Raw genomic sequence first — 288,358 nt, 5'->3', positions numbered from 1 at the left:
TGAAGAAACAGAATACTACTAGCATCTCAGAAACGCTCCTCAGTCACTACTTTCCTCCTAAGCTAACCACCAGCCTGATTTCTAGCACTAGAGATAAGTTTTTCCTTTTTTTAAAAAAAAGATTTTATCTTTAAGTTTTCTCTGCACCCAACAGGGGCTTGAACTCACAACCCTGAGATCAGGACTCACACTACTGACTGAGCCAGCCAGGTGCCCCAAGTTTTTATGAAATGTTGACGTTTCATACAGATGAAATCATATGATATGTCTTTTGTATTTGACTTCTTTTGCTCAACATTATGATTTGTGAAATTCATCAATGTTGTTGTATGTATCAAGAGTTCTCATTGCCCTAAAATATTCTATTATATGAGTACACTGCAATTTATCCATTCTGTTTCCAATAGACATTTAGGTTGTTTTCAGGTTTTGGCCATTATAGATAGTGGTATAAAAAATGGTCATTTATCATGTTCACAGATTCTCTGAGTTGGGAATTTGGAAAGGGCACTTGGGGGGAATAGCTTAGCTGTGCTCCAGTGAGGTCTGGGGCTCTGGCTGAAAAGACCCAGCAGCTGGAGGGGAATTGATGGTGGTGCTGGTACATGTCTGGCACCTGGCTTGAGAGGGCTCTTAAGACTGAGTAAGTCAAGAGGCGCTGGGGTGGCTCAGTCAGTTAGGGGTCTGCCTTCAGCCGGGGTCATGATCCTGGGGGTCCTGGGAGTGAGCCCCTCTTCAGGCTCCCTGCTCAGCGGGGAGCCGGCTTCTCTCTCTGCCTGCCATTTACACTGCCTGTGCTCTCACACTCTCTCTCTCCCCCCCATCAAATAAATAAATAAAAACCTTAAAAAAAAAAAAAAAAGACTAAGTAGGTCAATTAGGTCACCTGTAAGTGGATTCTTCCTGGTTGTTGGCTTCCTTACAGCATGCTGGCCTTAGGGCAGTTGGACCTCTCACAGAGTATCTCCAAATGCCAAGCACAACCGGCCTTAAGAAGGAGGTAGAAACTGTGAGGCTTTTTCTGATAGAGCAGAGAAAAACTTGTTTTCCCTCCACCCATCTTAGTTGATTGGCTGAGGTCCTGTAAATTAGGTTGACAAAAAAACAGATTAAGGAGAAAAAACTGGTTAACATGTAAACTCGATGATAAATTATACACAAAGGGCCCTTAGAACTTGACAAAAGAGTAACAAAGTTTTAGAGAAATGACACAGCAGATGAAGAGGACTTCAAGTTTTTAGGATGTCACGTTGTGGGAAAGGAAATATATGAGGGAACTACCAGGAAATAAAGCTCAGGTTAGAAGGTTTGTTATGTAAATTCCTCTAGTACCATCTCTGGACTGATAAGATCTACAGTTGTATCGGATGATTAACTTCTGTCCTTCCTGGTGGAGAGGAGAGGAAGACCGCCTTTACAAACTAAGCCCCACCTTTAGGCACAGATGGGATGGCAGAGTGCTTTGCCTATACATGCTTTTTCTCAGTTGCCTTCTGCTCAAAAGAATCAGAATGCCAAAATGCCGTAGTTTGGGGCGGTGTATTCTTCTACCCTACATTGACTTAACTTTGCTTTTGACTTAACACAGCATTACTTCCACACCATTTTATTTGCTACAAATGAGTCATAAGCTTGCTTAGTTTCAAAGGGTGGAAACACAGATCCTACCCCTCTTAGTAAAGTGAAGAATTTCTAGGTTACATTGGAGGGAAGGATAGCAAACAGGAGAAATTGTTGTCACCATTTTGGGACATACGGTATGCCCTAGCTGCTAAAACCATTCTTAGATATTTTTCATGGCCACATGTATGTTTTTGTTGGATTTGTACCTTGGAAGTGCAACTGCTAAGTCGAAATGTGTACGTATGCTTAGCTTTAGTACACAATGCTAAATAGTTTTGTTTGTTTGTTTTTGGGTTTTGTTTTTTTTTTAAGCTTGTGCCAGTTTATACTCCAATAAATGATGTGTGAAAATTCCAGTTACTCCATAGCTTTACTAACAATTGGCATTGTTTTTCTCAGTTTAGCCCTTTGACTAGGTACTGCCTTGTGGTTTAAATTTGCATTTCTCTGATGACTAATGAAGTTAAGGATCTTTTCATATGGCTATTTGTGTATTGTCTATGTGAATATCTTTTGTGAAGTGCCTGTTCAGAGGGTCTGTGTATTTTTTCAAATGAACAGAACAGAAAATATAAAAGAGTACACTATGCATAGCAAGAGTAGGTATCTTTGGGAGACAAACCATAAAAAACTCAATCTCAAAAAACAGACTGAGGGTTGCTGGGGGGAGGGGGGACGGGAGAGGGTGGTAGAGATACGGACATTGGGGAGGGTATGTGCTATGGTGAGTGCTGTGAAATGTGTAAACCTGGCGATTCACAGACCTGTACCCCTGGGGATAAAAATACGTTATATGTTTATTAAAAATAAATAAATAAATATATTTTTTTTTAAGGTAAAAAAATTTTTAAAAAACGAAAAAAAAAAAAAAGAGTAGGTATTTTTTTCCCTGAGACATTTGTTTAGTTTTACACATTATAGTAGATGCTGTGGTACCGTACCCTGATGACTCCCTACAGGATTAAGACACATAGTCCCCAACTCCCAGGAATGTTGCTTACTGCTGACTGAGTGCTCAAAATGAGTCTCTCCCCAGAAGCTTCCCTTGGTCTGAGAGAACAGAGTCAATCCAGGGTTAAGATCCCGCCCCGCGGAAAGCCCACATTCAATGGCTGGTCAGTTTGGAAGGTGGGTACAAAGGTGTACCCCTCCTACAGGCACCAGTTTATCCTGGTTTGCCTGGAACTTTCCTAACTTTAAAACTGAAAGTCCTGTATTCCGGGAGACTGCCCAGTCCTAGACAAAGTGGGATGGTTGGCCACCATACTCTGGCCACAATTTCAGACAGTACTGATGAGCCCACTTTAGAACTTTCTGTAGAATCAAAGGAAGCTTCATCTGGGTTGCAAGAGCATCACAATTCAACTTCTCCCTCTGCCTAATCCTGCAGCCTTTGTTCTGTCACAGGTGCTGATCCCAGAGTACTCCCCAGTAAATAAGTTGCATGCAGTTCTCCATCCAGAATCTGCTTCCCAGGTAACCCAAAGTACTGCATACAGGTAGTAGTCCTCACGATTAAATTTCTTTTCTTTCGAGGCATCAAGGTCAAAAAAGATAGGGAAGCCACTGTTAGAATAGACATTATTACCACTGTCCACCCAGTACTCCTCTCTTCCATTAGTGGTAGCATTCCGGTTCTTTACGAGAGGTACAACTGCTCTGACTCAAGTCAGGGGTTCTGGTGGGCACCTCCAATTTAAGCACCCCAGCCTTCACTCTCAACCACCATCACAGCAGTGGGCCTAGGTCTCAATCCAGCATCCTTTCCTAGAATTTCTCTCTTCAGCATTAGAGAAAAAGAGTCCTTTCCCAGGTCAGTCTCTTCCACTACAACACTAAACGAGAGGCCATATAGCCCCTACACAGGGCAAGGAGCGGGGAAAATATGGAGAAAGGGATTCCTGTGACATTATAGTCTGGCTCCTGGACAGCCCTGAGACCCTTTTGTGCCTCTTCACTTCCCTGATTCTCCTTCAGCTCAGCTTCTGCCTTTCGCAGCCAAAAAGTTCTGGACTCATGCATAGGCTTTTAAGAAGAGAAAGTTGGGCGCCTGGGTGGCTCAGTGGGTTGAGCCGCTGCCTCCAGCTCAGGTCGTGATCTCAGGGTCCTGGGATCGAGTCCTGTATCGGGCTTTTTGCTGGGTGGGGAGCCTGCTTCCCCCCCCACCTCTGCCTGCCTCTCTGACTACTTGTGATCTCTCTCTGTCAAATAAATAAAATCTTGAAAAAAAAATTAAAAAAGAGAAGGTTATGATAATTCATCAGCCAAATAATCAACAGCAGTACTGCTATCTAATTTTTTTCAGTATTCTATTTATCTGTCTTCCCTTCTTCTGCCTTTTTTCCTCTAGGTAATCAAATCAAACCCATCCTTCGAGATTTGTCCAAAAGCCCCCTGCCCAGTGAAGTCAGACTTTCCTGATACCCCAAGTTCCCATGCAGGCAGAACCCAGCCATTACTGAGCTCTTGGAACTGTTACGCAGAAAGCTGCTGCTGTGCAAACATGAATGCTCAAAGATGGAACAGTGCGTGGCCCAGGCCTCTGGGTGCTTGAGTACAGTAGTGGGAGAGGCTAACCCATGGACAGATAGTTTCCATATTGAGATGGCAAGTGCAATGCTAGAGAGGGGAAGTGTGTGGCAGCTAGCCTCCAGGATGGTCACCAATGATGCCCGGCTCCGGTATGCATACTCTGTGCAGTCCCCTCCCACACTAGATCAGGGTTTATCTCTGTAATCAATAGAATACCATGAAAGTAATGCTGTGTGACTTCCAGGGCTAGACCAGAGGTTGGCAAAATTTTTTTTTGCAAAAGGCCAGATAGTAACTATTTTAAGCTTTGCAAGCTCTGTGGTTTCTTTCTTTCTTTTTAAAATATTTTATTTACTTATTTGACAGAGAAAAAGAGAGCACAAGTTGGGGGAGCAGCAGAGGGAGAGGGCAGAAACAGTTTCCCCACTGAACAGGGAGACCGCTGTGGGGCTTGATCCCAAGGCCCTGGAGTCATGACCTGAGCTGAAGGCAGACGCTTAACCATCTGAGCAACCCAGGCACCTCTATATGGTTTCTGTTGCAACTACTCAGTGCTGTCACGGAAGCATTAAAGCAACCAATAAGTAATTAAATGAGTATAACTGGGTTCCAATGAAACTTAATTTATAAGAACAGGTGGCAGCTGGCTTTATTGGCCACTTGTAGTTTGCCAACTCCTGGTCTAGGTCATAAAAGACATTGCAGCTTTTGACTTGCTGTTTCGGGTCACTTGCTTTGGGGGAAGTCAGTTTCCATGTCATAAGGACATTTGAGTCCTACAGAAAGGTCCACATGGGGGCACCTGGGTGGCTCAGTGGGTTAAGCCTCTGCCTTCGGCTCAGGTCATGATCTCAGGGTCCTGGGATCGAGCCCCGCATCGGGTTCTCTGCTCGGCAGTGAGCCTGCTTCCCCCTCTCTCTGCCTGCCTCTCTGTCTACTTGTGCTCTCTCTCTCTCTCTCTGTCAAATAAATAAATAAAATCTTTAAAAAAAAAAAAAAAAAAGAAAGGTCCACATGATGAGGGACAAAGCCCTCTGCCAAAAGCCAGTACCAAGTAGTCCAGTCATATGAGTGGGCCATCTTCTAAGTGGATCCTTTTACCCCATCAAGCCTCCAGATGAGTCTGTAGCCCCAGCTGCATCTTAACCACAACTTCATGAAAGACCTTAAGACAGAAGCGCCCACTTAAGGTGCTCTCAATTTTTTTTTCCTTCTTTTCCTTTCTTCTTTCTTTCCTTCATTCCTTCATCAGGAAGAGAGAGAGAGAATGAGAGAGCGCACAAGCAGGGGCAACAGCAGGCAGAAGGAGAAGCAGGCTCCCTGCTGATGTGGGACTCAATCCCAGGCCTGATGTGGGACTCAATCCCAGGACCCTGGTATCATGACCTGAGCCAAGGGCAGATGCTTAACCAACCGAACCACCCAGGCATCCCAGGTGCTCCCAATTCTCTGAAACTCTCTGAGCTAGTTAGTGTTTACTATTGTTTTAAGCCACTAAGCTTTGACTTAGTGCAGAAATATAAAACTAGGGGTACCTGAGTGGCTCAGTTGGTTGAATGTCTGCTTTCAGCTTGGGTCATGATCCTGGCGTCCTGGGATTGAGCCCCATGTCGGGCTTCCTGCTCAGCAAGGAACCTGCTTCTCCCTCTTCCTCTGCTGCTCTCCCTGCTAATTCCCTCACTCTCTCTTTCTCTCAAATAAATAGGTAAAATCTTTAAAGAAAGAAAGAAAGTGAGAGAGAGAGAGGAAGGAAGGAAGGAAAAACTAATGGTTTTAATGGTTTTTAATACTGAGATTTGTTTTCCTCCTGACTCTGGAGATAAGCATTAAGAAATAATAAGCTAGGGGTTCCTGACTGGCTCAGTCAGTGAGCATGCAACTCTTGATCTCGGGTTTGTAAGTTCAGGCCCCACACTGGGTATGGAGATTACTTAAAAATAAATCTTAGAAAAAAGGAAAGAAACCATAAGCTGTAGCCTAGATTTTTTGGCAAGTCATTTATTTAAATTACAAATACATAAATATAAACTCATAATAAGATTCAAATAATACAGCAGTACAGACACCAAACAAGGAAATCTCCCCTTATTAACTCCCTACCCTCCTCAGCCTCACACCCACTGACCTTGGAGGAAATAGTGACTTTTTTTTGTATAACCTTTTGGCCCCTTTCTCTTGTCCTTTTCCCCCTTTCTTCCTTTTTTTTTTTTTTTAAGATTTTATTTATTTATTTGTCAGAGAGAGAAAGCACAAGCAGTGGGAGGACCAGAGGCAGAATCAGGCTCCCAGCTGAGGAAGGAGCCCGATACAGGACTCTATCCCAGGACCCTGGGATCATGATCTGAGCTGAAGGTAGAGGCTTAACCTACTGAGCCACACAGCCATCCCTTCCCCTTTTCTTATAGCAAGAATACCTGATGGCTTTTTCCTTTTTTGTTTGCTCAGTACCTTGTGTATTCTTTTGTGTTTACTTCATTCTTCTTGGTCTTAAGGGTTTGTTGTTTTCTTCAGGGCCCACTTCACGGGTGTATAATCTATTCAGTGCATGGAGCCCTGCAATTAGAAGGGCTCTGTTTTGATTTAATGCTCTGTTGTTGTGTTCTTGAAAATTCTAAAAAAATTTTTAAGAATGGGCCCCCACGGGCGCCTGGGTGGCTCAGTGGGTTAAGCTGCTGCCTTCGTCTCGGGTCATGATCTCAGGGTCCTGGGATCAAGTCCCACATCGGTCTCTCTGCTCGGCAAGGAGCCTGCTTCCCTCCCTCTCTTTCTCTCTCTCTGCCTGCCTCTCCATCTACTTGTGATCTCTCTCTGTCAAATAAATAAATAAAATCTTTAAAAAAAAAAAAGAATGGGCCTCCACATTTTCATTTTATACTGGACCTGGTTTTTTGGATTTATCTTCCCCAAGATTATAAAGACAGGGGCCAAGGGCTGCAATCCTGTCTATGTCCTGTCATGGACATCTTTGAATTTCCCATAGCACCTTGAGAATGCCCCCTAGTAAACATCTATTAATATGAAAGGAAAATTTCTTATCTCTAAAGGGCTTTTTTCTTCTTTTTGTTTTGTTTGGAGAAGCCATACACAGATATCTTTAATAATGATCAACAAACACAGAATAATCTAGAGTTTTTATTATTATGGTTCAGACTCATTTTCCCTCTGATTTTTGCATGTTACTCTGAGCTTCATTTGTTCCATGCAAGGAACAAAGGAAGAATACTGTTCTCTGTTTCTCATTCAGAGAGATCTATAAACACATTCTTAAGAAGCAACAATTTTAGCCCTTTGCAGCCTACAAGTGCCATGTTTCAAAAAAATATCCGTCCTGAAAGAAGGATTGTGAAACCAGGCATAAAGAAGTGCATATTTTCAGGCAAGCTCAGTAGGAGCAAGTGAATATATAATGGAGCATGTATCTATGGTGTTTTACAATTTTCATCTGTCCATGCTCCTGTGAGTGAGTCTTCTGCTCATTTCAGGTGTTCAGTATTCCTCGAATTTCAGTCTTGGGAAGATTTATCATGACTTCTTCAAAAGGATGTATTAGATTTCCGATTATTCTGGGTAACATTTTCAAACAGGTTATTTAAAATCAGATTCTCTACTTTTACAGATTTATATTTGGAGGTAGTTTAGGCCTTTAAGTACGTTCCCCAAATACTGAGAGAAAATGTGCCCCAGGGGAAAAAAAAAGAAAAAGAAAATTTCCCCTGATTTTTATTTTACTACTTAAAGTTTTTTTTCTTTTTTTTTTTTTTTGGCTTTTAAGAGTATGTTCCATGATTTTTTAAAGTTTTATTTAAATTCCAGTTAGTTGGGGCGCCTGGCTGGCTCAGTGGGTTAAAGCCTCTGCTTTTGGCTCAGGTCATGATCCCAGGGTCCTGGGGTTGGATTCGGGCTCTCTGCTCAGTGGGGAGCCTGCTTCCTCCTCTCTCTCTGCCTGCTTCTCTGCCTGCTTATGATCTCTGTCTGTCAAATAAATAAACAAAATATTTTTTTAAAATTAAATAAATAAATAAATAAATTCCAGTTAGTTAACATACAATGTAATATTCCATTCAGGAGTATAATTCAGTGATTGCCATGATTATTTTATTTATTTATTTTTTTAAGACTTTGTCTATTTATTTGAGATGGGGAGGGGGGTGGAACAGCAGGGGGAGAGGGCAGAGCAGGGAGCTCAACAAGGAGGGGCTCAATCCCAGGATGCTGCCCACTGAGCCCCCCAGGTGCTCCTTCCATGATTATTTTAAAATGGACTAAATAACAACTTCAGAAAAGTAAAATAGTAAAGATTTAATAAAATAATAGTTATATCTTAACACTTAAGGTAAAATTTTTTTGTTACTCATTTAATCATTCATTTATCAAATATGTACAAAGTTCCTACTAGGTGCCTGGCATTCAGATAGGGAATACAGCAGACAAGTACTCTGCACTCTGGTGTGAGAACATGACAATTAACAGAAATAAGTGGAGGATGGATAAATAGTAATAATAATAGAATGTTTAATTTTAGCTATTATTGTGTAGTAAGAAGAAAAACATAAATTTGAGGGGGCACCTGGGTGGCTCAGCCAGAGGAGCACGTGACTCTTGATCTCAGGGTCATGAGTTCGAGCCCCATGTTGGGTGTAGGGATTACTAAAAGAAAATAAACTTTTAAAAAATACAAATTTGGGTATTTATTGATATGTAAGGATCTTTAGAGTATACTGCTAAGTGGAAAATGGAAATTGCAAAATAATAACATAAAGGGATCTCAGTTTTAGGGATATTAGGTATATTACCCAAAATTAGTAATGATAAAGTTGAGAAATATATACACTAAAATATAAGTATATAAAATACCTTAAAAAGAGAGAGAGAGAGACACCATTAGAATTAGGGATCTATTTCCCAATATTAAGAACAAGAATATGGGAAGCTTAATTCTCTGGGACCATCAAAAACACTGGCTCTATCAGATTTTATGGCTAACTGGAGAGGAATTTTTCCTGATGGCCTGGAGCCAATACTGACAAAAATAATTGACAGGGAGCCAATTACTCTATGATCTCTGGTTTGTGTTAATGTGCTCCGTGCCCACCTCTGTGGCCAGATTTTCACATTACCCAAAGCAACGCTATGCACACAGTAGGTGCTGCTGAATGACTCTTTGCCACCAGCTGGCAGGAAGGAATGTGTGACCGTACCACACAATGGAAAACAGATGTGACCACTTCGGAAATGTCATCAAACAGCTTCTGAGGTACTGGAAAGGAGTATATTTGCAAACCAGGAAACACCCAACCCCAGGAAGCAGATGCTGGTCTGCTTTTGGTCAAAACATCTTTTTCATAGAAAGCTCCTGGGTCTCATTTTTCTTTTGGGGATGATCAGAATTTTTAATCTGTCTGGGGAGTTGAGTTCCAAAATGAGATTCTGAGTGACTGCCTCCATTCACAGCAAGCTGGGTTTTGCGATAATTGCCTTTGATGTCTGTTCTTTGGCCTTTCTACCTCTCCTAACCCCTGTTGCTGTCAATTACCCTGGGAGGCTGCCCACAACAATGGAGACTATTGCCTCAGGAACAGTAGTATCAGCAGTGGCCGGGGCTGCAGGTTCTGCTGAAGGCTACGCCAAGAGCCAAGGGAATTTCCAAGGGTTCGCCCATGCTGGAATCTGTGATTTTTCTTCCTACGCTATATGTTCACCATCATAGTTTGGGGCGGCAACTCCATCTCGGATCTTCCCTGCATCCCCAAGCTGCCTCCTGTGGTCACAGTGATTGTGGCACCCCTATCTTTTTTTTTTTTTAAGTAGGCTCTTCAGGGACACCTGGGTGGCTCAGTGGGTTAAAGCCTCTGCCTTCGGCTCAGGTCATGATACCAGGGTCCTGGGATCGAGCCCCGCGTCGGGCTCTCTGCTCAGCGGGAGACTGCCCCCCCCCATACTGCTTGCTTCTCTGCCTGCTTGTGATCTCTGTCAAATAAATAAATTAATTAAGTAAGTAAGTAAGTAAGTACACTCTTCAGCCCTGAGACAAAGACCTGAGCTGCGATCAAGAGTTAGATGTTCGGGGCGCCTGGGTGGCTCAGGGGGTTGAGCCTCTGCCTTCAGCTCAGGTCATGATCTCGGGGTCCTGGGATCGAGCCCCGCATTGGACTCTGCTCAGCCGGGAGCCTGCTTACCCCTCTCTCTCTGCCTGCCTCTCTACCTACTTGTGATCTCTGTCTGTCAAATAAATAAAATAAATTCTTAAAAAAAAAAAGAGTTAGATGTTCAACCAAGTGAGCCACCCAGCTGTCCCCCAACATATTAGTTTAATTAAGTTAGAGTAAAATGTTCACCTTTAAACAGTTTAACAGATGTCTTAATTCCCAGACCATCACACTCCAAGAATTAGTCAAGGAAGAGAGGCTCCTTTTTCAATTCCTTTCTTTCCAGGTTCCCAATCTTGGCCATTTCATTATAAGATAACCTAAGGATGCCAGCCATACCGGAGGAAGTTGTACTTTGGGCTCCCAATGTCTTCCATAATCAATCATATTTCTTTCTTTTTATTTTTAATCACATTTTAAATATGCTGAAGTAATAGAAGTTACCTTATCATCATTAACTTATCCGTGTCTTTTTTTTTCTTAAGATTTTATTTATTTATTTTTTAGATTTTCTTTATTTATTTGAGAGAGATATGAGCAGTGGGGAGGGGCAGAGAGAGAATTAGACTCACTGCTGAGCAGAAAGCCCCATGTGGGGCTTCAGCCCAGGACCTGGAGGTCATGACCTGAGCCAAAGGCAGACGCTTAACTGACTGAGACACCCAGGCACCCCTAAAGATTTTATTTATTTATTTTAGAGAAAGAGAGAGTGCACGAGCGTGTGCATGCACAACTGGGGTAGGGGCAGAGGGAGAAGCAGAGAGAATGTCAAGCAAAGCAGACTCAGGGCTCAGCATGGAGTTCCACACAGGGCTTGATCTCACGATCCGAGATCATGACCTGAGCCGAAATCAAGAGTCAGACACTTAACTAACTAAGCCACCCAGGCATTCTTCTCCTTGTCTTTCTGAGCCTGTCCCAACATTTAAAATTGACTAATTCTTTCCTATAAGTGATATTTAAATGTACCTGCAAACCTGGCAAAGAGAATTACAGGTAGAAGTGGTTACAAAAAGTTCCATGAAGCCAAGAAGTTCACAGAAAGGGAAAGGTAGTTTCTCATAATAAAAAATTATCAATGCCTTGACTCCGTGGAGTAGAACAAGAATAAATTGTCACAGAGAATGCTAGGTTGTCTACAAGCAGTGTAAGATGAGTTCGTTAGAAATAGAAAAAGAAGATTTTTTAAAAGTGGCTATACTTTGTTGAATAGCAGTGGTGATAACGGACATCCCTGCCGTGTTCCATCAAAATCCTTGAGGAGAGCACAGGCAGCAACCTCTTCGACCTCGGCCACAGCAACATCTTCCTAGGAACATCGCCAAAGGCAAGGGAAGCAAGGGCAAAAATGAACTATTGGGATTTTATCAAGATCAAAAGCTTTTGCACAGCAAAGGAAACAGTTAACAAAACCAAAAGACAGCTGACAGAATGGGAGAAGATATTTGCAAACGACATATCAGATAAAGGGCTAGTGTCCAAAATCTATAAAGAACTTAGCAAACTCAACACCCAAAGAACAAATAATCCAATCAAGAAATGGGCAGAAGACATGAACAGACATTTCTGCAAAGAAGACATCCAGATGGCCAACAGACACATGAAAAAGTGCTCCATATCACTCGGCATCAGGGAAATACAAATCAAAACCACAATGAGATATCACCTCACACCAGTCAGAATGGCTAAAATTAACAAATCAGGAAATGACAGATGCTGGCGAGGATGCAGAGAAAGGGGAACCCTCCTACACTGTTGGTGGGAATGCAAGCTGGTGCAACCACTCTGGAAAACAGCATGGAGGTTCCTCAAAATGTTGAAAATAGAACTACCCTATGACCCAGCAATTGCACTGCTGGGTATTTACCCTAAAGATACAAACGTAGTGATCCGAAGGGGCACGTGCACCCGAATGTTTATAGCAGCAATGTCTACAATAGCCAAAGTATGGAAAGAACCTAGATGTCCATCAACAGACGAATGGATCAAGAAGATGTGGTATATATACACAATGGAATACTATGCAGCCATCAAAAGAAATGAAATCTTGCCATTTGCGACGACGTGGATGGAACTAGAGGGTATCATGCTTAGCGAAATAAGTCAATCGGAGAAAGACAATTATCATACGATCTCCCTGATATGAGGGAGAGGAGATGCAACATGGGGGGTTAAGGGGGTAGGAGAAGAGTAAATGAAACAAGATGGGATTGGGAGGGAGACAAACCATAAGTGACTCTTAATCTCACAAAACAAACTGAGGGTTGCTGGGGAGAGGGTGGGTGGGGTTATGGACATTGGGGAGGGTATGTGCTATGGTGAGTGCTGTGAAGTTGTAAACCTGGTGATTCACAGACCTGTACTGTGGGGATAAAAATATGTGTTTATAGGGGCGCCTGGGTGGCTCAGAGGGTTAAAGCCTCTGCCTTCGGCTCAGGTCATGATCCCGGGGTCCTGGGATCGAGCCCCGCATCGGGCTCTCTCCTTGGTGGGGAGCCTGCTTCCTCCTCTCTCTCTGCCTGCCTCTCTGCCTACTTGTGATCTCTCTCTGTCGAATAAATAAATAAAATCTTTAAATATATATATATATATATAAAATTAAAAAAAAAATAAAAAAAAATTTAAAAAGTGGCTATATTTGATTTTGGAAGGGAAAGAAAAAAAATTATGGCAAGAGTAACTATCTTACCTCTTCTTCTATCTGACCTGTGTTCTTAGAGATGACTTTGTGCCAGGACTGAGTTTAAAATAAGAAATTTGTCTTTTTCATTGTCATCAGATAAGTTCTACTTATCAATACAAAATTCCAGCTCTCTGGAAAAAGTTGAGTACTTATAAAGGAGCCTAACCTCTATAGCAGTTCACTTGAATGAATATACTAAGTGTCACGGAATTTACTTGAACTTATAAATCTGATTTTAGAAAACATTTCCATGTTGATTTAGCTTTAATTTGTCCTACCTCTATACAAAAATCTCTTAGTTCCCTGAGGTTTTCCTAAATTCCTTTTACCTATTTTTTAATAGTGCTTCTATTATTTTAATGTACACAGACAGCTTGGTGGAGATCTGGTAGTCTGCAATTTTTTAAAAGATTTTGTTTATTTATTTATTTATTTATTTGAGAGAATGAGAGTATGAGAAGGGAGAAGGTTAGAGGGAGAAGCAGACTCCCCACAGAGTCCAAGGCAGTTGCTTAACCAACTGAGACACCCACCACCCTGGGATTCTGCATCTTTTTTTTTAAAGATTTTATTTATTTATTTGACAGAGATCACAAGTAGGCAGAGCAGCAGGCAGAGAGAGAAGAGGAAGCAGGTTCCCTGCCAAGCAGAGGCGGGGCTTGATCCCAGGACCCTAGGACCATGACCTGAGCGAAAGCAGAGGCTTTAACCCGCTGAGCCACTCAGGCACCCCAGAGTTCTTACTTTTTGACAAGCTCTCAGGTGATGACAGTGTGTTGGCCCATGGACTGTACTCTGTGTGGCAAGATTTTAGATCACAGAATTCTTAAAACCCAGTGAAACCAGGTCTCAAAAGCCTTCGTAAAGACTTTTCATAAAGGGACATTTAAGAATGAAAAGGACACAAATAGAAATTAACTTCAACCAGGACTTGTTGAGGCCTTGACCTTGGAAAAACATGGATGGGTTTTAAACAAAAGGGACTTGGTCAAATTAGTATACTATCCCTCCTTTCTTATTAAGTAAGGATGAAATTTTAGTACTAGAGTCAATAATGAAGGATAGTTAGAAGAAAGGCAGGCAGGTTTGGGCACCACCCCCCGCCCAAGAGGAAGCCACCCGTAAAAGGATTTTACACCACCCTGGAAGCAGCCCTCCACCCTGTCCCATGTGACAGGTAGATGACACAAACCTGGTTGGATGACAGGCGCATGGAGGCTTAATCAGAAAAAAGAGCCCACCAACAAGCCCATAAAAACCCCTAGACTCAGAAACTCTATGGTCCCCTCCCTCTTTGGGAGCTTTGTACTATTATCACTCAATAAACTTTGCTTTGCTACTCACCACTCTTCATCTGGTCTACCTCTCATTCTTTGCTACTTACCACTCTTCGTCTGGTCTACCTCTCGTTCTTCGAAGCAGTGTGACAGAACTGTGGGCACTAAAGGAAAAGAAATCCTCAACATCAATATTAACACGCAAGTCACCACTGGGGAAAGAAGCCATAGAACAGAGCAACAATGCCCTGGCCAAGTCTTTATCTCTCCCTGTCTCCCACCCTCCCTCACAGCCGTTTAATGTAAGTTGAGAAATTTCATCAAGCAAAGGATAGGAGATACAGTCTTCCTTTAAGGTATGTGTGATCTCAAAGCTACAGACTCCTAGGCCTTCATGGTTTTGCAGAATAACTAAATCGATCAATCAGTCTTTAAAGAAGCTTTCTAGATTCTTCATCATCTGTTCTCTGATATTTCTAAGCTACAATTTCTTGGTAAAATGCAGTACATCCTCCTTACAGGGTCATCATAAGAAAAAAAAAATGATATAGTCCAGATGACTTACCTCAATAAGACTCTTTCATGTGCTCCTATTAGCCCAAGCATCTCCTCTGGGCTTCCATAACCCCAATGCATGCTTCGATCATGACACCATATACCTTGTATTTATAAGGCTTTTTATTTTCTTACTTAAACGAGCTCCTTAAAAAAGATAATGAAAGTGACCTTTACTGAGCACTTATTATGTGCCAGGCATCTTCTAAATACTTCGTATCTCTTCAACAGCCTTATGATAGAGGTGGTCCCCATTCTACAGATGAAGAAACCAAGATTCATGTTATGGTAATTGCTGAGATTCATGGAGCTGGTTGGTGATAGGACTGGTATTTGAGCCCAGGCAGTCGGGCTCTAGAACCCACATTCCACTCAAGTGGAAGCTTCCTCAGGTATTCCTCTCAATAATTCTAACATAACACAGTGTGGTGTGTAGTAGGCGTCCAATCTTGTTGGATTTCCCATTGGTGACATCAGGATCCTTTCGGAAGTGTAATAAATGGTTGTCAGGGTGCCCGGGTGGCTCAGTCGGTTAAGCATCTGGTTCTTGAGGGTCATAGGATCGAATTTTGCATCCAGGCTCTGTGCCCAGAGCTCCGTGGGAAGTCAGCTTGAAGATTCTCGCCCTCAGCCCCACCCCCAACTCACGCTCCTATGCTCTCACTCCCTCTCTCTCAAATAAATAAATCTTTTTTTTTTTAAGATTTTATTTATTTGACAGGCAGAGATCACAAGTAGGCAGACAGGCAGGCAGAGAGAGGGAGGGAAGTAGGCTCCTTGCTGAGCAGAGAGCCCAACGCAGGGCCAATCCCAGGAGCCCGGGATCATGACCCGAGCTGAAGGCAGAGGCTTTAACACACTGAGCCACCCAGGCGCCCCTCAAATAAATAAATCTTTAAAAAAATGTAATACATAGTTGTAGAGTCTAGATCTCTGCTGGAAGTCTCAGGTTTATCTGTAATAGAAGTTTTCCACTTGTGCTATCGCCACATCTTTAACTTCCATTCACCCTTCAACCCGTTTGAATCTAGCTAGGCCTCTGTCTCATTACTCCACACAAAGTGACCTTCTCAAGTCACTGCCATCTTCCACGTTACCATATCTAATACATGCACTCTAGTCCCTGCCAACACTGCCGCTCAGCAGCATTTCACCTGGATCAGCCCTCTGGTTTCTCTGATGTCTTCGTTCCCTCTCCAGTGTCCTCTGCTACTTCATCCTCCATGGGTCTCTATATACCGGAGTTCCAATTTGATGTTGCATCCGGTAAACTGTCTTCATTGCTTCTCTTATTCCTTTTCCTCCTTCTTCATCCCTCCCCATTTAGCCTTGTGACTTTACATACCTTCTTGATGATGGTGATGGCTTCTAAACTTACATTGTCAGCCCCGGCTCTTCCCTCAGTGTGAAGGTCAGAACTTCCGCCATCTCCACTGGCATATGTCATGGACATTTCCAGCTTCACATGTTCAAAACTGAACTGGATAGTAAGTTATAAGCAGAAAAAATAAACCCCACAAGCTGTGGAGACTGGGTGAGTTTCTGGCCAAAGGAAAGTTCTTGTCACATGACATTAACTACAAAGAGGAAACTAAGGGGTTAGGAAATTAATTATTAGTAACTCGCCCAAAATTAAAATATGGCTCCCAGAAGTGTGTGTGTGTGTGTGTGTGTGTGTGTGTGTGTGTGTGTGTGTAAGATTTGTTTAACTTATCTGTGAAGGAACTCAGGAAGGGGCAAAGGTAAAGCCAGTTCAAAGACCCTTTGAAGAATAGAGATTTATAAAGTCTTCCAGGAAACACATTCTGAAATAAATGTGCTAGATGAGAGAGAAAACCAGTTGATGTCCTACAGGGCAATAAGACTGGAGGTATCTTTTCCGCTGGGGAGAAATTATTTGCTTCTCTATCAGACAAAAGTCTGCAAATTACCATGTAACTTCATGTTAACTCGTCACTGAATCTGGGCCTAATCAGTAGCAAAGAGCATAGCAAAAGCAGTCATTTCCCTAGAGAATTAAATCATCCTTGGGCAGGCCAGTTAAGACAGAACTCAAGTATGACACTGAAAAGATACACAGCCTTCTTTTTGCCTATTTCCAAATTTTGGATAATTTTTCTTAACAAATGTCAGAGTCCTTTCACACTTTTTCCTTGAGCACACAGTTTATAATGCACAGCGCTGCGATGTTGACTCCAAAGCTCGTATCCTTCTACCATACTCCACTGCCACGTGATATCTTTTGTTTGGGAGGAGCACTATAGAGATTTCCAGGCTCTAGGGCTGACAACTGAGTATCTGTTACCAGGACCAAGTGTTCTCATAACTTGAAAGGTAAAGTCTTGTTGCTAGATTTCCTTAAAGCCTACTCTCTTAGTCCCATTGAGTTCTCTGATCCCAGAGACCTAGTAAACACTTCAGGGTTATGTCATTCATTTGCCACTTTATCCAATGTTTTCTTAGTGTTATTTATATTTATGTACATGTCCAGTCTCCTCGTGTAGATTATAAGCCTCTGGGGAACCTGGGTGGCTCAGTTGTTAAACGTCTAGGTCATGATCCTAGAGTCCTGGGATTGAGCCCTGTGTTGGGCTCCTTGCTCAGTGGGAAGCCTGCTTCTCCCTCTCCCACTCCTGCTTCTGTTCCCTCTCTCGCTGTGTCTCTGTCAAATAAAATAAAATAAATCTTAAAAAAATAAACTATAGGGACACCTGGGTGGCTCAGTTGGTTGGGCAGCTGCCTTCGGCTCAGGTCATGATCCCAGCGTCCTGGGATCGAGTCCCGCATCGGGCTCCTTGCTCAGCGGGGAGCCTGCTTCTCCCTCTGACTCTGCCTGCCACTCTGTCTGCCTGTGCTCGCTCTCACTCTCGCGCTCTCTCTCTCTGACAAATAAATAAATAAAATCTTTAAAAAAAAAATAAACTATAAACCTCTCAGAAGGAGATAGGTTTTCTTAAAAAAAAATTTTAAAAGGAGGCTTGATTTCCTAATACATTGCTATAGTAACAGCTCCTTGACTATACTCTATAATGCTATGGATTAGCAGGTAATAAAGCCATATGCACATGACAAAATGAATGTTTAAAAAATGGATAAAGGGGAGCACCTGGGTGGCTCAGTGGGTTAAAACCTCTGCCTTTGGCACAGGTCATGATCCTGGGGTCCTGGGATCAAGCCCTACATTGGGCGCTCTGCTCTGCGGAGAGCCTGCTTCCTCCTCTCGCTCCCTGCCTGCCTCTCTGTCTGCTTGTGATCTCTGTCTGTCAAATAAATACATAAATAAAATCTTAAAAAAAAAAAAAAAGGATAAAGGGGCGCCTGGGTGGCTCAGTCGTTAAGCATCTGCCTTCAGCTCAGGTCATAATGAGGGTCCAGGGATTTGGGCTCTCTGCTCAGCAGGAAGCCTGCTTCTCCCTCTCCCAATCCCCCTGCTTGTGTTCCCTATCTCACTGTGTCTCTCTCTGTCAAATAATAAATAAAATCTCTTAAAAAAATGGATAAAGGAGACATACTATAAAGTAAAATAATATGGAAAAACTTAGTGGAAAGGAGGAATCTGGAATTCAACCAGAAGGAGGACTAGGATTTGTACTGATAAACTAAGGCCGTACTTAGCCTCAAGGAGAATTCCTATAAGTGGGAATTTCCAATGATGAGTGCTGCACAAATTGTTGTTTCGTGAGTAAATAATTTATTCATCCACCAATTTATATTGAGTGTCTATTATGTGCTAATCATTGGGGATACAGCTATGCATAAATCTGACGTGACTCTAACCTTCATGGAGATTACAGTGTACTGGGAAAAACTGATACTGATTGCACCACAGAGAATTAAATTACTGTTGGGGAGTTATACTTAAATAGAAAGTTTACTTGAAAAAATAACATCCAACAATACATCTCACCAGGACTCCTCAAAACTGTCAAGGTTATCAAAAATAAGGCAAGTCTGAGAAACTGTCACAGCCTAAGGAGATATGATGACTGAATGTAATGTGGTATTCTGCATAGGATGCTGTAACAGAGAAATGACGTTAGGTAAAAACTAAAAAAATCGAAATAAACTACAGACTTTAGTTAATAACATATCGAGGGGCACCTGAGTGGCTCAGTGGGTGAAAGCCTATGCCTTCGGCTCAGGTCATGGTCCCAGAGTCCTGGGATCAAGCCCCGTATCGGGCTCTCTGCCTGCCTCTCTGCCTACTTGTGATCTCTGTCAAATAAATAAATAAAATCTTAAAAAAAAAATAATGTATGGAAAGTAATGAACACATAATGGTTCATTATAACAAACGCACCATTTTATTTTATTTTATTTTTATTAACAAATAATGTATTATTTGTTTCAGGGGTACAGGTCTGTCAATCATCAGACTTACACATTTCACAACACTCACCATAGCACATACCCTCCCCACTGTCCATTACCCAGCCACCCTCTCCCTACCCACCACCCCCCAGCAGCCCTCAGTTTGTTTCCTGAAAATGCACCATTTTAATATAAGATATCAAAATCACACTATGATGGCACAGACGTGAGTTATGTCTTTCCATAATATCAGCTTTATTTAATCATAAAGCAAGGTTACCATAACTGTAAAGCAGGTTCAGGATTCCAAACTCGAATGACATTTCACTATACCTTTAACTTGGCTTCAGGGGCTCCTGGCTGACTCAGTCAGTAGAGCACGCAATGCTTGACCTTGGGGTTGTCAGTTCAAGCCCCACACTGGGTATAGAGATTACTTAAAAAAATAAATAAATAAAAGTGAAACAAAACAAATATCCTTCACTTGGCCTCGTCCATGTCAGACAAAGCAAAGCACAGTACAAAGTTGCCCTACAATAAGATACAAGAGATGGGAAGTTGACCCAGTGCCAAGTCAGTCCGTGAGCACACAGCTGAGACGAGGACCCAGTCCAGCTGGGGTCAGCTCTGGGCACATGCTGCTTACGATGTTCAGGTAGTGAAGAATCTGTTAGGATTCAGGAGATCAGTTGGGCAGAGCCAGTGGTGGCAGTTGCCTTTTTCATGTGGTCAAATCTGAGGGTCAGTGTCTGAAGTCTGAGAGTCTGCTGCGGAAATCTCCCATTTGAAGCAGTTTCATTGGTCTTGGGGCTGTGCAGGCCTCTTTTGGTTCTGCTAGTTATCGGTTCTGGGTGTCAGCCCATGCTAGCTCCAGCGATATCTGGTCTTGGCTGCGCCGTCCTTGGCTACTTAACTCACTGCTTGACGTGTGTCTCCATCTTGCTCTCCACACAGATGTTAACAAGAGGGGAAACTGTGTGTGTGTTGGGGTGTTAAAAAACAATACTCAATCAATAGAGTCTGAAGATCTGATTGGCTTTATAAAGGGACTCGTGAATTGGGCAGCATCCCATCTGGCAAAGAGAGAGGCGCTCTGAAGGGGGGTTGTGCAAAATGAAAGGTTTTCATAGGAAGGAGGATGGGGCAAGAAAATTATTAGTAAAAGAAAAGAAAGGATTGTTCCAGGCAAGATCACCTTCCCTTTAGGGGTGGTGGGGGAGAAGACAGGGGGTCTTAGATTACCTCATTGTCCTTTGTGGGGTGGAAAGGGCCACCATATGACAGATTACCTCGCTGTGCTTATCAGAAAATTCCTGACTGACAGGTTAAGACTATATTATTTCTGGGGGAAGTTGAAACTGCAGTTGGGTTTAGGATTAAGCCCAGTTTGGTAACTTGGCCCCCAAGTGATGCCATTTGGGCCTGTGGTTTTCTTTTTAACTGGAGAGAAAGTATATGGGAACTGTGTACTATCTGCTCAATTTTTCTATAAATCTTAAACTGTTCTTTAAAAAAAAAAAAAAGGTCTAGAAGTTAAAAAAAAAACAACAAAACTCTTCACTGTCAATAAAAACAGAAATTATCTGAGATAAACACCAAGAAGGCAAAAAACCAAGTGTTTGTTGTTAGGGTCTGTAAAGGTCACAAGCAAATGTTTTCCTGAAGAAATCACATGCAGGCTGAGACTTGAAGTTTGAAAAGGAGTTGGCTAAGAGGAAGTCAGGATCCTTGTAGGCAGAGGCCACAGGGAATTCTAAGACTGTGAGAAAGTTAAAAGTGAGGTCAGTGTGGCTGCTGCAAGAGCCCTAAACATTAATGATAAGATGGGGCTATGACTGCCCTAAACAGACCTTGGATACCAAATCAGTATTTTAAAATTTATTCTAAAGACAAGGGAGCATCATGCACTTGATAACCAATATTGTCAACACTAGTCTGCAAAGCTCTGCTAAGCACTGGCCCTCTAGCAATGAAGAAAACAAAACCCCTCCCTCGTGAGGCCCCAAGTGGCTGCGTGTGGAGGTGGGGCATGCAAGAGGGAAGAAGACCGGAAAGGGGACATAACACTAAAAGGCATTTGGGTTTACCCTGAGATGAAGGCTTTTGAGCCAAGGAATAATTTGACCTTTGTGCATTATTTATAGACCCTCACTTAGGCTGCTACACTTCCCTAGCATTCATTCCCCCACATCAGCCCAAGTGACCTTTTGCAGACAGTCAGATCAGCTCCTTCTCCTGCTTTAAACCTCTTTTTAGTTTCTGCTTGCATAGAGACAAAAATCCAAACTCCTAAAACACTTAAAGAAACTAAACACTTAAACACTAAAGAAATCTAAGCAAAATATATCTATCTGAAAAGTAAAAAAAATTTTTTTCAAATACATTTTACCTACAGTCATTGGGGAAGGGTTGTGGGGGCGTGGGTAATTTTTTCTCCAGGTTAAACCAGGTCCCAGAGGAATTTTCAACATCAGTCTGCAGTGACCTGAATGGGCAAACCAATGTTCTTTATCTAGTCTACCAAAAGCCTTATCTCTATTTAAAGACTTCCCTCTGTGGAAAATGGAGGGAAAGCTTTCATTGTATCCTGAAACTGTATATCAGAAATGCACAAATAAATAGGTTTGTGAAACATCCTTTTTATTTCTTCCATACTGACTTCTTCTACCCTTCTACCCACCCAGACCCTACTTTGGGGAGATTTTCTCCAACAAATTCGATCTTTCAATTTGATTTGGTAGGTTTTATATCTGAGCAACTTTTTTCTTTTTTTTAAAGATTTTATTTTTAAAAAATAAAAATAGAACCCAGGCGCCCCTATCTGGACAACATTTGCTGTAATCTTTCTAGGTTACACAATCCCATGAAAATTGTAAGTGAGGGGATTTCATTTGTACAACCTAATATGGACTTAATTTCTTTTTATTTTATTTTATTTTATTTTATTTTATTTTATTTTATTTTATTTATTTGACACAGAGAGAGAGAGATCACAAGCAGGCAGAGAGGCAGGGGGAAGTAGGCTCTCCGCCAGGCAGAGAGCCCGAAGGGCTCAATCCCAGGACCCCGAGATCATGACCCGAGCCGAAGGCAGAAGCTTAACCCACTGAGCCACCCAGGCGCCCCTGGACTTAATTTCAGTATGCAAATATTTAATTTTGTTTTTGGAATGCTTTAAAATTCTTATTAATGGAATTCTGGGAAGTTATTAAAAAGAACTAGATGGGGCACCTGGGTGGCTCAGTCGTTTAAGTGTCCAACTCTTGATTTCGGCTCAGGTCATGATCTCAGGGACATAAGATTGAGACAGGCAATGGGCTCCTGCTCAGTACAGAGTCTGCTAGGGATTCTCTCTCTCCCTTTCCCTCAATCTCTGCCTCCCCGCCCTTTCTCTGTCTCTCTCTCTCTCTCTCAAAAATAAATACATAAATAAAATCTCGTTTTAAAAAAGAGAACCAGGGGCGCCTGGGTGGGTCAGTCATTAAGCATCTGCCTTTGGCTCAGGTCATGATCCCAGAGTCCTGGGATCAAGCCCCACTTTGGGCTTCCTGCTCAGCGGAGGGCCTGCTTCTCCCTCTCCCACTCCCCCTGCTTGTGTTCCCTCTCTCGCTGTGTCTCTCTCTGTCAAATAAATAAATTAAAACCTTAAAAAAAAGAGAGAGTGGGGCACCTGGGTGGCTCAGTGGGTTAAAGCCTCTGCTTTCGGCTCAGGTCATGATCCCAGGGTCCTGGGATCGAGCCCCACGTCAGGCTCTCTGCGCCGCAGGGAGCCTGCTTCCTACCCTCTCTCTCTCTGTCTGCCTCTCTGCCTACTTGTGATCTCTCGCTGTCAAATAAATAAAATCTTTAAAAAAAAGAGAGAGAGAGAGAGAGAACCAGATAGATCTGCATAAAATAACAGTTTCAAGATATATTATTAAAGGGGAAAAAAAGTTAAAAAAAATAAAAGGAAAAAAGTTTCAGGACAATACAAAGTAATTTTTTTTTAAAGATTTTATTTTTTTATTTGAGAGAGAGACAGCGAGAGAGAGCATGAGCAAGGGGAAGGTCAGAGGGAGAAGCAGACGCCCCATTGCGCTGGGAGCCCGATGCGGAATTCGATCTCGGGACTCCAGGATCATGACCTGAGCCGAAGGCAGTCATCCAACCAACTGAGCCACCCAGGCGTCCCAATACAAAGTAATTTTAATTAATGTTCAACCTGGGGTACCTAAAGTGGCTCAGTCAGTTAAGCTGCCTTCGGCTTGGGTCATGATCGCAGCGTCCTGGGATCAAGTTCCATATCTGTCTCCCTGTTCAGCAGGGAGACTGCTTATCCCTCTGCCCCTCCTCTCTGCTTGTGCTCTCCCTGTCTCACCCAAAAATAAATAAATAAAAATCTTTAAAAAAATGTTTATTCTGTATGTATGTTTGTATATGGTTAAAAAAGTATGTAACTAAGGATGTAACTATTGACACTACTTACTCTCGAGCACAAGTAATATAGAAGATCTTAGTTTTCAGGTGCACATTTCTGAAATGTTTGATATTTTCTATTTTCTACAACCTTGTGTTTGTTTTTTTTTTTTTCTTAAAGATTTCATTTACATATTTATTTGAGATAGAGAGGGTAAGCACACATGTGAGCAGGGGGAGGGACGGAGGAGGGAGAGGAAGAGAATTCGGAGCCAACTCTGAGCTAAGCATGAAGCTGGATATGGGGCTCCATCTCAAGACCCTGAGATCACGACCTGAGCAGAAATTAAGAGTCGTCCGCTTAGCTGACTGAGCCAGCCAGGTGTCCCTGGACTTTCAGTTCAAGATGACCTTACACTTGGTGATAAGTTATTGGTGATTATTCTTAAAAAATTAAAGGGGGGGGGGTGCCTGGGTGGCTCAGTGGATTAAGCCTCGGCCTTCAGCTCAGGTCATGATCTCAGGGTCCTGGGATGGAGCCCCACATTGGGTGCTCTGCTCAGCGGGGAGCCTGCTTCCCCCTCTCTCTGTCTGCCTCTCTGCCTACTTGTGATTTCTCTCTGTCAAATAAATAAATAAAATCTTTAAAAAAAAAGTTATGCTGTCTTTTTGCAGCTTAAATTAAGGAAAAGTCTACCTCCTTAACTGTAAAACCCACTCCCTTCTTTGGGAAAAAAGGGCTTACCCGGGGAAAAAAGGGCTCAGTGGCTGGGCCTCCGCCTTTGCCTCAGGTCATGATTACAGGGTCCTGGGATCCAGCCCCACATCGGGCTCCCTGCTCAGTGGAGAGCCTGCTTCTCTCTCTCCCTCTGTCTGCCACTCTGCTTACTTGTGCTCTCTCTGTCAAATAAATGAAAAATCTTTATAAAAAAAAGGGCTCACCCAGTTCTTACTCATTTATTAACCAAGCCCAACTTAGTACTGATGATTAGTTGCTCTGCCTCCAACCCCATAAGTGAGAAAGCATAGACGGCACCTGACCCCAGGACAAATAAATAAGTCTGGGGAACTATCACGTGGGCATGCCAGCATCCAAACATTCCCAGAAGGTCACTGAGATTGTCCTCTCTCATTGCACCCCTGCCTGCCCCCATAGAGACTTTGTATATAGGCTTGTTGAATGAATTTCCCCCGCAAAGTCCCTGTCTCCCCTAGTATGCCTGTCCTGGCCAAGAACTGTGTTAGGTGTCTCCTGAATGGATCTGAGGTGTCTTGCATCTGTTCCCTCATCCTACTACTTCTAGTAATGCATTGTCACTTTCCTATCACTTCTCAGTCTGTCCTCCCCACCAAACTGTGAGTGTCTTTTTCTCCCTAAGGCCTCGTAGGGAACGCGTCATTTATCCACAAATATGTATTTGAATGCCTATTCTGTACCAGGCCCTGTGCTCTGTGCTGGCATTACAGTGATGGCCAACACAGTAAACACAGCCTTATGGAATTTACAGTCTGGTGGGGGAAATTAGTGGTTAAGTAAACACAAAAATGACGAACTAACATGGTGTTTAAGGCCACGACCCCCAAGTACTAACAGAGCATATACAGACTTGATAGGACTTGGTCCAGGCCAGGAGAAGGCTTTCTGAAGGATGTAACACTTAAGCAGATTCCTGAAGAATGAGAACAAGTAGCCCATGCAGAATGTGTCTGTGTTGGGATGGAGGGAGGTGGAGTGCTGAGGCCCAGAGGAACCCTCCAGGTAGTTGGAACAGCTCATAGAGGGAGCAAGGAATGGGAAGGCACTAAGGGGACTTTAGTGGAGGAATGATGTGATCAGGAGATCAGATCTGCATTTTAGAAGTTGACTTTTTCAGGCCACCAGAGGGAAAATGGAATGTAGAGGAGCAGGAATGGGCGAAGGGAGATGAATTAAGGCAAAAGGTAATGGTGGCTTAATGAGTGTATATTGAATGAATGAACCTTAGGATCAAAGTATAGGATAGAAGGGCTGGAAAGTCCCCAAAATCCCATCCAAGTTTTATCTCAATTAATGAGAAAACCTAGTCCTGGAGTGGCCCCATAATGTAATCAATGCTGCACGGTTTATTCACAGCAGAGCTGGGACTGCAAATCAGTTATGCATTTTGTGTCTTCCCACGGACCTCCTTCTTAACGCAACAAGTTTCTGGGTGGGGAAAAAAAAAAAAAACAGTGCTTCACTAAGTGATGGGTATATGGAATTCCCTGCACTATTCTTTTTTTTAGAGACAGAGTGCATGAGTGGGTGGAGGGGGGTACACAGGGGGAGAGGGAGAGAGTCTTAAACGAGCTCCATGCCCAGCAGGGAGCTCAACTCGAGGCTTAACCTCGTGACCTGAGCCAAAATCAAGAGTCGGACACTCTAATGACTAAGTCACCCAGGCGCCCCTCATTGCACTATTCTTTACTTCGATGTTTGAAAACGATGATACGCAGTTTTATAAGAAATACTGCTTTAAAACTGTTGGGGCATAGGTCAGATTTAAAGCCTTTGAAACAATTTGGCAAAGGAAACCAGTCCAGGGGGATGCCTGGGTGGCTCAGTTGTTTAAGCGCCTACCTTTGGTTCAGGTCATGATCTCAGGCTCCTGGGACTGAGTCCTGTGTCATGCTCCTTGCTCAGTGGCGAGCCTGCTTCTCCCTCTGCCTGCTGATGCCCCTGCTTGTGCTCTCTCTCTCTCTGACAAAAAAATAAAATCTTTGGGGTGCCTGGGTGGCTCAGTGGGTTGGGGCCTCTGCCTTTGGCTCGGGTCGTGATCTCAGGGTCCTGGGATCGAGCCCCGCATCGGGCTCTCTGCTGGGCAGGGAGCCTGCTTCCTCCTCTCTCTCTGCCTGCTTCTCTGCCTACTTGTGATCTCTGTCTGTAAAATGAATAAATTTTAAAAAATAAAAAAATAAAATCTTAAAAAAAAAAAAAAGGAAACCAGTTGAGGGCTTCCTGGCACTATTCTACTTTTACAGTGCCCTCGGGTTCCCAGCCTGGTAGGCTCCCCAGAGTGATGTGAGGACTGATTGCCAGTCATGGATAATGTCAGCTCGCTGGACTCAATGGCACTTGCCTAGAGACACCCAACCCCTCCCTTGCTCTTCTGTAAATTTGGGAGTCCACGCTGTCAAATGACAAAAATAATACAATTTCATAACAAGTTTATGGTTTTTGTTCAAGGTAATACAACCCATGGATTGGGGAACTACAGTGCCTAATAAGCACTGAACACTCTTCCCAAGGGATTTTGGGCAGGAGTGAGTCCTACAGAGTGTTAGAAGAGGGACATAGGAACAGGGCGTGATTGGCAGGGAGGCTGGGGACTTCCTTATGAGACTAGCAGGTCCATAGGGCAGGGACGAAACAAAACAAACAAACAAAAAAACCTAGCAGGTCCTATTTTGTAGGGTAAGCTAGCTGAGTTGGAGGATTGTGATTGGTTTCTGTTAGGTTGTCTTGACAGTGAGGCATTTCTTGTAAATGCAGGCTATCAGGAGGTAAACTGGGGCAAGTCTGAATTACCTGGAATTGAGTTTATTTGGAAATTGCAGAAGAATTGAAATTTGAGAAATACATGCGGTAGCAAGCTAGAGTGTGTTGAGAGTCTGGGATAGGCTGTCTTCATGTGCAGGGAATGTAAAGTGAGGGAAGCCCAGCCAGAGTCCCAGGATAAGTTAGGTGGCTTGAGGAGGAGGAGACATTCTTGGCAGATGTCCCTCAGCCTTTCACAAATCAGGCATTTATTGGGAATCAGTCTCTTGGTTTTTAAATTTCTTTCTTCTCAAAGCATGGGCATGAGCTTCTCCATTTCACAGCCTCTGGTTCCATTTTAGATTGAAATCCTTTCACGGGGTTTCCTTGGGTTTGTGAACTGCGCTGGGCCACAAGGCAGCTACCGTTCAGTGGGTCCCCATATATGAATCACTTCTATCAAAACTTTTTACAGAGTGCATGTTGTAAAACGAAACAGAGTCCATATATGTTCCATATTTCCTGATCCATGAATGCTATTTTTTTCCTTAACTTTTCCTTGAAACTGAGTAATCAATGTCTCCATGCTGTCTGCATAAACCACTAAGAGTGACCAAATAGTGGTCTATTTATAATTTATATTGCATGTTAAAAATAAACTTGAAGGGGTGCCTGGGTGGCTTGGTGGGTTAAGCCTCTGCCTTCGGCTTGGGTCATGATCCCAGGGTCCTGGGATCGAGCCCCAGCATTGGGCCTCTCCGCTCAGCGGGGAGCCTGCTTCCCCCCCCCACCTCTCTCTGCCTGTCTCTCTGCCTACTTGTGATCTCTCTCTCTCTGTCAAATAAATAAATAAATCTTTTTTAAAAAATAAATAAATAACTAAATAAAATTGAAGAAGTTCTGTTTTTCCCTTTTCATTTAAGCTGGGGATTATTACTCATTTTAATAGGTTCAGAATATGGAAAGCAAAGTTAGTGGTTTATAGTCACTGAAACAATTTCATGGAAGGTGGGTGAGGTCATCCTATTTGCTTTCAGTCTGAAATCTCTGGGTTTTGGAGGGTGCAGTTGACTGGTAAAAGGCTTAATTTGCTTTAGTTATCAGTTTCTTTTCTAAAGTGACTGGTGAGGTGGGCCTTCTTTGGAGGATGGGATCAAGAACTCTGCAGATGGGGCGCCTGGGTGGCTCAGTGGGTTAAGCCGCTGCCTTCGGCTCAGGTCGTGATCTCGGGGTCCTGGGATCGAGTCCCGCATCAGGCTCTCTGCTCAGCAGGGAGCCTGCTTCCCTCTCTCTCTCTCTGCCTGCCTCTCTGTCTACTTGTGATCTCTCTCTGTCAAATAAATAAATAAAAGAAAAATCTTTAAAAAAAAAAAAAAAGAACTCTGCAGATAACATCTTCCGTTTTATCTTCTTCCCAGTCTTTCATTACCACATAATTCTCTGGTATCCCGAGAACAAGCAGTTAATGATCTCCCTATTTTCTCTCCTTTTATATTTTAAATTTTTTAAAAAAGATTTTATTTATTTATTTGACAGACAGAGATCACAAGTTGGCAGAGAGACAGGCAGAGAGAGAGAAGGAAGCAGGTTCCCTGCGGAGCAGAGAGCCTGATGCGAGCGATCGCAGGACCCTGGAATCATGACCTGAGCCGAAGACAGAGGCTTTAACCCACTGAGCCACCCAGGCGCCCCTGTTTCCTTTTTTAAAATTATTTTTTTCACCCCAGTCTTATACTGGTAAAGGCAGATTCAAAGGGGCAAACCTTGGGCTCAGGTCATGATCTCCAGGTCCTGGGATTGGGCCCCACATTGGGCTCCCTGCTCAGTGGGGAACCTGCTTCTCTCTCTCACTCTGAGCCTCCACTGTTCAGGCTCATGCACTCTCTCTCAAATAAATAAATAAAATCTTTAAAAAAAAAAAAAAGCAAACAAAGGGGCAAACTTGGTGACCCATTATAAGTACCAAATAGTTACGAAGCAATTCATAAGCAAATTTGAACCCTAGAATTTAACTATAACTTAAAAGATGCATATTACAGAGGAGCTCCTGGGTGGCTCAGTGGGTTAAGCCTCTGCCTTCAGCTGGGGTCGTGATCTCAGGGTCCTGGGATCGAGCCCCGCATCGGGCTCTCTGCTCAGCAGGGAGCCTGCTTCCCCCTCTCTCTGCCTGCCTCTCTGCCTACTTGTGATTTCTCACTCTGTCAAATAAATAAATACATAAAATCTTAAAAAGATGCATATTAAAGAAATGCATGTTATAGAAAATGAAAATACCCTCCCATAAACCTGTTCCACAAAATAATCCTGGCTAATATTCTGACCAGTAACTTTACTAAAGACACAGGACTGAACATTCTTGTACGTCTCCGTGCACCGTGGAAGATTATGTTGGGTCTATGCTGTGTGTGTTTGTTTTGGCAGTGCCATCTCATTCTCCAAAAATGTTGCAAAATTTTTATTCCCCAAACAAAATGTTATGAGATGGCCCATGATTATTTTATTTTACTTTATAAAAGTGATACATTCGTTCAAAAAGAATTGGAACAATTTAGAAGTATACAAAGTAGAAAATTAAATTCTACAAACCATAATCCTAATGGCAGGAAACAAATGGAGAGTTGCTAGAGGAGAGGTGGGTAGAGGGAGGGGGTAACTGGGTGATGGGCATTAAGGAGGGCATGTGATGGAATGAGCACTGGGTGTTATATAAGACTGATGAATCACAGACTTCTACTTCTGAAACCAATAATACATTATATATTAAGTATTTGAATTTATATTTTAAAAAAACTAAATTTTGCTACATCCAATTTTTGAGATTATTAAGAATAAGACAACAATATGGTCAATATAGTCACTTCCCAAAACCAATGTTACTCTATCTTTTCTTCTTTTTCCCCAGCATATGTAAACAACCTATGTCAGTGCTAAGAAATGGGAGAAACATGCCTCAACATTCTAGGCCTTGCATACATTTACATTTCAAGACTTTACATCTTACCAATCATCTTCAGATGTATACTGTCAAATATTACATGTGTATGTAATATATAAAAAGGTAATAAGTTATTTTTTTCCTTAAAAATACTTGGCTATAAATAATCTATCAGCTATAATTTCTCAATAATTTTTCTACTCAGGATTTCTTAGGAGGTGAGAAAAATCTAGCCCATAAGATTTTTTTAAATGATGTTTTTAAAAATGCTAAGTTTATTAAGTTATGTCAACTTAATATATCTATAGACATTTCATTAAACCTTTATTGATGTCTGTCTTACTATTTATTATTCAAAGTGTGAAGCATAAACCTTTGTAGGCACAGCTGATCTGGCTTAAAAAGGATCAGACCAGCTGCCCGGGGGACTCAGTCGGTTAAGCGTCTGCCTTTAGCCCAGCTCATGATCCCACCATCCTGGGATCAAGCCCCACACCAGACTCCCTGCTCAGTGGGGAGTCTGCTTGTCCCTCTCTCTCCCTCTACCACTGCCCCTTTCCCTTCTCATGTGCTCTCTGTCTCAAATAAATAAATAAATAAATAAATAAATAAATAAATAAAATCGTTAAAAAAAACATTGCGGGGCTTAGTTTAGGTGAGAGAGTTTTCTAGAAGATACTATTAATTATTTGGAGGCAGCGTAAGAGAATAGAACAGGAAAATGACTTAGTTTTTTACAGGTTTCCAATCAGCCTTCTGGCCATGTCTATTTTATGGTGAAGAAAGGGACAAACAGGTGGATTTTCCATACAATGATTGCTGCTCAGAAAACAATGAAGCAGCGTAACACCCAAGCTAGTGGGTCTCAGCCAGGGCAATTTTCTCCCCAGGTAGGGTTGCCAGATTTAACAAGTAAAAACACAGGATACAACAAATATTACACAGGACATACTTATAGAAAACTGTTTGTTGTTTATCTGAAATTCAAATTTAACTGGGTCACTGTATGAGACAACCATATCCATAAGGAGACATTTGTCAGTTTCAGCAGTTACAACTCAGGGTAGGGGTGTGTGCTACTGGCATCTAATGGGGTGAGATCAGGATGCGGCTAACACCCCAGAATGCAAGGACAGTGCCTCCACAGTAAGGAATTATTCAGCCCAAATGTCAGTACCAAAATCGAGAAACTGATCTAGGCTAACTGACATGTAAGGTATTTGCTGGGTTGAATGTGTTTCAACTTATAAAATAATAAGACTCATTATGATTTTAAAAATTCTGGGATGCCTGATGGCTCAGTCCGTTAAGCATCTGCCTTCAGCTCAGGTCATAATCCCAGAGTCATGGGATTGAGTCCTGCATCAGGTTCCTTGCTCATGGGGGAGCCTGGTTCTCCCTCTGCCAGCTGTTCTCCCTGCTTGTGTGCGCGCGCTCTCTCTCTCTCTGATAAATAAATGAATAAAATCTTAAAAAAAAAAAAAAAAAACTCAAACAGCAAGAAAAGTGCTATTTGAAAGCAGAAGTCTCCTGTCAGCCTACTTCCTAAATCACCACAAATAGTTTAAATGTTATTTTTCCATACCAATATATGCCCTTTTTAAAAAATTAAAAAGTGGCTCATATGCTGTTGTTTTTTTTTAAATAATTTCTTTCTTTCTTTTATTAAAGATTTTAGTAATTTGAGAGAGAGAGTATGAGAGTGGGGAGGATCAGAGGGAGAAGCAGACTCCCCAGTGAGCAGGGAGCCTGATGCAGGGGACTGGATCTCGAGACTCCAGGATCGTGACCCACATTGAAGGCAGTCATTTAACTGGGCCACCCAGGCACCCTCTGTGTTCTGTTCTGAAACCTGCTTTTTTTTTTTTTTTTAAGATTTTACTTATTCACTTGACAGATAGAGATCACAAGTAGGCAGAGAGGCAGGCAGAGAGACAGAGGAGGAAGCAGGCTCCCTGCTGAGCAGAGAGCCCCATGCAGGGCTCAATCCCAGGACCCTGGGATCATGGCCTGAGCCAAAGGCAGAGGCTTTAACCCACTAAGCCACCCAGGTGCCCCTGAATCCTGCTTTTTAAAAATGGTACAGTGTGCCTAAGATATCTTTTTATATCGATATACACTTTTTTTTGTCCCTTTTATTTTATTTTTTAAAGATTTATTTATTTATTTGAGAGAGAGACAGCACGAGAGAAAGCGAGCACAAGCATGGGGATGGGCAGAAAGACAGGGGCTCCCTGTCCCATGCGGGGCTCCATCCCAGGACCCCAGGATCATGACCTGAGCCAAAGGCAGACGCTTAACAGACTGAGCCACCCAGGCACCCCTATTTTGTCTCTTTTAGAAACTATTCCTGTGACTATGTCTAAAACCAATTTTCTATTGACGGGCACTTGGGCATTTCCAGTTCTTTTGCAACTGCAAACAGTGCTACAATTACCATCCATATACATAACACATTATACATATATTTGCAGATATTTGCAAATATTTCTGTAAATTCTTAGAGATGGAATTGCTGGGACAAGGGGTAAGTACAATGAAATCTCTGAGAGTCATAGCCAAATGACCCTCCCAAGAGGTGATACCTATTTACACAGCACTTAGAGTAGAAGAGACTGCTTAGTCTCCCCCTGCCCCTAGATGGAAAAAGCAATGTAATACCAGCAAATACACATATTTGAAAGCCAAGGAAAAGCTCTCACTGGAGCCTCAGATCTCTTTCTGCTCTTCTGTGTTCCTCTGCATCTGAAGGAGGCTGGCCTTTGCCAGCTGCAGTTCCCAGGCTTCCCGGAAGCTGGTGTCTGACCGGTTTGGGTAGTGGAAAGCCCCAGCAAGACACTGCAGCGGTGAGGAAGTGAGAAGTCTGGCATTTCCCCCACTCTCCGTACTGAGAAGTGTGTTCGCCGGGCCAGTGATCTCCCCCTTTGCTCCACCCCTGGCTGGACTCCTGCCCAACAGGCTCACTGTGGAAGTTCTAGCACCCGTTGGATACCCCTAGCTCTTTGGCGGCCCTGGTCGGCTTCTCAGCTCTTCCGCCACCACTGTGAACAACGTCTTGTCTCCAGCTCCCTCTGTTTTAAATACTTAGAAATGGATTTTGTTTTCTGATAGGACCTGATTGCTACCCTCATCACCTCACCATCCCAGCATTATTTTCTTGGCATATTTTCTTCCAAATCCTCACATATTTTGACATTGTCACAACCGTGTAACTTAATATTTTGTCTTCTGTTTCCTTCATTTTTTTTAATATTTTATTTATTGATTTGACAGAGAGAGATCACAAGTAGAGAGAGATGCAGGCAGAGAGAGAGAGAGAGAGGGAAGCAGGCTCCCCGCCGAGCAGAGAGCCCAATGCGGGACTCGATCCCAGGACCTTGAGATCATGACCTGAGCCGAAGGCAGCGGCTTAACCCACTGAGCCACCCAGGCGCCCCACCTTCATTTTTTTTAAAGCAAATTTTTTCTGAAGATTTTATTTATTTATTTGACAGAGAAGAGAGAGAGAGAGCAGAAGCAGGTGGAATGGCAGGCAGAGGGAGAGGGAGAAGCCCGACTTGGGGCTCCATCCCAGGACCCTGGGATCATGACCTGAGTCGAAGGCTGCTGCTTAACCAGCTGAGCAACCCAGGAGCCCCTTTGTTTCCTTCATTTAACATTATATCATCAAATACAACAGTAACGTATTTTCAGTACTTTTAATAACTGTATTTAATGGCTGCAGAGTATCTTTTCTTGTTGATGTACCATGAATCATTAACCTAATCATTTAATGTGTTTGTACTATAAAATTATTAGCCATGAGAACTGAAACTTGCTTACTTTCTTGTCCCTGGGCTAAAGAGTTCTGGGATCATACAGAAATAACTTAGCTATTTGTGCTGTGAAATTCTTGTTCTTGAAAGATACCACTATGAACCAAGTAAAACAGGTACTAATCAAGATTAACATCTTGCTCGTTAATACGTGTTTTAATACCCTCACCGTGCTATGCTTACTAATCCTAAACTATTAATTATAATTCTGCTTATTCCCAACCAGTTTCCTGTCCTCCCAGACCTGTTTAAGTCATCTAACCTGGGCCTAAAACCCTATAAATATCCTTTCCCGATTACTAGGATTCTGTCAAGGTACTTCTCCCTCTCCCTGCAGGATTCTGATAAACTTGCCTTTGCCTGATCAGCAAATTTTTCTGGTGGTCTTTCGGGAGGTTAATGATTGACAGCAATAATCTATATCAAGGATTATCATGAACAGTGAATGAAATCAAGTATTTGAAAGCCTCTCCAAACAATGTGCTTTCCCATGCATGGCAGACCGCCTCTAAGATGGCCCTAATTATCACTTCCCTCCTCTTCCCTTTTCTGGAAACATCAAGATCTAATGTGACGTGAGAAACTTGGAGCAGAAAGGCAACAGACGGACACTTAATGAATGTTCAATATGTGTCAGGCACGTCTGTGAGCTCATTTTGTCCTCCCATGAGTCCTGCCAAGACGGCATCATTATTCTGATTGTCCAGGCGAAGAGAGGTAGGCTAAGGGAGGTTGGATGATTGGCTTGAGGTCTGACTCTAAATGGCAAAGCCAGCATTCCACCCAGGTCTGTCTGACTCAGCCTGTACTTTCCCTCTTGTTACCACTTTACTTCCCAGACTTGTATTGTTCTTATTGCAATTATAGAAGGTGAAGCTGAGATTTCAGGGCAGCAGGCTGTTGGGCTCCTTTAGAGAACCCCCACAGGGGAAAATAACGTTCTGGAGCAGCCCTGATCAAATAGAAATATAATGTAAGCCACATATGTAATTTAAAGCTTTCTAGTAGCTGCACTGAAAATAGAAAAAAGAAGTGAAATGACCTCTTTAAACTTTTCATTGTAAAGTAATTACAGAGTCACAGGAAGTTGCAAAAATAATACAGAGGGGTCCTGTGTTCTCCTTCCTACTTTCCTCTAATGAGAGTATCTTATGTAATTATAAGATTGAAGTGAAGAAATTGATATTGGTACAATCCACAGACCTTATTCAGTTTTCATCAGATTTACATGCAGACAGGGACACTTGGGTGGCTCAGTCGCCTAAGCGTCTGCCTTTGGCTCAGGTCATGATCCCAGGGTCCTAGGATTGAGCCCCAGGTAGGGTTCCCTGCTCAGCAGGGAGCCTGTTTCTCCCTCTGCCTCTCCCCCTACTTATCCCACCACTTGTGTTCTCTCTTTCAAATAAATAGAAATAAAATCTTTTTAAATTCACATTTTATTTTTTAAAAATATTATTTATTTGAGCAAGAGAGAGTGAGAGAGAAAGCATGAGCACAAACGGGGACAGGTTGGGGCAGAGGAAGAGGGAGAAGCAGAATCCTCACTGAGCAGGGAGCCCTGACCCCGGGCCTCTGGAATCATGACCTGAGCCAAAGGGAGGTGCTTAACCAGTGGAGCCACCCACGCACTCCTGAAAACAAAATCTTAAAAAAAAAAAAAAGATTTACATGCAGACAGAAGTGTCCCATGTCAACAAAGATTTCCTTTGTGGTACCCCTTCATACTCGGCAAGACACGACCCCACATCCCATTCTTAGCACTGGGCCACATCGAATCCAGTCTGAGTGTGTACCTCCATCAGTTGGCAATGTCACATAGATGAAATCATGCTGTGTAGTAGTTTCCCAGGGCTGCTATAACAAATTGCTACAAACCGGGTGGTTTAAAACCATGGAAATTTATTTTCCCACAGTTCTGGAGTCAGAGGTTCAAAATCAAGGTGTCAGCAGGGCCGGGTTCTCTCTGAAAGGCCTTTAGGGAAAGCTCCAGTCCGGGTTTCTTTTAGCCTCTGGTGGTTGCCAGCCTCTTTGGCTTGTGGCCAGATCACTCCAGACCTCTGCCTCAGTCTCCACATTGCCTTCTCCTCCATGTGTCTTTTATAAGAACACATGTCAGTGGATTTAGGACACACCCAGATAATCCAGGATAATCTCACCATTTCAAGATCCTTAATTTTATGACATCTACAAAGGCCTTGAGACAGGAGGATGCCTGCCAAGTGTGGCTGGGGTTCAGCGAGGTAGGGTGAGAAAAGGAGGACATGTAGTAGATGTTAGTGGAGAACAGTAGGAGAAAATGCAAAAATCAGAATACCACTTAGTAACTTAATTGTGTCCTGAAGTCAACAGTGTGGGGGCGAATATTATTACTATTAAGTTGTTTTGTGAGCATGCACTCAGTGTCCGGAAAGCTTAAATAATTTTGACATCTGTTGCTAAGTCTTGGAGAATCCAATGAACTGTCCTTTGTCCTAAATCTAGGATTCTAGAAATCTAGTTCCTAACTGCCACATCCAGTGTCTCAATCCTCTCTGGACAGCATGAGATAAAGCCAATTCTCCCCCTTTCGTTTTCCTCCTTTCTAGATTAGAGGTGGACCAGCTTCTTCGGGAAACACCTTCTTTCTTCTGAGCAGAGTACAGGTATCGACATTTTCCCTTCATCCCAATCAACATGCGTGATTTGGTTAAGATTTGATTGTGTGACCATCTCAAGTCTGATTAGACTGTAGTGCGGATTCTGTTGGTGTTTTTCTTTGTCTGTTTTCCTGAGAGAATTCATCACTGCTTATTTAAGACATCGTTGGTAGAAAGCCAAGCTGGTACTTAACAGGGTGCCAGGCCCAGACTAATGCCATGCACTTCACCTTTAGTCCTCTTTTGCTCCAGCCCGAGGTGGTTTGCTCTTCTGGTTTACCTGACTTTCCTTCCTGCATCTCTGTTCATCAGAGAACCAGTCTCTCCTCCTCATGGAATGACGCATTAGCCATGACCTTAAGGTAACTGGTCTCTAGGCTTTGAACTCTTTCCTTATGAACTAAATCCATGGGCTGCTTCTCGTCCTGCAAGACATCCTGGGCCGCCTTGTGGAAGCTTTGCTGTAACTGGAAGCAATTTCTCTTCCAAACTCAAAAAGCTCTTATGGTCTGTTCTTTAACTAAAGCAGGGTTTTATTTCCCCAGCTCAGTTGTAAGCTGGTGAAAATCAAAACCTACTTTATACTTCTTTACTGCCTCCTACCCCCCAACCCCACCCTTGTGCCCTAAACAGAGGAGGTGCTTAGTAAATATCTATAGAATAAAATAGCTTTAGGGTTAGAAATTGACTTTTTAGTATAAACTGGCAGAGATTCTGTTAGGAGAAAAATCACCATTGCCAGATGTATCATTTTGTGAAAGGATTTCAAACACTTCCCAAAATAACTCAAATAAACAAACACCTAGACGAAGAAAAACTCACTTCTATTCTCTACAGCTGTATTTCTGAAAGGTGAGGCTTAATTAAGGCATACTATGCATTCAGTAAAATTTGCTCATTTAAGTTGCTCATGTCTATGGATTTTGAGTTTATACTTTTTGAATTGTGTAGCCTTTCACCATAGCCAAGATATAACCATTGACATCACCCTCAAAATTCCCTTTTGCCCTTTTGAAGTCAATCCCCTTTCCTAATCACCAGCCCCTGGCAAGCACTGATCCCATTGTGTCTCTTGCCTTCCCTAGAATGTTACACAAAGGGAATCATAAGGTAAGTGAACTTTTGCATCTGGCTTTTTTCACTTGGCGTAATGCTCTCCAGATTCATCTATACAGTTGCCTTATAGCTAGTTCCTATTCTTCCGATAGCTACTGGAAGAGTCCAGAATATGCCACTTAATGTGGCATAAATATTTTTAGAAGAAGGGGTGCTTGGCTGGCTCAGCCAGTGGAGCACATCACTCTTGGTCTCAAAGCTGTGAATTTGAGCCCCACATTAGGTGTAGGGATTACTTAAAAATAAAATTTTAAGGGGTGTCTGGATGGCTCAGTCAGTTAAGCATCTGACTCTTGGTTTCAGCTCAGGTTGTGATCTCATGGGTCACGGGATCCAGCCCTGTGTAGGCTCCATACTCAACAGGGAATCTGCTTGAGAGTTCTCTCTCTATCCCTCTCCTTCTGCCCCTTCCCCCATTCACTCACTCTTTCTCTCTCAAATAAAGCTTTAAAAAATAAAAATAAAATAAAATCTTTAAAAATATTTTTAGAAGGCATTTGAGTTCCTGAAATCTCTCACCTTCCTAAAAGCAGAGTCTCTCAAAAGAGCTAAAAAATAACCTCAGTTGTCAAAAATCCCCTCCCTAGGATCAACCAGTAACATACTCTTGTCACTTATCCCAGAAGGTGAGAGGTCTCCACACCGTATCACAGGCATTGTCACAAAACTCTAACACCTCCCGTCTCTTCTCCTGAGGCCATTTGTCTTCCCATAAGTACTCTTCCCCAACCTTCCCTTAAGAAGTCATTAGTTTTCCTCTAAGTGTCCTTCTCCTCCTCCCCTGCCTTTTTCAGGGTGGTGTCCAAGCCACAAATTCTAACAGCCCCTTTGTGTCACATTTTACTGTGTACCCTTCTATATACCTTAACAAAAACAATGATTAAATTTGATCTTTTGCTAATCTGTCTTTGTTAGTCTAATTTGCGGGGCCCCAATCATTTAAACTAAGAGAGTAAAGGCTAAGTTTTAGTTCCCTGACGCTATTATTCCATTGTATGGGTGGATCAAAATTTGCTTATTCATTTACCAGTTGGACTTTTGGGTTGTTCCCAGTTTTTGGACACTTTCCTACAGGGTCTTTGCAAGGATGGCATGTGTTTTCAGTTCTCTCCTATTAGTACTGTTAAACAAAATCCAATCAAGTGAATTTGAAAATCTAACTGGCTTTATTAATCAATTCTTGAATTGGGCACCATCCCCCTCCAGCAAGTAGAGGAGACGCTCTGAGGAGGTGTACAAAAATGGAATGTTTTTATAGGAAGAAGGGTGGGACAAGGAAGTTATTAGCAAAAGGAAAGAAAAGGTTGTTTGAGATAAGATCGCCTTCCCTTAGGGGGAAGAGCGGGGAAACTTATCATGCAGATTACTTCATCTTTTTTTGGAAGGGGGGGGTGGATGAAGAGGGCCCATGTGACAGATTACCTCATTGATGTTGATCAGAAAATTCCTGACTGACCAGTTAAGACTCCGTTTACAGGGGAGGATGAAACTTGGCTTAAGTGATGCGATTTTGGTCTTGTGGTTTTCTTTTTAACAATAGGATACCTGGATTATATGCTAAATGTCTTTATAGGAAACTACAGAGACCGATTGCAATGTGCATTTCCATCAGTAATATATGAGAATTCCATTTGCTTATCCTTCTTCTCAATACTTAACATTGCCAGCTCTTTTACTTTTAGCCATTCTCGTATGTTTGGTGATTATCTGAAGACAAATAAGGAAAAGGGACAATTTTACTCATCTAAGAAACATTTATTGATAAAACCAGTGCCTGGTTTTAGCTTTGGCTGGGTTGATATACTCTGTCAGATGTTTGATTTTGTGGACTTGGGGAGGGAATGTTATCATACTGAGTTCCTTATCTCCAGGTTCTCACAGGTGAGAAAGACACAGGAGAGAAAAGAGGTACGAGTATACTTTCTTCATGGCACTTTGGGAGCACAGATTGGGAGCTTTTTGCTTCTCTGTGGGAGGAAGGAAAAGGCAGCCAGAAGCTGTCTTTTAAGGTAAGTCCCTTTTCCCCTAAATTGATATTGAGTTTTTTGTAGGTTCAAATGTCAATATTGGGTCATGAATACTTTGAAGATTTACTTACTTATTTTGAGAGAGGGGGGTGGTGGGAGGTATAGATGGAGAAGGAGAGAGTGTGTTAAGTGAACTCCACACTGAGCTTGAAGCCTGCCGTGGGGCTTGATCTCAAGACCCTGAGATCAGAACCTGAGCTGAAACCAAGAGTCAAACGGCTTAACCAACTGCACCACTCAGCTGCCCGGGGGCTGGAGTTTTTTAAATGCAAGAGAATACCATAAGGGCTTCCCTAGCCTTCCCTTTTAAGCCTATTTTAATATGAAGAATCTTATATATTCTGGATATATATTTTCTGGTTATATTTTGGGAAGACTGGAGATTTTGAGAGATGTGGAAAGAGCACCAGACTGGCTGGGAATCTGAGCCTCTGGACCCTCATTTCAGCTGTTCCCTAACTTGAGTGCAGACCTGCACCAGCCAAATACTTTCAGGCCTGTCTTCTTTCGTCTATAAAATAAGAGCTTGGACCCCTAAGATCTCTTCCAGTTGTGAGATTTTTGGAGAATTCTGGGAGGAAGAACAATGACAAAGGCCAGAGTAAAGAGATAGAATGCAGGGAAGGGCAAGAGATAGGGGCACCAAAGAAAATCCAACTAGAGACTGGTGTGTGAAACCAGCAGTGGGCTAAAACACAACACGCAGAGGAGGTGAGAGGGAGATTTGCAACAAAAAGGCAGACCACAGGGACCAGGAGTCCCGGAGCATATCTTTATTCCTTCAACAAATAATTAATTATTGAGAAGGGAATATTTTAGGGGAGATTCAGAGAGGCAGGCTATCATTTAGCATGAGGGAAGTCTGTGATGGGTACTGAATTGGGGGTACTGATATACGTAAGGGGTGTCCTCACTTTGAAAGACTGCCAAAACCAAGCTGAGATCCCCCAACCATTCATTTCACAAACTCTTGTTGAACAAGGACCGTGTTATAGGCACTGGAGATAAAGAACAATTTCTCTTCTGCAGCTTAAGTTCTAGTAAGGAAAGAAAATAAGTAAGGCAAATAAAATGCATAGCATGCTAGTTAGTGATAAATGCTAATAAGAAAAACAGCAGGAAGGACAGCAGGATTGGATGCAAAGGGGAGGAAACTGTAATTCTAAAAACTTGGTAAATGAGAAGATGACATCTGAATCAGGAGGGGCAGGAATGAGCAGCGTGGATAGAGGGTACCGGACAGTGTTTCCAAAGAGAAGAAGGAACCACAGACTGGAAGCAGAACAAGGAACCACAACTGGGCTTCAAGGAGGCCAGTGGTGCTGAAGGGAAGAGGAACAAGGGGAGAGTAGTTCAAAGTATGTTCTGGGCTCTGGGAGCGGGCAGGAGTAAGCCCAGCTCATTCTGGAGTTCCCTTGTTCACCTCCCTTCCTTCTCTCAGCATTTAGGGGGCATCTCTGTGCCTCAAGCTGCAGATACTGTAGTGGAGAAGACATTGCGTCCCAGCTGTCAGAACCAGAACACAAGGTCAGGGTCCTGCTGGAAGCTAGGATAGATAGATGATCCTGCATTGGATAGAGCTAGACCAGGCCTCAGGTCCCTGGCTTCAGACAACACCAGTCTTTAAGCCAGGATGGCTCAAGGCTACTGGTGGGTTTCACAGAGGGCAAAAGAGAACCATAGAGAAGAAACCAGGGACACCTGTACATTGAACTTAAAATGTATATAATTGTACTAGGAAAAACTGCACATGATTTGAAATTTCAAACAGAATAAAAAGCACCCTAGGCTTCTGAGAATTTTTTTTTAAATTTTTTAAAGATTACTTATTTATTTGACAGACAGAGATCACAAGTAGGCAGAGAGACAGAGACAGGCAGAGAGAGAGGAGGAAGCAGGCTCCCCGCTGAGCAGAGAGCCCGATTCGGGGCTCGATCCCCAGACCCTGGGATCATGACCTGAGCCGAATGCAGAAGCTTAACCCACTGAGCCACCCAGGTGCCCCTGTTCTCATTCACTTCTTTCTTTTCTTTTTCTCTTTTGCCTTCCTGCCTTCCTCAATCTCTCTCTTTTTTTTTTCCGTAAACTTGATGAAACAAGGACCCAAAAAATTGGCTTAAGACTCAAAGTCATTCCTTTCCACAGAAATCTTTAGTAAAAGGCAAAACATTTTATATGATCTGAAGAGAAACCAGAGTATCCAGTGTTTTTTCTGTCACAACCGCCCCCCCCTTTTTTTAACTCTCACTAAAAGTTTCAGAATGGGGACGTCTCGGAGGCTCAGTCAGTTGAGCCACTGCCTTTGGCTCAGGTCATGATTCCAGGGTCCTTGGATTGAGCCCCGCATGGGGCTCCTTGCTCAGCAGGGAGCCTGCTTCTCTCTCTGCCTCTGCCTGCCACTCTGCTTGCTTGTGTGCTTGCTCTCTCTCTCTCTGACAAACAAATAAATAAATAAAACCTTTTTTAAAAAAAAATTATAGAGAAACTAGAGCAGTGTTTTTTTTTTTTTAAAGATTTTTTATTTATTTATTTGTCAGAGACAGAGGGAGAGAGGGTGAGCGAGCACAGGCAGACAGAGAGGCAGCAGAGGCAGAGGGAGAAGCAGGCTCCCCGCGGAGCAAGGAGCCCGATGTGGGACTCGATCCCAGGACGCCGGGATCATGACCTGAGCCGAAGGCAGCCGCCCAACCAACTGAGCCACCCAGGCGTCCCTAGAGCAGTGTTTTTAAGTTCACTTGAACCAAATGCAAAATAGAAATTGGGCTAACTCGCAGAGCACAAACTTCAGAGCCAGGGTTCAGTCCCTGTAGGATCAATTACATGGGGAAGAGATTCCCAGAAGTGTGAATAGTGACAAGTACTACTGAAAATGCAGACAGTGGGAGAAACACCCAAAATGTTAGTCCTTGACATACCAATGTCTTCCCTTTGGCTGGTGACAGCAAGAGTGGAAGCAAAATCTTTTAACATCATATTGGAGAAGTTGTACCCCAATTTCAGTCACAAACCTTGAGTTTATGTAACATGTAAAGCAGATGATTGAACTTCAGTATAACATTCATGTGGGTTCAGCCAAACTAAGGTCTGTTCTAGAGGGGAAAAAAAATGAAACATGGATAGGAATAAAAAGCATATGAAAGCACAAAAACATTATATCGAACTTTTGAAGTAAATCTCCAGAGAAAATGTTATTAAGAACATATGATAATTAAAATTGAAAAATTGATGAATTAAATATATAGGAAAGAATCCATATTCTCAAAATAAGAAAACTAGAACTCATTCACATGTCAAAGTCTTTATCTTGCAGAAGATCTTAAATTTTGGATGCAGCAAATTATACTGTCTCTTGAAAAACAATTAAGAATTCAAGTTCATAGCACTAGCTTCCCCCCAAGGAAATTTTCTATTGATTTGTAACTTGGCCTTGAATTTGACCTGTGCCCTTCATGTCATGATAATTTAGGTCACTCTGAATATGCCATCTCTTGAACAAGGGCCTCTGCTAATTTTAAATGAATGCAGCTGCCAATTTGCCATTCTTCTTTTTGCATCACAATATGTGGGAATAAATTCGCAATTAATAAAACATTTCCAGCAAGCAGTCAGACTGAGGAAATGAAGGACATGTATCTAGTAAGTTTAAGAAGAGATATTTCATTTTTGCCTTTTGGGATATAAAAAAAAGAGAAAGAAAATAATTTATGCCTTTGAGGGCTTTGACAGAGGCCAGAATTGTTCCCTGAGCTACAGCATCTAAAAAAGCCATGCAACTCACATTAGATTTTAGTTAAAAAGAAAAAAAGAAAAAGAAATTAAAAAAGAATAAATGTAGACAAATTTGTAGCAGGCTAAAACAGTTCTTTCTTTCTTGTCCTTTCTTTCCTCTTTCTCTTTCTTCCTTCTCTTCTTTTCTCTCATTCCTTTCCCTCTTTCTTTCCTTCCCTCCTTCCCTTCCTTCCTTTCTTCCTTCTTCCTTCCCTTCTTACTTTTCCTCGTTCTCTTCCTCTCCTCTCTGTCTCTTTCTCCCTCCCTCCTTCCATTTCTTCATTTCTTTCTCTTTGGTTCAATGAAAATGAATACCTCTCAAGTTTGATTCACAGGGAAGTGCTTGCATTCAATATTAAGTAACTGGACCCTTGGTGATTAAGCCCTTAGGGCCTTTATTCCATCTTGCATCTGAAGCTGCATTAATTCATAATATACTGTTCTAATATAGGGGGACAAGCTGCATTAATTAATAAGATACTGTTCTAATATATAGTCTACAGACTACTGGGGTGTAGACTAGGAAACTGAAGAGTGTGGAAGCTGTGTTGTAAGAGAAATGAGTGAAGGAACTTTAAAGAGAAGGAACTGGGGGAGCTGGAGGAGGTGTTAGGCAAGTCTCAGCTGATGGTTGTTTGAGCGTGCTGTTTTCACTGTGTAAAATGTTCCTTCTGCTACTTTCCACCTAATTCTGTAAGGGATGATTGGGTCATGCTGTAGTGTGAGAAGTATCTAGATTCTGGTAGCTAGAGATCATCTCCCTACTCTGAACCCCCACAACACTTGCTGCTACCTCTATTTTAATCCTAGTGATAGTCCAATTTATCTAGATCAGGTTGGTCAGGGCCTTGAATGCCAAACTAAGGGGTTTAAGGAAGCTAATAAATTTTTGAGGATGGGCATGATGATTTAGGGTTCAAAGGCAGACTAAGAAGGCATTTGTTGTAGACAGAAGGTAAGGGGTACGTGAGACTAGCTCTTTCTCTTTTAAAAGCGTATTACTATGCTTTTAACCATTCTGCATGGTTGCGCCACTCTATAAACAGGGAAGCCAGGTTCCTCTCCCACACGTGGTGACCAGGCAGCCTCCATGTCCTCACCCTCTGCTTTACTGTCCTGTAATCGGAGGATAATTGCTCCACTGAAATCGTGTTTTGAAGGCTCAGGAATGACCTGCTACCGGCCAGGTCTATGGACTTGTCCCCTCAGTTCTGAGTCCGTGATCTGACCGTGACATTTTCTTCTCACAACTCAGAAACTGGCTGCATTTTCTTCGCTTATTGTTTAAAATTTGGGATGCGTTTTTACCGCGTGAGCTTAACGTTTAATTAGTTAAGGGTGGCTATGGGTGGAGATTTCAAGAGATTCTAAAGGGTATTTTCGAGCGCTTTACACTCGAAACGCTTTAGACGGTGGTTCTAAAGAGAACGGTCAAAGCCTGCAGATTTTTCTTTTAACAGCTCTATTCTCATCCTTGCACTCCAGGGCTAGGGGCAACTTTTCTGTCGTTTATGAAAGAAATCGAGAAAGGGACCGGGGCTCGCCTCTTTTTTGACGTAAGAGCACGAGTGAGGGGCCGGGAGGATTAGGTGCGGCTCCGGGTAGGCGCGCCCACAGCCCAGCCAGGGCCCAGAGCAACCCCCTTCGCCAAGGGGCGGGGCGCGCCGGGCGGCCACGCGCGCGGGCGGCGGGGTGGGCGTGTCCCGCGGGCGCGCGCGGGCGGTGGAGGGGGCGTGTCCCGCGGGCGGCGGCGGCTGCGGCGGCGCGGGCTGGGTGCGCGGCGCAGCCTCCTGTGCTGGAATGTGCGGCTCCCGCGAGCTCGCGGCGCAGCAGCAGAGCAAGCGCCGCCGAGGCCCCGGGCCACGGACCCCGGCGGCGGCGGCGACGGCGGTGGCCGGGACGGCAGAGCGAGAGCCGGCGGCCTGAGCATTCTCTGCAGTCCCACTCCTGGGCCTTTGCGGGCCTCGACGTCCCCAGCGCCCAACTTTTCCATCCTCCCCCACCCCTCCCCCCGAAACTCCAGCAACAAAGAAAAGTAGTCGGAGAAGGAGCGGCGGCGCCGGGTCTCCCGCCCCTCCTCGTCTAGGAAGGCCGGTAAGCGCGGCTCAGGGCTGGGGGTTCGGTCGGGGTGGGGGAGGGCCGGCCGGGCGGCGGCGGCGGCGGCGGCGGCGGCGGCGGAGGCGGCGGCGGCAGTGGCAGGGGGAGGGCGCGGAAGGACGCGGAGCGAGGCGCTGTCCAGGGCTGATTTGCAGATACTGTGGCTCCGGCGGCGGCCGCAGCGCCGGGCGGGGGCGGGCGGCCGAGCGGGATCGGGTTACACCGGCGCGGCCCGGGGGCTGGGCCGGGGGCGTCTTTGGGGAGCGGTGTGGAGCCAGGACCCCCTCCCCAGTCGAGGCCGGGCCGTCGCCTCCGCACGGGCCCGGGCGTCCTTCGAGTCTGTCCTGAGGTGCGGAGCTGCTTGTGGCGCTGGTCCTGAAACTTCTTTCCCGTTCTCCTGCTCCCAGGTCCCGCCGCAGCCCCTCGTCGGCCCGCGGCCCTCGCGTCCCCCTCCCTCTCCGGCCTCTCCCTTTCGCCGGAAGGCGCCGTTGAGTGCGGCCGGGCGGGTTGAGTCAGCCCCGCGGCCCGGGCGGTTCCGCCAATGGGGCTGGACAGCGATTTCTGCTCTCGGGCCGCCCCGCCGCCTCGGCCCTCTGCACCCGACCACCTCGGCGCCCGAGCTGGCGGGGCCGGGGCGCGCGTCCCGCGGGGCGCGGTGGGGGAGTGAGTTCGCAAACTTCCGGGGCGCGGGGGAGGCGGCCAGCGCGCGTGGGGGCCCCCTCCGGCGCTAGGGGCCCGACGCCTCGGGAGGGCGCCCGCGGAGCCTCCCGGGCCCTCTGCGGAGGGTGAGCCCAGGGGCGGTGAGAGGAGCTAGGACGCCGGCAACGCGGTAACTTTCCTTCCTCTTCCCGGACTCGGGCCCGCGGGCCGTGGAGGGGGCAAGCCCTGAATGGGGAAGATTTGGTCTGGCCCAACGGCGCCCCGAGTTTGCCCACCTTGCTTTTCTTAGTGTTGGGGAACTCAGGAGAAGCTTCGGGACGAGTGTTGGGGCAACTCCCGCGAGTTGGTGTGTAAATGTGTGCAGTGAGCGGGCCCAGCCGAGAGGAAGCGAGAGCGCCCGAGTTTGCAAAGAGCTGCTTTGTGTTTGGTATTTTGAGAAAATGGCCGAATGCCTATTTCAGTCAGGAATGCCGCCGCCGAGGCAGGCGCTGGTGGCAGCCGCACATAGGAATTCGTGCAACACGTTGGGTTTTCGGGCTGTGCTTAGACGGCCTTCCTGACTAACGTGAAAATTCCTTTAGGGACGGTAGTTAGGGTTGGGGGGGTATTAGGAAAGTCGTTGTTTGGGTAAATTGCCGAGTAGCCTGGGTTGTTGAGCCCTGGGACTGCTATGGCCCTCAGTTTGTTTTCTGTGATGGCATTTGATTCCAAGTTTTGGTACATTATAACTCAGTCGGTTTGTGTTTAAATGCACCTGGGTGAAACGGACTGCTTTTGGGGTTTGGAGTTTGATTCTATTTTTTGAGTGCTTGCCACTTATTTTGCTTTTTCTAATTTGCAAGACAGCACTCAGTTGGAGAATAGCACCTTCTAGATTGGAAAGTGACGTGGTTAAGGCGACTTTAAAAGCCCAACATGTTTTCAAGAAGGTGATCTTGTAATGGCTTCCCCTAAGCAAGTAGGCCAAGTCAAGCACAAGGCAAGAAAGTTGCTGATTGTCGGGTTGAGTTGTACGGTTATTAGAGGGTTTGAAAGTTTCTTTAATTTGTGAAGTTTTGAATGCACGGAGCTTCCTTTTTTTTTTTTTTTTTTTTTTTTTAACAAGGAAAAATGTTCTGCTTTTTTTTTCCTTTTAAACGGGACTTTTTTTCACAGTGGTTTATTTTTCTGGAGTTAGTTGAGTTTATATGAAAATCAGTTCAGTTGACCGGTTACTACAGGCTTCTACTGTCCAGATAGGTTTGTACTTACCAAATGAACAGTATGGTATTTGGGGTTCTCCCTTTTCTGACCAGTAAAGTGTGGAAAGGGGGAATTGAGAGGACAGCAGTTGACTATTCATGTATTGAATTGAAAAATAATTAACATAAAAATGAAGTTACTTATTTTTTCACCAGAAAAATTGAAAGTGCTTGAGGGAAGACATGCCAGTGCTAGGCCTAGTTAATGGATGAGTTAAGTAAGACAATTGATAGACATTTTCCTAGGGATAATAGAGATTTTTTTGGTGATTGCGATAAGGAAAATTTGGTAGTGCAAAAATACTTCAAAGCCTTAATTTTAGCGATTAACAAAGCTCACTGTATGGAAAGATTATATTTGAAAAAAACCTTTTTTTAAGTTAATGAAGTATTGGAGCAATGTTTTGGATGTTGTGTTTAAACTGGTTTTGTACTTTTTGTCTTATTTTGAATTCAGAATACAGTCATGGCCACCCAGGTAATGGGCCAGTCTTCTGGAGGAGGAGGGCTGTTCACGGGCAGTGGCAACATTGGCATGGCCTTGCCTAACGACATGTATGACTTGCATGACCTCTCCAAAGCTGAATTGGCTGCGCCTCAGCTTATCATGTTGGCAAATGTGGCCTTAACTGGGGAAGTAAATGGCAGCTGCTGTGATTACCTGGTTGGTGAAGAAAGACAGATGGCAGAATTGATGCCTGTCGGAGATAACAATTTTTCAGATAGTGATGGAGAAGGACTTGAAGAGTCTCCTGAAATCAAAGGTGAACCCAGTGGATTAGAAAATATGGAACTGGAAAGTTTGGAACTCAGTGTTGTAGAACCACAGCCTGTGTTTGAGGTATCCGCTGCCCCAGAAATTTACAGCTCAAATAAAGATCTTCCCCCTGAAACACCTGGAGCGGAGGACAAATGCAAGAACTTGAAGAGCAAACCTTTTCGCTGTAAGCCATGCCAGTATGAAGCCGAATCTGAAGAGCAGTTTGTGCATCATATCAGAGTTCATAGTGCCAAGAAATTTTTTGTGGAAGAAAGTGCAGAGAAGCAAGCAAAAGCCAGAGAATCTGGGTCTTCCACTGCAGAGGAGGGAGATTTCTCCAAGGGCCCCATTCGCTGTGACCGCTGTGGCTATAACACCAATCGGTATGATCACTATACTGCTCACCTGAAACACCACACCAGAGCTGGGGATAATGAGCGAGTCTACAAGTGCATCATTTGCACATATACCACAGTAAGCGAATATCACTGGAGGAAACACTTAAGAAACCATTTTCCAAGGAAAGTATACACATGTGGAAAATGCAACTATTTTTCAGATAGAAAAAATAATTACGTTCAGCATGTTCGAACTCATACAGGTAAGACTACCTTGTAGTCCATAAGTTCAATTCACTTTTGATAGTTAATTCAGTAGGCTGTTAAAGTAGCACTGAAGAAGGGATGCTGGGGTCAAGTTCTGGTCCCATTATTTGCTGTCTTTGTGACCTTGAATAAGTCAGCTTAATCTCTTTGTGCTTTAGTTTCTCTCTCCATGGGGGTAATAACTTTGGGATTGAGGATAAGTGAAGAGCACTTACTTCACAGAATGACCAAGACAGATATTATCCATGTTCTTGTTAAAATTTTTATTCTGACAACTTGAAGTAGATCATTTAATTAAATTGGACTACCTTTTTTTTTTTTAGAAGATGTGTTTAGTTAGTAGTGAATACATCTAAGATGCAGCATAGTTTCTTAAAGCAATTGAGGACTTAGACAAAAAGGAAAACTCAGTGATTAACCCTTGCATAGATCCATTTCACAGAAGCCACAAACTTTTAAGATAAATTATCTTGGTATTGAGTTTCCTGAGTGGAACAACTTAACCTTGTCTGCAAAACCTAGAAATGTGAAAAGTTAGTTTTTAAAAAATTGGTGGGATTACCACACTTGAAATCGTTTTCCTGAGAAAGCAAACACACGTGAAAAATGAAGCTATTTTTCAGATAAAAAACAATGTCTTTCAGCATGTTTTAACTCATACAGGTAAGAGAACCTTTCTAGTTTGTAAGTTACTCTATCAAAAAAAAAAAAGGAACAACATTAAAAATAGAAAGATGTCAAACAGCTCAAAGAAAATACCAACATGTACTACCCATTACCTGTATTCATTAGTTAATGATATTTTACCACATTTGGCAATTTTTTTTGTAAATACCAGTTCTATTGAGATACAGTCCACTACTGCAGATTTCATCCATTTAAAGTTAAAATTCACTGGTTTTAGTATATTCACAGAGGTGTGTAACTATCACCACGGTCCGTTTTTAGGACATCATCAACCAAAACGAAACCCTGTCTGTTCGTGGTTACTCCCCCATTTCTCCTCAGCACCCTGAAACACCGTCATGGCAGAGATGCATGTGCCACTGACTGAGCCAGCCAGGCACCCCAAAGAGTCTCATTTTTTAAGGAAATGTTTGCAACTTATTGGTAGTTTTCTCACATTACATTTTTCTGCTAAAAATTGGTACCTTTGAGGACTGATTAGCGGTCTGAACAAAATCGGATAGGGTAATCTAGTATAGTGGTCTGGATCACAAGTAAAAAGGGGTTTTAGGATGCTCTTTGCATCAGAACCGTTTTTCAAGAGTTACCACTGGGTAGACTGAACCCCACAGGTAAAGTAGGGCACAGTGGGGAGGGGAGTGCAGTGAGCGGGCCCAGCCGAGAGGAAGCGAGCACATTCAGTAGTGCTTTACTGAATTGTGGTAGACTTAAACAGTAAAACTTGCAGATGAAATTCAGTCACAAGAAAGATGTGAAGATGGGGGCGCCTGGGTGGCTCAGTGGGTTAAAGCCTCTGCCTTCGGCTCAGGTTGTGGTCTCAGGGTCCTGGGATCGAGCCCCGCATCGGGCTCTCTGCTCAGCGGGAGGTCTGCTTCCTCCTCTCTCTCTCTGTCTGCCTCTCTGTCTGCCTCTCTGTCTACTTGTGATTTATGTCTGTCAAATAAATAAATAAAATCTTAAAAAAAAAAAGAAAGATGTGAAGGCACTTGGATGGCTCAGTCAGTTGAGCGCCTGACTCTGGATTTTTAGCTCAGGTCATAATCTCTCGTGGTGGGATCAAGCTGTGTTTCCGTGGAGTTGGCTTGTTTCCCCCACACGGATGCGTTCTTCCTCGAAAATAAACTTAAAAAAAAGGGGGGGGGGGCGGGAAATGGCAAGATTCTAAGCTCCAGGAGAATGGTCCAGTATTATGTGTATGGCTTTAAAACCTAAGCAAGTAAAAATGTTTGGAGATCCTTTGGAATTTGTTATAACCTGTGACTTTCTCCATGCTTTAAAACCATTTTAGTTTCCAAAGTCTAGAAATTCAAACATTACAAAATTACATGGCACAGGAAGTCAGAGTTACTTGGAAATCCTACCCCATTAATCACTTAATAGTTTGATTTAAACAGACAAAACCTCATGTACAATATCTTAAAATAAGTCTTAGTTACTCTATATACTTCAGCCATAATTACTTTATATTCATTTAACAGTTTTTTTAAAACCTTGGGGCTTAATTTGGATTGGCGGTGATCTGTAGAGCTTTCAGGTAGTAGCCATGGCGTGACTTTTATCTGTACACTTTGATGAATTGTTTTGATTGAAGTATAATTGATGACTTTTAACAAATACATGTAGTCCTACCCACCATGCAAGTCAACATAGAGAATATGATCAGCACCGCAGTGCTTTTGTCTTAATACATTTTGATTTTGTCAGTTGTATTTTGATAATTCATGTTTCCCATAAAAGCTAAAAATGTTTTCAACTGTAAATCTAAATTTGTCAATTTGAGAATATTTCTAGAACCAAAAAGAAAATGGAGAGAACTGGAAAAGGTGTCTTTTAGTATTTTGTGTGTATTTCCAGTTTTGTGGGGGGTTTTTTTGGTATTCCAATTTTTTTTTTATAACTTTTTTTAAAAAAATATATATTTTTATCCCCAGGGGTACAGTCTGTGAATCACCAGGTTTACACACTTCACAGCACTCACCATAGCACATACCCTCCCCAATGTCCATAACCCCAGCCCCCTCTCCCAACCCCCCTCCCCCCAGCAACCCTCAGTTTGTTTTGTGAGATTAAGAGTCATTTATGGTTTGTCTCCCTCCCAATCCCATCTTGTTTCATTTACTCTTCTCCTACCCCCTTAACCCCCCATGTTGCATCTCCTCTCCCTCCTATCAGGGAGATCGTATGATAGTTGTCTTTCTCCGATTGACTTATTTCGCTAAGCATGATACCCTCTAGTTCCATCCACGTCGTCGCAAATGGCAAGATTTCATTTCTTTTGATGGCTGCATAGTATTCCATTGTGTATATATACCACATCTTCTTGATCCATTCGTCTGTTGATGGACATCTAGGTTCTTTCCATACTTTGGCTATTGTAGACATTGCTGCTATAAACATTCGGGTGCACGTGCCCCTTCGGATCACTACGTTTGTATCTTTAGGGTAAATACCCAGCAGTGCAATTGCTGGGTCATAGGGTAGTTCTATTTTCAACATTTTGAGGAACCTCCATGCTGTTTTCCAGAGTGGTTGCACCAGCTTGCATTCCCACCAACAGTGTAGGAGGGTTCCCCTTTCTCTGCATCCTCGCCAGCATCTGTCATTTCCTGACTTGTTAATTTTAGCCATTCTGACTGGTGTGAGGTGATATCTCATTGTGGTTTTGATTTGTATTTCCCTGATGCCGAGTGATATGGAGCACTTTTTCATGTGTCTGTTGGCCATCTGGATGTCTTCTTTGCAGAAATGTCTGTTCATGTCCTCTGCCCATTTCTTTTTTTTTTTTTTTTAAGATTTTATTTATTTATTTGACAGTTAGAGATCACAAAGTAGGCAGAGAGGCAGGCAGAGAGAGAGGAGGAAGCAGTCTCCCTGCTGAGCAGAGAGCCCGATGTGGGGCTCGATTCCAGAACCTTGGGATCATGACCTGAGCTGAAGGCAGAGGCTTTAACCCACTGAACCACCCAGGTGCCCCCCCCCGCCCATTTCTTGATTGGATTATTTGTTCTTTGGGTGTTGAGTTTGCTAAGTTCTTTATAGATTTTGGACACTAGCCCTTTATCTGATATGTTCGTTTGCAAATATCTTCTCCCATTCTGTCAGTTGTCTTTTGGTTTTGTTAACTGTTTCCTTTGCTGTGCAAAAGCTTTTGATCTTGATAAAATCCCAATAGTTCAATTTTGCCCTTGCTTCCCTTGCCTTTGGCGATGTTCCTAGGAAGATATTGCTGCGGCTGAGGTCGAAGAGGTTGCTGCCTGTGTTCTCCAGGATTTTAATGGATTCCTTTCTCACATTGAGGTCCTTCATCCATTTTGAGTCTATTTTCATGTGTGGTGTAAGGAAATGATCCAATTTCATTTTTCTGCATGTGGCTGTCCAATTTTCCCAACACCATTTATTGAAGAGGCTGTCTTTTTTCTATTGGACATTCTTTCCTGCTTTGTCGAAGATTAGTTGACCATGGAGTTGAGTGTCTGTTTCTGGGCTCTCTATTCTGTTCCATTGATCTATGTGTCTGTTTTTGTGCCAGGCATTCCAATTTTTTAATGTAAATCATATTTTGTTTGTTTTTTAAAACAAGAACTCTTGGGGTGCCTGAGTGGCTCAGTTGCTTAATTAAACCTCTGACTTAACTCTTAAATTTTGGCTCAGGTCATATCTCAGGGTCCTGGGATGGAGCCCTGCATGGATCCTTTGTGCTCGAAGGGGGAGTCTGCCTCTCTCCCTTTCCTTCTACCCCTACCCCTGCTTGCAGGTGCACATGCTCTTATTCTCTCTAAAATAATTAAGTCTTAAAAAAAAAATACAATAGCAGGGGGGAAAGAAAACCAAGAACTCTTGGCCATTTATAATGTTTTTTGTATAGTGGTTTATTTTAACCACAGTTTAGGTGACTAATTTTTAATGGATGTATTTTATATGCTTAACTGTACCATCAATAAATTTTTCTCCCCATTAAAGTTGATATTTTCTCAGTAAGGTAACATTGGTTGTATGTATCTCATTTCACATTTTAGTGTCTTCCCTTCCCCCCCCCCCCAAATTTTAGTGTTGAACTTTAGTGAAAAGATTTTTTTTCTTCCTAATGTTATCTTTGTGAATTTTTTTTTTTTTTTAATTTTTGGTAAGCATTTTAAAACAATTTGGTAGTGTATGCATTGGGAGGATAATATTTCAATTATGTAAATTCTGAGTATCTCTGGTGTTAAATGCATGGTTTTGAAAACTGTGTTTATAAAGGAAAATAAATTCATTTAATGCTGAAAAGTAGAGATAAATAATAGACTCACTTCTCATTTAAGTACCTTAGTTTTTAGATTGACTTAATGGGTTTCTTCTGTTCTTTGAGTGGCCAGTGTTTGGTACTTCTCTGCTAATCTGCAGAACAGTCTATTGAGGAACTAAATTATAATAGCCTGTGTTTACTGAGAGGAAACCCTGAAGTGATGTATCCAAGGTCATACTATACAACTAAGACTAAGAATCAAAATTCAGTTTTCTTTTTTGTGAGTAATATGTGATGGGCTGAGGATTTTCATTTGAGTCTTCAATTAAAAGATTTTTAATTTTGTGGGTTTGATAATTTTAATCAATTCACAAATTCTGGGTGCCTGGATGGCTCAGTTGGTTGAAGATCAGCCTTTGGCCCTGGTCATGATCCCACATAAGGGATCAAGTCCCTCATCGGGTTCTCTGCTTCACAGAGAGCCACCATCTCCCTTACCTCTCTATCCCTCTCCACTATTTGCGCTCTCTCTCTCTCGCTCTCTCAAATAAATTAAACGCAATCTTAAAAAAAGAAAAAAAAACACACAACAGTTCACAAATTCTAAAAGATGACATTTTTGTCTCTGTGTGACTGAAAAATCACTAAGTTTTCTAGAGTATTTATGCCTGTTTTGTAGAGTTGCACAGATAGAAGCAATCTTTCCTTTTATAAAGAATTTAAATTATCCTTCATTGATCCCTTTGTTTATCTGTAATGGTATTTGATATTTCTTCCATTAACTTTTCTTTCCGTGACAGCTTAATTGCGATGCATTTTACATACCATACAATGTGGATTTGCCCATTCTAGACATTTCTGAGAATTATACAATAATATATGGTCCTTTGTGACTGCCTTCTTTCACTTAGCATAATGTTTTCAAGGTTCATTCATGTCCTGTGCACAGTACTTGTTTTCCTTTTGCTGCCAGATAATCTCTTGTAGGGATACCACGTTTTGTATATCCATTCATCAGAATATTTGGATTGTTTTCCATTTTTTGGCTATTGTGAATAATTATTCTTCTATGAACATTCATACACACATTTGTGTGGACACATTTTTATTTCTCTTGGATATGTACAGTTGACCCTTGAACAGTGCAGAATTTAGGGGCAGTCGAAAATCTGCACATACCTTTTGACTCCCCCAAAACTTGACCACTAAGAACCTACTGTGACCAGAAGCCTTACCAGTAACATAGTTAATTAACACATTTTATGTGTTGTATGTATTATATACTGTATTCTTACAGTAAAGTAAGCTTGAAAAAAGAAAATCTTAGTAAGAAAATCCATGAGGGAGAGCCTGGGTGGCTCAGTGGGTTAAGCATCTGACTTGATTTTGATAGAGGTTCTCTGGTCTCTGGGTGGCACTCTGTGGGGAGTCTGCATGGCATTCTCTCCCTCTGCCTTGCCCTTGCTCGATACCTCTTTCTCTCAGATAAATAAATAAGTGAACGAATGAATGAATATTTGTATGTTAAAAAAAAAAATTCCAGAAGAAGAGAAAATAAATTTACAGAACTGTGCTATATTTGTTGGGGGTGGGGGGAAGCACGAATAACGACCTGAACAGTTCAAACACATGTTGTTCAAGGGTCAACTGTTCATACCTAGGAGTGGAATTGCTGAGCCATATGGTAACTATGTTTAGTCATTTGAGGAACTGCTAAGCTATTTTCCAAAGTGGCTGCACTATTTTACAGTTTCACATTGTATGAGTGCTCTGATTTTTCCATACCCAAACCAATACTCTTTTAACATCTGTCCTTTGATTATAGCCATCCTCATGGCTGCGAAGTCTTCATCTCATTGTGGTTTTGATTTGCATTTCTCTCACGGGTAAAGATATTGAGGATCCTTGCATGTGCTTATCTGTCATTTATATATGTTTATAGAAATACTTTCAACATATTTTAAGCTAAAATTCTTCCAGGTTGAAGTAGGAATTCTATTGATATGACTATTTATAGCTGACCTATAGCTACCAACTAATAATAGCTGTATGGCTACTAGGAACACGGTTTCCTACTCATTACAGTATTCCTCTTTTTTCACTTGTTTTTTCTTTCCCTTGTCCATTTTACTAGACACATCTGTTACTGTAACTTTCTGTATAGACAAAATAATAACTGCTATTACTGAGGGCTTTACTATGTGCCAGGCACAGTATCAGATGTTCTGTGTGTATTATCTTAAATTTAAATTCTCACAATTCCAGTAAGTGAAGGTGCTTTTACTTCTAATGAGGAAACTTGCCCAGGGTTGTAATTATTATCTTGTGGCCAAAACCAGATGAAAAGAAATTACAAATTGTTAGGCGTATGTGTGTGTGTGAAGCTTTTTTAAAAACCTGTTTTGTGTTTGACAAACCATGTCCAAAAAACATATATTTCCTGCCGTTGAAGTCTTAAATTCTTTAGTACTGAAATCATTATCCTCTCATCTTCAGTTACTGTCAGTCCTTATGGGTTTATGAACATGATTTACCTTAACACTGATCTGTTTTGTGAAATGTCTGTCTACTACTTGAAATTTTTAGCTTAAGCATCTCCACTCACATGTTCTTGGCTTTAAGCAGCAATTTCAAATGATAGATTTACCCTTCACAAAAATCCCAAAAATAAATAAATAAATAAATTTCTTAGTGATAGCATGAGAAGATTCAGGTAGATTTTTTTCCCTAAGGGTAATTCTGATTTTTTTTAAAGGATGCTCCTTGATACCTCATCAGTGTAATTATTCAGTTCTTAATATTTAATGTGGGAGTTTGTAGCATTACTATGAAAAATAAAAGGGCTATGAGAATTCAGAAAGCCAGTGATCTTTTTTGTCAGCAAAGCTGAAATGCAGTTATGTGAATTCTGAATTAAATCATTTACTTATCTAATCTATAATTAAAAAAGGACTATTTTGCCAGGAATAGGAAAAAGAATCCTTATCAAAAAATGCTCAGTACTGAATATCGTGTATATTGTTAGTGAGAATTTTATTTACCTTATTTTATCATATTTAAACCCTAACCCTTCTATTCTTGCAGGGGAACGCCCATATAAATGTGAACTCTGTCCTTACTCAAGTTCTCAGAAGACTCATCTAACTAGACACATGCGTACTCATTCAGGTTGGTAAGAAATGGGAACCCTTCTATGATTTTTAGTATACCATACATCATTGTAACAAAATCCTTCCAGACCTGGAACTGGGTCATTATTTATGATTTATTTGTTTATTTTAAAAATCAATATATGATTTATTTTTAATTTAGAAATCAGAGTTAAAAATCAGTGTTGTAGGGACGCCTGGGTGGCTCAGTTGGTTAAGCAGCTGCCTTCAGCTCAGGTCATGATCCCAGCATCCTGGGATCGAGTCCCACATCGGGCTCCTTGCTTGGCGGGCAGCCTGCTTCTCCCTCTGCCTCTGCCTGCCACTCTGCCTGTGCTTGCTCTAGCTCCTCTCTCTCTGACAAATAAATAAATAAAAATCTTTAATTAAAAAAAAAAATCAGTGTTGTATTCATGTGACACTGTATCTAAATTTAGGTTCTTAAGAAAGAATCTGTAGGTGAAACTGAAACTGAGTATAAAAGACACATGCACTGTTCTTGGGTGGACGGTCCATAATTTCCACCAGATCTTCAAGTTCTCTGACTAATAAAACTTGAAATGCTGTTATAGACCAACACTGGTTCGTACATTTTGAGCAACCCCTGCCTTCTCACCCTCTCCCCCACTCCCAACACAATATAACACCACATTTCATAGTGTGTGGTTTCTAGCTTACAGGTATTCCTTCTTCACTTCTCAGGTCCTAAAATGTGGGTTTGTCCTTTTTTGAGAGCTGATAGGGCTTCTGTGAACTGATTTACAGAAGCCAAACTTGAAAGAAAAATAGATAATCTGGGATCTCAATTTATTACCTATACTAGATAAAATGCAGGACTGTAAATGCAGTGGGAGATTTGTCCACTCCAGTGAGTGGAATAATTGTGATCACTAACCAGATTTGGTCCCTATTATCAAAGTAGATAGATGGCAAAGTTAAAAAAGTAAGTAGTAGCATAGGTGGTCTTAGCATAATTCATTTTGGCTACAGTTCACCCTTGACCCTTGTGAACCACCACAACTGATCAGAATACTAAATCTACTTCCAAATTTAGAATATATACCCTGTAGGGAAGCTATGTCAAAATCTTGGTGTTAACAGAAGTCTATGTAGACTCATGTCCGTTAGGTTAATTAATTGCCTGAAATTTGTGTAGTCTGCTTGTGTAGCCACTAGCCACATATGGTTATTAGCTTGTGAAATATAGTTAGTTTGAACTGAAATGTATAAAATATATAGTAGAATTCAAACAATATAAATAAAGGCACCTAAAATGCCTGTTTTGGGGTGGCTGGCTGGCTCAGTTGGAGGAGCATGTGACTGGATCTCAGGCTCATGAGTTTGAGCCCCACATTGGGTGTAGAGATGACTTAAATATAACTTTAAAACTTTTTAAAGTTTTGATTACATGTTCACATGACATTAGTTATATAGGGTTAAATAAGTAGTAAAATTTAGTTTTACCTTTACCTTTATAAATGTGACTATCAGAAAATTTAAAATTACATATATTGCTTGCATTTTATTTCTATTGGATATTGCTGTTTTAAGTCCGTAATTGAGTAACATTTGATTATAGTACAGATTCTGATTTGAGCAGCTATGAAGAAGTCACATGATATGTGAGCTAGCTTTTCTTTACCCTCAGTGCTTGTCACGTTAATATACTTGGAATGTTCTTTCTAAATCTCCTAAGCTATTGAGTTGAGTCACTTAACCAGATACCTGAGTTTATTGCTTAAGGGTGCTTCCTGGTTTCGTTTTCTGAGGGTCGTTGGGAGGCTCTTTCAGGCTTTCTTGAGGGTAGGCATCATGTTCTATTGATAGTTCTGCTCTAGCCCTTAAATAAAACATTTAAGAGTTTTATGTGGGTTAACTAATTTTTATAGCTATCCAATAATGTATAAGTTCAATTGCTGTCCCCATTTTACTATCCAATAACGTATAAGTTCAATTGCTGTCCCCATTTTACCAGTGGTGAAACTTAAACTAAGGGATTGAAGAAATGTGGCCATTTTTCCTATAGAATGTCCCCCTTCTGGATTTGTCTTACATGCTTTTTCATGGTGTCACTTGGTTTTTCTTCTGTCTTTGTGCCCTGTATTATTTGTACACTGGAAATCAAATCTGAATGCTTGAATTCTACTTCTGTGTCTCATTTGAAGTCCTATCTGGTTGACCCACTATTAGTGTTGCTGGTTTACTGGATTAGAATGATAACATACTTGTATCTTTCTCATTGAATGGATAATACTTTTGTCACCGTTTAAGTGTCTGTGGTGTTTTAGACTAGTCAGTGACTTCTGCTGGAATAATTTTGTGTTTGCTAACTGTTGTCTTTTGAATTTCTTAGCTGTATTAAAAAAATGATATTCAGTAGTTACTCTTATAGTACAGCAAGTATTTTAAAAGTCTCTTAAAGAGTAGTAGCTACTATTTTCTTTTTAAAGATTTTATTTTTCTAAGTTATCTCTATACCCAGTGTGGGTCTCAAACTCACAACTTGGAGGTCAAGAGTCCCATGCCCTATCGACTGAACCAGCCAGGTGCCCCAATAATAGCTACTATTTGTTGCATGCATGCCAGGTACTGAGAAATTGGGATTTGTTATCTCTGATCTTAGTACCCCTTAAATATTTAATCCTAGCTTATGGATTAGGACACAGATACAGAGAGGATAAATGCTTTATCTGTGGTTGTCATTCCTTTAAATCAGAAGAGCTAGGATTTAGCCTTAAACTCCTCACCCCTCCCATTTTCAGGTATCAACATCGTTAAAAGGAAATTATGGCTCAGAAAATGGCTCTAGAAGCTATAGCATAACGGAATTGGAACCACAGTGTATGGAGAGAGCAGAGATAGATCTTTTACTGGGTGCCAGTAGTTTGAGTTGCAAACAGGAAACAAACATGGTTAGTTTGTTTTGTGTATGAGTGTGCAATTATTTCCAGGAGATCTTACGTTTCAATACTTTTAATTGAAGTTGCTGGTAGCCTCATAAGTACACTGAGGCTAAATTAGGTCGGATTGGATGGGTAGTCTTTTTTTTGAATGGTTTGCTTGGAGTGAATATCTTGCGGGCCTTCTCTGTGGTCTGGAGTCTGATTTTTAAGGTCCCCTGGGCCTTGTTTTTTCCCTTGTTCATGTGAGTGTATTTCAGAGAGGAAAAGTATGTGCTCATTCTCTTATTTTTGGAAGAAATTAGGCTCTGTGGAGTTGATAAATTTTAGCTTAGCTGATAGGTAGTTTATAAAGCAAAACCACAATGGTTATTTACTTAGAGCATTTCCAGCCATAGGGTTCGGTTTCTTTAGGCCAAATTAGGAAGGGATCAGAATGTTGATGAGGTGAAAAATTGATACACTAATCTAACCTTATCTGGGGTTGTTCCCCATTTTACTGGTGTTTCTCCCTAATGGTATTAAAATACCCTTCACCCCCCGGCTAGTCTGAGATACACGGACATTATCCACAGTTCTCCCTTTCTTACTCTCAGTGGAGATGCTGTCATTTCATCCTGGATGAAATATCTTATTCCAGATGAAATACATCCAGTTTGTATTTGCTGTTAATAATAATTTTTTTATATATCACACTGACTAGTTCCACATTCTGCTAGCATAGGAATTGATTTTGAATATTTTCCCACAGTGAGTGTAATGGATGCTGTTGTTAAAGAAGATCAACAACTTGCCAACTTCTACCTCCATTTATTACTCTTCTTAACATGGAAAATACTTTTTTCAACCATAAGTTTATTTTTCTTTCACCAAGTATTTGATAATTATTGTGGAGGCACTATTTTAATAGGCTGGGCTTATTTGAAAGACATTATGGTTTGAGGGTATAATGAATTCTAGAATGTTTTTTTCCCAGTGTCTTCGTGGTTTTTTTCATTTTAGTGTGTCATGTCAAATTCAACTTACTTTGCGGCTTGGGCTTTTTTTCAGTCAGTAAACGTATTTTTTATTGAGGTATAGTTGATACACAATGTTACATTAGTTTCAGGTGTAGAGAGTAAATTTTTAAACATTATTCTATTGAGGTTCAGTTTACACACATGAAAATGCAGACATGTGTCTGAAGCAGACAGGTCAGTGACTTCACATGGTTTCTCCTGTTTGACTGCCCCCTAGAGGAAGACCTGAAACATTTATACACCCTCAGAAATGTTCCCTCCTCACCCTTTCTGGTCAGTATTCCCATGGTCTACCCCCAACTGATAGTTTGACTTCTGTCAAAAAGAATATTATGACATTCTTCCAAGAGATGTTTTTGACAGTCATCCCATGCTGCTTTATCAGAACTTTGTGTTTTTTTTCTAAGTAATAATCAATTGTATGCCCTATTACTCTTCAATAAGTCCCTTTTGTTATTCTTTCTGGATTCTTGATAAGAATAGGTAAAGTATATAAAAATCTTTCCTCTTTTGAATTTTCTATATATTAACTTGATTTGGGAAGAATGAAGTGGACATCTGACATGTTTATAAAGATGAAAAATGGAGATAAATACTAGAATTGGAAAAGAATTAAAATCATTGATAAAAGGCAAAAAAAATATATTAGGTGCTAAAAACCAATGCAGTTTTATGACTAGATCTAATACAAGCACGACTTAAAGGCAAGAAAATAAAATTGAGAAGGAATGAATGGAGCAAGTAAATTTTTGCCATCAAAATTTAAATAGGTTTTTATGAACTCCCATTCTCTGACCATTTCATAGGTGGAGGCTTCCACTTTGATGCTTGCTGTGTAAATACCCTCATTTGTTAGGGGTTATACAGTGGCAATATTTCCATTACAATTCTCTTATTAGCACAAATATTTTCTTAAAGAGATAAACTTCATTCATCAGCTACTTGTTTACTCAGAGGTAGGGTTTAAAATGGAAAGGCAGGATAAACACATGAATCTTGCCTTTTGTTTACCCATACTAAAAGTACCAGTTTCAAAAGTGATGATTTATAGGGAGTGTATATGGACTGCTTAGCTGTGCCAAGCTAAGTCTGTGCCATGCTAAGTGCTTTATATGGATTCAATTATTTATAGGTCATAACACTTAAAAGTATTTTTACAGATGCAGAACTTGGGCCTTAGAGAGTTTTCAGTACCTTGCTCAGGATCTCAAAAGTGAGTTGGAGAAGAGCCCATATTTGATCTCCCAGATAGTCTCATTCTAAAAAAAAAGTTCTTAACCGTTATGCCACTATTTTTTTTCCTCATTCTGTGTCTATATATGTTAAGCAAATGTTTGTGTCCACTGAGGTAATTCATTGGAGGGGACAAGACAGAGTAATGAAGCATGTTGTAGAAACCTCTATTTGTGACTCTGTTAGTAGTCTAACATGGAAAAAAGAGTTGTCCAGCTAGCTACATAACCAATCTAACCAATCTGATGTACCTGGGTAAGTTTTGATTTTATCATCAGACATTTTCTCATCATGTAAAGCTTAATGTCTGAGAAATTTGCTTTATGAAAAAATTAGATTTGATATGAATTTGAGAATGTTTGAGAGATGAATTTTCATAAATGTCAATTTCCATTTTTCTACTATGCATTCCATTGGACCAGTGGGGTATGGATACCATTTGGTAATATTTACTAGAGTGTGATCTAGATGGGTATGTATTCAGGTAGAATGTGTTAATCTTAAATCTTTAATTTGGGGGTGGGGGTGGTTTTGGTATTGTATGTACCTATGATCTCTAATGATCATGACTTTGTTCGATTATTTTACATACCATATCTATTTGTATGCTCTTTCTCACCTATGTTTTTTCTTTATCCATTTGTTAAAAGAAGGTAGAGAAAAATCAGAAGGTTTCTGGCGTGGCTATATTTTTGCTTTAAAATAGCAATTCTGGCATTGGATGACTTTGCTGAGTGAAGTTTGACTCTCCTCCTGCTGAGATAGGCAAAAGGGTTAAATTTAAAGAAAAGACCTCTTGTTCCCTAAGCCCAAAACTTTTACAACTTCTACATCTAAGGTCTGAGAGGGTAGCTTGAAGTGTAAGATACTTCTTTAGAAGTCTCAACATTTATCTTAAAAATGTATGGGAATTATGGGGAGGGTATGTGCTATGGTGAGTGCTGTGAAGTGTGTAAACCTGGTGATTCACAGACCTGTACCCCTGGGGCTAATAATACATTATATGTTTATAAAAATAATAATAATAATAAATAACTTGCAAATTAAAAGTGTGGGAATTATATATTCTACTCCATTTGTACATTTGTTTTAATGAAACATAAAACAATTAAAATGATGTTTAAAAAAAAAATTATTTTTTCTCTTTGAGTGCCCTTGCCCCAAAATTCACATCCATAGCCCAACCAATTTTGCCAATAATTGTTGTGTACTTCTTGATGAATCGTTGTTCTTTATAGTGTTTAAGAGCTCTAGCTTGATGACCGTTTTAGAAGATGATGGTTAAATGAAATCGTTGTTCTTCCATTTGGTATGAGAGTCATTGTCAAGGGATAGAGAAAAGATCTACAAATAAATATGGTAAAAGTAAAGTGCATGATCGAGTCTTTTCAATGAATAGTTTGTGTGTGTGTGTTTTAACATATCCAGTTCCTTATATTTTAATAAATGGCTTGAATTCATGTCTTAATCTATGTTCTCTCTAACATCTCTTGTTTACCTTAGGTGAGAAGCCATTTAAATGCGATCAGTGCAGTTATGTGGCCTCTAATCAGCATGAAGTAACCCGCCATGCAAGACAGGTTCATAATGGGCCTAAACCTCTTAACTGTCCACATTGTGACTACAAAACAGCAGATAGAAGTAACTTCAAAAAACACGTAGAGCTACACGTTAATCCACGGCAGTTCAATTGCCCTGCGTGCGACTATGCGGCTTCCAAGAAGTGTAATCTTCAGTATCACTTCAAATCCAAACATCCTACTTGTCCTAATAAAACCATGGATGTCTCAAAAGTGAAACTAAAGAAAACCAAAAAACGAGAGGCTGACCTGCCTGATAACAATATTACCAATGAAAAGAAAGAAACAGAACAGACAAAAATAAAGGGGGATGTGGCTGGAAAGAAGAATGAGAAGCCTGTAAAAATGGAGAAAAAAGATAATGTTTCGAAAGAGAAAAAGTCTTTTAGTAATGCTTCAACTCAAGTGATTACCAGAACACGCAAATCAGCGATGGAAACTAAAGAAATGGATGTGCATACAGGAAATAATTCAGAAACAACCTGTAAAACCAAGAAAAGCAAAAGAAGGATGGAAGCTGAAGCCCATTCCTTAAAAGATACTGTTAATGATGAGGAACCTGTGACAAAAAAGAAAAAGAAGGCAGAAGGCAAATCCAAAAGTAGTCAGGAAGTGCCAAAATGTGATAGCAAAGTAGAGGAGACTAAAAAACAAAATACTTGCATGAAAAAAAGTACAAAGAAGAAAAGTCTGAAGAACAAGTCAGGTAAAAAAAGCAGCAAGCCTGCTCAGAAGGAGGCTGCTCAGAAGGGGCCTGCTCAGATGGTGCCTTCTCCTCCCGAGGGGCCTGCTCAGATGGCCCCTTCTTCTTCCAAGGGGCCATCTCAGATGGAGCCTTCTCCATCTGGGGGGCCCATTGAGATGGAGCCTTCTCCTCCCGGGGGGCCGGCTCAGATGGAGCCTTCTCCTCCCGGGGGGCCTGCTCAGATGGCCCCTTCCCCTTCCAAGAGGTCTTCTCAGATGGCACCTTCTCCTTCCAAGGGGTCTTCTCAGATGGCGCTTTCTCCTTCCAAGGGGTCTTCTCAGATGGTGCCTTCTTCCAAGGGGTCTTCTCAGATGACGCCTCCTCCTTCCAAGGGGTCTTCTCAGATGGTGCCTTCTCCTTCCAAGGGGTCTTTTCAGATGGTGCCTTCTCCTCCTGGGGGGCATGCTCAACTAGAGCCACCCCCTGCCATGGAGTCTGCTCAGATGGAGGTTGGTCATGTGGAGCCGCTGCCTCCAATGGCGCCTGCTCACGTAGGACCTGCTCAGATGGAGCCACCACCTCCCCCTGGGGGGCCCACTCAGATGGAGGTTGTTCAGAGGGAGCCTCCTCCTCCCACAGAGCCGCCTCTTCACATGGAACCAAGTCCCAAAAAGTCTCCTCGGAAAGATAATAAAAAGGAAAAGCTCAACATGCAGAGTGAAGTGGTACGGAAGGAGCAAGTCCTCATTGAAGTTGGCTTAGTGCCTGTCAAAGACAGCCAGCTTCCGAAGGAGAGTGCAGGTACGCGGGATCTCTCTGTACCATCACCACCGCCGCCAAAGGAAAGCTTAAAAGAAGAGGAGTCAAAAGACCAAAAATCATTCACTGAAGGTGAAGGAAGTAAAGAAGCCCCTCTTCAAAAGGTAGAAGAGGCAGGGAAGAGTCTAGGTGGTCTTGCTGCTATTAACAAGGAATCTGCCAATATTTTATCCTCTCAGCAAAACTTGACTGTGGCAGAGGGTGAAATGTTAGATGATAAGTGTCCGGATGACACTGAGCTTCGTGAAATGGAAATAGACACCGATGAGAACAAAACAGAGGACCCCCCTGGCAATGAGCCAGCAGTTGAAGAACCTGTTTCACCAGTGCTGCTTCCCCTGCCAATAGAAAATCACGAAGCAGTGTCCAAAACTGCTGTGACATCACCTTCTGTCACCATGGCAGTAAATGAGTCTCAGGAAATGGATGAAGACGAAGGCATCCATAGTCACGATGGAAGTGATCTAAGTGACAACATGTCAGAGGGTAGCGATGACTCTGGATTAAATGGGGCCCGGCCAGTGCCACAAGAAACCAGCAGGAAAAATGCAAAGGAAGCCTTGGCAGTCAAAGTGGCTGAGGGAGATTTTGTTTGTATCTTCTGTGATCGTTCTTTTAGAAAGGAAAAAGATTACAGCAAGCACCTCAATCGCCATTTGGTTAATGTCTACTTCCTTGAAAAAGCAGCTAAAGGGCAGGAGTAATTTAGGATAAGGCTTCACTTCTTAGTTTATAAGATCTATTACATTTAATATTCATTTGTAGTTGTAGACAACCTTTTATTTTTTTTAAATTGCTTTAATTAGTGTCCGATGTTGATTTTTAAGTGGCACTGTTTTCCTTAGGACTCTATATACCTATTGATGGATAAATTTTAGCAAATCCAAGGAAGGTAGTGTACTAAACCAGCAGACACCTAAATCTGTTAGTTTATACATTTAATTGAAATGAGAAGGCCAAGGTGGTATTGTAGCATTCTGTTGCTTTGTCTGGCTGTAACTTGTCACTTTTCTTGCCATGTCTGTCTTCTTGTTTCACTTTAGATTTTTTTCTTAGTTCTCTGTTTAGTTCTATAAAAATTGGCATACTTAAATAGCAAATTACTTGAAGAATTTGCCTGCTTTATATAAAGTTAGCACTTTAAAATTTTTTTAGAGATGAGGAGAGACATTTAAATTGAAGAAAAATTTTCCCAACAGTGGACATTGTATCAGTCCAGGTATTTACTTCCTGAGTTTTGATCAATATTTCTTATTTGTATATGTTAATCATCATAAAAACAATTGATTTTGGTGTGGTTTTTTTTGTTGTTGGTTTTGGGTTTTTTATTCGTGGGTTTTTTTTTTTGGTGCTTTAATGGCTTAAGATGTTGCACATTGTTTTGTTTTGTTTTTTTTTTTAACCTATGCAGTTCAATTTTTTTCTAGAAATAGTATTTGTTGAACAGTAACACTTTATACATATATATGCATGTTTATTTTGACCTCTTTGGAGGGATGCTTTTAGTCTTGTTTGCAAAAGGGCAGTTTTCTTTTTCCTTTGCTGCAGTTGTCTTTTTTGCAGAATATTAGTGTGTGCAAATTTGTGAGCAAATGAAACATGCAGGTTCAATCCATTGATTTTGAATTTCACATCTTATATCTATGCCGGAATCTGTATTTCACATAAGTTATTTATTTTAAATGGATGTAGTGAGTTCACAGCTCTCATATTGACCTTTACAATAAACAAAACCACTAGGCTCTTTATTAAATGGATTTTAATCTCAGATACCAACCATAAGTAAAAATTTTTGGCTTGTTTTAGTACAACTACTTTCTAGATGTACAGTGTTAAGTCATATATTTGAGGAAGACCTTTTTACATAGATGGTTGGTGTCCATATGGCTCCTCAGCTGAATAAAGAACTGTAAGTGATGTTTGGAAACTGCAGACCTGGAATTAGGAGACATAATTACTCCTTCAAGGTATACTGAATATCAGTTGTGAGATTCCAAAGCCATAGCAATGATACGGCAAACCTAGGTTGAGGGAGGTAGTATGAGTGCTGGTAGACCAGCTGCTACTTACTTCCTATGAATACAGTGAAAAAGGCAGGTGAAACCTAAGTACAGTCCAGATTTTTAAAAAATCACACTTTCTCAGGGATCTCCACAAACTAGTGGGTGTCCTGGCTGTCCCTGTGACAGCCGCTTTCTACAGGTGAGGCCTCAAATGAATTGCAGCTATCCTGGTGTTCCTGTGGGGGCACTTAGTATTAAGAAAGAGTGTTCTTAACTTTCTTGGTAGGTTCTTTGGCCAGTTGCCAAAGAGTACGAAAGAATCCAACAGGATTTTTCTTCCTGATAGCAGTTAATTCATTTCAGTCAAAAGTATGATCCCAGTAGGGAATCTTGAACAATTCTGATCTTCCCATGTTCTGTTTTGAAATAACCACTTTATATATCATTCATTTTCTTTTATCTGGCGATCTCTTTGAGGCAGGTTTCAGAGTTTGGCAATGCAACATGAAAGATTAGGGAAAGCATTGATGAAGTGTGGGTAGAAAACTTAAAAATCTGAGAGTGAAGTTTCAGTTAAAAGACATTTGAACTTGGAATTGACTGGGAGGCCAAAGATTTAAAGAGAAGATTCTCTCAAGAAATGAGTAAGTTGTGTGTTAATGGTGTGTGTTTTGTGTGCATGAATGGGAATTTATAAATGATGTTGAATTCTAGATGAATTCACGGCTCCGACAATCATTGTCAACAGAAGATCAAGCTGCAAATATTTATGTTTTAAATCTTAAATTATAAAGCTAGTTAAATCTTTCTAACAACTAGTTTTAATGTTCATGGGTACATTTTATGTAAGTTACTTTCACATTCTGTATGAAAAGACTCATGTTAAGTATAGATTGGAGATTGGGAATCAGTTTGGGGAAGAGGTTTTGTGGATTGTTCAATGCTACAAAAGAAAAAAAAATTAGACTTCTGGGGAATTGGACTAATTTTCTTACCTAGTTTTTAAGACTAGAGTGCTAAAAACAAAATATGAAGGAAATTAGAACCCCTTGTTATTAAATTGATCTGTGAAAACATTGTTACTGGAAATTGAGTGGGACTTGAGGCCTTTCTTCCAGAAAACAAGGACTTGATTGTCAGGCCTATATTAGGTTCTGAACCTTAATGCCATGTATTTGTACTTGTTAAAATTGTTTCAATGAAAAATATGTTAGTAATAAGAACTTCTGGTTTAGTTGGGAGTTCTTCCATTTGAAAAATGTGATATTTGCATGGAACTGTTTGAATCTTTGTTTTCTCAGTTTCCCCTCCACTGGATAGAATTGAAACTAGAATTTTCCCTTTTGTTAAAGGAATAAAAAGTGAATATGTTATTTGTAAATTGATGTTTAGTAACTAGAGATAAACTTGAAATACTAGAATACATTATAAGCCTAATCCTAGGTAGTTTTATGAAAATCTCTCTTCTGTCTTCTGAACCTATATTCACATTGATCTTCAAGATATATTAAGTTATATTTTTTCCTCTTTTCAGAGTTGCTTTGGGGCTACTTTTTTTTTTTTTTTTAAATTGAGGTGTAATTTGTAAGGGGCTACATTTCTGATAAGGCTTCTTATAATTGGCTGGATGTTTTGTTCTAGTCTTCCAAGAAGGGCCATTTTATTTTTTAGAGTCACTTCTAAAGTCATGTGGTCTTTAACTTTGGGGACTGTTTTGCATTTAAGTGCTAATGCAAATAAATTTAAGCCCAAGTAGACCTCATCACATGTCACCCCATGAATGTTGACAATGGAAGGAATACCTTGCCTGTAGTATAATATCAGTTCTGGACTGAAAAGCTGGGGAAGAAACTTCATTTTCTTTTTTGCATAAACCAGAAGAAACAGCTAGTCTGTGCAGTTTCCTTGTTGACCTCAGCAGATGAACTGAGCTGATAGTGTTAATTCAGATTCGATAAATTATCTGAATCTTGGTTTCTGTAGACTTGCAATCTACATGCAATTTTTACTAAATCAGATAGCTTTTACATTTTCACTTGTGTACATAGGCTCCCCACCCTTTTCAACATCCATTAGTTAATTGATCTTTGTAAACTGGCATTGAAACATTACAATGTTTTGTTGCACCAATTTTATAAACTTACAGTGCAATACGTGTTATTTTTCCGAGACAAACCAAAGGTTAATATCTCAAGGTTCTTGCTGCCTGCTTTAGCAGCATTTGATGGGAGGATCTTTTATATACATTTGTAATAGATGAAAAATAAACCAGATTGCAAATAATTTTTTTTTTTTTAAAAAGCTTAAACCATGTACCAAGTCTTTGGTCCAAATTGTGTAGGATAAGTTAAGCTTAAATGGCATTCTATTAACCAGTATGAGTGTATTTCTGTAAGCATAGTTATGTTGAAATAAAGTTTTGAAAAGCCTTTCATGCCTTTGTTTATTATTGGTATATGTCAGGGATCAAAGAAACTAAATTGATTTTGCTAGAATTGGAAGTGTATTAATTCCAAAATTCTTACATCTGATAACCCATGGTAGGTAGAAGGGTCATGGCAATCTGTTGTTTGGGATAACAATCCAGTGGGTAGTAGTCCAGAGCATATCTTCCTGTACTGCAATTTTCTGGGAGATGGAGGTCAGGGAGAAACAACCCGAAGACCATGGCATGCTTTACATAGTAATTTTTTCCCAATCATAGGTTCCCTTACATCCAGCTTTACTGTATGTACTTATATACTCCCTTCCCATACAGCTTTAACATAAATAATCCTTTCTCAGTCGCAGGCCTGGTGTTAGTACATTTTGACTCAAAATTGGAAAAAGAGGCATTGAAGGGAAAATAAGTTGAGTTACACCGAGTGTTGACTGCCAAGGTACTGTTTTAAGCATTCTTTCTGAGAAGAAAATGAAACTCAAAGGAAAGTGGTAAATCATCTTCTTAATAAGAGTCTGCTTTTTTTGTTGTTAATGGAGAAATGTGTTTTTAATGTGTTTTTGTTGGGTTGAAAAAAAAAAAAAAGGGAGAGGGTGTCGGAGAAACCTCTGGCTATGCAAAGCATCAAAACAACTGGATTGCTTTGTCCTGATACAGCAAGTGACCTGGAAGATTCTGAGTCCTAAAGAATGGATACTTCATACTGATGAGAGTGATTCACCCTCTGGCCTCTTCTGTAAGACTCCTTACCAGCAAAAAGCAAAATACATTTCTAAGCACTTATTTTATTGGGATGGTAGAATCAATGACAAGGAGCATGAAAGTTTGCCCAACCAGGGCTATGTGGGTCCTTTATCTTGAATATATAAATACTATTGATGTCTGACTTGGTATGTTACCTTAAATGAAAGAGGGAGTGGCTACAAGTGTCTGTCCGCAGTCCCTTTCTTTCCCAGGGGCTTACCCTTGGTTAGGATGTTTACATATGCCATACAGTTACACTTGACCTGCTGAACATCTTTTTTTCTCCCCAGGTCTCAATGAGGACTTGACTCTTACTTGTAGGTAGAGTGCAGTAAAGTCGTGTGAGCTTCCGCCTGGGTGCTCCAGCACTCCTCAGCTCCATAAAGGCAGATTGGTGAAGGTGCTGAGACCGGTGTGCTAGTGTTTGGTAATAAGGGGAAGTTTCAGCGTTAAGAAATTGCCTTTTCAGGGACGTGTGGGTGGCTCTGGGCTAAGTGTCTGCCTTCAGCTCAGGTCATCCCAGAGTCCTGGCATCAAGTCCCACATCAGGCTCCCTGCTCAGCGGGGAGCCTGCTTCTCCCTCTGCCGGCCCCCCTGCTTGTGCTCATTCTCTCTCTCTCTCTGGCAAATAAATAAATAAAATCTTTAAAAATCAAAGAAATTGCCTTTTCAGAGTATGGTTTCAAGTGCTCCAGGGCCTTTGAGTTAGAGCTGGGTTCACAATGGGTCTCTCTTCCTTAACCCTATAAAATGGGCAAGCCATCTTAACTTTCCTGAACCTATTTTTTCATCTATAAAAGGTACATGGAATTTCTATCCATTGAGTGACTTTCAGTGTTAAGTGCTTATTAAGGATTTAGCCTGGTGCTTCGTATATAGTTATACTGGGACCTCTTTCATTACATGACAGACCCAAGTAACTATCCTTAAATACGTGAAGTCCTTCCTTTATTTGGGCATGAGTAAATTGTGTAATTCACCTGTTTGTCTTGCAAAAGAGCTTTTTTTTTTTTTTTTTAACATTTTATTTATTTATTTGACAGATCACAAGTAGTCAGAGAGGCAGGCAGAGAGAGGAGGAGCAGGGAGCCTGATTCGGGGCTCGATCCCAGGACCCTGAGATCATGATCTGAGCTGAAGGCAGAGAGAGGCTTTAACCCACTGAGCCACCCAGGCGCCCCTTGCAAAACAGCTTTTAATATTAAAGTAGTATGTGGGCTTTTGTGTCAGACGATATTGTAATATCTAAGGAGTCGGAATGCTTTTATGTTCACTGCTTAATTAGCAGCTGAAATAGTATGTGGTCCTTGGTGGAGGAAATAGTTGCCTGGGCTGAGAGTTGTGTGTGTGGCGTGTATTTCGGTTTCTCCTTGATTTTAGCTAATTAATTACAATGGTAGGTTTGCTGATGTTTTAAATTTTGATAATGCAGAAATCTCTTATTCCTAGAGGAGGGTATTTTTCTGGATGCAAGGAGAGTCAACCCAAGTAGCAGGAAATAGTAAATCTTGAGAAAGAGACTTAAGTTTTATTTTGAGAACGGTTCAAACTTAGAAATCGCAGCAATGGTACCTTGAAGTTTTGTGTACCCTCATTTGGATTCACTCATATTTGCTTTCTCTATGTTGTGTATGATTTGCCGAACCAACAGAAATGAAGTGGCATACCCCTTTATCTCTGAATATTTCCGTTTGTGTCTCCTAAGGATAAGGGCGTTCTCTTGCACAACTACACCCCAGTTAATCAAATTTAGGACTTCAGATTGATACAGTATATTACAGTCTGTTCAAATTGTGCCAAATGTCTTAACACTAACCTTTAACAATCCCGTTGTTCCTGTTACCCATTGCCTTTAGTTGTCTCGTATCTCAAGTTTCCTCTAACCGACAACAGTTCCCTAGCTGCTGCTTCACAAGGAAAGAGTTTGAAGAGTCCGTGCCAGCTGTTTAAGGAATGTCCTTAACTTAGATTATTCTAATACTGTTTTCTCATACCTCAATTCAGGTTATGCATTTTGGCAGGAATACTAAATATTGGTGCAGTACACCAGAGGGCATACATCATGTCATTTTGTCTCATTATTGGTGTTAACTCTTAACTTGGTTAAGGTGTTGTCCACCAGATTTCACTATTACATTTTTTCCCTTCATAATATTCTGTGGGAGGATATATCGAAACTATCAACAAACCCAGTGATTTTAGCATGTAATTATTTTTGCCCAAATCAATGATTTCCTTTTTTGTTCGCTAGTGTTCTGTCCCAAAGAGCTTTTCCTTCTGGTAGACTCCAGTTCCTGTTTACTGTGTTATCTGGCAATCATTCACTTTACTCCAATTCAGCCAGTGGGGCAGGGGGGAAGGGGAGTGCCCTTTCTGGTCCCTTCGTGAGACTTACCAGTCTTAATACACTGAAGATTCTTACATATGACCAAATACTTTGAAACTCAGGTATATCAAATTTCTCTCTTCTTAAGTTATAACAGTATTAAAAATTAGAGAAACTTTCTGGAGTGTCTTAAGGGATGAACTGCAGGTGTAAATTTATGAGTGGTCAAGATTCTCCCACTGGAAGGGGCAATTTTAAAGAATAGTATCCTAATTCTTATATTAATTTTGAAATACCACACATTTTAGTTTGTGTATGTGTGCCCTAACTGCTACTTAAAAAGCACATAATGCATATGAAACTGAATTCTCATAAGTTAAAATCCATCTTGACTAGCACTCTGCCTGTTAATAACCCTCTTACTCTCATTTGTTCTCTAGACTTAACTATTTTTAATGGTTTACTGTTAACTCTACCTCCCTATCTGTATACATATTAAAATGTTTGGTTTCTGTGCTTTTGACAAATGGGATTATTGATGTTTGCAGAATTTGGGGATCTTTGTCAGTAGTTAGGAACTTCCTCATTCTTTGTAACTATTGCATAATGTTCCAAAGGGTGAATGTGTCATGGTTTAATCTCTTCAATGCCTATTTTTCTGACATCCTTATTGCCAAAATTTGTTGACAACCTGCAAGTATTCTGAGTGGAAACCATATGAAGTAAGGTTCAGAAGACCCATTATTACTTCCAGTCTTAGAAATCGTGTTAGTTTATGCTTGTGTTCTTAAGATAGAACTTTGAGGTTTTCTAGGTAATCAAGTCTTGCACTTTTTATGTTAAAGTGTTTTTTTTTTTTTACACAGAAGATGTATATATTTGGAATGTTTAATTTAGTGTTGCTTAAAATAACAGAATGATGAATAATATTCCCAACATTTAATGTTCAGCATAGATGGAGGTAGGTAGTAGCACCTCACACTCAGCTGTTATTACTGGTGTGAATATATTATCCATATAATGGCATATTAAGGAATTGTAATTTGAGCATAAGATATAACTAGCTGGGCCACATCTATTTGACCCATGTGAGGAGCCCCATGGGAATCTTATTGGCATAAAAACGATTTTTCTGATGAGATGTTCTGTTCCCTGTGCACAGAAGTATGAAATTCCATTAAAGGAAGCATTGGAGGGCGCCTGGGTGGCTCAGTGGGTTAAGCTGCTGCCTTCGGCTCAGGTCATGATCTCAGGGTCCTGGGATCGAGTCCCGCATCGGGCTCTCTGCTCAGCAGGGAGCCTGCTTCCTCCTCTCTCTCTGCCTGCCTCTCTGTCTACTTGTGATCTCTCTCTGTCAAATAAATAAATAAAATCTTAAAAAAAAAAAAAAAGCTTTAAAGGAAGCATTGGAGAGGGAGAAAATGGCTGATTTCATATAAGAGTAGGTAGGACTTAATCATAACCCATGTGAGACAACTCGTTAGTCATTGGGAAACTGCAGTGCTTGGAGATCCTGTATTAGCCTCTGGAGTATAAGTACTTTTAAAAGTACCAAGCACAGTTCCAAACACATCACATTAACTGAACCCCCACCCTCCAGCATCACTAAGAAGTAGGTTCTTACTCCCACGTTGCATCCTACAGACAAGCACATTGCTTGATCTTACAGTAGGAAGTGGCAGGTCTGTGTCACACTGTCTTTTTTTTTTTTTAAGATTTTATTTATTTATTTGACAGACAGAGATCACAAGTAGGCAGAGAGGCAGGCAGAGAGAGAGAGAGGAGGAAGCAGGTTCCCTGCAGAGCAGAGAGCCCGATGTGGGGCTCCATCCCAGGACCCTGGGATCATGACCTGAGCCGAAGGCAGAGGCCTCAACTCAGTGAGCCACCCAGGTGCCCCACACTGTCTTTTTGATTAAGTGAAGAATATGTGGAGAAACGGATGTTATAAAAAGGAAAAAAAATATATAAAAATAAAAGGAAAAAGAATTAGGAGTGATCAAAAGGATATCCGCCTAATCGGAATGTTCTCAATTTACAGTGCCCTATTAACATGATAAAAAGGGCACTCTTTAAATAGGCTTCCTTCTGTCATAACTAATAATCAGTTTGTATCTACCAAACACCGTATGAGAAGCTTACCATCAGTAGATTAATTCACCTCTTTGAAACAAAAGTAAACTAGGATAAAAGCATTTTGTGCCCTAATCCTTAAGCCTAGTTCTAAAATGGCGTAAACTGGCATATTTTTTTAAGCTGGCATTTTTAGATAAACCACTATATCATGTGGGTAGCCATATGTATATTTTAAAGATCTATTTTAGAGAATGAGCGTGAGCTAGGGAAGGAGCAGAGGGGGAGGGAGAGGGAAGGGGAAAGAATATCAAGCAGATTCCCAAGCTGAGTGTAGAGCCCAGTGTGGGTTTGGTCCCATGACCCCGAGATCATGACCTGAGCCAAAACCCACTGAGCCACCCAGGTGCCTCTGTTGGGTAGCTGTTTGAAAGCACAAGAATAGGTCATAGTTTAAAGTTGAGAGCTGGATTTATTTGAAAATGCCCTTGGTTCTTGGGCCCTGGGAGCCTGCTGTATTACAGGCCTTGGTGTTTGTCCCGTCGGGTCCACAGATTAGAATATCACAAGTTGCAGATACTTGGCAATGCGTGCATGTCTTCCGGTCTCCCAGAACTGACTGGCAGTGGTGGAGACCTACAGTAGCAGGCTCTCCACTCTACGCAGAGGAAAGGAAGGGGAGCAACCGATGTCCCTGACATGGGTTTCTCCCCATACACTTGGTGCCTGCTGGACACCCAGGTGTTCCTTATTTTTTATTTATTTTTTATTTTTATTTTTTAAAAGAATTTATTTATTTGACAGAGATCACAAGTAGGCAGAGAGGCAGGCAGAGTGGGGGTAAGGGAAGCCGGCTCCCTGCTGAGCAGAGAGCCTGATGCGGGGCTCGATCCCAGGACCCTGGGATCATGACCTGAGCCGAAGGCAGAGGCTTTAACCCACTGAGCCACCCAGGCGCCCCCCAAGTGTTTTTTACACTTCTTTTTAAAACAATGTAAGCAGCTATTAGTGCCGTCCTTCCGTGTTTCATTTATTGTTGACCAGGGAGCAGTTACTTGACACTGACAGCAGTGATAGTAATACGCATTTCTCTCTTCATCTTGTCCCTGGCAGTAACACTACCTCACAGGCCCCCAGGGGGTTGGGGGGGGCAGGGCGTCTCTAGTGGGATAGAACTTAAACTAATACTTTGTCAAATTTCTAGATATCCCAGTGTACAGTTCTAGTAAAACATTGAAGACTGGCTTTAGGAGCAAGTGGGACTGCCTGTGTGGTTACTTCTGCTTCCCATCCCTCCCCACCCCTCTCCAGCTCCAGTCTAAGCCAGGACCCAGTGTCCTCCCACAGGACTGTAAAGAGGGGGGAGAGACCGAGATCAAGAAGTGTTGGTAGGTGGCCGGAAGTCAAAGAGGGGTTCCAACCTCATGTCACTCCATCCCTCACCCCGGTCGTGGAGCCAGGGAGAGAAGAGTTTCTGGGGCCTCAGAACCTCAGCTTGGATTCTGCCTCTTGTTTTTTCCTTCTTGGAGAGAGCAATAAGACACTGTTTTGAGATATAAAGGTCTTTCATTATCTTCCCCACCACAGAGACTGTGAATAAATAGCTGACTTACTGAGATAGTTTTCTGCAACTCTAGGTGCTCCGTGGGGGTGGAGATAGTCAAGATTTGAATCTGAATTGATTTTTTTTCACTTAAAGTTTACAAAAGTAGGGTGTCTGGGTGGCTCAGTGGGTTAAAGCCTCGGCCTTCTGCTCAGGTCATGATCCCGGAGTCCCGGGATCGAGCCCCTGCATCGGGCTCTCTGCTCAGCAGGGAGCCTGCCTCCCCCCCACCCCCACCCTCCCTGCCTCTCTGCCTACTTGCAATCTCTGTCAAATAAATAAATGAAATCTTAAAAAAAAAAAAAGTTTACAAAAGTAATACAGGCACAGTTAAAAACAATATTCCTGGAGTACCTGAGTGGCTCAGTAGATTGGGCATTTGCCTTCAGCTTGAGTTGTGATGGTGGGGTCGTAGGATCGAGTCCTGTGTCGGGCTCCCTGCTTAGTGGGGAAGCCTGCTTCTCCCTCTCCCTCTGCCGTTACCCCTGCTTGTGCTCTTTCACTCTCTCTCTTTCTCTCAAATCTTAAAAAAAAGGGGGGGGGAGGATGCCTGGGTGGCTCAGTCGGTTAAGCATCTGCCTTCTGCTCGGGTCATGATCCAGAAGTACTGGAATGGAGTCCAGCAATGGGCTTCTTGCTCATCTGGGAGCCTGCTTTTCCCTCTACCCGCCCCCCCTGCCCCGCTTGTCCTCTGACAAATAAAATCCTTAAAAAAAAAAAAAAACCCAAACTTAAAAAAAACCCAATAGTCCTAAAAGGTTTATGATGGCATCAGTATTCCATAGCCGTTTCCTCCCTCCTTTCCTCAGTCACATAGCTGCTATAGGTAGCTGACATATAGGTACATAACAGCAGGTAAATTTAAACTAGCCTCAAATTTCTTATTTTGTAGATTTACAGTGGATTCTCTTCATAAGTTTGTTAGAGTAGATAGAATGTTACACTGCATTTTCCTCCAGGTGTTCAACATGCCAGATACTTGTGGATAAAATCTGGTGCACAGATTCTTTGTAGCCTTCCAATCAGCTTCCATCTGGGCTGCCATTGTGACTTGCTTTCACCAATAGACTGCAGGAGAGTGACATGTGGCTTCGGAGCTTCCGCCCCTGGAGAACTTGTCACTTATCTCATGCTCTTTCTGAACACTGTCACCTTGTAAACAAGCTTGAGGGTGAGACCCAGTAGAAAGAGTGACTGCTGGAAAAAGGCCCAGGTTTCCTAGCTATGACAAGCATCCCAGCTGGAGCTCCTGATGGAGAGTGAGCTGTGCAAGTGCATGTCCGTACAGAGCAAGAGAGTCACTGAGCTGAGCCTAGATTAAACTGCCGAACTAAGGAATGGGAGCAAATAAATGCTTGTGTAAAGTCGCTTAGTTTTGGTTTGTCACTTAGTTTGTTACCCAGCGATAGATAAGGATACAAATCTAGTAATGCCCCCAATCCAGTTAATAAAAAAGCATTTCCAGGGCACCTGCGTGGCTCAGTCGGCTAAGCCTATGCCTTCAGCTCTGGTCATGATCCCAGGGTCCTGGAATGGAGCCCCCCAGAGGGCTCCCTGCTCAGTGGGGAGTCTGTTTCTCCCTTTGCCCTTACCCCCTGCTCCTGATCACTCTCTCTCTCACTCTCTCAGATAAATAATTTTTTTTTAAAAAGCAAAAAAAAAAAAAAAATTCCAATTAAATGAGCAACTACCTAGAAGTGACTTAACCCATGCCTATTGGGGGAGTTAATGGGTAAATGGGACTATTAGGCATAGTTTTCCCTTGTTGAAGAGTATCAGCCAAGTTCCCATGCTGAAAATTTTCACATTTCTTAGAATAAGCTTTAGCTAATTAGAATTGGCTTTACATAATAGCTTTATTTGTTCAGTGAAAAAGACATTTTCTTTATCTAGTGTTTCAGCAAAATACATCTTTCATCTGGCTTTTAGAGAAAAGTCATCCCCTTTCTCTATTTTTTCCTCCTGTTGAGTTATCATAGAGTTTAAAGTCAAAGACAGAAAAAAAAAACAAACTTTTTTTTAAGCCTGATGTTAAATGCTGAGAAAAACTGGAGATAATAGAAAGTCTTTAGTTGGGCAATCAGGATTCCCTTTTAGTGGAAGTAAGATGTAAAAATGAGGAACAGAATGAGCGCTATACAAGTAGAAAACGCGAGTCCATTTAAGTTCAGGACCAAATCAATTTGGTATTTGAAGCCATTTGATTTGTGAATAGGGTTCTTCTGTTCTAATACAGTTCTAATTCTATGTCACTAGTAGAGTCAGGACTAAAAGTCCATTTCTTTTCTTTGGTAGTTTAGTGGTATAATTCTTTGGATGTTTGCATTCCAGATTTCCTGTGTAATTTACTATTTTCTTAATCAGAACTGTGGGTCAGGATCTCCACGCATGCTGTGATCTGTCCGTGGTACTTGGCAAAGCTCACTAGCACTGTAAAAAGATTCCCAGCCAGCCAGGAAAGCGCAGTTGATTTAAAGCTCTCTGAGATGGTAAGAAAGCAAGGAAATCACACTGGGACACTTGATGTTTGTTCAGCATTGCTGAAGTAAGACAGCACATCACACACACACTCTGCCCTAGCCCTGAGAAATACTCTTCTCACAGTACAATTGTGCATAGTAGGATTCAAAGGGAGCCAGAAAAAATTACGTGGCAATTACAGAGTTTCCATGGAAATTGTGTCATTGCCTTTGGAGGTCTTCAAAGTGACCTTTCTGAGATAACATGTTTCTGCCCTGAGGTTGAAAAGTTCTCTCCTTTAGACTTGTGATGTGTTCCCATATGCAGAGGAAGTATTTTGTATTGGTTAGAAACCTGGGAGCTATCAGATGGGACCGTTCTGTAACCTGATTATGGTGGTTGTTACACAAACATACCTATATCAAAATACATAGAACTGTGCAACGAAAGAGAAAAATGTCAGTTTTCCTGTATAATCAAAGACACAGGGGTGCTGAACCTAGATGGCTTGGGTTTGTTTGAATCACAGCTCCATTGTTCATTAGTTGTGTGACCCTGGGCACACAACAAACTAATGGGCACAACACACAAACTAATGGGCCTTAGTTTCCCCATCTGTAAATGCAGGTAATAATAGTATCTCCTGCATGGAGTTTGCTGTAGGGATTCAGCTAATATATGTAAAGCACTTAAAAACAATGCCTGGATCATTGTATGTACTATGTAAAAGATAGCCGCTATTATTATAACGTAAAGGAGTAAGAAGATGTATGGCCTAGCATGTGATCATAGCAACCATGAATAGTCTAAAATACAACTACCACGAGGTGATGCCCTTATGCAGGAAAGGAAGAAACCCTAGAAGAATGCAAATGTTAGTAAGCAAAAAATTAATTTTCTTAAAAAAGTGCACATGTGTGCATGCATGTGTGCCCTGTTACGGTAGGGGCAGAGAGAGAGTGAGAACCTTAAGCAGTCTCCACACCCACCCAGTGCCAAGCCCAATGTGGTGCTCGATCCCACAACCCTGAGATCATGACCTGAGCCAAAATCAAGAGTCAGATGCTGAACCAACTGAGCTACCCAGGTGCCCCTCTACTAAGCAAATTTAAGTCTGCTCTGTTTCTATTTTCCAGGGAAGGCAAAACCCAAGCAATCAAATGAGAAAATCCCCTCATTCTCCTAATTCACTCAATTATGCATTGAATACCTGCTATTTTCCAGGGAAAAGATAGAAAGGATCTTGGCAGTCTTTGACTTCCCAGATCTCCTGATGATGTGTTCTCCAATGCATGTCTACTTTGTGTGTGTGTGTATGTATAGTCTGGCTTTTCAGATTTACCACAGCTACTGGCTAGAAGTACTGATAATATCTACGACCAAGCATCATGTCTGTTGCATCTACCTGAGAGAATATTAAGACCAAAGAAATTCTTCCAGAAGGTTGATTACCTACAAGGTAGATAGAGAATTATCTAGGAGAGAAAAGGAAGCTTTTGAAAAACAGGAACCTGGGGGTCCAAGCCATGGATATTTTGAGGATGCTTTAGACAGACTTGGGAATATTCAGATCAAGAACCTCTTGTACAAAATGAGAGAATAGCAATGCTCTTTGACATGAAGGGGAAAATGAGGCATCGTTCCTGCATGGTGTTAAAATATAAATCTTGAACCGCTCCCCTATCACTATACGACATTAATGGGGCAGACAACATGACGCAGAGAACATTTGGAGCAGGCAGAGGTGCTCTCTACTCAATTCACATGAGTGTGAGGTCTTGTTTTTAATGTTTGAGCATTATTCTTTGACAGTTGAGAAAACAATCCCCCTGGGAGGAGGAAAGCAGCCAAGAGAAAATGGAACAGTCTGAGAAAGAATGGAAATGATTCTATTGCTCCACAAGACAGAGCCAAGTGGGAGGGAAGCCGATAAAGGATCAGAGGCTGTCTACGAAACAGCTCGCCCCGGCTTGAGCACTGGGTGCCTACTCAGTGAAGCAATAGCAGCTCTGCCTGCACCCCCCCGTCCCCCCCCCACCCCAGCGCGCGCTGGCACAGCGGGAGCTCCCAGTTAGTCACCGGCAGGAAACTGGCCTTGATCTCCATTTTGTAAGAAGTGTCTGAAGCACAAGCACACAGGATTGCATCTGTGCTCGACTTCTCCTTGGTTGTCATGGGAAGTGAGCATCGGGAGTAACATAAACAAATTCAGACTCTGGGGAAGGACACAGTAAAGTTCTGATGGCCATTTATGGCGATTAAAAATACAAAATGTGTTAAACTTTGTTTCAGGAACTTGGAAGAAGATGCTGCTGTTTCAAGGAGGGGAAAAGGAGAGATAAGGTAAAACTTAAAATAAAAACAACTTTGAGTTTAATGTTACACAGAAGTCAAAATCCTTCGATGGCACGCATTTTACTTCCTTTAGGTGTCCTGAATGCAAAAGAGGTGATATGCTGAATGCCACAAAGCTGCAGAACTTGTAAATGATCTAGTATAAACTTGCTTAATTGTTTTCTAGCTACTCGAAACCATCTCTGTTCTGTGGAAAAATGAGTGGGCTGTCTTGACACTCTGCCATTAATTTCTCCTATGATTTCTGCATGCTGCCATCATGGAAATGCTTACTGATTCAAGAGAGCTCCTCATACTTAGACTACTGGATTCAGAAGTATCATTATGCTGACTAAAGCTTGGAAACCAGCACAGTAAGAACTTTCTTAAAGTTAAATCCACTGTGGAGCCATTGAATCTACCAGCAGTGATCCGGGGCTGCATTAGGTTGGCAGAATGGGGAGTCAATTAACGCAGATCCTAGCAGAAGTCCTCCACTGTCTGGGCATGGGGCATCTTTTTTGTCTGTGGTATTGGAACCACTCTTTCCTGGCTTTCCTGCCTGTTTTTGCTGAGAATTATACAAGGACTGAGAAAATATAATGTCTTTCCCTCCTTTTATTGGTGAGAAAATGAAGACCAGAAGACATTAACTAATACAAACAGGGAAACCAAACTTGCCTAATAAACTGTACTGTTTGAAACTTCTAGCAAGGTACCCTAGAACGTCTGCTTCAGTCAAGCTTTACAAAACAAAACCGTTGAATTACAGAGCTCAAAGAGATCTGAGAGTCTGAGTAAAGAACATTGAAAAACCAGATCTTTGTTAGTCAAGAGGCCTATAAGCCGAGAGACGATAAGGAGGAATGTTTTGCTTTCTAAAATATTCAGAAATTATTGGTGTAATGACAGCAGCATCAGTTCTTGTTGTTGCTGTTGCTTTTTAAGATTTTATTTGTTTGCCAGAGAGAGAGAGAGAGTACACACAAGCAGGCAGAGAGGCAGGCAGAGGCAGCACGAGAAGCAGGCTCCCTGCCCAGCAAGGAGCCCAATGCGGGACTCGATCCGAGGATCCTGGGATCATGACCTGAGCTGAAGGCAGCGGCTTAACCAACTAAACCACCCAGGCGTCCCAGCAGCGTCAGTTCTTAAGTTCTATATTTCCGTACAAATGCCAGATTTTTAACTTGTAAAATTAGTGGTATTTCATTTTTTCCAAAATAAAAACAACTAGAAACTGATTTTCTCAATTTGGGAGGCTACCGCCCTCTAGAGGGTAGGCTTGGAAATGGGAGAGGTAACTTTTTTTTTAAAGATTTTTATTCATTTTTTTATTTAATTTTAATTATTATTTTATTTTTTAAAAAAGATTTTATTTGTTTGACAGAGAGACAGAGAGAGAGAGAGCACAAGTAAGCAGAGCTGCAGTTAGAGGGAGGGGGAGAAGCAGGCTCTCTGCTGAGCAGGGAGACTGATGTGGGGCTGGATCCCAGGACCCTGGGATCATGACCTGAGCCAAAGGTCTCTCTAATCCACTGAGCCACCCAGGTGCCCGAGAGGTAGTTTTTGTTTGTCACAATGACTAATGGGGCAGGGGGTTCTGCTATGGGCATTTATTATCTGGGGATGAGGGATGCTGGCATATTGAAATGCAGTTTCACACATAAAGAACTCCCTTCCCCAAGATGCCAATAGTATTTACTTTGAAACGTGATGAAAGCGAGATCTGGTTTTTGCAAGTTGCATCTTAAAATGCTAACCGTTTATTCTAAGCTGTGTTAGTGAGATGCGGGCTGGGGGATACTGTTGACTGAGAACACAGGTATGTCTACTAATTTTATGGCAAACCTTAGTCTACAGGAAGTGCAAGGACCTGACTGCATTTCAGCCCAGCTAATCCCACCAGCATTTATCTCAGCATTGGGATCTGGGACTTGACTTGCCAGTTGGTCACTGTATACAGCTACAGCGCTACTTACTCAGCTTGGAATGAAAGGTAGACTTCTGACTGATGTAATGTTAAACAGTATATATAGGCAGCTGCTGATAAAAGGGTTACAAGTGCTCTGATAATTGCAGAATAGACTGGATGCCAAAAAGATATAACCTGAGTCTTAAGATTCTCAGGTAGGGGGCACCTGGGTGGCTCAGTGGGTTAAGCTTCTGCCTTTGGCTCAGGTCATGATCCCAGAGTCCTGGGATCGAGCCCCAAATCGGGTTCTCTGCTCAGCAGGGAGCCTGCTTCCCCCACCCACTTCTGCCTGCCTCTCTGCCTACTTGTGATTTCTGTCAAATAAATAAATAAAATCTTAAAAAAAAAAAAAGGTTCTCAGGTAGGATTATATAAGGTGAGCATCTATTTGATTCCCCACTGTTCATTCTCCTTTAAGTAATAAAACCCCCACATGGTCTCCATTTCCCCAGGATCTCTCAGCTCTCTTGTGGGTGGGTGTGACCATGACTTGACCAATGGACGATATGAAATGTGTGCGATTTCCAACCTTTCCCCTTTCTTTGAAATAGGCAAACTATGTGTTCTTTACTCCCTTTCTGTCTTGCCACTTGCTGGGAAGGGAAGACAACCTGAGCAACCACCTTAGACCTAGAGACGAAGCCACGGAGTGTTCCAGCAGCTGGAGACTTGGATGACTGTATGGCGCAGAGGCACCTACTCACTTCCATCTTAAGCCAATATATTTTGGAGAAATTCATTTTTTGCCATTTTTTCATACGCCAACTATTGTGTTGCTCTCTCAGCTAGGCTGCAAGAAATGACATCTGGTGTTTTTTTTTTTTTTAAGTTTATTTTTTTTGTAATCTCTATCCCCAACGTGGGGCTCAAACTCATGACCCAGAGGTCAAGAGTTGTATGCTTTTCTGACTGAGCCAGCCAGGCGCCCCAATAACTGGTCTTAATAAATAGTGTGAGAAAACTGAACATAGCTGAACTTCTTTTTAGGTATTTTTGGGTCTCAAATACATACATACACATACCTTACAAAAAATAACTTATTTTTACAAATCCAGTACATTACAAACAGGCACAGTCCTGGGTGGTTTAAAAAGGGTGGGAGCAAAGAGAGCTTTATTATAGTTATATTTAATACAATTCAACGTATGTAGTTATGTCTAGTATAGTTAAAATTCAGCGTGAACAAGATCAACATCAACTATTTATCTATTTTTTCTTCTTCTGCAGATTGTATACAAGGGAAGGAGGCTTCTTGGTTTTATAGGCCATGCTTCTCCTGAGGCGCTCTCCTTTGATGTTAACGATATGCGGCAAGAGAGGGGGCCGGACTGTCAGAACCGTTCCTTGAGGTGTATAGCCTCGGAGATGCAGTCTGTCCTTCAGCTGAGCTGTTACTGCAACCCAACCTATGTGGGTAAGTGACAGAACACACAATGGAGTCAGCAACCATCTCATTCAAAACACCAAGCTCAAGCTCAAAATGGAGCACTGAAGAAGGCTACTACTCTCTTTAGCATGTTTTTTAAAAAAAGATTTATTTGACAGAGAGAGAGAGTGAGCACACGTAAAGGGGAGACGCAGACTTTCCACTGAGCAGGGAGCCTGATGCGGGGCTCGATCCCAGGATCCTGAGACCCATGACCTGAGCCGAAGGCAGAAGCTTAATGATTGAGAGCCACCCAGGTGCCCCTCTTTTGCTCAATTTTATAAGAAAGCATGCATTTGTGAAAAGGTACAGATTTATTTTTATAGTAGGTTGCATTTAGTGAATAAACTAATATGTATTTCCTAAAATCCTCAGTCTGCGTCCGTTAAATGCACATTTCTATAAAAATACACCGGAAGTCAGTAAGGGGACTTTGTTTACTTTTTTTTTTTTTTTTTTTTAAAGATTTTATTTATTTATTTGACAGACAGAGATCCCAAGTAGGCCGAGAGGCAGGCAGAGAGAGAGGAGGAAGCAGGCTCCCGGCTGAGCAGAAAGCCTGATGTGGGGCTCGATCCCAGTACCCCAGGATCATGACCTGAGCCGAAGGCAGAGGCTTTAACCCACTGAGCCACTCAGGTGCCCCGACTTTGTTCACTTTTTAAAAGTGCCTGGTGTAAAATTACCTGCAGAAGAAAACTTGATGTCTGCCACTGCTTTAGATTCCCCAAGTCCTTCTTTTAATATAATGTCTTCACCAACAAGAGGAGGAAATCCTGCCATTCGTTCTTCTCCACCCATTGGAACCTGCCATCGAAATAAATATTCTCAGCTACTGAAAACCCCAAATCACTTCCTGTTCAAATGGAAAGCATGGGAGCTCTGTGAGGAGATGAAGCCTGTAGATACCAGTGCCAAGAGCCGCAGGTGAGTGTCTAGTGATGACCTCCTGACAGCAGCATCTTGTTTTCTTAGTTTACACTATTTGTACAGCCCTCCAGAAAGCTTTACAGACTAGTGTTTGGCAATTAAGGTAACATCCTTCAAAATACCTTAGTTCTCATAGGCCTGGCTGGCCTCAAAGATTAATCCCCGCCTCATTACAAGTGAAGAGCATGGTATAATGGGTAAGGTTCAGCTTCTGCTTACAGATGTGTCCATGCATGGGAAGTAACTGGATGATTACTTACTAACAGATCTCTCTGTGTTTAACACTGGGGACACAAGACACAAGATGTTACCAAAGGGAGTTAGAAGGTGGAGATAACATGCAAACAACTTACGAGGTAAGGAATGTGACGGGAAGCGTCTATTAAGCACGATGGTTGTGGTAGAAGAAGTAATGAACACGTTTTGGTTGAGGAAAACATTAATGAACAAGCAGTATCTGGGAAGTATTTGGAGACATAGGTTGGAGTTACTGGAATGGTATTCTGGGTTCACATCACGTATAGACACAGGAACAGGAAAAAGGATGGGGAGTTCAGGGAACTGTAGTTGAACTGTGCAGGATATCCACTGTCTGTGGATAAGTGTGAGGCTATCCGTTTAGATTTCTCAGTGATGTAGAACTACCAAGGAATTATAAGCAAGAAAAATAGAGATAGGAATAAAAAAGTACCGTGGCCTGCTTTGCATTTTTGAAAGATCTCTGTAGTGCAGGGTGTCTTAACGTTGGCACTATCAACATCTTAGGCTGAGTACCTCTTTTTTTTTTTTTAAAGATTTATTTATTTATTTATTTGACAGAGAGAGAGAGAGATCACAAGTAGACAGAGAGGCAGGCAGAGAGAGAGAGGATGGGAAGCAGGCTCCCCACCGAGCAGAGAGCCTGAAGCGGGGCTCGATCCCAGGACCTTGGGATCATGACCTGAGCCGAAGGTAGAGGTTTTAACCCACTGAGCCACCCAGGCACCCCAGGCTGAGTACTTCTTGGTTGGGCAGTATGGAGGCTGTCCTGTGCATTGTACAATTTTTAGCAGCATCCCTGGCATCTACTCAATATCCACCAAGTTGTGAAAAACAAACATGTCTCCAGTCATTGTCAGAGGTCCCCTGGGGGCAGACGTCAACCTTGGTTGAAACCACTGCTTTAGTGGCTGTGGAGGTGTATTTGGGTTGGAGGTGGGAGGGCAAAAGCTGGAAGCTAAGAAAATACTTCTGGATCTCAAAAACAGTCTCATGAAATCAGATTACAGCTTGGATTGGGAGGCTGGATTTAGTGACAATTAGGAGGCAGGGCTGACTTTGGTTTGGGAGCTAAGAAAGCCAGAAGGCAGGAATGAGTCTCAGAGCAGCCCCCAAAACAGATTTCCATTACAGTGGGAGAGAAGGCTGGGATTTCTGCTTTGGAAAGTATCTGAAGTCCACTCTGAAAACTACACAGATGCATGGGGGTAGAGAACCACAGAGTTCATTTTTATGAGAGCCATATTACACAAACTAAGGTAGTTTTCTTTCCTGTAAGTTCTCCAGCTGTATTTCAACTCGTATATTATTGTTTTGTCTAAAAACAAAAAAGTGAGCAAATTTAATAGGACAACAAAGGCTTTTAAGTGCAGAAAAACCAACAGGTCCTGTATTGCTGATGGCCTTTCTGAGCTCACCCACCCTGCAAATCCAAGTCTCTGGAATATTCATTTTGGGGGAGAAAACAATGGAGTTTTCATTTCAGTCCAGCTTTCTTAGGAAATACAGAGAGAAAGAAGCATTTACTTCTCATGTGAGGTTTATCTTTAGCCTCTTTGAAGGGCAGGTGTGTATTCTGGGTTTTGGCTTATATTCGGCTGCATAAGCATTAATTAATTCTAAATCACCTCTGCTGGACGCACCTGGTATTTCTGTAGATGTGTTCCGTCATCACAGACACTTACAGAGCGCTTACAGCAGTGCCCTGCAACTCAGTCCTCACCCAACCTTGTGGCATAGGTCCGACACAGAGTCACCTAGCTTTGTGGGGTGGTGGAACAGGGCATTTGAACCCAGTCTGGCTCCAGTGATCTTCAACATTGTACAACAGACACTGCACATTAACTGCATGTATGTAATGCCTTACTAAGGTGAAAACAGTTTTCACGCAGTATTTGGTGAACTTAGTAAGAACATTTTCAGTGATACAGTAAGGGCCAGATGGGACTGCAGAGGATGGGACATGAGGTACACGTGTGATATTGGCTATAAAAGAAGGGATAAGCAGGACACTGAGTTTTGTTTTGTTTTTTTTAAAGATGAGAGAAACTGTAACATACTTACAAGGGGAAGAAAGGAACTAGCAGAGCAGGAGTAAAAAGCTAGGATAATCTGTAAGTGTCTGGGATTAAGAACCTCGGAGGAGAGCTTTTCCACTAGGCCCAGGACTTCTCAACCGTGGCCTATGGACATTTTGGACCAGATAATTCTTTGTTGTGAGGGTCTGTCTTGTGCACTGCAGGGACGTTCACCATTATCCCTGGTTCCGTCTACTGGATGCCAGGAATGCCCCCACTTGTGAGAAATGTATAGCTTCTCTTCACTCGGCATTAAACCAACACAACTTTCTGCAATGATGTGACAGCTGGGCAGCTGGAAAGCAGCTAGTGCAACTGAAGAACTAAATTTTAAATTTTATTTATTTATTTATTTTTTATTATTAATTTATTTGTTTTTAAAATTTTATTTAAACTGAAATAGCCACTCATGGTTATGGTATTGGCCAGTGTAGTTTAGAGAGAGCACAAGCCTGTAGCTATTCTAAGATTAGTCCAAACAACATCCCTTGTCTTATAGGGCCCATCTGACTTTGTAGCCAAAATCCTCAAGCAGAACAGGTGAGGAGAGAGCTAGCTGATCATGTAACAAAAATGGTATGTCCAACAAAGGCTTTCTTAGCAGGACTGTGGGACTTCACAGTGTAGGTTAACCTAACTGTGTAATCTTCAAAGTGTGTTGCCTCACCTTGAGTAATGTATGACCGGCATGCTTTTGATACACCATATCTGCCCTGTCCAAGGAAGTAATATGCACAGGGAGGAGGTTGGAAGCCACAACTGTAAACCAAGCCGACTGATTTCCCTTAAGAAAGGAAGAAAATAAGTTATTTTACAGAATGAAAAACTTGCAAAACCAACACATTACAAATTACAATTAAGTACCGCCCCCCCCAAATCAAGCTCCCTTTATAAGTTAAATGGAGATGTAAACAAATATAAATGAAGGAAATACATAAGGAGGGGTGCCTGGGTGGCTCAGTTAAAGTGGCTGATTCTTGATCTCAGGGTCGTGAGTTCAAGTCCCATGTTGGGCTCCACGCAGGGCGTGAAGCCTACTTAAAAAAAAAAAGAAAAGAAAAGAAAAGAAAAAAGTATATACATGGAAATATAAGTTAAAAGGAAATGCTTTAATTGTGCTAGTGTAAAGTTAGGTTTAACATTCTGTGGGCTTTAATGATTATAAGGGTTTTAAGTGTGTAAGGCTAAACTACCAACAAATTATGAAAAAACACAAAACCCAAGAAATATGCTATAGCAATGGCCTACGAGTTACATATACTGTTGTTGGATACATCCATGTTTCATTCCCTTTTTCTTCTCACTTTGGGAAAACAGGGAGCAATTCTATAAATACTCTAAGATCCTGGAATGATGCTATATAAAAGCATATCAAACAAAAAAGCACATACATAATTGCACACGTATCTTGGGATATAAAGAAGTGTAGCTCAGGTAGTGGAACGCGTGACTTGATCAGGAGTTGTGAGTTCAAGCTCCACACTGGGTGCAAAGATTACTTCAAAATAAAAACTTAAAAAAGTGTGGGATTTATTTAACGCACGCTAACCCTGTATGTATTTTTTTTTTTTAACCTATGACTTCCATGTGAAACAACACCACAGGATAGGGACAGTATCTTTTCCTCATACCAAGCTATATGGAGCATTCAATATCCTAATGAAGATCTAGCTTTAGAGACCTACTACTTGTTTTTCCTCCCCATTTTTTTTTCCCAAATTTTTATTATGGGTATTTTCAAACAAGCAAACAAAAAAGTGTCAACATTCTTTTTAGTCATGAGCTAGTTATCAACAATTTGCCAATCCTGTTCATACATCTGCATCCTTAAAGTAAACGTAGGTCATTTTTTAACAGTACAGACTTTCCTTACCTGCAGAAAATCTATGCGGCCTATGGCACCCAAAAATAGAACCATTCTTGGTTTAAGCACAAAAGTTCTTGGAACAATGGAATGTGTCGGCAAGACAGTATTTACTTCTTTTTCTGTTAGAAGGTTTAAAATCTGTAAAGCAGAGGGCAGATTTTTTAGAGAATTACCTTTTTTTTTTTGAGACTTACTTTTATTGGAGATATGGATGGCTCTACTCTTTTTTTAAGGTTTTATTTATTTGACACAGAAAGAGACAGATCACAAGTAGGCAGAGAGGCAGGCAGAGAGAGGGGGAAGCAGGCTCCCCGCTGAGCAGAGAGCCTGATGCGGGGCTCGATCCCAGGACCCTGAGACCATGACCCGAGCTGAGGGCAGAGGCTTAACTCTCTGAGCCACCCAGGCACCCCAAGGATGGCTCTACTCTTGCTTCACAACTTAATACTGAGCAAAAGAACTTATATGCGAGTGTGAGACTTTATATGTCAGTAGCATCCCTGAAATGTCAAAATTGACGTGAACTGAAAACATTGATGTGTTAATCCCAAAACAGCACATCTGTTCTCTCTCTCCATCAAGGCTTCTAGGGACCAGTAGCTCTCAGTTAAAGGTAAGGCAATACGCCACCTTCTGTCCCAGGCAAGTATGCATGCATTAAATGCAAAATGGTCCCCTCATTCTAGGAGCAGTTAGAGAGCTTTGAAGAAGCCTTTTCTTAAGTCTGGTCTTCAGTTTTCTTATTTCCCTCAAATGCTTAGCCAAAAATGAGAAAGTTATGAATCCTCTGGCTTCTAAGGATGAAGAGTTCCTAAAGACTAGAGAAAACAGAAAAGGAAAGCCAGCAAGCACAAGATTCTGGTAGGATTTAAGGAATAAAAATCTGATTAAAAAAGAAAAATATTATGGGGGCATCGGGGGCTCGGTTGGTAGAGCACGTGACTCTTGATCTCATGGTTCTCAGTTTGAGCCGCACACTGGGTGTAGAGGTTACTTAAAGTATTTTTACTTAAAGTATTTTTTTAGGGCACCTGGGTCACTCAGTCAGTTGCGCATCTGCGTTTGGGTAAGGTCATGATCCTGGGGTCCTGGGATGGAGTCCTGCATCGGACTCCCTGCTCAGTGGGGAGTCTGCTTCCCCCTCTCCCTCTGCAGCTCCCCCTGTGTATGCTCTCTTTCCCTCTCTCAAATTAAAAAAAAAAAAAATTAAAAAACACAAAACATTTTTTTAAAAAGAGAAATATTAGAAAAGGTAAAAAAGTGGATAAAAAACTTTTATGAACTTGATTCGTTTTGTTTTTTTTTTTTTTTAAGATTTTATTTATTTATTTGACAGAGAGCTCACAAGCAGGGAGAGAGGCAGGCAGAGAGAGAGGGGGAAGCAGGATCCCCGCTGAGCAGAGAGCCCAATGTGGGGCTCAATCTCAGGACCCGGAGATCACAACCTGAGCTGAAGACAGAGGCCCAACCCACTGAGCCACCCAGGCGCCCTGAAGCTATAGACTTCTAAGGAAGAGACAAGACACAAGCAATTATTCTAGGAGCGCAAAAAAGTTCAAAGATCTACATGATTCTATGACATGGGGGACTAAATAGAGCATAATTCTGAGAATGAAACTAAGTGATCCAGACAGGGCAGAGAATGAAAAGCAGCTAAGACACCACTGTGGTTTCATAGGCATATACAGACATAATTAGGTAGAATAGGAACAAGTGTCAGTAACCAGATTCAAAGGAAACTGATTAATGGATCTGTTGTAAGGCTGTATCCTGGATGCATTCTTCAGTCAACCCGTGACTTGGATGATAATCAAAATTGCAAATGAATAAAAAGTTGTGAGATTTAATGAGTGTGATGAGTGTGTAGGATATGGGCTTAATTTAATGAGATAAAAGAAAGTTGCCCAGGAGATTGTAACTGGAGTTAAAAAACGTGTTAAGGGCAAGACAGGTGGAGTTAATCTTATTCTAAGTTGTACTCATCTGAAGGTACTTTATACTTTAGTTCTTTAGTAACTTTAGTTCTTAGTGTCACATGTATATATTTTTTAAAAGATTTTATTTATTTATTTGACAGAGACACAGCGAGAAAGGAAACAGCAGCGGGAGTGGGTGAGGGAGAAGCAGACTTCTCTCTGAGCAGGGAGCCAGATGCAGGACTCGATCCTAGAACCCTGGGATCATGACCTGAGCCTAAGGCAGCTGCTTAACGACTGAGCCACCCAGGTGCCCCAGTGTCATATATTTCTTAAAAGATTTTATGTATTTGGGAGGGAGAGAGAGAGGGGGAGAAAGAGAAGGAGAGAGAGAGAGAGAGAGAGCACGTGCATAAGCAGGGGGGAGGTACAAAGGGAGAGAAAGCAGCAGACTCCCCACTGAGCAGGGAATCTGATTTGGGGCTCCGTCCCAGGGTCCTGGGATAATGACCAGAGCCGAAGGCAGATGCTTAACCTACTGAGCCACCCAGGCACCCTTTAGTCATATTTTAAAGACAGAAACAAATTAGAAGATAGTCTGAAAAGAGGCCTGAGTTAATGAAAAGCCTATCTCTCAGAACAGTTGCAAGCAACAGAGAAATCATCTGCATTATGTCAGCACAGTAAATGTTCAGTATTTGTTGGGCGAACAGAATAGAGTGAGGAAGAGACAGGACATGGCACTTTAAAGTAGTTCAAAGTCTAGCAGAGGAAACAGGCATTATGTTCATTCCCTATGGGACCATTTGGAGGAACAAAGGGTACAAGTTACAGCGAGACTGTTCAGCTCCACACTAAAAGCAGGTCAAAGGCCAAATGGGATACCGTGGGAGACAAGGGAACACTGCTTCAGGGGATGGTTGAGTCCCTCCTTATTTCAGTTTAAGCTGGATGGGTATGTTTAGAGGGAATTCAAGCACTGAACGGGTGGGCTGAACTGCAGTGATAGTTATGTTTCTTCCAACCTCAAAATCTAGGATTTTATAAATGTCTCCCTAATGAAGTAACAACCACAATAACACAAAGAGGTTGTGAGCAGTGGAGCCTACCAAATGGAATACAGATCTTGACGGCACATAGATCACCCTAAACTGCTTCTATGAATGAAACCAGAACTGAGTCTAAAGTGAAAGGATATGCCTTTCCTGGGTTCTGCCAATGAAGACGGCACTCGTGCAACTGAAAGTTCATAGTTCCAAAAGACATCAAATACATACACAATTTTCTTTTATAATTCCAGGGGTGTCGTGAAACCAGTGGGCATCTTTCACATCTTGCGGGGTCAATTCTACTCGTTTGGTGGATTTATCTGGAACCACAACAGGTTCATTTTCCATGTCAAAAGCAAGTGCATCAGCATCAAACTCAAAGGCAGCTTCCTCTTTCCGTTCTTCTGAATACAAGAATGTTCTTCTAACTCTTCCTAGAACAAGTTATATTTAAGCTGTTAGTCACTCCTTTGAAGCTTTTGATTCCAGACAGGTAATTCTTATTCTCCTCACCTGCATCAAAAATAAGTCTAAGTAAGACTAACTATGGTGTAGGGAAGCAAGACTACAAAGATACCTTTGCTATTCGTTTTCAAAGGCAGTGGAGGTCAGATTCTTGCAATGGCAAATATGTCGCTAGCTGTGTACACTGGGCAGGGGCTGGGGCGGGGGTGTTGGTGAGGGGAAGTGCTGGTAATCAAACTGTTTTCAGTGAAAGAAGGTTGAAAAAAGATACCAAGGGAAGAGGGACAATAACCTGATTTAAAGCTGCAACATGGAGTCCACAACCTGTGCTTTTCTGAAAGGAGAGGGTGCTGTTTCCCAGGGAAAATGCTTCCACTGCTGACGACGGCTGGGTGGGCAGTTGTTGCAGGTTTCCCCTCCTGGATTTCTCCAAGTACCTACTGTTTCAGTTTTCTTAGCACAAAGAACTCTGGGTTTCCAAACAGCAGCCTTGTCTCTCAAGGGCCTCTTTGTTCCAGAACAAGGAGAGTAGTCTCTCCCCACAAAAACTGGCTAGCCCTAGGCAGCTGTATTTCGGGTTGTTCAACAAAAAATTTTAGCATAGCCCCAACAAGAGTTCTCCTATAGAAGATGCTTACCTACTACATAACCATGCTTTTTCAGGTGATTAAGTTGATGTTGTTCTTGCTGACTAAGATCTTCTTCAGCCTCAGCTGCAGTTTTTTCAAGCCTTTTTTGTCTTTCAAACATCCTGTAAGGTGTTGGGTTGCAAATAGGAAACTTCAGAAGGTTTAATGTGGTACCTGAAATGCCAAAGAATAAATATGTTCTTATAAACACTGTCCAAGAAGAGGGAATAAGGGGAGGAAAACTAACATTTTTGAGGAGCTACACTGACCTGTGTACTGCAATTTACTTCACTTAACCTTCATGACAACCGTCTACAAGATCATTCTTATTTTACAGATGAGGAAATGGGCTCAGAGACAGGCCCAAGGGCTCAACCTGGGTTTGAATCCCCAATCTGAAGACCTGCTTTCTTTCCATTTTCACTGTATTACTATCCAGGATAAAAGCATTTCTGTGTGTAATTTAGCCAAAATCCTGGACAGAGAAGAACAGCTTATTAAAGTTAAACACTGGTTTCAAAGGAACAAATGAGGCAGTTTTGCCAACTGTTAAATACCAACAGGGTCACAGAGGGACCCATTTTGCAATTATATAAGTTTCTTAAAAACCACAAAGTTGAGGGAAGCCTGGGTGGCTCAGTCAGTTAAGCGTCTGCCTTCAGCTCCAGTCATGATCCCAGTGTCCTGGGATGGAGCCCTGCGTCGGGTTCCTTGTTCAGCAGGGAGCCTGCTTCTCCCTCTACCTGCAGCTCCCCTGTTTGTGCTCTCTCACAAATAAATAAATAAAATCTTAAAAAAAGACAAACAAACCCGGGCGCTTGGGTGGCTCACTTGGTTGGGGAACTGCCTTTGGCTCAAGTCATGATCCCGGAGTCCTGGGATAGAGACCCACATCGGGCTCCCAGCTTCACCGGGAATCTGCTTCTCCCTCTGACCTTCTCTCCTCTCATGTGCTCTCGGTCTCTCTCCCAAATAAATAAATAAGAGCTTAAAAAAAAAAACAAACCCACAAAATTGACATTTTTTTTTTCTCAAAGCCACAAATCATTTAGCATTAGTGAATTATTCAAGTGTTAAGTGTGTATAGCATACTGATCTCATGAATTAACTTAAGATATGAAGAGTAAGACTGAGTGGGTGGAAGTTTAGGAAGTAAAAGAAGGAAAAAAAGTAAAAAGACGGACTTTCCAGAGGAACAAAGAAGTAAAGCTATCAGGAAAACCTCCAAAGAGAGTAGGAATTCTTGCTCTGTTCCCTGGTTCATCTACAGTGCCTAAAGAACAGTGACTGGAACATAGAAGTGCTCCATAAATATTCCCTTGAGAAAATGACTAACATATACTAAATTTCCAAGCAGTAGACTGACACAAAAGAGAGGTGTGACCAAAGTAGAGAATTTTTTTTTTTAAAGATTTAATTTATTTATTTGACAGAGAGAGAGAGAGAAAGCGAGAGAGGGAACACAAGCAGGGAAAGCTGGAGAGGGAGAAGCAGGTTTACCGGCTGAGCAGGGAGCCTGATGCGGGGCTCCATCCCACGACCCTGGGATCATGCTTTGAGAGGAAGGCAGAGGCTTAAGGACTGAGCCGCCCAGGCGCCCCAGGAAGAGTTTTTAAATGGAAGGCTCCAGATAGCCCCCGGTGGACATTAAGAAAGGATATACTAGGTACTTGGGCTGCAACCAGACTTTCAGCATCTCAGAAAAGGGGGCGGGCCTCCTAAGACTCACCAGGCCAAGGGGAGATGGTGGCTCTGTCGATAGCTTCAGCGCCCTTGGCGATGCAGTAATCGGATTCTAGGAGCGTGTTGAACAGAGTGGACTTGCCAGCGTTGGTGGCGCCAACCAAGTACACGTCGCCGCGGTAACGCCAGGAGCGCTGAAGCGCTGTGATCAGTTCTTCCACGCCATAGCCAGTCTTGGCGCTAATGAGCCGCACATCCCGGAGGACCGTGCGGGGCCTGGCGGAAGTATTCGAATTCTCTGTCCAGTCTGGCTGCCCACCCTCGCCGGCGTGCTGGGGCCCTCGGTGGCCACAGGACCGCAGGAGCCCCGCGCGGGTACACTCGTCCCACAGTCGCTCCCGCAGCCGCTGCAGGTAGCCCGGCGCGTCCTGGGGCAGCAGATCCACCTTGTTCCCCAGCACGATTAGCTGCCTGGGGCCCACCAGCGCGGGAAGGTCGGGCAGCAGGACGTCGGGCAGATCGAGCAGGTCCACCATGTAGAGCACCAGGGCGGGTCCCGGGCGTCGCAGAGCCGCGCTCACCAGCTCCAGATACTGCTCGCGGCTCATCTGCACCCGCAGGGCGCGCCGGTGGTGCACCAGCAGCCAGCAGCGCTGACACACAGTTCGCGCCAGCCCGCCGTCGGTCTGCGCCGCTGCGCTGAGGAACTTCTCGCTGGGCAGGTAGCCGGGCACGCCGGGGTCCTGGCAGTGCAGCTCCGCTCCGCAGCCCGAGCAGTTCAGGCCGCTGGGCCGCACCGTCGGGTCCGGGTGTCCCACGACGGGGTGTACCCGACTGCCGGCCCGTACCTTTTGCTGCTGCCGCTCGTCCCGCCGCTGCTGCTTCTGTCGCTCCTCCTCCTCCTGCCGCTGCTGCAGCTCTCGCAGCTGCTCTTCGAGGTTCGGCGCGGGCTCGGGCTCTGGGACGTACTCGGGGAACAGAAAATGCTCCTCCGTGTCAGTCCTCCCTTCGTAACCCCCAGTCGCCGTTGAGCCACTGGAAAGCCTATGTCCCAGGCCCGATGGGTGCTGGGAGGAGGAGGCGGCCGGACATCTCTGGAGAAGGGGCTCCCGAGGGACATGGTGCGCTACGGTGGGAGCGGATCCACGCAGGAAGGGCCACAGCACCAGGCGGGTGAGGCGTGCAGGCAGCATGCTGAACGCGACCCCGGGTAAAGGGGCGGAGCCACGTGCGCGCAGGCGCACTGGGGCTCGAGATGCGCATTAAAACCTGACTTAAGCCCGGGACTACCGGTGGGCTGTCATTTGTCGGAAAGCGCACTTCGACATCTCCTTTCGCTTCTCATCCTGTGAGTTCTCGCGATGAAGGATCTGAGTCCGGCGAACCCGTTCAAAGCTACGTCAAAAGCGACCGCGATTAGGCTGAGCTGGGTGGGTTGGAGAGGGTAGTGAGGGTTTGTGTCCTTTCAGGCTTCTTCAGCGCGCCACCGCTGGCACAACGTGCTTTTAGTGAATCACATTTTTTGAAAGCTTCATGTTTTTGGTCTGTGGAAGTGCAAAAAAAAAATCAAATGCCGCATACTTACGGCCTCAATTAAAACCCCTTATTAATAAATTTTTATTTTTTTTCAGGTGTCACTATTTGTGCAACAGTATTGAAAAACAAAAAATTTAATTGGCGGGATCCGACAGTCACGGTAGAAACCGTCCTTCCAATCAGCCACTGGAGGCGGCGGTTTACGATTTGCGCGTGCGCAATTCTAACCCTCACCAAACCGTACCCTCCCACTTGCGCAGGCGCAGATCTTACGTTGGCGGCTCTGTGGGCGGCCTTTGGCCTGAGAAGCAGAGCATTCTGGGAACGCCGGAGACGGAAATTACTCGCCTCATGCTGCGGGTGTTGTTGGTTGCTGCGCTATCTTCTCTGATTCCAGGAGTTAGGAACTTCGGAGTCGTTTGCCAATATGTATGACGCGGACGAGGGTAGGTTACTCCTCAGAACACTCTGCGACGACCTAAGGGAGGGAAAAGAGGGGGAGCTGAACCAGTTGCGGGTTCGCGGCCTCCCCCTTACTCGCGGCTCAAGTGTTCCCAGTCGTACCCCCAACATTTTCCAGGGGAACGAAGCTGGGATTGTGAGAGATGGAGGGTGCGGGGAACCGCGTTAACGCTCCTGCGCGGGTGATTCTTGTTCTCTCCTCGTTCTGCTCCTGGCTAAGTGGATATCGCCTTCCCGGATTGAAATGGCGTGCGGAGCAGTAAGACAGTTTGCGTTGTTTTGACTTTGAAGCAAAGGGCTCCTTTCTTGATTTCCCCCAAAGCCAGAGTGAATATATTTCGAATAGTTGAATTGTTGAGTGTCAGCCTGTGCCGAGCATTATGCTAACCTTTGGAAAGAATATAGTGTCTATGTCGGGGCGTTCCTTCATGCTGTCATATGTCTAAGTAAGTTGTCTTAAAAGATGACCTTTAAATTTCGTCTTCCCACAGATGGAAGAGTTTTCAGGTGTTCTGTATCCTATTGAATAGGGCCAGTATGTCTTTATTTTTTCTTTTCACATGTAGAATTCTTAGTCGAGTCCGTTTTCATTATGTATTTTTTTAAAAGATTTTATCTGTTCATTTGACAGAGATCACAAGTAGGCAGAGTTGGGGGGGGGAGGCAGGCTCCCTGCTGAGCAGAGAGCCTGATATGGGACTCGATCCCAGGACCCTGAGATCATGACCTGAGCCGAAGGCAGCGGCTTAATCAGCTGAACCACCCAGGCATCCCAAACCACTATTTTTCTGACTCCCAGTCTTGTGGCCACCTCTCCCGTTTCTCCTATTCCCAGGCCACTGCATGGAGAAAAAGAAGCAAAAGCGTAAACTCTGCTGTTTAAACTTCTCTTTCTCTTGTCTTGAGTCTGAAAACCTATTAGCATCACTAGATTTCTTAACTATCTCAGAAAAGCTTAACTTTTTGAGTGGGTAGCATAGTCTTATGGCTCTCAAGGTAGTAAATATAAAAAGGTTAAAGTGTAAGGTTTTATTCTTGTCCACCATCTGTGTAGCCTGAGCCCCCTCCACAGTACGTTCTCTTTCCAGAATGCTTTATGCATATTCAAGCAAATATAAATGGGATTCTGTATTCCACCCTTTAAAAAAAAAAAAAAGGTAACACCCTTTTCTGGATGTGTGTGTGTGTGTGTGTGTGTATTATTTTTAGGAGATTTTCCTGAGCACCTCATTTTTTTTCACACCTACCTAGTTTGTACGAATGTTCCTTAAGTAGTGTTTTGTTGATGGGTATTGGGGTTATATCCGATTTTTTTCTGGTTCAAATAGTGCTGTTATGAATTATCTTGTACATGTAATTTTGTCCAATGCAAGTACATCTTTAGGAGAAATTCCTCGATTTAGAATTGTCAGCTCAAAGGATATACATGTTTAACATTTTGCAGATGGTACCAAGTGACCTTTATAGAGATTATACTAGTTTATATTCTTTTTTTTGAAGATTTTATTTATTTATTAGAGTCATAGAGCACAATTGGGGAGGAGAGGGAGAAGCTGGCTCCCCTTGAGCAGGAAGCCTGACATGAGGCTCCATCCCAGGACTCCTCATCATGACCTGAGGTGAAGGCAGGCAGACACCGAATGAGCCACCCATGTGCCCCAATATGTTCTCATTAGCAATGTATAATAATCCTATGGGAAGATAGTTAAAGTTATTTCATTTATCAGGTCTGTTCCAGCATTGAGTCTGTAGTCCATTCCTGCCCGTGTCCTTTGATATCTTTTTTTTTTAGTATTTATTTATTTATTTGAGAGACTGCATAAGTGGGGAGGAGAGGAAAAAGCAGGCTTTAGCAGGGAGCCTGACTTGGGGGTTCATTCCAGGACCCTGGAATTGTGACCTGAGTTGAACGTTGGTGCTTAACCAACTGAGCCATCCAGGTGCCCCTCTTTTTTTTTTTTTTTTTTTTTTAAGGTTTTATTTATTTATTTGAGGGAGCACAAGCATGAATTGGGAGGGAGAGGGAGAAGCGGAATCCCTGCTGAGCAGGGAGTGAAACATGGGCTCCATCCCAGGACCCCAAGATCATGACCTGAGCTGAAGGCAGATGTTTAAGCTGACTGAGCCACCCAGCTGCTCCATTTTGATAGCTTTTTTGGATATACCTTTATCAGTTTTTCAGACACTTCTTTTCACCTGGCTTCTTTTTCTATGTGAAATATTAGATCTCTTGTACTTAAAAAAAAAAAAACCCACAAAAAACAAAAAACCACACACACAAGTTAAACTCTTCGTTGTTGTTAAACTCTTTGTTTACTTTTTCTTCCAATATTTAGCCTTTCTCCATTCATTCACAGCCACGCTTCTTAAAAGAAATAGGCTCTTTGTTGTTTCCAATTCCTATTTTCCAGTTTCTCCTCAACCTATTCCAATCTAATTGTGCTCCAGCCAGTACATTAAAACAGCTCTTAATAAGGATGTCAATGACCTCTCATTTGATAAATTAGAGGGACATTATTTCAAAGCTTATCCAGACCCCATGGTATTCAGCATTGTTGATGGCTTCCTCTTGGAAACTCATTCCTTCCTTCTGCCACATAACTCTCACGTAATTCTTCTTACCTGACATTCCTTCTTGTTCTCTTCTATTCGTATTATTTCTGGAGGATTCCATCTCCATGGCTTTAGGTACCATTTATATGTGGATGACTTCGAATTTATATATCCAGTTCAGGTGTCTTACATATCTAACTGCCACTGCACAACTCACATAGATGTGCTCTAAGTTACTCAAAGTTGGCACTGCCCAGACTGAGCTATTTTCCATTACTCATCAGCCTTCCTAACCTGTTTTGTCCTGTGTTCTCTGTCTCAGTGAGTGCTATCCCCCTCTTGTGTTGTTGAAGCCAGAAGCCTGGGCATCATTCTTGATTCCTCTCTTCTGCCCCCATTATCTAATGAGCCACAAAGTTCTGAGGGTTCTGTCTTTTAAATATGTCAGATCTGGTCTGGTCCCCTCTGCCATAATTTCTAGTTGGGGCCACCACCGTCTCTTATCTAGATTACTTCTCCAGATTCTCAACTGGTTTGTGTGCTCCAGGTTTCTTGGCGTTTCCATTCACCATCCATACTGTGGCCACAGTGATCTTTCAGAAATGAAAATCTGATCTAGCCAAACCCTTGTTAAAATCTTAGAATGGTTCCTCAAAGCTCTATTGGTAAAGACCAGTCTCTTTTACCACTTACACTCCATGCTTCAGCTGCATTAGCCTTCTTTCTTTCTTTTTTTTTTTTTAAAGATTTTATTTATTTATTTGACAGACAGAAATTACAAGTAGGCAGAGAGGCAGGCAGAGAGAGAGGAGGAAGCAGACTCCCTGCTGAGCAGAGAGCCCGATGCGGGGCTCGATCCCAGGACCCTGAGATCATGACCTGAGCCGAAGGCAGCGGCTTAACCCACTGAGCCACCCAGGTGCCCCGCATTAGCCTTCTTACATTCCTTGAGTAGCTTTCATTTTGAAGTCTTTTGTGCAAATTGTTTTTTCTTTTTGAAAGACTCTCTGCCCCTCACTTCTTCACCCTTTCCTTTTGCCTGGTTTACTTCTGTTTATTTATCCTTGAGGTCTCTGCCCAGCTCTGCGTTGGGGAAGTCTACCCTAACCTCTCAGGTCTTGGTTAGAACTGTCCATTCACTTTGTTCTTCCTTTTAATTGATTTCATCTTGTTTGCATCCCTCTAGTAGGTGATAATCTCCCTGAGGATACAGCTATCTCTTATCTTGTTGAAGGTTGTGTCTCCAATGTCTGGGATATAGTAAATACATTCAACAAGTATTTGCTGAGTGGGCATGGCTGAGTGAATGAGTCTCCTTTGTGGATTCATTTTTTTCCACATGACTGTAATAGAGGTATTCCTTAATATCCTGCCTTCAGTCTTCCTTCTCTGTGGAAGCTCTCTGTGTTCTACCAACGACTTGCTAATGTTTCTCAGCCATTTGGAATTTAGATCCCTTCTTTGAGCTTTATATTTACATCGAGTTGTTTACTGCAGGCATTTAAAGGGATAAATGATTCACAAGTTTACCTAAAGCTACCCCCTCATTTCTCTCACCTTCTCACCTTCTTGCTTCTCGTTGTGGCTGTGATAGTAATCTCTAATCTGTCATCAAAGCTAGATATCCCAGAGCTATTTTGGGTAGCTTTGTCTTTCTTACTCACTCCCAGCCACATGTCAGGATCAGTAATTTCAATCTGTTCAAGAAGCATTTATTAAAGGGGCTGCCTGGGTGGCTCAGTGGGTTAAGCCTCTGCCTTCAGCTCGGGTCATGATCTCAGGGTCCTGGGATCCAGTCCCGCATCGGGTTCTCTGCTGGGCAGGGAGACTGCTTCCTCTCCTCTCTCTCTCTCTCTCTCTCTCTCTCTCTTTCTCTCTGCTTGCCTCTCTGCCTACTTGTGATCTCTCTCTGTCAAATAAATAAAATCTTTAAAAAAAAAAAAAGCATTTATTGAATAATTTGCTTTGAACATGTATTAAATTTCGAATTGGAAGCCCTTAAGTTTTACAGGCTATATAAGTTAGAATATAAAAACAAAAATACAACACACTTGTCTTTTAGATAAGATGTTGAGACCAATAGCAGAGGACCAGTGCACTCTTGATTTTTTAAATCCCCTGTTGTTCAAATTACTGTTGCTGCATAACTATCCTGAAATTTGGCTGCTTAAAAATGAATGTGTTCATGAATTCGGTGGGTCAGGAATTTGGATAGAGTGTAGTAGGAATGACTTGTTTGCTCCATGATGTCAGTGGTTCAGTGCAAAGACTCAAAGGTTGGGTTTTGACGACTAGGGCCTTTATGAACTAGAGTGTTTATTACTCACGTGTCTGGCACCTGGCTTCGCAGGACTCAAGGACCAGGATTGATAGGAGCATCTGTGTGTTCTTTCTGTATGGTTTGGGCTTCCTTGTGCTATACAAGCCTTAGAGTAGTAGGACTTAACTAATGGCCACTCAGAGCTCCAGAAGCATGTGTTTCAGTAAACAAGGTGGAATTGCATTGCCTTTTCTTACCTAGCTTTTTAAGTCATGTAATGTGGCTTCAGCTGCTTTCTTTTGGTTACAGCAGTGCCAAAAACCCACCCAGATTTACCAGGAGGAAACATAGACCCCCCCCCACCCCATATCTTTTTTTTTTCCCCCAAAGATTTTATTTATTTTTTTTTGACAGAGACACAGCAAGAGAGGTAACACAAGAAGGGGAAGTGGGAGAGGGAGAAGCAGGCTCCCTGTGGAGCAGGGAGGCCAGTGTGGGGTTTGATCTCAGGACCCTGGGATCATGACCTGAGCCGAAGGCAGACGCTTAATAACGGGCCACCCAGGCACCCCTAAATCCCTATATCTTGATGGTAGGCATATCAAGTGACATTATGAAAGAGCATGTGAAATGGCAGATACAGTTGTGGCCATCTTTGGGAAATAGGTCTGTCATACCTTTACCTTTATGAAATCTTGCTGTAATAAACCACTGTACCTTAAGGTATTGCCCAACTATTGGAACCCTTCTCTGGCTTTACACCCTTACCCTAATCTTTCACTCCAGTCTCTGAGGAGCTTATTGATCAGAGGACTGTATGCTTGCTCCTAGTTATCATTATAGTTAGCTATTAATGAGAATTACATGGACTTTCCGGAGAAGATGGGATATTAACGAACTCATATAACTTACACTGAACCCTTGTAATGTATACTGGGAAAATGTCTATGTGATATAGACCTTTGTATACTTGGATGTGTGCCTATGTCTCTTGTAATATATTAGTAATAATTAACTGAAAGTTCAGAAAAGTGGGGTGAAAGAATTGCTTTTTATTTAACAGAGTAAATATGTTTCTGCTACTTCAAATCATAGGAGTGAGATGTTAACAACTAGCATTTTATTGCACACGGGTATAATATTTTTGGTTTTTGCAGATATGCAATATGATGAAGATGATGATGAAATCACCCCAGACTTGTGGCAAGAAGCATGCTGGATTGTAATCAGGTAACTTTTGAGACCAAACTTAATAAGCCTTAAAGCACAATAACCTATAAAGGGATTTCCTGCTTATTCTGTTCTTAAAAATTAGATGTTTATATGAATATGCTACATGGGAGCTGGTTTCTCTATTTATATATTTAACTTGAACTTGTAAAGTATTTCAGACTTAAGTAAAGTTACACAAAGAATTCATATATACATTTCACTCGGGTTCCCTAGATGTTAGTTAACTTTACATATTTTCTTTGCCTTTCCCTTTCTCTGCATATTTTTTTTCTGAGATATTTGAGAGTAAGTTACAGACTAAGAATATTCTTTTACATAATCGTAAGTCATCAAAATCAGAAAATTGATATTAGTACAATAATTTAATCTACAGATCTTACCCAGATTTTGCCAGTTGTCCCACTAATGTTGTTCATAGCAAGATACGTTTTTTTCCCTGATCCTAGATCTAACCTAGAATTATATACTGCACTTAGTTTTCATGACCTACTTTTTATCGGCTGTAATTTAGAACAGTCCCTCAGTCTTCCTTTTTTTTTTTTGTTTTGACCTAGGAATTTTTGAAGAATCCAGGCCAGTTGCTTTTTAGAATGCCCCTCAGTTTGGGTTTTTCTGATGTTTCCTCGTAATTAGATTCAAATGATTGCTTTTGGCAGCAGTGACAGTCTGTCAGGAGGCACGTGATGCTGTTTTTTTCCATTACTGGTGTTAATTTGATTTTTTGGTTTTCTTATTATTTTAAATGGATAAAGTTACATTAGGTTGTATTTCAGCCCAAATTCCCATCCAGTTCTATGTGTAATTAAAATGTAACAAAACTCAGAAACCTTACATGTAGGTAAGAAAAACAACTTTTAAGTATTGAAGTAACATCCTGCTGTATTAGGATATAAAATGCTACCACAGTTGCTGTGTGTATAGTAACATGATGATACCTCTTTGAGCCCCTTCATCTCCAAGATGCACATCCTCTTTGTTGACAGTTTCTTCCTTTTCAAAGAATATATGCTTCCAACATTGTACCAGTTGTATTTGGAGTAAAACTGAACCTTTTTGAACCTTGTTTTATTAAAAATGTATTGAGATTTTGGAATGTAAGTGTATATTTTTACTACTAAACATGGGCTATAAAAACTTTGTATTTCTTTTTTTTAAGATTTTATTTATTTATTTGACAGAGATAGAGAGCACAAGTAGGCAGAGTGGCAGGCAGTAGGAGAGGGACAAGCAGGCTCTCCGTGGAGCAGGGAGCCTGATGTGGGCCTCGATCCCAGGACCCTGGGATCATGAACGGAGCCGAAGGCAGCCTCTTAACCGACTGAGCCATCCAGGTGCCCTAAAAACTTTATATTAAGACATTTGTATCTTCTATGATCTTTGAGTATTAGACACCAAGAGGCATCTGACTAGGAAAAAATAACTAGGTAGATATTCTGTGGGTGTGCCTATATTCTACAATATCCAGGGAGAAAGAATATTTTGATCTTAAAAAAGAATTGTTTTCAGCATATGTGATTGGTTGTTCAAGGTAAACTATTATGAATAGTTAACCCATTTAGCATTTGTTACAAAATACTTGATTTTTATATTTTAAATGACTGTAGGTGCTTTGTTTATTGTGAGCTGATGCTTTGTTTTTTTTCACTTTTTAATATCAAATGATTTTTTTCCCAAGCAGTGTGATTATGATGTTACTTAATATTACCAGGGACTTCAGTAAGATGACTTCTGGTAAAATAATCCAGATAGTTATAAAATGAGATATTTATGTAGTTTAGGTATGTAAAGGGCAACTTTTTTTTTTTTTTTAAGATTTATTTATTCAAGAGAGTGCGCGTGTGTGCCCACACTTGTGAGCAGGGGGAAGGGCAGAGGGAGAAGGAGAGAAGCAGACTTCTTGCTGAGCATGGAGCCCCACATGGAGCTCGATCCCAATACATTGAGATCATGACCTGAGCTGAAATCAGGAGTTGGGTGCTTAACTGACTGAGCCACCAGGCTCCCCAGGGATAACAGTCTAATGAAGCAGTATTATAATGATCTTGGGAAGTCTTCCTGGGGGAATGAATCTTATCCATAGTTTTGTGAAGGTTTTTTCATTGTTAATTGTCTATAAAAACTATTGTTACTTTAATTACAGACAGTGCCTTTTTCCATGTGTTTCTTACATATCAGTGGTGGACCCAAGTGGTTGTGAGAAATTTCTTTCCTGTTAGCTCACAGTCTATACTGAAGGAAAGTGCCCTATCCATTCTTTAGGCTGTACCTTATGTAAGGATGATTGTGTGCTGTTCTTTGCCATAGGACCTAACTTCTTTTTTTTTTTTTTTTTAAAGATTTTATTTATTTATTTGACAGACAGAGATCACAAGTAGGCAGAGAGGCAGGCAGAGAGAGAGGAAGGGAAGCAGGCTCCCTGTTGAGCAGAGAGCCCGATGCGGGACTCGATCCCAGGACCCTGAGATCATGACCTGAGCCGAAGGCAGCGGCTTAACCCACTGAGCCACCCAGGCGCCCAGGACCTAACTTCTAATATTGATGTCTATGATTGATTGAATCAGGGTGAGATCTTGACTCAAAGCCAGTTAATGGCCTGTTGGTGACCCGTGAAGTGACCTGGTGATGCCAGAATGGAAGACTGGTGATTAGTTGGGCTGTGCATATTGCCTTAGAAAATTGATTTGAGCATAAGGGTAGTGGCCAGGGAAAGGGGAGCAGGAGCTAAGAAAGTGTCACAGGTACAATATGGCAAGGGTTACAAGGTGAAGGAATTGAGACACAGGGGTGTGCCAGAGGGCCAGAGAGATAATCTCCAGAGGGCCAGAGAGATAATCCAGTCCTTAGGGTTGTGGTGGATCTCAGAGCCTTAGTTTTGCTGAAGCCCAGGTATACAGCTGTTCCTTGTTGGTGGTGAGGAGTGAGATTGCTCTTGTACTCACATCTTGTACATTTGTTATATATATTCTTCTTTCCCTCATGTGAATAAGTGTCTCTTCCTTGTAAATCATGTATCTCTCTTTTTTTTTTTTTTTTTAAAGATTTTATTTATTTATTTGACAGAGATCACAAGTAGGCAGAGAGGCAGGCAGAGAGAGAGGAGGAAGCAGGCTCCCCGCCGAGCAGAGAGCCCGATATGGGGCTCGATCCCAAGACCCTGGGATCATGACCCGAGCCGAAGGCAGAGGCTTTAACCCACTGAGCCACCCAGGCGCCCCTCATGTATCTCTCTTTTAGATTCTTCATTCTTCTTTAGGGCTTCATTGTGATTTCTGTATCTACTGGTAACTCTCATCTGTTACCCATATTTCATTTTTTTTTCCAGATTTTATTTATTTATTTGACACAGAGAGCTCACAAGCAGGCAGAGAGGCAGGCAGAGAGAGAGGGGAAAGCAGGCTCCCCACTGAGCAGAGAGCCCGACTTGGGGCTTGATCCCAGGAGCCTGCTATCATGACCTGAGCTGAAGGCAGAGGCTTAACCCACTGAGCCACCCAGTCGCCCCAGCCATACTTCATTTTTTATCATCAGTCATTTGCTGAGTATTTTCACGTGAATGACTTACTCTCATCTCACCTTTAACATATACAAATTAGAGCTAATATTAAACCTAAAATTGAAGTTTTTCTATCTTCCATATTTTGGTCATGGGTATCATCTTCCCACTTACTCAAATTAGGGTTCTTTTATCTTTGACTACACATTTTCTTTAGTTTAAGACTTACTTCCTTTAGAGAGATCAAGTGAACACATGGGGAGGGGCAAAGGGAGAGAGAATTGTAAGCAGACTTCTCACTGAGTGCAGAGGCCCACATGGGGCTTGATCCTATCACCTTGAGATCACAACCCAAGTTGAAATGAAGAGTCAGATGCTTAACTAACTGTGCCACTCAAGTATCCACATTTTCTTTAGTTTGAAAAAAATGTTTCAAAGGGGTTGGATGAAGGGCGCCTGGCTCGCTCAGTCAGAGGAGTGTATAGCTTTTGATCTTGGGGTCATGAGTGTGAGCCCCACGTGGGCCGTAGAAATCAAATAAATGAATGAATGAATAAATAAATAAATAAATAACTTAAAGAGGTTGGGTAAAACTTATCTATAAAGGACATTTATATTAGCACTTCCTTATAGTTCTTTTGTTGTGCTTTAATTATTTTACCCATAAGTATAAGTCGTGTTACCTGAAGCCTAACAAGTTCTACAAAGAAAGTATTCCTGGTCTCACCCTGGTTTTGGATAACTCATCATATCTGTGTAATGATGGGCTGGTATTTAATGATTGATTATTTGTTGAATTTAATTAGAAGGAGGAAATATGCTAGAGAAATCACTGACTTATAACTGGTTATAAACTCTTAATATTTTCCCAGTTCCTATTTTGATGAGAAGGGCTTGGTCAGACAACAGCTGGATTCTTTTGATGAGTTTATTCAGATGTCTGTTCAAAGAATTGTGGAAGATGCTCCACCTATAGACCTACAAGCTGAAGCTCAGCACGCTAGTGGAGAAGTTGAAGAACCGGTAAGACGAATATTCTATTAAAGTAACGTATGTGAAAGGAGAGTTTTGTTTTGAAATTTCAGTCCTCCTCTTACCTGGTCTAAAAGTAAAAGAAAAGAAAGTTGGTGTTTTTAGCAGGGTATTTACAGCATCTTTTATCAGTTCCTAATTTATTCTTACTAATGAAGAGATACATTTTTGCAAGTAATCGGAAACCTAATCCTTATTCAGATAGTAGGGATTTAATAGTTGGGGAGAGGGAACTTAAAGAAATATGATCTACTAGGAGAAGCAAGACATAAATAATCATATTGCTTCAGAAAGACCCCCTTTTTTCTTTCACAGTAAGGAATCATAAAAGAAAATGTATTTGAAGGACTTTCCCTCTTATTTTATAAGAAATACATTATTATAACAAAATAAGAGATAATAAGAGAAAATCACCCAAATGTACCAGCTATTCTCGGTTTTCTAAGTTCCTCATAGTCTTTGTTATTAGCATTATTAAAATCATAGCAAGGATATAATTTTATAATATAATTTATAATTTTATAATTTAAATGAATAATTGTAAATATATAGCCCAAGTCTGTCCCTAGTTTTTGAGGAGAAGAGAGATGGCGAAACTGAAAAACAAAGTGAGTCAGGGGAGTCAGGGAGAGCCCCAGTTCAGTCCTTTTTTGTAGCTAATCTCCTGAGGGGTGATCTGTTCTTCTCATTCTGGTTGGAGATGCTACATAGACTTTTGCTGTTAAGAACAAAAATAATTGGCCTTTCTGGCATTGTGCTGGAAAATGGGCATTTAAAAAAAAAAATTTTTTTATGGTTAAGCCTTTTTTCTTCCTGGTATTTGCAAAACAAAAGAGAAAACAATGTAACAGACTCAAAGTGCCAGTACTATTAAATATAATCGAGGAAGAGGTCTGAAATTGGAGTATCAGAACTTGGTGGAAAAAATGGGGGGAGACTTAAGCTGACCATGAAGGGCAGGGTAGGACTGTCTTAGTAGAGAGAAGATACTTAAGGGGTTCAGCAAGAAAATACTTGGTGTTATTTGACTTGGGAATGGAATTACCACAACAGTCAGTATACGATTTTTGTCTTGATCTGTCCTTTTCTTTTCTTTTCTCTCTCTCTCTTTTTTTTTTTTTTAAGATTATTTATTTATTTATTTGGCAGAGGTCACAAGTAGGCAGAGAGGCAGGTGGGCGGGGGGGTGGGAAGCAGGCTCCTTGCTGAGCAGAGGGCCCGATGCAGGGCTTGATCCCAGGACCCCAAGATCATGACCTGAGCTGAAGGCAGAGGCTTAACCCACTGAGCCACCCAGGTGCCCATTGATCTGTCTTTGATAGGTGTTAGTGGATGTTAAGATGGAAAGAGATTGTCACAGTCTTTGGATGTCATTAGGAATTGTTGAAAGATTGTCAAGCAATGTGCATAAAGCATTACTTTAGAAAGGTTACTTTGGAAGTAAATTTTAGTTGGGAGTGGGAAGAGGCTGGAGACATACAGAGACCTTTGACTAGCCTAGGCTTAAGATAATAGTGTTCTAGACTGGGGTGATGGTAGAAATAAGGAGTAGAGGAATGACTTCCCTTTGGTTCATTATTACCACCAGTTCTCATTGCCCTTTACTCCACTTTGGGGAACTTGGGTGTTAAATACCATTAGTGGTCTGTTTAGTCCCATTGTCTCTCTCTTTTTTTTTTTTTTTAAGATTTTATTTATTTATTTGAGAGAGAATGAGTGAGAGAGAGCGTGAGAGAGGAGAAGGTCTGAGGGAGAAGCAGACTCCCCAAGGAGCTGGGAGCCCGATGCGGGACTCGATCCTGGAAGTCAGGGATCATGACCTGAGCCAAAGGCAGTCACTCAACCAGCTGAGCTACTTAGGCACCCCCGTTGTCTCTTTGTCTAAGATTTGGTTTAGAGAGAAACCCACATCCATTTATTTCTGGAAAGTTCTCATGGATCTTGTTTTATTGGGGAACAAATAGATACTAATTGAAAACTTTTTTTCCCTTTTGGGGTGGGTGAGCTATAGTCAGGGTTGGAAGTTGGAAGTTCTCAGTCCTTTATAGAGTAATTAGGATTTTTTTGAATGTTGAAGAGGTAGGTTAATTTTTTTTGGTGTTTAGTGTCCTGATTATCTGAATTTATCTTTTCTTTTCTGGTAACTTTGTTCTTCTGACCTTAACCAAGGAGAGGGCACATAAAGTTAAATAGATTATTTACACAAATCCTTTAACTATTTGGTATAAACACAGAGCATATGAGCTATGTGCGTAGTCTTTATTTACTTGGGATATTTTAAGACTGTTTGTCTTTTGCCTTAAGAAAGCCATTAAGTATTCAACTTGACATCTATGGAATATGGATATTGGCTTTGGAGAGTCTCTGTAGTAGTAAAGTGAGTTAATTTCAGCAGTTTCTAGAGGTGCGTCTAGTGAAAAATGCTAATGTTGATTAAAATGGAATCTTATGGAAAAAAGTTATCCTTTTCATGTTTTTGGTTTCCTTTTAGCCAAGATACTTGCTGAAGTTTGAACAAATTTACCTCTCCAAACCTACCCATTGGGAAAGAGATGGTGCTCCTTCACCAATGATGCCAAATGAGGCCAGATTAAGAAATCTCACGTAAGACTTTTTCCAACAGTTGGTATTGAAATACAATTCAGAAAATGTAATTTTAACCAGTTCAATTGAGAGTTTAGCAAATATCTTACTATTACATAATTGTGATCTTTGTTTCTAAAGGTATTCTGCTCCACTTTATGTTGATATAACAAAAACAGTCATTAAGGAAGGTGAAGAACAACTTCAAACTCAGCATCAGAAAACTTTTATAGGAAAAATTCCAATTATGTTGCGTTCAACTTACTGCCTCTTGAATGGCTTAACAGATCGTGATCTTTGTGAGTTAAATGAATGCCCCTTGGATCCTGGTGGATATTTCATTATTAATGGATCAGAAAAGGTATAATAAGTATTTTTTATTTTTATTATTATTTTTTAAGATTTTATTTATTTGTCAGAGAGAGAGAGCACACACAAGCAGGCAGAGTGGCAGGCAGAGGGAGAAGCAGGCTCCCTGCTGAGTAAGGAGCCTGATGCGGGACTCCATCCTAAGACCCTGGGATCATGACCTGAGCCGAAGGCAGCGACTTAACCAACTGAGCCACCCAGGTGTCCCATAATAAGCATTTTTTAAGGAAAATTACAGTATATAATTAAGATTTAAGTTGTGAAAGTTCAAATTAAAAAGTAAATTTATATACAGAATAACCTGGAGGTGGTAGTGGAATTATTTAGGGCGTGACAACTTACATAAACCAGAACTTTATTTAGCTATATGTTATAAACACTAGAAATTTGGTGGTGTTTGAGCTTATATGTTTCTGTGAAGCATTTATGTAAAATGGAGTTTGTAAAGTTCAAGAATTGATATTTCAGTGAGCCCATGGATCAGGTTAAGATGCAGATTTTGCTCTTCTTTTTCTACTTCAAAGACTTGTGGGATTTATGGCATAACTTTTTTGTTGTCCATATAGGTTCTGATTGCTCAAGAGAAAATGGCAACAAACACAGTCTATGTGTTTGCCAAAAAGGATTCTAAATATGCCTACACAGGAGAGTGTAGATCATGTTTGGAGAATTCATCCCGGCCCACCAGTACTATTTGGGTTAGCATGCTGGCAAGAGGAGGACAGGTATGGACTGGAATATGATATTGTTTGGCTTTATTTCTTTTTGTCTAGTCTTAGAATTTATCAGATTGCATTCTTAGTCAAAAGAGCTTTTGTCAGTGTTAAGGTAGGTGTTGTATTATTTACTTATTGCTAGTAGCAAATTACTCCAGTACCAACATTTATCATCTCACAGTTTCTGTGAATCTAGAACCTGGGCGCGGCTTTGCTGGGTCCCCTGGCTGAGCATCTCTCATAAGGCTGCAGTCATCTTTTTTTTTTTTTTTTTTTTTTTTTTAAGATTTTATTTATTTGACAGAGTTCACAAGTTGGCTGAGAGGCAGGCAGAGAGAGGGGGAGGGAAGCAGGCTCCCCGCTGAGCAGAGAGCCTGATGCAGGGCTTGATCCCAGGAACCTGGGGATCATGACCTGAGCTGAAGGGAGATGCTTCACCAACTGGGCGCCCCAGTAAATAAAATCTTTATTAAAAAAATGGGTAGGCTTTCTTGAATATTTGTCATGTGCTGGTTAGGTAACTCAGATTTCTTGATTTTTATCTTTAAAACTATCTTTGAAAGTAGTTGTAATTGCCTCTGTTTAATTTCAGATAACAGCTTTGTATTTTGTTTTGATTAAGTCATACATGCACATTAAAATAGTTCAAAAGTTGAAAAAGTATACTATAATTTTTTTTTAAGAGTTTTAAAAATTTATTGATGAGAGACAGAGAGAGAGGCAGAGGGACAAGCAGGCTTCCGGTGGAGCAGGGAGCCTGATGTGGGACTCGATCCCAGGATCGAGCTGAAGGCAGACAAACTTAACTGACTGAGCCACCCAGGTGCCCCAAAAGAATACACTATAAATAGTAGTCTTCCTTTGACCATTCCTTTCCCCAGAGGCAGCTGCTTTTGATAATTTCTCATGAATCAGTTCAGAAATAGTCTTAATGCAAAAAATACGAATGGGAGCATGTGATACACACTAGACTTTGCTGGTATGCTTTAAAAACATGGTTGAGCACTTGATCATTATTTTGTAGCCGTTATATTCCATATGTAGATGTAGCATAATTTATTTAACCTTTTCCCTTTTGATGGACATTTAGGTCTCTATTCTTGTGGCTGGCCAACAGTTCTGCAGAGCCTAATGCCACCTTTTTAAGTCTTATAAAAGTGAAGAACTTGGAGATAGAGAATTTTAACTACCTGAAGTTAAACACATATGTACAATAGGTGTTTTAAAGAATTAAAATGGGGGGGGGGCGCCTGGATAGTTCAGTGGGTTAAGCTCCTGCCTTCAGCTCAGATCATGATCTCAGGATCCTGGGATCGAGCCCCGCATTGGGCTCTCTGCTCAGCAGGGAGCCTGCTTCCCCCTTTCTCTCTGCCTGCCTGTTTGGCTACTTGTGATCTCTCTCTCTCTGTCAAATAAATAAATAAAATCTTTAAAAAAAATGGTTTTTCTTGTAAATATAGGTAGAACGGGGCCCAAGCACAAGTATTTGGAAGTATTTGAAAAGTGTTTGGAAAAGTATTTCCAAGTATTTGGAAAAAGTATTTGGAAAAGATCTCAGGTGTTGCAGATATGCATTCTTTGTTGAGAAGGATTGGCCTAGATCATGGAGAGCAAAGAAACGAAAACAGTGTATTAGGTTATTGTGGCAGCTATGGGCAAAATGAATTAGAGGCAGAGAAAGGAAAATCATCTGGTGCATCTGACTAGTTCAGTCGGTAGAGCATATAGCTCTTGATCTCAGGGTTGTAGTTTTGAGTCCCACATTGGGTATGAAGATTATTTAAAAATCAAATCTTAAAATAATCATCTGGATTTAGTGATAAGTTTGATATGTTTGTTATAGTATGAATCAATTAAGATTCTGCTGTTTCTATCCCTAAGTTCTGGATAAAAAGAAAACTTTCGAGAATTGATTTTTTTTTTTTAAAGATTTATTTACTTATTTATTTGACAGGCAGAGATTACAAGTAGGCAGAAAGGCAGGCAGAGAGAGAGAGAGAGGTGGAAGCAGGCTCCCTGCTGAGCAGAGAGCCCGATGCAGGGCTCAATCCCAGGACCCTGGGATCATGACCTGAGTCGAAGGCAGAGGCTTTAACCCACTGAGCCACCCAGGCGCCCTAAGAATTGATTTTTAGAATGTAATGAGTTCATTTTTAGACAAAAGATTTTGTCTAAATCTTTTTTAATTTTTCTTGTGTTCTTGTTCTGAGAAAGATCTGTGATGAAACAAATAATAGATTGAATGGAATAACTGACATGGAAGTAGAAACAACCAAATGGTATTTGGAGATATGAGGGCTGAGGGTACAGGAAAAAGAACAAGATGAAGGTTTGGATATTGTTCATGAAGAGTGGTTAACTGAAGACCCATAAGATGGGATAAGGTGTCTCAGGACCAAGGCCTGAATAGGAGGAGAGACAGAAATTGTTATTAGAGGGACCATGATAATGTAGGGGTATGAAGCCAAGAGAGGATAGAGCTTAATATTAAAGAAAGAAATATAATTAAAAGAGAGAAACCAGTTATTTGTATGAAAGTGTAAGTTAGTAACTTTCATTTTATTTTTCTATGTGTGTGCAGTTAAAGAGAAACTGGAAAAGATAAACTTTTGGAAAGAGGCTTTTTGTTAATTTTGAAATATTCAAATGAGAGATACTTTACGGGCCAGCTCTGAGTTAATATTTGTTTTTCATTTGTTGCTTAGCTTTTTTCCCATATTTGTCCATATGTGTGTATATATTTTTACCTCTCATGTATTTCTTCCAGAGTTTTGTGTGGTCCGTTTTGTTTTGTGTGTGTGTGTGTGTGTGTGTGTGTGTGTGTGTGGTTTGTTTTTTTTGTTTGTTTTTTTTTTTTTTTTTGCCAGGGGACAGGGTGCAGGATCAGTGATCATCTTCTTTTGTAGCTAGTCAGTTGGCTACAAATGTCAATTTCAAGTGCAGTATTGGGTAATTCTAAGAGAGTCTTGGCAGGCAGATAGTAGAGGATGGAAGTTCTCTCATGCCTACATGATTAGCCTATTTATAAAATTAGTAAACCTGTTCCATTGGTTTTCAAAAGGAGCCATAGTATGTTCCTAAGTATACCCTAAGTATGAAGGTATACTTCCTTTGAAATACATACAATGAACATGTATATGAAATGATTCTCATGATGTTTGTACATGGCTGTGATCTCTTTGTACTGATATTTGAATGATGTTTTATTTTTCTAGGGTGCGAAAAAGAGTGCTATTGGTCAGCGCATTGTGGCAACCCTACCATATATCAAGCAGGAAGTTCCCATCATTATCGTGTTCAGAGCATTAGGTTTTGTGTCTGACAGAGATATTTTAGAGCATATTATTTACGATTTTGAAGATCCAGAGATGATGGAAATGGTAATGTGAAAGCAAAATGTATTTGCAGTGTTTTACAAGAGGTTTAATGTTACTGTTGCTAATCTTAAAACATAGTAGAAAGATGCTCTGAAGAGTAATTTAGTTTTCACAAATCCCATGCCATTTACTGTGTAGTGAAAGCCTGCAGCCTTGCTTCAGCTTCTTTCTTGACAATTTTGTGTAAAATAGACATAAAAACTAGAGGCAGCCAGAGTTCATGGACCGTATCAAGAAGAAACCCTGGTAAGGAAAATCATGAAAACATACAATGCTGGTGCAATTTAGTAAAAATGGAAAATGAATAGTTGATGCCTTCTTTTTTATTTTGAGATAATGTCAGACTTACAGAAAAGTTGCAAAGAACTCTTGTATACTCTTCACCCAGATTCACTAGTTGTTAGCTGTGCTACATTTGATTTAGCATTCTCTTTATATACACACATTATTTTTTTCTAGATCATTTGAGAGTGATTTTCAGGCATTGTGCCTTTTACTCCTAAATACCTCATAGTGTAATTTCCTAAGAACCAAGACATTAATTACATATTCATAATATAGTTAGTAAAATCAGAACCTTTCACTTGGCTTCAGTACTGTTAAGCCATAGATCTTATTTAGATTTTTGCCAGTTGTCTAGATAATGTCCTTAATGTTTTTTTTTTTTTTCCTGGTTCAGAATCCAATCGAGGATTGTGCATTGGATGTCATTTTTATGTCTGTTTCAGACTCTTTAAAAAATGTTTTGTTGTCTTTTCCCTCAGCGTTTAATAACATTGAAGTTTTTGGAGAGAATAAACCAGTTACTTTGTAGAATTTGCCTCAATTTGGACTTCTCTGGTATTTCTTCATGATTAGATTCAATTTATCCCTTTTTTGCCAGGAAAAATATAGAAGCAATATTGTGTGCTTCCCAGGACATTGCATCAGGAGTCATGTGATGGAATTTTGTTCCATTATTTGTAATATTAACTCTACAGTAGCCTCTTAGGTTCCTCTACAATAAAGTTACTGTTTTTGTGGGAAGGTTCTTTGAGTCTAGGTAAATATCCATTTCTTTGTCAGTGCTTTTTATTAATGATCCTTGTCTCAGTAGTTGATAGTTTTAAAGTTGTCCTGAATTGTCCAGTCTTTTAAGACTACTGAGAAATAAGGTTAAATGGAGGCTAAACATTGGTCACAAAGTGAATTGTTGGAGTGAATATATGTTATTAGAGCACTGACACAGTTCCATGAGAAAATTGAATTCTGGTTAGATTTTACTTTAAGCTTTTAACAGTGTTCATATATTTTTTTGTTTTGTTTTTGTTTTCTTTAAATGCTTAAATATGTTAACTACTTAAATATTTAAAAGAAAATATATGTTGCCTTTGGATAAAAGATAACATATATTCAACATGATAACATGATTCAAACTGGATTTGGACCATATTCAAACTAGAATTTTCTTAGTAAAGTGAAAGAGATGATTCATTTTCTGTATGTTATTTATTTATTTATTTTTGAAAGTTACTACTTATTCCTTTAGCTCTTACAAAGCTTGGGCCAATTTTTAGAGTCTGTGAGTCAAGCATTCACTTTGCAAAAGTGCTTTAATTTTTTCTTCTGCAAATATTATCATTATCCCTTTTTCTGAATCCATATTAACCTTAACAGAAGTTTCACAACAACATTGACAATTTAAAAAGACCACTTTCATTTACCATTATGTGGCCTCACTTTGAATGGTTTATGTTACCTTTTTCTGATCTTTGGTTCCATGATTGGAATTTGGATGTTTAAACTTGAGAATCAGTGATAAATAGACCTAAGAAGTCAAAGGCCAGAAAGGCATTTCAGTATATGTGATAAGATTAAAGTGTATTTACAGGTGCCAAAGTTACTCAGTGGTACCTCTCATTCCTTATGCTCATTGTGTAAAATTGTAATTTTAGAATGGTGAAATTTAGAGATTATCATAACTGATTACTTTGTAGACAAGGAAACAGATTACATGACTGATCAGGGGCCACGGCTGTTTAGCAGCAGGGATGGGATATAGGTCCCTATAACAATGTGCCTTTGAAATATTCTCTTTTACAAAACACAGAGGGCTTTTATTTATAGGTTAAAAACCTCTTAAACCAAGGCTAAAACCAATCTGGCACATTTATTCATTTGTAGTTTAGTAAATTTTAATTTGACTATTAAACTTTTCTAATTGGTCTAAGATATTTAGAAGGGATTTTTGTTTTGCCGTTGTTCATTAAATTGTAAAAACCAAAAACTACTACCTTTTTTTTTTTTTTTTAAAGATTTTATTTATTTATTTGACAGAGAGAGATCACAGGTAGACAAAGAGGCAGGCAGAGAGAGAGAGAGAGGAGGAAGCAGGCTCCCCGCTGAGCAGAGAGCCCAATGCGGGGCTCGATCCCAGGACCCTAGGATCATGACCTGAGCCGAAGGCAGAGGCTTAACCCACTGAGCCACCCAGGCGCCCCCAAAAACTACTACTTTTTTTTAAATGATGGAATTACTTTTTTTTTTTTTTTTAGGAAGTATAATTGCCTGTGTTGATGAGTGGATTTTGTCAGAGATCTCTAGATCTTAAAGTGTATTCAAGTTCTACGATTCTATGATTCCTTGTTTTTTAAAAAAAATTTTTGTATATCCTGTTAGTTACATAGGGGTACTTAACATGTTATAAGTTTAAGTTACATTTGACTTATTTTAAGGTGAAAATATGAATTTGAAAATAACTTTCATTTGAATTATCTGATAGGTGAAACCTTCTCTCGATGAAGCTTTTGTCATCCAGGAACAGAATGTTGCACTAAATTTCATTGGTTCAAGAGGGGCAAAGCCTGGTGTCACTAAAGAGAAAAGAATTAAATATGCAAAAGAGGTCTTACAAAAAGAAATGCTTCCTCATGTTGGTGTCAGTGACTTTTGTGAGACCAAAAAAGCTTATTTCTTGGGGTAAGTTAAATACTGTTCTAAGATTTTTGCCAAGATAGTGTTGAGATACAATTTTTCTTAGTGTTAAAAATGTTAGAAATGTGTTTTTAACATACGAGTTTTTTAAAAAGCCAAAAGCTGTATGTTTTGTTTTTCACTTCTTTTTCTTTCTTTTTAATTTTATTTTAAAGGTACATGGTTCATAGGTTGCTTTTAGCAGCCTTGGGTAGAAGAGAATTGGATGACAGGGATCACTATGGAAACAAAAGATTGGATCTTGCTGGGCCACTGCTTGCGTTCTTATTTCGAGGGTAAGGAATGCTAGAATGATATGGTTAAAGTAGAGAGATTTCGCTTTAGATTGATCATTGCACTAACGGACGTACTAAACTGTCTTGGCATTAAAGCTAGCTACATTCTCTTTACCACTTGTCCACGTTTTATTCTGCTTCATGTCTGAGAACTTCAAGTTTATGAAAACAGTTTATTATTCCTCTTTATTCCTCTTGTAGCTTTGTAAGGCATTTGTCTTGATTTTTTGAGTACTGATGATATTGGAATTTTTGGTTGTGCTTTTGCATTTTATAAAAACACAAAAGCTGGAGGGAAATCTATCAAAATATTAGCAATATTGGTGTAATGTGAGTTTTTTTCCTTCATATGTCTTTGTTTTTCATATTTCCTATAATGAACATATAACACTTTTGTAATTAGAGAAGTTATTTTTAAAAACAAAAAATAGACAATTTAATTTAAAAAAAAGTTGCTACATCCTGGTTTTTTTGTTTTGTTTTGTTTTCTAAAACATTTTTTTGAGAGAGAGAGTGTGTGCACATGCATGAGCAGGGGGTTGCGGGGAGAAGGGTCAGAGGGATAGGGAGAAACAGATGTGGGGCTTGATGCCAGGACCCTGAGATGACCTGGATTGAAGGCATACACTTAACCAACTGAGCCACCCAGGCACCCCTATGCATTCTGTTTTTTAATGTGTCATAGATTTCTTGTTTTTCAGCCTTTTGTTTTCATCCCACTAAGGAACCTCTTGACATCTTCCCCCTAGTTGCTCCCCTTATGTATGTTTATGTATTGTAAGTACATCAGTGCTTTTTACATAAAAAGAGTAATAACACTTCCTTTCCGGGGGGTCTGGGTGGCTCAGTGGGTTAAAGCCTCTGCCTTCGGCTCAGGTCATGATCCCAGGCTGGGATCGAGCCCCACGTCAGGCTCTCTGCTTAGCGGGGAGCTTGCTTCCCTCCCCCTCTCTCTTCTTGCCTCTCTGCCTGCTTGTGATCTCTGTCTGTTAAATGAATAAATAAAAATTCTTACACTTCCCTTCCTCTACCCAAACTATTTTCCTTCGCATTGTGGGCGATATTGTCCATATTGAGAATGCATGTTATTGACCTTTACATATTTATAATGATGCCATTTTATTTGGCAGTATGTTTAAGAATTTGCTTAAAGAAGTACGGATCTATGCACAGAAGTTTATTGATCGAGGAAAGGATTTTAATTTGGAGTTGGCAATTAAAACAAGGATTATATCTGATGGCCTAAAATACTCTTTAGCTACGGGAAACTGGGGTGACCAAAAGAAAGCTCATCAAGCCAGAGCTGGAGTATCTCAGGTAGGACATTGCCTGTGACTACAGGTTTGATAGAAAAATGTTGTGCAACTAATAGATCCTGTCATTTACTGAATATAAATTACTTTGCTTTTTTCCCCCTCGGGTATAGTAGCATTGGGGGATTTTGAATTATGAGAATGAAATTTTTCTTGAATTAGCTGTTAGGATTACTTAAGAGAGATTAAGGTTTTGGCTTGCAGCAAGATAGTTAATAAATAAGTGTAGCTGCTTGGGGGTAAGACATTCCATGTTAGTGAAATCTTTATGTTTCTGGAGCTCCATGTTAGACACTAACCCAGAGAATAAATGGGTATTCCTTTCCTTTGATGCAAAGTACAGTACAGTGTTGACCCGTGAACAGTTTGGCGGTTAGGGGCTCCAACTCTTAACGGAATTAACAGTCTGGTGATTGGAGGCGAGCATAAAGTATTTATGTGGTATGTTAGAACTGTATATCACATATTTGCCATCCCTGCTATAAGGGGCGCTTAAGTTATGGGGTGCATGATATTATTCAGGGGCAAGATGCAGAAAGGAGGGTTTAGGAGAGTTTGACCATTGATTATAGGTAAAAATGTGACTTTGCCTCATTCCAGTATTTGCCCAAAAATGTGATCGTTTGAGTAACAGAAATGTCCAAACTTAAAAGATTTGCTATTGTTTTCTAGGTATTAAACCGCCTGACTTTTGCATCAACTCTTTCTCATCTACGTCGTTTAAATTCACCTATTGGTAGAGATGGCAAGCTAGCAAAACCAAGACAGTTGCATAATACGTTGTGGGGAATGGTGTGTCCTGCTGAAACCCCAGAGGTAATACATTAGAATTTACATTTGGGACAAAAACTCTACCAGTAATTACATAGGGTATGTAATTACTTGTAGAAGTAAGTATTTAATTAAGTTGTATGGTTTTGGAACTAATGTTTACTTATGATTTTGTTTTTAGAAAGTGTGAGTAAATCCTGAAATCAAATTGAAGGAAAAATGTTTATGGAAAGAATTTTGATAGGCATGCTAAATCAGAATGATTTATTTTTTGTTTATTTGTAGGGCCATGCTGTAGGACTTGTGAAGAATTTAGCTCTGATGGCTTATATTTCGGTTGGATCTCAGCCCTCTCCAATTTTGGAATTTTTAGAAGAATGGAGTATGGAAAATTTAGAAGAAATTTCTCCTGCAGCTATTGCCGAGTATGTATAGATGTGATTTCCTTCCTTCTTTTCTTTGAAGATTTTATTTATTTATTTAACAGAGAGAGGGAGCGAGCATGAGCAGTGGGAAGCAATAGAGGGAGAGGGAGAAGCAGGCTCCCTGCTTTTCCGATGTGGGGCTCAATCTCAGGACCCTGGGATTATGACTTGAGCCAAAGGTGTATGCTTAACCAACTGAGCCAGCCAGGCACCCAGATGTGATTTCTTTTTTGGAACTATTGTTAATCTTTGGTTGTTGCTTAGTATAGAGTTACTAACTGCAAAATGCTTTTGGTTTCACATTTTAGTGCAACCAAGATTTTTGTTAATGGCTGCTGGGTTGGAATACATAAAGATCCTGAACAACTTATGAACACCCTAAGGAAATTGCGGCGTCAGATGGACATCATTGTGTCTGAAGTGAGTCTTTTTTTTTTTTTTTAAAGATTTTATTTATTTGACAGAGATCACAAGTAGGCAGAGAGGCAGGCAGAGAGAGAGGGGAGAAGCAGGCTCCCCGCTGAGCAGAGAGCCCGACGCGGGGCTCGATCCCAGGACGCTGGGATCATGACCTGAGCCGAAGGCAGAGGCTTTAACCCACTGAGCCACCCAGGCGCCCCTGAAGTGAGTCTTTAATTAAGAGTGCATGATTTCTTTTTTTTGGAAAGATTTTATTTATTATTTATTTGACAGAGCATAAGTAGGCAGAGCGGCAGGGAGAGGGAGAAGCAGGCTCCCCATTGAGCAGGAAGCCTGTTGCAGGGCTCAATCCTAGGACCCTGGGATCATGAGTTGCATGCTCAGCTGACTGAGCCACCAGGCACCCAGAGATTTATTCTTAAAATGTGATACATCTCTAAAGATTTCTGTATTTAGGCAGATATTGAAGTACTTTGGGATTAGGATAGTTTTTTTTTTTTTTTAAACATTAATATATATTGTATGGGCTTTATTACTACCCCAAATAGGACTTTTGATTTTAGTGTACTGTATTAAGGGATATGGCTTGGTCTTTTGATTTCCTTTAATCTACACTGTGGGTTCTTTCTAGGTGAAAGTGGGTTTGGAGAGAAACTGTAACACACTTAAGCCAGTAGCTGACCTCTTTTCTATGTAGCTGAGCAGGGAACAGAGTTTGATTGTTCTAGGCTTTCCTCTAGCAGGCAGATCCTGGGTTTTGAACCGCAAGTACTTATAGCTTGAAGGCAGGAACAGCATGCTTCACTTGAGAGCAGGCAGAACTAAGAGAAAGCCTAAGAACCAAAATTGGCTTTATTTTTTTATGGTTGAGAACTTTGGTAATACCATGCTTTTCTGCTAAGAGCCGCCTTTTGCTTTTCTGTGTTTTCTAGGGTAAGATTAAATTCTTCATGCTGTTTTAGGCCTCTTTACCTTTCCATGGGCCCATTCCCTTAACCTCGAGATCGAATATTTGTGTTCCCTGTCCCCCATTTCTTCTAAAAAATGAGCAATAGGGGAAAAGGTTCTTACTACTTTTTTTTCAGGTAAATCTCACTTACTCTGTAAAACTTATATTAATTCTCATCTCCTTCAAGATACTTACCTGAACACCTCCCCTCCCCAAAGTTTGATTAGATCACAGCTTGGCAAAGGTTTTCTGGAAAGGGCCGGATACTAAATTAGGCTTTGTTTACCATATATTGTCTGTTGTGTATTCACCTCTGCTGTTGTAGTGAAAAGTAGCCATAGGCAGTAGATAAGGCAATAAAACAATTTATTTATAAAAATAGATGGCAAGTGAGAGTAGATTTGGCCTGTGGGCTCTTCCATGACCCCCTGATTTATTAGATCTCTATGACCGTATCTAGTGTGTTTAACTTAAAATGTTTTTGACAGAGTTCTTGTCCCAGATAGTACCTTCTGACTTACTTACCTGCCTCACTCACCACATCATTAACTCTCCAGGGGCAGGGAACATGTATTAATATGACTTTGTATTTTCAGCTGTGAGCATGGAACCTGACAAATAGTAGACATTAAGTGTTTATTGAACATACAAGGTAACCCTGTGTCCTTGGACTAACCACTTTAATCCCCTGTTAGAGAGTGATTTTGGGAGACTCTAAGTAAGTGGGAGAATTGTGTATTTTTTCCTGAAGGAGTCTGGCACTTTTTCTTTTCCTTCATGTTTTCTAACTACCAGAGGTCCTTATTTTACCAATTTCTGCCTTCTGTTGGACCTGTTAGGCTGTTCTGTCAGTAGTCCTCTCTGGACCTATTGAAATATACCTTTTTCTTTTGGGGCTTTGAGGAGATGTAGCTCACAGTTTATGTTGTCCTGTTAAGACAATAAAACTGTATTTTATTATGAATTTTCGAAGGATTCAAGGCAGTACGTTTGAAAGCAACATCTTTCCTAGGAATTGACAGCGCCACTGATGGTGTTTCTGTTCAAAGACATAGTGTTTCTCCTCAGATTGTTTTTGAAGGACAGGATGTGGGCTAAGGATGTAGAACATTTTCCCTTTATAATGACTTTCGACTTCTTAGTTTTGGAGACCTTGATTTTTTTTTTTTTTAAGGATTTATTTATTTATTTGACAGACAGAGAACACAAGTAGGCAGAGAGGCAGGCAGAGAGAGAGGAGGAAGGAGACTCCCCGCTGAGCAGAGAGCCTGATATGGGGCTCGCTCCCAGGACACTGGGATCATGACCTGAGCTAAAGGCAGATGCTTAACCCACTGAGCTACCCAGACGCCCTAGACCTTGATGTTTTTGATCAGGCTTTTATGATTTACTCTTCTTTTTAAAGCCAGTAATCCAAATCTTTTCCTTTCTTAAATAAACCCAATCTTTAATCTTCAATAGAAGTATCAAGATGTGATTTTACTTTTCTTTAAGTACTTTTCTTGGAGAAATACCAGTCTGTTTTTCCATTTCCCAACTCACTGTCAATTCATTTTTGTAGTTGATTTCCAAGATTATATATTAGGTAGAGATAATTCATTGGAAATTCTTATTTGTTTCCTTTTTGACTTATTTCTTTGTAAATTGGTACTTCAAATTCTGCAGTGCTTTTAGTAATTTTTTTTTTTAATTGTAAATTCCTCTCCCCCTGTTTTTTTCTTTTTTTTAAACTTAAGCTCTATGCCCCACATGGTCATGATTCTAAGATCAAGAGCTGCATGCTCTTCTGACTGAGCCAGCCAGGTGCCCCTGCCCAAATTATTTTTTTATGTTTTCTGGGAATGTATTTTCTAGTTCTGCCAGTAGAAATAGCACCTGAGCTACATATGTAATTTAAATTTTTCTAGAAGCCATGTTAAAAAAAAATAAGAAACATTAAAGTAATTTTAATGATATATTTTATTTGACCTGATATATCCAAAATACTACAGTTTCAACATCTAATCAGTATAAAGGATTATTTATGGGAAATTTTACATTTCTTATTTTTGTGTGGTACTTTTTTATTATTATAATTGACACATATTACATTAGTTTCATGTATACAACAGTGATTTCACAACTCTCTACATTATGCTCACCACAAATGTAGTTACCATCTGTCACCATACATGCTGTTATAATACCATTGACTATATTCCCTGCACTGTACCATTTATCCCCATGACGTATTCATTCCATAACTGGAAGCCTGTACCTCCTACTTCCCTCTACCCTATCTGCCCATCCCTCCAGCTCCCTCCCCTCTGACAACCACCAGTTTGTTCTCTTTATTTATGGGTCTATTTCTGCTTTGTTTATGTTTATGTGGTACTGCCTTTGAAGTCTATTTTGTAGTTTGTACATGTTGTACACTGCAGCCTATATCAGTTCAGAATGAATGGCCACATTTCAGGTGCTTAATATTGACATGTGGCTAGTGACTGCTGTGTTGGACAGGTAGACTATGTCATTTGTTTGATAGGTAAGTGTCATAAGTTGGGCTTATTACTGAGAAAATATCAATGCAGTGATACAGGGTTGGTTACTGAAAGGTTGCAAAGTGAAGTCTATGTAGTTATCAAAGAGGCAAAATAAGGTGTTACATACTAGTGTTTATGATGCCAAAAATATATTTTCTTCATTTTACTTTATCTTGCATGATATTATTGCCAGATATTATTCAGCTTTATAATTATCAAGTTTAAATATTTGTTCTTTATAAAATTTTACTTTTTATTTTATTATTGTTGTTTTTAAAGATTTTATTTATGTATTTGACAGAGAGAGATACAGTGAGAGATAGGGAACATAAGCAGGGGAGTGGAAGAGAGAGAAACAGGCTTCCCCCTGAGCAAGGAGCCCGATGTGGGGCTCGATCCCAGGATCGTGACCAATCTGAAGGCACACGCTTAACAACCAAGCTACCCAGGCTCCCCTCTTTACAAAATTTTAAATTATAGCTAGGTTTTTAGTATATTCAACAATGATAAACTAAAATTTGTCCATTTTATTTGATAGTTGTTTCCTCAAGAAATTTATTAGGAATTTTACTCTATTTTAGCTAAGTCTTAATGATACAGAGAAAATAAACATTCATGAGACTGTTTTGTCTTTTTACTTACAGGTTTCTATGATTAGAGATATTCGAGAGAGGGAGATTCGGATCTATACAGATGCAGGCCGTATTTGCCGGCCACTTCTGATAGTGGAAAAACAAAAACTACTTTTGAAGAAGAGACATATTGATCAATTGAAAGAGAGAGAATATAACAACTACAGGTAAGAACATGCAGTGAGAAAAAATTGAGTACAATTCACACACCATAAATTTAACCCTTTGAAAGTGTTAGAGTTCATTGGTTTTCAGTACATTCATAAGATTGTGCATCAATCACTACTACCTAATTCCTGAACATTTTCATTGCCCCCAAAAAGACACTCCGAGCAATCACATTTGTTTTTCTTAGGGACTTGTAGGGTTTTAAGAATAAAAATCTTTGTGACCTGTTAAAATCTAATAATAATAAGTAACATGTAAGTTATGTATATGTAGCATGTAATATGGATAATAGTAAATAAATTTAATAAAAAGATGAACTTGTTTTAAAGCTTCTTTTTAATACTTGAATGTATATTTTTTATTATAAAAAAATTTCAACATATGTAATAAAAAACACATAAAAACCCCCAATTCATATTTTCCTCTTAAAAAGTAACTCATATCCATATATCCACAAATAATTTCCTTTATTTATTTAAAAAGATTTTAATTAAGCTGTATACCAGTGTGGAGCTTGGACTCAAAATCCCAGTATCAAGAGTTGCATGCTCCACTGACAGAGCTGGCCAGGTGCCCCCAAATAGCTCAAAGCAAGGACAACACAAGACAAACTAGTAGTATTTATAGGATCACACTTCATGTGTATTGTTTAGTAACTTGCTTTTTTTTTTTTTTTTTTCCCCACTATTAACAATATACTTATTTTGGAACTCTTTCTGTATTTGTACATGTAGATACAGGAATACTCTTTGTTAAGTAATAAGTTTAGTTAAAATACTTCAGTAAATAAGGAAATAAGTTGAATTTTTTTTAGTTGGCAGGATCTTGTGGCCAGTGGGGTAGTAGAATATATTGATACCCTGGAAGAAGAAACAGTGATGCTTGCAATGACTCCAGATGATTTACAGGAGAAAGAAGTAGCTTATTGTTCCACATATACACACTGTGAGATCCACCCGTCAATGATTCTTGGTGTCTGTGCATCTATTATTCCCTTTCCTGATCATAACCAGGTTGGTAGCAGTTTTTAACTTCTGGTTCGTGAGGAATTGGGAGAAGTAGAAAAAAGTTAAATTAATCTGTAGTTTTTCTTAAAAGGGTGGTGATGAAAAGGACTGTGAATTCCTACAAAATCTGTGTATAATATACTTACTGTTTCACTGTTAGGAGCCGTAGTTGATTTTTCCAAATGTTTATCATTTACCTTTCAGAAAAAAGCACATCCTTTTCCAACCATATTCCTGATATATGTAGTACCCTGTGAAGTTTGTTCCTTTAGAAGTGGTTAAATTTTCATTGATTCTGCTTTTCATTTCTACATTTAGTCCCCTAGAAACACGTATCAGTCTGCTATGGGTAAGCAGGCTATGGGAGTTTATATCACCAACTTCCATGTTCGTATGGATACACTGGCCCATGTTCTGTATTATCCTCAAAAACCACTTGTGACTACACGGTCTATGGAATATCTACGATTTCGGGAGCTGCCAGCAGGTATGTTCAGTTTCGCTCTTTAGTTTTTAAGATCGTGACATGCTTGGCACTTTTCCGGGTGCTTGGGAGGGTTAATAAAATACATATGACACAGCATTTCTTCTCTCAGAATTTATAATGTGGGAAACAACACAAATAATAAAGAGGCAGATATGCGGAAAGTGTTATGATGAGGTACAGGAAATGATTGACTCCTAATGGAAAACTAGAGCCAGTTTCACAGGGGAGGTGGCATTTTAGACTAGTGTAAAGTTGATGAAAGGGTATTTGAATTTGAGAGATGGGTGAAGGAAGGGCTTAGATGCATGCGTGTATGAGATATGGGAATAGTAGTAGTCCTGGCGCTTTAGTGTGACTGGAGTGTAAGTGCAGGAGTCTCTCATAGTGTGGAGAGACTGGGTTGAATTTTGAGAATGAAGACGCATTCAGCCTTTTGTAGCCAGGAAGTAGTGCAATTAGAAATTTATTTTAGGACTGTCATTCTGGCGGTTGATACAGATTATAGTCAGGTATGGTATTGGAAGGAGATAATTTAGAGGTTTTTGCAGTGGTCAAAGTTAAGAATTGGTAAGGTCCTTAAGAAATGAAGGGTAGGGGATACATGCCTGTTGGAATACCCTTGATTAATTGGATGTGGAGTGATGAAGGGAGGGAAGATAGGAATTGGAAATATTGTTAGTATTTGTGGCTTGGGTGATGCAAGAAGAGAGGGGGTACTCTTCATAAGATTGGGAGCACATTAGAAGGAAGATGTTTTAGACGTAAGATACGAAAAAAATGATTTTTTTTTTTTTTAAGATTTTATTTATTTGAGAGAAAAAGAGTGAGAGAGCATGAGAGGGGAGAAGTCCAGAGGGAGAAGCAGACTCCCTGTGGAGCTGGGAGCCTAATGAGGGACTTGATCCCGGGACTCTGGGATCATGACTGAGCTGAAGGCAGTTGCTTAAGAACTGAGCCAACCAGGTGCCCCCAAAATTCAGTTTTCAGCGTGTTGATTTTGAATTGTTGCCATAGCTAAGATTTTTTTTTAAAGATTATTTATTTGGGAGAGAGTGAGAGCATGTACTCATGAGCAGGAGGGAGGGGCAGAAGCAGAGGGAAAGGAAGAAGCAGATTCCCTGCGGGGCGGGGTTGGGGGTGGCTGGATCCCAGGACCCCGAAATCATGACCTGAGCTGAAGGCAGACACAACCGACTGACTCACCCTGGTGCCCCAGAAAAGATTTTCTTTCTTTTTTTTTTTTTTTAAAGTATGTTTAGTTTTTAGGTTTTTTTTGTTTTTGTTTTTGTTTTTTAAAGATTTTATTGTCAGAGAGAATGAGCTGGGAGAGGAGCAGAGGGAGAGAGAGAGAAGCAGACTCCCCACTGAGCAGGGAACCTAATGTAGGACTTGATCCCAGGATCCTGGAATCATGACCTGAGCCAAAGGTAGATGCTTAACCTACTGAGCCACCCAGGTGCCCCCAGAAAAGATTTTCTAATAGTTATAAATGTGGTTTGGAAGAAGGTCAAATCTAGAGCTGTGAAGTTTATTAGTGGTAAGTGTAGGATACCATGGAATGGCTGAGGGAAATTCAAAGTGAGCGTAGAGCCAGAGACAGAATTTTAGCCACCAGGAAAAGAAATGAGAAGAGTTAGAGATGTAGCTGATGAGGAGAATCAGGAATTTTCAGGAGGAGATTCTTAAGGAGACCGGACAACAGGTAAAAAAGTCTAAAGGGTAGAGAAGCGCTGAATGTTAAAGGAGGCAGCATAGTTCTTTGGTATAACTGTTTTCTTACCTTATTATTAATAGGATTTTGGATTTAACTGTGGGTAATGTTATTTATTTAGAACTTGCTTAGTAAATAGTGGCCTTAAATTATTAATTATACTAAGGGATCTAACATTTTGATAGCAAATTCTCATAGGTTAGAATGATTTATTTTCAGAGTCCTCCACAAGGGGTTACTCTTGTCTAGGAAAACAGAGTCTGTTAGATTGCCAGCAATATGCTCCTATCTTTGGGGGATGCTTGCACTGCTCTGTTTTCTTCAACATTTAGATAATGATTTCTTTATGGCTAGAGAAAAAAAGAAATAAGGTAAAGGATTAGATTTGAGGTAAAATCTTTTGATACTGGTATGAAGTGGTGAAGTCATGGCTGGTAGAGACTACACATGCCTTTTGGTTCTGTTACGGCTTCATGCCTTAATCACAGTATCTATTCTAAAAACTGTATTTTGAGGTAATTTCAAACTGATAGAAAAGTTGTGAGACTAGTACAAAGAACTTCTGTATACTCTTTATCCAGATTTCCCAGTTCACGTTTTACCACATTTGCCTTATTCTTTCCCTTTCTCTTCCTGAACCATTAGAGAGTAAGTTGTAGACATGAAGCCACATCACTTTTTAATTCTTCAGTGAATTTTTCCTAAAAATAAGGCCATTCTCTGCAATACCTAAGTCAAAATCAGGAGCTGGGCATTGATCTCCATCTAGTGAACAATCCCTAGTTTAAATTTTGCCAGTTGTCCTGATAATGTCCTTCATGGGTCTAGGATCTAATCCAGGATTGTGCAATGCATTTAGTTGTATGTCTCTTCAGTCTCCTCAGGGTGGAGTAGTTCTTTTGTTTTTCCTTGTCTCTCATTTTGAAGCATTCAGGCAAGTTACACTTTGGACCTTGTCTCTCAGTTTGGCTTTGACTGTTTCCCCATGATTGTATTCAGGGTATGAATTTTTGGCAGGACTAGCATAGAAATAATGCTGTATTCTCTTGGCATCCTATCAGGAGGCACATGCTGTCTATATGTCCCATTAGTGGTGACTTTTAACTTTTATCATGTGATTAAGATGGTGTCTTATCAGATTTCTCCATTTTTTTGTTAATTATAAGTATTTCATACTAAGTCATAGTAAATCTTTTGTGAAGAGATACTTTGAGATGATGTAAATATTCTGTTCCTTGACAAACTTTCAGCCATTAGTTTAGCAGGATGATTTTTACCAAATGGCGATTTTCTAGTTCCATCATTCATTCCATTTTGATGCTAAAATTGCCCCAGATTTTCCAGTGGGAACACCTTCAAGATGACTCCTGATAGGTCCATCGTCTTTCTTTACATACTTTTATTTTGTTTTTTCCTTAAGCGTGGACTCAGCCATTGCTCCTTTCAGCGAAGGATAGTATGTGGAAACCAAAGTGTGGGTGCTAAGTGTGCTTCTTTCTATTAGAATATCATCATGTCTAGGTCCTCTCAGCGGATGACCTAGGAAAATATGTATGCGCATACTGTCCCCCCGCCATTTTGCTTATTTTTGTGACTGTATGTCAAAGGAAACGTGAGTTCACACTAGTATTGCCCATTGCAGTCCCAACACCGGAGTGTTTATTTTAGAACTCCATTTTCTGATGAGAAATCTGGCTCCCACTGACCTCATTTTTTTTTACTTATTGGTTCACTCTGTCGATGTAACCAATCTCCCGTCCTCCTGGCTGAATTATTGCCCCTGGCCTTGTCTTACATGCCATCTTCATTGGCCACATTCTGAGCCCTGACTGAGGGGTTGGAGCTAATCATGTTACGTTAAGGAATGACTTTTTTGATGAGTATCATCCCTGTTTCTGTAGTGTACTATTACCGTGATTGACATCTTCTGGGAGCAAAAATCCTTGTGACAGAATTTCATCTTAAAGTATGTCTTAGGGACTTAGTGCCTCCTCAGGGCTGAGCTGCAGTTTGACGTGCATGAGAGCAAAGTGGCAGGAAGGGTGTGAACCTGGCTAACACGTGGGTTGTAGTCCTAGATTTCAGATTTTTATAGTCCTTTAGCTTACAGATACTTTCTTTTCTCTTTTCTTTCTTTTAAAGATTTATTTATTTATTTTAGAGAGTGAGTTGGGGGGACAGAGGGAGAGAGAATCCTGAAGCAGACTCCCTGCTGAGTTTGGAGCCAGATTTGAGGGTCCATCCCAGGACTCTGAGATCATGACCTGAGCTGAAATCGGGAGTCGGCTGCTCAGCTAGCTGAGCTACCCAGGCGCTCCAGAGCTCACAGATACTTTTATTGAAGTTACTTATAATTATTGGGCATTGAGTTTGTGTGAAACACCTTCCAAGGTGCTTTACACATGTTACTTTTAAGCATCATAAAAGCATTTTGATATTTTTTCACCTGCAAAATGAGAATGATAATAGTACCTACCTCGTAAAGTTTTTGTGATGACTAAATGACTAAATCTATTTAAAACTCATGGCTTAGTGCCTGGCAATTAGTATGGGAGGAATAAATGTTAACTGATTATAAATATTGGTGGTGGTATCATCTCTGATTTACAGCTGTGGAGACAGGAGCTGAAAAGTTATTGCCCAAAGTTATACAACTTAAGAAATATAAGTCTAGAAGTCAAGACTCTGGCCTATGTTTTTCCTTTCTGACCAAATGTTGACCTTTTCTCCTCTCTCTCTTTCTTGTTCCTTTTCCTCTTCATTACATTGCATCTTGATTTGGGGCTTTTAAGAAAAAAATATAAGAAGCATAATTAAGAAGTTCCTGTTTTTAGATAAATTTGGCTGATCTCAGACTTGCCCAGATACCTTGGGTAAAGGTTCTGGGAAGGAAGGGCTGCCTCCTGGGCTGTAGTTGATGTAGCATACAGATGTGGGTGATCCAGGAATTGTCACACAAGAGACAGGAAAGCCTCACAAGGCCAAGACAGTTGAGCACCTATAGGCTGCATCACCCATGGGGCATAGGTGGTGCTCCACCAAAATGTGAGGACATGCTGGGGAAGTCTTGCCTGTTCCATGTATCACAGATGTGATATATGCCCTACTCCTGGCTTCCTCAGTAGGAGCATATCACATCACCCAGGACCCCAAAATTTCTGCAAATTCTCCACCTTTCAGAGCCTCCCCTGCCTACAGGAACCTGCATCTTTATGTATTTTCCTTGTATTATGCTGCTTGATCATTTGTGAAACTTAAAATTCTTCTAGTTCTCTCAAAGAATCCACACGAAATGATGGTGACCAGTGTGGGTGCTACTAAGATTTCATGGAGGAAATCATTTAGATTTCAGGAGGAGTTTTCATTGCACACCCGAAGAGTGACTGTTTATTAGACTTTTCTGATTCTCTGAAGGCCTTCCCTGCTACTAGGGTTTTAATCCTTGTAGAATTTCACACTCCAAGCAGAGCACTTTAGCTCCAACTTTAAATACACAAACCCATCAAGGTCCTCAGAAGAACAAATGCCCTCTTGTTAGTATGATTCTTCTTTTGTAGAGAGCAGTCAAGGTTATATTTAGCACAAAGTATTTAGTGTTATCTCTCAATTAGGGCTTGCAGCCTTAGACTCCTGTAGCATTAGGCAGGTTAGAGAGAGGTTTGCCTTTCCACTGGGGTTAGCTCTATTCAGCTTCAGCTATGGTTGTGATGTGTGTAAGTGAGCCCAGTGATGCCAGATCTGATTTTTCAAGAAAAGTTTGAATTCTAAGCTTTGTAAATTTATTTTTAAAGTGTTAGAAATGATTTCAAGTTAATAACAAAACTCTAGGGGCACCTGGTTGGCTCAGTTGGAGGAACATGCAACTCTTGATCCCAGGGTTGTGAGTTTGAGTCCCCTGTTGGGTGGAGATATTACTTAAATATTTAAACAACAACAAAAAAGGAGTGGCAAGATTGAAACTATGGAAGTTATGGAAGACAGGAAGAGGTGGAAAAGGAGAGGACTTTTGTAACTTTTGATGATCATGATACAGTTGACATAATTGTTTAGAAATGCCACACTATTAACGTGCATGATTGTGAAGTGGAAAAGGCGTTTTCTAAGCAAGAATTGTAGTGTGTTGGATCACAAAGAGGTCGTAGAGGTGGATGTGGCTACTTCATGGGTGATGGAGGAAACCTAAGTGGGAGAGGAGGCTGTGGTGTGGCAGCAGAGATGGTTATAGAGGATGGTAATGACGATGGTGGTGGTCTTGGTTATAGCAGTAGAGGAGGTTGTGGTGGACCCAGGATATGGACACCAGGGACGTGGATGTGGTGGTGGTGGTGGAGGAAATGGTGGTTACGGTGAAGGCGGGAATTTTTTTTTTTTTTTTTTTTTAAGATTTTATTTATCAGAGAGAAAGAGCGTGAAACAGAGGGAGAGGGAGAAGCAGACTCCGCTGAGCAGGGAACCCGATGCAGAACTTGATCGCAGGACCCTGAGATCATGACCTGAGCCAAAGGCAGATGCTTAACTGAGTGAGCCAGCCAGGTGCCCCGAAGGGGGGAATTTGGAAGAGTTAACTATGGTGGTGGTAGGAACGATGATGATTTTGGAATTTACAGTGGACAGCAGCAGTCAAATTGTGGACCCATGAAGGGGGGCAGTTTTGGTGGAAGAAGCTCTGGTAGCCCCTCGGTAGTGGTTAGGGATCTGGTGGTGGAAGTGGTGGATATGGTAGCAGAAGGTTCTGAAATAACTCAGAACAGGGCTACAGTGCTTAGCAGGGGAGAGAGCGAGTTGTCAGAAAAACTGCAGGTTACTTTGCGAGTCATCCCAAATGCATTAAAGGAATTGTAAAAATCTGTCGCAGAAGGAATGATGATCCATGGTCAGAAAAGTTACTGCAGCTTAGATAGGAAACCTTTCTTGCTCAGGACCGTCACAGCCACAGTTTGCAAAACGTGCAGCTATTGCTTAAAGTAAGGTAGTGTCAGTTAGATGTACGTTCCTTTTTTTTTTTTTTTTTTTTTTTTTTTTTAAGATTTTAAGTAATCTCTACACCCAGCACGGGGCTCGGACTCATGACCCTGAAATCAAGTCGCTTGCTCTACTGATTGAGCCACCCGGGTGCCCCTAGATGTACATTCCTGGGGTCTTAAGTCTTGTAGCTTTGTTTTTTTCTTTTCATTATATCAGATACATTGCTCTGTAAATGGTAGAAGTGGTACCAGGAATAAAAAACTTAAGGAATCTTTAACTTTTCAAAAATAAATAAAGAAAAGAAAGGAACAATTTTATTTTTTCCCAGATGAGGCTTTAATATATGCTCTTACGTGCACTACAGGTATCAACTCCATTGTGGCCATTGCATCGTACACGGGATATAACCAAGAAGACTCTGTTATCATGAATCGTTCAGCTGTAGACAGAGGCTTTTTCAGGTCAGCTGTTTACAGCAGTTGTTGAAACACAGATGCAGTGCAAGCAGCAATGATGAAAAAAGTTCTTTAAAAAAAAAGAAAAAGAATAAAAAAGTTCTTTAAAAATAGATTTGGCTTGTATGTATCCAAACTTTTTTGGTGGTTTTGAAGGTCAGGCTGGAGGAAGTTTTGATCTGACAACAGAGAAATTTTTCTATGAAGATATTTACTCTTTTGCCCCCATTCATGACGCTTTATGGATATGTGACAGGCACATACTGTTCTGTAGATATCTGTATAGAGTTTAGTGTGGTGAAATCAATGCCTTACTCCAGAAAACAGGAGGCCCGGTTGATGGTCATGAATGACTGAAGACACAGGTCTTGTGTCTTAGGATTTTCAGATGCTACTATTTTGAGGTCCTCACCCCCCCCACTCTTTTTTGCTAAGCAAATACATGTTTGCATTTAGATAATATGGAAATGTCTAAAAATAAACCTATTAATCTTAGGACCCATAAATAACTATTACAATTACAGTAGCTTTTTTTTCCCAAACTTTATTATGCTCAGTTTTATTGACAATCTCAAATACATAACATGTGAAGATTGGTTAAAAACTGGAAATTAAAAAAAAAAAAAAAGAAATTTAGAAGATGGGTTTTTTTTGTATAGTGTTAGGATAGCACTAGGACCAGAGGGTGGGCTTGATAGCTTAATACCATAAACTTCTCACTAGAAATATTGGAGCAGATCCTGAGTCACCATCTCTGAGCAGTATTATGGAAGGGGTTCTTATTTTAGGTAGGAGGTTGTAGTTAGTGATGTCAGATCTTTGCTGTTCTCATATAATCTAGCAGTGTTAAGATTACAGGTCAAATGCTTATATGTGTGGCCCATGTAACAGCATTTAAGACTTAACTTTGACTCTTAATACAGTAAACTCTTGTCCTAGATTCATGGTTTAAATTGTCTCCCAAATACCAATAAAATGAAAATTGTCAGTATGTTCTAAGCTCTTTCATGAAAGTAAAATACAAGTTACCTTTACAACCATGTGTTTTTAGGTCTGTCTTCTACCGATCGTACAAAGAACAGGAATCTAAAAAAGGATTTGATCAAGAAGAAGTTTTTGAGAAGCCAACTCGTGAAACATGCCAGGGTAAGTGATACATTTAAATTATGGAATTTAAAAGTCAACATAGCATGGTTTTCCTAATTAATAACCTCTCCCTGCCCCCATCACATGGGAGTGTGTTTCATGTTATGCAGAGTTCATATATAAGATAATGTCTTCGCAGATAGGAGTTGGCTTGTTAAGGTCCACCCTGGTAGATCCTGCATTTAAGAGGAGGTCACAGAAGTCATGTAATTTCGTGGGTTACACTGCAACCCTTTTTACGTGTACTCTGAACTCTGCCTCAGTTTATGTGTTTGCATGGGAATTCCCTCCCTCTCCACATTGTAGTGTGACCATATTTGTCTAGACACAATATTTGTATACACTTAACAGGTAAACAGAGGTCATACCTGGCACTTTCGTTTCTTCTAGAAAACTCAAACTTACTATCTAGTTACGATTTTCACAGACACTTAAAAACTGTATGCAGTGGGATGGATGGGACGTCCCACGGAAACTGTATCTGCTACAGTTTGGACTACTCATAGTATTGTGTGAAGTAAAATGTGTTTTGTTTTTAAGTCATCTTTCTATTATTCCATTTTCTGTGAGTGGTTCTGTGTAGTAGTGAATTGATGTCCAGTGCAGTTAAGTTTTACATACGATGAAATTCAAAATTTCTGTGAGAGGATATGTGTAGAGGGCATACGGTTTTTCTTTTTCTTTTTAAGATTTATTTATTTATTTCACTGAGAGGGAGTGAGTGCAGGAGGGAGGGATAGAAGAGGGAGAAAGAAACCCAAGCAGACTCCCACAGAGCAGGACTCAGGGCTTCATCTCATGACCCTGAGATCACAACTGAGGTGAAACCAAGAGTCAGATGCTTAACTAACTGTGCCACCCAGGCCCTCCAAGGGCATATTCTTTTTCACGTAAAAGATCAGAAGATGGCAACACCTGTATTCAAAATCAGCCAGCATATAAATAATCTGATTTTCTAGTGCTCAGTCCAGTGTTTTGTTTTTTTTTTAAAGAATTCAGAATAGTTTGTAGTATTTAGAATTGAGAGCATTGTATTATTACTACACATGGTTCATGGTGTTAAAGATTCCTATGAATTTCTCTCTGACTTGGAACTGATATGTATTTGGTTTTAATCTTTTGGAGGGATTATGTGACTTTTATTTGAGAGCACGTGTACGCACAAGTGGGTGTGGGAGGTGGAGGGCATGGGAGAGGCAGACGCCCCACTGAGTAGGGAGCCTGATGCAGGGCTCGATCTGGCTCCGGCTGAAGGCCAGTGCTTAACCGACTGAGCCATCCAGATGGCCCAGAGTATGTGACATTTTAAATACTTTATATAGTAGTACCATTTTGGAAAATTCCAGGTCTGTTTCCTCCTAGGTATGAGGCATGCCATTTATGACAAGCTGGATGATGATGGTTTGATAGCTCCTGGAGTCCGTGTATCAGGAGATGATGTTATTATAGGCAAAACAGTCACCTTGCCTGAAAATGAAGATGAATTGGAGGGCACTAATAGACGCTACACCAAGAGAGATTGTAGCACATTCCTGAGAACCAGTGAGACAGGCATTGTGGATCAAGTTATGGTAACTCTCAACCAGGAAGGATATAAATTTTGTAAGATAAGGGTGAGTATAGCTTTTTCATATTGCTGTTTATAAAAATTAACCAGTTTGGCTTAAGTTAACCCATTTTTATATGAATTCAGGTCCGCTCTGTTAGAATTCCACAGATTGGAGACAAATTTGCTAGTCGACATGGTCAAAAGGGTACTTGTGGTATTCAGTACAGACAAGAGGTAGGTATCTTGTAATTCCCTGAGCCGAACCCAAAATTCTGCTTAACGTTTTGTTGAATCAAAATCTGCTTTAACTTAAAACTGCAAAGGTGATAGAGGCTTGACTTTTGTGTTGAGTAAGAATATGAATGGAGCATGTTGAACAGAACTGTGGACATAGAAAACGTCAGGGTGGGGGGAATCCGTTCCAGTTTTGTAGTTGAGAGTTGTCTCCTTTTAAAAATTTCCTTCGGGGCGCCTGGGTGGCTCAGTGGGTTAAGCCTCTGCCTCTGCCTTTGGCTCAGGTCATGATCACAGGGTTCTGGGGTCAAGCTCCGCATCGGGCTCTCTGCTCAGCGGGGAGCCTGCTTCCCTCTCTCTCTGCCTGCCTCTCTGTCTACTTGTGATCTTTCAAATAAATAAAATCTTTAATAAATAAATAAATAAAAATTTCCTTCTAGGATATGCCTTTTACCTGTGAGGGTATCACCCCTGATATCATCATAAATCCCCATGCCATTCCCTCTCGAATGACTATTGGTCACTTGATTGAATGTCTTCAAGGAAAGGTAAGAGATTTTCTTTAAAAATATATGTTCCAAGTTTATATATATAAATAAAATGCTCCAAACCGATGTTTCTTCCAAAATGATGATAGGTGACTTCTCGTATTTGAGTTCTTTGTTGGAAAAAAGCTAGTATACTTATTTTCCTGCTTTTAAGTTGGTTTTAATTGTGGTTTTTTTTTTCCCCCAGCAAAAATCTGTGAAGTTTTGGCTAAGTCAGAGATTTTGTAAAATTTACTACATCCAGTCTCTGCATACATATATGGTTATCCTTTTGACTGGTTCTTTTCTGTAGATGAGGAGTTAATTCATTGGTGGTTAGTTCACTGTGAACTTAATAGTTGTATAGCTGTATTATTAGCTATATTCATGTATCATTCAGTGGGGGTTTGCTGTTTTTAAGTTATCTTGTTCATAGAGAATGAACATATAGAATGGCTGTAGCCTAACACATGGGTGACTTGGTTTTATGGCATTAAAATGTTATTTTCTTTGAGCCATGGGAAAATAGTAGGGAGTTTCACTCTTTTTGTATCTGTTCTCATGGATAGCTTCCAAAAGGTTTGTAATTGAGTTTTAATTTTTTCATATTCGTTTGTTATAAATATTTAAGATACTAATAAAATAAAATTTAAATATTACATCTTTCTGTAACAGATTTTGAAGTTCAAAATCTTCCCTATATAGAAGGGCTTTTTAAGATTCAATATATTTTTATTGATAAAGACTTATAAGGGGCGACAGAAGGATTCAGCTTTTAAAGACTACTTTTTTAAAAAAAGGTATCAGCCAACAAGGGCGAAATTGGTGATGCCACTCCATTTAATGATGCTGTTAATGTGCAGAAGATTTCTAATCTATTATCTGATTATGGCTACCATCTTAGAGGAAATGAGGTATGTTTGCTCTTAAATTAGTAGCTCTGTTTCTGTATGTATGTAGTTTCAATTTAACAAAAGTCAATTCTCATATTGAAATATGCATGCTTTAAATATGTGCACAAATCATATATGTACGGCTTGATGAATTTATTTCACACAATGTGAACACACCTGTGTGACTGGCACCCAGATCTCAAAAATTACCAGAACACTTTTGGGCCTAGATGCCCCCTCATGTCTCCTTCCATTTACTACTCCCACCCCAACCCCAAGGTAAACAGTCTCTTGATTTTATATTCTGTCTGCTTTGTTTCCATACAAATGAAATAATATAATCTACGCATGTATATTTAATATTTTTAAGTCTGTTCTTCAAAATCTGTTTCAGGTCCTGTACAATGGGTTCACTGGTCGAAAAATCACATCACAGATTTTTATTGGTCCCACATATTATCAGCGTTTGAAGCATATGGTGGATGATAAGATTCATTCTCGTGCCAGGGGACCTATTCAGATCCTTAATAGACAGCCCATGGAGGGTAGATCTCGGTAAGAGAGCTGCATCACCATCATTGTTATTATTAATTAGCCTTTTTAAGTGAAAAATGTTAAACACGTACAAAAATAGAGATAATGGTATAATGAAACCTCCCTGGGCCTGTCCCTCCCCATCAGTAATTATCAGTGGCCAGTCTTACTACATTTATCTCCCCACTCCTACCAACTCCTGACTTTTTTTTTTTTTTTTTTTTTAAAGATTTTATTAGAGAGAGAGAGAATGAGAGAGGTCGGTCAGTGGGAGAAGCAGACCCCCTGCCGAACAGGGAGCCTGATGCGGGACTCAGTCCTGGGACTACAGGATCATGACCCGAGCCAAAGGCACAGCCAGCTGAGCCACCCAGGCACCCCAACTCCTGATTATTTTTAAACAAAACCTAGACATCAGTTTCTTTTATAAATATATTTCAGCATTTATTTATGAAAGTGGTTCTCAAATTTCTTGGTTCCAGGACCCCTCAGAGCTTTTGTTAGAGTTGTATCCATTGATGTTAATCATGCTAAAGACTTAAAATAGTAACTAATTAAAATTAAGACAATTTATTAAGTCTTATTAATTTATTAAAAAATAATAAGGGGGCACCTGCGTGGCTTGGTTGAGCATCTGACTCTTGATTTTTAGTTCAGGTCATGATCTGAGAGTCTAGGGATTGAGCCCTGCATTAGGCTCTGTGCTCAGAGAGTCTGCTTGAGGATTCTCTCTCCCTCTGCGCTGCCCATTTTGTGTGTGTGCTCTCCCTCTCTCCCCCAAACAAATCTTAAAAAACAAACCCATTACACATTAACACAAATAACTTTTTTTTTTAAAGACTTTATTTATTTGACAGACAAATCACAAGTAGGCAGAGAGGCAGAGAGAGAGGAGGAAGCAGGCTCCCCACCGAGCAGAGAGCCTGATGCGGGGCTCGATCCCAGGACCCTGGGATCATGACCCGAGCCGAAGGCGGAGGCCCAACCCATTGAGCCACCCAGGCGCCCCCATAAATAACATTTTTTTTTTTCTTAAGATTTTATTTATTTATTTGGTAGAGATTACAAGTAGTCAGAGAGGCAGGCAGAGAGAGAGAGAGAGGAAGCAGGCTCCCCGCTGAGCAGAGAGCCCGATGCGGGGCTCGATCCCAGGACCCTGAGATCATGACCTGAGCTGAAGGCAGAGGCCTCAACCCACTGAGCCACCCAGGCGCCCCCATAAATAACATTTTTAATGGAAAATATATTTACCAACTTTAGTGATGAGTGACATTTGTTTACCTTTTTGCAAATCTTTTAAAAATATTTTTAATTTAAATTCAGTTATCCAATACACAGTACATCATTGATTTTGGGTATAGAGTTCAGTAATTCATCAGTTGCACATAAGTCAGTGCTGATCATATCCTGTGCCCTTAAAAGGCAGACTGCCCACTGAGCAGGGTGCCTGACTGGGGCTGGATCCCGGGACGCTGAGGTCATGACCTGGGCCAAAGGCAGACGCTTAACCAACTGAACCATCCAGGTGTCCCTGCAAATCTCTTTAGTGAGCTGGTTTACTAGAAGACGACAGGATTCTTGTATCTGCTTCTGCATTCATTCCATTGCAATATTTTTTATATTTAAGTATATGAGGAAAAATCCTACCTCACATAGATATGTGGTTGGAAAAGGGAGGAATATTTTAGTAACCTTTTTAGGTGACTGTGGATATTATTTTTTGATGCTGTGCCAAAACCAGTTATAGTTTCTTAAAGGTTAGCTGTGATGTAGAATCTGAAACCATCTCAGTGAATCATTTTTATTTATCAGCACCCCTTACACATTTTTCAGGGGTCACCTGTAACTTTGATATTATTAAGTATCTGATGTTAAAATTTCCTGATTGGATTATATATTTTAAATGAACATATAGTGTATCATTAGCCCCAGGGGTACAGGTCTGTGAATCGCCAGGTCTACACACTTCGTAGCACTCACCATGGCACATCCTGATTGGATAATCTTTAAATAGGTTAGTTGATTTCAGTCAGGATACAAATACATCTGTGTTTTGCAGTTGAAGGGTTTTGTTTCCTACTTTTTTAAACTATAGCTTGCTTGCCCTTCGACTTAATTTCCTTGTAGTTTATTTGTTGAAGAAACTGGATTGTTTGCCCTGGAGGGTTTCTCACACTCTGGATTTTGCGGATTGCATTCCTGGGCTGTACAGTCCTATTTTTCTTATAAACAGCTAATTAGATCTTGAGCTTTGATGAAATGGAAAGATTGCATTCTTTTGCAGGAACGCTTACAGTATTGTCTATTTCCAGTATCTGGTTGTGTCTTACAATTTTAGTAGCTACGTGTGATCATTATTTAAGCCCTTAATTAAATAGGGACTGCAAACTGATGAGATTCTAATTTTATTTCTTCTCTTAATAGCTGGAAGACTTCTGTAGAGAGAAACTTTGTTTCCTCAACTGGTTACCTCGTGACATAGTTCATATAGGCAGGATAAATGTTTTGAAAACTGGTAAAGAAAAAGAATCAGTTGTCTGGGATCCTTCAGAGTTGACTGATGATTTCTCTTTTTTTGGTGAAATCATTGGTTTTATGTATTTGTATGTGAGACCGTTAAGGAAGCCATTGCCATCCACTTTTTGGCCATTTAAACAGTGCATTTCTTTTCACTTCCATACTGGGGAATCCTGTTCCCATTCACATGTTCTTTCAATTACTTTTGCCAGTGAACATTTATCATTTCAGGCTTGACTGCCTGGGAGACCCATTCATGGAGAAGCTGCTTTATAAGTACAAAATAATCTGTTCTTTGTTCCTTAACAGTGATGGTGGCCTACGTTTTGGAGAAATGGAACGAGATTGTCAGATTGCCCATGGAGCAGCCCAGTTTTTAAGGGAAAGATTGTTTGAGGCATCAGATCCGTATCAGGTTCATGTTTGCAATCTTTGCGGAATAATGGCGATTGCTAACACGAGGACCCATACGTATGAATGCCGGGGTTGCCGCAATAAAACCCAGGTGTGCAGTTGATACTTGTTTAGGTTATAACCATGTTGGTCTAATCATCCAGGCAGGTTCAGTGTGGTGGGACAGACTGGCATTTTCGGGTTTGATTAGTTTTAAATGATGAAAAATTAGATTTTTGTGAAAACCAGTTTTAGTGGGGTAATTTCTCTAAGCTCCCCTCCCCTGGTCATCCTTTGGAAATAAGGATGTGTACAAGGAATTTTAAACATTTTAAATTAAGTTTAAAAGAAATCTTTTGAGAAGGGTGAATATGTCTGGCAGGAAGGCTGAAATCCCAAAGCCTCTTGGGAGAAAGAAAGAACCACCACAAGCCCCAGTAGCAGGACGAGCGCTACCAGCTCAGTACCAAGACCTTATACCGTTCTCTGGGCGAGGGAAGTAGGATCACTTCAAATATAGTTTTGCTAATTACCTTTTTCTCTCCCCCGCAGATTTCTTTGGTGAGAATGCCTTATGCGTGCAAACTGCTCTTTCAGGAACTCATGTCTATGAGTATTGCCCCTCGAATGATGAGTGTTTAGCTCTTCCAAAAGAGTCTCAAGATACTTGTAAATATTTGTTTCTTCAATTTAAAAAAAAACAGTGTACTGCATTGTGAGAGAAAGCATTTTACTGATTTCAATTACATGCATGCTCTTCTTCTGTAAATAGACAATAAATTTTTGTAGGAGTCTTGATGTTATCTTTATTGTGGATTTCCTCTGTGCGAAACCAGTGAATGTAAGCGTTAGTGGATCGGAGGAAAAGAAACTGTTACTAGGCAAGAACAGGACTGCAGCGATCCAGGACTACTACTAGTGAGGCAGACGGATACATTTCTGCAGGTTAACAGGTCAGCACCTTCACCTAGTTAGAAAAAGATGAAAATTAGTTACAGATACGGATGTGGCTGACTTTCTAATTTTCAAGTACTTTTTACTGTTTCCAAATAAACAAAGATGTGAAGGGGATGTGAATGAGTGGTACAAAAGAGCTGTACAAAATGCTCTTTGGAACGGGAGCTCTAGGTTTTTATGCGTAAGACATGGACCTCGTTACAGAAGTAGAAGAGCTCGTTTCACAGACGAGCTAGTTGAGATGCAGAGAGGCTGAAGAACTTTCTCGGTCATGCAGCTTTCACTCAGCATTCCAAGCGGAGGATAATTAGGGGCAGAGCTGAGATGCAAACATGACGTCAGGCTGAGCTCTGCTGTCTCGTCACCTGGCTTCACACAGCCCGGCCGAGGAGAGCCTGACCAAGCCTCTGTTTACTTGGGACTTCCTCCTGCCATACTGCAGGCCCGAGATCTGCATAGGGGGATGGGTCCGCAGATGCTGACAGTAAATTTTCTTATTTTTGATTCACAAGAAGCCAGTTCAAACGTAAGTCTAAGCGAAGTACAGAAACGTAAAGTAGCATTACTCTGATGCTCCTGCGGTAGATGCTTGAGAGGAAGCTTTTGATGGTAAAACAGAAGAGAGTTTGGGTTCCTGCCAGGATACTCTCCCTTCTGGCTTTTTCTTATAAAAGCTCAAAGTGAAGGACCGGATTTGCTCACAATCACTTACTTTAAAATGGAAATTTAATATAGTTGCAATACCAGGGAAGACTGCCATGTGGATAGAAAAGTTATGGGAAATATAAGGCATTCCGTTCGAGATGTGAGATAAGGTGAAAGCAGTGACGTCCTAACAGTAGCATTCCATTAACCACCCGGATGTGCTTGTAGAGCCCCGTGTGCTCCATTTTGATAACGTCAGTAAGAGCGATGTCGGATGCTTTCGTCCCTGGCTCTGTTTGTTCTTAAACAAAAGCACTAGTCCTTAAATGGTTGTGAGATTTATTACCTACCTTTTTCCACTGGTATTTAATATATGGCATCCAACACTGTAATTTTTGCCGATGCGGAAGCCTCTCCTTGCGAATTGGATGCATGGCATTCGTACTCTCCAGCATCATCCTTACTGAGAGGAGATACCTGCGGGGGATAAAAGGATCCTCAGCTCCTCTGGGGCACCTCTTTTCCCCGTGGCTTCAGTGGGGTCATTATTTCTTAAGATGAATAGGGGATTCACAGCAGAGATACTGACAGAAATAGTGCGAGCACCGGGCTGCAGGACAGACAGCTGCCCCGTGTGCTCTGCGGGAGGATTCACACTGAGGACACCGCACGGACAGCTTCTCGTCATGCTGCAAGGCTCCAGAACTGTGAACAGGTGCACATACCAGTTTGGGGAAGACGTTGATAGGGTTGTAAGTACAATTTAGGAGTATCAAAGGCCAAATAAAAATAATTAATTAATGCTCAGGCCATTTAGTTCCGTGTAAGGATTTTGCTTTGAATTTTTTTTTTTTTAAGTAAGCTCTAGGCCCAACACGGCGCTTGGACTCACAACTCTTGAGATTAAGAGTCACACGCGCTACTGACTAGGTCAGCCATGTGCCTCTGCTTGAATTTTTAAAAAACTTTTTAAAATTTTGACAGAGCACAAGCAGGGGGAGCCAGAGGGAGAGGGAGAAGCAGGCTCCCTGCTGAGCAAGGAGCTGGATGTGGGGCTCAATCCTAGGACTCCGGGATCATGACCTGAGCCAAAGGCAGACGCTTAGCCCACTGAGCCACACAGGTGCCCCCTGCTTTGAATTTTTTTTTAATTTTTAAATTTTTTTAATAAACATATAATGTATTATTAGCCTCAGGGGTACAGGTCTGTAAATCGCCAGGTTTACACATTTCACAGCACTCACCATAACACATACCCTCCCCAATGTCCATAACCCCACCATCCTCCCCCCGCCCCCGCACCTGCTTTGAATTCTTAAAAAATTAGTTCACATGTATTTGTTGGTTCTAAAACATTCAACCAATCTTAGCTCTTTGTTAAGTTAACCCCGAAAAGAGCAGCAAGTTTTCTGGGAGGCCTGTCCCAAAGAAATGTGGCTGGCAAGGCACATCCTTTCAGCCTGGCAGGACCTCTGGCACCTTTGCCAGGTTTCTATGTCTAATCCTAAGAATGAAATCCTTGCCAATTCTCAGTACTCACCAGCACCCAGCCAGTGACTTCATGCTTTTCTGGGCCACCCCGAGTCTGGATGGCCAGGTTATCCCGGTCACCAGGCAAGAGTTCTGTCCTTTGAACTCCATGGTTACCCCTTTTTACCTACAAAAAAGGAAACAGTCTTGAGTTTTCTGCACTGAATTATCAACTTGGAAGTAGCCACATTCTTGGAACTGTACAGGGCATATGTCAGACTTTCTAACTGGATTGAACCCAGCAATTTCCATATTATTCTTTCTTGAATACTTAAATATAGATCTTTTATTTCTTCCTGTCAGTTTCCCTCTGAAATCTATGTATTTTAAACTAATGTATATTTCCGCATGCTTGGGGAATACACACCGTCACACTTTGCTGCCACTATTATTCACTCGTGCCCTTGTAAATACTGCTTCTCTTTGCTGAGCTTTTTCTTGCTTGCCACATGGTGTTTGACAAACTGTCACCAAGTGTTAGGTTTGATTCTTGGGACCTCATGTGGGGAAGCCCAAGTCCTGGAACCCCCTCTATAACAGAAAACAGGAGGTTGAGTCCAAAACCAATTCTGTTCCTTTTGTTCTGAGGGCTAAGCGTTCATTCTAATGACTTATGAAAGACCTGAGAGCAAAAATGCCTGTCAAGTACATGCTGTCACCATTCTCTTACGACAAAAGCTGCTTGCTGCCCACCCCTGTGCATCATGATGAGAATAGGGATGGGTTAAGAAGACATTCAGTCTCCTTGGTTTCAGGATAATAGTGAACACTTTCCTAGTTTTCCTCCTGTAAACTGTGTTCATAAACTCTGGAAAATACAGAAAAATACATGGAAAAATAAAATTTACTTGCAGCCCTTTTGTACATACACATTTAGCATAAATTTCTAGAAGTGGAACTGCTGAGTCACAGAGTACAAATTAAGTATTTTAAGGCTTGTAATGAGGATGGGTTTAAAAAAGACCAAAGGGATACACAAAGCAGTGTTCATTCCATCCCGGGCCACCTTTAAGAGCTAGGTTGATGTTTACTGATACTACTTGTAATTAGAAAAAAGGATTTGCAATCTACTAACTAAGCAAATTCTGAGTCCCAGCTGCCAGTGCGGACACTCTCCATGTATGGTGCTTCTCCCTTCCTGATCCTACTCCTACCGCAGGCTCTTAAGCTTCTTGTCTCAACTTCAAACCTACTCTGTTTTCCCTGCGGTGTGACACCAGGGCTGGGGCTCTGAAAACCATGAGGTGACCTAGGCCAGCAGGTCTTTTTCTTTTCTTTTTTTTAAAGATTTTATTTATTTATTTGACAGAGAGAGAGAGAGATCACAAGTGGGCAGAGAGGCAGGCAGAGAGAGGGGGAAGCAGGCTCCCTGCTGAGCAGAGAGCCCAACATGGGGCTTGATGCCAGGACCCTGGGACCATGGCCCGCCCGAGCCGAAGGCAGAGGCTTAACCCACTGAACCACCTAGGCCGACTCTTACTCCTTGCATTATTAAATTAAAAAATCCTTGCATTATTACTGATTTGGGATGCCTGGATTTTGCTTCCTTACTCTTTTCCCCCTGGGATTTCCCCCTATTGCAATTATTAGAGAAAACCAGGTATCTTAATATTTTTCGCACAGAAGTGCTATCAAGACAAAACAGATAAATTTGGGAGGCATTTTTTTCCTTCTGTCTCCCCAGTAGCTGGCAAAACCAGTTCATGCCAGGGCAGATTTTGTAAATACTTGAAAATGGTTTTAACAGTGGTGTAAGGATTGATTCAATGGCCAAAGTAACGTATCTCTGGTCTTCAGTGCATTTCAGAATTCTCTAAGAGCTTTGAGTGCGACCAGAGCAGAAAAACACTCCTGCATGAAATACGGCACCTCAGCAACGGAGCTGCTGGTCCCCCGACTGTGTCGCTCTTGGTAAGGGGCATTCTGTGCCCGTTAGCCTGATCCACTGTGTAGGGAGAAACTGTACTCGTCAAGCATTTGTTTGGAAAGTGAATACTTACATTTAACAGAGCTCCTATTTTAATGTATTGTAAAAAGCTACACACTACGTAGAAAACACGCAGAAATGTCAAGAATTGCTACATGGTAAATTTTTATATGGCACATTCCCTTGCTCCCTTTTCGGAGGGGGAGTTTGTTGATAAATGTGCTTTACAGTTTGAGGGGAAAAAAAGAAAAAAGGATGCAGGCTGAGAAAAGTGGCTTCTAAGACAATCTGACAGATGTGCAATGGGCTGGAAGTGCTCCTGAGTTTGAACCTTAGAAATCTAGGCAGAAAAAACTGGCTAGCAGTCACTGCTTGCCGTGAAGGGTCAACGAGGGGGAGAATCAGAGGGAGCCCCAGGAAGTCATTTCAGTTCTCTCTGCTTGTATTTTAGCTACAACAGTGTCTTCCTGAAGCCTGCTACTGCAGATAAGCAATTAATAATGAAAAGTGCCAGTGGTTACAGAAGCAGGATTAAACAGTCTGATTCTTACAGGTTAATGCATTTCAAGGTGTTCACTGAGTTTCAGAAAACCATTAAAGGACATTTATGCAGTGTTGGACATATTTGCTGGGCCTTTCTGGTGAAGTTTCAGAAGAGGTTTATGATTAAATAAGTACATATCTGTTGAAACTTTCAGATGCCCAGCCACTGTAACCCATTAAAGACGAAATGATTGTCAAAGAAAAAAATATTTGTAATACGCGGGAAAGGGTCAAGAGCTCTCATATACAAAAAGCCACAGACTAATAATTAGAGACAATCCAAGAGAAAAATAGGTAAATGATATCTGGAGAGGCAATTCCTATAACACATGAATAGGAAAATATTCTCTTCAAAATACATCAAGAACTTTTCTACAGCTCAACACCCAAAAAAGTAATCCAATTAAAAATGAGCAAAAGACGTGAACAAATCTGTAAAACAGACATATGGACGGCCAAGAGACACACGAAGGGTGCTCAGCATCACTCATCATCAGGGAAATACAAATCAGAACCACAGCGAGATGCCAGCCGACATGTCAGAATGGCTGAAGTCAAACCCGTAAGAAACCAGCGCCGGGGGGGATGTGGAGGAAATGGGTCCCTCATGCACTGTGGGCAGCGCAGCCAGTGGAGGCTCCTCAAAAAGTAAAAGATAGAACCACGGTTCAGTTATTGCACTACTGGATATTTATCCCCCAAATACAGAAACATTAGTTTAAGGGGATGCACGCCCCCATCTTTATAGCAGCATTATCTTTAACAGCCAAATTACAGAGGCAGCCCAAGTGTTGAAAGACGGATAAACATGTGGTGTGTGTTGTACGCGCACGCGCACAAATATTATTCAGCCATAAAAAGAATGAAATCTTGCCATCTGCAAGATGGATGGAGCTAGAGGGTATTACGTTAAGCAAAATAAGTCAGAGAAAGACAAATACCACATGATTTCACTTGTACGGGGAATTTAAGAAACCAAAGGAACAAAGGGGAAAAAAAGACAAACTAACAGATGATTTTTTTAAAGTACGTCCCATGCCCAGCATGGAGCCCAACACAGGGCTTGAACTCACAACCCTGGCATCAGGCCTAAGCTGCTATCAAGTGGCAGATGCTTAACCGACTGCACCACCAAGGCGCCCCTATGACCTTTAACTACAAAGAACAAACTGATGGTTACCAGGGGGAGGCTGGGCTGGGGGAGTGGGTAGACCAGGTGACCAGGTGATAGGGATTAAGGAATGTACGTGTGATGAACACCGTGTGATGCGTGGGACTGATGAATCACACTACTGCACACCTGAAACTAATTACACTGTATGTTAACTATACTGGAACTAAAATAAAATTTAAAAAAATTAGAGGCACCTGGGTGATTCAATAGGTTAAGCCTCTGCCTTTGGCTCAGGTCATGACCTCAGGGTCCTGGGATGGAGCCCAGTTTGGGCTCCCTGCTTAGCGGAGAGGCTGCTCCTTCTCCTTCCGCACTCTCCTGCCCACCCCCAACCCCGCTGCTCTCACTCAGTCTCTCAAATAAGTGAAATCCTTAAAACAATTAAAATTTTAAAAAGATTACCAAACCACAAAGAAATGGAAATACTACAATGTGAAAAAAAAAAAAACTATTCTCAGTGTAGTCAAGGAAATTAAAGTAGTAAAGGATATTTTTACCTATCATTAACAAAAATTAAAAAGTTGGGCAATATTCAGTGCTGGTGAGGATGCGGGAAAATGGTTCCCACACACTACTGGGGAGAGTGCGAACTGCTACAATCTGTTTAGAATGAATCTGAGAATGTCTATTAAAACTAGCATGAAACAAATCTACCTAGTCATGTATCTTCTGGGGGAAACTATCCTCTAGGGGGAGGGCAGGGAATAAGAACACTTGGATATAGGATACATATATACTTGCATGTTATTTAAGGTGGTCAAAACCTGGAAAAAACAAACAATACAGGAATGGCTCAATAATTATGGTAAACCCATACTCGGACTATCATGTAGTTACTGAGAAGCAGACCTGGAGGGCTGCCCTGGAAGTATTTATCGAGAAAAGCAAATTTCACAGTAATGTTCTCAGTCTATTCCCACCTCACCCCACACACTGGGGATATGTGCTGGTTTATGGGCTCAAGTAAGGGTTCAGAAAGATGAAAACCAGGACAGTCCACGCTGGTTATTTCAGGGAGTGGAAGAAGGTGGGAGATTCTGAACTCCTTTTTTATATCTTTGGAGAGTTTCTCCTAATATTACCATTATCACTTGCTGTTTTTAATTAAAAAAAAAATTCTTAGAGGTCATGAAAGCTCAAATCTGCGGAAATGTTCAGGCAGGTAAAGAACTGAAGAGAGAGTCTCAGTCTCAGAAACTCCAAGTGTTTGGAAGGTATTCTAGGTGTTTTATCTTCTCCGTGAGCATTTCTGACTTGCCTGAATTAGGGTTATTTCAGCCTAAAATACAGCTATTTCAGTTCATTTCCCCATCTGAAAATATTGCTCCTTTCCTTTAAGGCTAGAGGCTTGCGGGGAAAGTATGGGACTTAACATCACTTAGTAACTACAGGTGAAGTGCAGACCACGCACTAGCTGTGGCGGCCACAAGGGGGCGCTACTGTAGCCTTCAGTGTCTCGGAGGCAAGGAAGGCTCTGCAAGCTCGCTCTGCAGTGGCTAAGAATCCTTGAGGAAGAAAGACCTGCGACCTTCTTTGAACTCTGGCTTAACAACTGAGATTCTAATATCCATTCATAATAAAAAAGCAATGCTGTGCTTAAACTGAATCTGAATGTGACGTTTTTTTCTTTGAATTCTCAACACTTTGGTTCCAGGGAGAGTGGTGAGAAAACAAACGGCCTATTCAATTGTGGACACGGCCCACAGCAAGAAATGCGTTTTGCACTGGGATCTGGTATATGGGAAAGAAGAGTTGTGGGAAACGATACCCTTACTAAATGTGGTCCATGCCTCAGGATAGTTTCTGTTCTACTTTTTAAAGAGAGTGCTGGTTGCGATCTCTACACTGAATTGAGGACATGATGGTGGGGCACAGTCTGCCTAAAAAAACCCCACCACTTTAGGTTACATGCGCAGCAAATTACTACAAAGGCAGACGAAATTCAGCAGAGCCCGGCAGCAAGGTTTTGCTAGGTTCTGGCAAGTCCTCCCCGTACCCCTCCCTCCGGCCACAGATCCTCTGGGAAGCTTCCAAGGGAAAGATTCCCGAGGCGGATTTACTGTCCTGGGATGTATGTAGGTTAGCTGGGGTGCGGCAGAGCCAGGACAGAGGAAATTACTCTCTGCCAAGATCAGCCAATAAGGTCACATGCTCCACACACTTGGGGTCATACTGGCCCCCCACCGCGTCCTCCCTAGAGAACTGCAACAGGGCTTCCTGTGGAATTCTCTGGAAAACTTGTTCCTCCGCATCTCCACCCTCTGAACAAACTGGGAGCCTCCACATAAGTATTGGGGAGCAGCAGCAGCCTATGCCAGAAGGCGCACATCTGGGCCTGGATGGCTGCTCTTTGCTCCCCTTTCAAAAACAAATTGAGGTGAAATTTCACTGTCCTTTTCTCTCTCTCTCTCTTTTTTTAAAGATTTCATTTATTTATCTGACAGAGAGAGTGAGAGAGCACAGGCAGGGGGAGTGGCAGAGGGAGAAGCAGGCTCCCCACTGAGCAGGGAGCCCCATGAGGGGCTCCATCCCAGGACGCAAGGATCACGATTGAGCTGTAGGCAGAAGCTTAACCGACTGGGCCACCCAGGCGCCCCTTCCCTGTCCTCATTAACAGGAGTTACAGCTGTAAATGTCAGCTGTAATATAGCTGGTGGTGTCTCTGCCCATCTCCACAGCCAGGCATTTTCTGGAATCACCCTGATTTCACTGCCACCAGAGGGCCGCACATGGTGATGCACCCTCTGGCCACATGGGGGAGCCAGAGTGCGGCAGGTGATCCCACCTGAGTCCCAGTCCTCTGGGATTCACAGTGCAGCAGGGAGAGGGGAAGCCCTTTCTTTCCCCTGAGTCTTCAACTGGGCAGTAATAATGGGAGCCTGGGGCAGCCAATGACAACGCCGCCTACAGTGTGGAAGCAGCCTCTGGAGGCAGAAGGACAAAAATGAGACCAACAACACATGGAGAGTCTAGAGTCAAGAACAGAGTCCTGACTATACTGGGTTCCTGGATGTGCAAGCCCTGGAGGCTGGAATCACTTCTCACCCTCCCTTTCTCTTGCTCAAGGTAGCCTGAAGGGAGTTTCTACAACTTGCAACATAAAGATTCTGACCATGGGAGCCAAGATACCCTGTGGAATTCCAGAAGCTGATCCTCTGGTCAGATACCAGCAAAGGAAATAATCAAGAGAGAGCACCTGAGAGCTTGCTGGAGCGGAGAACCAGCTAAAAAGGGGTATCTGGTGATGTCTTCTCACTTAAACTCTATTTCCTTTTTGACAGCACCAGTTTGATGACATTTACTCCCTCACATTGCTGTGAGGCTTAACTGAATCAAAATGCGCAAAGAGGGAAATCATGGAAAATAATGCACAGTATAACGGTGACGTATTATTCGATCTGGCAAATAAGTGTTTTCTTTTCTCTTCTACAGACACGCTGGGGATAGGATACCCTTCAAACGTGAAGACAGTTAACACAAGACAATGCCACTTAAAGGGAAGTATTTCCGGGAAAAGCAGCTAACATCAATGGAGTGTTAACTGTGGGTCTGAGAACAGGCCAAGGGATTTTACCTACATCGCTTTATGCAATCTTTACAAAAATTACATGCTGCCTTCATCATACAGAGAAAGACACTGAGGTTGGGAGCATTCGTTCTCATTCTAGGCGATTTTCCCCCTTGGAGACACCTGGCAGTGCCTTGACACATTTTTGACACGAGTCGGGGTGGCGCACTGGCATAGAGCCAGCCGCGAGAGGCCAGGGACCAGGGCCGCTGCTGAAGCTCTTGTAAGGCACAGGGCAGCGCCCACAACAAAGCATTATCCGGTTCCAAATGTTCGTAGTGCTCAGGGTCAGAAACCCCGGACTTGGAACTCTAGCAACCTGGTTAAGGAACTCACGTCATTAACCACCATGCTGTACCGTCTCCGACGGGCACACACTCCTGCACACACGTGCTCACACTCACACGCGCACACACTCTCTGGGTGGGTTCGGGCGTTTGCATTACAGTTTCCGAGTTCCTACACCTCCACGCTCAGGGAGCGACACGGAAAGCAGAGAGGAGACCGTTCTGGAGGTCAGGCTCAGGGGCGGTGTCTGGAAGATGGCCACAGGCCTCACCTTTGAGGAGCAGCGGGGAATAGAAGAGGCCAGAGTGTTTTAGATCGTGGCCGTCCCTGTGCCTGAGAGAGATCATCAGCCTAGGAGACCTTCCTGGAGGCTGTGCCACTGACCTTGTTCCAGATGAGCACTGGGGTTGGGATTCCGATGACCTCACAGCTCAAGTACACCTGGGCACCAGTGACATTCCGGATGTCCTTGGGGGGTGTCACGATGGAAGGCCCTACAGGAGAGAACACAAAGCCAAACACGTCTTTTTAAACAGTCTGTAACATCAGTCAGAGTACTAGGAAGTCAACACTTGATTCTGTTTAGGAGGCTGTCCCTTCTGTGCACTATGTAGAGCAAACTGCGAAGGCCACACTGGCATGCCCCTGTCACCAGCGTGACTTTTAAGCTCTGCTTTGGAAATGCATACATCTAAACAAACAAAAAGCAGTAGGAAGAAAAATGTGTTGTTCACAAAATTTTCTGCTCCCTTAAATCACATTTAATGGTTTAAATTTACCAGCTGTTTTGCATTATCTGGGCTATTCCAATTAATATAATGAGATTTAGTTCCAAAATGTTTGTTTTTCCTTTTTGCTTACCAGAATTTCTTTTAAAGTAGGAGCCCCCCACAGGGCTTGAACTCATGACCCTGAGGTCAAGACCTGAGCTGAGATCAAGAGTTGGTCACTTAACCGACTGAACCACCCAGGTGCGCATTTACCAGAATTTCTACTTTTGGCAGGGAGGGAATAACTGACTTAGGTAGTGAAAGAAAAAAAAATCGAAAGATATTTGAAAATGTGCTGTGCACTTAGAAAAGATGGCAGTCCCTGTTTTAAGAAGGTTTAGGATTGAAGATCGACAAGTCAAGGTGATTAGGAAGTAATGGTGACTTGGCCGTGTGACCTGGGAGACAGCAAGGAGAGAGAGACCTTCGAGAAGTGGCCTAGGTCTCCCGGAGGAAGGGGAAAGGGCTTTCTTCTCAGCTGGGGGAGGCACTGGGAAAAACAGCAACAGTGACAGGTGCACTGGGAGTGACCAGGACGCCCCAGGACACAGCTCTTTCCTGGGCTCTAAGTGTCTAGGTCCCTGGCAGGGAGCTCCGGCAAGTGGGGGAACGTGTCAAGACACGGCCCACAAAGCTCTGCGGGCATGAGACCACCCAGTGAGAGCCCGGAGTGGCACCTGCCCATCCTCCCAATTCTGGAACACCTCTCCAGGCCTTCTTGGTCTGGTGTATCCTGTCTGGTAAGAAGGTCCTTGCACAGGTGCTCTCCAGAATGTGCCCCCTGACTAAGAGCGAGGGCTCCGCGACTGCTTCTGACGACGACAGGGAGACAGACGCGAGTTAAAATAAGTGGTTTGTTGTAAGGCTCCGGCACCGGTACCTCACAGGAAAAGAAAAGTCATCATCAATGGGACGCATCTTTTTCGTTACTAAAGAGGTCCTTGGGTCGGCCGAAACTATGGCCCATGGGCCAAATCGGACCTGCCATTCGTTTTTGCCTGGCGCCTAAGAGTGCTTTGTGCTTTTAAATGTTTGGGGAGGGGGGAATGGATATTTCATGATGTGAAAATTATGGGAGAGTCACGTTTCAGTGTCCATAAATTAAGTTTTATTGGAACATAGTCATGCCTCGAGTCTGGCCACTGTGACCGAAGCCGAATGGCCTAAAACATTTACAGCATTTACAGTGGAGCCCTTTATGGAGGAAGTGCTGTAAATCTGCTCTCAGCAGCCCGCCAATGGCTAAATACGATGGCACGGGAAACCCATTCAATCCTTCACACGTTACCTGGAGCTCAAGCAAGTAATCCAGCTCTGAAATGTAGCACTTTTTAAAAATTCTATTTTTTTAAAGATTGCATTTATCTATTTGACACAGAGGGAAGAGAGAGAAAGAGAAAGGGGTCACACGTAGGCAGAGCGGCAGGCAGAGCAGGGAGCCCGATGTGGGGCTCCATCCCAGGACCCTGGGATCATGACCTGAGCCAAAGGCAGACGCTTAGTGACAGAGCCACTCAGGCGCTCCTGAAACGCAGCACTTTTGAAGCCAACAGACACAGAGAACGGTGCTTGCTCAGGGCTCCTGGGGGGTTTGGGAGAGGAGCTCCCCAGCATCTGCTGTAGGGAGGCGCACACACCGTCTTCTTGGTGGCTTGTGTTTAGTATTTCACTTCTGCTCATTCTGAACGCCCGGTTTCAAGCACAGGAGCCTTCAGGGGCATGAGGGACAGTCCACAGAAGAGGTGGGGGCAGGGCTGGGAGCCTGACCTTCTGTGCTGGGCCTCCCTGCCCCCACCCCCATGCTGTAGCTACACAGCACCCCACTCCCAAACCAAACCTGGCCTGTCCTCAATGCTCAGTGCCAGTTCTTGAATGAATGAGTTAATCATTCCCTCCGAATCGTGGCTCTCCACTGCCAAATAAAATGTCTAACTGTGGGGTCATCTTGCATCAGTGTCCTGGGAAAGGGACAACTTCCCCTTTAGGCCTGGAAAATTTTTCTGGCACAATCAGGATTCAAAGGACACAAAATCTACCCTTTTTCAACAGGCTATTTCCAGCACACTAATAATTTTTGAAATAGAAAGGAAATGACTCCAGCATTTAAGATTTTTTCCCACTCATCTGAAGTATTAGATGCTGATTTTTTTTTTCTAATCCCTCGGGGTATTTTTATTTTTTCCCCCTTTGTAAGAATGTGCAAAACAATCAAAGTTCTGAAAGCTCTAAATAGATTTTGTGCTTCCTTTCCTCTAAACCGTAGGTCTGAAGAGGAAGCCTCTATCTTGGCCAGGGGTCTTGGCTTTTCAGTCACAAATGTGGATGGGGTGAGCGTGGTCGTGCTGTGTTTGTGTGTATTTCTGGCTCAGTCTCCAGTGCTTCCTAGTCTGACCGAACCCACACAGGACCCCGCAAAGGTCTGGACCAGTCCTGACTGCATCCCTGGCTTCCCCCAGGGTCCCGGGACCCCAGGGTGGGCCTATAGGAGAACCAGATCTGGCTGGAATCTGAACTACTTTCCCTCACTTCCCTGCGGGCATCCCTGTGGCTCTGTCTTCCCTCCCACACACAGACTCTCTAGAATGACCTCAAAGCTCAGGGGACCTCATGAGATTGTTCAGAGAATATTCTAGTGTTCCCTTGTGGAGGGGCTCGGGAACAAAGCTCTCTCTCATGTATTAAAACCACACAAGGAATGTAAGACTTTTCTTTTCCTGTGAGGTCCTGATGCCTGAGCCTTATAACAAACCACTTATTTTAACTTGCATCTGTCTCCCTAACGTCGTCAGAACCAGTCGCAGAGCCCTCGGTCTTAGGGGGCACATTCTGGCACACACATGATCCAATTTATCACATATTTTTCTTTTATGATTAGTCCTTTATTTTTTTTTAAAGATTTTATTTATTCATTTGACAGAGAGAGAGATCACAAGCAGGGAGGGAGGCAGGCAGAGAGAGAGGAGGAAGCAGGCCCTCCGCGGAGCAGAGAGCCCGATGCGGGGCTCGATCCCAGGACCCTGGGATCATGACCTGAGCCGAAGGCAGAGGCTTTAACCCACTGAGCCACCCAGGTGCCCCTATGATTAGTCCTTTAAAAAGGACTGTTAGAAGAAACCTTTGCCTAGCCCGAGATCATAAAGACCTCCTGTTTTCTTCTATAAACTCTATAGTTTTACCTTTCACATTTAGGTTTGTGGCCCATCTTGAAATGATTTTTGTGTATCCTGGGAAGTAGAGGTCAAAGTTCATCCCTCCACCTCCCCCAAAGGACTTCAACTGCTTTGGCATCATCTGGTGAAAAGGCCACCCCTTTCTTGCCGAGTCATGATGGTAAAACCATCAACCATATATGAGTGAGTCTACTTCTGGATTCTTTCTTGTGTTCCGTTGCTCTGTGTGTCTGTCCTTGCACCAATAATGACTGTGGTATAATTTAGAAATGTATTCAGAGCATAGCACCGAAGAGAGGGCAGATCCATTACATCCACCCCTCTCCAACCCTCTCCTTATTCCAAGAAGCATTACATTTCAGGAAGCACAAGAGTTCTTTCAAAACTCTTTCTGAAGCCAGAAATATTCTGAATGAGAGCCATCACCAGGAGGTTCAAGATCAGGACAAATCAGTCTGTGGGTTCCTCTTTCTCTGTCCCAACCCTTGGAACACATGTTAAACTTGAGGTGAATGGGCTCAGTCAGTATTTAGGCCACTCTAAGGACATAATTCTCATCAATTCTGTTTACCAGCCCATCCTAAGAATTCTACAAGATTCCATACCATAAATTGTGCATTACTCGCTGAATCCGTTGAGTTGATGGGGGTAGAGGGGCAGAGGGGCTATGAGGACCCGTCTGCTGCACAACATTCACAAAATCCCTTGGCTATTGCGCATGTCCTTGAACAAATGTCAGACTCAAGAACATAAAGAAAACTTGTATCTACACCAGAAAGTGCTGACCTACAGAATGCCCTTTAGGTTTTGCTATGCAGTCTCTTGCAAAGCCGAGTGAATGATTAGACTAATATTCAAGACACCAACCAACCTCCCAGAGCCGGTGGAGGCAGGATGGCTTCGATCGGATTTCCTGTGTTGGAAGGATCCATGGTTTCAGACTCATCCTGTTTACGCTGCTCAGCACTGATACCCACTGGGTCACCTACTTACTAAACTCTGCCTGGTTCTTTGCCACCCACTGGTCTGGAAATTTCCTCAGAGTGTGAAGAGGGAACGGACAAGCTTGTGATGAAGGCACAAGATAGCAGTTGCATAGAAAGATGAGTGAGCATCCGCTGTGACACAGAGTAAGAGAGGGACTTCATGGGACCCACAGGGACACCAAGTGGACATGTTTTGTACGGAAGCAAAGGGATAGTGAAAATATTTGGGGGCAATATGGTGGCAGACCCAGCAACACTGTGCTCCCCTCCCCCCAATCTAAGTCACCATCATCCCACATACTCCACTGATAAGCAATTTCACCACCAACGGTCATCTTGAATTGCATGTCTGTCACTCAGTCCAGTTCCCGAAGGTTCTGTCCTACCCTCAGGAGAGAGCTCGGAGAAAACGACTCCTGACCAAATAGCTTCTCTTTCCACTCTGCCTTTTTTCCAAGAAGTCCTAAACAGATCCAGAATTTGTTTGTTTTTAAGGGTAAAGGAAGTTTTGGTTCCCTTTGAGCTTGTTTTCAGGCAAAAAGCTGAAAATCAGTTCTTGAGGCCGGGCCAAGGGTACCAATGATATCGTCTAGATCATACTCCGTGTTTGGATCCCATTTGAAACAAGTTGCAGACTATTTAAATGTATGGGGACAAACACCAGATAGGTTTGGTTGTTTATTTATCCTTGTCTTTGTTCCAGTAAGCACTTCAGGTTGCTCAGACATCTGTCTAGCAAACACCCTGTACAGAGAATATCTGACTTGCCCACCACCTGTCTCCTCCCCTTCCCCACCCTGGGCAACCAAGCTGCCCATGGTGCTGCCCGGTGGCCAGCATGGCGCGTCTACCCCAAAGCTTCCCCACCTCAGACACACTTATCTTTCTCAGATGACTGGACCCAAATAAGCCTATTCCATTTTCCTTTCCTACTTTTCACAACCCCATTCTTATCCAATCTCTCTTCATCTTAGCTCTTTAGGTTCATTTTCTTGCCTGCCCCTACCCTTTTAATAACTCTTGCCTGGTGACCTTACATGGCCTCTTCTCTTTAATGGTTTTCTGAAGGGAAGGAGGAAGAAGAAGGGAGGGAGGAGGCAGAGGAGCAGAAGACAGCCAGATCCTAAATGAAGTTGTAGCAAGAAGTCCTAAGTTTGGAAGAAAACTAAAATTCAATTTAATGTGTCAGTGTCACCTTAAAATTACCTCGGAGGGGTTAGAAGTCTCCCATAGGATTTCCGCCTAGAGGTACATCCCTCCTCCTCAGCTCCTTTGAATTAAGTTCTCGACAAATGACCCACAGATTACCAGATTATTTTAGGAATATTCAATTATAACCTAGAAAGAGCTATGTCCTGAGAAACCATGAAAAATGTAGTAAAGGAAAAATTGTGGCTGGATGGATTTGAATCTGGAATATTTCAATTTGATTCTGAAGAGGCTAAGAAGAGCAGTTCTCACAAAACACACAAATGAGGAGCACCTGGGTGGCTCAGTGGGTTAAAGCCTCTGCCTTAGGCTCAGGTCATGATCCCAGGGTCCTGGAATCAAGCCCCGCATTGGGCTCTTTGCTCAGCATGGAGCCTGCTTCTTCCTCTCTCTGCCTGCCTCTCTGCCTACTTGTGATCTCTGTCTCTCAAATAAATAAATAAAATCTTTAAAAAAAAACATAAATGAACAAACAAACAAAAAACCAAAACCACACACAAATGACATAGGAGAAGATCCTGAAGTGGAATCTTTAATTTGACCTACATTTTGCTCAAGCTGATTTACATGAACTTGTAGTAGAACACAGTTAAAATTTGTTACCTATAAAAAGCATGATGATAATGTATTTAAATATGGGAACAATTTCCTAGTCTCTTATAGAGCATAAAACACTCCTCGACTTGATCTGAGAGGTTCCTCACCATGTCATCATTAAAAAAACACACAACAAAAAACATAGCCCTCTGGGAGACAGGACACTTGGCTCTCGATCCGTGTCTACTGCTGAAAGCCAAGAGACCCCGGACAAGCCACTTACCCACTGTTAACAGAAGAAACCAGGACGAGCCTGAGAATCTTCTCTTTGGGCTTAGAAATGAACATACTTATCAGGAGTGTGTCCTAGAGCTCACTCCTATGGAATCTTCGACATCCGTGAGGTTCTGCAGTTCCAGGGCCTGGCTCTGGAGCTCTGGTGGCCCACAACTCAGCCCAGTGACCTCCTATGTAAATGCAGTCTGTGTTGGGGTTAATGTAGAGCATGAAACCAACTGTAACAGCTGGCTTACATACAGGCCGCTGGGGGCCAGAGAAGTTTCCGAGAAGGGCACTGGCCTTCGGAATGCTGAGGCCTGCGTGACCACTCTGCTGTAGGAAGGCCGCCGGGAGCTGCCTTCCCTGAAGCTTTTTTTTTTTTTTTCTAAGATTTTACTTATTTGGCATAGAGAGAGAGAGATTACAAGTAGGCAGAGAGGCAGGCAGAGAGAGAGGCGGAAGCAGGCTCCCTGCCCAGCAGAGAGCCCGAAGTGGGGCTCGATCCCAGGACCCCAAGATCATGACCTGAGTGGAAGGCAGAGGATTAACCCACTGAGCCACCCAGGTGCCCCTCCCTGAAGCTTTCTTAACCCAAACAGCCACCCTGTGCTCTAAGACATGTCTGCATTGTCCCTTAGTCTATGTTTAGTAGATCAAGAAGATTATCATATTGTATCTTTCCCATAAACAGATCCTCCTAGTTTCGGTAGGACCCCTAGTCACATATCAGGAGCTTGAGAAATAGTGATAAGGACCTGAAGGACCTTATCATTATCCTGAAGGACCAATAAAAGTGGGAGCAAAGAAGAGCAAAGGCTCTTTGTGTCTAAGGTTGACCCCCTTGCCTTCTCCTCTCTTTCACGGTAAAGTTTGGAGTAATTGTTCATCCCTCCTTACAGGGATTGCTGGACATTCCCAGCAAATGTACGTGACTCATGACTAAGTTCATTCTCCCAGGAATGAATAAAATAGAGCTTATAAAGGTTTCAACTGTTACCTAGTGAGCCAATTTTTTTTAATCTGAAAGAGTTGCGTAGACGATATTAGGAGAGGTCACATTCTGAAGCTGAATATATTCCACTGGAAAATAGTCAAAAGTCAAATTTTCCCCAATTGTCTATTTTTGTCCCATTTTATTGATACTACATTCAATCATGTATTTTTTTTTCTTCATTGCTTCCATTTCCCTCATCTTCTCTTCCATTTTCACTATAAATCTGCTTTTCTAACTTCTACCCAAACTCACTCCCATGCTCACCCACCATTACATGGCTCATTACTACTTTGAAGTTTCAGTTATGATGATGCATGGCCCACTTGGGATGTCCTTCCTCTCATCTATTATCTATGCCCTATCCTTTATTTGAAGCTCTACAGCTGAAGCGACACCCTCCTTTGGCATTTCTATATAGCTAAGATTCCCACTTCCTTCTTCTCTGAAATCCTGTTGCATTCACAGTTAGTGCCATACAGCTTAACAAATCATTGCTCTCCCATGCTTCCCCCAGCAGGGCTAATCGAAGATGCCAGTGCCCTCCTGGAGTCAGAACTGAGCTGGAAACTCTGGAATCAGATGTTCCTCACGTTCACTGGAAGGAGGGACAGCCCAGATTATATGCAGTGGGTCAAGGGCAGCAGTAAATTCGCCACAAACGTGATTAGCCATTTGGAACGGAGTAGACAGCCACTGTCTTGAAAACGCACCCATGTACGTGCTTCCGAGACACCTAACCAAAGTGATGCTAGAACCACTTCTTAACCAGCTGGCAGGTTATTTATCATTTTCTTTAATCCTCCACTTGACTTTCTCTTGCCATAAGCAATGTTTCTTGGCTACTGCCCACTCACTAACCTATCTATGATCAGGGGATGCAAATTAATTTGTGTATATTAGTCATGGAGTCCCCCCAAGGAGGGTAGGTCTGCCGGGAGTGGAGGGGCGGGGGAAGGATCATCAATCATCCTCTCATGAAAAAAAAGGGGTTCTGCATCATGTTGGGTTATGTGATGGGCATTATAGCTCTGAGTACTTATCCACATGGCTAAGACAGCTGAGTATAAAGACTTCTCTACATTATAGTGGATTCTCCAGCCATACTTATCTAAACTCTTGAAAGATGCTGAATCTTGGAACAGTTCATACACAGTATGTGCATTCATACCAAAAAAGGAAGGTTTGAGAAAGAACGGTGATACCACATATGGAGATGAAGAGTTCAGACACCTTGGCAAAAATCCCCAGATTGAGTTCTGATAACACATCGAAGGGAAAAACACTAAACAAAAGTACAAACTAGGAAAAGAATAGTAGGAAGGCACTATGGCCAAGAGGGGGAAGGGGATGAAACACGCAAAAACTTCCTGATATTAAATAAGGGGAAGCAGTAGCTCGATGGCTAATTAAAGAGCAGAGCCATCTGCCAAGGCAAGTCATTCTGGGAACTTCCAGAGGTGCGGTGACAGAGCAGCCGAGCCTGGCTATGGGAATCCAGCACACAGTCTCACGGGTGTCAGTGGAGGACAGCAAGGGCAGGAGGAAAAAGTACTAAATCCTAAGCAGCATAGGCCAGGTTTCATATCAGGGCTTTAGTTTAAGGCAAAGTCATCCGCTTATGGTAGTTACTGTTAGTCATTTACACTTTAGTGTGAACAAAGACCCAGCAGTTTGTCATGATGGGGCCCTGTCAAACACTGCTGGGGGCAAAAGTATGTAAGAATTGCTTCCTCTCCTCCAAATATAATCTACTGGGATAGATGGGGGATGCTGAACAGTTTAGATTAAGAACAAAATGGTGGGGAGGTAACAGACTATATAGTGAGTTTGGAGCACGGACCTTGGAATCAAGGATTCTGTTCTAGCATTTCAAGTAATGTGACACTGTCAAGTTATTTAACCTCTCAGATTGTTCATCTTGAAATGGGGTAAAAGATCAAAATCATTAGATTAGTGGAAAGATCAAAGATACAGCAATGGGCCTGGTACCTGGGCAGAGAAAAAAAACAGTAAGTACTAGTTCTTGCTTCTGTTTCAACATAGATTCCTTACTGACTGGAGCCAGTAAAAATCCTCTATTCAGAATGAAGACAGAACATCACTTGGACATGGAGTGGCTGGGGAAAGGAAATAGCAACGGAGTAAACCTTGAAGTTGCAGCTCCTACCTTGAGGAACTAGCCTGAGCAGAGGTACAGTGGCAGGGAAACGGCAAGAGCGCGCACAGCGGTCTGGCTCTGGGAGAGCACACTGTGCAAAAGGACAGCCGTGAAGATCCAGTGTGGGGCACCATGGAAGGTGGAGGCCATGGGCTTTACAGTGTTGCATGCCTCAGTGTCGGAGGGGCAGGATTCCTGTGGCATTTCAGGAGATGGTTTTGAAGGCCTTTGCAGGAGGAGTAGGACAGGGTGGGGGTTAGGGAGCAAAGTCAAGGTTATAGCCATGGAAACAGACAGGAGAGCAGCAGCCTGGAGGGAGCACTCAGGAGGAACAAATGCCATCCATCCAGTAAGTGACTGGATGAGGGGAAGTGGGGACTGAGTCCAAAGCTGTGGGCCGGGCTAAGAAAAGGCTCCTACCCACGAGCGGGAGTGGGATGCCAGTCTGGGGAAGGCGCCACATGGGAGAAAGGGGAAAGGACAGATCTGGGGTTAAATCTGCTGAAGCTGAAGTACCATCTGGGCACTGAGGTGTGAGACCCTTTGGAAAGAGAAGAAAGGCTACAGTCTGTGGGGACCAGCAGTACCAAGGTCAATACTGTCTAGTTGACATTTTGGCCCTGGGAAGGCAAGGTAGTAGGTTCCTTCCTACAGAAGGCAGGCAGCTTTGGTGCTCCCCCCCGCCCCACCATGGGCAGCTTGTCTTCGAGAATCAGCGGACTGCTGACCACGTGACCACCCCACCCCATCCACGGCAGAGAAGGAGACAGCTAAGGCATAGCTTAGCCGTGAGCCAGCTGCTCTGAAAGCAGACCGTCCAGTGACAGAACCCTGGTGACGGCGTGAACCACACTTCCTGACTCCTACTTACCGCTGGGTTTTAACAAGACACCCCATTATGGCTCGAATCTTCCATATTGAAAATCTTTCTAAATTGTATTAGCCCCCCCTTTTTTTTTTACTGTCGCAGATATCCTAGTATTCACAAGTCATTCTATGAGGACTGTGAACCTTGCAGTGTCTCAAAATTTTTACTCTAAGTCTGACCATGGAATATGAACAGAAAATTCCTTCTTAACAATCTGCTGCTTACAAACAAATCTTATTTTGACATTTTCTTATTCTTTCCCCTAACTTGGGTCTCGCACAAGAAGGAGTTGGGTACTGACCAAGGGTGTGACCCCAGGGGGTGACCCCCACCCACAGGTGATTCTGGAACACACGGGATGGGGTGACCCTTGGAGGGACCCTGCACGGAGGGTTTAGATGTGTAAGGTGGGGTGACCACTGTGGTAGCCACGTGGTGGGTGAGCGGACCCGGGCTGCGTCAGCAACAATGCCAGGGGGTGAGGTCATTGATTTGGCAGAGCTCGCACAGAAGCTGGAATACCTCCTACCATCACCTACCAGACGGACTGACGTCCATACAAGTTAAATCAGCGGGCTAGAGTTTTACTTGGTTGGAGCCTACGGAAGAACTGACTTTATGTGCAGTACCACTCTGAAAGGCAACTGCTTAGTTATGTGGGCGACACTTGTTAACATGGTCTTGGAAATTCCTTTCTCTACAGTTCATGGGCCTGTCCTGTCTGGACTATGACTCACCTTAAATCCAACATATGCAAAACGTTGACTGCTCGTTTCTATTCCGTGAGCACAGAAACGGGTGGGCAAGTTTCCACCGTGGGGCTCTTTTCTGCCACCTGATTCTGGGATTCCTAAAAACCTAGACCGTGAGCTCCCCCAGGATGAGTCCCTGCCCACTCCCTTTCTCCCCTCCACACACACCCAGTGCCTGGCACGGTCAGGCATCAGGAAATGTTTCCTGACACAAGGTTTAAGAAAAAGGCTTCCGGAGCTTGGAGGTGACCCACCCTCAAAGCTTCGTCTTTGCCCACACAAAGGGTCCTGCACCCTTAACAAGGGCTACCCTTTGGTCCGCCCCAAAGAAACAGATGTTCTCGAACTCTGCCACTAGCTCCACTCTGTCCAGAAGAGGCTGACCCTGTAGGGGTCCCAGAAAATCGCTTCAGGTGGTCCGGCCGTTCTGGAAGTCTGGGGGAGCGGACAGGCCAGTAGAGAGTCATTCTTTCAGAGCAGGAGTTAATCAGAAAGAGGAGACCTGTTCCGTCTGCACAGGTCATCTCAGAGGGGCGTCCAGCAGCAGCCAGACACACGGGGCCGACACAGGGTGAGCGCGGGTGCTGGGACCTGGCCTTCCAGCGGTGGCACCTTCCGTGGAGGCTGCCGATCCACCTGGACCCCCGGGCAGTCAGTGCCCACACTCAGGCCGCGCGCCCAGAGCGGCTCACTGGTCTGGTCGTGGGGTCGGTCTGGCACTGGGGCTTGTGGACTCCCCAGGCAGAAGCACTCGGTCACATCACCGCTTCTGAGCCGGGGACACGCAGATGATGAGGAAGACAGACAGAAGGCGGGCGGGAAGCCAAGAGGCCAGGAGCCCAGGCTGGAAGACAAACGCTTCCAAGTGTCTGCGGGGAGAGGCCGAGGGCCCCTGGGAGGTGCAAATGTTGGGGGAGGAGAGAGAAGACTCCGGGGAGCCGGCTCTGGTGACGGGCACGGACACCAGAGAGTAGCGACACGATCCGGCTGGCTTCCTCCTGCTCCAGCCACAGTCGGGCCATGTCCGAAGCTGTCAGAAGCTCCCAGCTGCCCTGGCTCCTAGAACTTCTCCTTCTGGGTCATTTTCCTGAAATAAAGCAGCTGGTTCTCAGCTCTGCCCCCACGCCTCTGCTGCCTCCTAACTGCCCCCCTTCCTGGCAGGCAGCACCCGTAGCAGCGGGGCTGACTGAAAATCCCATGAGAGCAGGGCCCTTGCCCTTTGCTCGCCTCCGTTAAGACACATTGGTCTTGGTCGAAGAGGGCCAGGAGCAGGGTCCCAGGACCCCCTGTGTGAGGAAACAGTTCCCTCGGGGCTGGAGTGTGGGGGGAGGGCCGCAGAGGAACGGAGCACTGGACGCCTGGCATTTTTACTTGGTGAGGTTTTCCCCTTCAGGCCCCAGCCTCATTCTGTCTTAGAGCTCATGGTTACAGTTGCCTCCTTGGCAGACAACCCCGGACGTTAATCAGCCGCCCACAACAGCTCCCCTGTTCTGTCTCAGTGCTCCTGCCTTGCACTGTGCCCTCTGGTTATCTTCTGTCCTCCTCCGCTGTGTCTGCAGTCTCGAAAGCTCTTAGCTATTTGCTCCAAGACTCAGCCTTTGTCTCAGCTTCTCTGCTGAGTGTTCTCAGATTGCCTCCCAGCTTCCTGACAGAATTTCCAGTTTCTTCTCCCATGTTTTGCATTTTCCAGGCTGTCCCTGAGGCTCAAGACAGAGCAGGACACCTCTCCTACCTTCTGGGCTAATTCTCGTCTGTGGGTCTTGGGCCCTTGTTATGGGCGCCACAGGGTACTTGCTTTCTAAACGTGCTCTGTGTTCTGGCACGAGTGCAAGCCGTTCTTCCTGAGTGCTGGGAAGAGATTCACGTCATGGAAGGTGCTAGATGTGCATGCGGTGGACCGTCTGGACTTGGATTAGCCAGACTGTTCGATGGGGCTCACAAGTGCCAAACAACACTGCTCTGAAGATTCAGAGAAATGGGTTGTCTGGCTGATCTCAGCTCAGGAGGAACTTTCTGGTAGGAGCTGGAGAACTCTGAATAAGGATTTCACAGATTTCATTAGGGAGGCAAATCCTGCTGGCTCTTACCGGGTGGAGCCCATCTGGGTGGGTGTGAGCCGTGACATGGGGGAGGCAGGGAAAGCAAAGCTCTGCCAGTGCACAGGGGAGTCATTACTAGAAGGGACCTGGGGACATGGGAATGCCCTTTGCTGCCCTTACCAGTAGTTCTAGGACCAGACTCTCTGCTTTGGCACGTTGATTATTTGCAGGCAGCAGTGCTATGTGTTGTTTGTTTTGTTGGTTTTTCTTGTTTTCTTTTCCTTAAGTTGTTAATTCTATTTACAGTGAAGGAAAAAAACGGTAAGTTCTCACGGTTTCAAGAGGAGATTAGGTTTTAAATGAGAGGACAGTGTGTCTTTGTGAGGACTGGGAACAACGGCATGCCAAGAATCCTACAGGTGAGGTGACAGGGCGGGGAAAGCCTCGCCCTGACGGAACCAGCCTTTTCCTCCACCACAGGCGTTCCTGCTAGAGCCACCGTCCGGCCCGGGCTTCGAGAGCTTACTCTTTTGTTTGAGTGAAGAAAAATAATTTCCTCATCGAGCAGCTGGGCCCTCAGATTTGGCACCTCTTCAGAGCGACCACACATAAAAGTAAGAAAACTCATTCTTTATAAACCTGGGGAAGAAAACGTCCTCAATCTTCCTGAAATTGACGTAAAACCTGCAGTTTGCGCTCCCTTAGTCCTTGTCTTTTGAATACATTCTTGGGAAAAACCTCCAGCAAAACGTGTGACCTCTTTAGGAAGCTGGAATCTTCAAAGACGAGGCCTGTTCACAAAGGGGGGTTCATGCTTGTTCTGCTTGTGAACAATGGGGAGGAGACGGAAAAGTAACCCAAGGCTCTTCTAGTCCAGGAGAAAGATTATGTTTTTTTTTTTTTTCTTTTAGATTTTATTTATTTATTTGACAGACAGAGATCACAAGTAGGCAGAGAGGCAGGCAGAGAGAGAGGGGAAAGCAGACTCCCTGCTGAGCAGAGAGCCGGATGCGGGGCTCGATCCTAGTATCATGACCTAGGACCTAGGACCTAGGACCCTAGTATCATGACCAGAGCCAAAGGCAGAAGCTTTAACCCACTGAGCCACCCAGGCACCCCAAGATTATGGTTTTGAACCCGTCAGACGTTTGAAGAGAAGAAAACTCAAAGGAGACTCAAGTAAGTAAGAACAAGTATGTTGGCTAATCATGAACCTCTCTCCATATTTCCACCCACACATCCATGCAAACTTGGCCTGTGAGGGTCATGACCTCGGGAGCGGAGATTAATCCCATTCAGACAGTTCTAATTTTTCTTTTTTAAATGAGCAAGCAGTCTCTTAACCTACACAGTAATACTGAGGAATAACAATTCCACAAATATTCTGTAGCTCAGCACTACATAGCTTTCCCAATGTCATGTTAATAACACTCAGAAGATGTTTAAAGAACAGATCTTACTAGAATACGCTGATCACCAGATGTAAAAGTGGGCTGGCCAGAGATTTCATTCCTAATAATCAGGTGATATCAAAAGAAAAAATGTCATCTAATCATCATTAACTTCAATATCCATCCCTGTAATTAGAACACTAACTTCTACTGTTGCCCAGTTGAATTGATTCTGTAAGGGAAAATCCCTATGAAAAATGGCACAAAAGGCAAGAACGGTCCACAGTGAATATTAACTAAACTGAATTTCGGCATTGCACTGGCACAAAGCAGGTAAAAACAGGGCGTGGATTAATTCATTCAGGCCCTCCTCGAACTGGGTATTGTGGACACAAGGGACAGAAGGATGGCTGGGTTGGACTCCTGCCTGATACAGGTTCCCAATACAGAGAGTGTGGCCAAACACAGGTAGATAAGCAATAATGATATGGATGGAATGTGACTGGTCCCATGATATAAGGAACTGAATTCATAGAAGAGAAAGGGGCTTGCAAAAGTTCAAGGTTGTGGATGGGGCAGGTGAGGAGACTGCAGGCAAAGGGACTAGTGTGCAAAGAAAGGAGGTATTACTTGCAGGAAAACTAAGTTAGACTGGTACTGGGCTTTCTACCCCACAAAGAGCTTTTCTATCTATTACTTTATTTTGATTTCCCAATAATCTTGTGAGATAAGCTAGTCATTCTACAGATACAAAAGTTGAGGTTCAGTGGCTTGTGGAAGGTCACCCAAATGAGAGTAGTGTAGCTAGGACGGGAATCTAGTTTTTCTGAGTGCAAACCCTAAACCCCCATGTCGCCTCTCGACATGATCCACGATGGCTGAAATCTTCCATCTTACTTTGTTTTGTTGCAAGAAAAGGAAAAGAAATCTTGAGAACTGGAGGTCAAACTAGACTGCAGAGGTTTTCAACGTCAACCAGTGAGATAAGCGATGTCTATAAGTTATACCGAGGAAAAGGCAACAGAGAATAAAAACATTAATCTATTTTGGAGAAGAGTCACACAGAATCCTAACGAGATATCATGGCTCACCATTCACACTCTGGCCTGAAATGCTTCAGAGGTGATTATCTGAGTGGTTCTGGGTAGTTTAGACCTACAGCTCCAGATAAGTGAAAATTATCCTCCTTATACTGCGTGCTGGGCGGACACTCACCCCACTGCAACCATATGGTTAGAGTCCTACCCAGTTCTTGGAGTAAAACAATCTGGAAACTGCAGCCCATTTTTATTGGATTTTAATGGTTTCAATAAATGTTTAATGTGACAATCAGTATTAGAAAATACACTTCATGTTTTGTCTTACAAATTGTTGGGGTTAATGTAGAGCATGAAATCAACCATAACACCTGGCTTGCTAAAAGGTTAACACGGAGGCCGCTGGGGGCCAGGGAAGGTTTCAGAGAAGGGCACAGGCTTTTGGAATGGTGAGGCCTGCGTGACCACTCTGCCGTAGGAAGGCCCTATGGAGCTGTGTTCCCTGAAGCTTTCTTAACCTGAACAGCTGCCCTGTGATCTAAGACATGTCTGCATTGTCCCCTAGGCTATGTTTAGCAGAACTCATAGAACACGCAGATTAGCATGTCATATCTTTCCTATAAGCAGATCCTCCTAGTTTCAGTAAGAACCCCTGTCACACATCACATGCTTGAGAAACAGTGACAAAGACTTAAGATTATCCTGCAGGACCAATAAAAGTGGGAGCAAAAAAGAGCAGAGAGTCTTGTGTCTTGGTGTTGACCCCCATCCTTGTCCTCTCACAGCAAAGTTTACAGTAACCATTCATCTGTGGGTACAGGAATTGCTGGCCATTCCTGGCAACAAATCATTAAGAAGATGCCATATTCTTGGAAAGTACCGTGTATGTGCAGGAATCCTATGAGAACTTTAAAGTTCAACGTTAACACTTAGTAAACATTCCTGGGTAGAGCCAAGCAATCCTTATCATAGTGAAAATGGGATAGATTATGTTTTAGATATGTTTTAGATTTACATCTTCATCTTGAGAAAAACTTTTTAGTTGCTAGCAAGAGGATAAGGGCCCTACGTGAAAACATTTACTAAACCATAAAATCCAGAATAAATAATATCAGGCCCTGAGTATCATCCCAGCCTCATTTTTTTTTTTTTTTTTTTTTGCCACATCCCACCTGAACTCTAAACGCCAGCCATAAAGAGCTTTTTGTTTTCCTCAAATGTCCTGTTCTCCCCTAAGCTTTACACATATCATTCCTTTTTCTGGGATAATCCCCCATCCCCACCCCCTTAATTTCCCACTCCTCCCCACTTTTACTTGGTTAACTCCTACTAGATATCCTTTGGTCTCAGCTGTCTTTTTTTTTTTTTTTAAGATTTTATTTATTTGACAGAGATCACAAGTAGGCAGAGAGGCAGGCAGGAGAGGGGGGAAGCAGGCTCCCCGCTGAGCAGAGAGCCCGATGCGATGCGGAGCTCAATCCCAGGATGCTGGGATCATGACCTGAGCCACCACTGAGCCACCCAGGCGTCCCCAGCTGTCTTTTTAACAGATCTTCCTTCCTCATCTCCCTCCACTCCTTATCACACACCTCCCCCCACCCAATTTAGAATGGGGGCCTCCTTTCTGATTTCTCCAGGGCTCTCTATATTTACCTTATCCTAGCATTTTCACAAGGCATTCTGATTGTGTCTGCATAGCCCGTCAGATGGTGAGCTCAGCGCCTGGTAAGGACCTGTCAATTTCCTCTAGTCCTTTCCTTTGTCCCACCGCCCAGCACGGACTCAGTACACAACTGAGTAGTTGAGCGAAGCAATGCCTCTATCAAATCACACACCAGGTTGCATATTTTTAGTATTTTTACGCGAAGGTTTAAATAGCATGAGTTTAGGAACCATTCCAAGAAAGTGGTTTATTTTGTGTTGATTATTAAAAACGCTTTGGGGGGGGCCAGGCAGCTGTATATAACTGCTCCTATTCCAGAGTTTGTACAAGGCACGTTTTAGCACTTGGGAAGGGTTAAAGTGACGATTCTATTAACTGTGGCCTTGAAACGTCGGTCCTCAACCATCCATAGGTATAGACTGGTCAACACTTAGGCACGCCATTCTTATGTTCCTGACTCAGCTACTCAGGAGAGCAATCAAAGGGCCAGAAAAACGGGCTGATTCTGTATTTTTCCCCTTACACTAACATAGATCATATGTTTAAAAATCTATAAAAAGTAGCAATCTCATTTAAAAACTTATATAAAACCCCAGGAGACAAGAGATAAAGACTGTCTCTATAGCAAAACGCTGGCTTATTAGTCAATTTACAAGATTTAAAAATCCAGGGTCGCTGGTCAGACTGTGGGTGGGAGAGACCAGAGTGGAGGTTGGGAAAACACTCCCAAGTGCAAAAGCAAGTCCACACTGACCAGCAATATTATCATATTAGAAACGATGGATTAAAAAAAAAATAAAACAGCAAAGCATAAGCCACGGTTACCCAAAGATGTTAAAAAATTTATACCAGGGGCGCCTGGGTGGCTCAGTGGGTTACGCCTCTGCCTTCGGCTCAGGTCATGGTCTCAGGGTCCTGGGACTGAGCCCCGCATCGGGCTCTCTGCTTGGGGGCGGAGGGAACCTGCTTCCGCCTCTCTTTCTCTGCCTACTTGTGATCTCTCTCTGTCAAATAAATAAATAAAATCTTTAAAAAATAAAAACATTTATACTAGGTTTTAAGTGAAAAGATCAACTTAAAAATCTGTTTCCAAACATGAAAGAAGAATTGTGGATTCCACATGGAGAGGAAACTTCCAGTGGAGGGATGGGACCGTTCTAGTGGGACGGGAAGCAGTATTGAGATTTGCCTCTTCTAGTAAAAAAGAAAATCCTTTTCTGTTAATGCTTTCATACTCTTAAACTATCATATAGGCACTAACTTTAGACTTTAGTCTTTAGACCCTAAGATATTTTACAGGTGAGGCTGGGGGGTGGGGTATTAGCCATTTGCCTTAACTCATTACTGGATGCTGGCAGTCATGAAAACTAGAACCAAATTTATCTCCTTGTGCTTTACTATTAACTGGGAAAATCAGTATGTCTATTCTCAATCCAACGGCCACCATCAAACAGTATGAAGCTGAGAGATTAGAAAGCTGTTGAGCAAAGCCATTCAGGATCCACAGCTCCATTTCTTTTTTCTTTTCTTTTTTTTTTTTTAAAGATTTTATTTATTTGACACAGAGAGATCACAAGTAGACAGAGAGGCAGGCAGAGATAGAGGTGGAAGCAGGCTCCCCGCCGAGCAGAGAGCCCGATGCGGGACTCGATCCCACGACCCTGAGATCATGACCTGAGCCGAAGGCAGCGGCTTAACCCACTGAGCCACCCAGGCGCCCCCACAGCTCCATTTCTTAAGCAAATGGGCAGCACAGAGTTTTGTTGTGGGAAGACTTCTAATTTGCATGAGTAGAACATGAACAAACAAGATAAGGATGGCTCCAGGAAAGTAACTCCCCCAAGTCCACAGAGTCTTGAATTTGGAAAACCACAGCCGACTCTGGAATTCGGGAACATCACAGACGTACTACTACTGGGCAGAACTCCCCATGTGACTTCAGCCCACGCATGGAGGCTTGTCAAGGTCCCAGGTGCTGGCTCACCCACGAGCTATGGCTGAGCCAGAATAACAAAGAAAGAAATCCTCCCCAAGCACACACATAAGCAAAAACTATCTTCCCCTGTCTTCTGCCAAGACAGCTGGAGCCAAAGAGATGAGCTCGAAACTCTGATTCGTCCCTCAAGACAAGTGAACTTAGTCTACAGAGGCAATGTAGGCAACTTTCTTCTCAGTAAACAAAAGTTAAGTTTTGGAAAGGGGCTTTGGAGAAAAGACTGAGGCCACCCCAGAATCTTAACTTTACAAAGAAAACAGAGAAGGGCTCACTCTAAGCTTCGAAAATGCCAACAGACGGACATGTACAAAGGGGCAAGTCCAGAGGCAAATGGCATCAAGATGTCAGCCCTCCTCCTTCTTCACAGAACCGTGGGGTCTGGGTTCTGAGCCAGCTTCTTGCTGAGCCGAGGAAGGATCTTTAGTGCACTGTTCAATATCGGCAACAGCAAACAAGAGTCTGATTGGGAAAACTGCTTCTTCCCTCCCAGAGCACCAAGCTCCTGGGCTGACCCAGGGCATCTATCTTTGTTCCCTGGTCAAAGCCAATGCCCCAACCTTGTTCACTGCTCTGGTCTGGCTAGCCAGTCGTTCCCCTGGATCTCTCTGCCCCATGCCAGCCGATTGTCAACCACAGATGTGAACTGGTGTCCAATTCTGCCTGTCTTGCATCATCACTAGAATAGTCAGCCCAGGTCCAATGTGTATCTCCTGCTGCATGAGTCTCCCCATCCCCTTTCCAAATCCTCCCTTTCTAGGCAGGGCCTAATTCTCCTTCCCTTGACTGTGGGGTGGGCTTCTAACAAATACAGTGCAGTACAAGTGACAAAATAGGACTTCTGAGACTAGGTCATTAACGGCACAAGCAGCTTCTGTCGTGCTTTATCTTGGGTCACTTGCTCTGGGAGAAGCCAGCCGCCATGTTGTCAGGATGCACAAGCAGTGCGTGGAGAAGTCCAGGTGAAGAGGAACTACACCCTCCTGACTACAGTCATGTGAGGGAGCCAGTAGGGAAACACACCCTACAACCCCAGTCAAACCTTCAGATGACTGCAGTGCCCCCTGACATCTTGACTGGAACCTCCTGAGAGGTCCCAAGCCAGAACTCCTGGAGAAGCTGGTCCCAAGTTTCTGACCCCCAGAAAATGTGTGAGTTAAGTTAATAAATATTCATTGTTGTTTTAGGCTGTTAAGTTTTGGACTGATTACATAGAAATAAACAACCAATACAACATCTTTGAACCTTCTCTACCGTTCACTAGAGTTGTTCTTGAATTAATTAATCCTTGGGCACCTGACAAGTGCCTGCCTTCGGCTCAGGTCATGATCCTAGCCTGTTAGGCTCCCTGCTCAACAGAGAGCCTGTTTCTCCCTTTCCCTCTGCTGCTCCCCTTGCTTGTGCTCTCTCTCTGCCAAATAAATAAATAAAAATCTTTTTTTTTTTTAAATTTTATTTCCCCAGGGGTACAGGTCTGTGAATCGCCAGGGGTTTTTTTTTTTTTAATTTTAATAAATAAAAATCTTAAAAAGAAAATCATAGTACTTCTTGGAGAATGAGTTGTTTTGTTTTTGTCATAAAGTCCTTTCCCCAAGGGTTAGGGTAAAACATGCCCACATATACAGAGTCCTCATGGACGGATATTTACTGATTTGGGGCCATGATTGCTCAATCCCAAGAAGATGACTACAGTGATGATAATATGTATTTCCGACGACTATTCTTTTTTCTTTTAAGAAGATTATTTATTTATTTGACAGAGAGAGAGAGAGAGAAAAAAAACAGAGAAAGAGGGAGGGGGAGGGTGCACAGCATGGGGAGTGGGAGAGGGAGAAGCAGGCTTCCTGCTGAGCAGGAGCCGGATGTTCGACTCGATCCCAGGACCCTGGGATCATGACCTGAGCCAAAGGCAGATGCTTAATGCCTGAGCCACCCAGGCACCCCCAACGATGATTCTTTTTTTTCCCCTCAAGATTTTATTTATTTATTTGACAGACAGAGATCACAGGTAGGTGCAGAGAGAGAGGTGGAAGCAGGCTCCCCGCTGAGCAGAGAACCCGATTCGGGGCTCGATCCCAGGACCCTGAGATCATGACCTGAGCTGAAGGCAGAGGCTTAACCCACTGAGCCACCCAGGTGCCCCCCAACAACTATTCTTAACATGCTCTTTGTAACTTCTACCTTAGAATCTTTTATGTTACCTCCTCATTATATAATAAAGATTCAGAGTTTCTATCACCCCAGGATCTTTAAAATAGAAGCCCTAACTGTGAGCATTTGTAAACTTAAACAGCCCATAGAAGATATAAGGGACTTTTTCCCCCCTCAAGAGTCTTGTATTTACACTTTATTAGTGAGGGAAATTAATCTGCCATATACAACAGCATCGATGGGCCTTGAGGACACTATGCTAAGTGAAATAAGCCAGTCACAGGACATATAAGGCATGATTTTATGTACATGAGGAGCCAGACTCACAGAGGCAGAAAGTAGAATGGCGCTTGCCAAGGGGATGCAGGAAAGGGGAATTAGGGAGTACAGAATTTCAGTCATGCAACATGAAATTTCTAAAGAGTTGCTGTACAACAATGTGCACATAGTTAACTACATCATACTGTACACTTAAAACATTGTTAAGAGGGTAGATTTCACGTTATGTATTTTCTACCAAAATAAAAATTTTAAAAAAAGGAATCATGAGATTAAAATGACCTTATTCCAAGATTTACGGCAGTGATTCTTTTTTTGCAACACTCCAGAATTTTTCCAGTATGTAAGTGTCATACTGTCTTAAGAACCCCTTAAAATTAAACAAAAGTTTTACTTGTTTTCACATTAACAGACACAAATGTTACTCTCTTCTTGGAGGATTGGCAGGGTGGCAAAGGAGGAAAGATGTCCTATAAACCAAATATAAGGAAAGGATGTTGCAATTTCAACAAGTTTGGGAAATACTGCTCTGGAGATGTGTTGAGGTTTCAAATTAAGTGGGCCTAAAAAAATACCCGAGCATTTGAAAAGCTAAACTCCAGTCAAAGGCCTGATGTCACCAGTGCATGATCTCATTCTCCCTACATCAAAGGCCTATAGACACAATACCCAAAAGAACAGGGAAAAACAGAAGCTAGTAAGACTGGGATAAGCAACAAGCAAAGGCATGATAAGAGGAGCCTGGGAATACAGCAGTAATGGCAGAGAAAAATAAAGAAAATAAAGACAGAAATGCTTCCTGTTCATTCACACATGACTGGGGTAAGAAAAGAAGAACACGTAGATTCTTTCACCACATTTTCCCCTGGAAGAAGGAAAGAAAATATTAAAAGGGTGGAAATAGCATATTAAGGGTTGAATTCTCACAGTTCAAACTCAAAATTACCACTGCCGTAAACCAGGAATGGGATTAGCGGAAGGCATGGAGGGAAGTAAAGGGAAACTTCATGTATTCCAAGGACAAGGTGAAAGGGGCAAGTATGTCTACATTGAGAACATCCGGTAATGCTCTTAAAGTTGACGGACAGTGCTGTATGCTCTCTCTTCGGTCATTTCTCAACATGTTACTTTTTTTTTAAAGATTTTATTTATTTTATTATTTATTTGACAGAGAGAGAGATCATAAATAGACAGAGAGACAGGCAGAGAGAGGGGGGAAGCAGACTCCCTACTGAGCAGACAGCCCGATGCAGGCCTCGATCCCAGGACCCTGGGATCATGACCTGAGCTGAAGGCAGAGGCTTTAACCCACCGAGCCACCCAGGTGCCCATGTTACTTCTTTTTACATGAAAAGCGAATTCCCTGAAGCTCATCAATTGTCACTTTTGGGTGTAGAGCCCTTCTTAAGGACACTAGAGGAAAAAAAAAAAGCCATGGAAGAAAGACTCTTTGGCCAAGACTAGAGAAATGTTCTGAGCCCCTTGCCCAGACATTAGGGGGGGCTTTGGGGTTGGTGCCTGGATGATGGGCTGGATCCCCCGAGAGGCCCTCCTCCTGGTGTGCTTCCATGACTCAGGATGAAGGACACCATGACACCCTCCTATTGCGCCGCTTCAAGACAGAACTTTACCATCAAGACACACTGGCTTGCCTGGGAAGGAAACTCAAACTGGTGTGGAAACCCAAATGCCTTTTTTGTCTCTTGGGCTATTTCAGGCTGGAGAGAGCCGAAGAGAAAAATATAGGAAGCAAACAAGCAGAGAGAAGTTGGACAGGAACTATAGGTTGGGCTACTGTGGGAACTTCCAAATGCTGAGATTTCTGTCCCTCAAGGTTGCCCATGGCCCCTCCAACAAAACACAAATGGGAGTTCCTCCATCAGGAGACCTCAGCCCCCGAGTTCTCCTTAGATTTCCTACAGGGATCTTAGGTGAGTCTTTCTTTCTTCCAGAAATACTCCTTTCGCATTTGACAGAAGTTTTCCTATCTTCGTTTCCTCTATCCTGCCCTCCTCTCCAACCCCCCACCCAAAAATGTCTGATTGTCTTATGATATTAGCCAAGATTCTGTTTATCTACACATTTCCATTATGGCTAACACCAGAAAAGCACATTTCCTGTGGACAATCACATTTAACAAATCCCTTTGGGGACAGAAAAAAAGTGCAAGCCATTTAAAAAGATTAATTTGTGGGAAGAAGTCAGTCCCAAATCACTCCTCTGCATTATGCTCTAGTTAAAGGAGATGGGTGCCCCAGGACACATTTATAATGATGGAAAGTTCTCAGTCTCTTACTGCAGGCCAAAACCTCTGAGACTATCACTGTTCTCAAATCAAAATATGTGGATATAAAACCAAAAGCTTAAATAAGAACACCTTTATTTTCTCTTACAGATGCTGGAGACATCTCAACACAGCTGACAGTTTGTGGGGAGAGTTAATAAGCCATGAACCCTGGAGTGGGGGGAGCCTTGGGGGCATTTTCCTATTTGATTAAGATGGGTAAATCCTGAAAAATGAACATGATCAATCTTGTGGATCAATGTCGAGTGGTACAACACACACATTTCAATTTATTAAGTAATCTACTGAAATCAGACTGCTAATTACAAAGGCCAGCTTGCACGTGTTCATTTTACAGTAGCTCCTGTTTCTTCTGCTCTGCACACGCTGGCTCACCAGGTTAACCAAGTCCCTTGGTGGCCCGTGTGCCTATGGCGGTGGCCAAGTCGGGCTGAAGGAAGTACATGTATCTGTTGAGGCTGCAGCTTGAGTAGACAATGGCCGCAAGTGATGCCCAACAGGGCGCAACGCCAGGTCCTATGGGAGGCGCGTATTTTTGGTTCATCTGGAGTGGAAACACCAGCTGGAATGTACAAAGAATGCTCCTCCTGTTCTGGCCTTTGGAAAGCCTCCCCTAGTCACACGGTACATGCCACGCTGTTCACGGAGCGCACATGTGTCCCATCACACCAGGAGAGTTGTGCACGGTGGGGAGAGGAGAGCTGTCGGTAGGGAGCCTACCTGGGACTCTCGCATCTAGCATCTCCTTCCTCCATCTGCTGACAAACATTCGCTTCTGTGCACTTAAAGGTCTGGCACTGATCACTCAGGCTCGGACGCAGCAACCCCAGATCCCCAACACACAGGGCAGGAAAGCCACCCTTTCTTTTCCCTCGTTGGTCACCGAGGGGGTGGGAGTCCACAAAGGGCCCACATGGGGGCCCAGCCCACAGACCCAGTGCCCACCCCAGCAGAGGGGGCTAGTATCCTAACAGGTCAGCTCCAAGGGAGCCACGCCAGCATGGTGGCCTATGTGACAGGGTGGATATCTGCGTCACCAGGAAGGCAGGTCCATAAGGGCTTCCAAAACTTTGGGTTTGCTTAGGAGGTCTTGTCTGGAATGGCTGTTCTAGGTGGATTGCCAACACTGGCTGGAGGGAGGTGTCCTAGAACCCCCCAAGATGACTAGGGTCTCTAGAGCATGAGGATCAGACTAGGACAGGCATGGGCTTTTTGGGGGTGGGGGGTAGTCCTGTCAACTCTCATGAGTATGCAGTCCTTGGCCAGGTCGTAAGCCAGTCAGACCCAACACCACAGTCATCACCACCACCTCCAACTTCGCCCACCATCACTGCCCATCTGTGGAGAACCTTCCAAGTGTCCATTATCTTAGCTGACCGGCAGCGCAGTCCTGTGGTGTTGACTGGGAACTGCAGTGAGGACCAGCGCAGAGGTAACACGCCTGAGGCCAGAGCTCCCACCGCTGCTCCCCTGCCGGCTCCAAACTGCTCTCCTCTTAGGAAACCACATCTCTGACCCAGAACAACACCATTTTATGGTTTGACTCCCGCGTGCTTCCTCCAACCCCCCTCTGAATGCGTTCCAAGGTGAACATGAGCAGGAAGTGGCATCTGGGGTCTGCTTCTCCCTCAGCAAGTACGAAAAGTACCACAGGCTTCACTTGCTTCTCTCTCGCACCACATGGGACCCTCGAGTTTACTCTCCAGCCTTACTTCAGGGGCCTACATCACTCTTGCCAAAACTCTCCCTTCTTTCTCTTTTATCTCTTGAATTTCTTTCATAATACCCCATTTGCTTTCTGCCCGATACTGATCATTCTAATAACCGAGTCCTCTTTTTAAAAAAACACCTTTCCAGACATCTTGCTTCTTTCAAGGCTTTCAATTAAAAGAAAAAAAGATAGAGCTCCCAATTAAAACCAAAACCATATTGAGATACCACCTTACACCAGTTAGAATGGCACAAATTAACAAGACAGTAAACAACGTGTGTTGGAGAGGATGTGGAGAAACGGGAACCCTCTTCCACTGTTGGTGGGAATGCAAGTTGGTGCAGCCACTTTGGAGAACAGTGTGGAGATTCCTCAAGAAATTAAAAATAGAGATTCCCCATGACCCTGCAATTGAACTACTGGGTATTTACCCCAAAGATACAGATGTAGTGAAGAGAAGGGTCATCTGTACCCCAATGTTCATAGCAGCAATGGCCACGGTCGCCAAACTGTGGAAAGAACCAAGATGCCCTTCAACAGACAAATGGATAAGGAAGATGTGGTCCATATACACTATGGAGTATTATGCCTCCATCAGAAAGGATGAATACCCAACTTTTGTATCAACATGGATGGGACTGGAAATTATGCTGAGTGAAGTAAGTCAAGCAGAGAGAGTCAATTATCATGTGGTTTCACTTACTTGTGGAGCATAAGGAATAACACGGTGGACATGGGGAGATGGAGAAAAGTGAGTTGGGGGAAATAGGAGGGGGAGACAAACCATGAGAGACTGTGGACTCTGAGAAACAAACTGACAGTTTTGGAGGGGAAAGGGAGTAGGGGTTGGGTGAGCCTGGTGGTGGTTATTAAGGAGGACATGTATTGCATGGAGCACTGGGTGTGGTGCAGAAACAATGAATTTTGGAACACTGAAAAGAGATAAAATAAAATTAAAAAAAAAATAGAACTCCCAAATAAAAAAAGTTACTAGCGCCCAAGTACTGTTATGCTTCAGAAATTTAAATTGTACTTCACTTGGTATCATCTGTGTTAAAACAGTAGAGCGTTACCTACTTTGAATGCCCTAGGCGCCTTCAGGGTAGAGTTGTGTTTTTTGTGAGAGGTATTAAATCTGGCTAGAACCCAACAAGAAACAGCCTCATGTGGGGCAATCCATGCCTACTGGACCCTTGACTGATCACATTTCAAAGCCTAATGCTTTGCTAAAGGGCATCTGACTTTAAGAATAAGCAACCCTATTACTCAGAGCCATCTCCGCACACCATAGCCTTGAAGGAATTTGATAGTTTGCAAATTCAAAGCTGAAAATTAAAAACCCACGAATAAGACTTTGAATCCATTTATTCATGGTAGAATGACTATAGCTTTGAAAAGTCTATCCTCATTAGGATCAGTTCAGTGTAATCTGTAATCTGGTGTGAGGCTGCTTAACTAGCTTCTTGCTCACGACAGGAGAACCATTTTTCCGAAACAAACTCTGTCTTCAGTAGGCTCTGGAGCTACCACGGAATATGAACTTAAGTACATTTCTTCTTCAATAATGTTTCATTGCTTTTCTTAATCACAGGTATTTTCCTTTTGCCAGATTTAGAGCAGCTCTTCTCCTCGCTCCCCAAAACACATTAAGATAAACCCTGTTCTCTGCAGGAGTGATCAAAGCTTCCCTGTTCACAGAGGAATGTCCATTCCTACAAGCTTGGGAAGGTTTCCTAACTAATGAACTACAACACTGTCAGATGTCTGGTTGCCAAGTAATATATTAAAGTGCCTTTCTAATCAGATTTCTGCAAGGGAACTCTAAAACCATAAAAAGCACACTAAGTTTCAGTGAAGCAAAAACCTTAAAAAAAACAAACAAACAAAACAACCAACCTAACAACAAATGCCTTTAAGAGAAAGAGTTCAATGCAGCAACTGAAAAGCTACAGAGAATTGACATATTTCCGGAAAAATAAAGCCCAATAATTTTCAAACTGAAAAGGGGGCCATAAAGCCAGCAATCGTCGTCGTCAGACCCTAAAGGAGCCACGAGGGAATCTCCATATCCAGACCTTTCAATCTCTCCTGCAACCTGGCCCATTTGTAATACAGATCTCTGATAAACACAGCTAGAGATGTCTCCTAGCATCACGCGAAAGGAACATTTTTTCATTGTTGGAACTTGTGCCTGAGAATTTAGTCATAGTTTATAAAAATGTTGAATATGCTGGAGCGCCTGGTGGCTCAGTCCCTAGAGCATCTGGCTAGTGGTTTTGGCTCAGGTCATGATCTCAGGGTCCTGAGATTGCGCTCAGCGGGGAGTCTGCTTCTCTCTTTTCCCTCTTCCTCTGCCCCTCCCCCTGCTTGTGTGCTCTCTAAAATAAATCAGTGTTAAGAAAACATCTTGAATGCCCAAGATCTCTCTGTTAGGAGCAAAGTAATGAGGAATTCTCATCTAAAATACAAACAACAGCAATGATACCAAGACTGCTGTGGCTTACCCCGGAAGAATCTGGGAAAGCTCTTTCCTCGGTTCCCACTTGCGGCTCTGCCTTATTTAACCATGGAGCCCACCATGACATCGATGAGGCTACGGGGCTACAGGCCCCCCTGGTCTGCATTCGTGGGAGCCTATGGTTCTCGTGTGTCCTGCACTAATCCTTGCAGTCCTGCAGCCCAGGGTCCCATCTAAGAGGTTAAGAGTGGACCAGACCCGTCCAAGAATGGTGTGGGGTCTGAAAGCCAACACAGAAGGTGATGTGGCTGTTTAAAAGAAGAGAAGCCTGGAGAGAGGAAGCACCTGTTACTTGTCTTCTACCATCGGAAGGAACGCCATGTCAGGAAATGAGAAGTCTTGATTTTAGTGACCCCAGAAGGAAACACTGAGATCAAAGTCACATCACAGGTTTAATGTCAAGGTAATGAAGCGTCAGCAGTTAAAGATGTCCAACAAGAAACAGACTTGCTTAAATTGCAGTCCTAGAGATACGAGCGAAGCCTGAGAGTTTGAGGGATGGAGTCTTTGAGTTATTCATAGTTTCAACCAAATCCAGTCAAATGATAGACTGATTCCAAAGGAAATCTTTTAATTACTTATCATTTTATTTATTTATAAGATTTATTTGAGAGAGAGACAGTAAGACAGAGACACAAAGAGAGAGTATGCATGTGTTTTGACTCAGGTCATGATCTCAGGGTGATAGGATCAAGCCCAGCGTGGGCTCCATGCTCTGCCCAGAGCCTGCTCTAGATTCTTTTCCCCTCCATCTCCTTCCCCCTTTGCTCTTACCCCTGTTCACACTCTCTCAAATAAATAAATAAATAAATAAATAAATAAAGTCTTAAAAAAAATGTAATCGGATTTGTTTTCCTGGTTAAGGAGGAGGCTGGACTAAATGACTTTTATAGTTCCTTGCATCCCCCATACCCTGTTACCCTAATTCCACATGACTTTCCTTGCCCTTCCACTCACTCCTGCCCCCCAACTCCCCACCAACCGTCATAACAAAACAACAAGTCTGTTCACTGACTGCACACTATGGACAGAAATGTAACTAATTTAACCCTCTGAACAACCCTGAGGTTGGGGCTGTCTCTCATTTTATAGAAGGGAAAACTGAGGCAAAGAAAGGTTGAATAGTTTGCCCAAAGTCACAAGGCTCATAAGTAGGTGTGCTGGGATGCAAAATGAAGGAATTTGGTTCAAGAACCCAGGCTCCCAGCCACTATCCCGTATTATCTTACAGGTGACCTAAAAGTCGGCCTCAACTTATCAATGAACAGACATACAAGCCAACGACTTTTTGCGGTGGATGGAAAAGTGGTTAGAAGTCCAGGGTTTTCTTTCAATCTCCTTTTCTCAGTCTTCAACAATTCCTCCAGCTCTAAATTTCAGAGCTTCATTCGTGATAATCAATTTCTTTCCCTCTCTTTCCACAACACACCACCCTTACCCTTGATGGGTCAGTGAAATAAATACGTGCTGCCCATTTACCTTCAGGTTTGGGGTTTAAAAAATTTTTTTTGGCTTGGCCACCTCCCCTTGATCTCTGCTTGTAATAGGGACTGGGTGCGTTGAAGGCTGGCTAATCCTGAGCTTAACAAGCCCCGAGAACAGTCAGGCATTTCAGAAATGCACTTGGATGATGACTGGGAGGTTTCTCTGATAATGGAAAGTTCCCAACAGAACTGTTCAGGCTCAAGTGCACCAGCTCCAACACCCACCCCCCCCGGCCTAGGGGGTGCCACCCGGGCAGCTCTGACTCCCAGCCACAGGGTCGCCTGCCTCCTTGCGGGCCTCCATGCCTCCTGCTGCAGTTGGGTCATTTCTTCTTGTCCCTCATGTTGTTCTCCAGTCCTGAGGATCAATATCTTCTATTTAGGGTAAGAAAAATGACCTTGCTGTCCACACAAATGACACTCACTCATTCAACCCACCTACCAGGGGGCGTACAGCCTCCGGGCTCGACTCAAGAGTATCCCATTTGCTGTCTTTCTGCCAAACACCACCATTTCTTCAAGCAAGGTGTTACACTGTCTTGTAATGTCCTTTTTTCTTAAAACAGAAAACAAAGTGCAGATGACTCACTGCATCCTGTGTTGCTCAAATTTACGTCCCAGTGTAGTACATTAGTAAAAGCCCTTTTTCTCCCCCACCTTTCAAAGCTGCTTGACGAGATGCAAATAGAACCATTTCAGTTTTCCAGTTGAACAGCCATGAAAAGAGAGAGAGAGAGAGAGAGAGAGCAGCGCCTCGCTTATCTTTGTGTTACACATTAACACGACCCTCCTTTGCAGAGGTTCTTCAAGGTAAGCACACTCTAAAAAGTCAAATAATTGACAAAATAATTACCCTGGCACTCCAAGGTCAATGCAAATGCTGGGATGTGGCCTTCAGCTGAATACGGTAATAAAGCCTCAGTCTTCGGGAATGTAAGAGAAAGTGAAATGCAAAGGGAAAGGAATTTCCCAATTTCTCCGTGAAGATATGAGTGAAAAAAAATGAGAGAGCTCAAGGGAAAGCAAGTTAGCAAGTCAAGTTCTACAGGGAATCTTTGCAGGCATGCCTGCCCAGCAATCTCTCCCCAACCTTGACATCTGACAGTGCTTTATTTACCCTGTCACTCTTGTGCTGTTGGTCTCATTAATAATAAAAATGATGATGATGATGATGATAACTGCCACCAGCCTGAAGGCTACCATGAATCCTGTCCCTGCCACCATTTACTGAGCTTACAGGCCAGGTAACGTGCAGCCTCTTCCTCTTGCTTTGGGTAATTCTCCTAAGAAGCCATTGAGGGGCTTATGCTCTTTAGCCCCTTTTACAGATGAGAAATCAGAGGCTCTGAGAGATTAAATGACCTGCACCAGGTCGCAGAGCTTATCAGTAGCAGGGTCAAGATTTCAGGGTAGGTTTAACTCCACAAGTTTCATCCTAATCACGACTCCCTGCCTTCTGAGTCATGGCCTACTAGCCTGATGGCTGCTTCCATCCTGATAGAGCCCATTGTAGGTTTTGGAGGACGTGTGAATGAATGAACGAACAAACGAACGAGTTAATGAATTAATGACTACATAAATGAAAAAACCAACAAACAAGTGAATGTACTTTCTAAAAACGTATTCTCAGAAAAGCAGGAACTGTCTGAAATTGAGTATGGGAATACTTGGGATTTCCAAATGAAATAATTTCTTCACACACTTAAAATTCAAAGGAGAGGAAGTGACAGCCCTGCGCGCTACCTCCGTGGGTCCTGAGCGCTCCTGGCTGTGGGGATAATGGCTAAAATCACGGAGGTGGAGAGATTCATTAGAATATTAACTTCAGATACAGGCAGGGTTTTACTAACGTCCACATCAAAGCCTGTTCTTCCTGTCCTGAACTCCCCCCGCCATTTAGAGGGAGTCTGCTGAATGACATTATTTTTCTTACTTTTTATTTAGAATCAAGCAGAGAAAGTGTCATTCTTATCCACACTCCCTTCCCCAGCACACACCATGCAGGAAATGTGAGGAGATAAAGCAAAGAGCCCATGAGGAGAAAGTGCTCGAAGACGTTAGTTAGTTGGCTCAGTACCACCGACAAAAGTGCTTTGCGTCACCAGAACTAGGCTGTTTTCCTTTCCCTGGACAGCCAGATAACTGTGTTGGCTCTCTCCTCCCGGCCTGGACCGGTGCCCCCCCGAGTTCCCGGGGTGGGCTGAGGATGCTGAGAGGTGCCATCTGATCCACCTCACCTTTCCCTGAAGTCAACACCCTTTTCCTCCACAGAGCTTCCCCCTTTTGTCAGCAGAGGAAGTGAGGATCCCAACCAGGGAACCTCGAGCGTGCCTTGAGTGGACACCTCTTGGAGCGTTCCCAGACTCAGGGTGGGAAGCAGAGAAACCGGCCTCCATGTCCAGCTTATTTTTAAACTTGCTTGCTAATCACTTTGGAATTGGCTGGTCTTCCTAGATCCCATCCCCCTTTTCCCTTGGCCAGCACCCAGCTATGGATTCTAAGCATGAAAGCCTGTCAGGGTATTAAAAATGGCTGCCGCTAAAATGCTTAAGAATTATGAAAAGAGGAAGGTGATGTTTAGATGTATTCCCCTCGACCCCCACCCACTCACACCATAGACCACATAGTTTCCCTTCAGAAAAGAAAACATTCTTAGCCTCTGTTTAATGTTTATCAGAAGCTGTCTGGACTTGCAGAGTCTCTGAAGTCACATTCTTTCTTAGTCACATCCTCCTTGGTGTGACCGTCCTGTTAGGCCAGGAGGAATGCTTGGACCTTGTGCAGAGACCATTTGGTGCTGGAAGCCTCTACTATCCCCCAGGGGTTTTCACTTAGCCCGAACACAAGCAGACGCTAAGGAAAGAACTCCAGCTTCCTAATGGCAGTAAGGCTTCAGTTTTGAATAGATAGAAAAAAAAAAATCCTCTTGGTTCCTTATCCTGTGAGGCTTTGACTTTAAAATAAAACCTCAGCATGGCGCCTGCACCAGAGAGGGAAAAGCGGAGGTTCTAGGTCCTCAGCCCAAAATGAGTGTGTTTCCGAGTTTCATCTTTGCTCTGAAACACTCCTACTTTGGTGTGGGATGGCAAATCCCAACACTGAGACATCAGTTTCTACTTTACAAGTTCTGTAAGTAGTGTGAACCTAAGCTACCTTGTATCAGTGGGTGAAAGGCACCGAGCGCAGAACCAAGCAGGTGATGCTGGTGTGTGAGAGAAAGGCAGGACGAGAGCAACAGAAAGTACACTGGGCAGGCAGGGAGGGTGTGTGGGTTTTGGTACCAGTTCTTACCACAGGGAGGTTCCATGTGCTACTTGGTCCTCAGTTTTGTTTTTTTTTTTTTTTTTTTTTTTACTTCTGAGATGGGAAGGTTGAAGCAATCCTCCAGGAGGTCCCATAGAAGCCCAGAGTAATTTCTGATTCTCTGTTTCTAATCACTGAGGTGGAGAAAACAGGCATAAGCTTCAGTCCAAAAGATAGTACTCACAATAAGAAAGATCTTCCAGAGAGAACCTGAGTTTGCAAAGGATACTGTGAAATGTTCCATTCTAGACCAGTGTGGATAGATAGCAAACTGAGAGAACTGTCCTATTACCGGTGTCTTTGAAGTGGCTATGTTTGAAATCTAGACCGGGATGATATGGGGAAGAGGGGAGGGGATGGTTAATGGTGAACTGAAATGTTACTTGATAATCACTCTAGATCTTTGAGTCTCCACTTTAAATCTATTTTGTGTTGGTGTGTGTGTGTGTGTGTGTGTAACTAAAAGAAGGGAGGGAAAATACTTTACAATTTTAGTGACTTTTATTATATTACACGGAGAATACCAATGTTGTAATGATACAGTGTTTTAAAAGAATATTTTGTGGGATGCCTGGGTGGCTCAGTCCGTTAAGCCGCTGGCTTCGGCTCAGGTCATGATCCCAGGGTCCTGGAATCAAGTCCCGCATCGGGTTCCTTGCTCAGGGGGGAGCCTGATTCTCTCTTTGCCTCTGTCTGCCACTTTGCCGTCTGTGGCTCTCTCTCCGACAAATAAATAAACAAAATCTTAAAAAAAATTTAGTTGGTGTTTAGAAAGACACACAAGTACATAATCATCAACACCCATACATGATAAAAACTCTCAACAAAGTGGGTATACAGAGAAGGTACTTCAACATAATAAGGGCCATGCACAATAAACCTATAGCTAAGATTGTGTTCAACTGTGAAAAGCTGTTAAGTTTTTCCTCTAAGACAGGAACAAGACAAGAATACCCAGTCTTGCCACTTTTATTCAACATAATATTGGAAGTCCTAGTAGAGCAGTTAAGCAAGAAAAAGAAAGAAAAGGCATCCAAATTGAAAAGGAAGAAGTAAAACTGCCATTATGTGCAGATGACTTGAAATTATATATTGAAAACCCTAACAACTCAGTCAAAAACTGTTAGAGCTAATCAACAAATTTGGTAAATCTGCAGGACACAAGATCAGTACATAAAAATGTTATGTTTCTATGTACTAATAACAAACGATCAGAAAGAGAAATTAAGAAAACAATCCCATTTATAATCGCATCAAAAAGAATAAAATACCTACGAATAAACTTAATCAAGGAGGTGGAAAACCTGTGCAAGGAAAACTGTAAGACATTGATGAAAGACACTGAGGAAGACACACACACACACACAAAAATGGAAAGATAGTCCATGCTCATGGATTGGAAGAATTAATATTGTTAAAATGTCTGTAACTACCCAAAGCAATCTACAGATTCAATGCAATCCCTACTGCAATGGCATTTTTCACAGAAAACAAAAACCTAAAAATGTGTATGGAAACATAAAAGACCCAAATGGTCAAAACAATCTTGAAAGAAAGAACAAAGCTGGAGGCAACATCCTCCCTGATTTCAAACTATATTACAAAACAGTATGCCTCCCTGATTTCAAACTATATTACAAAGCAATATGGTACTGGCATAAAAACGTCAGGCACATAGATCAGCAGAACAAAATACTGAGCCCAGAAATAAACCCATACATATGTTTATAACAAAGGTACCAAGAATACACAATGGGAAAGGATAGTTTCTTCAGTAAATGGATCTGGGAAAACTGGACCACTATCTTATAGCACCCAGAAAACTCAACTTAAAATGGATTAAAGACTCAAATGTAAGACCCTGAAACCATAAAACTCCTAGAATAAAACACAGATGATAAGCTCCTTGACACTGGTCTTGGCGATGATTTTTTGGATACCCAAAGTGAAGGAAGTAAAAGCAAAAACAAACAAATGGGACTCTATCAAACTAAGAAGCTTCTGCCCAGCAAAGGAAATCATCAACAAAATGAAAAGGCAACCTCCCAAATGGTAGAAAATATTTGCAAATCATTATCTGACAACAGGTTAATATTCAAAATATATAAAGAACTCTTGCAACTCAATAGTAAAAAACCGATCTAATTAAAAAATGGTCAGAGGATATGTAGAGACATTTTCGCAAAAATGACACACAGATGGCCAACAGGTACAGGAAAAGATGCTCAACATCATTAATCAACAGGGAAATGCAAATCAAAACTACAATGAGGTATCACATCTGACAAGTCAGAAAGGTTATTATCTAAAAGACAAGGGGTACCTTGGGTGGCTCACTTGGCTAAACATCCAACTCCTGATTTTGGCTCAGGTCATAATCTCGGGGTTGTGAGATCAAACTCCATGTCAGACTCTTTGCTCAGTGGGGAGCCTACTTGGGATACTCTCTGTCCCCCTCTGCCCCTCTCTACCTCCTTAAAACAAAACAAAAGCAAATGAAAAAACATAAGACAAGAGCTGGTGAAGACATGGAGAAAAGGGAACTCTTCTGCACTCCTGGTGGGAATTTAAATTGTTGCAGCCACTATGGAAAACAGTATGGAGTTTCCTCAAAAAATTAAAAACAGAAATGTCCTAGTATCCAGCAATTCCACTTCTGGGTAGTTATGTGAAGGAAACTAAAACACTAACTCCAAAAGATATATGCGCCTCCAGGTTCACTACAGCGTTATATACACTAGCCACGGCATGGAAGCAACCTTAGTGTGCGCTTGATGGATGGATGGATAAAGGTGTGGCACAGAACAATGGAATATTACTCAGCCACAGAAAAGGAGGAGATCTTGCCATTTGCTACAACATAGATGGACCTTGGGGGCATTCTGCAAAGTGAAATAAGTCAGACAAAGAAAGGCAAATATCTCATTTATTTGTGAATCTACAACAAAAAATGCAAGAGAGAACAGATTGGTGGTTGCCAGAGGTGGGGGTAGGTGGTGGGTGAAATGGGTGAAGAAGGTCAAAAAGTATAAATTTCCGGTTAGAAAATAAATAAGAGTGATGTAACGTACAGCGTTACGACTACAGTTAATAACACCACACTGTGTATCCGAAAATAGTTGAGGGTAGATCATTAAAAGTTCTCATCATGAGAAAAAACACTGTAACTATGTATGGTGATGGATGTTAAGTAGACTTACTGCAGTCTGTTTCACAATATATATATAAAAAAATAATTTTGCACACCTGAAACTAATACATCATAATGTCAATTATGTCTCAATTAAACAACAAGAAAGAGTAACAAGAAAAAAAGTCTCACTACGTAATATAATTAAACTATTATAAAAACTATCATCACTAGCCATTAGGGAGATTCAAATTAAAACCACATTGAGATACCACCTTATACCACTTAGAATGGCCAAAATTAGCAAGACAGGAAACAACGTGTGTTGGAGGGGATGTGGAGAAAGGGGAACCCTCTTCCACTGTTGGTGGGAATGCAAGTTGGTGCACCCACTTTGGAGAACAGTGTGGAGATTCCTCAAGAAATTAAAAATAGAGCTTCCCTATGACCCTGCCATTGCACTACTGGGTATTTACCCCAAAGATACAGATCGTAGTGAAAAGAAGGGCCATCTGTACCCCAATGTTTATAGCAGCAATGGCCACGGTCGCCAAACTGTGGAAAGAACCAAGATGCCCTTCAACGGATGAATGGATAAGGAAGATATGGTCCATATACACTATGGAGTATTATGCCTCCATCAGAAAGGATGAATACCCAACTTTTGTATCAACATGGACGGGACTGGAAGAGATTATGCTGAGTGAAATAAGTCAAGCAGAGAGAGTCAATTATCATATGGTTTCACTTATTTGTGGAGCATAACAAATAACATGGAGGACATAGGGAGATGGAGAGGAGAAGGGAGTTGAGGGAAATTGGAAGGGGAGGTGAACCATGAGAGACTATGGACTCTGAAAAACAATCTGAGGGTTTTAGAGGGGCGGGGGGTGGGTGGTTGGGGGAGCCAGCTGATGGGTATTAAGGAGGGCACGTATTGCATGGAGCACTGGGTGTGGTGCAAAAACAATGAATTCTGTTATGCTGAAAATAAATAAATAAAAAAAAACTATTATAAAAACTATCAGGGTTGGAAGAAATCTTAGAGACATCTAGTCCAACCCTTAAAACCAGATACAAATGTCTCTCTCCAACAACTTATGGCTCTCTGCCTGAATATTTCCAGAGACCCTCACCCAAGGTTCTTGAATCCACTGTTGAGTTACTGTTTGGCAAAGTTCTTCCTTAGATGAGCTAAAATCAGCCTTCCTGAAACTTCCACCATTGATTACAGTTCCACCCTCCAAAACATCATGGAGTAAGTTAAAAGGTTTTCCCACATGATGTTAAAAAACAAAAAAAGTACAAGATCATTGTAAGAATTCAAACATTATCAAGTACAATGCATAAAGAGGCAGTAAACTCTCTACTTTAATCTCACAGCAATGCTAAGCCTCTAATAACCTCTTTAGCATCCATATATTTTTCATTTTTTAATTAAAAATTTCATATCTATTACCCAACAAATTGCTTTTTGTCACTGAACAACCAATATATCATACATGTTCTTGTCAGGTCAATACAATATACATAAATCAAATTCATGCTTTTCAACAGCTGCAAAATGTTCCATAACATGGGAAAACTTAAGAATATTCGGGATGTTTCCATTTTTTTTCTATATACAAAACAAACTATGATACAGTAAATACTCTTATACATGTCCTCATGTCTTAGTGCTTTTGTATCTGTAGGATAGGTCCCAGGAAATATGCTTTCCCGGTCAAAGGGTATGAGAATATTTCATTTTAATAGACACCCCTAGATTACTTTCAAAAAGGCTAGAAATTCTTGCACTTGTGCTCATTTCCTCACACATTTCCCAGCAGTGGGAGTTAGGAATTTTCAGAAATTAGGCCAAGCTGAAGGGAGAAACACTACCATGGTTGTTCTCACTGCATTTTCAGAACTACTTGCAGGCAGAGCAAGTCTTCCCATGTTTGTTGACCATTTCCAGCTGCTTCTTTAGTTCATTACCTTTAACTTTTGTGTATTTGTCTATTAGGTTACTTATTATTTTATATGATATCTTGTGTATTATAATATTTATCATGTATTTTGCAAATAATCTCTTCAGGTCATGGTCTCCCCCCCACCCACCCCCAGCCATTTATGGTATCAGTTGCCATGCAGCACACAACAGAAGGTCTTTGCGAGCAGTGACACTGGCTGTTTAGGACACCGCCGTATCTTTAGCACCAAGAACAGTGCCTGGTAAATAGCATGTTCTCAATAAAAATAATGAATGAGTAACTATAGAAGCCTAGAATTTTTACGTAGCCAAGTCAGTCAATATTCTCCTTTATGGTTTCTGGGCCATTAGAATAGCTCTATTAGTCTTAACTTTTTTTTTTTTTTTTGCAGTTAATCCCTCTTGAATTTATTTTTAATGTGGTATGAAGCAGGCTAAACGGAGTCTTAACATTGGCCACTACTTTGTATAAAAAGTATTACATAAAAATGAAAATTCCAGGCACCTGGTTGGCTCAGTTGGTAGAGCTTGCAACTCTTGATCATGGGGTTATGAGTTTGAGCCCCACGTTTGGTGTAAAAATTACTTAAAAAATACTTTTTTAAAAAATGAAAATTCCCTTTAGATTTTAAGGTATTCTATACATTAAAATATAAATATACCCTGCCATCCATTTTATATGCTATTAATAAAAAAGTAATGATGGAGAATACTTTCACAGTTAATTTTGCTCAGAATTCTGTTCAATTATATATAACTACTTTTGTCTTAATTATCAACAAATTCAGAAGCTGGATGACCAAGGTTTCCACTTAAAAAATAATTTAATATGCTGTTTATCACATCTACTCTTAAAAAAAATCACTGAATTGTACATAATTTTTAAAATAGTTGCTTATTCTGGACTCACAGACTAAATTACCCAAATTCCAAATTTTCAAATTAAGAAAAACTCTTTTAGCCAGAAATTACGTATTTTTTGGAAGAACGATTAAAGAAAATATGGACACAGGGTGGAATGCAATGAATCCAATATTATACATAGTTGAACATTGAGGAGAAATCACATTTATGTATAATGTAATTCTGAAATATGTTAGTTTAAAAATTTTCCAAGATTTCTTCTTTTTTTTTTTTTTTAGATTTTTTATTTATTTATTTGACAGACAGAGATCAAAGGTAGGCAGAGAGGCAAGCAGAGAGAGAGGAGGAAGCAGGCTCCCTGCTAAGCAGAGAGCCCGATGCGGGGCTCGATCCCCAGACCCTGGGATCATGACCCGAGCCGAAGGCAGAGGCTTTAACCCACTGAGCCATCCAGGCGCCCCTCCAAAATTTCTTTAAGGTACAAACACTTCTGCCTCTTCCATGAAGCCTTCCTGGTTGAAAGTGATAGCTTTTTTTTCTGGACTCCTCTAGTGATTCTTGTTTATACCATTCCTAGGGCACCGCTCACAAAACAGATCTCAGTAAACCTAACTTGCCTCCCTTGCTCAGTGGTCACACTATTTTCCTGGGGTCATAAAGAGCTGCTGTCAAAGGTCTGATAAATTTTTTTTTCCCCTTATAAGTCATTTCCCTTTTTATTGAGATCTCTCAAGGATTTCTTTCTTTTAAAGTCTAGTAACATTTCTAGAATGACTTGTTGTCTACTATTCTACAATAATATTCTTAGGTAGGCTGTCTGCTCTTCCAAAATGTGGTTTTAATTTTTTTTGTATTTCCGTTTTTGTATTTCAGTCTCCTAGAATATAGCCTTAAGTATTTATTGTTCTGCATCAGTTTCCTTCTTCAATGACCTCTATTATCAGTATGCTAGATCTGCTTTACATATTTTCAGTACTTTTATCTCTTCATTTCTTTTTTTGTTTTTAAATTCCTTCTTTGGGGACACTTGGGTGGCTCAGTCCGTTAGGCATCAGATTGTTCACTTTGGATCAGGTCGTGATCTCAGGGTCGTTGAGATCAGAATCCCACATCAGTAAAGCCTGCTTAAGATTCTCTGTCTCGGCCTCTCCCTCTCCCCCTCAAAAAAAATCCTTCTTTTGATCTTTCTACTTCTTTCAAGGAATTATTTGTTGTGTTTATTTGCTATTGGGTTTCTTTTGGTTTTGCCGCTTATTCTGAAGTAATTGTTTATTTGTAATTAGAACTATTCACCTCATTTTTGAGTTCTTCTAAGCCTGATTTTGTTATTTCTTACCTTTTCTTTGAAAGAGGTGTCTGAGCTCATTCTGAATAGCCGGTTACAGTTTTATCTGTTTGGAGCACATGCCTTTGGGGATGGTTTCATTAGCTTCAGGGATGTTATTCTCTCTTCTGCCCTTGTAGAAGATTTCTTTTTAGTATGGCCGCAACCTTAATCCTCTTCTGAGGTTTTTTTCATGCAAAATTGGTTTTCCTGAACTTTTAGAAGGAGGTATTCCAAGGCACCTTTTACTAACCTCTCAAGAACTCCATTTTGAGCTATTTTCACTTAGTATTAAAAATACGATGACTGGCTTTGTGTGATTTCCTTGCCGTTTCCCTCCCCACCAATTTTTTTTTTTCTTTAACTGGAAGAACTGTATTTTTATGTAATTGGTGCTGAGTTACTTCGTAGGTGAATTGCTTGACAAGAGATCCAGGTGCTTCTTAAGACTTATTCTACTTTGACAATAAAATTATGCTGTAGGCTTAAATGATCTTTATACTAATTACAGTATAAGAACCTTAAGGACAGAAATCGTACCTTATTCATTTCTACCCCACCATAATTCACAGATGGCTCTGATCTATTAGGTAGTCAATAATACTTATTTAAATTAATACAAGGGCAGCAGAACATTTCCCTATTTTATCCAAGAGAATTAAGGATATTTTGAAAAGAGGCTCACACACAAGTGCATAGGTCACCCCTGAGAACTCATCTTGGATATGTGATAACAGGTCTACCAAATGCAATTAACAGGAGGATTCCCACAGACTTTTGAGCACAGTATCTGAAGCCATCACATAACTGGGCATGAGAGCAAAGTGTTCCAAATATTGTTGATCATATACCCAAAGGGCAGGCCCCTTCTTCCTTAATGGCAAACTAGACTGCGTTTGGGTCTTCAGGCTCTCATGAGCTAAGGGAAGGTTCAAGGTTCAGGGGCGGATGATGACTGGGCGTGAGCCCATCACGGTGTCTCATTCCCCTCGACAGTCAATGGTTCAGGCCTGGCCGTGTGACCCAATTCTGGCTGATGAGACCTATACATAAATCCACTGGAGCACTTCTTAGAAAAAAAAATTTTCTCTCATAAGAATGATGTGGAATGCAGGAGAAGACATGGCCCTCTTCTTTGTCTCTGGCTGTTTGTTGCTGAGCGGTCCTGCAATCACAAGGAGCTAACTCCCTCTGCACTTTTACCTGGCTTCCACTTTCCTTCATTTGTGTTGTCTCTTTGCTGCCCAATTCTGATCCTACTCCTAGCAGTTTCTCCTTAGTGAGGGACCCTGTCTTGGAAGAGAGTCTGGGCTGGTCAGTTCTGAGAGCTCATGGGGTCCAGACTGCCCCAGCTCTTTGGACCCTTCTGTGGGTCCCTTGCCCTCAACCATGAATGGACTCGGTGCACCATACTTTCCAGTGAGTGACCCCGGTTGTGTTGGGATTGACCCATAATAGGGTCCATCACCTCATGACTTTCCTCTGCTTCCTCACCCAAAGCCATCGACATCATGCAGACCTTGTGGCATAAGTAGTTTAACACACTTGTATTTTGGGATTCTTTTTAGGGGATAGCTTGTCACCTCTGTGTGGTAAATATTGTCCATGAGGTTTTGGTTTTGGTGTCTAGTGGCTTTATTTTAATATTAAAAACCTAAAATTTACCATCTTAACTTTTTTTTTTTTTTAGATTTTATTTTTTTATTTGACAGAGAGAGACACAACACAGCAAGAGAGGGAACACAAGCAGGGGGAGTGGGTGAGGGAGAAGCAGGCTTCCTGCTGAGCAGAGAGCCCAACATGGGGCTCCATCCCAGGACCCTGGGATTATTACCTGAGCAAAGGCAGATGCTTAACGACTGAGCCACCTAGATGCCCTCCATCTTAACTATGTTCAAGTGTAGTTCAATAGCGTGGGGTACATTCACGTTGCAGTCCAATCTTCAGAACTTCCTCCATCTTTCAAAAAACTAAAACTCACTACCCATTTAACAATTCCCATTCCTCCCTTCCCCAACCTCTGCTAACCACCCTTGTATGGCTCTGTTTTTATGAGGAGATTGAATTCAGGGGACCAACAAAGTCTGCTGCCACAGGCCCATTAATGAACTAGATACTCCTGGAGACTGGAGTCTGTTTCATGCCCACAGGACCAACATAGCACCCAACACAGAGAAAACACATATTTAACCAGTGAACAAGTCACTCTTAATTCCCGCATCTTTTGGCAGCGTGATAGGATGCATTCTTGTACTCATTAAAGTGATTGATGGTTCACATAAAAGTTGCCATCGTTATCTGGACTAATACCTTTCCAGGTCAATATGAAACATGAGCTTCTGGAAAGAACACTGCCAACTCTTGATTACCCAACTAATGAAGGGCAGGAGAGGAACAGACTATCTCAATTCCATGCTGATTTTAAAGTACTTTTTATTTTCTTGTGTATGAATTTGTGGTGGTGGATTTCCTTACTAATTACGCTTGGTTCAGGCTAACACTGTAACAGCAGTGGTCCCTGGGCACTACTTGCTGGTAGTGATTTGAAGGGAAGGAGGTGGTACAGGTATACATGGGACAATCTAGTAAAAAGGAAACACCTGACACAAAGGTACACAAGACAGTTCACTAAGTGGGCATACTGGAGAGCTGCTGCCATAAGAATTGGTAAAACCAAAAGGAATAAAATCTTGCATTCGTGTCAAGCCTTACCATTACAAAGGGCTTTCAAATCCATTACTCGCTTATTTCCCACAAACCTACCCCTTTATTTTTATTTTTTTTCAAGATTTATTTATTTGAGAGAGAGCGTGAATGGGGGGGCAGAGACAGAGGGAGTGAGAACCTCAAGCAGACTCCATGCTCAGCGTGGAGCCTGAGGGGGGCTCGATCTCACAACGCTGACATCACAACCTGAGCTGGAACCAAGAGTTGGATGCTTAACTGACCGCACCACCCAGGCGCCCCAACCCTACCCTTTTAATACAGACCTTGCTAGCTCCACTTTACAGGTAAGGAAATGGAGGGGCCCGAGAGACTAAGTAACGTGCCCATCCAACACACTTAGTTAATGTACAATCCGGACTCTCTTCCAAGCTCAGTGTTTTCTTACAACACTATCATTACACCTGAAGAGTGTGGGGACACACACTGCTCACATCCCATGTCGGAAGAAGGCAGGGTATTAATTACACATACATAAAAACAGAGAGGATCTGGACTAGTTTGTGCAAGAATAACCCTAATTTTCTCCCCGTGATCCCTAAAACCACTCCTACCACTCTGTCTCTGCCTCCATCTTCAATCAACACATCTCTAGAAAAAGAAAAAGAGGGAAGAAGGTATGGTATTTTGGGTGTGTTCCAGAAGCATCAGCACTAGCACTAATGACGAGGACAGCGACCGGACGGCTCATCCCTACTGTGCGCCAGGCACCTCCTCTCACCAGCCCAGCGGGGTAGGCTATTAGGTCCCCACTTTACGGAGAACTTCTCTGAACCTCAGTTGTGTCAAGTAACTTGCCCAAATCATGTATTTAGTAACTAGAGGAGCAGGGATTTGAACCCCATGCTCTTTAAACAAACACCTCTGTAGTATGTGGAATTCAATTTATTTTTGAAGATTTTATTTGTCAGAGAGAGAGAGCACAAGCAGGGGGAGCAGCAGGCAGAGGGGAAGCAGGCTCCCCACTGAGCAGGGAGCCTGATGTGGGGCTCGATCCCAGGATCCTGGGATCATGACCTGAGTCGAAGGCAGACATTTAACTGACTGAGCCACCCAGGTGCCCCTATGTGGAACTTAAATAAGCATGAAAACATAACAATTCATCATACCTAGACCTGTGGATGATTTGAAGTTTGATTTTCATAAAATGCATAAAGTATGCTTGTTTTCTAAGCATCTTCATAGCATGTATCTGCATACAAACAATAAAGACTTCCTATTTACCTTCAAAGTGTCCCTTTCTACATAATAAAAGCAAGCTAGGCAGGAGTCCTCAAATCTGCTAGCCACCCCTTCTGGAACGGAAACCATTAAGGAGTGAAATGTCCTTTCTTTCATAAAGGTCTCTGTGAAGATCTATGGCACCTTTTCTATAGACTCTCTTCCCACTGAATTTTGGGAATGACATATTTTGCTATAAATAAGCTTGTCTCATTTTTTTTCCAGACATGATCTATTTTGTCATCTGTTTTTCGAAAGTGGTTATTGCTGAGTGAAGTCTGATGGGGAGGAGGTGGTCTGTGGACTCCAACAAAACACCAAACTTCCAGTCATCCTTTGCATTCACCTTAACACCTGTTTCCGCAGAGAAACTGCTGTCCGGCCCTGGTGGTTGGGGTAGACTCTGCCCCAACCACCATCCTCCTTATTCTCAGTCTTTCCTGCTGCTAGGGTAGCCAACTGGCCCATTTTTGGCCAATAAGATTAGGCAGACACTCGCTGAGAGGAGAGCTTCTGGGAAACTTTTGCCTCCCTCATAAAACGACACACAACCAGCATTGCTCTTTCTCCTGTTCCTGCTCACCACCCTGAATTAAGAGTCAATGGCTGGAGGCACAGCAGCCTTCTTGGAGCCATTAAACGTGAAGATGAAAGCCAACAGAAGGCAAAGGATGACAGAACAGAAAGAACCTGGGTCCTTGGGAGGAACTGCTATGCAGTTAAACCCACACTTGCAGTCATCTACACCTGGACTCCTTGTTGTGCAAGCAAACGAACCGCGTGTTAGATGAGACACTGTAGCCAGATTTTCTGAGCTGAACACACTCCTTACTGAGACGCTAGCTGCTGCTCTCTTTCGGTAATCATTCTGGTCTCTTCCCCTTACCCAAATCCAACCATCCCCTTATGTGTTGAAGGAACTGGTACAGACTAGCACCTTCTCATCAGGCACAGACTTATAGAAAAGTCCTTACAAACTAAAAAGTAATACAAACTACAAACTAAATTACATGACTGATTCAGAAAACTGCTGAGAAATGTTCCTTCACCTCCTTGCCTAAAAACTTCTTGAGTTTTTAGATAAATGTCATACCTCATGAGAAACCTATTTCCTGCTTTCTTTGGCAGTGTTCAAAGTCAGGCCTTTCTGTTGTTATTATACACCCTGCTGGTTTCAAGGACTTCTGAGTGGGTCACATTCCCATTCCTTAGAGATCATACACACACACACACACACACAGGCACACACGCACATGATAAATTTCCCAGGACTCAGTTTTATTCATATTGACTGAAAACTTAACTTGTTCTTCACAAAATTCTTCTGATTTTTTAAAAATTAAAAAACTTGTGATTATTTGAGAGAGGAAGCACATGTGAGCCCACGGAGGGGCGGGAGGAGGGACAGAGGGAGAGGGAGAGAAGCAGACTTCCTACTACAGAGCCCAAGGCAGGGCTTGATCTCACGACCCTGAGGATCATGACCTGAGCTGCAATCGAGAGTCAGATGCTCAACCAACTGAGCCGCCCAGGCGCCCCAAGTTCTTCTGCCTTTTAGTGACAATTTTTAGAAAGTCCATTTGAAAGCAGTGATTTGTGATTACCTCTTCAAACTCATTTTGCATTTTCCTCAGAAATTTGAATGACACACCAGTTACTGAGCAAAACCGACCAGGCAGGCAGTGCGCACAACTGGGAGTTGGACCACTTGTAATTAACCAAGTTAATCACGGGCACGTGGGGAATCATTTTATCCTGCTGTACTCGGCAAGGCCACTGCCAAAACCTTGACTTTGAGTTATTTTAGCTTACTCAAAGAACAGTGTTAGATTTTTTCTGGATATTTTCCTTCCAAAAGACATGCATGGTTTAACCAAACAAAAAGCACAGCACAAGCAGACGTCCTTCCGCACACAGGTGATAATCAGAGTCACTGGAGGGTGTGGACACGTGGCATTAATAGAGGGAACTGCATCTGAGGAATGGGAACCAAGATCCACAGATCAGGAGCCAGAATGAAGCATCTCTTGTGTGTAACTGGTCCTGGGGCTCCATTTTAGCTTCCGGGGCTTTCAGTGGGGGCACACATGTACGCCCATGTACACACCTGCCTTGCTCCCGCGTCAAGCGATTCCCGTCAGTTAGGGCTCTGCTTGGGCACAAACACACCAAGCGTCGGCTGCCTCAAACAAACACACCGAGCGTCAGCTGCCTCATTTATAACCTAAGGATAATACCCCACAGCGGTCCTGGAAAGATTAAGAAGGTGACATACATCTGTGTATGTGCAAAAATGCTTATAAACTGTGCTATTCCCTGTTGATGGAGGCTATTGTTCCTATTCCTAACTCCTGGTCAAATATGGGAAAAACTCTGCTGGAAATATCACATGCAGCTTTTCTGTTTTATAAATCTATCCTCAGCTCTTTGTAGTTACTGCTGTACTCACAGGAACAACCGCTGTATGGAGAGGACGACTGTCCCTTAACTGCTGGAGATGAAGGGTTTGAGGAAAAGGAAGCAAGGCTTGGCCAGTCTCTAAGGACACGAGGAGAGCCGCAAGGACCTGTGCAGTAGAATGTTGTAAGCAGATTCTTTTCCAGCTGTAGTAAGTGGGAACAGGCCACAGGCTGTCCTTGAGAGCTGGAGTATAACAGTCCACCTCACAAAAGCGGATGAAAGAGGTGGCCAAGCTCACTACTATGCACCAAACTCGTATTTAATGAGATGTCAAGAATCGATAGTTGAACGAGATGCTGAGAATCAATAACGTGTTTGACTGAGGTCAAACAGTTAGAAGGGGTCTTATTTTTCTTCTGTGAAAAAACATAAGACAAAGCCTTCCAAAGTTCGCAAAGTGTTGACCATTCAGATCGCATGGAGGTGGCTGCCATTACAACAGATGTTTTCAAGCTACTCTAGCAGAGAGGCACAGGCTTTCAATGAATCCTAATTCAGTGATGTACAAAAAGGCATATTCTCTCCAGCTCCCTATTATTTTGAAATGTATGGCTGGCCAAACAGGACTTTAACAAATGCAAGGCACTGCAGCAGACTCCTGATGGAGGAGTTCCAGCTGAGCCCGAACTATCTATCTCCTCCCAGTGCCTGGCAAGCCTGGGAGCAAACTGGAGGATGGGCAGAGCTCCTGGGTGCTGGCCAGTCACTGCACATGTTATCAGAGGGGCTGGGTCACTCTCAGCGGTCTGTAGACACTGGAGAGGGACAATCACAGTATAATCCAAGTCTGAAGATAATTCGAAAGTAATTTCGACTACACATTGGAATGCTTTGCTTTTGGCCTTTTTTTTTTTTTTTTTGGAGAAAATACGTCTAATTGAGACTAGACTGCCTTTTTTTTTTTTTTTTTTTTTAAGGTTCTGTTTATTTGAGAGCAAGCGAGCAAGCATGAGCTGCCGGCAGAGGGAGAGGGAGAAGCCAGAACCTCACTGAGCAGGGAACCTGATGCGGGTCTCGCTCCCAGGTCCCTGGGATCACGACCTGAGCGAAGGCAGACGCTTAACCTGTTTAGCCACTTGGCGCCCCAAGAAGAAGCTAATTTTTAAAATGGAATCACCAGGGACGCCTGGGTGGCTCAGTCAGTTAAGCGTCTGCCTTCAGCTCAGGTCATGATCCCAATATCTTGGGACTGAGTCTCGCATCAGGCTCCCTGCTCAGCGGGGAGCCTGCCTCTCCCTCTGCCTGCTGTTTCCCCTGCTTGTGCTCTCTCTCACTCTCCCTCTATGACAAATAAAATCTTTAAAAAAATAAAGAATGGAATCACCAATATCAATATAAATTAAAAGTGTTTTTGAAATGTCCATACCTTTGAATCAGTAACTCCAATGCAAGGGTCTATTCTAAAAACCATAAAGAAGAAGAACTTTTTGTCCAAAGATGTGAATTTTAAGGTTATTTATGACAGCAGAAAACTGGAGTAAATTAGGATTCACTCAAATGATTATGTAGCATTATGAAATTTATAAGAATGAAACACCTGGAGAATAGTTATTAATGAAAAAGACATAAAAAATGCGAATAACACTATTTAAATAATTCTATAATAAATGCCTAGAAAAACACTAGCATGAAATACAATAAAATACGGAATGGGTACAATAAAAAAATTAACAATGATGAACACTTAACAATTCAATGAATTCTACAAGTTTCCGTAACATTTGTTTTTCTTCAGTAATGAAAAAGATCTTAATTGAAAACAAAATTAAATGAGCTCACATTCCCAGAACACACATAAACTGCACACCAGCTGAAATGAATTAACAAGGATAAGTAAAGTCTAGACTTTAAAACCCACTGTAGTTTGTCCCAAAAGTTAAACATCTGACAATGGATCACTAACGTCAAAATAGTATCCTCGTGATCTCGGGAAGTCATTTGCGCCTATTCAATATCTTGCTTTTATACATTTGTCAGGGAACTGGGTAGAACAAAGTGAATTTACTACATTTTTTCCTTAGTGTTTACCAAGGTAAACACAATCTTTTTTTTTTTTTTAATATTTAAGAAATTCTTTTTTTTTTTTTAAGATTTTATCTATTTATTTGACAGACGGAGATCACAAGCAGGCAGAGAGGCAGGCAGAAGGAGAGGAGGAAGCAGGCTCCCTGCTGAGCAGAGAGCCGGATGCGGGGCTGGATCCCAGGGCCCCAGGATCATGACCTGAGCTGAAGGCAGAGGCTTTAACCCACTGAGCTACCCAGGCGCCCCCAGATAAACATAATCTTTGAGGTTCTTTTGGATCAACAATCTATCCTTAGCTCAATTCTGGGCAAACAGAAATAAAATGCATTTGTCTCTACTCCAGAATGTCACTTGGGGCAAAGTAATAACTGGTCATTTGTATACTACACATCGAGCCACAGTTACATTATTTATAAGCTCATGAAGTCTGTAATTAAATTATAATGTAGTCATAGCCTACAAATGTGAACATACTTTTGTTCCCTTTTTTTCCTTTTAGTAGAAATTGCATTGAAAATATAGGCTTCTAATTATTAAAAATAAAAGAGTTGAGGGGTGGGCTGTATGTATGTTCTTTGCTGCTACACATTTTTATTGATCTGACTCACAAGGGGCTCTTTCATGTTAGTCTAACTGCCTCTTCTCTGCCTTCCTATACTTTGCAAACCATCAGACCACAGGTTTGCAGGCTCCTCAGAGAAGGGGCACGATCCTTCTCATCCTTGCAAATTTCCTTATTACAGCACCTAGCACAGCATTTACAAGAAGGTACTTGACATGATTCCTAGGGAATCATTACGATTTTCTGCTTCTAATGACAGTGATGACCCAGGTAACCTTGTCTCCTGAGAGAAGTGATGGGTGAACCTGGAGGAGCCCAGACAGAGCCTGATTGCTGAAGAGAGAGAGGAGAGGGCTGGTTTCGGGCAAGGTCAGGAGCAGTGCCTGCCAGCCAGGCTCTGTGTAGGGGAGGACCCGCACAGGAGACTCTAGCTGGTGGGAAGTCTGGAGAGAGAAAAGGGAGGGACCCTCCTGCTGTCTTTATAGAAATTCAGTAAAATCTATCCTTCTAACACCTGGGGAATGGGAACGCTGCTTGCAGATGAGTGCAGAGGAAAAACAGAAGCTTGTCACAGGGACAGGTGACATAGGGACAGGACACGTGTTTATTAAATTGGGTTAAGAGTCCAATAATTGGGATCAGGAGGGAGACAAATCAAAAGAGACTCTTAATGTCACAAAACAAACTGAGGGGGCTGGGGGGAGGGGTGTAGGGAGAGGGTGGTGGGGTTATGGACATTGGGGAGGGTATGTGCTATGGTGAGTGCTGTGAAGTGTGTAAACGTGGCGATTCACAGACCTGTACCTCTGGGGCTAATAATACATTATATGTTTATAAAAAAATTAAAAAAAATGTACAGGTACCACAGACCTGTACCCCTGGGGCAAATAATGCATTATATGTTAATAAAAATAATTTAAAAAAAAAAGGACTCCAATAATTATCTACTAAGTACCTGCTCTGTGCCCTTAACTTCCAGCTTTGGGGCACACCAGGGGAAGCACAGCCCACAGTGGGCTCTGCCCTCATCAACCCTGTAGTTCCCTAATGCTGGTCATGACCTGTGTCCAACAGTTGACCCCCGTTATTCACGGATTCTGCATTTGTGGAGTCATTCACTTACTAAAATTTGTAACCCCCCAAATCAAATGTTCCTGTACAGGGAGAATGGCAAAAAAAAAAAAAAAAAAAATTTTTTTTAAATAAAATAGATTGAGGTCTCCCAGCCGAGGTCAAACACAGCCAACCTGCCTTGTTTTGGCTCTCCTACTGTAAACAAGAATCCCCTTCACAGTCGATTATTGCCACTTTTTTTTTTTTTTTTTTACTGTATTTTTCTTTTCCTGCTGGTGATTTCACTGTTTAAAATGGTCCCCAAGTGGGTGCCTGGGTGGCTCAGTGGGTTAAAGCCTCTGCCTTCGGCTCAGGTCATGATCTCAGGGTCCTGGGATGGAGCCCCACATCGGGCTCTCTGCTGAGCAGGGAGCCTGTTTCCTCCTCTCTCTCTCTCTCTGCCCGCCTCTCTGCCTGCTTGTGATTTCTCTGTGTGACAAATAAATAAAATCTTAAAGAAAAAAAAAATGGTCCCCAAGTGTAGTGCTGAAGTGCCGTGTGGTGTTCTAAGCAAACACACACACGGGGACAGGGTGTGTTCGATCAGCTTCATCCAAGCAGGACTGTGCTGTTGGTTAGGAGTTCAATGGGAACAAATCAACAATATAAATTAAGCAAGTTGTCTTTAAGCAAAAACACACATGAAACACAGTTATGTACTGACTGGTCGGTTAAGAAACACGTGATCAGGAACTCAACTGCGTTGCCCCTCAGAGCAATGGCTCAGTGCTCACTAACTCAGGGCTTGCAGTACCACAAATAAGGAGAATGAAGCGAATCTGTGCCTTCCTCTATTGCAGTTTAACTGAAGGGGAAAGATCACCAGAAGTCATCTTCATTAAGGGCCAAATGTGGGCCAAACACAGTGCTAAACATTTTAAATGCATTCATCATGTAACTTTCACAACCAGCCTGTGAGGGAGATTGCAGCTTCACTTATGGATGAGAAAACAGATGCTCAGAGAGGCTATGTTTATTTCCCAAGGTCACACAGGCAGTGGTAGAATACTGTGCCCTACTACTGCCCAGTCGGTGACTGGGGGAGAGGATAAAATTGAGAACAGAGGTACCTGGGTGGCTCAGTCACTGGGCATCTGCCTTTGGCTCAGGTCATGATCCCAGGGTCCTGGGATGGAGCCCCACATCAGGCTCCCTGCTCAGCAGAGAGCCTGCTTCTCCCTCTCTAGCTCTTCTGTGCTTCTGTTTCCTCTCTTGCTGTCTCTATCATGAATAAATAAAATCTTAAAAAAAAAAACTGAACAGAACTGAGACAAACAACAGTCTCAGTGGTTGTGATGGTAGAATATGCGTTTAAGGGGCAATCCGAGAAGACGACAATTAGGACAATCTAGGCTGAGTGATGAAAGATCCTCCTCTAGGCTGGGGGACCTATAAGCTTGACAGACACCTCTCCCTGTTGGAGATCTGAGGGTGCGGGTGACACGAAGAGGGTGGGCGTCCACCAATATGAAGGCTCCCCTGCCCCACAGGGCACACCATAATCCACTCTTAATTATTCATTCATTTGCTCAACATGTAATGGATCCCTACTATCCTATCCCAAGTAGAGACACCAGGGATTCAAGAGTGAACAAAACCGATACAAAGCAGTGGGCTCGTGGAACTTAGGGTCTAGTGACAGGACTGAAAGACTGAGTTGTGTGGCTTTAGGGCAGTATTTTTCCTCAAGTATTGTGGTATTCCAGCTTCCCTGAATACCAACAAATGCTGATTTAGAAAACAGTTCCATTCTGTCTGACTCCGATAACAGCACCGAAACTGCCAAGGAGATAAGCAGCAGCCAAACCACCCGGCTGCTTGCACTGGGACGGAGTGCTTAGTTTTCTAGGGCTCCCCCTTTCCCACGGTGAACCAGATATCCTGAGAAGTCGTCCTGCTGCAAGACATTACCCCCTGGATAAACAGAGCAAAAACTGGCCCATCATTATCATCCTAAGGAAACGATGTACCCCCAAGTCCACTGAAGGCTTTCTGGAACAATGGTTCTGAACCTGGCCTGCACGTTAAATCATCTAGGAGCTTTTTAAAGTCCTGCTGCCCAGGTTACGAGAAAACCAATTACACCAGAATCCTGCAGGAGAACTTGGGCATCAGAATTTTATAGAACTCCCCAGGGGATTCTGATGTCCAGCCAAGGTCAAGAACCACTGCCTTAGAATGTGACAGAGCACACTGCGTGCAGGGAGAGTTGGTGGTTCCAGTGTCCTGTCAATTTCACTTAAACCCTCAGAAGCTGGTGGAGCTAAGAAGCTCTCCACCCTATGCTGGGATGTTGATGGCACCACTTTTCAAGTAGATGCAAAGAACCAACCTAAGTGGGTACCTTCCTGAGTCTAATAGGGCTGTTTATAGTTAAATGTATTGATTTTTAAATGAGTTCCTGCTAAGCTGAGGCTAATATGAAAGCCAAAGAGGAGATTCATGAATTGCATGCAAAGGGCTTTATTATTTACACCAATAAGTCTCTAGGAGTCAAGGATAATACCCAATATGTACCTCATAAACACTAATCATAGTCTTTGCCAATCTCTGATTTGGGTTCATATTCTTCTTTGGAGCAATATCTTTATTTTTCTTTGGTTTTAAATGAACCAACCAACGAACCCCCAAAACATTTCCTATTATATGCAGGGAAGAAACTCAATAATTACTTAATTTGAGTGTCCTCTGGGTGCCTATGTGGCTCAGTTAAGCATCTGTCTTCGGCTGAGGTCATGATCTCAGAGTCCTGGGATGGCGCCCCACATCAGGCTCCCTGCTCAGTGGAAACCTGCTTCTCCCTCTTTCGGCTCATGCTCTCTCTCTCTCTCTCTCTCTCAAATAAATAAATAAATAAATAAATAATAAATGAAAACTTTAAAAAAATAATTTGAGTGTCCTCTGAATCTAAAATGTCCTCTATACCTGAAAGGTGCTGTTAGAAAAAAAAGTGTGGGACCGGGAAGACAGAAATATTCCATGCTATAAAGCAACGTGATCCCTCTGGACAGAATCCTGGGGCTTTCCCATGCAACTCTTTGCATTTGGCTGTGGGATCTCTCAGAGATGGAGGACTCTCTGTCCTGAAATCCCTGAAGAACAAGAACGAGATGGAAAGTTTTCAGGGATTTGTTTGTAAGAACATCACCCTGCCGTTTTGTTGGCACAGATTTAAACACAGGTTTCAGATCTAGCCTGAAGATACACAGGGCAGAATTACATCCGGCTTGGTCCATGTGAAACATCAAGTGGGGGCGGCTGGTGGCTCAGTCGGTCGAGCATCTGACTCTTGATTTGGGCTCAGGTCATGAACTTAGGGTTGTGGGATGGAACCCGCGTTCGGACCTGCACTGGACGGGAGGCCTGCCCAAGATTCTTTCTCTTCCCCCGCCTCCCCCAGCCTTCCTGGCAAAGACATCAACATGTCACAGTCAAGGTACTTATAAACTAACTTGCATTAGGGTTTATAATCCTAAGAACAGTAAAAACTGAAATGAAACAGCATTTACTGAAACTTTCCTATGTGGCAGGTACCAGGGTTTTCATGTATTAGCTCACTTAATATCCCAACGATCCTAAGTGGCAGACTTTACTATAATACCTGCTTTGCAAGCAAGAAAACTGAATCAAGGAGGTTAAGGTCACCCCAGTAGTTAAGTGGTAAAGGGGGATCTGACTCATGTGGTCTGACTCCAAAGTTCATACCCTTAGCCAATCTTTGCTGTATTTCCTCACTTGTATCGGTCAGATTTCGGCTGCTGGGTGACCCAGAAGTCCTAAGAACTGAAGACGATTGGTAGGGTCAGGCCTGGGGTTTGCCTTGGAGACCTATGGAGCCCATGGTCACCTGGAGGCTATGGCTGTCTCCCCTACCTCCTGGACTGGACCTGGGAGGGGCCACTGGGTTTGGGCTGATGCATGGAATAAACCAGGGTCCTAAAGCATCTAAAAAAAAGCTTCACCTCAAAGAAGCCTCAAGAAAAGGACGACCATAGCCTGGATAACAGGGACCTTTCAGAGGTGGCAAGTCAACTTCTTGCTTATTCGTGCTCTGTGGCGGAGTGCCAGATGTGGCTCAGGAGTCTAGGGATGGAACGGGGGGGCGGTGCAGACTGAGCAGAGTTCACCATTTATAAAGTTGCTGGCCAAGCTCTGTGACTAACAAAGGGTTGGGGTTGCAGAGAGAAAACCAGATTTCTTTGTGCTCAGGCAGGAGAAAAGGGCAGCATGCAAGGACAGGCCAGGCAGAGTGAGTGAACAGAAAGAGGGAGGGGCTGCTCGTGTTCCCACATCTCAACTCGGTCCCAACAGGCCTGCCCGGGCCCTGACAGTTATCTTCCAGCGATCCAAAGGCTTGGTGGTGCAGAAAGAGCCAGGCTGCGTCAGCAGCTCTGATCTGAGACCTGCCCGAGCAGAGAGGGGCCTCTGGTTCTGAGGCTCTGGCCGGTCAAAACCCGGGCAGCCTCTCGCTCTCCGCCCCAGCAGGCCCTCTCCAGCTGGGCTGCGCAGCTCTAACAAGCAGCCTCTCTGCACGAATCCCTTCCCCTCGCCGCCTCTAAAGGAGAGCCGCTGCCGCCTAAGCATTTCATTCTCGGTCACATGCTGCACGGCTTCCCGAGGGGGGTCCTTCGGAAGCCAGGCCCGCAGGGTAACTGCTGCCGCTGCTACTGAAATTCACGTTCAGGTTTCTGTTCCCGGAGCACAGACTTCTGAGAGCTCCCATGGAGAAGGAGCCGGCTTCACATCCTGCAGTCGCGGGCTACCCAGACAAACTCCTAAAGCCTCGTTTCTGTGTGGTCTCTCTCAGAACCTTCTCAATGTTCCAGGAGATCTCTTTCTTGATAAAATTTTCTCCCTCACTTGGGGTCAGGCCAGAAGAGAGCAGAACAGATGTTAGATCTAAAGCTTTCCCCATTCAACCACTTGACCGCTGGCCTGCTAATCCGCCGTGATGTAAAGGAAATGTCTTTGAGCCCCTCTCACTCGGGGAAAAGACAAGCCTCCAAAAAAGCTAGAGCCGTCCCTTCTTCAAGAAAAACAACATGAAGGGACAGGGTGATTGAAGTCAGCTGCATTTCTGCCTGTTAGAATATTAAAGTGCTCTCTCTTTTCTTCTCAGAAAGTCAAAATGGATTATGCTTGGGTTCTCAAACCCCGACAAGGATTTTCCTTCTTTTGCAAGTCATCACCTGACAAAAAATATGCTTCAATCCCGAAAGAGAGTAGCCCTACATGAATCACAGCTTAGATATGGAGTAAATACTGTTTTTTTTAAAAGATTTTATTTATTTGACAGAGATCACAAGTAGGCAGAGAGGCAGGTAGAGAGAGAGGAGGAAGCAGGCTCCCCGCGAGGCAGAGAGCCTGATGTGGGGCTCGATTCCAGGACCCTGGCGAGCCAAAGGCAGAGGGTTTAACCCACTGAGCCACCCAGGCACCCCTGGAGTAAATATTATTATCCCAGCTGGGAAAACTGACGCCAGAGCGTGCGGGGGTGGGAGGTGGGATGGGGCAAGGGGGTGGGGCGGGGCAGGGCTCAGTCAGTGCTCAGAGCTAAAATTTCAAGTGAAAGACAACACTGGAGTGTGCTGACAGTTTTCTTAGTAATTTTTCTCCTTCTTCACCCTACTTGGAGCTACCAGAAAGCCTAGCAAATGATCAAACGCCAAATGCAAACGTTATGCCCCAAGAGGTCCTCCTTGGGAAAATATTCAGGCTAGCTGCTCCCAGCACATTGTCCCTTCAAAAGCCCTTGGTTGCAACTGAGGAGACGTCCCCATCGGCCCTGGAGGGACTGACACTAGACGGAGCTCAGGTATTTGGCGCGGGGGGGCGGGGGGGAGATACATTCATTTAAGAAATACCATCCTTCACTGAATGTAATATGTTACTTACTACAAGGTTCATCCCATTACCCCAAAAAGCCAAGTAAACTAAGACATTACCTTTGTTATCAAAATGAATTTCTATTTGCTCATAAAGCTCTTTTAGAACTATTTACACAGGAACGTATCATCTAACCCCTGTCAATCCATCAAAGAGAAAATATAAGCAAGATATATCCACTAGAGTATTCTTAAAACTTTTTCCACACTGAAGAGGTTTTTTTTTTTTAATTTTATTTTTAAGTAATCTCTACACCCAACATGGGGCTCGAATTTATAATCCAGAGATCAAGAGTTGCACACTCCACCAGCTGAGCCAGTCAGTGCCCCCTGACTCTTGTTTTAAACTGTTTATTTTGAGGGACGCCTGGGTGGCTCAGTTGGTTGGACGACTGCCTTCGGCTCGGGTCATGATCCTGGAGTTCCAGGATCGAGTCCCGCATCGGGCTCTCGGCTCCGCGGGGAGTCTGTTTCTCTCTCTGACCTTCTCCTCACTCATGCTCTCTCTCACTGTCTCTCTCTCAAATAAATAAATAAAAATCTTTTAAAAAAAAAAAAAATAAACTGTTTATTTTGAAATAATTTTAGGTTAACGGAGGAGAAAGACCGTGCTGAGGGTCGAGGCTGCGGGTCAAGGCGCCACACTTTGAACAGCAAGCCTGGAGAATACCTAGATTTACACACCAGAAATGCCGTCTTCTGGCTCTCTGGATGGCTGACGGGCAGTTTCCCTGTTTGGAAACTGGGATAAGTAACTCCCCTTACCTTCCAAGGCTTCCGTGAGGAGCAAAGTGGCAAACATCCACCGTTAACCATAAATGACGCAAAAACATTAGTTATTCTCATTACCTACAACATACCACGTACAGTTCTTGACCAGTTAGAGTCAAGAGTGACTCTACACTGATTTGGTGCTACACACGGTACGGGGATGGCATACATCCTGTGAAGCAGGTAACTGTTCCTTCACTCATTAATCCTGAAGTTCTGAGGGTGTTGCTTTTTCATAGTCAACCCTACTCCGAATATGTGGGCTTGTCCTTGTCTCTCTCACTGTAAGTAACTTCCTACCCTATGAACGTGGCTCAGTTTTACTTTGCGGACCCAGAACTTCTCCACAACCTCAGTCTGCTTCGGGGACCAGCCCAGGCTACAGGCTCCTCTGCTACTCTCCTGGGGAACCCACCCACGGAGGCACCATCGGAGGTGGGAGGTGGGGCTCGTTCTTGCCCCTTGGGTCCTAATCAGCCGCAAGCCCGCCCTCCTTTGTAGAACAGTAAAGTCAGTTCAACACATCAGCTTTTTCAAAGGCCCCAGATCATTTTGCCATTAACCCAACTTGAGATAAAAGGGTTCAGCAATTTAACGCATCAATCTGAAGTAAGACAAAACAAATTCTTCCCTCCCCCCAATCAACCAAGGCTTTCTTCTCCTCACCTCTTCACTTTCCTTTGTAGGCTTTGTGGGGGTGGTGGGCTGGCAGGTCTTATCAACCTGAAACACCCACCCAGCGCAGTCTTGGGAAAGCTCTCCTTAGACATTTCTAGTCCCTCCCACCTTCCTCAACAGTAAAGGTCTCACGGGGAAATCTTCAGAACTGCCTAAAAGAAGCTGACATTCCTTTACACACTCATAAGTCTTCTCCCACCTTGAATCTTTCTAACGATGCCACTCCTGGATCTAAATTACAAAAAAAAAAAAAAAAAAAAAAAAAAAAAAAAAAAAAAAAGATTACACTCATAGGCTCCCTGGTTTAAAAGTCTTTTGATGACAATGCAGGGTTCCTTCTTAATCGCTGCTAAAAACAAGAGCCTTACAATTAAAAACACAGATGAGGTGAGATCATTTGTGGGGTAACTTGAGGTGAAGGAAGCACCATAATCTTATCCCCTCCGTGGGGAGGAATTTAGAATGCAGGAAGGCTGGCTGCCCTTGGGCTCCATCCAAGACAGTGTAGTCACTCAACTACCCAAAGAGGGCCTTATAAGGCAGCTTCTTGTAGAAGGCAAATCTGCAGTAAACCTGGAGGGCAGGCTCTAAGGGAAGGATGGAAATCCTATTTAGCGGGGTGAGCAGATGCCAGCTTAGCTCAATCATTCCATCACTTAGGTCTAGAGCATCAAAGATTTTGAAACTTTTAACAGCTTCTTCCGCATGCTTCCCCTCCTCACTTAGGTTCTCTCTCAGCTCTCTGCAAGAGAAACTTTCAGACAGAATTCTCTGGACTCCTACAGGAGCATGGTACCATATTCCACATTTTTGTTTTTTGTTTGTTTGTTTTTTAAACCAGCAAGTTCTTCCTACTGTGTAATCTAAATGTGCCTCATGGCTATGAATTCCAGGCCCTTTAATTCCATCTCCTGAGGAATTTTAGAACAGAAGGTCAGGCACCTTCCACTTAATAACTCATTCCTAACCATGAAGAAACATTAACTTGTTTCTTGAATGACTTTCTTTGAAAAGAATCTGAAGTCCTTTAGGATCCTTTTCCAAAGCTGATGATTATCTGGTCGAAAGTTTCTTCTGGCTTTCAAATCTCCCCTGAAATGCGGGGATTAAAATAAGAATGAGCCAAGGTCCTGAAGTTTCTGTGCTCAAGAAGGGCAAATGAGGCGAGAAAAATTTTAAAAGCTGGGGTAGACTTTTTTGAGGTCTGACTTCTGTGTCTGATCTGAACGTGGATAGAGGATGACGTGGATAGAGGAATGGGGATTATGGGAGAGAAAGGAAGAGCCTCCTGAAATGAGAAAGTGTCTGTAATTCGGGAGCAGGGCTGGCTAACCAGCAAGCCATGTGAGGGGTCATTTATAAGAAAAAAGTGCAGCGCCATGCGCTCATCTCTCCCAAGTAACACAGAGCTTGCCCCGGTAGGTTAGGGACCCAGATTTGACAATGCTGCTAAGATCTGGGAAGCTTAAGATGTGAACAAATCTAGGCACCTCTCCCTGGGATTACTGTAACTGCTTCTTAATGGGAGTCTCTGACCCCATTTTGCCCCTTTCCAATCCATTCTAAGGGTGGCCAACACAGATTTTTAAAAAGCATAAATCAATCGTATCACTCACTAGGTCCCACTGCTCTTGTGATCACCCCTAAACCTCGATGCATCTAAACGTCTCCCTCCATCACTGGGCTCTATCAAGTGTCTAGCCACCTCAGCTCTCTCATTCTGCAAGGAAGCCCCAAGGAACCACGTGCCAGTCCTTCTGCGGCTAATAATACCCATCACATCTTCCTTTTAAGTCCATTCCAACTTCCAGGCCAGCTCTGCTCGAGCCAATTCCTTCACATCCCTGTCTCAGGACCTTATTCTACAAGGAAGTCATTCCCGGCTCTTTTCCTACAAATCCGGATGAAGGCTCCTTCTACCTCTGGGTCCTGTGAGCCGTCTTATGATGTAACTGTGTTAGTTTAACAAAGTATTGCACGGACTTTCATTTCCCCCATCCCTGGAGATAAACCAGACCTTTAATAATTTAATTTTTGAATCCCTCTTTCAACTTTCCATAAAGTTCTACAGTTCTGACGCCAGTCGTGACGTGTTTTTTCCATGCCAGCAAGCAAGTCTTTGACACTCGTTGGGTGTCCTACAATCCTTTTCTGACACTGTCTACCTCGCACCGCTCAGTCCCACCAGACTACACCCACACCTTTCAGATGCCCATCATGAGTCGTTTGTCACCTGTGTTTCTGACTGGCCACAGGTGGGAGGTCCCAACCACTCCCTCTGGTTCTATTAATTTGCTAGAGAGAGTGGCTCACAGAACTCAGGGAAACATTTGACTCACAAAATTACCAATTTATTATAAAAGGATACAACTCAGGAAGAGCCAGACAGAAGAACTGTATAGGGCAAGGTATGGGGAAAGGGGTTTGGTTGGAGCCTCCTTGCCCTGTCTGGGAGCACCACACTCTCCCAACATCTCCAATGTTGACCAACCTAGAAGCTCTCTGAACCAGTCCTTCTGGGTATTTGTGGAGTCTTCTCTACACAAGCATGATTTAAGGATTCGATGACAATCATGGCTGTCTCCCCTCCCGGGAAAGTTCCAGTGGTTGGTTCCGCCAGCAGGCAGCCTGCCCCTCCTCAGCCCCAAAGTCACTCATTAACACAGCGAAAGATACTCGATGCACCCTCTACACTTGGGAAATTCCAAAGGCTTTGGGAGCTTCAGGGCAGAAACAGAGTAAGATCACATATGTATTTATTATAAATCACAATATCACAAGTTCATACCTCATTGGTGGATAGTAATACAACAGGTACAGCTAAATGATAGGTTCATTTTTAGGTTGCTAACTAAATGAGCTTCTCAAAGAGCTAATGTTTAAAATCCATCAAATGAAATGAGTTTCTGAAAACAAAAATCTTTTTGCTGAAGCTTTTTCCATTTACACAACAGTTTCTGCAGGTCTGAACCTAATTCTTACCATAAAGGGGATGGAGAAATGTTGGGATTTCGGGGGGAAACTGACCACCTAAAGCTAGAGTTCAGGACAGCATTAGAAGGGAAGACGAGTCAAGGGTCAGATGTATTCCTTGGCCTAGACTTCAGGAAGGCAGAACATACAAGGAGAAAAGAGACAGACAGGCAGCAGGGTCCATAGCCTGCATTTCCAAATGGGAAGGCTCTTTCTTACATGGATTCCTTTGTTTAACCAATACGTATTTACCAAGTGTCCAACTAATCGCCAGCCACTGTGTTTATAAATAATTATCAGATGGAGTCCCTCTCTCAGGATGCTCCTGGTCTAGTGGGGAGGACAGACATTCCCAGAGCCCTGTGGAGACAATGGGGAATGCTCTACGAACCCGCAGAGTTGGTTTTTCCCTCAGGAATTCTGGTCCTTTGGCCGAAATTGTCCCACGGATCCTCTGTGTGGCTTGGCCCAGCCTCACTTCACATGGCTCCATCCCCAGCCTCCATCCCATTTCCCTGTTGTACATTCTCAGGGCACACGCTGTTAAATGTGCTGTTTCTGTCTAAAGCTTTCAGTAAAAACCATGAGAGAGGGATCTTGTTTATTTTATTCAAGGCTGCTCGCCCAGAGACTAGAACATCTGGCACACTCAAAATTTATTCAGCGTATGTTTAAAGCACCTACTAGTGCCCGGCACGGATGTAGGCACAGATCAGGAAGCGAAAATTCCCTTTCCTCATGGAGCTTACTTTCTAGTTCCATAGTGACAACGCATATCTATTGAGCATTTTCTGTGGATAATCGCCACAACCCTGAATGTCATTGGCGACTCTGAGACAGGTATGATGATAATCCTTTTATTACAGTCGAGGAAACCCAGTCCCAAGAGGTCATGTGACTTGCCCCAGGGTAAGTGACAGGGTTAAGATGCGCACCCCGGAGTCCGGCTCTAGAGCTCAGTGTCTTACTATTCTGGTAGAACGCCTCTTGCTTATATATACACAGCATCTGTGCAACAAATATGGCTGGAAAATGGCTGGATGCTTCCAGAGAACCAAAGGAGGACAAGGACATCATCATGGGGGTGCGGGGTAGGTGGAGCACAGCTGGGTTGGGGCAGGGAGGGTAAGTTGCTTCATGGAGAAAGGGACAGGGGCTGATCCTTGAAGGCCTGGAATTCAAAGGGTGGGAAATAGTGAGGGTGTGACTGCAAACAGCAAGCTGCAACATTCTGTGCCTGGACCATAAGGGGCTTGGGGAGAAGAGGCCAAAATAATACCATTATGGTCAAGAGCCTTGTATGCCCTGCTAGGTAGTTTGAACTTGGGTCCCAAAAGTACTAAACACAGAGACCCAAAGTGGCTGCAATGCAATCACCAAGAAGCTCGGATTTAAAGCACCACGAACACACCACGAACAAAAGGTGTCAACCAAGACTCGGAATAAAGGAGTACCCTGCTCTCTTCCAACTGAGTGATTTCGTTGTAGACCTCAGCACCTCCAAAACTTTTTATCAAACTGAATTGTCAAATCCCCTCTTCCACTTGCTCATGACATCAGGGACCTCAATCAGATCTAGTGGTTCTAAATTCATGACGGCAGTTCCAAGGTTTGAGATGATTAGCTCATTACCATTTGGACATATTTCAAGATGACAGCTTTGCCTCTCATCACAGGCACAGAAAACAAGCAGACCAAGATCTTTCTCCAGACTGTAGGTATGTGGTGATCTCAGAAAAGAAGGGGACAATTGGAAGGGTCTCCAGGGCTCCAAGGAAAGCACTCAAGGAAGTGAGATTGCAACTTGTAGGGATAGTTTTTTACTCATCAAGACTAGATCTGTTTGTGCATCCGTGGCTGGAGAACACTTGTGTCAGCACATTGCTGACATGAACTAGATGCTCAATAAATGCCGGTAAACGAGATGAACAGCAATGCCCCCTTCCTTTCAGTACTCGAGGAAGCCTAACTCAAGTTTCTTCTCGGGGTAGAAATGGCTGGAGGAACCTAGAAAATGCATTTCCTAGTCTTCGCAGAGCCCTAGTACTAAATGGCACAGAAAGAAACAGCACTGTCAGGTTTGCCTGTCACTGTCAACACATCTCCACATCAGGAGAAATATATCAGGAGATCTGGTTTTGGCCCCATTCATCTCTGTTGTAGAAAAGTATACTGGTAGACCTCACAGTCTTTTCTGCTTTCTCTGGCGTAATAATAAATGGTCCCAGGCACTAGACCCATATCTCTAAATTTCGTCTGGGAAGAAAAGGCTAATTTATGTCAAAGTTGCCAGTTTTCGATGCTATTTCCCTTAACATTTTCCCAGAAAAAAAGAAAAACCAGGTCCATATCTTCATGGGGTTTGCAGTCTGAAAAGATGCTGAGAAACTGGGTGTACCTGGCAATCAGGTGATAGGACTCTTCTATATGACTATCCAGTCTCAAGATTTTATAATCCCACTGTGTTTAGAGATGCACATAGTAGGAGAGAAAAAGGGATAAAACCAGCCAGAATCGGCAACAATGCTTAAACAATCACCCAGCAAACCTTCCGCTCTGATAAGCAAGTACCAGTCATTTGGAAAGACTATGGGGAAAAATTCCCCTTGGAAGGTTTATAAGAAAAATCGCAGTATTTGGAATGAATTTTTAAACTGCACACATTTCTCTTTTCAGGAAATGACTGATAAATTAGATCCAAAAGAAAAAATGACTGTGTTTCTGTTGGAAAAGTCTGTGAATTATTTTGGGTTGTGATTTTCTAAGCTTAAGGTGACAGTAATTTAAGGAGTCAACAGTAAGTTAACACGACTTAAGGCTTTCAGTAGTGAACTCTGAAATTAGTGACATACGACCTATCAGAGTATGGACTTCTGGGAAAAGCTCTAAAAAAAGAATTATTTGGAAAGTGTGGGGAAAAGTCTGGGCTGTGCTTAAGGAAGCAACTGCTTCTGTCATTTTAAGAGAACTGCCTCCTTCCCTTTTTCTACATTGGCTGGGGCCAGGAGAGGGACTGCCAAGGTTGGATCTCTAGCTTTCCCTTGAAATTACTGCCTACGGAAAATGTTATTTCAGACAGAGTTAAAATCTCTGAGGTTTCTCTCCCCTTACAAGTCCAGACACTTATTTATTTTCCTCTTTCATTTATGGCAAGTTTGGACCTGTCTGGAATTAAAATAAACGATCTAACATAACCTCAAAGGCATTCCTGCTGAACAGGGCATCCTGGGGAGGAGTTACACAAAAATGGGACAAGAAAGAAAACAATATGGTCATAAGGTTCATAATATAAACTACATAAAATCATTCTTCCAAGAGTTTGTACTTCTTGCCCACAAATAATTAGCTAGATTACTGTTTGAGAATCTTTAATTTCCAGTAAGTGAATTACTCTAATATTAAGAACCATAAAATCCAATTTTCAAAATTCTTACAGCCTAGCCAATTAAACGCAGGATAAATAACTTCTTTGAAAGTCCTTACTTTGCACTTCATCGTCAAACTCTTTCCCCCTCTCTGACTTCACTTCTACCTATCCACCCAAGCCAAGAAAGGACGAGGAAGAGGACATCCCTGGCTTTCCGAAAGAGTAGGGCCAGCTTTTGCGAATCGACTTGCCATCTGAATGTATATACACTCGCCAGTCCTCACTTCTGGGCGCACGCAACAAGCTATCAAAATAAAACCAGAGAGAGAGAGAGAGAGAGAAAGAGAAGAGGGGGCGTCGCCCTTGCTTCCGGAGGTGCCAACTCCTCCCCTCGCCTCCGTCTCCCCCCGGGATGCCCCCTGGAGTCGTCGCGGGGCACCGCGACGGCGGACGCCCTGTCGGGTCTGATCCGCCAGGGGGCGCGCGGCCGCCGGGGCGGGGTCGGAAGGGAAAGCGCTCGTGCCCACCTTGCTCGCAGGTGCCCTTGCTGACCTGGGTGACGGCCTTCTCCCCGCGGCTCTCGGCCCTCAGGCTGGCGGCGCGCAGCTGGCACCCGCTGGGGTAGGTGACGCCGTCGCTGCCGCACACCGGGTAGCGGCTCTTGCACACGCACACGCCGCTCACCTCCGGGCCGCCGGCTGCTGCCCCGGCTTTACCCTTCCGCCTCTTGCGGCTCTTCACGCACTCCATGCCCGGCGCGCAGTGCCCCCTGCCGGCGCCGCCGCCCCCGCACGGCTCGCCCTCGCCGCGGGCGCACACCGGGCAGCAGCCGCACGCGTCGCGGGTCTCGCCCAGCGGACAGCCCCGCGGGGGCAGGGGCGGGCAGGCGGCCGGCTCGCAGGGGCCGCAGGCGTCCGAAGAGGAGGAAGAGGAGAGGGGCAGGAGCAGGAGCAGCAGGCCGGCGGCGCCGACGAGCAGGACGCTCAGCGGCGGCCTCTCCATGGCTGGGGGCGTAGGCTGCAGGAGCGCGAGTGAGTCCGGCCTCACAGCCCCGCGCTTTAAACCCGGCGCCCCGCCCGGCCCGGCCTTGGGAACCACACCCCGGGGCGGTGAGAGCTCGGCCGCCCCGCCCGCGCCGCGCCTCCCGGGACCGCCCGGCTCCAGCGCGCCCCTACCGGCGGGGCGGGCTCGCGCGCGGGCCCGGGGCGCTCGACCTCGCGTCCGCTTCGCTCGCCTTCTGCCTCCCAGCGCGCCGCACCCGCTGCACCCGGGCCCCTGCGCTCAGCCCCGCGCCCTGCTCCCCAGTCCCTCGGGGTCGCCCGCGGGGACGGCGCCTGTCCCAGCCCCGATGTGTATACTTCTTGACGACAACAACGACTTCGTGACGACCCTGTGTTTTTAATCGATTAAATTCTCCTTGGGCCTGGGACACCTGACTACTGATGACTCTTTTAAGAACAAATCGTGTTTAAAACGCCACGGGGGGATTTGTGTCCCCGTCGGCCACAGACCGGGTGTGGTCTCGGGTGCCAGGCTGAGGACAAACCATTGCCAACCACTCCTCTTTTTTGGAACTTCATAATTGACCCCTCCCCCTGTGCTCACTTATGCCGAGTCAAGTTCAATGGTGAGTTCTGGAATTCATGAGTGAGCTGCTTCATCGCCTTGGGTTCATTCTAAATTGTGGTGGATCTCCATCACACCTCTCCAGAGAGCAGGGCACCTCTGGGTGTGCCGCTGAGGCACCTGAAGCAATTTCGCCTGTAATCCCATGAGGTGTTTGATACAAACGACGGACATTTCCTCCTCCATCTCCCTGTAAAGTGCTCTGCAGACTTACCCTTGAAGGCTCTTTTTCTGAGTGTATGCGCTTAGAAATCCCTCCTATCCAGACCTTTAAATTCTGTTCCTTTTTATTGAACATACAACACTGCAACGTGCGTCATTCTACATGTCTTTTAGTTCTTCAGAGTTCTTTTTTCTTAGTATAAATCTGAAGATTTATGGGATTGCTAACTCCAAGTGTGCGGTTCACGATGCCACCGGCAATATGTGATGTCACTCTCATCGGCTTTCCTAGGATTCCTTTGTAAACTTTTTTTGAAAATTATACAATCACAAAATTTATTCAGGTAATAAAAAACGAAGCATCCTTCTCTCTAGAAAACCTAGCACTCCTTTTTGGCATCTCCTTAGATATTCTGGGAAAGTGACACTTTTCTTTACAAGGTCATATGTTGACATGGCCATTGTTCAGGAACGATGAGAAGTCTTTGGAGCAGAGTTTTCCTAAATATTCTTGCCTTCGTCCCACTGTGAGATACAGTTTACATGACCCAGTATACGGTCCCAAATTGAAACAAATCCAGAGGGCACTCTGGTATTTCCTGCTCTGTTCCAACGTTGTGAGCTCTTTGGTCAAGTTCCACTAAGTTGATGATGACCCACTGTGACTATCCTGTCACAGTTTTACCTTCCCCCGCAACCTGACCGGAGAATAAGGAGTCCAGGTCAAGTAGTTTACTTGAGAGGCCACATAAGGACACACCAGTTGCAGTGGGGTTTGGGGAGGTGGATGGACATGGACAGAAAGGGAAGACAGGCAGCAAAGGTGCTTATCAAGTTAGCTCCCAGGTGGGTGTGCAGCTGAAGGAAGCCCTGAGGCTCTACATGTTGTGTGCGTGTTGGGGGGGGAACATAGGGACACTGACAGCAGTTGTATGGTGTCCTGAAACCCTGCATCAAAGCCAGCAGTAAGAATGCAAGCATGTGGGACAGTCGAATTCCTTTGTGGGTTCTCACTGCCCAGGAAGCAGAAGAGCAGTGGCGTTCTTGTCACTGAAGGGGGCGCCTGGGCTGTGTGATAGCGCCAATGAGGAGACCTGAAAATAGGCACAGATGTGGTTATTCAGAAGAAGGAGAAATGGCAGGAAAATGGAGCCTGAGGACAAAGTAATATGACAACTCCTTGCCTGCAAGAAAGAAGATGTCACCAATTCAGCTTTCGTTCTCGTCCGTTGAAACGCCTGGGTGTGGAGAAAGGATTATGTCATTTGCAAATAGAGGGAACTTTATACTTCTTCCTGTTTAATCTTGATGCCTTTTCTTTTCCCCCCTTGTCTAACTGTCCTGGGTAGAACCTCCAGTACAATATGGTAGGAAGTGGTAAGAGTGGGCATCCTTGTCTTGGTCCTGACCTTAACCTTAGAAGGAATGCTTTCTTTCACCACTAAGGATAATGTTGCCTGTGAGTGTTTCATAGATGGTCATATTAGGTTGAGGAAATTCTTTTATTTTTTTTTTAAGATTTTATTTATTTATTTGACAGAGAGAGATCGCAAGGAGGCAGAGAGGCAGGCAAAGAGAGAGGGGGGGGGAGCAGGCTCCCCGCTGAGCAGAGAGCCCTGTGTGGGGCTCGATCATGACCCTGAGATCATGACCTGAGTGGAAGGCAGAAGCTTAACCCACGGAGCCACCCAGGCACCCTGAGGAAATTCTTTTCTGTCCCCCATTTTGTTGAGTGCTTTTATCACCAAGAGTTGGAATTTTAACTTTCAAATTGCCAAATGCCTTTTTTGGATCTATTGAGAGGATCAACTAAAGATGTGTTTCATTCCATTGATATGGCATGGCAAATTAATTGATTTTTGACTGTTAAATCAAACTTGCCTGCTTGGGAAAAAATCCCACTTAGTCATGGTTATCGCCCTTTTTTATGCATTTCTGGGTTTGGTCTGCTAATATGCTGTTGCGGAGTTTTGGCATCTGCATTCATTGGCAATATTGGACCACAGCTTGCTTTGTTTTTGGTTTTGGTGCCAGGGTGACAGTGGCCTTAGAGTGAGTTAGGAAGCATTCTCTCATCTTCTGTTTTTGTTTCTTTGTTTTTGAAGAGTTTCTGAAGAGCTGGTATTAATTTTTCCTCAGATGTTTAGCAGACTTCACCAGTGAAGTCATCTGGGTCCCGGCTTTTCTTCACGGACCATATAATGTGTTACTAACTCAATCTCTTTACTTGTAATACATGTGTATTAGTTTGAGGGGCTGCCATAATCAAATACTAGAGATAAGGTGGTATAAACAACAGAAATTTATTTTCTTTTTTTTTTAAGATTTTATTTATTTATTTGACAGATCACAAGTAGCCAGAGAAAGAGGGAGCGGTGTGGGGGGGAAGCAGGCTCCCTCCTGAGAAGAGAGCCCAATGTGGGGCTCGATCCCAGGACCCTGGGATCATGACCTGAGCCGAAGGCAGAGGTTTTAACCCACTGAGCCACCCAGGCGCCCCCAGAAATTTATTTTCTTACAGCTCCAGAGTCTCGAAGCCCCAGATCAAGGTGCTGGGAGGGTTGGTTTCCTCGAGGGCTATAAGGGCAAGCTCTTCTCCCTACTCCAGACAAGGTGCCGGCCACAAAGTACTAAGCAGCCCCTCCCTCACTAAGCAAGACTACTACTTGACCTAAATAAAAAACTTGAAAGAAAAAAAAAAGACTGCTGCTTTACCTATTATTTCTATTACTCAAGTCTGCCTTCCCTATGGATAAGAATGATTGAGATAATAATAGAATTGTTCCATCCAGAGTGAACTCCTGCCTCCTTAGACCATCCCTAAAATTACTCAGCTGAAGTCCAAATCCTGTAATCGGTTCTTTCTAACATTCTTAACTGTGGGAACTCTGCAGCCCATTCGCTCTTGCTACGTTGAGTAAGAAAGCCAATGTATTCGACTACAGGTGTGTTCCTGGTGACCTTTGGATGAAGGTCAATGGCACATGAGAGATTTGTTTCCCAGCTCCTTATTTTCTATTCTATTTCAGCTCAACAGTCCTCCACCCCAACCCATAGCACACTCCCAAACCCTTTGCCCATGGGCCATGTACCTAGCAAGCACATTTCTGGGGCAGGGGGCATCTCCGAGACTTCCCAGTCCAGCAAACTTCTATGGCACCTGTGAGAGGCTGAGGGGGCCATGTGGCCTGCTCTGCTGTGTCCCTCTGTGCCCTGCCTTCCCAGTAGACATCTACCTGGAAAATGGACTACTTTTCTCCCATTTTTGCAAACACCATAAGTATATTGGCTCCCCCCCGCCCACACTTGGCTTCTTTGGGTGGGAAGGGGCAGGCATGGAAGGGAAGGAAAACCCTTCTGTGTCCTCCACGAGGCTCTCACTGCCACCCCCCCAACCTGCTTATATAGAGCAGGGGTGAGTGTGTCTGCTGGGGGTGATTGTTGTAGGCCATTTAGCAGTGGGGAGCATTCTGGTGGCTCTTTTGAAGAATGTGGGGACACAAAGCATCTGTAGTTATGGGTTGTGGATCCTAGTTCCATTTCCAGGCACAGGAAAAGTTGTTCTAACAGTCTGTTACGATAGATGCTCATCATCTTTATCATCATTTCATTTTCTCCTCCTCTCTCTCCCCCTCCTTCATCATCACCAGTAAGTAGATTGTCAGGTGGTGGGATGGTGTGTGAATGATGTCCCCAGCCTAGACAAACATCACACGAAGAGGATGAAGCCAGTGGGAAGGATTTTGGCACATCCCAACAACGGGAAAAACTCCAGCACAGCTGAAGCGAGGTGTGCATGGGGAGACTTGGGGAGAAACGACTCTGGAGAGAAGGCAGATACGAGATGATCAAGGGTTTTTGCACACCATGCCCACGACTCTGGACCTGAGCTCATAGATGTCAGTGAGCTGTTGAAGGATGCAGGGGAGAGGCAGCATCCGGTTTACAGCATAGGAAGGTCAGTACAGAAGAGATGAATGGATTCGAATAGGGACAGACTTGAAGGAGTGTCATTTCTACAAAGTAGGGGCTACCTTTAGCCTTCGGAGTGTCTTTATATAAACCAGAAGAAAGCCCCCCCCCTTCCTGGGCAGATACAGCACAGGGGGTACAAGACTTGGCAAGTCGATGGTGTCTTTGTGCCAAGAAGAATCCGCCTCTTCCTCCTGGGAGGAGAACTAAGCCCACACCAAAATACGCGGCGTGGCAAGTGAAGGGAGGGCTGAATTTCAGCTTCACTCCCTTCCTGTGTGCACAGTGCACAGCCTTACAGGGAAGCCCAACCCGGTGCCAACCTTGGGTCTGTTACAGAATGGGCACAGAGTTAAATTTTTTTTATATAAAAGATTTTATTTATTTATTTATTTGACACAGAGAGAGGCAAGTAGGCAGAGCAGAAGGCAGAGAGAGAGAGAGGGAAGCAGGCTCCCTGCTGAGCAGAGAGCCCGATGCAGGGCTCGATCCCAGGACCCGGAGATCATGACCTGAGCGGAAGGCAGAGGCTCAACCTACGGAGCCACCCAGACGCCCCCTGAGTTAAAATTTTTTAGAAGTCAGTAGACGAGAGACAAGACAGCTGGGCAACTACCACTGTCCACTACAACTCCCATCCAGGCAAGAATCAAGGAGGACTTGAAGTGAGCTGTGGTGATGGGAAGTCATGGAATGGACCACATCATCTGTTGCCCATCCCAGAGACTTCCGAGAGCAGCAGGGAGTACTGCTCATACTTCTGTCGGGACAACAGGCATAAATCAAGATTGCCCTGGACAACAGGGACATGCAGTCACCCTAAATGGAGGGAAAGGGATGGATGAGAGGTTTTTTTTTTTTTTTTTTTTTTTTTTTTAAGATGTAGAACATACAGGTCTTTGTAGGTAACTGTGAGAGGAAGTCAAGAGAAAACCTCAAAATTTCTGGCCTGGGAGACTTGGTGAAAGCTGCTGCTGAGGCAGTTTTGTGTTGGGAGGAGAGGATGAGTTTGATTTTGGCCGTGCTGATTCTTTACAAAACCAGGTCTATCCTTTTTGGACAGTTTTAGAAAGGTAAGGGGAGGCTCCCTAGTGATCATTCCACATTGTCATAGAGACATTGCAGGAAATTTGACTTAGAGTCAGAGCCCTTGATGTTGGTTCTCTCTATGTGAAGTCCCTCAATGATAAAATCTCATTGTTTAATAAAGGACAGAAACCGATTTCTTATCAGCATTCTACATCTGATCTCTTAAAAGAGCTATAGCTATGCAGGGAAATAGCTAATAATATAATTGAAAAAGGCATTAAAAGCCTATAAAATTCAATATTAGAGACACAGAACTTGAAGGACTCTCTGGAAGTCACGGAAAGCGAGGTGATGCCAGAGCGTGCCATTAGCCCCAGTCATAAGTCATCAGGGGCACAGAGATCCCTGAAGGACTTTTAGAGATCATCAAGGCAGACAGTCTCTCTCTCTCTCTGCTCTATTATCTGACAAGCTTTCAAGATTTCAGAAGGTCACTGAATCACAAGCTGACTTCCAAACATACACAATTGCAAAAAAAATTTAGGTTTTACGCTCTAATCCTCACTGTACCAGCCATACCACACGAGGCTGTTAAATCTCTGGGAGCTTCATTTCCTGGCTGAAAATTCATTATTTTTCACTTTAACTTTGAATTAACATAGAATTCTACATTTGCATCCCTCTATAAAATAAATGAGAGAAGCATTGCTTCTTGTGACAACAAGTAGAGAGAAATCTCCTTGGGTTATTCCATAATTAGGCCCCATCCTTTTTTGTTATGGGGGAAATGATATGATCATTTGGTGGTAAATGAGGCAGTGCCCTCATATTAATCTTCTGGTTGCCCAATTCCATAACTCACCGTAGCAAAGTAGAAAAATAAAAAATAAAGAATGTCTCCTCATCGTTGCTAGAGGCCTGGGAGAATATCAAGCCAGGATGAATAAAATATTTTCAGGGAATAAGTGGTTCAGGCACAGACTCAACTGTGAGGAAAACTTTGTGCTTATGGGGGGGGGGTTATATGGGTGTCAGAAAGTCTGTGAGGATATTTATCCCGAGAGCTTTGATCCCTTCCCTTCAGAACAGATCGTCAGCGAGGGCGTAAAGATGTTGAATAACAAATTTCCTTTCACTGATAACTGCTTTTTTTCTTTTTTTTTCAAAGCTTGTTAAGGGAGTAGAATAACAACATTCCTTTCACCGATGCTAAAGATTCACTTTCGTAAAAGCTGATAACCAAAAGACAGGATTGTTACTTTATCGGTGACTACAATGTAGCTACCTGGCTGGTGTGTCAGCCTCCTGGGTGAGTAACAAGCTAATTCCGGTATTGTCACCAACCATAGCCATCAAGTGTCAGGTCCAAATCCCTAACACCAAGGCACCTCCCTCATTACTGCCTTCTCCTCGCATTAATGCTTTATAAAAATGGTTGCTTTTTTTTTTTTAAGATTTTATTTATTTATTTGACAGAGAGAGAGATCACAAGCAGGCAGAGAGGCAGGCAGAGATAGAGAGGCGGAAGCAGAGAGAGATCACAAGCAGGCAGAGGCAGGCAGAGAGAGATGGGGAAGCAGGCTCCCTGCCGAGTAGAGAGCCTGATGTGGGTCTCCATCCCAGGACCCCAGGATCATGACCTGAGCCAAAGGCAGAGGCTTTAACCCATTGAGCCACCCAGGCGCCATAATGGTTGCTTTTTAAGAGAAATATTCATGTGCCAGAACAGAGGGAATACTGGAAAAAATCCCGCTTCTTTTGATTCTTGTTGAGTGGAATTCTCTTGGGTCATTTGAGTCTATTCCTATGCCTAATTGAGAAATAACATTTTTAGTTTTTTTCAAGCTTCAGAGGTGGCCTTTTTATCCTCGGGTTCTGGAAGCCCATGAGGTGTCCTGGTGGTTGGCTTCATAGTCAAGGCCTTTAGGAGCAGGGGAGGTGCTCCAGGGATATTCTTACTGCAGAAAATGTGATTTGGGGATGAGATAGTCAAGAGAAGGGAGAGAGGATAGAACTTTAAGAGAAGGGAACTCGTGTCTCTTTAGCTTTTGGTGAAATCCCTCATGTCCTGTGTGTAATCCCATGTCTCAGGCCTTTGTGGGACAGGATAACTGACAGCTGGTGGGGGTGGGGTTCCTGGAGGTGTGAGCAGCCCCCAGGGTGGGAAGCAGACCCAACTGAGGTGTCCTGTCAGTACACACTGGGAGTATTAGGAGGGCCTTTGACAATGTGGCAAAGGTTCCTGTGAGGGAAACCTTTTACCTTTTCAGCCATGACATGTCCGTGTGGTGATGGACATTTCCAAGTTCAGGAAACTGGCTTAATGTGGGAAAGCAATACTTTCCAGCTTCATGTACCTCTCAGAAGACAGCCCGATGAATCTTTTTTGGTTACATTCTTAATGTAATTCTATACCACAGGCATTTGCAAGAAGAGATTCACTGGGGACCCAATTAAAGCTATTCTCTGGTATAACTGCCTCAAACCCATTAGAACACATAAAATTTTTAATCTGGACCTCTTGAGGCAGCTCTGGTCAATCAAAGATTTAGACCTAAATAAGTACTGTTGATTAACCACCCCCTGTTGATAAGAAAAATGGCAGGCTTCATAGAAAATTTTTAATAAATTATTTTATTTTATTTTAAGGCTTTATGTATTTATTTGACAGAGAGAGAGAGAGAGAGAGATCACAAGTAGGCAGAGAGGCAGGCAGAGAGAGAGGAAGGGAAGCAGGCTTCCTGCAGAGCAGAGAGCCTGATGCGGGGCTCAATCCCAGGACCCTGATATCATGACCTGAGACAAAGGCAGACGCTTAACCCACTGAGCCACCCAGGCGCCCCTTAATAAATTATTTTAAAACGTGTCCTCCAGCAGCATCACTGGACCCTTCCCCTCTGACCTCGCTGACCTGCCAAACCAAATGACTTTCAGTTCCCTGAATGTGCCATCCTCGCGCGCACATTCTTCTTCTCGAATTCCCTAGAGAAGCTAACATTTATCTCATTCCCAAATCCTATTCTCTCTCTCTCTGAGACGGAACCCTGCCTGCCTCCTTTGCCCCCAGTCTCTTCTGAGGGTCGTGCTTCTGAACTCCAGCCAAGCCGTGACTCAGGCCGGCTGTTGCCGGATCTGTCTGATGCTTGCCTGCGGGTGTAGACCTCCGCGGTCCTCTGGGGTCCTGAGCCGCCTGAGTCTCAGTTCCTTTTTCCCGGGCTGTCTTCTTGGGTCGGCTGCTCGCGGCGACTACTCTCACTCTTCCGTGTGTTCTTCACGCTCATGTCCACACCGCAGGCGTGCTCCCCACAGCATCTGTGGATGGATTTGACCTTGAGAGCGTCCTTCCCTTCTGTAAGGACATTGCATTCCAGCCTCCAGCCTTGCCCCGTCCATCCACCCTGTCCTGCTCTCCTTTGCCAAGCCCTTTCTCTCTCCCTGGGGGGGTTCAGGGTAGGAGGACATGACTGGGCTCTTTTGGAATTTGGCTGCCACAGTCTCTTCCTCTCTTTTTGGGGGTCTATTTTTAACACATTTAGCGCTGGAAGGGTTGGGGTGGGGGAAAACCCTTCTCAAAGGGCTGAGGCGATCTGCTCTGACTCCCAGAGCATCCTTGCTCATACTTCGCTGTCTGTGGGAAGAGCCTTCTCTAACCCTCAGGTCTGGCAGTGGGGTCCCTCCTGGGCACATTTTCGGTCTTTGCTTTACTGCCCTGAATCCAACCACCCGACTGTACAATTGCAAGGATAATAGGTGCCTTTAAAACTGATTTACAATTTCTGCATCTCTAGCACTAAGGCCAATACATGATTGGAAGAATGAATGACTGACTGAATGAATGAATGAATTTCTCTGTACATCTCCCACTGGTTAGCTTTCTGTTATCTAAGACAACACAGCACCATACATTATGTGTATATATCTATTTAAATATAAGTATATAAAATTTTGGGGGATCCCTTTCTTCTCTTATTCCAGTTTCCAGCACTTTCTAGGTTTATGAGCTTGAGTAAGTAATTTAACTTCTCTGTGCCGCAGTTTTCTCATCTGTAGCAGGAGGATGAGAATTGTACCTACCTCACAAAGTTGTAGGGACATTAAATGAACTAATACTCATAGACCACTTGGAACAGAGCTTTGGGCATAACTAACCCTCAATAAATTTTCAATTATAAATATTCAATTATTCAATTATTTCCTGCACATTCTTCAGTGTTTTCATAGGATTACTAAGCCAATGAGTTTGTCAAAATTCATGAATAGACTAAAATAGATCACTGTTTGAACTTCCCTTCTCACTGAGTTGGAGAAATTATGTAAACACAGCTTTATTTTTCTTTTTCTTTACCCCCCACTTGATTCCTCTCATATTTTTTTGTGGGGGGAAGGACTGGGGTGTGAGGGGGTTGGGTGGGTAGCTCTGTTGGTATAACTTAGGGCTAAACAACTTTGCAGACCACACTTAGAATGTTAGAGACACTTAATGTTTGTCTTAAGTTTGAAAATCTTTCAGTAGTTTTACAAGCCGCCGCCCCCACCCACCCCAACCCCGCCTTTTAAGCAACCTTGTGTGAATACTGATGAAGTTAAAATGGTGAGTGGGACAAGATGGAAACCAGTTTATGTAGCGCTGGTCTTTCTAGCCAAACCGGCACGACTTTCAAGCTGGCTCTCTGAGCCATCTGCTGATGAGAAGGTCTCTAGGAGAACAGTCCTTAGTCTTGACAAACACAGCGTCCTCCACACCAGTGGAGTTCTTCAGCTTCCAGTGACTGCTTTAGGACCTATGGAGGTCTGGGGACTCTCATTCTTTTAAAATAAGCAATAAGGCAGGGGTTCCAAGGCATCAGAGGGGTTTCCTGTTGCTCTTTAATTCTCTGTCTCAAAGAATAGTAAATGACATTTGAATATTCCCCATGCTAGTTGCAGCCTCTGTTGGTGAGACACATTTTTTTCAAAAGGCTAAGCAGTTCTAGTTCTTCTCTCTTTATTTATTTACTTATTTGACAGACAGAGATCACAAGTAGGCAGAGAGAGAGAGGAAGGGAAGCAGGCTCCCCGTGGAGCAGGAAGCCCGATGTGGGGCTCGATCCCAGTAACCTGAGCCGCAGGCAGAGGCTTTAACCCACTGAGCCACCCAGGTGCCCTAGTCCTTCTCTTTTAAGGCCAAAGTGGACACAGAGGGTTCTGCTCACAAACAGGGGCTGATTCGGAGGGCTTGGGGAGGGACCCTTTTTAATACCTCCCATGTAGCAGAGATGTTAATGTCTAACCTGAATTCAGTCACCGCGTTTGAAGCAAGTTCATAGCTAAGTCTGTCTCTGCCGGATAGTAGCAACATTGAATGGCCAACCCGGCACAACTTTTCTGGAGAAAGATAGGTGTCGCCCAGGAATCTCAGGGAGGTCACCAGGCTCCATCTGGTAAAGTGTTTGTCTTGGGGAAAGGTGCTTGCAGATCTTGGTATAACTTGCTTAACATTTGTAGATTCTCAGTTCCATCTTTTCTTCCAGAGAGAGGGAGTTTTATTAATGTCACGGTGAGTGTCAAGGGGATCTCAGGTATTTGATCAAGCAGAGTCTGAGTAAGAAAAGCCAATAGATGCTTTGGAAACACGGGGTCCTTCTGGTCTTCATAATGGAGGGGATGGTGGTGCTCATTTTCTATCACTGCTTGACAAATTAACACAAGCTGGGCAGCTGGCAGGTTGACTGGGTTCTTTACTGAGGCTGAAAGGAGAGTGTGGGCAGGATTGGGTTCTTATCTGGAGGCTCTGGGGGAAGACTCCACTTCCAAGACCATTTTTTTTTTTTTTAAGATTTTATTTATTTATTTATTTGACAGAGAGAGAGAGAGAGCACAAGTAGACAGAGAGGCAGGCAGAGAGAGGGGGAAGCAGGCTCACTGCCGAGCAGAGAACCCGATGCGGGGCTCGATCCCAGGACCCTGAGATCATGACCTGAGCCGAAGGCAGAGGCTTAACCCAGTGAGCCACCCAGGTGCCCCCCAAGACCATTTTGATTGTTGGCAAAACTTAGTTCCAGGGGTTGTAGGATGGAGGTCCTTGTTTGCTTGCTGGCTGTCTGCTGGACAGCTCTCGGATCCTGGCATGCAGCCCCCTGTGTCTTCAGAGCAGTCACAGCATTGTTGAATCTTTCTAGAGATTCAGATGCCTCGGACTTCCTCTTTTGCCACCAGCCGTGATGGCTCTCGGTCTCTAGAAGATTCGTGTGATTAGACTAGGGTCACCTGGATAATCTCCCTTCTGATTAGCTACAAGTCAACTGATCAGTCATAATTTCATTCTATCAGCAACATCTCTTCTGCCATGTAAGTAACATAATCGTGGGTATTCTATATCATCATATTTATGGTCCTGCAGATTAGAGTGGGAAATCTTGGATGGTCAGTTGAGAATTCTGCCTACCAAAATTGTCAAATACTGTTTTCTGAAACGAACTCTTCCCCCAAGCCAAGCCTTGTGATTTCCCTTCCTTGCTTTGTGTGCCTGTGAACCCTGGAGTGTGTTACCTGTGCCCTATATCTTATCAGTGGAATTTTTCCTGGGGTTCAAAGAGGGTGTCCATCTCCCAGGGCACTGATACTTGGGGCTCATCTGTTGACTTGGACTTTGAGTTTCGGTGTTGAAAAGCACCCTCTTCGCTTGGACCACACAGGGAGAAAGACGAGAAACAAGACAGCAGTTAACAGAACCTCGGCTTGCCTCCAAACCTGTGTGTTTTAGTGTTATAAGTAAATAAGAAATTGCAGCTGTAGTCACAGACCAACAATTATCTCATTAAATAACTTCTTAGACCTTGATTTAGCCATTATGAAAGATGTCTTGATAAGGAACATCTGGTGGTGTTTTCAATTAAATATTATACTACTAAACTTTGAATAAAAACTGATTTAAAATGTTAATAGCCCCTTCTTTAGATGATGGTTAAATGCAAAAAAGAAAAATGTTACTTATTTAAGTTGTTTTTGCCTCCTTTGTTGCTCTATTTTAACCAGATTCCCATTAATGACTGTTTAAAACCCACACAATTTTGGATGCCATAAATCTAGATGCATAAATAAGATTACCATACCAATACTGCTGTTCTCACTCCTTTACTATTGATACCTCATTTTATTTTTATGCTTTAATTAAATTGAGTATATTTTACGTTTCAGTTTGCTTTAAAACAACTGCAGTGCATATAATTGACACTATTTCATCCTTGTTAGAAAGTGCTGAGTTGAATTAAACACACCAGCTCCATTTCCTTTTACATTTAATCCGTGGAAAAACTAAGACAGAAATAATATGAATCGTATTTCTTTTCCAAGTTGCCCTGATAGATGAAAATAACTAACCATCTAGTAATTACGAATAAAGACTGAAATGAAATCTTTACTGCCAGTATAACTCTTATCTATATAAAAATAGATATTTAGTGGTATAAGACAATTTTACTTAGTAATTTTTCCCAAATGGTATGTAACAAATAATAAACACATTATTGCTATTCTGTGTATTCCATACAAAAAGTAAATCTTCAAGCATATATATTTAAATATGTTTTTACTGAAGCTATCATGGTTAGCTTAAGTGTCTTTGGTGGGGAGATGATCGTTTGCCATGTTTTAACAGAGCAGGGCTTGGCAGACTTTCCCAGTAAGGGGTCACATAGGAAGTATTTTAAAATTTTCAGGCTAGGGGTGCCTGGGTGGCTCAGTGGGTTAAGCCTCTGCCTTTGGCTCAGGTCATGATCCCAGGGTCCTGGGATCGAGCACCGCATCGGGCTCTCTGCTCAGCGGGGAGCCTGCTTCCTCCTCTCTCTCTGTCTGCCTCTCTGCCTACTTGTGATCTTTCTGTCTGTCAAATAAATAAATAAAATCTTTTTAAAAAATTTTCAGGCTATACAATTGCAAAAACTCTATAACTCTGTTGTTGTTGAAAACAACATGAAAACAGCCATAGATGATAGGTCAACAAGTGACTGTGGCTGTGTACCAATGAAACTTTATATACAAAATCAGGTGGTACGCTGGGTTTGACTTACGGGCCATGGTTTGTTGACCCTCTACTAATGGAGGAAAACAACCAAGCGCTGGCTAATGTACACAGCTGAGAAAAATAACAGGTTAATTCATGAATTAGGGTCCTGATCAGGATACTTTTGTTATCATAGATATTTTTGGTTTGTCTTGCAATTGTCTGGCTTAATTTAACTTGTACATTCCCACGCTGGAATTTCCTCCCACATCTTATGTTTTAAAGGAGGGACCTAGGCTCATCAACATTTCCACAGTCTAAATTAAGTCAGCAAATAATTATCCTGATTACAATGTGCCATTTTCTCTTCTCTAGCGGTCCAGACTGTAATGACAACACACATATCTTACCCACCAACTTCATTTAAGTTAAGCCAGACTTTGCAAGCTCTCAGCTTCATACCATTGCATTACAGACTGAGTTCCAGTTTTGGGTGGGAAGAGGGTCAAGTACAGCAAAAAAGCCAGGAAGTATTTCTCTCATGGAATTTGGGAACTGGATACTATTATTTTGCTGATAAAAAACAGGAAATGTGTTTCTCCTTGTCTTTTGTACACAGTGACATTTTCCCCCCACATACAAACGTGCCTGAAAAATATAACAGATGTCGGCCCACATTCATGTGATGTTCCCATAGGACCTTTGCTACCCATTGCTTTCTGTAGGCACAGCATTCTTATTCAAGGGCAGTTACTGACTTCTGTGGCAGTTGCTTTGTGGCAAGATAGCTGCTTCCTGGGCTGGAGTTGCTGACACAAATGTCACTCATGGAGGGCATATTGACTCCCTGAAAAGTCAGTCTGGACCATGTTACTTTTTGGAGTAGAGTACATCTGGCTTGACAGTCAGCTTTTCTCCATAACTGGGCTGAGGTGGCCTGTCTAAAGACAAAGCAACCCTCTTCCTTAAAACACTAATATTTTCTTGTGGAGACAACACTACCTTACATGTTTAAACCATAGAGTGTTCAATACCATTCTACAGCAGGTTGTTGGGAGAGGCTTTAATAATATGCATACCCGGGGTACCTGGGTGGCTCAGTGGGTTAAGCCTCTGCCTTCGGCTCAGGTCATGATCTCAGGGTCCTGGGATTGAGCCCCCCATCGGGCTCTCTGTTCAGCAGGGGGCCTGCTTCCCCCCTCCCTCACTGCCTGCTGCTCTGCCTACTTGGTTTTTGTTGTTGTTGTTTATTTATTTGACAGAAATCACAAAAAGGCAGAGAGGCAGGCAGAGAGAGAGAGGAGGAAGCAAGCTCCCCCCTGAACAGAGAGCCCGATGTGGGGCTCGATCCCAGGACCCTGAGATCACGACCTGAGCTGAAGGCAGAGGCTTAACCCACTGAGCCACCCAGGCACCCCTGCTCTGCCTACTTGTGATCCCTTTCTCTTTGTCAAATAAATAAATAAAATCTTAAAAAAAATAATAATACATATACCCAGCATTTCATCGAGGCATCTATTATGTTCTAGGAATTTTAAACCTGTTTTCTCTAATCCTTACAATAATCATTTGAGATAGACACTACTAGCATCACTTTATTTGTGTGTATGAAAAGGGAGGCTCAGATGTTGTCGGTGACTTGCCGAAGATGATGAAGCTGGTAAAGGGTAGAGCTGGGGTTCATGCTCAGTCCACTCAGGACTCAGAGCCCTTGTCTTTCTCTTCTGACATGTGGTTTGATATAGTTTAAGTCGTTCTCAGTGACCATGCCCTGCCTCAGAGCAATTAAGTCACAGTCTCTAGAGTAGGGTCTGGACAGGGATAGTTTTCAAAAGGATCCCGGGTGACCTTAATATGCATCCAAAGTTGATGACCATTGGTCTCAGGGGTAAAATCTAGAGACAGCCTGCATCCGGGCAAAGACTGGGCTTGTCCTTATCGTTAAGTAGGCAAAATGTAACCTAGTCACCCTTGAAGCCTCTTCCCAATGGCCTTCCTCAAGGACGTGTGTCCTCTGTGTGGGCACACTCATCGAGGCCTCTTGTACCTGGCATGGATATCATGCTTTACTCCTGTCTTACTGTGAGTAAGTCTTTGGGTTATCACTCCTAGGGGTCTTTGTGTGGCATTTTATTAGCTGATTCTTACCTTTCTCTTGGAAAGCAGCCTGGAATAAGTCCCTAATAGAGGTTGCAATAAGGTGGTTCCTGAGTTTGGGGAAAGGAGTGGCTACTTCCAAATGGCAGAATCTGGGCGAGGGATGGAATCCGAGTTGATTTCTGAAATAAGGTTATAACATCTGTAGACTGATGGAGCTTGGACCAGCTGGGGTCAGCCTTTCTGGCAAAGACAGAATAGCTTGACGCAAGATCTGGGAGCAGGAAATACAGGGTGGCCTAACATCAAGTCTGAGGGTCTAGTCTGAGCTAGGCATCTTCTTGGAGGTTGGCCCACGTGCATGGGGAAGGGAAGTGGGTTGCCCACATGCTTGTGGATGTTCATGGGTAGTGGGAGGTAACTCTGCAAAGGTGGTCAGTCTCTCTGAGACAAGTTTCAGTCTCTTCTTCACTCCTAGACCCCTTAGAGACCTCACATCTTTCCGTCCCTTGGAAAGGGTGACTCTGACCCCTCCCCCAGCCCTGGCTCATTGGACGAATGGCACAAGTCCCTTTGCTGGTCAGGGAACACATCAGATGTCCTCTCTTGGGAATTTAAACCTGTTATCACAGAAATTCCATAGCAGAGGGCGCTGGGTGTGAAAGGTCATGCATTTCCTGAGGGCCACCTGCCTTGTGCTATTTGAGGGTCTGGGGCTACGGTGATGTCCGGAACAAAGTCCTGCTGTCACCGTGCACATGTTAAAGTGGGGAAATGAATAGCAGATAAATAAAAAAAATTCAGGTGGTAATTGTCTTAGTTCTGGCTTGTATAACAAAGTGCCATAAACCGGGTGCTCAGTAAATACACCACAGAAATGTATTTCTCACAGTTCGAGAGGCCAGAAGTCCAAGATCAGAGCACCAGCACCGTCACGTCCTGGTGAGGTCCTGCTTCCTGGTTTGCAGATGGCCAGCTTTTTGTTATAGATTCTCACATGACAGAAAGAGGGCTAGGTAGCTCTTTGGCCTCTTCTAGAGGGCACTAATGCCATTCATGAAGGTTCCACGCAATTATGACTTGGTCATGACATAAATACCTCCCAAAAGCCTCACCTCCAAATAATACCACTTTGGGGATCAGATGTCAACCTGTGAATTTGAACAATGACATTCAACCCACTGCAGTGGTAAAGGCAATGAAATGATAAAACTGGGATATCCGATGGAGAATTGGGAGAGACAGCAGCGAAGAGGGGGTCAGAGAAGGCCTTTCCAGGAGGGTGACAGAGACTAGGGGGCTCGGTGGCTATGGCCAATGGGAAAATAGTTGACAGTTGTGAGGGAACTAGAGATGGGAGGGTCTACATGGTGTCCGAGAGATTTGATTCCTGCTGGATTCCTAGCTCCTTTGAGCCCCAGAACTCTTTCTTCCCTGGTGTTCCTCCAATACCACCTCTACACATACACATACCCTCTTGAGCTAGCTTGTGTGGGTCGCTCATTTTACAAGCCAAAATGCTTCAGCTCAAATCGGGGATGAAATGAGGATGATTCTGCATAGCAGTCTGCAGTTTTGGACTTTGTTCTGTCTCAGAAAGGGCTTTTGAGCAGTGTAGAGTGTGTCTTCATGCTCTGGTGTCAGGGAAAACATTCCTTTTTCGAGGATGGAAAGCTACTGATTGTACTGAAGCATGCATTCCTCTGCCAACTTCTGGGACAAGAAAAACACCCGCCACCACCCCGACTGCCAGCAATCTGGCGGGCCACCACCTGTTCTCAAAGCCTGTGCATTGTGTTTAGCTGAGCTCGGCAGCTCCAACAGCACCTGGGATGCAAAAACATCCTGAATCTCTCCAAACACCACGGCAGGGCTGTTTAAACAGCACGATATTCAGGAAATAGTCATTAGCTCCATACCTCCTGCATCCAGGGGGGGTTATTGGATAAGCTTCAGAGGGCAGCCCCGGCAAGTGCCACATCCTACGGCCCCCGGTTTCCCATCCATGTGGGTGGGGTGATGGAGCTCCCCAGGATGTTGGAGAGGAATCCGGGCTTGATTCTCTCACTCTGGGTGGGGGCCTCTCTGCACATCAGATGAATTGTCTGCATCAGCGCAAAACAGTGGGTGCAGATTTGCGAGGGGAAGGGGAAGAGACTTCTGCCATTGAGCTGATTTTCCGCAGGGGACGCTGGCCAGTCGGAGGGCGGGAAGATGGACATATTTGGAACAGACTCACCTCTCTTCACCTGCCTGGGAAAGAGAGGATACCCCGTCAGCCGTCACCTGGGGTGTTCTCTTCATTTCCCCTTTTCTTCCCACATCTGGTAGCAGTCATAGCTAATTACTTCAAAGGTAAAGTAATTGTTATCAGTTTGGGCTTGGAGGAGATGCTCATCAGGGAAACAGGTCAATAACCGTGTGAGACTTTCAAAATACTCTTCATTTTACAACCACACATTGTAACTCTCTGGGGTACCCTGATGTGTGTGCTTGTTCTTTTGTGGTTTTTAAACTGGACTTAAAAGTCAAACCCATGATTCAAGTGCATTTTGTGGGGCCGGATTAAGAAGTCAGCTGAGCTACTTCCTGGGGAGGCAGCTAGAAGGGATGCTGGTGTAAATCAGAAATGCGTCTTTGTTTGTTTTGCTTTTGAGAGGGAGAGTGTGCGCAAGCAAGCGCACGTTTGGGGATGGAGAGGGAGGAGGGGCAGAGGGAGAGAGAGACACTTTTTTTTTTTTAAAAGATTTTATTTATTTGACAGAGATGACAAGTAGGCAGAGAGGCAGGCAGAGAGAGAGAGAGAGAGAGAGAGAGAGACAGGGAAGCAGGCTCCCTCTTGAGCAGAGAGCTGGATGCGGGGCTCGATCCCAGGACCCTGAGATCATGACCTGAGCAGAAGGCAGAGGCTCAACCTACTGAGCCACCCAGGCACCCCAGCAATATGGTTCTTTTTAACTCAGGTTTTCACCTGCCATAATTTTGAAAAGCATTAAAAAGTATATTGTTCCTAATCCTAATGAACTATAGAGGCCCTCCGGTGGAAGCATAAAGAACAAAAGCAACAGAAAGCACTCCGTGGTGGCCGGGGCCAGTTTTGTCCGCGTGTTTCTGATTCCAGCGTGCGTGACGCGCAGTCAGCCCCAACCAGCCCCAGTCAGCCAGCCGACAGAGGTCTGAAGTTGGCAGCTGCAATCAGCTAAAATTCTGAAACCCAACAATGCATTCCTTAGTCCCGCTTACTGAGAACAAGTGATTTATTTTATCATATACAGCTGAGGCCTGTAATGTCTCCTAAAATGTATCTGGTTTGGAAACATCCAGATTTACATCCTCAATAAGAACACACGTTTCAGGAAAGGGAATGTTTTGTTAACAAAAAGACAAAGCGAAAACAGTATAAAAGCCCTTTGAAAAAGCTACGTAAGCTGCTTCTATCCAGTGAGTCCGAGGGGCTTAGTGTGAATGTGTAGTGCTTTGTAGTTAGGGATACTGGGAAATGAGTGCAATGAAAAACAGTGGTAAATAAGTTCAAATATTATGTTAATGATAAGTGTATGTAATTGTTTCTTGTTCTGAACATGAAAGGGTATCCAATTTTTATCAACCGAAGCCAATTTCTTTCTATTTTCTCTAAATACTCGCAGCCAGTACATAAAGAACTGGTCCAAGCCATGAGCCAGCTGGGAGAATCCATACCTACTCTGCTGTTCAGGTTGTTAAAATACTCTCTCTTTTATGAAATGACGAGGATAGCAGATTTAAAAAATAATCCTTTTGGGGAGCAAATATAAAATTATTAGCCCTGTGTTCATCCCCAGGATTTTTTTTATTAAAATTGCACTTGATTATAAAATTTTAAAATCTGGGCATCACTCTTTTAGAAGACTCTAATTTATTTTTAAAGATTTTACTTATTTATTTGAGAGAGAGAGAGAGAGCACGCACGCATGAGCAGGGGGAGAGGCAGAGGGAGAGGGAGAAGCAGCCTCCCCCCTCCCCGAGCAGGGAGCCCCATGCAATGACGTGGGGCTCCATCCCAGGACCCTGGGATCATGACCTGAGCCCAAGGTAGACGCTTAACTGACTGAGCCATCCAGGTGCCCCTAAGATATTCTATTTTAAGGATACTCTATGTTTTACTGAAAAAAGGAAACATGGCCTTTTTTTCTGATTGCAAAGTTACACATGTTCATTAAAAATTTTTAGAAAGTACAGGTATGATAGAGTCGGTGACATTGAAAAGTATTAATGTATAAATAACCACAGCTTTCCCTGCTCTCCTTTTCTAAGGAGGCTTGAACTAGTGTTTGTTGTGCTAATTGTGGAAATGTGAGGCCCAAAGAGCTGGAAGGAAGAGAGAGAGACAGGTCTGACCTGCCCCGGAAAGAGCCCGGAGCTATTGGAAGAACAGAACAGATCTCTGAGCCAGTGGTCCGGGTGGGAGGGAGAGGAAGAAAGACTGAGTTTTTGTGTGGAGCTGCTGAGGAGAAATATGGAAAAAAAAAAAAAAAAAAAAAAAAAAAGACTTAAAGGAACTTTCCCTAGCGTCCTGCCACCTAACACCCTTTATTTTCTCTTCAGGAGACTTCTAGAAAGATTTAAATTGCTTCTCAATATTTTCTTTTGGATTCTTTTGCATGCAAAGCTGTATTGTGACTGACCACAAAATACTCCGTTTTATTTGGATCACAAAGAGAAAAAGCCAAGAAGAGGCTTTTAAAAATTCATATTCTTTTCTTCAGAATCTGTTGTTTTATTCCCCCCCCCCCGCCCCCGGCAGATTGTATTGTTTTTTAAAAAGTGGTAACTGATAGTATTTCAGATTTACTCTCTTTTGCTCCTCCAAGGAGAGCAAGCAAGCACTTCAGAAAATGTCATGTTCTTTTCACGCAGGTGGAAACTTGCTAGCCCCTGGCTTCTCCTGGTAACGGCCCTCCGTGTCATCATTAGCTTTGTCTCTGTGATGATGATTCTTTCTGATCAAGGCCTTCCTTCTGGCTGTTGGAACTTGGGATGGATGCCTTAGGTGCAACCTCAGAGGCTCTGGGTTACTAAAGTGTTCCTTCTTTCTGTGAGAGCAAATTTTCTTCCACAGGGAGAGTGTTAGTCAGCCATCTTTTGCTTAATAATCGTGTGGAGCTTCTAGTTTCTAATAATATATGGACTCTCTTCTGAACTCTCTATACACTCTTTCACCAAAACAAATAAATGCTAAAATTAGGGAGTATAAAATGCTACATAATTTCAAAACATCCAAGGCAAAGGGGCAGAGACTCACTCAAGAACACTTTTTCAGAAGGGTTAGAAGGAACCTTCCCTAGGGGAACTTAATCCATCTTCAATCTGGACAGAAGATGAGATGCCTTTTAGTTTCTGGAATTCCATGCTTGAATATGTTTCCTCAGTATTCTTTCAGATAATTTATCCTCCTTTAGTTTCTTCCATCTCTTCTCTTTCTACCCAACCAAGTAAGTTTAAAATTCTTGCTCATTTCTGGCAAAAGGAAGGACTTTAAGACTAAAAAAAAAAAACCAAAAAACCGAAACACATTTTATGACTAAAAATGCCCATATCAAAATTGTAGAGTCATTTACAAATTTTTTTTTTTCATTTAAAAAAGTCTTTAATAGGAATCTCCTTAAAGAAGGACTGGGGTGGGGCGGGGGGCTCCTGGGTGGCTCAGTTGGTTAAGAGTCTGCTTTCAGCTTGGGTCATGATCCCAGGGTCTGGGATCACATCCTGCATTCCGTTCTCTGTTCAGTGGAGAGAGTGCTTCTCCCTCTGCTGCTCCCCTTGCTTGTGCTCTCTCACTCCCTCTGTCAAATAAATAGATAAAATATTTAAAAACTTTAAAATAAAAAAGGACTAGGGAATCAAGTGTCAGAGTCCTTTGTTCTGGCAATCTTTAGTTTCTTATCATTTTTTCTGTGGTGATCATGATACTCTCTGCCTTACCCTTTTCTGCCCCCCCAATATGTCCATGGGGTCTGATATCGTCATGTTTGTTCTCTGTTGCATGTTAACGCAACAAATACGTAGTAAGTGGCTTCTATATGCCAGGTGTGTCTCTTGGGACTGGAGATAGATGCAATGATCATTGAGATCATGGTCCCTACCCCTGATGGTGGGAGAGGGAAAAACCCCACATTGATTCTTTATGCACAATCCCACCACATGGTCAACGCCCCACACCATTATTTAGATCCAATGGTAAGTGGGAGAGCTGAGAGGCACACCAAGATCTGCCTGACTCTGAAGATCTGCCTTTGCCCTTCCCACTATGCTGCACCATCCAGCTCGGCTGGAATGCTGAGGAGTAGCTGGTGGAAAGAATGATCTCATGTGAGTGTCCACCATGTGACCGGCACTTTCGTAAGATGGTTTAAGGGACATAAAGTTTAGTCATTAAGTTAGTCTTTCTCTTTCTACATGGAGAGAGAATTGAGATGTTCTTTTAATTTGGGGGAGCCAGGTGCACATTTAGAGTATAAAAGTAGGTGGAGGAAAGGGAGTGTTACAATGAGGGTGGGGTAGAAAGTTAATATTTCAAGGTATAGTGGGAGGCAAAATGGACAAAACCAAGAGAAAGTTGAGGTGGTTTCTCAAAAGGGAAGTGGTATAGCATTTATCCCGAGATGATTTGAAGGAAGATGATAGATAATGAGGTAAGCACATCCAAAGCTTGAGAGGAGAGAGTTGGGAGGATTTATTCCTAGGCAGGTTTCCTCAGAGACCAGTGAGTACTGAGATAGTTACGTTGGATAATCTCAGATGAATTTGGTGGTCCTAAAATGCAAGAAGTAAATTGTTTCAGTTAGTATTAGAAATCAGAGTAAAATAGATACACATGAAGTAGGTGGGCACATGTATATGTTTAGTATGACCTCCATACTGTGTGGCCTTATACAGTATGACCCTCTGTAAAGGTCACATAAACAAGCCATAAAAGAAAGTTAGTGAATGTGCCATCTCTGGCAATACAGGATCCATAAAGACTGGAAGAATTTCAGTCAGTAGAGACTTTCCTGGGAAGAGATGATAAGGAGGCCATGACCACATGCATAGCCTAAGTCTCAACTGAGTAGGGGGTAACCAACTCTGTTCTAACTTGGGGAAGGAGAAAGATGATTAAGCCATTAGTTAGACAACACAAGAACTGACAACAATGATAAAGCATTGGTATATCTAACGGGATTTTTTTTGGTGCTGCTCTAACGGCAATATCTTATACTTTAAAAAAAACAAGGTGAAGTCAACTAATTTGTCTTGCTGACTATATAAGGCATTAAAAACCTTTTTAATGACACTCAGTTATACTGAAAAGTATGTTTCTCCTCTTCAAATCCTCCATGTGTCTAGGCACTAGTCCTATTTCCCTCATTAGGCACCTAGGAGAAAGCAATGAAGTGAGTTACAGGCCTGGAAAGGCATGAAAAACCTCTTCCCGGGAATGTCCTCTGGAATTTTACTACTGCTATCTTCAGAACAGTTCACAGGGACTGATTTCTCTTATAAACCAGATTGGTGTGTTCCTTGAGCTGATCCTGGGCTAAACTAGAAATCTCCGGCGCCATTCTGCATTTCCAGTCTGTGACTCTCTTACTGTCCCCCAGGTGTCTCCCCAATCTGGATGTTTCGTATCCTCACAAAGCCTTTTGCTCAGTGCCTGTCAACTTAGGAGACATTTCTGCTAAGGTGGAGATAATATTTAGTGTTCTTAGTGGTTCTAGAATTTTTACAAAGGCCACTTAGAGACCCTAATTTGATAGAACTCTGATGAAACAGACTTACAATGGTGAGATTTTTGATATCATAATAGGCTGTTGGGGAAGGATTTTGGGTTAGGGGAAACTTTTAGGAGCCCTTGAATTCTATACTATAAGAAACTTCCTACTTAGAATCTCTGAGCTCACTGGACTCTGAGGTCTTCAAGTTGTGAGTGGCATGAAACTGATGCTTGGGAAGACAGATCTCTTCCTCAGTTGACCAAGAATGACCAGTCAACTATCTTCCGCAAGAATTTTGGTAGCCACGTTAGTCCGCAAAGCCTAATGCTTTTTAAACATAGAAATTGAGGCAAGGAACTACGGCTGCATTCTAGCAGTTAGGCTGAAGTTTGGTCTGGCTTGGGGAGAGGTGATGACCCCCGGCTTCTGTGCTGGTTTCTATTTGGTCCCATTCACAGGCCAGCAGAGCAGAAAGCAGGCGAGGTCAGGCCGCTAGAGATTTAAGTTGTTAAATGGTGGCTTGGCCTGGGAATATGGGGTGATCTTTACGGAGTGCAGTTCTGCCAAAGCTTTTAAAGAATACAAGGGCCCCTCCATTTTAGTGAAATGCAGGCAATCCATCTGCCCTTTGTGTGCAATCAACTGGCACCGTAGAGGTGAAGATCAAATAATCCAGGAGGGAAAATTGGCTGGAGAATGTCCAGCCTGACCCAGATGTAGACATTTCTCCTGTTTTGTCTTGTCTCTTGCTACAAATCATCCTGTAAGGAAGAGGCAACAGCAACTTCAATTCACACACATTTGAAGGATGGTGACTTCCGCATTAAACATGGTGAAACCCACAGCCAACAATCAATATGTATTTTCAGGCAAAGAACCATCATTCATTTCTGTTATCGGACAATCCCAGGCAGAAATCATATCTTTTGTGACTTGAATGCCTAGCATTTTCAACTGCTTTCTTCCTGTGGCTGAGAACAGGGCTTTGCTCTGACTGGCATTTCGCTGCTGAATCTTTCTGAATTGCCAGTTGCACTGGTGTGTCCAGGATAGGTGCGAGTTTGGTGCATGGAAGAGAAGGAGGAGAGAGGGAAAGAAAAAGTTGTATGCAAAGAAAAAGCTATTTTTGATGAGCTTAAAGCAGCTTAATTTGTTATCACTGACACTCAGTGTAATGTTGATTTAACTTTTGTGTTGAGGTATTGATTTTACAGTGAAAAGCCAGATGCCAGCCATTGTCTGACAATAACCAGCACAATCAGAATTTCAGACTTGGCACGATTTAGAGGAGGAATGTCAGACAGGAGATAACAGATCTTCTCCTGGTTCTTTGAAAAATTAGCTGGGTGACACCAGCCAAGTCACTTTACTGCTATAGACTTAGATTTTGCATCTCTCAGGGGATAGAAGTGCAATACTTGACCCATGTCTTATCTACCTCTAAAAGTCTTTGACTCTAGGATTGGGGTTGATCACCACCTCCCATCCCCATGATGTTTTCTCTTTGTTAACATCATGAATGCACAAATGAGGCAGGTTTCTAAAAAATACATAAACAAAAACATACTTTAACCCATGTACTGAAGTGTTTACTGCTCCACGATCTTCATTTTAGAAATTGGCTATTAAGTTAGGAAAATGGTGGAGCCATTCCTTAGACATTACCGTTTCCTGAGTACTACTCACCAAGATTTGTGTAGAACTCTGAAATTTACAGAAGGTTCCATATGCACCATCTCATTTGCTTCTTCTTAATTTATAGTTCTTAGTCTTCTTGTAGCATAGCTCAGAGAAGGGAAGTGAAAATGCTATACTTCACTTAAAAAATCTATAAAAATGGTTTGACTACAGAATAGGTTGTTAATTCAACAATGTTCGTTGATTCCCTATTAGGTGTCAGACCCTGTGCTAGAGATGGGGATGTAAGGATAGACATGGTCCTTCTCTTTCTCTCTCTCTCCTTTATTAAAGATTTTACTTATTTATTTGACAGAGAGAAAGAGAGAGAGAGAGAGAGCATGAGCGCACACAAGCAGAAGGAGCAGCAGAGGGAGAGAGAGAAGCAGGGAGCCCGATGAGGGGCTAAATCCCAGGATCCTGAGATCAAGCTCTGAGCCAAAGGTGGATGCTTAACTGACTGATCCACCCGGGTACCCCAACATGGTCCATGGAGATAACAGTGCAGTGGCAAGGGCATAAGTAAACAAATGATCTGATTAATCGTTAAGAGAGTGGTGAATAGTTCATTGCTTCATGGAAACTGGGTTTCCCAGGGGTGGGGATAAAACAGGTGTGCTAAAATCTTTCTGTTGCTAGAAGGAATCCGGTGCTCTCTAGAAACCACTGCACACTCTCCCTCCACAGAGGGTGTTTGGTGGTCTCTGGGACATGAACTGGTGGTCTTGGGTCAGTTTTCAGGAGATGCATAGCCCAGCACATAGGAACCCTATTGATCTTGGTTTTTGAGATGTTCTTTTAATCAAAAACTCATTTGCCTGTTTCACAGAGTAAACGCAAGTGTTGTTTATGGGGCCAGTAGGGTTCAAGGCTATGCCAACTATTGGCTTTCCCATCAGTCTCATAACCATTACCAGGAGCTCTGGGGTTTTTGGGAGTCCTTGAAAGACTAGTTAGTTGTAAAATGCAACTAAGAAATTTCCTGATAGCACTGAATGGTAACTTAGTGATAATAACTTTACTAGACACATACTAAAACCCATATGTTTACTTTTATGAGATGGAGTTAGTCTCTGATTCATTATTGCCAAATCTTCAAAATAGTAGGTGAGGCACAGTTACCTGATGGCACAGATAGACCACTTAGTGTTATCTTCACACTGAGGCCTACCTCTGGATATGCAGAGCTTGGCCTAGAGCCAAGCATACAGTAGGCACTGATTAAGTGTTTGCTGAAGAAAGTACAACTCAGTGTATTTTTAGTGTTTTTCTTTTCTTTCTTTTTTTTGTTCTATTATTTACCAAAGTAGTTTATATAAGAGATAAAAATTTAACAATATAAAATGCTTTAAAATAAATGTCCCCTTATCTCACTCCATGGAATTGACCATTTGATCCTTCCAGCCCTTTTCAATTCGTATATTCATACCTCTTGCTTCCAATAGAGTACAAAAATTCTTTGGAACTGCTAATTGTTACTTATCAATAGGTATCTGAATTTTTAAAAAATATTTAATTTATTTTTTTGACAGACAGAGATCACAAGTAGGCAGAGGGGCGGGGGAGCAGGCCCCCTGCTTCGCAGAGAGCCTGATGTAGGGCTCGATCCCAGGACTCTGGGATCATGACCTGAGCTGAAGGCAGAGGCTTTAACCCACTGAGCCACCCAGGTGCCCTGATATCTGAATATTTTTTACATCACTATATTGATGTACCTCTTTCATTTTATTTATTTAAAAAATATTTTATTTATTTATTTGACAGAGAGAGAGAGAGAGAGAGAGAGCATGAGCAGGGGGAGGGGCAGAGGGAGAGGGAGAAGCAGACTCCCCTACTGAGCAGGGAGCCTGATATGGGGCTTAATTCCAGGACCCTGGGATCATGACCCAAGCCTAAGGCAGCCACTTAACCGACTGAGCCACCCAAGTGCCCCTACCTCATTTATTTTAATGACACCACAGTGTCCCATGGTACAGATGCAACATGATTTATTGGTCCATTCGACTATCAAATGACACTAGGCTGCTTCCAACTCTTTGCTGTGAAAACAATACTTCAATGAACTTCATGAATGTGTGTGTGTGTGTGTGTGTGTGTGTGTGTGTGTGTGTATTTCCAAAACTATGAGTGTATTTCTGAAGAGTACATTTCTGGAAGTAGAATTTCTAGGACAAGCGCTATGCACAGAGAGATTTTTTTAGAGACACTGACAAGTTGCCTACCCAAAGATGCATTAATTTATACTCTGTATCCATTAAAATGTTTCTGGTCAGAGGTGATAGGAAAGTCAACCCAAAGTGAGTAAAGGAAATTTAATGGGCTTTTGACCAAAAGGTCCAGAGAGGGGAGCTGGTTCCAGGCATTGTCGGAGACAGGCTCAGAAATGATATCTGGCCCCACTTCCACTCTCCTGGCCTCACGGTTCCACCTGTTCAGTGGCTCCATCTCAGACAAGTCTCCCGACATGGGATTAAAACGGCTATGGAGTTCTAGGGGTCATCATTTCACGCTCTAGTCCAGGAAGAAATGTCACATGTGTATATCCCAAAAGTTTCCGTCAATATCTCATTGTTTTCTATGGGTCATGTTCCTACCTCTGAATGACATGGGTCATGTGTCCAGGGCCAGGAAGGTTTTTGTGGGCCAAACCTGGAGCTGGGTGCACAATCAGCTGCACCAGAAATTCATGATCTGAGAGTGCGGGAGGGCGGCTCACCAGTGAGAGCTGGCAGCAATTTCTGGAAGTACGGTCAGTGGAGAGAGTGTGAAATCGATAATGGTGTGTGGACAACTGTTACGGAGACAGATTCTTTCCTGCAGATTTAGGATCTTAGATTGTGTTCCATCTTGAGGGTTGGCCTTTAGAAGAGCTGGAATATAGGATCAATTAAGTGGTATGATTTAAATGACGTTCTTTGTTCTGCTGGCTGGGAGTATAATTATGTGCTACTGAGATGTTTTTAAGAGATATCCTTACATAAGATTGGATTTATAAGTGTAAAAGGAACACAGTCCCTTTAAAAGAAGTAGCAGGTATATTAAAGAACAAAAGCATCTCTGTGGTTTTGTTAAGGTTGCTATGGAAATGACTGAATGAAAATTTTATTTTAAGTCCCTTGAAGTTAGTAGTCTGTGGAGAGAGAAGTTTGGAGCAGGTTTTTTGTTTTGTTCTTAAGAGAAAGAAAGAGGGAGGGAGGGAGCGAGATCTTAAAGTTGGGGGAAAAGAGTTTAAGGGTTTCTAATGGGGAAGAGAACTGTGAAATCCTTTCTCCAGTGGTTCTTGAATTTGAATGAGAATCACCTGAAGAGTTTACTAAAACAGGTTTCTGGGCTGCATCCCAGAGATTCTGATTTAGTACTTAGGTCTCCGCAAGCCCATACCTTTGCATTTCTAATAAATTCCCAAACATTGCTGCTGCTGCTGGGGTGGGGTGATGGGAGAGGAGGACCACACCTTGGGAAGTGCTGATCTAGTCAACTTCCCTTCCCCTAGCTTATAGATGGGGAAATTGAAACTTAGAGAGCAAGGGGCTGGAGTGACTCTGAGAGTGAGAAGGATTTGGAGTTGGAGTCAACTTTTCTGCTTCCGTTTCTTTCTGTTCCCTTCCCTCTGTAAGGATACTGGGCTCCAGACTGGTTATTGCGAAAGTCAGGGACCAGAGTTAGAAAAGGACCCAAACCTCTTCACTTCCAGGCTGGTAGTTTGTCCATGTGTCTCAAGGGTTTCCACTCCTAGAGAAAGCCCAGGAGATGATGGGTTTTCCCTTTCAGTAGACGGATGATTCAGAAAGTGTTTTTCTTTGAAGTAGAGAACAACAAGAGCCTGCATTGTTAGGCAGAATAAATCTTGAGCCCAGGCAGAGGGAAACTCAATAGTAATCCAAAGGGCTCTCTGGCTTGAATAAAAAGATGCCTGTATGGGGCGCCTGGGTGGCTCAGTGGGTTAAGCATCTGCCTTCAGCTCAGGTCATGATCCTGGAGTCCTGGGATTGAGACTGGAATCCTGGGATTCGGCCCTGCATCCGGCTCCCTGCTCCGCAGGGCATCTGCTTCTCCCTCTGCCCGCTATCCCCCCCACCCCCTGCTTGTGTTCTCTCACTCTCTCTCAAATAAATATCTTGAAAAAAGAAAAAAAAAAAAAGATGCCTGTAGCTGATGTTGGGGTGGGGTGGGGGGAACTTTCCCCTACTCTCTTAAGTTTAGTAATTGAGGGTCTGTGAACTAAACTAACAAAAGAGATGGGCACCTGCGTAGCTCAATAAGTTAAGCATCTGACTCTTGATTTTGGCTCAGGTCACGATCTTAGCGTTGTGGGTTCCAGCTCTGTGTTGGGCTCTGCTCTCAGCAGGCAGTCTGCTTGAGAGTCTCTCTTCTCTCTCCCTCTGCCTCTCCCCCCAATCTCTCTTTTCTCTCTCTCTCTCCCAAATAAATAAATAAATCTTATAAAAATAAAGTAATAGAAGACTGACAAGAGAAAAGAGCCTGTTTCCCTGGGCCCCATAGAGAGGGAAGAAAGAGGCAGGCCACTCCAGGTTGGTAGGTGGCAGGTTTGAATAAGCTTATCTTGTGCGGGGAGGGGGGGGGGAAGAATGAAAGAATGGAAGGATAGCTCCCCGCACCCACCCACTAGATCTTTAACGTTACAAAGAGGCCTTACCCGGGCTTAGTCACGCCTACTCTGCAGGTGTCCACAATACTACATCACTATCTCAAGGCTGTGTCCTTAGAGTGGCCTCTGGGAACAGGGAAGGCAATCAGAGCCTACCTTCCAAGGACGGGGAAGGGGAGGCAGAGCCTCCAACTGCTTGGGTCCAGCTCATGGGTCATTTGGAGGTCACATCTTTTCAATAACCGTCCCCAACAGGCTTCAAAGCATGACAAATGGTGGGGGAGTGACTAGGAAATATATGGGGGAACTAATGGAACATCAACTTATTTTAGTAAGACCTGTTTATGCAAACTCATCTCAGCGTGATAATGCTTTTCTCAGCTCTTCTCAAAAATTCTTTGTCAACTATAGTTCAATAAAAAAAAACAGAGAATTCTCTGGCTGGTGGGGGTGACAGTTGGAGGGGAGGGAAACACTCACAAAGGGGAATTTACGCCCTGCTTTTAGGCAGGTAAGGGGAGGGCAGAGAACTTCTTACATCTCTCGACTCCCAGTTGCCTTTAACTCAAAATAACCCTGTTCCAAAGTGGCACATTGTTTTGATTAAGTGCTTAATGAAAGGACTAGTAAAATTGGATTTCAAGTGATTTTATTTATTTGTATTAAAAAGACCTCCCTTAATTGTTATATTTAGAGACTAGGGTTTCATGATGTTGCTTAATGAAGAACCCTGCTTTGGCTTTTAGAAAGTATCTATGTTAACCATATCCGTGTAAAGAATAGCTACTTTTACCACTAGACGATTTCTAAAGGACCATTGTCTACCTTATCTCAATTATGGGCAACAGAACCAGAAAGAGATAAACAGCTTTGGGAGTATTGGACTTCCAAACACAAATCTGCAAAGTGACAGCAAATGTCATGCTCCTCCTGCCTTAAATAGCTTTCCAATCGGGAACCTCAGAGCTCAGGTTAAACATTAGCTGCGTCCTGAATTATCTCGCCGAGTGTACACACGTTGTCATTTGCGTGTCACTCTGAAGGAGATAGTTTGTCAGATCACTTCTCTCATGATAGCGGGGATCTAGGGCAACAAGGGAGCAGGGAGGCGAAGCGGGGATGACAGCGGCGGGGGTGGGATGGGGTGGGGTGGGGTGGAGGGGCGGGGAGGGGGGCTGGGGGCTGGCTGACTCAACCGTGTGACTATACTAAGGGGAAGCAATTTTCTTTTCAGGATTTATATGTTAAGTTTTCTCACCAATTTTGGAGAGAAAGGGAGTGTAGTCACCAGTTGGCCAGGTAAAAGAAGTATTTTGGGTACAGGGTATGTTCCAAAGGTCACCGAAAGGGGACAATAATTTCTCTCCCATCTCACCCTTTCCCTGCCTTTCTGGTACACTTTAGGTCACCAGCAGTTCCCTCGGAGGGCTTGGCCTTCTGAAACCCTGCTCCTGCCACCGTGTGAGCCAAGGGCAAGTGACTCAACCTCTCAGAGCGTTGGTGTCCTCAGTTGTAAAAGGGGACCGATAATATGTGTCCATATATTACAGATACGTGCACTATACAATATTATACCATACACAATGTTACATATACTGTATACTATATATTATGTATTTCTATATACCAACACAGTATCTTATACACAACAGTGCACGTTAAGAGGGGCAACATATGTCAAACATCTAGTATGATAAAATCCAGGCCACTGCAGTTTGGGTTTTCAGAAGCGGAGGCTGAAATGGAGTTTGGGGTCCAGGCATTTACTGGGATCAGCTCCCAAGCGGGACAGGAGGAGGAAGAAAGAGAGGCTGAGACACAGTGCAAGCCCTGCAAAGCCTCAGGGGACCCAGGAGTCCCGCAGTGAGTGCTGTCCAGACACGTGATCCTACAAAGGGCCATGGTGGTGGGTCTCTGCCTCACTTAGCCGTCAGATGTGCCTGCCCAGGGAAGGGGTCCCTCCTGTATGAGGCAGGACCCCCCTCTTGCGATGGCATCTGGAGGCTGGCTGCTGGCCGCATTCCTGCAGGGAAGCAGCAAGCATCTTCTCGAAGGCTGAGTGGCTCACCTACATGTCTCCCACGTAGGCATTTAACAAACACACCTCCCTGCATCAGAACCATCCTCTTTTTCACCTTTTCACCACCTTCTTTCCATCCTCCATCTGTCTGCTTGTCTTGTACCTGCTTCCGCCAAACCCACCCTGCCCAGCTGTCCGGAGGGTGTGTAGCTGCCTAGGAGGGGGGCTTAGAAAGGGTACCTGCTTCAGCAGCCCTCCTGTATGGTTCCATTTAAACAGGAACTATCTTAAACATTTAAAAAAAAACTCATTCAGATAATTTCCCAGTTACCCATGACCCCTCTTTTACTTTAGCAGAGAGCAGAAAGCAGAAAGCCGCCAGGTTGGATTCTGCAATAGAGAGCCACACAGACACTGGCAAGTGTGCCGTCAGCCTGTGGCCGGCCAGCTGGTGCTAACAATAGGGGAGAAGGCGTTGGCTGCCTTGCTAACAGATTTCCAAGAATGCTATGGACAGCCAAAAAAAAAAAAAAAAAAAAAGGCCATTCAAGCTTGTTTCTTTTCCCTGTTACCTTTCTAAGAGATAAAGAGGCTGACATCATGAATGGGGATATTAATTTGGTAATATTTGGGAGGAGGTTAATGTCAAGTGTTCTAGGAACCCAGTGCATAAATTAGACAATAGGAGAACATTTGGCTTTCTTTATGGCTATGACATGCAGCAGCTGCTCTGATGGAAATTTGAAGGGGTGCACGCAATGGGAAACCAGACAATGGGCAGAGGATGGGAAGCAGCTATGAGGGCTCCTGTTGAGTTTGGGATTGTCCTCCTACTATGACTGATCTTGGCATCATTCTCTGGAGATGCTGGCATCTGTAAGTGTCTGGCCCACATGTCTCTGAGCCTCTGGGATGGTACAAAAGGCAGAGAGAGTGCGAGCATGTGTGTTGCTCGGCCACATTGTAGAGAATGCCCCCTCATTCTGTGTTCTGACGGTTGATCGGTTCTTTGTGAAATCTCCTGTGTCTGGGCTGGAAAGTAGCACCAGCTCCCTCCATGGACTGTCACCTGAAATCCACTGCATAGTGGCCTCTCCTGGGCTTCTCATGAAGCCCTAGGAAAGTGGGAGCTCCCCTTTCAAGCCTCAGTTCAGCCGTTGAAAGGAAAATCTAATTTTGGTAAAAAGTTAAACTTACTCATTAGCTGAAATTTTATGCCTGTTGATTAATAATGATCCGCTTCCCCCTTCCTCTAGCTCCTGGCAACCACCATTCCAGTCTTGGCGTTTTAGAAACTGACAGTTTTAGATTCCTTATGTAAGTGGATTCGTGCAGTAATTGTCTTTCTGTGTCTGGCTTATGTCACTTAGCATAATGTCCTCAAGATCCATCCATATTGTCATATATTGTAGAATTTCCTTCTTCTTTTTTGTTTTTTAAAATAACCATTTTATTTATTTTTCTTTTTAGAGAGCAAGAGAGCACGTGCACACACATGTGTGAGTGAGCAGGGAGGGGTGGGAGGAGAGGGAAAGAGAGACTCTCAGCAGATTCCTGAGTGTGAAGCCCGACACAGGGCTCCATCTCATGACCTGAGCTGAAATCAAGAGTCAGTCACTTAACTGAATGAGCTACCCCAGCGCCCCAATTTCCTTCTTTTTTTAAAAGTTAAGCCTCAGTCATTCTGCCGAAGCAGCCAGAGGTAGGACCCCAAACTCGTTCCATGTTCTGGGAGTTCAGGCTGGCGTTCTGAAGGTCCTTGCACAGGATCTACATTTCATTTGGGAGGATATCAGCCCCCTGAGAGACTGAGTGGTTTGCCCCAAGTCTTACCAGTTGTGAATAGCAGGTCCTGAGTCTTGGCCCCATCTGGCTCCATTACTTGGGGTACATAGTGACCTTGGTTCTGATTTTTCTCAAATCAGAGAAGACACAGGGACATTTAATCCCATGGAGACTTGTTCAGGCTCATGAAGATGCAAGGCTTTAGAGACGCCAACCATCCTTACTTGGAAGTGGTCGGACATCACGCTGCTGCCTCTAGATGGCGCTGGCATAAGCCACGTGTGGCTACGGAGCCCTGGAAATGTGGCTAGTCCACACCCAGATGAGCGGGGAGTGTGAATTTCAAAGGCTTAGTATGAAAGAAGGTAAACCTCACTCACAGTTTCTATATGGATTATATGTTGAAATGATATTTTGATATGTTGGGTAAAATAATTATATTTAAAAATCATAATTTAAGAAAATATTTTATTAAAATTATATTGACCTGTTGTTTCTTCATTTAAAAAAAAAGATTTCAATTTATTTATTTGACAGAGAGAGAGAAAAAGAGAGAGCACACACAGGGGGAGTAGCAGGCAGAGGAGGAAGGAGAAGCAGACTCCGCACTGAGTAGGGAGTTAATGCAAGACTCGATCCCAGGAACCTGGGATCATGACCCAAGCCGAAGGCAGCTGCTTAACTGACTGAGCCACCCAGTTGTGTGCCCCTGTTTCTTAAAATCGCTGCTACTGGAACATTCAACATCCCCACAGGGTTCACATTATAGTTCTATTGGATTACTCCATATTCACCTGCATCTTTAAAAGCCTTTACTCTATTTTCAGCTTCTGCTTCTTTATTTGATATCACTGTTGCTGGTGGTGATGGGGCAGGTTATCTGCTTTGGACCTTGACATTTATTTATTTATTTTTTTTAAGTTTTATTTATGTAAGTCACCTCTATATCCAATGTGGGTCTCAAACGCACAACCCCGAAATCGAGATTTGCGTGCTCTTCTGACTGAGACAGCCAGGTGCCTCTGGACCTTGACATTTAACAGGTAGTTCACAGCATGGGTGATATTTCATACTCAGGTAAGCACGGTCATAACTGAGTGCTCATAGGGGACTTAGCAGCTTAATGTTAATGAAAAAGTCTCCTGGGGTCATGCTTCGTTCATTCAACAAATATTTATGTAATTTTTTTAAAAATTTATTGAGAGAGAGAGAGCACGTGTGTGCGCACACACTCACACACACACGCATGCACATGTAAACTTAGGGGAGGGGCAGAGAGAGAGGGAGAGAAAATCTTAAACAGATTCCAAGCCCAGCACGCCCAGCACAGAGCTCAATCTCACAACCCCAAGATCATGACCTAAGCTGAAATCAAGAGTCGGATGCCTAACCCAGGCGCCCCTGAAGTAAAGTTTAAAAATTTAAGTCCAATTTATCTATTTTTACTTTTGTTCCTTGTGCTTTTATGTCATAGCTAAGAAGTCTTTGCCTAACTTGAGTTCATGAAGATTGACTCCTATCTTTTCTTCTAAGACTTTTATAGTTTTGGCTGTGATGTTTAAGTCTGTAATCCACAGGGGGTTAAGTTTTTCATATAGTGTGACTAAAGGGTCCAACTTAATTCTTTTACATGTGGATATCCAGTTTTCGCAGCACCGTTTGTTGAAAAGACCATTTTCCCTCCCAATGAATTGTCTTGGCATCCTGGTAAAAAATCAACTGGCTATAAATGTTAAGGTTTATTTTCAACTCTCAAGTTTATTCTATTTCTCTCTATCTCAATCCTTGTGCCAGTACCACACTTACACCATGATTACTGTAGTTTTCCACTAAGTGTTGAAATGAGGAAATGTGAGTCCTCCAACAAACTTTGTTTTTTCAGTCTGTGATGTTCTGGCACCAAAAACACCTCCTGTCATCAAAGCCAAAATTCTAGGTAAAATAATGAAATAGGCAATTTTGGACAACCTGCTTCCCTTTCTGTGTTCCTTTCCTTTTCATTTCCTGTGAGTATGCAGACCGTCCACGCGTTTTTCATCCATCTCTCCATCAAAAGCTTCTCTCTGGGGAAGAATACAATAAACTTTTTCTTAGGTAGGTATAAATGATTAAAAAAGCTTAAAGTTATTAGCATTCTCAGGAGAATTTGCTTTTCAAAAGGGGGGCAACAAAAATGTCTTAAACCTGAAGAATCATTCTCTAATGGTAACATATTCTTTATAAGCAGGCAGAGAAAGGGCTTTTTATCAGGCAGGGAAGCCCTCATACTGCATCTGAAATGACATTATGGATGGGCCGTATGGGCTCGTATAATACCGAGCCTAGGTATATTGCCTATGCTCAAGGCTGGCTTTATCCAAAGTTTATTGATTTTCTCTCCCCCATGGGGAGTTTTATACTTACTGCTTCCTTGCTTGGTGACCTTGGAGAATTAACCTCTATGAACCTCAGTATTCTCTTAAGTAATATCTTTCCAAGGATAAGCATATCTGATCCTAAGAACATTCCTTTGAGGCCAACGTTACTGCCATGTTAGAGATGAAGAAACTGACCTCAGAGAAACTCACAGACTAGAGACCCAAACCTTTCCATGCACTGCATAGATCTGTAAGGCTGAGAATGCCCTTGGACCCTAAGACTGCCACCCGCACCATTCCAGACTCCAGAGACTGATCCACTCTTTGATGTATACATTTCATTGGAGATTTTTATTTGGGGAGTGGTTCTGTTTCTAGCTGCTTCTTTGTTGTTATTTTTCAAAATTTTAGTTCCAGTTCGTTAACATTGTTGTATTTGTTTCAGGTGTATGGTTTTTCTTTGTTAGTTTAAGATGGAAAATACAAAACACCTGCATATTTTCCTGAGTCGCTATGTGAGTCAGGTGAGTCTCAGTGTTGTCCAGCCTGAACACCCCCCCTCCGCCCCCCAATGCTACTGTAGAGCCGGACCCCTTTCCCTCTGCATCAGAGTGCCCAGGCAATCTTGGGAGCGCCCGGCGGGCCGCTCATTCCCGGACCTGTCCGATAGATGGCAGCATTGTGCAGCCTATGCGTCCTCTCCGCGCTCGAGCCCCTCTGCTTCCCTCCCCCACTACCCTGTGCTTGGCTTCGAGGCGCAGGTAGCAGCACCTCCCGACTCCCCTGATGCTGCTGTGCTGCACTATTTACAGATGGTCTGCGCCTGGCAGATCACAACAGGTCTGAATGCACGGCACGGGGCTTACTCAGACTTAGGTGTTTTTGTGGCTCCGGGCGTAACCGTTGCTTGGCTAATTGGCCCAGATCGTTTTCTTCCCCCGTCCTCTCTAGGAGAAACGTAGGGAAGGCTGATCAATGTCCCTTATCTAAATGGTTTCCTCCCTCCATCCTCTTGTGTTGTGAACTTTATGCTTAGGGATCACCGTGCCCTCACCACCCTTCCCTCTCCCTCGGTCTCCCGCCTCCCCCGCCGCCGCCACTCACTGGCCGGGGTCGCGCCTCTCGTTTAGGGTCTTCGGCCAACACAGGCTCCGTGTGCCCTGCGATGCCGACTACAGCCACTAGAGGGCACCATCGTCACGCGCTGCGCTGGAGCAGTGCTGGGAAGGCGGCGGGCTGGGTCCGGTGCGGTCCATGTCCTAGACTTGACCTTGGGACCCGCAACGCCCTGTGGTGGGGCGCTCCCTCTTCCTAACCAAGTGGGATCCTTCACAGCGTGCTCCGGATCTCACACCCTCAGAAATCTCATTCCACTTATATTCCTCCTTCTCCATTTTTCCTCAACCGCTCTGAAGAGACCGGCCCTCTCCCATCAGCTTTTAAACATCTTCAAGGAAACTATCTCAAAGGAATAAAAACCACTCTGTAACGCCAAGTTCCTCTCTGTTCACCTTTATCTCAGCCCCCCCCCCCCCCACCAACTTGTGATTTGCTGACTTCCTCACTCCCCTTCCACCACCCTCTCTCCACTCCTCAGAAGCTCATCCTTGTCATAGTTGATCTCTTTAGTTTTGACGCTCGCCCTTCCCCCAAACTCTATCCCACCTTGGCGAGATCTTGGTTTTAAGACTTCCACTGTTCTGGCCGTTCCTTTCTATTCTTCAGGAATTTTCTTCCTTTGCCCACTCTTTCCATGTCCCTGGTCCCCCCATTCTGTCTTTAAGCCTCCTTCCCACTTTCCTCAACCTCCCTGAGAAGCCATTTATGTGCTTAGAGCCGACGCCCACCTCCTCCTCTCCACCACCACCGTTTATTGCCCATTAATCCTGATGATATCCACATTTTCATCTCCAGTCAAAATTTCTCTTTTGAGCTACAGACCCATGTCTTCATTTGGCCAGATTAACAGGGTCTGCTTGGCACAATGTGGAGAAAGCAGTCTCCGGGCTATTCCATTGAGGATAGTGGGCAATGCTTGACCTCCAAACAGCTGGTGCTTCTCTTTCAAGGCTTGTCTGAGACTGAAAACTGTCCTCACCTCGTGCTTAACTAAAGATGCAGCCACTAAATCTAACCATGCCTTCTCCTTCCACCCTTCCTGTCCAGGAAACCCAGCCACATGACCTGAACCCCTATCTTAGCCCTGGCTTGTTGGCCTGGGACAGGACACCTGATCCAAAGCTATAAAACTGGGGGAAGGGCAGTGGGATGAACTGAACCTTATTCTGAGATTTTGGGGACTAGAATACTGAAAGAAATGGTCTAGTTAAATATGGAGATCTGAGCCGAAAAGTCATGTAAATTAGAAGAGGGAGCATGTGAGAGATGGGCAAACAGGCAGCGAGATGAGTAGAAGGAGGAAGAAAGAGGTGAGGGTGGGGCGCCTGGGTGGCTCAGAGGTTTAGGCCTCTGCCTTCGGCTCAGGTCATGATCCCAGGGTCCTGGGATCGAGCCCCACGTCGGGCTTTCTGTTCAAAGGGGAGCCTGCTTCCTCCTCTCTCTGCCTGCTTCTCTGCCTACTTGTGATCTCTGTCAAATAAATAAATAAAATCTTTAAAAAAAAAAAAAAGAAAGAGGTGAGGGTTAGAGCCCCAGAATGTCTCCATTTCAGTTTTTCAAGAAAACCAGCAGTCTTCTCTGTGCTTGATTTCTGAATGTAGGTTTTCCTATATTCTTTCAATAGCTGCTTCACCTTGAGCTGTCCGTAGAGGGTGGAAAAGCATAAAAAGAACAGAACAGGCAGCAGAGAGGACTAGCAGGATGAAGCAGGCATCCCACCGGACTGCCGGAAGCTGGGAAGGCTGGCAGCTGGTGGTGATGGTGGAGGAAGCGGAGACTCAAGGCCCCCACGGGGAACTTACCAGTTCTGTTGCTGAGAATCTCGTCATCCTACCTACTCCTGGATCTTAGGCAGGTTGGTGAGCAATGGCTCTAAGATTCTTATGTTTTTCAAAAGTATCACAAGGCTTGTGGAATGGGGTGACACCCAAAGGCACAGCCGCATGAACATTTATTGAATGCCTGTTTTGTGTCAGGAGCAGAGGTGGCTTCTGGGGAGATGGAGGTGAATGGTATGGTCCCTGGCCTCAAGAAGCTCAGAATCCCTCAGAGAACACAAAAATCTACACGTAACCCAGGGTGAAAATACTAAAGTAGAATGATGTACAAAATGCTACACGAATTTGAGAGAAGAAATCATTAGTTCTTGGACCTTGGACCTTGAAGGATGAGTAGGAATTTGTCAGACGTGAAGGGTTTGCATTCTGGAGACAGACAGAAAAGGCTCAGAGATATACAAACACATGGTGTATGGGAAGACTGGTGGTGTTGCACTATGTGGGACAGGGGTGGCCATGCTAGGGGCAGCAGACAAGAGGAAAAAAACAGGTGAGGGCCAAAATGTGATGGGCCTTGAATGTCAAGATTAGAAGCTTGGACTTCATCCTGAGGGCACTGTGGACCCCAAAGTTTCTTAATCAGGGAGTTGTGTAATCAGAGCTGCCTTAGGAAGGATAACTGGAGGCTGTAAAGAGGTTGTCTGGAGGGAGTTGATCACAGGATGGCTTGATCTCAGCTGTGTCTGACACCCTCTAGTGATATCATGGGGTTAAGAATGTGCATAGGTCGTAAATTATAACTGATTAGAGTATCATCCTGAAAGAAAGCTGATGAATCCAAGCATGCTTTTATCACTCCAGAAGGTCAGTGGTTCCATTGCTGTGCCATGGGATGCTGTATTCAATCATTCATTCATTCATTCATTTAGCAAACATGCATTGAACATCACTCCAGACTAAGGGCAGCACTGGGTACCATGATAAGAAAGCAGGTGTGGCCCTTGCTATCATGGAATCTTTTGGTGAAAAGGAAGACAACTATTAATCAGATAATTTCATGACCAAGCGTAAGAATTTCCCACTTGGAAGGAAAAGAACATGGTTCTGTGAGTACATAACAACACACCCCGGCCTCAGCTTGAGCTGAAGCATGAAGGACTGTTGGGAGTTCACCAGGGGAAGGCGAGAGGTTTCAGGAAAGGGAGCAGAAGGTGGCAAGGCCCTGTGGCCCAAGAGAGCATGGTATGGTTGACAAAGTGGGAGCCCGAGTGTGAGATGAACTGCTGGGAGAGACAGAGACCAAGCCATAGGAACTTGTCTGGTCTGGGTCAAGCTTAAGATAAAGTATTTGTCAGTGCCTGGCTGGCTTAGTCAGTAGAGCATGCAACTCTTGATTGCAAGGTTTTTCGAGCCCTATGTTGGGAGTGGAGCCTACCTAAAATAATGATTTCTAAAAATAAATAAATAAATAAATAAATAAATTAAGGAATAAGTATTTGTTTGAGGAGAACAGGTCAGGTAACTCAGAATGACACAAAAGTTGGGGAGAAAGTGGAAAATCTGAATTGCAGAATCAAGATAAAAGAAATATCACAGGTCTAAATTAAAAGTGCTGGAATTTAAAGAAATAATAAGTGTTGGCAAGGATGTGGATAAAAAGAAACCCTCGTGCACTATTGGTGGAACTATAAATTGATGTAGTTGCTGTGGAAAATAGTATGGAGGTTCCTAAAAAAATTGAAAAACTATATGATCCAATAATTCCACTATTGGGTATTAACCCAAACAAAAACCCTAATTTGAAAAGATCTATGTACCCTTATGTTTATTGAGGCATTATTTACTTGGGTTGCTTCCAAGTGTCCATTCATAGATGAACAGATAAAGAAGATGTGGTGTGTATAACACACACGTGGGAATATTACATAGCTATAAAGAAGGATGAAATTTTTGCCAGTTGTGACAACATTAATAAACCTAGAGGGTATTGGGCCAAGTGAAATAAGTTAGGCTGAGAAAGACAAATACTGAATGATTTCACTCATATGTGGAATCTAAAAAACAAAACAAATGAATAAACAAAAAAAAGCGGAATCAGACCTTTAAGTACAGAGAACAAACTGATGGCTTCCAGGGGGTTCAGGGATGGGCAAAATGAGTGAAGGGGAATGGGAGACACAGACTTGCAGTTATGGAATGTATAAGTAAGGGGGAATAAAAGGCACAGTAGAGGGAATATAGCCAATGATATTATAATAGGGATGTTTGGTGGCAGGTGGTAGACAACTTGTGGTGACCAGAGCACATAGAGAAGTTGAGACACTATGTTGCACATCTGAAATGAATATAACATGTGGGTCAACTGTACTCAAATAATAACATTTTTTTTAAAGCGATGGAGTTCAATGCATGTGAAGTTCTACATTTAGGTAAAAATTTTTATTGACTTTCAAAGATTTATGTATAAGGATATTTATCACTGCATATCTGTAATAGCAAAAATAGGTAGAAAATGAACTCTCTAACTATAGGAAAATGATTATATATCCTATGTATACAAAATTGGGTTCAAATGCTAGCTTCTCCATTTACTAGCCATGTCGTTAACAAGTTATACAACCTGTTTGTGCCTCAGTTTCCTTATCTATAGATAAGGCTACTGATACTACCTCACACAGTTCAAGTATTACATTAGTACTACATGAGTCTTAGTTATTATTACCTATTAATATTGTGTTTCCAAATATGTGTAATGTCAGAAAATGCTCAGTATATGGTTGGCTCTTGCACAACATGGGTGTTAGGGATGCTGACTTCCCCGTGCAACTGAAGATCCACATATCACTTTTGGCTCCCCAAAACTTAACTACTAGTAGAGCCTATGGTTGACCAGAAGCCCGAATGATAACATAATCAGCTAACACATATTCTGCATTATATCCTGTATTCTAATAAAAAGTAAGCAAAAGAAAATATTATTAATTATAAGAAAGATAAAATACATTTATGGTGTTGGACTATATTTATTGAAAAAAATCCACATGTAAGTGGGCCTATGTAGTTCAAACCTGTGTTATTCAAGGGTCAACTATATAATGTTAAGTGGGAACAAAATCTACATTATGAAGTTTAATCCCCTTTTGTTACACACCGTGTGGGTTTATATTTTTGTAAAGTGTGTATCTTCTGCTTTGTCAGCTTGGGGCATGAAATATGGTCTTGTCTCTAGTGAATGGAATAAAGGCTCTGTCTCACTGAGCATGAAAATGTTCTTCTCTTTCTCAGTGATCCCCTTCTTGTGATGTACTTAACCCTCCTCTGTCCTGCTTTATTCAGACTAAAGAATAAGTGCCTTGTGGAGAGGGCCCTGGAGAATCTTATTAGTCCCCTGTAGGCTGCATTTGCTGCTCCTAACACTGGTGTCTAGTGACTTGGCTGCCACTCCCTGGGGCCATCCCTGGCTGTGCTATCATAGCCAGCCAGCGGATAGTTCTCACTGCGCTAGAAAGAGATTTCTTCTCACTGTTCTGGACCAGTAGTGGCCTGGGCTCCCAGTGTTTCAGTTTCTTAGTGTGCCCTCATACCCAGTATTCTCACACCCATAGTGCCCGGGTGGCCACAGCAGTAGAGGGTTCCTGTCTGGGCCATGTGTTATGTCTAAACTAAAACACCACTTGTTTTGTAATCTGGGCTCCTCTATAAGACTAACTAAACTCATCAGAGATGTTTGAAAGCTAGCAAAGCCAAAAAGATGTAGCTGAGGTCTTGATTTCTTTTCTCCTAGAAGCTTCTAGGCTCCCTCTCAGATTGGCTCACCTACTTCCCAGTAACATTTGGCTTTAGTGCCAGCAGGGTGAAATGGGCAGCCTTTGTCAAGAAACATGTTCTGTGACAAAGAACATTGTTGCCTTACGATGGGTGCCTCTGCCTTACATTTGCAAAACTAAAAGAAACTGCCCATGTGATTGTTTCCAGAACAAAAATGTGTCCCAAGATGACTTGTTAGACATGGAAGTGGCTGGCAACTTTTAACTTGCAGATTTTCTTGCTAACGAAAAATTTTAAATTCTATCTCATCAGGGACACTGCTGCATATTCATGAAAAAGAAATTGACTGGAAAGAGCTATACCACAGTTTTAACCATGCTTACCTCTGGGTGGTGGGATTCCAATGGGCTGTTTTCTTTTTAATATATTTTGTTATGTTTTCCAGATTTTTGACAATGAATATGTATTACTTTCACAATTAGAGTCATAGATTCTGCCAATGCATTTATTTAAAAAAAAAAAGTAATTTGAATGGATACCAGATGGGGACATCTGTGTGAATTTTTACCCCTAGATCCAACCCAGTTATTCCAAATGACAACCCCATTTTCTGCATGCAGACCTGGCTCTCCCCTACTACCACCAAGAGGTCAGTGGGTCTGTTATATAAGAACCACATAGGCAACAAAGAGGGAGTTTTTGAATTAGCCTTTGTGTTGGGCTCTACCTCTGAGTTCCAAGCCCTTCAACCACTCCTCTCCATATTCTGCCATTGAGAGGTATGTATGGGATCACCCCAAGACTACCCTCAGGTTTGATGATTTGCTTGAAGGACTCACAGAACTCAGAAAAGCTCTTATACTCACAGGTCCAGTTTCTTAGAGTGAAAGGATACTGCAAAGGACATCAGCAAAGTAAAAAAGGTATATAGGGTAGAGTTCAGGAGAAACCAGGTGTGAGTTTCCACTTGTTCTCATCCAGTGGAGTTTCATGGATACCACTCAATCCCCCACAGTGATACATGACAACACACATGAAGTTTTGCCAACTTGAGCCTTGGTGTCCAGGGTTTGAGGGATCTGTCACGTAGGCATAGAGTGCTCGTGTAAGTGACCTTAGCTACTCAGTCTGCAGCCTCCCCAGAGTACAGTCCAGGATCTCAGGCAAACAAAAATAGGCATTTACCATGCATCACGTTGTTAACATAGACAGTCATGTCTCCTCCCCACCAAGTATGCAGAGATACTCTTCTTAGGATATCCCAAGGGCTTATAGGTTATCTTTCCATAACTGGTTAAGGGTGAATCCTTTCTTTTCTTTCCTTTATTTATTTATTTTAAGGTTTTATATATTTGAGAGTGAGAGTGAGCATGAGCAGGGGGAGGGGTGGAAAGAGAGGGAGAAGCAGACTCCCCGCTGAGCAGGAGCCCGATGTGGGGCTCCACCCCAGGAAGAGGGAGTCCTTTCTTTGAAGTGTGCAGAGTTTGAGCACCCCAAGCCTACTCAGTTAATCTTTTATTGCACGGGAGATCAAGCTTTACAAGCTTGGGCCTAGGTTCCTTTTGTCTGAATCTCTAAGATACTTAGAGTTTTCCTATTTTTCATGATTTTTCATGATTTTCTAGATCATGGGGCAAAGCTCTGTTTTGTTCTCCTCATGACTTTATATACTGTTCTCTGAGGCCTTGGTGGAGGCAGAATTCTGTGTAGGACCTTGGGTTAGCTTGACATTCTCATGGTTCATATTTTATATGTCGGAAGCTGCGTCCCTCCTCTTGTCTTCCCACAAGTCTCTGTGAGATCCCTGGAGATGGGCTGCATTGGCTACACGTCTGCTTGGATAAGGGTTTGGACAAGTGATGGCCTATACTGGTGCCACAGCTCTGCCCACACAACCCTGTGTCCCTCCCAACCTGGGCCCAGTTCCTTTCTCCCAGCATGACTTGTGATGAATGCCACTGCTTTGCATAGTAACTTACTCCCTGCTGGGTGCACATCTTTAACATATATGAAAGTGCAGATGTGTCGGGTTGATCAGAAGTTTCTTTTTTTTTTAACAAGTATGCAGATGCCATTTATTTGTTTCATAAGTACATTATAGTCATAATTGAGTTTTATGAAACATCAAATATAAATAACCCCAAACCATAACAATAAAACCATAACAAAAAATGGCTTCCTACACAGACACACCAGGCAGTACAAGCTGAAAACTTGAGTAAATTAACATTGTTTTACATGAATATACATTGTGCCAGTTACCATTTAAAAATAAGTTTCAGTGCATAGCACTTGATAATTCTTTGAATCTGCTTTAGTCAGTTAAGAGTATGAAAATGGTTAGATCTAGGCTGAAAAGAATTCTTCTAACCAAAAATAGAGGTCTACTATTTATAACTGAGTGTCACCTTTACTAAACAACAATATTTTAAAACTGTTAAATGATACCTAAGAGTATTGACATTAAAAAGGCAACGTTGTTTCATCTCATGACTGGTTATGCACATGCTTTGTTCAAAGGGTTTTAAAACTATAGTCCTTCTTTCAATACAGTGTATCATGATGTTTTTCTTTTTTTTTTTTTTAAGATTTTATTTATTTATTTGACATAGAGAAAGATCACAAGTAGGCAGAGAGGCAGGCAGAGAGAGAGGGGGAAGCAGGCTCCCTGCTGAGCAGAGAGCCCGATGCGGGGCTTGATCCTAGGACCCTGAGATCACGACCTGAGCTGAAGGCAGAGGCTTTAACCCACTGAGCCACCCAGGCGCCCCTATCATGATGTTTCTAATTGTTGTAGCAAAATGAATGCTTCTTCAAAGGGAGCAGACTCATCTTCAAGTCCCTGGTGTCAATTTCTTCCCTTTGGAACAAAGGACATGACAAATAACTTGGTTTTGCCCAGATGGTCTACTGTAGTGAGAAGGCTCTGTTCAGAGTTCTTTCTGTTCAATCTGAAGCTATGACATCATCAGACTCTTCTGTCTGTTCTATACATGGCCTCTCTGCACTGATAGTCTCTTTCTCATCTAATTTCCTTCATGACTTCTCTCTTCGTCACTGATGTCAGCATTATCTGAAGGACCTTCTTCATCCGAGAAGATGAGCGCGTGAGCACATCATCTTGCTCTTGTGCAGTGGATGTGGAAAGCTGAACCCCATCGTCACCACCATATGCTTTTGGCAGCATCTTCAGCTTGTTTGTCCCCCACGTTTTCTGGGGCATCACCAACAGCTTCAAACTCAACATCCTTCCCTGGGTCTTCACTCTGAAGGATGTTGATCAAGGAAGCCTAGTCCTGAAGGAAGTCATCGCTTGAAGTGGGTTCCCATTTCCAATTCCAAATTCCGGCAGCCTTTTGTGATTATTAGCTTCTGTCTCTCCCTCTTCTGAAGACACAAGGATTGTTCCTCTCCCATCTTCAATTTGGACATCTGGTGCTACCATAGCAAAATTTTCTTTCACTGTCTTTTCCTGTAATGTGAGAGTAGTCACCTCTGCCTTGCTGGCACATAATGTAGCCATTAGGGTTAGGAGGGTCTGGTGCAAAAGGCACAAGAAACTTCTTTCTTGGGTTTGGTTGTTTATTCAGACAAATTTTTCTACACTGGTCTATTTTTCCTGATAAAATCTTTAATCCCTCTAATGCTATTAGCCCAGCAATCACTGCATTAGTTGTAGCAAAAAGCATTGCAGATGGGTCATCCTTGTCCTATATGAGTGGAGCTCCATCCCTTTTTCTGCTAAGTGAACTTTGAAGTCTCAGTGCTCTTTGAAAAAAGATATGCGCAGTTCTCTACATCTAGAACCTGCTGGTCTTTCAGACCTAACTAGGGTTCATTTTCTTGGTCTGATGCACTGGTTTCTTCTCCTTAACATATGCAAAGTGGCTAGTCCTGTATCTGGTATATGGTAGGCTGCAATGAATAGTAGCTACTACTACTATTAATTGGCTATGATAACAGAGTAGGCATTATTAGATCAAAGAAGATAGTTGCATCTGGGAACACATGTTCAATTTGGAGCATTCCACTCTAAGATTCTAAGTTGTGTGTGTGTTTGTGTCTGTATGTGTTCATGTGAGTGTGCATCACTGAACATTTCCACAGATGGTGGTCAGGAGGGCATAGAGTCTGGAACACATGTCCTACAAAAGAAATGGGGATATTTAGCTTGGAAAAAGAAAGCTTAGGTTGCGCTCCCTTTAAATATTTGCTAGTTACCATTTAGAAGCAGAAGTAGCCACATATGTAGATATCTCTACACACATATGTGTAGAGATCCAATGGAGCTGCCCAACAGGTAAACTCTAGGAAGGCTAGACTCTGCAAGAAACACTTTTGGCTGTCTAACAATTAGTGTTACCCAGTAGCAGAGTAGGCTGCCTCAGCATTGTCCTGGCCCTGGAATTATGCATTGGCAGTTGTGTGATGTGTGCGTACACAGAGATTTTCCACTTTGGATGGGAGCCTGGCTGAGAATGAACTCCAAGGCTCCATGTCTTTAGTGGTTGTCTTGCTCATTTTTTCTTGTTACAATCCTGTAGGAGAAACCACTCTTAAGGCCCCTTGATATTAAATACCATTATAACTTTGAAGGAATTGTAAATACTCATGAAATGTGAAAAGTGAAGTCTTCCTACCATATACCTAGTTGTCTCCCTAGAATGAAATTTCAACTTGGTTTAGGAGAGAGTGTCCCAGCAAGTGTTTCTTTTCAGAATGATTAAAGTCTCTGGGTCTATCTGGACTCATTCATTTTAACTATTCTATTTCCCAAGAATATCATCTCATTACTTTTTCAATGACCCAATATTTTCTGTACAAGTGAATGAGTCCAGAAAGTCATTTCAGCCATTGATTATTTTTGGTGACCTTCTGATCTGTTCTGAATCCCTTTTCTTTTAATTTCCATTTATGTCCTCCTGTCTTGTCATCTGTTCTGAGCTGAAAATAGTAACTTGGCTTGACCTTATTATCTACCATTTAAGATTTTATAGGCTTTGGTTAAATCTCATCTTAATAAGTGTCGCTAGGCTAGACTGTAGCTTTTTTTTTTTTTTTTTTTTAACGGCAGCTCTTTGCAGCTCAAATCTGTTATCACAGGACCAACTTTACCATCTCTCTGTAAGTATGCCAAAATTTTACTTGATCTTTTTGATAAGAGCTGGCTTCAAAGTCAGCCTTAAGAAGATTATACCTATTTGCTTAGAAACAAAGAACACTCTGATTTACTATCTCCAAATCTGTTTGGGAAAAAATTTGATTTACATGGAATTTAAAATGCCCCTGGGCAGGGCAACATACAAAGTGGTGTTAGTTAGATCTTAAGGTGGCTGAAGTGATCAGCTCCTTTGCTAGGAGTACATTTTACTGTGGGAGAAGAGATAGCGCAATAGGATAACTCTGGGCACTTATGTGGCCAAACGGTATTCTTTTAGCAAACATTTATGGAATGCCTGGGTATGATGTGGCAGTAGGACATGGAAATACACACCAAAAAGACTTCAAGGACCCCCTGGGCAGAGGTGTGGGGCTGTGCATTAAGACACATGGGAAAACATAGACAGGCAAGTTTCAGAGCCTAGAAGACAGACTTCAGATTTGGAGAAGAACAGGATCTGGGTGGCCCAAAGTCGTTTTTAGACTCAGAAGTGGGTAGAAAGAAGACAAAGTGGCAGAAAAGAATAATTTTCTTCCAGCTCTCTTGGATGAGTTTTTTCACTGAGGACTAACAGTTTCTTGAAATGTTTTAAAAAGTTTTTATTTATTTATTTATTTGACACACAGAGAGAGAGGGGGGTTGGGGAGAGTGTGCAAGAAGGGAGAGCAGCAGTGGGAGAGGAAGAAGCAGGCTCCTTGCTGAGCAGGGAGCCGGAAGTAGGGCTCAATTCTAGGTCCCTGGAATACTGACTTGAGCAGAAGGCAGATGCTTAACTTAATGAGCTACCCAGGTACTCCCTCTTTAGATTTTTTAAAAAGATTTACTTATTTGAAAGACAGAGAGAGCAAGCGAGCTGGAGAGCAAGAGTGAGGACAGTGGGGAGAGGGAGAATCGCAAGCAAACTCCCCACTGGGTGTGGAGCTGTCATGGGGCTCGATCTTAGAACCCTGATATCATGACCTGAGCAAAAACCAAGAGTCAGAGTCTTAACTGGCTGTGCCACCAGGCGCCCCTAAATTTTTAATGATCTTCCTATTATGTCCAGTCTGATTGGGCATTACTCAAAACCCATGCAGTCCTTTGAGGTTTGGGCAGGACTTCTGATGTCCTTATGGCCTGCCTTTCTTGGCATATCCAGTTAAACAGAAGACATCACATCAGCGGGAAAGGAAAGGACTCCCCTTTCTTCAAGCCCTTCTCCTCCTTCTCTGCGTCATCAAGTCCTTCTAATGTTTCCAGGCCCAGGTCACATTCCACATTTCCTGTGACACCATCTCTGAACACCCAGCTGGACTTGAGCTCTGCTTAGCTGCAGTGCATTCCAAAGCTCTCCTGTTGTGTTTGGTAATCCCTGCCTAGCAGTGGGAGCTGTCCTTTACTATTTAGGGTGGAGGCTGGCCACGATCATGTCACCTCCATCACTCTCAGATTGTGGGAGAAAAACTACCAGGTGAAGGTGCTGAGGGTATCAGAAAGGACAACATTCAGACTTGCCCTCCTTCAAGGGCTTATAATCTCATCTAGTACCATTTCTCTCCAAATGAGAGTGGCTGGTGTTAACTGAGGTCTATGAATTCTATGAGAACTTAAAAAATAATTGCGCTTTTCTTTCAATAATAATAAAGTATTCTTATCAACTATAAGGACTGAAATTATATTTTGCAATGATAATTTGCTGCTGATAGATATTTCAAAGAATAAGCATGAAGCTTAAATTGAGGTTTGGTAGATAACCTCTGGGGTCAAGAGACTATTGTTTTTCCTAAAGAAGTCCTTCTATTACTCAAGTTTGAGAGACATTGGCTTAGTTGATTTCATTCATTCATTCATCCAGTAACATTCATTGTATGCCTATGTGTTATGTGCCAGGCACCGTGTCAGGAACATGAACAAGTAGTCAGGACATGTTCTAGGCTCCAGAATCCTAAGTGCTGTTACTGACTTATCAAGTAACACCTTCCACATGGGTCAAGCCATCAATTTGTCCATGCTTTGCTTTTGCAACCAAAAAAAATAAAGGTAAGAGTATCTTATCTACTTCTGTCTCCTCAGAGGTAAAGAAAAACACCCTGGGATTTAAAAAACAACAACAAAACAAACCTTACAAAGAATGACTTGTATCCAAACTTAGTATTTCCAAGTCAGTTGCAAGGGCTAAATCCACATTTCTTCCTACCTCCACACTAGTCTCAGTGGGAGGGCTCTGAGGCCCATGGACGGTCTCAACCGGCTCTAGCAGAAGTGGGCTCTCCACTGCACAGCAGATTTTTCATGAGAGCTATTTTCAGATTTGTTTATGCTGTCACCGACCTCCAATTTCACAATTCGCAAACTCCCATGGGGCTGAGGAGTTACTCCCTAGGCATCTTCTCTGCTTAGCAGGAACTCAAGGGCAGCGTGCTGATGGGTCTGGTGTTTAAAGAACAATCTGTCACAAAGCTAAGGGGGTTATTACTCATTCTAACACCAAACACTAAACAGAAGACTAGATGGAGACATAACCTGGGACCTTTTTACACAGAGTTAATATGAATGGCCACTAAAGTAGCACATTTGCAAACTCACACCCACTGAATCAGTTCTTGTTAAAAATGCCCAACTAACTACCAGCCTTCAGTGGTAATGCAGCCAGCAAGGGCGACAGAGTGCTAGTTCAACGTGTCGGAGTTGCTCTCTAACGGGGCCACTACCCTGCTGGTCCTCTACTGCTGGAGTAGTAGGTGGGATGAACTTTGCTTTAAAGGGATGAATTCCTTTTTAAATATTCTCACAGACAGATGTGGGTATAGGATCATTCACTCCAGTTGTGCAAGACTAGCAGTTTCCAAAGCTTTCGTGTCTGGAGCCAGACCTCCCGGAGTAACTAAAATACATCATTTGTGGACACAGTGGGAGACTCTGGGTGGTCCTTTCCATGGCTGCTCTGTGTGGAGCAAGAACTGCTGGGGACTTTGGGTGGGGGTGGGGGGGCATCAGACCTTTATTCATTCAGCCAATATGTATTGAGGGTCTACTTTGTGGCAGACACCACGTCACCTGCCAGAGAAACACAGGTGGATAAGAGACAGTCCCTGCCTTAGAGAGGTTTAGAGTCCAGGTAGAGATGCTGATGAGTGAAAGAGGCAATTCTAATCAAGGGCAGCTGGAGGGACACAGGCTGTTTGACCCAGTCTTGGAGGGTCAGAGAAGGCTTGTCGGAGCACGGGTGTTCAAACTGAGACCCTGAGGATATGCGTATAGGAGTCAATAGGGCAATTTGAGGGAACGGTAAAGTGTGCAAGTCCCACGGTGGGGACAACATGTCAGGTTGGAAACTTATTTTATCTTTATTGTTTTAAAGAGTTATTTATTTACATGAGAGAGAGAGAGAGAGAGAGAATATGAGAATCTTAAGAAGACTCCCTGCTGAATGAGCAGCCTGACGTGGGGCTCGATCCCATGACCGTGAGATCGTGACCTGAGGTGAAAATGAGAGTCAGACCCTTAAGCAACTGAGCCACCTGGGTGCCTCTGGATCTTATTTTAGATTGGGCTGGTCAGAGAGTACAAGATGGTACGGTTAGAAATGAGACAGGAGAAATGAAATTCTTGATTACATTGCCTCCTAGTTATTTTTCCCTGCACTCCTTTCCCCAAAGGACATGGCAGGGGGTGCCTGGGTGGCTCAGTGGTTAAGTGTGTGCCTTCGGCTCAGATCACGGTCCTGGGATTAAGCCCCGAATCGGGCTCCCTGCTCGGTGAGAAGCCTGCTTTTCCCTCTCCCTCTCCCGCTGTGTGTCTGTTTGTCAAATAAATAAATAAAATCTTAAAAAAAAAAAAAGACATGGCAGGCATGTGTGTGTGTAAAAGCAATTAAAAAAAAAAAACCCACAAAACCTTAAGCAACCTTTTTTAGTTTGCTTGGTTGGAAGCTATTTAGAAGGGAAGTGATGACCTCTTTGCTTGCTCCAAGTCAGGTTGGGGAAAACATCACCTGTGAGGGTGGTTATCACAGGGGCTGGGACCTGGTATTTGCTGAGCTTCCAAATTCTCAACCAAAAATTCAGTTTTTAAGAAAGTAAATTACCATTTCTATACCTCTGTATAGAAATAGAAGGAATTATGCTGGAGGAATCCTAGGAGCAAGTCTCTTACCGGAAGGCAGGAACAATGGTAAGGATGGTGTTAATAATGCAGATGGGCCTGAATTCCAACCTAGACCTGAGGCCAAGGGTGGGTGTGAAAGTGACTTTGGAGCCTTTTGGCAAGGAAATGATTAGTGGGGAGGCTTTATTGTACAAATGTTAATAAATAAAAAATTACATTCTATTTTCTTTCTCTCTGATTAGAAAAGATACATGTTCAGTATATACGATTTAGAAAAATATAAAGGAAAATATGTGTTTTAAAAAACAAAATTGGGAACCATATACTTTATGTACTGTTTTCTGACTTGCTTTTTCATCTACAGTGTATTAGAAACATTCCACATACCTTCATGTATTCTTTGATGACCTGATATGTAGTGGATGTATGGTATTCTGTCTATACTCTATCCAGTCAATTAATGACGTAAGATTTTAGATAATAATAGACTTTCAGGCTATTTCCAAAATTTTTAAAAAGATTTTATTTATTTATTTGACAGAGATCACAAGTAGGCAGAAAGGCAGGCAGAGAAGCTCCCTCCTGAGCAGAGAGCCTGATTCGGGGCTCTATTGCAGGACCCTGAGATCATGACCTGAGCTGAAGGCAGAGGCTTTAACCCACTGAGCCACCCAGATGCCCCAGGCTATTTCCAAATTTTGACTCTTATTTATTATCTTGTGATGAATATCCTTTTTCTTAATCTTGCTACACATGCCTCAGCCTTTTCTTAAGACAGTCCTAGAAGCAGAGTTACTTGATCAAAGAATGTGGTTTTTTTTAAAGACTTTTATTACTAAATTCTTGTCCAGAAAGTTCATGCCACACGCCATGTTCAGCCAGGGGTAAGAGAATCCTCAGCAACATGACGTGTTGTTATTAGTTTAAAGTTTGTTTCACTGGTTTGTTTCTGTTAGAAATAACGTGCAATGGTGGGTCTGTGCACTGGGTATTAGGAGCTAGGATCTGAGGTCTAAAGATTCCAGGCCCTGCTTTTTGCAACACATTCTGAATTAACTGCTAGATGTGAAAGGGCTTTGTTAACTCTACGAGACACCCAAATACGAGGATAGGACTGTGGCTGTCATGCGCAGCTGAGTTGGGTCAGGCAAAGATGCAGCCTCGTGTAGGAGAAAGAGTCTGATTTCGTGCCAAGTCTTTGCTCCAGTACTTACGAGGTGTGAGACTATGTAAGTCAGCTTGAGATGTTATTAAAGACTAGGTGGCCTCAACAATAGGCATTTGTTTCTTATAGTTCTAGAGGCTGGGAGATCGAGGTTTTGGGCTGATCCATTCCTCATGAGAGCTTTTTTCTTGTCTTGTGGGGGGCTGCCTTCTTGCTGAGCTCTCACGCGGCTGTCTCCTGTCTAGTCTTGTGAGGGCATCAGTCCCATTCGTGAGGGCTCCACCCTCACGCCGAATTCCCTTCTGAAGGTCTCACCTCCTACTGTTATTACATTGGGGGTTAGGGGCTTCTACACATGAATTTTGGTGGGACACAAACATTTAATCCATACTGGTAAACTTGGGCAATTTATTTAACACCCAGAGGCTCACTTCCTTCCTTTGCAAACTGGGAGAATAATGCACACCCAGAGGATTTTTGTAAAAATTACATTATATAATGTGTATACATGTAATAGGTACTCAGAGAGAGTTATTGACGAGGGAGTAAAAGGCTCGCTGAGGACAAAGCAGAGTTGGCAGCTACTCCTCCCCCACCCCCCACCTTGTGACATGTGTGACATTCCTCAGGCATTCCCGACTGTCTACAAGGAGAACAAATGGTTAAGTAATAGAGATCACAGTCCTGCAGGACAGGAGTCTACCTCAGTTTAAAACTGTCCTAGTGATTTACAAGCAAGGGCTTTCCTATCAATAGCCTAACTTCCAGAGACCCATGACTCAGTTCCTGAAGCCCTAACATCTCCCTCCCTGCCATAACATTGAGGGAGGCTAAGGCGAAGGAAATGTAAATGAAGTTGAATTTCTTCTAAACCTAAAGCTTACTGACAAGGATGTCTGATAGGAGGAGTGTGACAATCCACCAGAAAACTCCCAACTGTCTTCATGTTGGTACCTCATTAGAGAAAAAAAAACCAGCTTGGCTTGACAATAACCAGGCCTCCAGTATCCTGAGATTCTTCATTAGCATATGACAGTCCTTCTGGACTCCCCAACTCAGGACTCCCCAACTCCTGAGTATATAATCAGCCACTCCTCAAGACCCCAGGGCAGAGCTCTTTCTGCCCACAGGTCCTGTCCCCTAGCTTTAATAAAATCACCTTTTTGCATCAGAGACATTTTAAGAATTCTTTCTTGGTTGTCAGCTCTGGACTTTACTTATATTCTAAAACTTCATCAGTATCAGCCCTAGTTACCAATAGGTAATATCACTTTTTGTTTCTGAATATTAGAAGGATCATCTATTTAGAAAAGTGGAGTCTAGTCCTGCACAAAGCCTTTAAAAATGATTGAGAAATGCACACGCACACACTTAGCTGATATAAGAACAATCAAGGGGGAAGGGATTTCAGCCTTTGTTGACAACAGGTGTCCTGTTTTAGGTTCCTGGACCCAATTGTGTGTGTGTGTGTGTGTGTGTGTGTATATATACATATATATATATATATATATATAGTGGGAGAAAGGGGTGGGAACCTCTCCCTGTTGGAGAGGGTGTCCAAGAATTCAGCTTAATCTTGACACTATCTACCTGGAGGTAGCATCAGATTCCACAGGTTAAGGGGTCAGTCCTGTAAGACAGGCTCCCCGCCCTCCATGCCCCGGGTGTGGGGGGATGGTCAGATGACAGATGCATGTACCAGTTGTCACCTGTACTTCTGGCTGCCTGGCTATAAATCAGAGATTCCCATGATCTCCTCTTTGCATTTGATTAATTTGGTAGAGGGGCTCACAGGACTCAGAGAAACATTTTACTTCCTAGATGACCATTTTATTATAAAAGGAACTGCTGGATGGAAGAGATGCCCACGGCAAGGTATGGGGAAGAGGTGTGGAGCTTCCCTCTTCCTGAATCTCCACAGGCTCACCAGCCTGCAGGCTCTCCAAACCCTATTCTTTTGGGGTTTTCCGGAGGCTTCATTCCACAGGCATGGCTGCTGAACTCATTGGCCATTGGGGATTGAGCCAAGCTCCACTACCATTCTTCTACCCTGAGGTCAGGGGGGTTGGACTAAAGATTCCAACCCTCTCCTCACCACGTTGGTTCTTCTGCAAATTGGGCTCCATCCTTAGGTGGCCTAGGGGCATTCCAGAAGCCCCCACATTAATGCAACAAAAGAAACCTTGATCACTCTTATCACTTAAGACATTCCTAGGGTTTTAGAAGCAAGACCAAATCGGTATTTCTTATTATAAATCACAATATCACCTGTACTCTGGGGCATAGTGAGGGTCCAATGGTTGATTATCATCGTTATTTCTCCAGTGACTCCTGTTTTTTGCTTTAGTATTTTTTTAAAGACACAGAAGAAATCTAGAACTCTGAGCGTTCATCCCCATCCCTGGCGACCACTGCTCACGAGCACACAAAGCGACCTGATTTCAGTTTCTACACTCATTTTCATATTCATTTTCAATGATCCTGATTGAAAAATTTCTACAACTTCATTTTGGCCTTACCTCTGACCTGACTCAGAGCCCGATGTCTGGACTCTCTCCTTTGCCCCTTCCCCTGTCCACTCACCCGCTGCCGCTTCTCCTTGCTTTCCAGATGCCTCCGCTGCAGCTGACTCCAGAAACATTTTTCCTCTCTAAGTCTCTGCTCCACAGGCCGCCCTCTTCCCCTCATCATTTCTCATTTCTCACCGCGAAAATCTCTCCTCTCTCTCTTTATGGCTTCCTGAGACCTGAAAATAGAGGTAATTTAAATTTGGCAATTATGACGACAATGAAACACCTTTTGTGAAAAGTAGAGTTTAAAATGCAGGAGTTTGCTGCTCTGGAAACCTCTCTCTCTGCTTTCATTCCGTGGATACCCCTGTGGGGGTGCTTCTAAGGTCACCCCTGACCTGCCTCGGGAACCTGAACAGGTGAAGAGATGATGACTTCTCCACTTTCGGGGGGTGGGGGTGGGGTCAACCAGAGGTACCAGGTTCAGGTTCAGCCTAGCCTCTTCTACCCAAAACGAGCTGTGGAATCTTTGCCCTCCCACACTCCACATCCTGCACCTGGACCGGTCCTGCTCCAGTCACGTGGTGGCATTAGGTCGCTGCAATCCTGGAGTGGGCTTCCGGGCTGTAATTTCTCCTCTGCCAATGACGAGATGAGTCACCTCCTGTGGCTGTTCGTGGCACTTTTTCCTCCATCCTTGAAGCCGGGCCTCCTGAAGTCTTCACCCCTTCTGTTATGAAGTGCCTTGAGCTCTCCAAAAGTCAGCAGCAAATGTATTAGTGCATATTAACATCCTACTTTCCTGGCACACAACTAGGCTACCACTTCAACAACCGACTCCAAATCTGCTAAAATCGGGTTTCAGGAGGAGGACATGGGAAGCATGGAATGTGGAGCCCATCTCCCGACAGGTGCCATCTGTTCTCATTAGAGTGATCTAGCAGCTTCAGCTGGGGAGGGAGGGGCCTCCAGGTGCTCAGAAGGAAGCCTGCTCGTGCATGATCCTTTCAGAGACTTTGCTTTTATGTTTGGTGCAGTTTTGTTTTTGCTGGCAGGCTGAAAGAGAGCCTGTCCTACTTTCTAAGAGAACAATTGCTCTAACATTGTAAGAAATTAAGTCCCTGGGAAAAAAAAATCTCGTTTGAGAGGGCTTGTAATGGCTCCTTGACCACATGCTGTGCTGCCCGATTTATAACAGAGAAATATTACAGAAGTTGGGAACTGAAGTTGGTGTGTGTAGCCATTGCTTAAAAAGTGATGGATGCTTCTTGGGGAGAGTGATCCTTCCCCCAGACCACCCAGCATTTATTCAGTTTGGAGAAAATCTGTCTGCCAGGCTCCCACTCCTCCAGTCCGGGAAGAGCTGGGCCCATTCATTGTCCTTCGCATGCAGAAAGTGATAATTCCTCTGAGACCTAACGGGGCTCAGGAGAATGTGATCGAAGTCCTGCTGGTGATTGGAACTGCCTCTTATGCGTCTGTGTGGGGTTATCCATTTCACAGGTGTTTCCTATCGCCAGCCTGTGGAGATGCCCACTGGGCCCGAAATATATTACCGTGAAGATAGGCCTTTTGGAGGTGTCTTATAGCACATTTTGGGAAAAGCAGGGGAAAATAGCAAGAGCACTTAGTCTCAAATTTGAAATGATCCTTTCCCAGATCTTATACTATAGACTTTGCCTGCAAGGTTGATCTGAGGACTAAAGCATGACCCCAGGTCTACTGCAGATCTTCCTCCTCTCTTGGGGTCTCCTTCCAGCCTGTCCCCTCCACCTTTCTGGAGCTGCTGTTCTGTTTCCCGTCAAGGGCTTGGTTTGTGTATCATGTCCTGTCAGCTGATTCCTGTTAAAATGTTAGCCCATGTTAGGAGAGCCTCATGGGGGGATATTTGAATCTTAATAGGTAGCTTGAATATGGAAGAGCTTCAGACTAAAGCAGTGAATCCTCACTGGGGAAGAGACAGGCAATTTTGGGTGGGGTGAGTGTGTGTGAGATCTGAAAGAGGATCAAATCCACTGTGTATGTTCTAAGATGCATTGATGCGGCCTCTGAGCAGAAGTCAAAGACTGAATGAAATGGGTTTCTATTCCCAACCCTGGGAGCAAACTGGGCTGCTGTGGGAGCACTGTCAGCAGGGACCCTACTACTGTGTGTTCAGGTTTAGCACATAAAAGCACAAGGGACCCATCCAAGTGTGCATGTCCAATAAACAATGCATACCTTTTTCTTTTTTTAGCATGTGTATGTCCCATGTGATATTTGGGACATATTTATGCAAGAAAATTCTAGTTTATCTGAATGCAGATTTAACTGGGTGTCCTGCACATCATTTGGCAACCCACTACCACACTAGCCTCTTGTTAAAAGATAGTTTCTAAAAGAGATAAAATCAGGGGCGCCTGGGTGGCTCAGTGGGTTAAAGCCTTTGCCTTCGGCTCAGGTCATGATCCCAGGGTCCTGGGATCGAGCCCCACATCGGGCTCTCTGCTCAGTGGGGAGCCTGCTTCCCTTCCTCTCTCTCTGCTTGCCTCTCTACTTGTAATCTCTGTCTGTCAAATAAATAAATAAAATCTTTAAAAATAAATAAATAAATCTTAAAAAAAAAAAATAAGTTGGACATTTAACCGACGGAGCCACCCAGATGCCCCTGTCAAAAATTCTTTTAAAATCATTGATTAATGAGAGAACCAGTAAGCTGTCACAATTGGTTCATAAGAGAATTCAGCATCCACACAGACACACACATGTATACAGACAATCAGGAAATGCTGAAATGAATTAGTTAATAGAGGCATAGCTAGTCATATTCATAGGGCAATAATCAATTGCATACTGGGCAAAGTTAACTTGCATTTCTCTGGACAAGAGTCATGGGTATTACTCAGTTTTCTATAATTTGCAATAGCTATAAGTAGGTCCCAGTTAATGAAGGCACAGATAACTAGGAAGGGTGCATTAGAATATCTAGTACTCACTTTTGCCTATTTTAAAGTCTTTTACAATTTCTCCTGACAGTGTCATGATCTTTCCTGTCTCAGGGCCTTTGCACATGATGTTTCCTTAGTAATCTTGTATTTGTCATTGATTATCTCAAAAATCATTATCTCTGGGAATCCCTCTCTGACCCTCAATCTGGGTTAGATTCATGCTTTACAACATAGGAACATGATTCTTTCATTAGAACATTTATGTCAGTTTGAGTTTATGCTTTTTGTTTGGTCTGATATTTTATTTTTAAAAAATATTTATTTTTAAAATTTCTTTTCAGTGTTCCAGAATTCATTGTTTATGCACCACACCCAGTACTCCATGCAATATGTGCCCTCCCTAATACCCACCACCAGGCTCACCCAACCTCCCACCCCCGCCCCTCCCAGCATTCGTTCCTGATTAAAATGTTTCAAAGTATAGGGAGAGAGGAAACATTCCTCAACTTCATAAAATCTATCTATGAAAAACCCACAGTGAATATCATCCTCAATGGGGAAAAGCTGACAGCCTTCCCTGTGAGATCAGGAACATGACGAGGATGCCCACTCTCACCACTCTTGTTCAACATCATATTAGAAGTCCTAGCAACAGCAATCAGACAATAAAGAGAAATAAAAGGTATTCAAATTGGCAGTAAAGAAGTCAAACTCTCTTCGCAGATGACATGATACTTTATATGGAAAATCCATATGACTCTACCACCAAACTACTAGAACTCATACAGCAATTCAGTAACATGGCAGGATACAAAATCAATGTACAGAAATCAGTTGCGTTCTTACACACTAACAATGAAAATACAGAAGGGAAAATTAGAGAATCGATTCTGTTTACTATAGCACCAACCATAAGATACCTGGGAATAAACTTAACCAAAGAGGTAAAGGATCTGTACTCGAGGAACTACAGAACACTCATGAAAGAAATTGAAGAAGACACAAAAAGATGGAAGACCATTTCATGCTCATGGATCAGAAGAATAAACTTTGTTAAATGTCTATACTGCCTAGAGCAATCTATACTTTCGATGGCATTCCGATCAAAATTCCACTGGCATTTTTCAAAGAGCTGGAGCAAACAATCCTAAAATTTGTATGGAATCAAAAGAGACCCTGAATTGTTAAGGAAATGTTGAAAAAGAACTTATGCTTTTTACTGAATTCTATAATTCTTTGCAGGAGCTAGCCTCTGTTCTCATCAGCTTCCTCTTTAATAATTATGCTCTGGTTGTACCTTTCTCCTTTCTGTTACTTGACCATAACAAATTCTTCCCTGCCACAGGGACTTTGCACTTGCTGTTCTCTGTGCCTGGAATTTTTTTTTCTCTTGGCTTTTGCATGGCATGTTTCTTTTTCATTGCTCAGGTCTCAGTCTGAATACCACAAAGGTCTATCCTTATCATCTTATCTAAAGATGCTTCCCTCCCCACCCTTACTTTCTGTCTCAGTGGAACGTTAGCACGGATCAGAATCCCCTCATAGGCTTGTTAAAACACAGATTGCTAGGGTCCATGCCCAGAGTTTTTAATTCAGCAGGTCTGGGGAGAGGCATGAGGACCCATGTTTTAATAAGTTCTTGGGTGATGCTGATGCTGCGGTTTGAGCACCATTCCTGGAGAAATAATGCTGTGATCATTTTCTTTCAAAACATAATATTATTCCCCCCCTTTACTAATTTGCTTTCTGTCTCCTCCACAACTGAAAGCTCCACATGCAGAGGGCACATTGATGACGCTGTTCTCTGCTTTATCCCCGGTATCAGGGGCAGTGCCTGGTTTATAAAAGACGTTTGATAAATATTTGTTGAATGAATCATTTTCTCTCCTCTTGTTCTGTATCATAAAGTGTTTGCTCACCAAAGAGTTGCTGAATTCAGGTGCTGAGACTAAGCCAAAGGGATTGGCTTTCATCACTAAGGTAAGTCTGTGGTGGAATGGTTTTGATAAACCATACCGGTATCTGATCAGTAACTTGGATAAGGACCAATATCTGTTGGGACCTGTGCTGTCACATGAGCTTGCCCTTCTCTCTAGGGCCAATGTCATTAGCCCACAGTTGGTTAGATGACATCAGGGTCTTGGTTCCTGTTGGCAGGGTCCAGGCTGACCTGGGTTTTGCTAAGACCAGCACTATGGTAAGCATTCAGAAGATGTGATCAGGTAAGGTAGGGAGGGCCTTGTGCATTGGCCTCCGGTGTGTCTCCCCATTGAAGCAGCTTGGGAAAAATAACAGACTAGGGAGCAGGGCCATCCCTCTTCTAAGCTGGGCTATAGGAAGTGCTCTTATATCTTTCATCTTGGTATCTTCTTAAATGTCTTAGGGTCCTTTGCTTTTCTGGTCCTAACTCCTGGGCCTCCTAATGCCAGTATTTTGTTCTAAAGCTCCCAGTCCAAGCCTTAGAGCCCAGCCTTAGGCTCTTCTTCCTCAGTGTCTTGCAGGTTCTATTCTTTTCTACACTCTCTCATTCCTGTAGGCTTTCATCTCACTAGGTTATCTGGTAAACTCATGCACCCTTGATAGTGAGAGACACAATATATCATAGTGCTTAGTCCTTGAAAGTATGTGCTTTGAAGACAGCCCTAGATTCTAATCTTATTCCCGCTAAGTACTGTGTGTCCTTGACAAAGTCACTTAACCATTCTGTACTTCAAATGATGGGGATAACAATAGCACTAAATCACAGGGTTGTTGCCAGTATAAAAGAGATGATACTTGTAAAGAGTCTAGTCCCTGCGCCTTGTAGCTACAGGATAATGGCCTAATACTCCTTTAGGAAAATAGCTTTCCATTTTCATGATGGACTTTGGTAGACACATGCTTTGACTGCAAGACTCTTTGCAGGTCAGATGTCTGAGGCCTTCAGACAACTGCATGTGAATAGATGCTCATTCTCGGTATGGGTTAATATAACCCTTTGCAGATCTCTCTGGGGGACAGAGCACTAGGTGACTTGGCCATTGGCTCTGGTCCTAAGAAAGAAGCCTTGGCAACTGAGGATAAGACAATAATAGCAATGTTGTATTCAGGAACATTGCTTTAAATAATCCTTCTCCTTAATAGCTTTGCCCCTGGCGTGTGACAGGTGTTTACATTATTAAGTAAAAGCATTTAAACAGCGACCTCCTTGGTATAAGGGTGAAGGAGATTAAAATCCAAGCAATGCTCCAGCCATTTAAATCAATGAGACTTGTCAGATCTGTAACACATGAGCTACTTAGAGGGTGCACGCACCTGTTGTTTTTGAGGTTCAACTAATACCTCAATATGCTTGTTCCTTCCAAGCCTGGCCAGGCCCTGGGCTGCTCATTAAAGGCTGGTCTGGCCCCAGCTTCTCTGCCTTTGGAACCGGCATTATTTTATAGTTGCCTAAGTGTACACCAAGTAGTTATGCTATTAGGGAAGATCAAAACTTCGATTGATTTCTGCTTGGAGAAATGACCTTTCAAGGAATCCCAATGCTCAAGACCCTTAGCTCATCAGAAGCAAAGGCCATGAATGCTATCGCCTCCTCCAGTAGGGGGCGCTAAGTCAGGCTGCTTGGCTTCACCCAGTCTCCCTCTCTTATAAGAATTTTTAAAAGATTTTTTATTTATTTGACAGAGATCACAAGTAGGCAGAGAGACAGGCAGAGAGAGAGAGGAGGAAGCAGGCTCCCTCCTGAGCAGAGAGCCCGATGAGGGGCTCGATCCCAGGACTCTGGGATCATGTCCTGAGTGGAAGACAGAGGCTTTAACCCACTGAGCCACCCAGGCGCCCCCAGTCTCCCTCTCTTGAGCTGTGTTCTCATCTTTAGCCACAGCACGGGGAACCTCACCACTACCAGCAGGATTGCGGAACCAAGGCTCTGAGACTTAAATTGTATTTGTTTTTATTTTTAAGCTTCATGCTATCTGCATGTGCTGGAAATTTCTTCTAAAATTATACTTTATTTTAGGTTCTAAGGAACAGGTACATAGGCATGTGTGTGATGGGAAGAACATGGTCCAGCCCAGCTCACAGCCATGGGAATCATCTGACTTTGGCAGACACTGAGTCAACACAACATAATCGAGCATGGCCCTGAGGCCCCAGATGGGGGGCACAGATGCTAGGTTCTAAACACATGACCAGGTGAGTAGGTGTGCGAGGGATGCCAGGGGAGGAAGCCCCGTGTGAGGCCAGCCCAACCTTGGGCCCCTGTCTGTATTCTGCTCCGTGAGTGGTGAGCACCCGCCAGCATATATGCAAATTGGTGGGTTGCAGACACGTGACATCAGTCCACCGCAGGTTATGGCGAACCCACCAGATGAATCACCGCTGAGTCAGGCAGGCCAGCAAAGGAACTGCACGCAGGTAGGGCTACATGGCAGAATTTATTTACGCGTCTCAGTGACGGCCTCGTGTGTGGGTCTGTCCCTGATCCCTTCAAAATTGTTCAAGCCTCCGCTTTGCATGTGCACGTCCAGCAAAATGTAGGAGTTTCCTTTCTGGATGGCCTGAAGGGTTTTTTCCCAGGTGACTGACTTGAGGAATGTTCTCTGCTTCAGAGGAAAGCCCTCCTTTACTCAGCAACGATACAAGCCATTGGCTCTAGTCTTTACAGGACTTCTTCGGCAAAATGCCACATCAAAGGCTTCGCTGTGAAAATGGGATGTGTGCGAAGGAAACCTGGCCCCTCTCAAGTGTCAGGAGCAGCGGTGTGGGGGATCACCTCGGAGCAAACCAGAAATGTAGCATCTCAGGACCCCCGAACAGCTAAAACAGAATTGGCATTTTTAACAAGCTCCCCAGTGATTCGTGTGTATGCCCAAGCCTGAGAAGCACTGGTACACACAAAAAAAGGCCATCTCTTTTTATCCACACCATCCTTTTGTCCACACAGCAATCTCCACCACAGGAAACAGCTCCGTTGATGCCTGGCTCAGGGAAGAAAGTCTCCTGACATCCCGGTCCACTGGAGCTGAGGAGTGAACATGGCCTCTGCAGGGTTTTTTTGGATTCTGGGCAGAATGACGGGGACCTTCTGCTCAGAGAGAGCAAAGGGATAAACGGGACCATGTCATGGGCTGGAAATCACCACAGAAATTAATTTGCTCCATCATCATGGTCGGTACCTCTAACATTATCCTTCCAATGGTGTGTAGGCGTCCAGGGGGCCTGGAGCAAGACCACCATGGAGGCAGCAGCCTCCTAGGACAAAGCTCTAGTGAAGTACAGGGAAGTCTCCCACACCAGGCAACACTTACTTAGATCAATCAATCCTGTCAAAAGTCTGTTCACTGCAAACAGTACTTCGTGGATGTTTGATGGCTTAGTTTAGTCTCCACAGCTGCTCAGAGGCCACTGGTGAATGGAGTCTTGGGTGCTAACGGAATTCAGGTGTTTATCCACGGAGGTAGTACAGACCCTCATGTCCTCCACTTGCTAGCTCTGACTGGAGGCAAGGGATTTCACTTCCCCAACCTTAGTTTCTGGATTTTAAAATTGATTGTCAGGATGGTACTGATCTTATGGGTGTGTTGTAAATACTAAGCTGAGTATGTTCACAGGAGGTAAGGATTCTATCTCAGGGCCTGGGTGGTTCAGTCAGTTAAGCATCTGCTTTCGGGTCAGGTCACAATCATCTGCCTTTGGCTCAGGTCACAATCCCAGGGTCCTGGGATAAAGTCCTGCATCGGGCTCTCTGCTCAGTGGGGAGCCTGCTTCTTCCCCTGCCTGTGCTCTCTTACTCCCTCAATCTGAAAAATAAATAAAATCCTAAAAAAAAAAAAAAAATTCTAGGGGCACCTGGGTGGCTCAGTGGGTTAAGCCTCTGCCTTCGGCTCGGGTCATGATCTCAGGGTCCTGGGATCAAGCCCCGCATTGTGCTCTCTGCTCAGCAGGGAGCCTGCTTCCTCCTCTCTCTCTGCCTGCCTCTCTGCCTACTTGTGATCTCTCTCTGTCAAATAAGTAAATTAAATTAAAAAAAATTAAATTCTATTTCAGGAGTGGAAGGAATCTCGAAGTCACTGTATGGAAAGGGGATGAGGAACGAAGAACCACAAAGAGAAAAGCCTCCTTTCATTTTGCGAGAGCCTGGAATCTAGCTCTAGGTCTGTCACTGTGGTCCTGGACAAGTGTAATGTCCCAGAGCCTCTGAGGAACTCTGGATAAAATGTGAACAAGGAGCAGGCGTGTGATGGTGCAGATCAGGTGGAAACCACAGAGTTAACAGAGGGGAGAGACGTGTACACTTATTGCGGCAAAGTAGCAGAAGAGCTGAGAATCAACACTGTGGGAAGTAATAATGACGGTTGATTGCTGATGAGCAATATTGTTGGGAAGGAGAGCCACACAGCCAAATACCATGTGCCATGGCGTGTATCATACATACCATGTTGTGGCTTGGAAAGGTGGCTCACTCAGATGGTCTCATGTGCCCCCATGCGCTGCGCTCGACCCTGCCTTTACCTCCCATGGCTGGCAGGGTACCAAGCACAGGAGAGGTCCCATCACAGAGAGGATTTTTCAAGAGCCACCAGTACTTCCTCAGGAATATTCATTCTTGCTGCTCAGTTCCTGGGGCTTAAGTACAGCAGTGTTTTCTACCGACAAATGATTCTGGTGGGGGAGCTCTTATGACCTTGTAAATATGGCATCAGGCATTTGAATATTTTATTCTGGAAGCCAACTGCTGAAAGCAAAAGTTAAAAAAATTTTTTTTTAAATCTCCCCTCTGTTTTATCTCTGGGAGAAGCTAAAAATACGGAGCGCGGTTTTCATTTGGCAGAGCTGAGCTTCCCCTTCCTCCTCGCTATCCCTTTGATCTTCTATTCTCTGTGTTCAGGTTCCCCTTTGTGTCTACCTGAACCATGTGAAACAAATCATCTTAATTACTTTGGGACCGGCTTCTTCCTCCGGTTCTCATTTTTTGAAATTCCTGTGATGCTTACCAAATAAATCTGCCAAGGGCTCTGGCCCCTGGACAAAGCACGGGAGGCACATGCAGCAGCAAGAGGAATTTCAAAGTTGGTTAAAGGGCGCCGGAGGAGCGAGAGAAGTGAATGAACCTCTCTGGTCTTCAGCCTGTAGACGGAGTGCTGACTGTGCTCCAAGTCCGTGCTCATCGCAGGCCACAGCTCTCACACCTGTGCTTGTAGGAGAGCGATTCACGCTGCATCTCCTTGGCTTGGGACCCAGAGCTCAGCTTCCGTCAGCGGTGCCCCCAGTCCTGGAGGAACACGTACCCTGTGAGAAAGCCGAGGTGGGCAGAGAGAGAGGAAGGAGACGTTGGTGTGCTCTCGCCAGCTGGGGCTCCCTGGCTTAGCCAGTAGGAGGCCCCAAGCAAGGCCGGGGTAGCAGGAAGGTGGGCAACTCCAGGGACTGTCACTGAGTCGGAGCCGGCCTGCATGGGGCTGCATTTTAAGTGGGCCATTCTGACTGAAGACCCTCTGGCAGAGAGGTGCTGAGGCAGGCCAAGCTGTTGATGCTGTGCGCTGGGGGGTCCAAGGGGAGGTAATTAGGAGCAATGAACCGAAACTGCGGAAAAGAAAACGTAAGCGGCGCAGCATGAAAACCTTCCTGACAGTGATGTCTGTTAGCCCATGGCATCCTCTCTTAAGGGAAGTTGCAAAAAACCTATTGCTGGAGGCATTTGAGGGGGCCCTGGTAACCCCCCGGGCAGAGGGGAGGGGGCTGCTGGGAATGGCATTGCTCCTTCTCAGGGCTGGGGCCCTACCAGGGCTGGCCTGAGGCGAATTACTCGGACCTCCACGCCTTCAGTCCTGCTGGAAGAGCCGCTTAACACGAGCTCTTTCAGAGGATCATTTCACCTTGGAGTGACTGTAGCCTCTGCGAAAGGAAGGTGCTGGGCAGGCCTGTCTACAAATATGTGCAGCACCCACCACCCCCAGGGTGTGGGAGGGACTGCTTGGTCCAATTGGAGAAATTTTGGAAACAGTTTCACTGGTTGGGTGATGGTTTGCAAAATATTTTTGAGGGAGTCTTGTTTGAGGCAGATAGGTTTACTCATCTAGCACAGTTACTCTTTAAATCATAATGATGAAACAGCTTTGTGTCTATCAAGGAGAAGGTGTGACTCCTCTACCTCTTCTCCCTGATGGCCCCAGTGTCCTGGAGGACTTTGGAGGTCATCTAAGTGACCAAGAAGTGGCTTTTCCTGACAAAACCATCACTGCTCTCTTTCTTGGTTCTAGTCACAAAACACAGCAGTGTGTTAAGCACCCTAGGTTGATTGCCCCTGCCCCCAGGCCAATGCTTCACACTCTCTTCCTTTATACCTTTCCTTCCCCTCCTTCAGAAGGGCTTCCGGGGCTCCAGGCCAGGTAGCTGTTTAGAATGCAAAGCTGGACTAAGTACATAGCTGGGAACTTGTTGTTTGGGCACTGGCTCACCACTAATGCTCCGAGGCCAACATTCTGGAAGGCCTGTCAATAACTTTACACAATACTGCTCATGTTCACCATCTCATCTTATGTTGGACGATCAAGGGCTCATTTCAGGACAATAGCCATTGCATGGCCTCCCTGTCTTTCTACTTGTTTCTTCAAACCTATCCTTCCACGATAGCCAAGTCCATCTCTGGAAACTACCTGTTCATCGAGACACTTGTGCAAAACTTTTCAATGGCTCCCCATGGCTTTCAAGACAGAGGACTGGGGTGGAATACACATGCTTTTCTGCCTATAAAAATAGTTGGTTCTGGTAATATTTTGAGAGATTCAGGCCTATTCATTTTGGGAATTGACTAGGGCTGACTTTAAGAACTGGCTATTTCTTTCACTGATAATCAAGTTACATCTCTTTATCTTTTTAAGCGCAGCCTCTTCTAAAGGATGAGTGGTTGTAGTAGAACAGTGGATCTCAGCCCAGGCTGCATGTCAGAATCATTTGGGAACTATAGCAAATTATGGTTGCTTGGGTCCGAATCTTTGGAAGTGGGGTCTGGGTATCTCATTTTCTAAAGAGCTTCCCAAGTGTTTTAAACATTGGGAATTATATTAAATTACCTGTAAGACTCCTGTCATTTCCAATATTTTTGGTTCTCTAATCCTTGAACTCTTCCAGGTCAGCAAAATACTTCCTAGATGGCATGAAATTGGATCCTTTTAATTAGGGTCAAGATACAATATTAGATACAAATCAACACTACTTTTTTGTGGCCAGTGTAACTCCAAACAAGATTTTAATTTCCTCTGATTTCTCCCCTCCCCCTCTACCCAATCTAGCCAATCTACAAATGTTTATTGAGCACCTACTATATGCCAGAGGCCACATTCTAGACACTGGGGAAAGATACAAGGATGAGCAGGGAAGATAAGGAGCCTACTCTCATAAAACTTATATTCAAGAATCAGGTCCAGATCAATATGAATCTCCTCTTTGTCTTGACTCTTTTTCCTAAGCTTTCAACCAGATTCTTCTGGCTACTCATTCTCATTTAATACCAGCACATGAACATAAAGTCCACTTTTATACCTGGTTACCTTTCATCTGTAGAAAAACACTAAATTAGGGTGCCTGGGTGGCCCAGTGGGTTAAGCCTCTGCTTTCGGCTCAGGTCATGGTCTCAGGGTCCTGGGATAGAGGCTGCATTGGGCTCTCTGCTCAGCAGGAAGCCTGCTTCCCCCCCCCCCCGCCCTCTGCCTGCCTCTCTGCCTACTTGTGATCTCCCTCTCTCTGTCAAATAAATATATAAAATCTTAAAAAAAAAAGAAAGAGAAACACTAAATTAGATAAGAGACAATAATTGTGGAGTACAGTATCTAAAAGGTGTTATGGTGTTTTCATAACAGGTGGAATCAATATCCTCTTATAACTAAAACAGTTAAGGAATCTAACCATTTGGATACATATATTTTGCTCTATGAATCTATGTATTTAAAACTAAGTCTTACTTTTTACTGGTAGTGGACATCTGTTGTTGCTATCAGCATTCATTTATTCTCTTGTTAAATTTCAGGAGACATTTATTCTCTATTCCTAGATTATGTATATGAAATTTTTCAGTGTAACAATCTTAGCTCTTTTACCTCCTGGTTCCTCTCTCTTTTCCCCAAGTGAAGAGTGACTTACTGGAGAGGTGAGTTTTGATGCAGTGGCTGAGCCCTATTTCCTTTCTGATGTCACCTATCAGTATGCAGAGAAGATTCCATGCTTCTCCTTGTCATAAATCTGATAGGGACAGGCCCCTGTGGGAGACTGCATGTCTCTGATGGGAAGATTCATCTAGTTCAGGAATTCGCAAGCCCACTTGGTTAACAGACCTAAACTCATGTAATAAAGGTAATCTTGTGATGCCTTTCTGGCTCCTGGGTCCTTCAACTGGTTCCAAGGGGGCATTGAGCCCCCACAAACCCCAAAAGTTACATTTCCCCTCGAAAGAACTACCTCCTTTAATTTAGTTTGGATTAAGTGAAACTGATTCCACACATGACACCAAAATTAGTTTCCCCTGGCTACAATGATTAGTTTAAGGATGAGTATATGACTCCTTAATCAGTTCCAGTGAGCCACAGTGATATTTTCCTCTTTGAGGTAGTCTTGATCTTACCTGCTGGGACCTAAAGAGGATACAGGGGTTAGAACCATCATTGCCATTCTGTTCCACCATGAAGCTGAGAGACGGAGAAAAACAGTCCTGATGACATTCGTTGAATTCAGAATTCAGCCATGACTGAAGCTAAGGATGCCTTTAGACTTTTCATTTTAAGTGAAACAATAAATTCTCTTTTTGCTTAAGCTAGTTTGGGTTGTTTCACTTACAATGGCGAATGAGTCACACTTCATTTTATTATCACATTGTTAGTTTTAATTGATTTTAGAAGTCCACAGATCACCTCTATAACTCACTTTAGATCCCAGGAGCTAGAGATGACTTTAGAAAGTATTAATTCACTATAGAGAGAGTAGTTAGGTTATAATGTCACAATATTAATTATTTTAGGCACTTTTCATTACTTATTTCTATTGTCTATTTTTTGGAAACATAATTTGATGTGGTATTTGACTCTAGTAAGTCTTTAATCTAAAACTTACAATGCAAACAGCTTATATTTTCCTTCTGATTAACTGGAGAAGAATTAATCTTGTTTTCAAGTTATAATTATCAAAATAAATATCCCCAAAGAAGCAACAAACTCTTTGGGGGAAGTCACTTTACCTACTTATCAAAATAAAAGACTAGAATTTTTTTTTTTTTAACTGGGAATTCTGGTGAAGGTTAAATATAGCCAGAAGGGTGTTGAGATTTGGATGAGCAAGAAAAAGGGAGACGAGTCTTCTGGTAATGGGGAAGGAAGTTAGTAGAGGAAGAATGAGCCACATTCATAGCTGCTGAGATGCAGATACACACAAAAAATAGGTGTTCTCCCACCCATTTTGTAGAATTTTTATCGGGAAGTGGATGCACTGTCAGGGACTATGTTTCCCAGCATTCTCTACATCTAGATATTATCATCGTGGCTAGTTGTTACTAATAAAACATTGAATGGAAGTGATATGTGACACTTCTGTGACAAGGCTTTTAAAAAGTAGACTGATCAGCTACACAAACATTTTTCTAGCTACATCTCCTTTGGCAAGGGCAACAAAAGGAAAGATGAACTATTGGGACTACACCAAAATAAAAAGCTTTTGCACAGCAAAGGAAATCATCAACAAAACAAAAAGACAACACACTGAATGGGAGAAGATATTTGCAAATGATATCTTCAATAAGGGGTTAATATCCAAAATATATAAGGAAAT

The 288,358-nt window shown here is 42.9% G+C and overlaps 4 protein-coding genes, 1 long non-coding RNA gene, 1 other non-coding gene and 1 pseudogene across 8 annotated transcripts; 3 read left to right on the top strand and 4 right to left on the bottom strand.

The window, feature by feature from the left end:
* Window positions 1-41,630: 41,630 nt before the first annotated feature.
* LOC116871526 lies at window positions 41,631-41,747 on the bottom strand. Its single transcript, XR_004383415.1, has one exon. It is a non-coding gene; the product is annotated as a U5 spliceosomal RNA (small nuclear RNA).
* A 3,459-nt stretch (window positions 41,748-45,206) lies between these two features.
* Window positions 45,207-66,305, top strand: REST (RE1 silencing transcription factor). Of its 3 annotated transcripts, none has more exons than XM_032850028.1 (4): window positions 45,207-45,409; window positions 47,771-48,674; window positions 56,675-56,758; window positions 63,395-66,305. In XM_032850028.1, the coding sequence occupies exons 2-4, from the start codon at window positions 47,780-47,782 to the stop codon at window positions 65,677-65,679; spliced, it is 3,264 nt and encodes a 1,087-aa protein (XP_032705919.1). In that variant the 5' UTR covers window positions 45,207-45,409; window positions 47,771-47,779; the 3' UTR covers window positions 65,680-66,305. The 3 variants fall into 3 exon arrangements, with proteins under 3 accessions (XP_032705919.1, XP_032705981.1, XP_032706060.1); XM_032850090.1 differs by lacking the exon at window positions 45,207-45,409 and adding an exon at window positions 46,045-46,241; XM_032850169.1 differs by lacking the exon at window positions 45,207-45,409 and adding an exon at window positions 46,296-46,418.
* Window positions 66,306-84,012: 17,707 nt separating this feature from the next.
* Window positions 84,013-96,523, bottom strand: NOA1 (nitric oxide associated 1). The gene is made up of 7 exons (XM_032849857.1): window positions 95,278-96,523; window positions 93,558-93,722; window positions 92,683-92,888; window positions 89,496-89,627; window positions 88,290-88,406; window positions 85,043-85,163; window positions 84,013-84,336 (listed from the first exon to the last, which is right to left on the bottom strand). The coding sequence occupies exons 1-7, from the start codon at window positions 96,422-96,424 to the stop codon at window positions 84,137-84,139; spliced, it is 2,088 nt and encodes a 695-aa protein (XP_032705748.1). The 5' UTR covers window positions 96,425-96,523; the 3' UTR covers window positions 84,013-84,136.
* Window positions 96,447-97,123, top strand: LOC116862573. Its single transcript, XR_004381661.1, has 3 exons — window positions 96,447-96,579; window positions 96,863-96,927; window positions 97,028-97,123. It is a non-coding gene; the product is annotated as an uncharacterized LOC116862573 (long non-coding RNA).
* Window positions 97,124-97,179: 56 nt separating this feature from the next.
* POLR2B (RNA polymerase II subunit B) lies at window positions 97,180-142,509 on the top strand. The gene is made up of 25 exons (XM_032849657.1): window positions 97,180-97,213; window positions 103,200-103,272; window positions 107,641-107,791; window positions 110,292-110,404; window positions 110,525-110,744; window positions 111,319-111,477; window positions 114,684-114,848; window positions 117,607-117,803; window positions 117,974-118,093; window positions 119,224-119,410; window positions 120,079-120,222; window positions 120,463-120,602; window positions 120,911-121,022; window positions 125,138-125,292; window positions 126,108-126,306; window positions 126,619-126,787; window positions 133,828-133,924; window positions 134,970-135,064; window positions 136,427-136,677; window positions 136,758-136,847; window positions 137,288-137,395; window positions 138,175-138,288; window positions 138,662-138,822; window positions 141,628-141,823; window positions 142,264-142,509. The coding sequence occupies exons 1-25, from the start codon at window positions 97,195-97,197 to the stop codon at window positions 142,351-142,353; spliced, it is 3,525 nt and encodes a 1,174-aa protein (XP_032705548.1). The 5' UTR covers window positions 97,180-97,194; the 3' UTR covers window positions 142,354-142,509.
* IGFBP7 (insulin like growth factor binding protein 7) lies at window positions 142,425-218,044 on the bottom strand. The gene is made up of 5 exons (XM_032849749.1): window positions 217,537-218,044; window positions 152,728-152,837; window positions 144,854-144,970; window positions 143,664-143,790; window positions 142,425-142,678 (listed from the first exon to the last, which is right to left on the bottom strand). The coding sequence occupies exons 1-4, from the start codon at window positions 218,009-218,011 to the stop codon at window positions 143,680-143,682; spliced, it is 813 nt and encodes a 270-aa protein (XP_032705640.1). The 5' UTR covers window positions 218,012-218,044; the 3' UTR covers window positions 142,425-142,678; window positions 143,664-143,679.
* A 45,621-nt stretch (window positions 218,045-263,665) lies between these two features.
* LOC116873811 lies at window positions 263,666-273,772 on the bottom strand (annotated as a pseudogene).
* Window positions 273,773-288,358: the final 14,586 nt, after the last annotated feature.

Source organism: Lontra canadensis, unplaced genomic scaffold (assembly GCF_010015895.1).
Source record: "Lontra canadensis isolate GAN:19392208 unplaced genomic scaffold, GSC_riverotter_1.0 scaffold1, whole genome shotgun sequence".
Taxonomy (NCBI): Eukaryota; Metazoa; Chordata; class Mammalia; order Carnivora; family Mustelidae; genus Lontra; species Lontra canadensis.
Note: the sequence above shows the minus strand (reverse complement) of the source record. Positions and strands in the feature narration are given on the sequence as shown.

Excerpts from the sequence above, each read along its gene's own strand:
- REST (XM_032850028.1), top strand. The coding sequence starts at position 47,780 with ATGGCCACCCAGGTAATGGGCCAGTCTTCTGGAGGAGGAGGGCTGTTC. Across the intron at positions 48,675-56,674 it reads GCATGTTCGAACTCATACAG|GGGAACGCCCATATAAATGT; the intron begins GTAAGACTACCT and ends CTATTCTTGCAG. Across the intron at positions 56,759-63,394 it reads ACACATGCGTACTCATTCAG|GTGAGAAGCCATTTAAATGC; the intron begins GTTGGTAAGAAA and ends TGTTTACCTTAG.
- NOA1 (XM_032849857.1), bottom strand. The coding sequence starts at position 96,424 with ATGCTGCCTGCACGCCTCACCCGCCTGGTGCTGTGGCCCTTCCTGCGT. Across the intron at positions 93,723-95,277 it reads CACCATCTCCCCTTGGCCTG|GTACCACATTAAACCTTCTG; the intron begins GTGAGTCTTAGG and ends TTGGCATTTCAG. Across the intron at positions 92,889-93,557 it reads AAAGCATGGTTATGTAGTAG|GAAGAGTTAGAAGAACATTC; the intron begins GTAAGCATCTTC and ends AACTTGTTCTAG.
- POLR2B (XM_032849657.1), top strand. Across the intron at positions 111,478-114,683 it reads TGCTGGCAAGAGGAGGACAG|GGTGCGAAAAAGAGTGCTAT; the intron begins GTATGGACTGGA and ends TTATTTTTCTAG. Across the intron at positions 136,848-137,287 it reads GTATTCAGTACAGACAAGAG|GATATGCCTTTTACCTGTGA; the intron begins GTAGGTATCTTG and ends ATTTCCTTCTAG.
- IGFBP7 (XM_032849749.1), bottom strand. The coding sequence starts at position 218,011 with ATGGAGAGGCCGCCGCTGAGCGTCCTGCTCGTCGGCGCCGCCGGCCTG. Across the intron at positions 152,838-217,536 it reads CAAGGGCACCTGCGAGCAAG|GGCCTTCCATCGTGACACCC; the intron begins GTGGGCACGAGC and ends TCTCTCCTGTAG. Across the intron at positions 143,791-144,853 it reads AAGTCACTGGCTGGGTGCTG|GTATCTCCTCTCAGTAAGGA; the intron begins GTGAGTACTGAG and ends TATCCCCCGCAG.